The 243793-nt window shown below is 39.8% G+C and overlaps 1 protein-coding gene and 4 pseudogenes across 1 annotated transcript; 3 read left to right on the forward strand and 2 right to left on the reverse strand.

Moving 5' to 3' along the window:
- Window positions 1-42309: 42309 nt before the first annotated feature.
- LOC136665458 (ras-related protein Rab-26-like) lies at window positions 42310-243582 on the forward strand (annotated as a pseudogene).
- LOC136665157 (uncharacterized) lies at window positions 132886-144720 on the forward strand (annotated as a pseudogene).
- Window positions 179656-181120, forward strand: LOC136665158 (protein NYNRIN-like). The gene has a single exon (XM_066642749.1). It carries the CDS (start codon window positions 180050-180052, stop codon window positions 181118-181120), a length of 1071 nt encoding a protein of 356 aa, XP_066498846.1. The 5' UTR covers window positions 179656-180049.
- Window positions 194545-194668, reverse strand: LOC136665470 (U2 spliceosomal RNA; annotated as a pseudogene).
- Window positions 200043-200166, reverse strand: LOC136665471 (U2 spliceosomal RNA; annotated as a pseudogene).
- Window positions 243583-243793: the final 211 nt, after the last annotated feature.

Below are 243793 nucleotides of genomic sequence, written 5' to 3' on the forward strand. Positions count from 1 at the left end.
ATTTTAACACATTTGAGTAGAGTATGAAATTGTTATGAATTTTTAAGTAAAACATACGAAAAGCCGAAGAGGGTCATTTGCATATGGCGGCCATCTTGAATCGAAATTCTAACATTTTTTGGATAATTATTGACCTGCAACCTCCTGTGAACATTTTGGTACCATGCTTAAGGGAAATGGACTAAAATCCCCGGACTAGTTCGCAAAAGTAGATTTAGCAAATTATGCTCTTTATCACTAATTTCTAGTGGGCGGAGCAAAAATTTGATTCACCCGTTTTTGATACATCAAGGATCAACGAATCAGGGAAAAAAAGAATTTTGTTTCTACACCCCAGGGTTTAGGAGATATGGACCTAAACGCGTTTGGCTTTGCTATAGCGCCACCTTGAGGCCAAGAAGTGTAATTTTATTTGGCTGAGTCTTTTCACACCTGTTCTACCTAGCTGCCAAGTATGGAGTCTCTAGGCCTTACGGTCTTGGCTCCACATTGCGTTTTAGCCAAGAAAAAGAATAATAATAATAAATATAGCCGCAAGCGGCGATTTACGGCTTCCTCGCTTTTTAGGCAATAAATTTGCTTACTTTCGCCACTTTGAGATCATACACAACATTGCATACTCTCTGCTTACTTAAGAGATCCAAAATTTCTGATTTTGATCTGTCTGTGAGCCTCAAGCACCATTGCTAAGCATTATGAGATGGGTGGTGGATTATTCACAGTGCAACACTGCCATCTGGTGGTGGTGTGTTGTACTAGACCTTGTGGATCAAACCAAGCAGTGCTGTTGGAGCTTTACCCACATACATTTGAACATGAACTACAATCTGAATTATGACCTGATATGCACATATCAGCAGAATCACAAGAACCTGAACCTTAATGATTATTAAAATAATGTGGAATTCCATTACTGCATGGCATCCAGATGCTACTAAAAGAGGTCTGTGACTTGCCTTAAAAATATCACACATGAACAGCTGTAACTAAAAAATGCTTTTGTCAATTGTTATGAAACGTCACAAGCTTCTTTCATATGTGCTCCAAAACAAATCATTACATTTTGTTAATAATAAGATAAGATAAGATAATCCTTGGATGATGGGCTCCCAGCCCTCTTCACTGCACAGTGTGTATCAGTCTGTCACTGCCTGAGAGACAGTGGGTAGCACCGACCTCAGTATAACCCATGCATCACTACTTACAACATATACACAATAAGTATGTATGTATATGCTATACAGGTACACATATACAGCTTGTGTATATATATATATATTCATATGTTACATCAATTTGTAAATGTTGGAAAAATATATATTTTAATTATTATTTTTATTATTAACTACTGTTGTCTCTTAGTAAAGCTATTAGAATCTGTGAGAGCGAATGAGAGAGAGAGAGAGAGAGAGAGAGAGAGAGAGAGAGAGAGAGAGAGATAAGAGGCAGAGAGCATGTCAGAAGGAATAGGAGGGAAGGGGGGAAGGGGGACTCTTCAATAATGCCTTTGAATACATTGCTGAGAATAACTCACATATGTTTGACCGCGAACTAGTCTGTGCTTAATGACTTAATATGGACATATGTGGTATCAGCAGAATCACAAGAACCTGAAGTTTAATAATTATCAAAAAAAAGTTGAAATTTCATTACTGCGTGGCATCCAGGCTCTGCTTAGCACTGGTGTGTAACTTGCATTCTAAACATGACACATAAAGAGCTGTAAGTCAAAAATGCTTTTGCCAAATGTTATGAAAAAACACAAGCTTCTTTCATATGTGCTTCAGAACAGATCAATACATTTTGTTGGTACTGCATCCATAGGTGGCGCTATAACAAATTAAAAAACATATTTTTAAGTAGTTTTTCCAATTCTAGCGCCCCCTGTATGTGCATTTTGATCATAATTGATACACTTCTTCAGAGTCATACCATGCACATGTGTACCAATTTTGGTTTGATTTGAGTGAAGTTTGAATGAGTTATAGCTAAAAGAGTGCATTGGGCTCCGCCCACTTGTGTTCGTTGAAGTATTGCAGCAACAGCGTGTCCAAATCTAAACATTTTTTTGATAATTATTTACCTACAGGCAATACACTTTGCAATGAGACCAATTGTGTGATGATAGGATCAAAACTCACGGACTAGTACGATAAATTCCATAATCACATACCTGACAATTGAAGAAAATCTATAATTTTTTTCTAAATAGTTGCAATTGCAATATTGTTAGACACTAGGTAGAGTATATTATGAAATTATTAACATGTCGATAGGTTAAATTTTCACTGAGATATTTCATATTTCATGTTTAAAAAATAAATTGCGCCCCCTTGTGGCTATCAACACGAAATTTTTTCTGCAAATACAAAGTGTGCCTATGAACATACCATGCAAATGCCATGTTGATTGGGCATTGTTAAGCCTGTCAAAAAAATGATGAAAAAAAATTGAAATTTGATTGGCTGTTGACATAGTTAAACGTGCCCGCATTGAGTCGTCCTTAATTTCCCATATGTAGGCTTGCTGACAGAACCAGCATGCCAAATGTCAACTTAATTGACCTTGTAGATCCTGAGATATTAGCCAAAAGACATTGTTAGCTATAACAGCGCCCCCTATAATATTTCATGCAACAGCAAATGCATGCTACCTCAGAATCATGTCTAGAAGCAACGTGTGAAAGGTCATCAGATTTGAGTTAAGCATGAAGGAGTTAGAGATGTTTGAGTAAAATTTGCAATTCACGGTACACATTCATTTGCATATGTCGGCCATCTTGTTTCGAAATGTCTGGATGTTTTTGATAATTATTGACCAGCTCACTCCTGTGAACGTTTTGACACCAAGGTCATGGGGATCAGACAAAAATCCAGGGACTAGTTCACAAAAATAAATTTTGCAAATTATGCTAATTAGCAAAAAATCTAAGTAGGCGGAGCTTAGTGGTTGTATCGACCTTTTTGATTCATCGGGACCCAAGGATCATGTAGAAACAAAAATTTCGTCTCTACGCCACACGGCGTGGAAAATCCTTTAATGAAAGCGTTTTCTTTCGCTGCAGCGCCCCCTTGAGGCCAATCAAGCTGATATTTTGCGCCTGAGTAGCGGGGGGGTTTACTAATTTTTGACCAAATATGAAGTCTGTAGGCCTTACGGTTTGGGCTGTGCGATCCGTTTTAAGGCAGAATTTTATTAGGAAGAATAATAATAATAATAATAATAATAATAAAAATCTGAACAAAAACAATAAGCTTCCTTTGCACTTTGTGCTCGGAAGCCTAATAAGAAAAATCCTAACAATTACAATATGGTCCTACACTACGTGTTAGGACCATAATAATAAGAAAAATCCTAACAATTACATTATGGTCCTACACTACGTGTTAGGACCATAAATATAGCCGCAAGCGGCGATGGCATGGTCCTAACACGAATGGGCCCAATGGCAAAAATGGCACTATGAGCCAACAATGAGGCCTTAGGAAGCATGGGCCTGTTTGGCCAAACAAGTGAAAATTGGGTGTAAGGTATTGTTATAGATGTTGTTGTAATGTATAGCAAAAGACATGGTATGACTGATGAGCACTGTTTTCAATTATGATAAATATTTATGTTCATATGTTATGACTTTTCACTTGTGCAGATAAATAGGATCTCAATAATGTAGATGAAAAAAGCAATATATGGTCTTAGAGTGCCACCTGCTGGTGAAAGTATTTACTATTGTCCTCAAGGGCTGCTAAAAGTCATTCACATTTAGACTTTTTAATAGCCTACTGCACTTTGAACACAGGGAGAACACACCAACTCCTCACAGACAGTCACCCGGAGCGGGAATCGAACCCACAACCTCCAGGCCCCTGGAGCTGTGTGACTGCGACACTACCTGTTGCGCCACCGTGCCGCCTGGATCTCAATAATGTAGATGATAAAAGCAATATATGGTCTTAGAGTGCCACCTGCTGGTGAAAGTATTTACTATTGTCCTCAAGGGCTCCTGAAAGTCATTCACATTTAGACTTTTTAATAGCCTACTGCACTTTGAATATTTCACTCACATGGACATATATGGTATCAGAGGAATCCTAAGGACCTGAACTTTAATTATTGATAATAAAATGCGGAACATTCATCACTATGTTACTTACAGGCCCCTCCCAATTACAGAAATGCAGCATGAACACAGAAACTGCACATAACATGTAATTGTCTAATTGTAGCTCTCCCTTTTGATGGAGTTCTGTCATATTGTACAGGCTCCTTCAGGGTAAGACTCTACATATGTATGTAAATTGTGGTCTTGATTGGGCTTCATTTGTTTGGGTTACAGCTGAAAGAATGTAAAAACTCAGCACGCTTCGACTAATTGATTTATTGTTTCAACAGTGTGTCCAAATGTTGTACTTTTTTGGATAATTATTTACCTACAGACTCTGCAGATTCCAACAAAGTCAATTGTTTTGGAATAGAGTCAAATTTCACGGACTAGTTCACAAAAGTTAAATTTTGAACAACTGGCTATTGTGAAAAAACGATGCATTTTCTGACAACACTTGCAATTACAAAGATGTCAGGCCATCTACAGAGTATACAATGAAGCAAACTGAGTGTCAATATGCTTAATTTTCGGTGAGATATATCATATTTTCTTGATATAGCGCCCCCTAGAGGCTATCGTTACGACAATTTTTATGCACTTAGGAAGTGTCCCCTGGGATGTACCAATCAATTTTCATGATGATTGGACCTTGTTAAGGTACTCAAACAGCTGCTGAATTCTAATTGGCCGATGACGATCACAATTTTGCCCGAATCGCGTTGTCCTTAAATTTCCACTTATAGCCTTTCCACCAGAAGCAGCATGCCAAAGGACGGTCCGATCTGCTTTACGGATGCTGAGATATAAACTTGTAGCATTTACAGCGCCCCCTATAGGTATATTGGTTCCTCCTTTGACAGGCTACCTCAAAATTATGTCAGGAAGTGAAATATGAAATTTTAACACATTTGAGTAGAGTATGAAATTGTTATGAATTTTTAAGTAAAACATACGAAAAGCCGAAGAGGGTCATTTGCATATGGCGGCCATCTTGAATCGAAATTCTAACATTTTTTGGATAATTATTGACCTGCAACCTCCTGTGAACATTTTGGTACCATGCTTAAGGGAAATGGACTAAAATCCCCGGACTAGTTCGCAAAAGTAGATTTAGCAAATTATGCTCTTTATCACTAATTTCTAGTGGGCGGAGCAAAAATTTGATTCACCCGTTTTTGATACATCAAGGATCAACGAATCAGGGAAAAAAAGAATTTTGTTTCTACACCCCAGGGTTTAGGAGATATGGACCTAAACGCGTTTGGCTTTGCTATAGCGCCACCTTGAGGCCAAGAAGTGTAATTTTATTTGGCTGAGTCATTTCACACCTGTTCTACCTAGCTGCCAAGTATGGAGTCTCTAGGCCTTACGGTCTTGGCTCCACATTGCGTTTTAGCCAAGAAAAAGAATAATAATAATAAATATAGCCGCAAGCGGCGATTTACGGCTTCCTCGCTTTTTAGGCAATAAATTTGCTTACTTTCGCCACTTTGAGATCATACACAACATTGCATACTCTCTGCTTACTTAAGACATCCAAAATTTCTGATTTTGATCTGTCTGTGAGCCTCAAGCACCATTGCTAAGCATTATGAGATGGGTGGTGGATTATTCACAGTGCAACACTGCCATCTGGTGGTGGTGTGTTGTACTAGACCTTGTGGATCAAACCAAGCAGTGCTGTTGGAGCTTTACCCACATACATTTGAACATGAACTACAATCTGAATTATGACCTGATATGCACATATCAGCAGAATCACAAGAACCTGAACCTTAAGGATTATTAACAAAAATGTGGAATTCCATTACTGCATGGCATCCAGATGCTACTAAAAGAGTTCTGTGACTTGCCTTAAAAATATCATACATGAACAGCTGTAACTCAAAAATGCTTTTGTCAAATGTTATGAAACGTCACAAGCTTCTTTCATAGGTGCTCCAAAACAAATCATTACATTTTGTTAATAATAAGATAAGACAAGATAATCCCTGGATGATGGGCTCTCAGCCCTCTTAACTGCACAGTGTGTATCAGTCTGTCACTGCCTGAGAGACAGTGGGTAGCACCGACATCAGTATAACCCATGCATCACTACTTACAACATATGCCCAATAAGTATGTATGTATATGCTATACAGGTACACATATACAGCTTGTGTGTATATATATTCATATGTTATATAAATTTGTAAATGTTGGAAAAATATATAATTTAATTATTATTTTTATTATTTACTACTGTTGTCTCTTAGTAAAGCTATTTGAATCTGAGAGAGAGAGAGAGAGAGAGAGAGAGAGAGATAAGAGGCAGAGAGCATGTCAGAAAGAGAAGGGGGGAAGGGGGACTCTTCAATAATGCCTTTGAATACATTGCTGAGAATAACTCACATATGTTTGACCGCGAACTAGTCTGTGCTTAATGACTTAATATGGACATATGTGGTATCAGCAGAATCACAAGAACCTGAAGTTTAATAATTATCAAAAAAAGTTTAAATTTCATTACTGCGTGACATCCAGGCTCTGCTTAGCACTGGTGGGTAACTTGCATTCTAAATATGACACATAAACAGCTGTAAGTCAAAAATGCTTTTGCCAAATGTTATGAAAAAACACAAGCTTCTTTCATATGTGCTTCAGAACAGATCAATACATTTTGTTGGTACTGCATCCATAGGTGGCGCTATAACAAATAAAAACCTTTTTTTAAGTATTTTTTCCAATTCTAGCGCCCTCTGTATGTGCATTTTGATCATATTTGAAACACTTCTTCAGAGGAAGATCTTGCACATGTGTACCCATTTTGGTTTGATTTGGGTGAAGTTTGAATGAGTTATAGCTAAAAGAGTGCATCGGGCTCCGCCCACTTGTGTTTGTTGACGTATTGTAGCAACAGCGTGTCCAAATCTAAACATTTTTTTAATAATTATGTACCTACAGGCAAGACACTTTGCAATGAGACCAATTGTGTGTTGATAGGACCAAAACTCACGGACTAGTACGATAAATTCCATAATCACATACCTGACAATTGAAGAAAATCTATACTTTTTTTCTAAATAGTTGCAATTGCAATATTGTTAGACACTAGGTAGAGTGTATTATGAAATTATTAACATGTCGATAAGTCAAATTTTCACTGAGATATTCCATATTTCATGTTTAAAAAATAAATTGCGCCCCCTTGTGGCTATCAACACGAAAATTTTTCTGCAAATACAAAGTGTGTCCATGAACATACCATGCAAATGCCATGATGATTGGGCATTGTTAAGCCTGTCAAAAAAATGATGAAATAAAACTGAACTTTGATTGGCTGTTGACATCGTTAAACGTGCCCGTATTGAGTCGTCCTTAATTTCCCATATGTAGGCTTGCTCACAGAACCAGCATGCCAAATGTCAACTTAATTGGCCTTGTAGATGCTGAGATATTAGCCAAAAGACAATGTTAGCTATAACAGCGCCCCCTATAATATTTCATGCAACAGCAAATGCATGCTACCTCAGAATCATGTCTAGAAGCAACGTGTGAAAGGTCATCAGATTTGAGTTAAGCATAAAGGAGTTACAGATATTTGAGTAAAATTTGCAATTCACGGTACACATTCATTTGCATATGTCGGCCATCTTGTTTCGAAATGTCAGGATGTTTGTAATAATTATTGACCAGCTCCCTCATGTGAACGTTTTGACACCAAGGTCATGGGGATCAGACAAAAATCCAGGGACTAGTTCGCGAAAATAGATTTTGCAAATTATGCTAATTAGCAAAAAATCTAAGTGGGCGGAGCTTAGTGGTTCTATGTACCTTTTTGATTCATCGGGACCCAAGGATCATGGAGAAAAAAAAAATTCGTCTCTACTCCACACGGCGTGGAAAATCCTTTAATGAAAGCGTTTTCTGTCGCTGTAGCGCCCCCTTGAGGCCAATCAGGCTGATATTTTGCGCCTGAGTAGCGGGAGGGTTTACTATCTTTTGACCAAGTACCAAGTCTGTAGGCCTTACGGTTTGGGCTGTGCGATCCGTTTTAAGGCAGAATTTTTGTTCGGAATAATAATAATAATAAATATAGCCGCAAGCGGCGATTTACGGCTTCCTCGCTTTGTAGGCAATAAATTTGCTTACGTTTGCCACTTTGAGATCATACACAACATTGCATACTCTCTGCTGACTTAAGACATCCAAAATTTCTGATTTTGATCTGTCTGTGAGGCTCAAGCACTATTGCTAAGCATTATGAGATGGGTGGTGGATTATTCACAGTGCAACACTGCCATCTGGTGGTGGTGTGTTGTACTGGACCTTGTGGATCAAACCAAGCAGTGCTGTTGGAGCTTTACCCACATACATTTGAACATGAACTACAATCTGAATTATGACCTGATATGCACATATTTGGTATCAGCAGAATCACAAGAACCTGAACCTTAAGGATTATTAACAAAAATGTGGAATTCCATTACTGCATGGCATCCAGATGCTACTAAAAGAGTTCTGTGACTTGCCTTAAAAATATCATACATGAACAGCAGTAACTCAAAAATGCTTTTGTCAAATGTTATGAAACGTCACAAGCTTCTTTCATATGTGCGCCAAAACAAATCATTACATTTTGTTAAAAATAAGATAAGACAAGATAATCCTTGGATGATGGGCTCTCAGCCCTCTTCACTGCACAGTGTGTATCAGTCTGTCACTGCCTGAGAGACAGTTGGTAGCACCGACTTCAGTATACACCATGCATCACTACTTACAACATATGCCCAATAAGTATGTATGTATATGCTATACAGGTACACATACACAGCTTGTGTGTATGTCTATATATATATATATATATATATATTCATATGTTATATCAATTTGGAAATGTTGGAAAAATATTTATTTTAATTATTATTTTCATTATTTACTACTGTTGTCTCTTAGTAAAGCTATTTGAATCTGAGAGAGAGAGAGAGAGAGAGAGAGAGAGAGAGAGAGAGAGAGAGAAAGAGAGAGAGAGATAAGAGGCAGAGAGCATGTCAGAAGGAATAGGATGGAAGGGGGAAGGGTGACTCTTCAATAATGCCTTTGAATACATTGCTGAGAATAACTCACATATGTTTGACTGCGAACTAGTCTGTGCTTAATGACTTAATATGGACATATGTGGTATCAGCAGAATCACAAGAACCTGAAGTTTAATAATTATCAAAAAAAAGTTGAAATTTCTTTACTGCGTGGCATCCAGGCTCTGCTTAGCACTGGTGTGTAACTTGCATTCTAAACATGACACATAAACAGCTGTAAGTCAAAAATGCTTTTGCCAAATGTTATGAAAAAACACAAGCTTCTTTCATATGTGCTTCAGAACAGATCAATACGTTTTGTTGGTACTGCATCCTTAGGTGGCGCTATAACAAATTAAAAACATATTTTTAAGCATTTTTTCCAATTGTAGCGCCCCCTGTACGTGCATTTTGATCATAATTGATACACTTCTTCAGAGTAATACCTTGCACATGTGTATCCATTTTGGTTTGATTTGGGTAAAGTTTGAATGAGTTATAGCTAAAAGAGTGCATCGAGCTCCGCCCACTCATGTTTGTTGACGTACTGCAGCAACAGCGTGTCCAAATCTAAACATTTTTTTAATAATTGTATACCTACAGGCAATACACTTTGCAATGAGACCAATTGTGTGTTGATAGGACCAAAACTCACGGACTAGTACGATAAATTCCATAATCACATACCTGACAATTGAAGAAAATCTATAATTTTTTTCTAAATAGTTGCAATTGCAATATTGTTAGACACTAGGTAGGGTGTCTTATGAAACTATTAACATGTCGATAGATTAAATTTTCACTGAGATATTTCATATTTCATGTTTAAAAAATAAATTGCGCCCCCTTGTGGCTATCAACACGAAAATTTTTCTGCAAATACAAAGTGTGTCCATGAACATACCATGCAAATGCCATGATGATTGGGCATTGTTAAGCCTGTCAAAAAAATTATGAAAAAAAACTGAACTTTGATTGGCTGTTGACATCGTTAAACGTGCCCATATTGAGTCGTCCTCAATTTCCCATATGTAGGCTTGCTGACAGAACCAGCATGCCAAATGTCAACTTAATTGGCCTTGTAGATCCTGAGATATTAGCCAAAAGACATTGGTAGCTATAACAGCGCCCCCTATAATATTTCATGCAACAGCAAATGCATGCTACCTCAGAATCATGTCTAGAAGCAACGTGTGAAAGATCATCAGATTTGAGTTAAGCATGAAGGAGTTACAGATGTTTGAGTAAAATTTGCAATTCACGGTACACATTCATTTGCATATGTCGGCCATCTTGTTTTGAAATGTCAGGATGTTTGTAATAATTATTGACCAGCTCACTCCTGTGAACGTTTTGACACCAAGGTCATGGGGATCAGACAAAAATCCAGGGACTAGTTCGCGAAAATAGATTTTGCAAATTATGCTAATTAGCAAAAAATCTAAGTGGGCGGAGCTTAGTGGTTCTATGTACCTTTTTGATTCATCGGGACCCAAGGATCATGAAGAAAAAAAAATTTCGTCTCTACTCCACACAGTGTGGAAAATCCTTTAATGAAAGCGTTTTCTGTCGCTGTAGCGCCCCCTTGAGGCCAATCAGGCTGATATTTTGCACCTGAGTAGCGGGAGGGTTTACTATCTTTTGACCAAGTACCAAGTCTGTAGGCCTTACGGTTTGGGCTGTGCGATCCGTTTTAAGGCAGAATTTTTGTTCGGAATAATAATAATAATAATAAATATAGCCGCAAGCGGCAATTAACGGGGTTCTCGCTTAAGAGGCCTGTTTGGAAGCAATAGGCCTACATCGCTGACATGCTACCTTTAAAAGCATTTCTATGAGTAGAATCTGAAATTTGAACCCATTTGAGTAAAGTATGAAGGAGTTAGAGATGTTCAAGTAAAACCTGTGATAAGCTGAAGAGGTTCACTTGCATATGGCGGCCATCTTGAATCAAAATGTCAACATTCGTTCTATAATTACCTAGGGACAGACGCATGTGAACGTTTTGGCACCAAGCTCAAGGGAATTGGTCAAAAATTCAAAGACTTATTGACAAAAGTATATTTTGCAAATTATGCAAATTAGCTCAACATCTAAGTGGGCTGAGCTAAATGATCCAATAGCAAATTAGTTTGTCTAAAGCCAAGGAATAAGGGGAAAAAAAAGATTTAATCTATAGGCCTTATGGTGTAGGAGATATAGACCGCAATGCTTTTCCCTTTGCTATAGCGCCACCATCTGACCAAAGAGTGTCATTTTCCTTGGCTGAGTCATTTCACACCTGCTGGATGTTGCTGCCAAAGGAGGTGTTTCTGGGCCTTATGGTCTTTGCTCCACATAGCATTCATAGTGGCACTACAGAGCCACTGTAGTTCAACAGCACAACGTATAGTTTTAGACTGCCATCTGCTGGTGAGAAATAACTAATTTCACATATATTTAGCTCTGCCATGAATGCACATATAGAAACATTTGAGTGTGTACTCCTATGTGGATATTTACCTAACACGGACATATGTGGTATTAGCTGAATCCCAAGGATCCGAACTTTAATACTGATCAAAAATTGTTGCCTTGCGCCCAATGATTCCAGGTAGGCTCTGGACCCACCGCGACCCTGAACTGGATAAGCGGTTACAGATAATGAATGAATGAATGAATGAATGAATGAAAGAATTGTTGCACTTTTAATACTATGTAGCTTACAGGCCCCCCACAATAAGAGAGATCTAGCATGTATTCCACAAGTCAAATATATGCTATATGTGTACACTAATATACACCTATAACTCAAAAATGCTTTCCCCAAAAATTTTAAAACGTCACATACTTGATCAGACTGAGGACCAGATGTCATAATTAAGTTGGGGTGCCACTGCGTTCCTAGATGGCGCTATAACATAAAAAACCCCATTTAATCAGTTTTTGTCCAATTGTAGCGCCCCCTTTTGGTAAATTTTGATCATATTGTACATACGTCTTCAGGACAAGACCATACATACTTCTGTCTCGTTTGGTCTTGATTGGACTTAATTTGTTTGAGTTATAGCTAAAAGAATGTTTAAAGCTCCCCACACTTCAATTAATTGTTTTATTACAACAAAAGTTTGTCCAAATGTTGAACTTTTTTTGATAATTATTTACCTCCAGACTCTGCAGATTCCAACAAGGTTAACTGTTTGTGAATATCGCAAAATTCCACGGACTAGTTCGAAAAGCTTCAATTTTGAACATTTGGAAACTGAGAAAAAGCAAAGCATTTTTTGACAACACTTGCAATTACAAAGTTGTTAGGCCCTCTGCAGAGTATAAAAAGAAGCAAACTGCGTGTCAATATGCTTAATTTTCACAGAGATATATAATATTTTCTTGATATAGCGCCCCCTAGTGGCTATCGTTATGACAATTTTTCTGCTCTTAGGGAGGCCTCCCAGGGACATACCAGTCAAATCCCATGATGATTGGACCTTGTTAAGGTTGTCAAACAGCTGATGACAGCTGATTGGTCGATGACAATCACAATTTTGCTCGAATCGAGTTGTCCTTAATTTTCCCTCTACAGCCTTGCCCATAGAAGCAGCATGCCAAGCGGCGGTCCGATCCGCCTTACGGATGCTGAGATATAAACTTGAAGCATTTACAGCGCCCCCTATATGAATATTGGCTTCTCCTTTGACAAGCTACCTCAGAATCATGTCTGAAAGTAGAATATGAAATGTAAACACATTTGAGTAAACCATGAGTTTGTTATAGATTTTTAAGTAAAACATAAAATAAGCCGAAGAGGTTCATTTGCATATGGCGGCCATCTTGAATCGAAATTTCAACGTTTTTTTGATAATTATTAAACTACAGGCTCCTGCGAACATTTTGACACCAAGCTCAAGAAAATTGGACAAAAATCCACGGAGGAGTACACAAAAGTAGGTTTTGCAAATTATGCAAAATAGCAAAAAATCTAAGTAGGCGGAGCTTAGTGGTTGTATGTACCTTTTTGATTCGGCAGGACCCAAGGAATCAGGGAAAAAAAAGATTTTGTCTCTACGCCACACGGGGTGGAAAATCTTTTAATGAAAGCGTTTTCCTTCGCTGTAGCGCCCCCTTGAGGCCAATTGGGCTGATATTTTGTGCCTGAGTAGCGAGACCGACTACTACCTATTGACTAAGTCTCAAGTCTCTAGGCCTTACGGTTTGGGCTGTGCGATTCGTTTTATGGCAGAAAAAGAAAAAGAATAATAATAATAAATATAGCCGCAAGCGGCAATTAACGGGGTTCTCGCTTAACAGGCCTGTTTGGAAGCAATAGGCCTACATCGCTGACATGCTACCTTTAAAAGCATTTCTATAAGTAGAATCTGAAATTTGAACCCATTTGAGCAAAGTATGAAGGAGTTAGAGATGTTCAAGTAAAACCTGTGATAAGCTGAAGAGGTTCATTTGCATATGGCGGCCATCATGAATCAAAATGTCAATTCATTCTATAATTACCTAGGGTCAGACTCATGTGAACGTTTTGGCACCAAGCTCAAGGTAGTTGATCAAAAATTCACAGACTTATTGACAAAAGTATGTTTTGCAAATTATGCAAATTAGCTCAAAATCTAAGTGGGCTGAGCTTTATGATCCAACAGCAAATTAGTTTGTCTTAAGCCAAGGAATAAGGGACAAAAAGATTTCATCTCTAGGCCTTACGGCGTAGGAGATATAGACCTCAATGCTTTTCCATTTGCTATAGCGCCACCATCTGGCCAAAGAATGTCATTTTCCTTGGCTGAGTCATTTTACACCTGCTGGACCTTGCTGCCAAGGGAGGTGTTTCTGGGCCTTATGGTCTTTGCTCCACATTGCATTTTGCATAATGTCTCAGAGCCACTGTAGTTCAACAGCACAATGTATAGTCTTAGACTGCCACCTGCTGGTGAGAAATGACTACTTTCCCATATTTTTAGATCAGCCATGAAAGCACATACAGAAAGATTTAAGCATGTACTCCTATGTGGATATTTACCTAACATGGGCATGTACGGTATCAGCTGAATCCTAAGGATCTGAACTTTAACAAAAAATTGTTGCACTTTTATTACTATGTAGCTTACAGGCCACTCCCAATAACACAGATCTAGCATGTATTCCTCAAGTCTAATATAAGCTATATGTGTACACTAATATACACCTATAACTCAAAAATGCTTTCCCCAAAAATTTTAAAACGTCACATACTTGATCAGACTGAGGACCAGATGTCATAATTAAGTTGGGGTGCCACTGCGTTCCTAGATGGCGCTATAACATAAAAAAGCCCATTTAATCAGTTTTTGTCCAATTGTAGCGCCCCCTTTTGGTAAATTTTGATCATATTGTACATACGTCTTCAGGACAAGACTATACATACTTCTGTCACGTTTGGTCTTGATTGGACTTAATTTGTTTGAGTTATAGCTAAAAGAATGTTTAAAGCTCCCCACACTTCAATTAATTGTTTTATTACAACAAAAGTTTGTCCAAATGTTGAACTTTTTTTGATAATTATTTACCTACAGACTCTGCAGATTCCAACAAGGTCAACTGTTTGTGAATATCGCAAAATTCCACAGACTAGTTCGAAAAGCTTCAATTTTGAACATTTGGAAACTGAGAAAAAGCAAAGCATTTTTTGACAACACTTGCAATTACAAAGTTGTTAGGCCCTCTGCAGAGTATAAAAAGAAGCAAACTGCGTGTCAATATGCTTAATTTTCACAGAGATATATAATATTTTCTTGATATAGCGCCCCCTAGTGGCTATCGTTATGACAATTTTTCTGCTCTTAGGGAGGCCTACCAGGGACATACCAGTCAAATCCCATGATGATTGGACCTTGTTAAGGTTGTCAAACAGCTGATGACAGCTGATTGGTCGATGACAATCACAATTTTGCTCGAATCGAGTTGTCCTTAATTTTCCCTCTACAGCCTTGCCCATAGAAGCAGCATGCCAAGCGGCGGTCCGATCCGCCTTACGGATGCTGAGATATAAACTTGAAGCATTTACAGCGCCCCCTATATGAATATTGGCTTCTCCTTTGACAAGCTACCTCAGAATCATGTCTGAAAGTAGAATATGAAATGTAAACACATTTGAGTAAACCATGAGTTTGTTATAGATTTTTAAGTAAAACATAAAATAAGCCGAAGAGGTTCATTTGCATATGGCGGCCATCTTGAATCGAAATTTCAACGTTTTTTTGATAATTATTAAACTACAGGCTCCTGCGAACATTTTGACACCAAGCTCAAGAAAATTGGACAAAAATCCACGGAGGAGTACACAAAAGTAGGTTTTGCAAATTATGCAAAATAGCAAAAAATCTAAGTAGGCGGAGCTTAGTGGTTGTATGTACCTTTTTGATTCGGCAGGACCCAAGGAATCAGGGAAAAAAAAGATTTCGTCTCTACGCCACACGGGGTGGAAAATCTTTTAATGAAAGCGTTTTCCTTCGCTGTAGCGCCCCCTTGAGGCCAATTGGGCTGATATTTTGCGCCTGAGTAGCGAGACCGACTACTACCTATTGACCAAGTCTCAAGTGTCTAGGCCTTACGGTTTGGGCTGTGCGATTCGTTTTATGGCAGAAAAAGAAAAAGAATAATAATAATAATAATAACAAATTAAAATCAGAACAAACACAATAGGGTTTCAAGCACTTCGTGCTCGAACCCCTAATAATAACAAATTAAAATCAGAACAAACACAATAGGGTTTCAAGCACTTCGTGCTCGAACCCCTAATAATAATAATAAAAATCAGAACAAAAACAATAGGCTTCCTTTGCACGTTGTGCTCGGAAGCCTAATAATAAAAATCAGAACAAAAACAATAGGCTTCCTTTGCACGTTGTGCTCGGAAGCCTAATAATAATAAAAATCTGAACAAAAACAATAGGCTTCCTTTGCACTTTGTGCTCGGAAGCCTAATAATAAAAATCTGAACAAAAACAATAGGCTTCCTTTGCACGTTGTGCTCGGAAGCCTAAAAATCAGAACAAAAACAATAGGCTTCCTTTGCACTTCGTGCTCGGAAGCCTAAAAATCAGAACAAAAACAATAGGCTTCCTTTGCACGTTGTGCTCGGAAGCCTAATAAATATAGCCGCAAGCGACAATTAACGGGGTTCTCGCAGAATAGGCCTGTTTGGAAAAAATAGGCCTACATCGCTGATATGGTACCCTTAAAATCATGTCCTTAAGTAGAATCTGAAATTTGAACCCATTTGAATAAAATATGGAGGAGCTACAGACGTTCAAGTAAAACATACGATAAGCCGAAGAGGTTCATTTGCACATGGCAGCCTTCTTGAATCGAAATGTCAACATTCATTCTATAATTAGACATGGTCAGACTCTTGTGAACGTTTTGGCACCAAGCTCAAGAGAATTGGACAAAAATTCACAGACTTGTGGAAAAAAGTAAGTTTAGCTAATTATGCATATTAGCTCAAAATCTAAGTGGGCGGAGGTAAATGGTCCAAATGGCAGATTAGTTTGAATTAAGCCAAGGAATCAGGGAAAAAAAAGATTTCGTCTCTAGGCCTTACAGTGTAGGAGATATAGACCTAAACGCGTATCCCTTTTCTATATCGCCACCATCTGGCCAAAGAGTGTCATTTTCCTTGGCTGAGTCATGTCATACCTGCTGTACCTTGCTGGCAAGTGAAGTGTTTCTGGACCTTATGGTCTTTGCTCAACATTGCATTTTGCCTCAGATCCACTGTAGTTCAACATGACAATGTATAGTCTTATATGAGAAAGCTGTTATTTCTCACCAGCAGATGGCAGTCTGTTTGGATCAGCCATGAAGGCACAAACAGAAATATTTGAGCGTGTACTCCTATGTGGATAATTACCTTACATGGACATATGTGGTATCAGCTGAATCCTAAGGATCTGAACTTTAATAATTATCAAAAAAAACTTGCACTTCTATTACTATGTAGCTTACGGGCCCCTCCCAAATAGACAGATCCAGCATGTATTCCACAAGTCAAATATATGCTATATATGTACACATATATACACCTATAACTCAAAAACGCTTTCACCAAAAATTTCAAAATTTCACAAGCTTGATAAGCCTGAGGAGCAGATGTCATAATTAAATTGTGGTGCCACTGCAATCCTAGATGGCGCTATAACACAAAAAAAACTTTTTAATAAGTTATTGTCCAATTGTAGCGCCCCCTTTGGGTGGATTTAGGCCATAATAGACATGCTCCTTCAGGGTATGGTCTTACATAATCCTATAAAGTTTGGTCTGGATTGGGCTTCTTTTCTTGGAGTTATAGATGAAAGAATCTATAAAGCAGCTCACACTTCAGTTTATTGACATGTTGTAACAACACAATGTTAAAAAGTCATAGTTTTTTTAAAGATTGTTTACCTACAGACTCCACAGATTCCAACAAGACCAATTGTTTGGGAATAGCATCAGATTCCACGGACTAGTTCGAAAACCTCATCTTTCAAACAACTGGCCACTGAGAAAAAACAATACATTTCTTGACAATACTTGCTATTACAAAGTTGTTAGGCAATACACAGAGTACAGAGTCCAGCAAACTGCATGTCAATATGCTTAATTTTCGCTGAGATATTACATATTTTCTTGTTATAGCGCCCCCTAGTGGCTATCGTTACGAAACGTCTTCTGCTCTTAGGAAGTGCCACCATGGACATGCCAGTCAAATATCATAATGATTGACCTTTGTCAAGCTTGTCAGGGAGCTGCTGAGTTCTGATTGGCCGATGACGTTACAATTTGGCGAGTATCGACTTTATTTTCCACTTAGAGCCTTGCCTAATGCAGCTGTATGCCAAGTGGCGGACCGATCGGACTTGCGGATGCTGAGATATGAATTTCTAGTATTTAGAGCGCCCCCTATGTGAATTTTCGCACCACCGACGACGTGCTACCTCAAAATCATGTCCCTAAGCAGAATCTGAAATTGCAACCTATTTGAGTAAAGTATGCAGGAGTAACAGCTGTTCATGTAAAAAGGGTGATAAGCCGATAAGGTTCATTTGCATATGCCAGCCACATTGAAATGAAATGTCAACGTTTTTTTGATGATTATTAAGTTTCAGACTCCTGCGAACGTTTTGACACCAAGCTCAAGAAAATTGGACAAAAATCCACGGACTAGTACGCAAAAGTAGGTTTTGCAAATTATGCAAAATAGCAAAAAATCTAAGTGGGCGGAGCTTAGTGGTTGTATCGACCTTTTTGATTTGGCAGGACTCAAGGAATCAGGGGGAAAAAAAAATTCGTCTCTACGCCTCACGTGGTAGAAGCCCCGTAAGAAAAGGTGTTGTCCTTCGCTGTAGCGCCCCCATGAGGCCAATCAGTCTGATTTTTTGCGCCTGAGTAGCGGGAGGGTTTACTACCTACTGGCCAAGCCTCAAGTCTGTACGCCTTACGGTTTGGGCTGTGCGATCACTTTTAGTGCAGAAAAAGAACCGGAAGAATAATAATAATAAAAATCCTAACAATTGTAATAGGGTTTCAAGCACTTCGTGCTCGAACCCCTAATAAAAATAAAAATCCTAACAATTATAATAGGGTTTCAAGCACTTCGTGCTCGAACCCCTAATAATAAAAATCAGAACAAAAACAATAGGCTTCCTTTGCACTTTGTGCTCGGAAGCCTAATAATAACAAATTAAAATCAGAACAAACACAATAGGGTTTCAAGCACTTCGTGCTCGAACCCCTAATAATAACAAATTAAAATCAGAACAAACACAATAGGGTTTCAAGCACTTCGTGCTCGAACCCCTAATAATAATAATAACAAATTAAAATCAGAACAAACACAATAGGGTTTCAAGCACTTCGTGCTCGAACCCCTAATAATAATAATAATAATAATAACAAATTAAAATTAGAACAAACACAATAGGGTTTCAAGCACTTCGTGCTCGAACCCCTAATAATAATAATAACAAATTACAATCAGAACAAACACAATAGGGTTTCAAGCACTTCGTGCTCGAACCCCTAATAATAATAACAAATTAAAATCAGAACAAACACAATAGGGTTTCAAGCACTTCGTGCTCGAACCCCTAAATATAGCCGCAAGCGACAATTCCCGGGGTCCAAGCTGGTATTCGCTGGTAGGAGAACAATGTGCTAGCATATGAGCTGTCCTGAGATAGTAGGGGCTTTTGGGGAAGTTTGTGTAGTGTTTGTAAGGTGTTCTATGCATATGAGGTGTCCTGAGATAGTAGGGGCTTTTGGGGAAGTTTGTGTAGTGTTTGTAAGGTGTTCTATGCATATGAGCTGTCCTGAGATAGTAGGGGCTTTTGGGGAAGTTTGTGTAGTGTTTGTAAGGGGTTCTACGCATATGAGCTGTCCTGAGATAGTAGGGGCTTTTGGGGAAGTTTGTGTAGTGTTTGTAAGGTGTTTTATTCATATGAGCTGTCCTGAGATAGTAGGGGCTTTTGGGGAAGTCTGTGTAGTGTTTGTAAGGTGTTCTATGCATATGAGCTGTCCTGAGATAGTAGGGGCTTTTGGGGAAGTTTGTGTAGTGTTTGTAAGGTGTTCTATGCATATGAGCTGTCCTGAGATAGTAGGGGCTTTTGTGGAAGTGTGTGTAGTGTTTGCAAGGTGTTCTATGCATATGAGCTGTCCTGAGATAATAGGGGCTTTTGGGGAAGTTTGTGTAGTGTTTGTAAGGTGTTCTATGCATATGAGCTGTCCTGAGATAGTAGGGGCTTTTGGGGAAGTTTGTATAGTGTTTATAAGGTGTTCCATGCTGTTCTGGCATCTCTTTGGAGGTGTAGCATGAGATGGAGGAGTAGTGGATGACAGAGACAGCATAGAGCACAGAAGTCACTCTGGAGTTGCACTCTGGTTTCTCACCCTAATGTTCAGGACCCCCAAACAGCAGATATGATGTGGAGTAGCTTGTACTCGAGTCAGTCATCAGTTGACAGAAGACACTCTCTGCTGGCAGTGTTTGGTTGTGGACTATTCTCTGTCCAGCAGTGTTGCTGAGGGATTTAAAATGCCAACACCTGAGTCATACCTGCTGTATGGAGGTATGGGTGTCCAGACCATTGAAAAGCAGGGTGAAAGCGAGCAGTCATTGCAGAGCAGGAGTGTAGCATATGACAGTTCCTGATACAGGAGCCACACTTGAATATAGATTTTGTAGTGCTTTAAAATGTGATCCTTGGTGCTCTGGATTGTAAGAAGAAAGGGTAGTAGATGAGTGGGTGAATTTCTGTTCTGCAGGCAGGTGAACATGGGGCTTGGGTTACAGAGACAGCACAGAGCACAGAACTGACTCTGGAATTTCACCCTGGATTCTGACCCAATGTTCAGGACATCCACAAATTATATTTAATATGGGTGGTGGATAATTCTCAGCACTGCAGTGACACTGACATTGTGGTGATAGGTCAGTGTGTGTAGTGCTCTTATGAGTGGATAAGACACAGCAGTGCTGCTAGAGATTTTAACACCTGTGTCAACTCACTGTCCACACTGAGATACATATAATTTATTGGTCAAACTTATAGACATAAATTCAGATTGCTCATACATTCTCAGCATTGTATTTTGACATTGTGATGCTATGTCAGTGTTTATTGTGCTCTCATGAGTGGATCAGACAGAACAGTGCTGCTGGATAATTTTAAAACCTGTTTCCACTCACTGCCTACAAAGTTACACACACATACTCTGATGGTCCACATTATAGATAAAAAAGGCAGAGACAGTAGGTCATACATTTGCAGCATATCTGCTGTGTGTGTGTCCTGACCATTGAAGAACATGTGAAAGGGAGCAATGAAAGTATGCAGAGCAAGAGGTGCACCCCTTTCTGTAAAAGTGCTCCTTCGGACAGTGGAGCTGAAAATTTGGACACTGAAACAAAAATAAGGAACCAGTCATGATGTTATTGTTGATTTGTTTAGATATGCTTTCAATTGTCTCTGTCCTCTGGCCCTCTCTGACTGGCAGGGGGGAGGGGAGGGGGAGAGGTGACAGTTTGTGTGTGAGAAGGAGAGGGAGGGGCTGAGGGGGGAATCTGCATAGCGAGTCTGCATGTGTGGGTATAAATGAGATATAACGGACATATATTTGATCAAGAACTAGTCCTTAGATCAAAACCCAATATAGACATATGTGGTATCATGAGAATCGTAAGAACCTGTACTTTAGTAATTATCAAAAAAAATGTGGAACTTTCATTACTGTGTGATTGCAGCCTCTGCTTAAATAGAGATGTGCAGCTTGCCGTTGAAACATCACATAAAAAACAGCTGTAACTCAAAAATGCTTTAGGCATATGTTATGAAAATGCACAAGGTCCTTTCCCATGATGTTCAGAATATATCTATCTCATTGTGCTGGTACTGCATCTCTAGGTGGCGGTGTAATGAATTAATAACCTGTGCAACCAGTTGCTGTCTAATTGTAGCGCCCCCTTTCTGTGCAATGTGGTCACATTTGGCACACTACTTCAGAGTAATGACGTACATATGTGTACCAAGTTGTGTTTGATTTGGGTGAAGTTTGTTGTAGTTATAGCTCAAAGAGTGCATCGAGGCCTGCCCATGCATATTTGTTAAATAACTGCCACAACAGCATGTCAAAAGTTCTAGATTTTTTTGATAATTATTTACCTACAGTCTATACAGACTTCAAAAATACCAGTTGTTTATTGATAAGACAAATTTCCAGGGAGGAGTTCGAAAAGCTCCATTTTCACATACCTGACTATTGTGGATAAAGTATGCATTTTTTGACAATAGTTGTAACTGCAAAGTTGTAAGGCAATTTGCAGAGTATGAAATAAAGCAAACTGCTTGTCAATATGTTTATATTTCGCTGAGATATTCCATATTTGAATGTTGATAAATTTAATTGCGCCCCCTAGTGGCTATTGTTATGAAACATTTTATGTGCTCAGGAAGTGGGGCCATGGACATACCATGCAAGTGTCATGATGATAGGACCTTGTTAAGGTCATGAAACAGCTGCTGAAATTTGATTGGCCGATGGCGGACATGTTTCTTTGAATATGACATCATCGTCATATAATCTGAGTCAGCTCATCACACACTACATGCATACCAAGCGGCATGTCAATGGGACAATCCTGTGAAGCGTAACAAATTTTTTGCTGTTATAGCGCCCCCTAGGCTTGCAGTTGCACAACCAAGTACTCATGTCTTCCAGCCCTTATAGGGATCAAGCATGTGAAGTATCGTAACATTCGGAGAAAGCGTTTGCGAGTTATGTATTTGTCTGATTTTTGGAACACGAGCTGTACCCCTGTATTTGGGCGGAGTCTGGAAGCCAAGCAGTGATGAAATTCCAACTTTTTTTGGATAATTATTAAAGTTCAGGTTCTTAGGATTCTGCTGATACCACATATGTCCATATTGGGTACATTTCCAGAGACTAGTTCGCGCTCAAAAATGTGTGCGATTTTGCATATTATGCAAATTAGCTAAAAATCTAAGTAGGCGGAGCTTATGGGTTCTTGAGGCTTTTTTGTAGGGTCTGACCTGAGGAATCAGGGAAAAAAAGAATTTCGTCTCTACGCCACACGGGGTAGGAGATATAGGGAGCGACGCGTTCCGCGTCGCTATAGCGCCACCATCAGGCTGATCGGGCTGATTTTTTGCGCCTGAGTAGCGGGAGGGTTTACTACCAGTTGACCAAACGACAAGTCTGTAGGACCTACGGTTTGGGCTGCCCATCGCGTTTCATCGGAGAAAAAGAAGAAGAAAAACAAAAAAAAAACAAAAAAAGCGGAAAAAACGAAACAAAAACAATAGGGCTCCAGCACTTGCAGTGCTTGGACCCCTAATAACAAATTAAAATCAGAACAAACACAATAGGGTTTCAAGCACTTCGTGCTCGAACCCCTAAATATAGCCGCAAGCGGCGATTTACGGCTTCCTCGCTTTGTAGGCAAATAAATTTGCTTACGTTTGCCACTTTGAGATCATACACAACATTGCATACTCTCTGCTGACTTAAGACATCCAAAATTTCTGATTTTGATCTGTCTGTGAGGCTCAAGCACCATTGCTAAGCATTATGAGATGGGTGGTGGATTATTCACAGTGCAACACTGCCATCTGGTGGTGGTGTGTTGTACTGGACCTTGTGGATCAAACCAAGCAGTGCTGTTGGAGCTTTACCCACATACATTTGAACATGAACTACAATCTGAATTATGACCTGATATGCACATATTTGGTATCAGCAGAATCACAAGAACCTGAACCTTAAGGATTATTAACAAAAATGTGGAATTCCATTACTGCATGGCATCCAGATTCTACTAAAAGAGTTCTGTGACTTGCCTTAAAAATATCATACATGAACAGCTGTAACTCAAAAATGCTTTTGTCAAATGTTATGAAACGTCACAAGCTTCTTTCATATGTGCTCCAAAACAAATTATTACATTTTGTTAATAATAAGATAAGACAAGATAATCCTTGGATGATGGGCTCTCAGCCCTCTTCACTGCACAGTGTGTATCAGTCTGTCACTGCCTGAGAGAGAGTGGGTAGCACCGACTTCAGTATAACCCATGCATCACTACTTACAACATATGCCCAATAAGTATGTATGTATATGCTACACAGGTACACATATACAGCTTGTGTGTATATATATATATATATTCATATGTTATATCAATTTGTAAATGTTGGAAAAATATATAATTTAATTATTATTTTTATTATTTACTACTGTTGTCTCTTAGTAAAGCTATTTGAATCTGACAGAGAGAGAGAGAGAGAGAGAGAGAGAGAGAGAGAGAGAGAGAGAGATAAGAGGCAGAGAGCATGTCAGAAGGAGAAGGGGGGAAGGGGGACTCTTCAATAATGCCTTTGAATACATTGCTGAGAATAACTCACATGTTTGACTGCGAACTAGTCTGTGCTTAATGACTTAATATGGACATATGTGGTATCAGCAGAATCACAAGAACCTGAAGTTTAATAATTATCAAAAAAAAAGTTGAAATTTCATTACTGCATGGCATCCAGGTTCTGCTTAACACTGGTGTGTAACTTGCATTCTAAACATGAAACATTAACAGCTGTAAGTCAAAAATGCTTTTGCCAAATGTTATGAAAAAACACAAGCTTCTTTCGTATGTGCGTCAGAACAGATCAATACATTCTGTTGGTACTGCATCCATAGGTGGCGCTATAACAAACAAAAAACATATTTTTAAGTATTTTTTCCAATTCTAGCGCCCCCTGTATGTGCATTTTGATCATAATTGATACACTTCTTCAGAGTAATACCTTGCACATGTGTACCCATTTTGGTTTGATTTGGGTAAAGTTTGAATGAGTTATAGCTAAAAGAGTGCATTGGGCTCCGCCCACTCATGTTTGTTGACGTACTGCAGCTACAGCGTGTCCAAATCTGAAAATTTTTTTGATAATTATTTACCTACAGGCAATACTCTTTGCAATGAGACCAATTGTGTGTTGATAGGATCAAAACTCATGGACTAGTACGATAAATTCCATAATAACATTCCTGACAATTGAAGAAAATCTATATATTTTTTTAAATAGTTGCAATTGCAATATTGTTAGACACTACGTAGAGTGTATTATGAAACTATTAGCATGTCGATAGGTTAAATTTTCACTGAGATATTCCATATTTCATGTTTAAAAAATAAATTGCGCCCCCTTGTGGCTATCAACACGAAACTTTTTCTGCAAATACAAAGTGTGTCCATGAACATACCATGCAAATGCCATGATGATTGGGCATTGTTAAGCCTGTCAAAAAAATGATGAAATAAAACTGAACTTTGATTGGCTGTTGACATCGTTAAACGTGCCCGTATTGAGTCGTCCTCAATTTCCCATATGTAGGCTTGCTGACAGAACCAGCATGCCAAATGTCAACTTAATTGGCCTTGTAGATCCTGAGATATTAGCCAAAAGACATTGGTAGCTATAACAGCGCCCCCTATAATATTTCATGCAACAGCAAATGCATGCTACCTCAGAATCATGTCTAGAAGCAACGTGTGAAAGATCATCAGATTTGAGTTAAGCATGAAGGAGTTACAGATGTTTGAGTAAAATTTGCAATTCACGGTACACATTCATTTGCATATGTCGGCCATCTTGTTTCGAAATGTCAGGATGTTTGTAATAATTATTGACCAGCTCACTCCTGTGAACGTTTTGACACCAAGGTCATGGGGATCAGACAAAAATCCAGGGACTAGTTCACGAAAATAGATTTTGCAAATTATGCTAATTAGCAAAAAATCTAAGTGGGCGGAGCTTAGTGGTTCTATGTACCTTTTTGATTCATCGGGACCCAAGGATCATGGAGAAAGAAAAATTTCGTCTCTACTCCACACGGCGTGGAAAATCCTTTAATGAAAGCGTTTTCTGTCGCTGTAGCGCCCCCTTGAGGCCAATCAGGCTGATATTTTGCGCCTGAGTAGCAGGAGGGTTTACTATCTTTTGACCAAGTACCAAGTCTGTAGGCCTTACGGTTTGGGCTGTGCGATCCGTTTTAAGGCACTTCGTGCTCGAACCTCTAATAACAAATTAAAATCAGAACAAACACAATAGGGTTTCAAGCACTTCATGCTCGAACCCCTAATAATAATAACAAATTAAAATCAGAACAAACACAATAGGGTTTCAAGCACTTCGTGCTCGAACCCCTAATAACAAATTAAAATCAGAACAAACACAATAGGGTTTCAAGCACTTCGTGCTCGAACCCCTAAAAATCTGAACAAAAACAATAGGCTTCCTTTGCACTTCGTGCTCGGAAGCCTAATAATAATAATAAAAATCAGAACAAAAACAATAGGCTTCTTTGCACTTCGTGCTCAGAAGCCTAATAATAATAAAAATCAGAACAAAAACAATAGGCTTCTTTGCACTTCGTGCTCAGAAGCCTAATAATAACAAATTAAAATCAGAACAAACACAATTGGGTTTCAAGCACTTCGTGCTCGAACCCCTAATAATAATAAAAATCCTAACAATTATAATAGGGTTTCAAGCACTTCGTGCTCGAACCCCTAATAATAAAAATCCTAACAATTATAATAGGGTTTCAAGCACTTCGTGCTCGAACCCTCTAATAATAATAATAATAATAAAAATAAAAATCCTAACAATTATAATAGGGTTTCAAGCACTTCGTGCTCGAACCCCTAAAAATCCTAACAATTATAATAGGGTTTCAAGCACTTCGTGCTCGAACCCCTAATAATAAAAATCCTAACAATTATAATAGGGTTTCAAGCACTTCGTGCTCGAACCCCTAATAATAAAAATCCTAACAATTATAATAGGGTTTCAAGCACTTCGTGCTCGAACCCCTAATAATAATAATAATAATAATAAAAATAAAAATCCTAACAATTATAATAGGGTTTCAAGCACTTCGTGCTCGAACCCCTAAAAATCCTAACAATTATAATAGGGTTTCAAGCACTTTGTGCTCGAACCTCTAAATATAGCCGCAAGCGACAATTCCCGGGGTCCAAGCTGGTATTCGCTGGTAGAAGAACAATGTGCTAGCATATGAGCTGTCCTGAGATAGTAGGGGCTTTTGGGGATGTTTGTGTAGTGTTTGTAAGGTGTTTTATTCATATGAGGTGTCCTGAAATAGTAGGGGCTTTTGGGGAAGTTTGTGTAGTGTTAATAAGGTGTTCCATGCTGTTCTGGCATCTCTTTGGAAGTGTAGCGTGAGATGGATGAGTAGCGGATGACAGACACAGTATAGAGCACAGATGTCACTCTGGAGTTGCACTCTGGTTTCTCACCCTAATGTTCAGGAGCCCCAAACAGCAGATATGATGTGGAATGGCTTGTACTCGAGTCTGTTATCAGTGGACAGAAGACATTCTATGCTGGCAGTGTTTGGTTGTGGACTATTCTCTGTCCAGCAGTGATGCTGAGGGATTTACAACTCCAACACCTGAGTCATACCTGCTGAATAGGTGTCCAGACCATTGAAGAGCATGTTGAAAGTGAGCAGTCTTTGCAGAGCAAGAAAGTAGCATATGACATTTCCTGATACAGGAGCCACACTTTAAGATAGATTTTGTAGTGCTTTAAAATGTGATCCTTGGTGCTCTGACATCTAAGAAGAAAGGGTAGTAGATGAGTGAGTGAATTTCTGGTCTGCAGACAGGTGAACGTGGGGCTTGGGTTACAGAGACAACCCAGAGCACAGAACTGAATCTGGAATTTCACCTTGGATTCTGACCCAATGTTCAGGACATCCACAAAATATATTTAATGTGGGTGGTGGACAATTCTCAGCACTGCAGTGACACTGACATTGTGGTGATAGGTCAGTGTGTGTATTGCTCTTATGAGTGGATAAGACACAGCAGTGCTGCTAGAGATTTTAACACCTGTGTCAACTCATTGTCCACACTGAGATACATATATTTTATTGGTCAAACTTATAAATTCAGACACAGTTGCTCATACATTCTCAGCATTGTATTTTGACATTGTGATGCTATGTCAGTGTTTATTGTGCTCTCATGAGTGGATCAGACAGAACAGTGCTGCTGGATAATTTTAAAACCTGTTTCCACTCACTGCCTACACAGTTACACACAAATACTCTGTTGGTCCACATTATAGATAAAAAAGGCAGAGACAGTAGGTCATACATTTGCAGCATATCTGCTTTGTAGGTGTCCTGACCATTGAAGAACATGTGAAAGGGAGCAATGAAAGTATGCAGAGCAAGAGGTGCACCCCTGCTTTACTTTCTGTAAAGTGCTCCTTCGGCCAGTGGAGCTGAAAACTTGGACACTAAAACAAAAATAAGGAACCAGTCATGATGTTATTGTTGATTTGTTTAGATATGCTTTCAATTGTCTCTGTCCTCTGGCCCTCTCTGACTGGCAGGGGGGAGGGGAGGGGGAGAGGTGACAGTTTGTGTGTGAGAAGGAGAGGGAGGGGCTGAGGGTATAGTGAGTCTGCAGGTGTGGGTATAAATGAGATATAACAGACATATATTTGATCAAGAACTAGTCCTTGGATCAAAACCCAATATAGACATATGTGGTATCATGAGAATCGTAAGAACCTGAACTTTAGTAATTATCAAAATTATAATGGAACTTTCATTACTGTGTGATTGCAGCCTCTGCTTAAATAGAGATGTGCAGCTTGCCGTTGAAACATCACATAAAAAACAGCTGTAACTCAAAAATGCTTTAGGCATATGTTATGAAAATGCACAAGGTCCTTTTCCATGATGTTCAGAATATATCTATCTCATCTTGCTGGTACTGCATCTCTAGGTGGTGGTGTAATCAATTAATAACCTGTGCAACCAGTTGCTGTCTAATTGTAGCGCCCCCTTTCTGTGCAATGTGGTCACATTTGGCACACTACTTCAGAGTAATGACATACATATGTGTACCAAGCTGTGTTTGATTTGGGTGAAGTTTGTTGTAGTTATAGCTCAAAGAGTGCATCGAGCCCCGTCCATGCATATTTGTTAAATAACTGCCACAAAAGCGTGTCAAAAGTTCTAGATTTTTTTGATAATTGTTTACCTACAGTATATACGGACTTCAAAAATACCAGTTGTTTATCGATAAGACAAATTTCCAGGGAGGAGTGCGAAAAGCTCCATTTTCACATACCTGACTATTGTGGATAAAGTATACATTTTTTGACAATAGTTGTAATTGCAAAGTTGTAAGGCAATTTGCAGAGTATGAAATAAAGCAAACTGCTTGTCAATATGTTTATATTTCGCTGAGATATTCCATATTTGCATGTTGAAAATGTGCATTGCGCCCCCTAGTGGCTATCATTATGAAACTTTTTATGTGCTCAGGAAGTGGGGCCATGGACATACCATGCAAGTGTCATGATGATAGGACCTTGTTAAGGTCATGAAACAGCTGCTGAAATTTGATTGGCCGATGGCAGACACGTTTTTTCGAATATGACATCATCGTCATATAATCTGAGTCAGCTCATCACACACTACATGCATACCAAGCGGCATGTCAATGGGACAATCCTGTGAAGCGTAACAAATTTTTTGTTGTTATAGCGCCCCCTAGGCTTGCAGTTGCACAACCAAGTACTCATGTCTTCCAGCCCTTATAGGGATCAAGCATGTGAAGTATTGTAACATTCGGAGAAAGCGTTTGCGAGTTATAGCTGTATTTGTCTGATTTTTGGAACACGAGCTCTACCCCTGTATTTGGGCGGAGTCTGGAAGCAAAGCAGTGATGAAATTCCAACTTTTTTTGGATAATTATTAAAGTTCAGGTTCTTAGGATTCTGCTGATACCACAGATGTCCATATTGGGTACCTTTCCAGAGACTAGTTCGCGCTCAAAAATTTGTGCGATTTTACATATTATGCAAATTAGCTCAAAATCTAAGTAGGCGGAGCTTATGGGTTCTTGAGGCTTTTTTGTAGGGTCTGACCTGAGGAATCTGGGAAAAAAAGAATTTCGTCTCTACGCCACACAGGGTAGGAGATATAGGGAGCGACGCGTTCCGCGTCGCTATAGCGCCACCATCAGACTGATCAGGCTGATTTTTTGCGCCTGAGTAGCGGGAGGGTTTACTACCAGTTGACCAAACGACAAGTCTGTAGGACCTACGGTTTGGGCTGCCCATCGCGTTTCACCTGAGAAAAAGAAGAAGAAAAAAAAAAAAAAGCGGAAAAAACGGAACAAAAACAATAGGGCTCCAGCACTTGCAGTGCTTGGACCCCTAAAAAAGCGGAAAAAACGGAACAAACACAATAGGGCTCCAGCACTTGCAGTGCTTGGACCCCTAAAAACAAAAAAAAAAAGCAGAAAAAACAGAACAAAAACAATAGGGCTCCAGCACTTGCAGTGCTTGGACCCCTAAAAATCCTAACAATTATAATAGGGTTTCAAGCACTTCGTGCTCGAACCCCTAATAATAAGAAAAAACCCGACAATCACTATAGGGTCCCCACACTACGTGCTAGGACCCTAATAAGAAAAAACCCGACAATCGCTATAGGGTCCCCACACTACGTGCTAGGACCCTAAAAAACTCAGACAATGTTAGGGGACAGAGACTAGTTTGAGAACCACCACCCTATAGCCAACTATCCTGATAAACCACAACTACATATGCTTAAAAAGCTTCAGAACTACATACAGTGGTTTGCAAAAGAATTAATACTCCTTAAACGTTTTTCACATCTTGTCACCTTACAACCACAAATGTAAATATATTTTTTTGAGATAGACCAACACAAAGTAGCACATAATTGTGAAGTGGAACAAAAATGATACATGGTTTTCAAAATTTTGATCAAATAAAAATCTGAAATGTGTGAGGTGCAAAAGTATTCAGCCCCCTTTACTCTGATACCCCTCAATAAAATCCAGTGCAATCAATTGCCTTCAGAAGTCACTTCATTATTTAAGAGTCCAGTTGGGTGTAATGTAGTCTCAGTATAAACAGACCTGTTCTGTGAAGGCTTCTGTGGTTTTTGTTAGAGAACACTAGTGAACAAGCAGCATCATGAAGACCAAGGAACTCACCAGACAGGTCAGAGATAAAGTTGTTGAGAAGTTTAAAGCAGGGTTAGGTTATAAAAAAACATATCCCACGCTTTGAGCATCCCAAGGAGCACTGTTCAATCCATCATCCAAAAATGGAAAAAGTATTCTACAACTACAAATCTACCAAGACATGGCTGTCCACCCAAACAGACAAATCAAGCAAGGAGAGCACTGGTGAGAGAAGCAGCCAAGAGGCCCATGGGCACTCTGGAGGAGCTGCAGAAATTCACAGTTCAGGTGGGAGAAACATGTGGAAGAAGGTGCTCTGGTCAGATGAGAGGAAATTAAACATTTTGGCCTAAATGTAAAGCGCTATGTGTGACGGAAAACTAATACTGCTCTTCACCCTGGACACACCATTCCCACTGTGAAACATAGTGGTGGTTGGATAGTGATGGGGATGCTTTTCTTTAGCAGGGACAGGGAAGCTGGTCAGAGTTGATGGGAAGATGGATGGAGCTGAATACAGGGCAATCCTGGAAGAAAACCTGTTGGAGGCTGCAAAAGACTTTAGAAGGAGATTCACCTTCTAGCAACACAATGACCCTAAACATACAGCCAGAGCTAATGTGGAATGGTTTAGATCAAAGAATATTTATGTCTTAAAATGGCCCAGTCAAAGTCCTGACCTAAATCCAATTGAGCATCTGTGGCAAGACCTTCTCCATCCAACCTGGCTGAACTTGAGCTATTTGCAAAGAAGAATGGTTAGAAATCTCAGTCTCTAAATGCACAAAGCTGGTAGAGACATACCCCAAAAGACTTGCAGCTGTAATTGCAGTGAAAGGTGGCTCTATACAAAGTATTTATATAGGAGGCCTGAATACTTTTGCACGCCACATTTTTCAGATTATTATTTGATTAAAAAAACATATCATTTTCGTTGGTCTATCTTTTGTGTACCTTTGTGCTGGTCTATCACTTAAAATCTCAATAAAATACATTAAAGTTTGTGGTTGTAAGGTGAGAAAATGTGAAAAAGTTCAATGGGTATGAATACTTTTGCAAGCCACTGTATATTTATGACACACATAATTATATTATACATATATACAATTATACATAATTATTTACCTCTTACATTACAGGGGCCTTCGTGTCAATAATAATAATAATAATAATAAATGGAATTTTTAAAGCGCTTTTCAGTAACCCAAAGACGCTGTTACAATCAGATGAACACATAAAGACAATCACATCCATAACACTACATAACATACAATGATACAAAACAGGAACAAGGTTTAAAAAAAAAAACAAAAAAAAAAAAAAACAAGGGCTAATCAGAAACAGAGGGATTAAATGCAGCCGCAAACAGGTGTGTTTTAAGTTTGGATTTAAATAGTGATAGAGATGTTGACTGTTGAATTTCTGGAGGAAGGGAGTTCCAGAGGCGGGGGGCATGTCTGGAGAAGGCTCGATCTCCAAGACTACGCAGCTTAGAAGGGGGAATGGTGAGTAAACCGGCTGAGGAAGATCTGAGAATGCGATTAGGTGTGTATGGTTGAAGAAGGTCCGATAAGTAAGAGGGAGCTTGGTTATTGAGAGCTTTGTAGGTGAGAAGGAGGATTTTGAACTGAATACAATATTTAACAGGAAGCCAGTGGAGGTTGTGGAGAACTGGGGTGATGTGGTGGTGGGACCGGGTGTGGGTGAGGAGACGGGCAGCAGAGTTCTGGACCATTTGGAGTTTATGTAGTAGTGAGGAGCTAATGCCAGAAAGAAGAGAGTTACAATAGTCAAGACGGCTGGAGATGAATGCATGGATGAGGCGTTCAGAGGCAGACTGGGAAAGAGAAGGACGGATTTTAGCAATGTTGCGAAGGTGGAAGAATGAGGTTTTTATGACGGAACTAACATGGGAATGAAACGTGAGCGTAGAGTCGAGGGTGACACCAAGATTTCGGACCACAGTGGAGGGGGACAGGGTGACATCATCAATTGAGAGTGTGAGGGAGCCAGTTTTATTTAGAGTAGATTTGGAGCCAATGAGGATTAGGTCAGTTTTATTACTATTAAGCATTAGTGAATTTTGTGTCATCCAGTGCCTGATTTTTGAGAGACAAAGTTCCAATTTGGAGAGTGGTGGGTTGTTGAAAGAATTGGTCCGGAGGTAAATCTGTGTGTCATCAGCATAACAGTGAAAATCAAGATTGAAATGACGGATAATATAGCCGAGGGGAAGTACATAGACAATAAACAGTAATGGGCCAAGGACAGAGCCTTGTGGGACCCCTTGTGAGATGGATGAGATGGTTGAACTATGTCCAGAAAGTGTGACAAATTGTTTTCGATCTGTTAGGTAAGATCTAAACCAGTCAAGGGCAGAACCAGTGACACCCAGCTCACGCAGTCTTGAGAGGAGGATGGCATGATTTACTGTGTCAAAGGCAGAACTTAAGTCAAGGAGGACCAGAATACTTAGAGCTCCCGTATCTGCAGCCACCAGCAGATCATTGATAACTTTGACCAAGGCAGTTTCGGTACTATGGTGAGGACGAAAACCAGACTGAAATGAGTCGAGGAGGTTATTGGATTCTAGATATGTTGTCAGCTGGGTGGCTACGACACGCTCAAGGATTTTAGAAAAAAATGGAAGATTTGAAATCGGACGGAAATTATTTAGATTTGCTGGGTCAAGACCAGGTTTTTTAAGGATAGGTGTAACTGCAGCTAATTTGTAAACTGAGGGGACATAGCCAGAAAACAGTGAATGGTTAATAATAGAGGTTAGATGAGGGACCAAAGCAGTCATGCAGGCTTTCGTTAGTGAGGTAGGGAGGGGATCAAGAGAGCAGGTGGTACTTTTAGAATGGGTAATGATATCACTGATAAGAGAAGGAGTAACCGGGCTGAAATCAGAAAAACAGGGCGTGGATATAGAACAGACTGAGGGCTGTGGAGACAGTGAGGAAGGAAAGGTGGATTTAGATGAGATAATCGTAAGAGAGTTATTAATATTGGAAATTTTATCTTCAAAGAAGTGTAAGAAGGAGTTGCAGAGTTCAGAGGAGGGTGTCATGTTGCTGCCAGGGGCTTTGAAAAGTTTAGAGATTGTTGTAAAGAGATTACGGGGGTTAGCATTAGGCCTATTAATAAGACCTGAGAGATACCTAGACTTGGTGGTGTGTAAGGAATCTCTGTATTTGCGCATGTGTTGCAGATAAGCATCAGCATGCACCGTTAATTTGGTTTTTTTGTACAGCCTTTCAAGCTGACGTCCGGCTTGTTTCATAGCACGCAGCTCAGTGGTGAACCAGGGAGCAGAAGTGGTGAAAGAGACCAATTTGGTTTTCGCAGAAGCGTTGAGGGACGCGGAAAGAGCAGAGTTAAGCATTGTGGCATGTACCTCAGGAGAGGATGGAGCAGTGAGAACAGGAAAGCTCATATTGATGGACTGAGCGAAGGAACAGGGATCAACAGATTTAATATTACGGAAAGAGATAAGTCTTTTAACAGATTGGTGAGCTACATTCATAGGGACAGAGAATAGAAGGAGCTTATGGTCAGAGAGTGGAAACAGGAGAGGATGAAGGTTGTGAACCAGGACAGAAGATAAACAGACTAGGTCAAGTGTGTGACCTTTGTCATGAGTAGGAAAATCTACATGTTGAGTGAAGGAAAAGCAGTCAAGGAGAGCTAAAAAATCAATACCTTACTCTCTTGACTATATAACTGATACTTAGTGATTTATATACTATTTTCGAGAAATCACAGGTGCTTGTCAATTTGGAACAAAAAATATTATGTTGTTTCTCAAACAGGTCCTGTATCAGATAGTGATATCAGATGATATTTGTGATGATGCTGTATGATTAAAATAATGATTTATATTATTTCAAAGATGATTCTGGGTTTTTTTTTTATATTTCTGTGCTATTTTCTTCATATTTTAAGAAACAGTATTATGAATGCAACACAGGAACCACATTTTCTGAAACTTACTATACTAAATGCAAAAATAGGCAATGCAAAAATTTATTTTAAACAGTAAGCCTGCAATATGAATGATATTTGTGACTATGCATGACTATCTTACCTCACTTTCAACCTCCATATTATGGGCAGTCCTACGTATGTCAGCAAAGTATATTTTGAATGGCTGTCATGATTAGCGGGGAGTACTGACAGAGGCGGACACACTTGCTAAAACACATACTTTAATGTAACAAAACAAAGAAACAACACGACATGAATAGGAAACAAAACGAAATGACTAGGAAACAAAACGACTTGACTTGGAGTGGGAGAGAATCAACACGACATGACTTGGAAACAAAACGACTTGAGTGGGAAAGGAACAACACGAATGACCGATAAACAGTAGTGACACAAGGGAGCTTAAATACCTGAACAGACGAGACACACCTGAAACAGATAACGAGGAGGGAGGACAAGGAGGTGGAACAAAGGCGGGACATGGGCGAAGACAAGGACAACAACAAACAGAGCCATGTGCTGAGAGAGCACATGGCGGGGAAAACAGACATGACAGGACGAGTGCGTGACAATGGCCCTATTTTTGATAGGAGCACATACACATCCTTGCCCAGCCATGCTTCTCTCAGACCTGTAAAATTCAAGGTAAGACAAATAATTATTCTCTAGGATATATTACACTTTTAGTTCAGGATTAAGCCTAAATACTCTCCAACACTTTATTTCACAGTAATAAAAAATGAGCAGAATCATTATGAAACCCTTTCCAGATTTTGTTTCAGAAAATGCATAACCATACATTTTTCTTTATCAATAACGGCAACTGTAGAGACTGAAGGGGCCACGGGGGCTTGAGAGACTGAAGGGGCAGCGGAGATGGGAGAGATGGAAGGGGCCACGGAGGCTTGAGAGACTGAAGGGGCCGCGGAGGCTTGAGAGACTGAAGGGGCCACAGAGGCTTGAGAGACTGAAGGGGCCGCGGAGGCTTGAGAGACTGAAGGGGCCGTGGAGGCTTGAGAGACTGAAGGGGCCGTGGAGGCTTGAGAGACTGAAGGAGCCACAGAGACGGGAGAGACTGAAGGAGCCACGGAGATGGGAGAGACTGAAGGAGCCACAGAGACGGGAGAGACTGAAGGGAGAGACTCTAGGGTATATTACACCTTTAGTTCAGGACTAAGCCTAAATACTGTCCAACACTTTATTTCACAGTAATAAAAAATGAGCAGAATCATTATGAAACCCTTTCCAGATTTTGTATCAGAAAATGCATAACCATACATTTTTCTTTATCAATAATGGCAACTGTAGAGACTGAAGGGGCCACGGAGGCTTGAGAGACTGAAGGGGCCGCGGAGACGGGAGAAATGGAAGGGGCCACGGAGGCTTGAGAGACTGAAGGAGCCAGGGAGATGGGAGAGACCGAACAAGCCACGGAGACGGGAGAGACTGAAGGGGCCGCAGAGGCTTGAGAGACTGAAGGGGCTGCGGAGACGGGAGAGACTGAAGGGGCCACAGAGATGGAAGAGATTAGAGGTGCTGCAGAGACAGGACAGACTGAAAGGGCTGCAGAGGGAGAGACTGAAGGGGCTGTAGAAATGGGAGTGATTAGAGGGGCTGCAGAGACAGGAGAGACTGAAGGGACTGGAGAAGCTACAGTGACTGGAGATACAGCGGTGACAGGAATGGCATGTACTTCTGTGGAAGTAATTTCTTGCTTGTATGAGTTTTTTTGCAGCTTGTGGGGAATTCGAGGAGTGTCCTCCCGATAATGCCGCAAGTGATCTATATTAATTTTTGGAAATTAAAAGTTATGCATTTAATATTAATATGTATTGCTAAAATATTTTTAAAAAATTATTCTAACCCTGTAGTGTTCAGGGATCTCTGAAGGGGAGCGTGCTTCTCTTCCAAACATGAGAAAATAGGGAGAGTACTCTGTAGTAATTTGTTTTTTGGTTCTAAGTCCAAACATTACAGCATCAAGATGCTTGTCCCATTGCTTTGGCTTCTTCTGAACCAATTTGCAAAGGGCTCTGTTAAGATCAAACAAACAAGATTAAAAGATTTAACATATCCATATGTGTGTGTGTGTGTGTGTGTGTGTGTGTGTTCATATTCTGAAACTTTACTTGCTCTGTAAGATCAAGATTCTGATTTTGAGTTGTGCAGAAAGGAACCACATCATAAAATCTTATTATATTTGGGCAGTACCAACATAAAAAAAAAAAAAAATTCAAATCAGATGAATAAACTTATTCACATCATACCTCTGGATTATCCCATTCATTCTTTCCACCAAACCATTGATCTGTGGATGGTATGGTGCACAGAGACTCCTTTTGATTTGTGAAATCTTGCAAACATGCTTGTTCAGCTATAATTATAAAGAATAGAAGTTATAAATATTAGGTAACAAATCCTCTATGGGCTGTATAAAATAAAAAAAAGTATATACAAATAAACAGTAATATATTTATGTTCCCAGTGCTTACATATACAGAACATATATGTATATGTATACGTATTTACATATACAGAACTTGTATTACTTACATTATTTACAAACTCTTTTCCCTGGTCAGTAAGCACTCTTTTAGGTGTCTCAAATTGGTACACAAATTTTAGCAAGAAGTCAGTGACTTCTGTAGCAGATTTTGATCTCAGTGCATATGCTTGTGGCCATTTTGTTAGATAATCTATTATAACACAGATATACTGGTTACCACTATCTGTTGCTGACAGCTTGCCAATAAGGTCCATTGCATTGAGTTCAAATGGTTGGTTCACCTTAAAGAAATAAAACACAAAACCAAATTAATCTTGTTTATATTACAAGTATGATTTTTATTATTATAAATCTTTATTCTGGACCTTTCCAGGTTTTACATTTGTAGATTACATCTGCACAAAAAAACAAAGTAGATATAAACTATAAAACTATAAATTTATAGCTAAGGATCAGATACTTGGGATTTCAATATGTCAATGTCAATGCCATGTATGAATTATATATAACATGTAACAAAGGGTAACATGATTATAAATATCTTATTCAGTTGCAAGAATAAGTGAACACTCTGGAATCAGCTGGATTTATTTTAGTATCAAAAAAATGTGGTCTGATTGGTACGTATTTTAATTTAATTTGCACAACATCGAAGAGAAATTTTGGGCCATTCCACCGTGCAATGTGTTTTAATTCACATGCTTCACAATTCGGTGTTCAATGTTCTCTTTCATCCGTGTTGTGCATTTATGTGAAAAACTTCCACTTTTGTCTATTCATAAAATATTTACCCATTAGCACTGTGAAACATCCAAGTGGTCTTAAGCAAACTTAAGATCAGCATAATACTTTTGGCCAGCTGCTTCTTTCATAACCTTCTTCCAAGAATACCATTTTTGATTAGTGTTTTTCTAATAGTGCACATATGAATGAAGATTCTTGCATTTTGTAGAGGCTTCGGTAGGTCATCTACTTTTAACGTTTTCAGGATTGTGCTCTTAACAGGATATCTACTCCTAGGGAGGTTAGCAACAGGCCTGCTTTTTCTCCATTTGATTTTCTTTTATCTAACCACAAACTGGTGTACACCCAGGTCTTTAACAATGCGTTTGTAGCTTTTCCAGCTTCATGGGTCTCTAAAACCCATCTTCTCAAAAATTTGTTAGCTTTAAGACATAGTTCACACTAACCAGTCTAGAAGAACAGATTTATCAGTAATCAGGCTTTGGGTGCCTTAATTTAATGGGCAAAGGACATTTGAAACCCACACTTCCAATCTCCTCTCTTTAAATGAAACATATTTTGCCAAATATCCCTTAGAGGTTTCATTAACACAGAGGTTAATTTACTTTGTATTGCACTGTGAATAGTTACACAATATTGTTAATAACAAACGAATAACAAATGGAAAATACAACTGTTTTATTTGAAAGTGTTGTGTATAATTTGGTTGTACTGGTCTATAATCGTCACAGGTAATAATCAGAATACATTTTATATGTCATCAATTCAAAAATACAGGTAATTCCTAAGGATACTTTTTTTCTTGAAACTGTATCTGTGTTTGATTAATACATTTACCAGTGAATAATCCTTGCTGTGTTTATAACTTATGCTATAACTAATGTGTTATTAAAAATATAATTTATGACACTATAATAGACCATATATGAAAGAAAACATACCACAATAGGTGTGTATTCTGCCTCTTGTTTTATGGACGTTTGGCTGGCCTGACATGGAACACACTGTGCCACCTCATTGAAAACAGGACCATTTTAATGCTTAAAATAGAATGTTAGGTGTATATTTTTAAACAATATCAAAATTGAACAGTTGTAAGACTCACAAAATATTGAGAAATTTAAGAGCCTGTTTGCAGGTTTAGACCAGTACTATGTGCTTTTGTCAGTCCACATATTAGGAGTAATGTTTATTGTCTTTAATGCAATCCATTTTATCCCATATTACAGTGGTATTTGAACATTTGTGGACCCTTTAGCAACTTCTATTTCTATTTTTTTCCCTTTCTAAATTAGACCTAAAACTTCAGCAGATTTTCATACAAGTCCTAAAAGTTGATAAAGAGAACTTTGTCATTTATTTAATTAAGAAAATTATTTCTTATTAATTATTATTTCTTATCTAATTAATTATTTCCAACATTACATATCTATGAATGGCAAAAATATGTCAACCTTTTCTTTCAGTATCCAGTGTGACCCCATGAAGCAATAACTGCAACTAAATGCTCAGTAGGTTGTGACTTTGTTGTTGATCTTTGATTATCAACAATAATTACATTCTGTATGTGAAAACTGCACTGAATGATCACTGGATTAGGAACACATATCTTATTTCTACACTCATTGTCCATTGTATCAGCTCCACTTACCATACAGGAGCACTTTGTAGTTTTACAATTACAGACAGTAGTCTACATGTTGTTCTGCATACTCTCATATCCCACTTTCATCCTGTTCTTCAATGGTCAGGACCCCCACAAGACCACCACAGAGCAGGGTGGATTATTCTTAGTACACAGTAGTGATGCAGTAGTTTTTAAAGCCTCAGTGTCATTGCTGGACTGAGACTTGTCCACCAAACAAAAACATCAACCCAACAGAATCCTGTCAGCAGCATCCTGTGTCCACTGATGAAGAACTAGGACCAACATAGTAACAGCAACAGATGAGCTACTGTGTCTGATTTTACATCTATAAGTTGGTCAATGTAGAAGGTAGATATGTCTAACAGGGAATACAGAGAGTGGACATAGTGTTTAAAAACTCTAGCAGAAACTGTTGTGTCTTATCCACTCATAGCAACACAACACAGACTAACACACTACCACCACGTCAGTGTCACTGCAGCACTGGGAAAGATCCACCACCCAAATCATACTTGCTCTGTGGGCCTGACCACTGAAGAACAGGTGGACTACAGTCTGTAATTGTACATCTACAAAGTGCTCCTGTGCAGTCAGTGGAGCTGAGAGAGTGGACAATGAGTATAGATACAAGCTAGGTGTTCCTAATCCAGTGATAGTTCAGTATATGCATTATAGATTAGTACTTGTTTTAAACTTCATGTAGTGTTTAAGGAAGTCATTGTTTAAAAAATAACATTATAATCACCCATGTGTCAATGTCTGAAGACATGCCAGGCCAATAAAACCTCTTGGAGATGGCATCTCTTGTCTTCTCCTGCCCACAGTGTGCTCCAAGGCTGCTGGAATGAAATTCTGTGAAAATGACATTTGAATCTTCTGTACTGCACAGAACTTTTGCTTTCAGAGCCCTGGAAGTACCTGATGTAAAATAATTGACCATCTGCAAAATAAAGTAATATATCAAAACAGATGAGAATAAATCCAACAGATTTAGTCATAAGCTTACACTAAATTTCCAGCTTGTAGATAAAGTTAATTATCTACAGAAATACGAATACTGAATGGAATTGCACAGACTAAAATATTGTAATAGAGAAAAACAACTAAGGGAAAAGTTGTGGTCAAAAACACGAAGTATTAACTCTCACAAATTAAACTTGTTGTGGGTAGGTATTGACTGTTCTTGATAATTTAATTAGGCATCTTTGTATAAAAATGGTTTGTTATCGGATTGTTTATGGCCTAAAATGTACAGTATTACTACAATGTATAAGGCTGAAACCTTGGCTACAAAGTGGACGAGATCACTGTAGTGGCCAGACATATTGAAACACGCACAACAGTTTCAAACAATGTTTGTGTAATCCATAGAAACTGAGAGTCAACTCATCTTCAACGTCATAATTGTGAGCCTTCTTCCTAAAAGTGTTAGTCCGTCGGGATTTGTACCATTAGTAAGATAATTGACAATCTGTTTACATAGAACAGGATCCATTTTCAGAGTTAAGGTATAACGATAAACTGAAAATTGTATCTATGAAGCTTCTGTCTGCAAGATAGTACACGTTTTAAGACTACTAAATATGCAACTAGCTAAGTGTAACACCCAATCTCTCTCTATGTTGATGCACGACGTTACGTCTCTTTGTGCAAGATACAATCTTAGGGGTCTAAGCACTGAATGTTTTTTGTTTTTTTGTTTTTTTTTCTCCTTTAATGTATTATTTCTTTTTACACTACATTGTTTTGGTAAAGGCTACACTAAAAATAAATGAATAATAAAAACATACATAGGTAATCAATGATATTTATTTTAAACAAGATTTCAAAACATGATCAAAGCATACTACATGGTAAAATCGCAAAATATGAGTCCTGATTTCAATTATTGAAACACTGATGAGCTGCTTTATAGTAAAAAACAAATTAATGTATAGTATGTTTATGGGCTCATACAGTAAAATGCATTTGAGGGTAACCTGAAGTAATTTGACAAAGCTTAAAAATCGTCAGTAGTCTGCCTCTTTGGCACTGCAATGCTGTCACTAATATAAAATGTGTAGAAACTTGTAGACAAGCATTAGATTTTTTTTTTATCTCAGTCCTTATTCAGAGATTAAGAGAAATTTTTCAAATATTTATTTACACAGCAAGTTCTCCAGTGTTAAATCAACACTATTACTGTTAACTGAACACTGAGAGTGTTAATATATTACACTAAGAGTGAATATACTGTGTACGTTTGAATATATATTAAAAGCACCGAATGTCATGAATCTGCCACGCCACAGAGATTCCCAATTGTTCCAGACGGGGGGCGGGGGTTGAAAGCTGTTGTTGTTGTTGTTTTAAAAACAGGGGGATTTTATTTCCTATAATTTATCTTTGGGATACCTGATGAAAATTCTTAAGTTCGGTAAAATCTTAAAAGTTATAAAAATTATTTAAAATAAGGACGTAAGATTTTCAGTGAAATACAGCTAATGAAGGGAAAAAATCAAGCTTAAGCATAAACAGAAAAAACAGGACTTTCAGAAAATTCATCCAGTGCAAACAGATAGCAGCAAACTGACGTGCAGGTGTACGGTAAACCTGACTATTATTTACATCGTATTAACGTAAAGCCACCGTAAACTGTGTGTAATCGCGTAGTAGCAGCGTCTTCGTAAAGAGTAGTGTGGCCTTTCGCGACTTTTCGTTATGTCCAGGAAAAAGGGTTCGAAGGGGAAAGGCAACGGTGGCAGGCCATCTGCGGTTCCCAAAGAAAGCAACCGCTCAGTTAGGAGCAGCCTGGTGTCCGGGGTCCAGGCCAGCGGAGAGGTTCATCCAATCAGACCACTGGTCATTTAAGGTGAATGTACAGCGGCAACCCTCGAGTTTTGTGTAGTGTTAAAGCCTTGAATGCACTGTATTCATTGTTTTCTTCTTACACAGAAAATAGGCTGTACAATACCAGCATCGTTCCCAAGACAGAATGGTTAGTGATATATGCTGAGTTATATTTGTGTGCACACGTGAGTCAAGGTTTTTAGTGTTTACATAACAACATTACAACTTAAGTTTCACTGATTTTAGGTGCATAAGCAAAACTTTACATTTTTTCATAATATGTGGAATCTAGCAAATAAATATAATTATGCATTGCATTTGCAGCAAATTATTCTCGGTAGAACATGTATGTCTATAAATTATATGTAATATATAATAATGAAGCCTGTTTTTTGATCAGGGCAACCAAACTTTTCACACATCCGTAGATCACAAAGATGATTTGTAGACTCTCCAATGAGCAACCATTGGAGACAAGAGGCTGGAAAAATGTAGAAATTCCAGCTGACATCTTATAGTATTATGATGTTTGAAATGGTGCTAGTTCACATGATTACTGATGATTAAAAAGATGAATATGAATTATATGAGAGATTTATGAAATAAGGGAGTGGGCAGTGTTAAAAATTTGGCTGTGCAAAAGTTGTAAACAGGAAGGTAGATAAGACAACTTAGATTAGCAGAGCAAATATGAACTTAAGGCATGAATTTAATGGCAAGCGAACAAGTTTGGTCTTGATTAAAAGAGTGTCAGCCAGCCTACATACACTTCACATGCAAAATCTTCATGTACTGTAAGCGAGCATGTTTTCTGATTTTAGATCCTATATTAGAGCCCCCTTTTTTGCAGTTTTTATAAAATTCAAATTCTACTTGTTTGGGATGACTTGTGCATTTTTCTAGAATGTTAATTCGGGTGTGTGTGAAGGAAAATATATTTACAACCCAAAATCAGGAATTTCATAGGTGAGCAAACATGTTAAAATGTATGTCTTATTTTTATCTTGTTTTGGAAGTTTTTTTCATGAGATGTGAATAGATTTCCCTGCAGGTTTTTTGGCCTCCCTTTACCTTTATTGCATGCTAGTGACTTAAGTTTCATTAATACAAATATATTGGATAATATTTGTTTAAATTATACTTCCTCTGACAATATTGCCATTAGTGTACCTGCAGAAAGAGGTTTATAAAATAAGTGAATATTTTGGACTGTGACTTGTCTGAGTAACCTGCTGTCATGCTTGATAAGTGCATTTTATTTTACACACAGTATGGGCAAGTACATGAGCCGGATAAAGACTTTTTGGTTTTGTGCCTAAATGGATGTTCCTTCACTTTACTAGATACACTAGTGCATACAATATTGTGGCGCACATGCAACAGCTGTGTCAACACACAGCGATGATGGCAGCTGACCAGGCAATCAAAGTGGCAAGAAAGGATAAATAACATTTTAAGTTTAGCACAAATTGCTGCTGGAACTGTTGGACTTGGACACACTGCCTGTATGCAGTCTAATGATACTCCATTATCTAAAATGTTGAATTGTAATAAATCTCAGATATCATAATGGAAGCATAATGTGGATTGTGCCCTCACAATCCTCTTGGACAGATCTTAAAGGAGCAATCTGTAATAGTGATACCAAGCATTTAAATTTGGAACTATAATACAATTCAAAAGAGTGGAGAAAGCTGGCTGCCTTCTTCCCCTCCCCCCCAGAAGTTGAGCTCGACCAGATTGCCAGTTTTATTAAAACTGAATGACTAAGCAAGAACTTTGGACCGTAATAGCTAAAAAGAATGTGCCATAGCCAACATATTTACACAGAAAATGGTTCATCATTTCAATAAATCCTATACCTATGCAAGGAAAAGGCAAAAAAGGGAATGAGCGGCTGCAATTTCCCTTGCAATTCCAAACCTTTACTGTCCAGACCCACCTTAAATATTTAGACTAGACAAGGCTGGTTTTACTTATCCATTTTCCCTTCCACCATAAATGTTGTTTAGGAGACAGAACTTTGCATTTTGTTCACAGTTTTCGTAGTCAAACAGTCTTATTGGCGTTATTCGCCAGCTTCTTGAATTCTCTGTTCCACCTTAAGAGCAGAAGCTAGCTCTATAGCTTTTGAAATTTTTTGAAGCAACTTTTAGTCCTCTTCATCCATTTAAACCACACAAACCCATTGTATGTCATGTCAAAAAACATTTACATACTTAAGTGAAAGAAAAAAGGGAAAGACTGGTTTCTTTAAAACAAACAAACAAACAACGATATTTACATCTTTTAATCATGTTGTTTTTCACCTTTTTGTATAAATCACACAAAGCACACTCCTGACACATTTCAAACATCACTATGCCTCACTTTCTTTATATAAAACACACAATCTATGGTGTTTACTCCTTTTAATCTATACATATGTGTCTGTACTTCTATACATTTTCATAAATTATTTGCTGTTACCTGTTCAGGAGAAAGTTAGCCAGCTCTGGTTGTGTTGTGTAAAGTTGCTTTTTCTAAACTGCCTCCACTTTCAAACACAAGGCCAATATTTCCTTTCAATTTATTCTGTCTCTGGTCATGGAGATTTTTAGAAGGTCTGGTAAAATTTAACATTTACTCTGTTCACTTGGTTATTTAATGGCAGCAAGAAAATATGTTTGTAGACATAGCAACTCGGTGGGTTTGGATGTAATATGACTAGACAGAGGGCGAGATCACAGGAGCTCCACTCTGGACTAGGCATTCCTCAAAGAGAATATACTGCTTCAGCAATGCTGTGAGAGGTAGCAATGTTTTAGCTTTGACTTTTCTTAATCTATGACCACACACCCTAGACATTTTATGACTAAGTACAGTAAATATCTTACAGATTGATCCTTTAAAGGAATACTTCAGAAATGTATTACTGAAACTCTGTCAATTAACGTTCACTTATAGGTATTGTCTAGATGCTTTAGCTTTGACATTTGTTACACTACATGCACATGAGATTTTAGATATACATTTTGGATTATTGTTATATGATTATTATTTTTATTGTTTAAAATAGTTTAGAGGGGGAAAGCACATAAACAAATCTTGAATTTGGCTTGTCACATATTGCTAACATGCATTGTAGCATTAACTTATATCCTGGTTAATAGCAATAAGTTTACATTTGTAGAACAATCAATCCAAACTATACTTAAAATACTCCCAGGTTAAAAAGACTGCCAATACATATTTACCGTCACATTAATAAAACGTCCACATTAAAAAAAATGAACATTTTATTTAAATTTCCATATTAAATAAATGATCACTTCAGATAAACCTCGGATTGGTCAGAAATTTGACATGATAATAGGCTCTAGTGTGCCTAGGTATCACCATCTAAAATATCGTGGCTGTAGCATGAAAAAGCACAAGCAACATGAGTGGGAATAGGGTCTATGATCGTGTGAAGTTTCCTGGCTGTAGCTTGAAAACTCTAGGAGGTGTAGCATTTACAATATCGGGGCGAGATTAATAATAATGATAATGATAATAAGATTACGAAAAACAGTAACTTGGCTTTACATTAGCTTATATGCTGCTTAATAGTTGTGATGTTAAATTTATAGAACAGTCTTTCCAATACTACCTTTAAAATACCACCAGCTAAAAAAACTACCAGTGTACTTTGACTGCCACCTTTAATGGTAGTCAAATGCAGTTTTGCTTGGCGCTTGGCTTCTTGGAGTCCTGGCTGAATCAGAAAATACCGGACACTCATGTTCACTTGAACGGATTTACTACTGTGAAGGAGGACAGCGTTTACAATCAGACCGGTAAGAAGAAAGGAGTAGGGCTCGCTTTGTTTGTGAACAACACAGTCACAGTGAAAGAAGTGATCTGTTAACCGGACATAGAACTGGGTGTGGTGGGAATGCATCCGTTCTATTTGCCGAGAGGATTCATAAAAGTAGTACTGTGTGCAGTGTATATTCCACTTTCCACCAGTGCAGACACAGCATGTGAAGTCGCCCACACTACCATCGCAAGAGTGCAGAACCAGAGTCGTAGTGCATTAATCGCAGTGTCTGTAGACTTTAATCATGTTTCTCTCTCATTGTGTCTGCCCACATTCAGCTGGTGTGAACCAGAAGAAGAGAGCCTTTAGGTCAGGGGACAAGGAAGAGCTGAACAGGTTACAAGCAAAACGCAGAATAAGGATAAAGGAGGTCAAGGAGGAGTATAGCACTAAACTGGAGACAAATTGGAGCAGAACAATGCACATGATATGTGGAGAGGCCTGAACGACATCACTGACTTTAATCCATGCAGCTGTAGGACAAGAACAGAGGGCAGTCTTGAATGAGCAAATGAGTTAAACCAGTTCTTTCTAAGGTTTGACAATGTCTCTTCTCCTGCCCCATTGTTTACTTCGTCTCCAGTGGTTTCGCCTCTACACCTCAGGAAGACAACAGCCACCACAATTCACAGCCCAAACCTCCTCCACACCAAGCATTTACACCAGGTGAAGAAGGAGCTACGGAAACTTACAGTGTAAAGCTGCAGGATAGGATAGCATTGAACCTAAGGTCCTGAAACTTTGTGCTGAGCAGTTGTGTGGAATCCTTCAGCACATCTTCAACCTGTGCTGCAGCAAAGCGAGGGTCCCAGTCAGGTGGAAAACTTCTTGTGTGTTTCCTGTTCCCAAGAAGAAGCACCCAGTGGCACTGAATAACTACCGTCCAGTTGGCCAGACCTCCCACCTGATGAAGACTCTGGAAAGACTGATGTTGGGCCACTTGAGATCACTGGTCGGAGCTGCCCTGGAACCCCTGCAATTTGCATACAGTGATGGCATTGCAGTGGATGATGTGGTTATCTACCTGCTGGACAAAGTGTATTCCCATCTGGACACAACAGGCAGCACTGTGAGGATCATTTTCTTTGATTTCTTCAGTGCATTCAACACTCTACAGCTTGTGTTACTCAGGGAGAAACTGCAACAGATGCAGGTAAACAAATCCATCATATCATAGATGATGGACTACCTGATTGGTCACCCTCAGTATGTGCGTCTGCAGGGCTGTTTCAGACACTGCAATGTGCAGTGTGGGCCCCCCCAGGGGACTGTATTAGTACCATTCCTGTTCAATATCTACACCTCCGACTTCAGATACAACACTAGTATATGCGATCTGCAGAAATTCTCACATGACACTGCCATTGTGGGGTGTATCAGGAACGGACAGGAAGCTGAATACAGGGAGTTGGTGTCAGACTGTCAGCTGGTGTGAGCTGAATCTTCTGCAACTCAACATCAGTAAGACGAAGGAGATTGTGGTGGACTTCAGGAAATTTACATCTGTCCCATCACCAGTGTTGTAAACTTGTCTTCTGGTGGTTTCAAAGTGAAGAGAGGAGACCAGTCTGGATATAATGCTGTTTATTGAGCGCTCTGGTTGATCCTCAGACTGATCTCAGAATGATCTGGTCACAGGCTGAATCTCAGACTGATCTAATGGTTTGTTAGAGGCACACAGGCATACCCATTTTACAACTTCACACATGGATTGATCTTTACCTAAAACAGGATCTGGAAGCACCAGGAACTGTCGTAAACATCATCTGAGTTCCTGGTGCACTGTCGTAAAGTTAACAGCTGTTCTTATCAAAGGTGTTTAAAACAGGGAATGTGTGATCTCTAAAACAGTTCAAATGTTACAGAAGAAATGGTACAATTCAGATCCAAAGGAAAAAAAGAATACAACACCAGTTACCATCAATGGAGTGGAAGTGGAGGTGGTTGGTAGTACCTGGGCGTGCACTTGGATGACAGACTAGACTGGAGTTCTAACACCTGTGCAGTGTTCAAGAAAGTACAGAGCCATCCACTAAACTCCTTTGGACACTCTACCAGTCCATCGTTGCTAGTGCTCTATTCTATGCTGTTGTGTGCTGGGGCAACAACATTAACAAAATTACACTGAACAAACTAATCAAGAAGGCTGGCTGTGTTGTTAGAGTCAAACTGGACACTCTGGAGGTGGTGGCAGAAAAACAGGGACTTAACAAATTGATAGACATTATGGACAATACTTCACACCCCTTGCACACTACAGTGGACAAACAGAGAAGCACGTTTAGTGGAAGACTGATACAGCTGTGCTGTGCTAAGGAGCGCTGTGTGAGGTTGTTTCTTCCCACAGAAATAAGGCTTTACAACGAGTCTCCTAACTGCAGGGACATGACTGACCATCCACTGTTTGAACTGTGCTGAACTACACCGTACTCTTACATGTCCTGTCAATATTGTCATTTATACAATCATGATGCACTCATTGTCACTGCTTTTTATCTGATTTGTTACTAGTCCACATTATTATTCTGCTCTTTGGACTGACCATTTTTGTCTCTGAAGCTCAGTGTACTAAGAGTAAATTTAAATGACAACTTTACTGACTTTGAACACCACTAGTTCAATGATAATTATGCTGCTCTGTTTTTGACATGTACATTGTCATTTATGTATATAGATATTTTACACTTGTGTTGTAATATATCTTATCACGTATGATTCTTAGTGCTATGTGCTTGTGTCATACACAGATCTCCAATGTATATATACCCTCCTCTAATATATCAAGGTTCATAGCAGTGTACCACATTATTATTTTTTTTTTGTAACCCACTTCTATATCCTTGCACTATTTATTGTTATTTCTTTCTGTATGTCTTTTCTTGTGCACTATGTACAGTACTGTGACACTACAATCTCCTTCGGGATCAATCATTTTTTATCTTATCTAATAAAAATTCCACATTAAAAAATGGCCATTTAAATTAGACTTTCACCTAAAATAAATGACCACTTCAAATAATCCTTAAAACCTTAACAATTACCATTATTTTTGACTAAAAAAAAAAAAAAATCCATGTTAAAAAATTCCACCTTAAAACACATTTAAATTAGACTTACACTATAAATAAATAACCACTTCAAATAATCATTAAAACCTTAAAAAGACTGCTTTATTGATATATTGAGCACCACCTTAAATATATCCACCTTAAACAAAACAAAACAAACAAACAAAAAAAAAACAGCCATTTTTTAAGACTTCTACCTTAAGTAAATGACCACTTCATAGAAACGGACATATTAAAAAAATACCACATTCAAAAGTCTCCCATTATATTTTGCAGGCCACCTTAAAAATATCAGTCATTTTACTTAGGCTTCCATTATAAGTGAGTGACCACTTCACAAACAGTCACATAAAAATAAATACCACATTAAAAAGACACATTATATTTTGCAGGCCAAAATAACATCTGCCATTTTATTTAGGCTTCCACCTTAAGTAAATGACTACGCTAAATAAATGGACACCTTAGAAAACCCTACCACTGTAAAAAGACTCCCATTATATTTAGATTACCTTGTTCAATAAACTACTGATGGAATTTCACATTCCCCCTTAAAAATCTGGCCACATCCGGGGCTTCCTTAAGTCAGTGCCTTATTCTGTTATTACTATGCATTAGGCTCTATGCGTCTGTCTGTATTGTCTTTTTTTATATGATGTGAAGGGTCCCGGTGTGCCCAGGTCTCACCATGTGAAATTTCATAACTTGTAACTTAAAAATTAGTTAGAACAGGTTAAAATTTTGGCCAATGTATTCCTATGGGAAAAATTCCCACTTTGGAAGCTCTTATTCTGAAATCTATATGTCTAATCACAAGCAACCAGAGGTGTTATAGGATCTATGATTGTGTGAAGTTTTGTGGCTGTAGCTTGTAAACCCTAGGAGGAAATAGCGTTTTCAAAGTCAGAAAGATAATAATAATATGATGATGAAAAACAGTAATAAGAAGTTGTTTTTGAAAAACAGTAATTTTATGTGTTGGTGGCAGGACTAATGCATAAATGAAAAAAGCAGCACAAAGTTTTGTTCATAACATATAACACTGGCATTAGAGACATGGGGAGACATTTTCTGGTGTTAGTGTGTTTATAAAACTCCATATAGCTGTGCAAGGACACATTAAACATCACGTTTTACTCTAACCATTGAATTAATAAGTAATTGTAATTCTTAAAAAACACAGTTAGTTGTCCCCTAACTTTTAATTAATTTTATTTAAAATTAAATGCTAGTTGATTTACCACCAAATAACAAAGAAAACCAAGAACATTCTGTTGATTTTAAGAATTACAATTACATCTAATTGAATTGGTTGGTGACCAACCCCAGTAAAAAGGGACGGGTAGCTTGTTAATATATTTAAGGTTTGTTTATATGCAAGAAGACACATCATGTGCTACAAAAGCAGTCAGTGAAGTAGAACATTACTGCTTTGAAACTGGGTGGACTCAGACAGCCAGGGTTTTGTATGTCATAAACATAAGCAACCAATCCTGTCAAATTGCAGGGCAGGGAGTTTGATCTGTAGGTGTGAGGTGGAGGGATACGTGAAGACGAAGGCAGGGACTAAACTTCACATAATGCCTTTCATGCTTGTACAACCTCATTATACAGAGAATGGATATGCAAGCTGCCAATCAGTGAAATATGTAGCTAATCATAAATGATATCAAAAGTAAGGTGTTGATTTTGTGTGTGGTCTCCAGAACTCTCATAATTATTAGAAGGGTGGTAGGCGTTCTAGCAGATCTGACTAATGCTCTCTTTTTATAGAGCTGAAGCAACAGGTCTTCACGTATGGGGAATAAATCCATAGACGTTGTTTTCAGAGCACTTTAAAGTGTAACCCCTTAGGTCTGTGTACCTAAACAAGCACCCAAATGCAGCACCCTCCAGCTCATCCTCTGGGGATGAAGTGGCTTTGAAGTGACTTCTTTCTTGTTATGCTGTTGTGCTGTTTCGAGGAAATGAATTAATGTGTTCCTCAAAAATGCACTAACTGGCCTTAGTTCAAAAATAGCTCCCTTTTGAAATGCATATAGAGAAAAGATTTGAAGGGCCCTTTAAGCTTGAAATAACTGCAGTTGTGTTGGAGAGGCTTCAAAAGCGGCACTATAGTGAGGAAACATCAACTTGATTATAAAGTGTTTTGAGCATTGCTAATAAGTTGAAATTTGGTTATAAGCCAGTTATCACACTAAACTCACTGATAGCATGTCTGAAAACTTGAAGTATTTGCAGTAAAATGTTTACACTCTTTTTTACGGAAGCGCATTACTGTCATACATACAAAAATCCTCAGTAAGTCATTATTATGAGATAAGCATCTCGTTATTATGAGGGATTATATTGTAAATATTATATAATATATTGTAATTAGGAGATAAGTATCTCATAATTATGAGATACATACCTCGTTTACCTATCTTGTTTAAACTGTTTTGTAATTTTGTGTTTTTCATATTTTTAATACACTGTTATAAATAATTTATGAATAATATATTTGGAAAGAGAGACTGGCCCTTAAGAATTTTTATATGATCCGGTTCGCCCCCTTTGGAAAAAAATTTTGGACACGCCTGCCCCAATTGCACACATTTACAGAACGACACTTTCACTAACTTGATGCGAGGAGGAGACGAGGGTGCCTTTGTTCATTTGCCGCGACAATACTTTACCTCTTCACATATGCAAACCTTTTTTTTTTTTTATGTCAGGCCAGGTCCAAACTGCTGCTCGGTGTAGCCAAGTTTGTGATTTTGCCGCTAGATTTAGTGACTTTTCAGACTTTCTGGTGAATCATTATGAAGAAAATATAAAATCCTGTACTTCCAGAAATGGAGCAATAGGAAACATGCATCTCTCTCCGCGCTCCCTCAGCTCCCAGAGACACAGATCTCTGTCCACAGTTCATCGGCTCCCAGAGATGGAGCTGCAGCAGCTCTCTCTCCCAGAGGCATTCTCACATGGTTGTTCTACCCTAGGGTTCATTGTGTTATGTCATGTCAGGTTTCCTTGATTATGTTCTAGGTATTTCTTGTCGAATGTGTCTTTTTTTAGCATGTGCTCTGTGTTCCTTTTTGTGTGCCAAAAGGAATGCAATAAATTTATGCATTTTTTTGTACTTGAAGGAAAACAAATACCAAATACAAAATAAAACTCTAGAAGTCAGTGGGCAGTAGCTGTAGTAGTTGGAGAACTCAGTGGCTTGATTCCAGAAGATTCATGTCAAAGAAATATATACTGCATTCACTTTTGAAGTAATTAGTCGTTATTGATCGAGAGTTCCCCTTTTCGGAGAACTGCAGGCGTAACTGGTTTCTCCCCGGAGTGGAGTGGCTTCTTCAGAGTAGTCGCCTCACTGTTCGGTTCTCCAGAAGGAGTGCCCTTAGAAGTCAGCTTATAACGCTAATATATCCGCTATCAACTAATCAAAAAGGGTGATATCTTATTCTGGTCACGAATAAGTTTCACCTACTTTGATCACTCGTGAGATCACACTTCGATGGGTGATAAAACAAAACACAATTAAAAGAAAAGAAAGTATTCAAATCATTTGACGTACTCGTAGACTTTCTCACACTAGCTAACTCAAGATGCCTCCTGGGAGCTTAGTGAGGTTTCTTCAAAAGTCTTCGTTCGTCGGCGTGAAGAGGAGAAAGCGTCTCGCTTGGAGAGGTTGGAGCTTGAAGAAATGAACAAAGAGAACGCGTGCAGGTGTTCAGAGCGGAAACGAAGTTAAGAGTCAGAGAGAAAAAGAGCGAGTTGAGCTGAGTTGAGCTTCCGATCTTCTGAGCTGAACCGCTGAACTGCTGAGCTGCACTGCACTGCACGGGCGAACTGCTCTCTGAACTGCACACTCTCTTTTTCTGAACTGATGTGCCGAGCTGAACTTCTTTTCAAAGCCAGCACGGTCACGCCCTATTGGGAGGTGTCCCTTCTTCGATTGGGTCGAGTCCGAGGCTCACGTGACTCTCCCGAAAGAGAGAAGAGGGGGAGTTTGAATCAGAGATTCACACAGAAGGAATAGAAATTTCACGTATTGAAATTTCTTATACATGTTAATAATATACAACAATGAGCGTCCTGGATTATTAATATCAAACATTTACATAAGATTTCATCTTGGGTACGTTGTGTTTACGTCCCATTTACGATATTGTTTTTAGAAGGTATTAATTCGTTTTTCTAATCAGAGACAGAAATTTCTTTCATGATTGACAACAGTAATACACATCACTTCATTGGTTGATAGATGTCCATCTGAAGACAATAGGATGACACTCGTACATATTGTTTATGCATATTAATCAGAATTTGATTCCATTTTCGTTATTGTTTAGGCGAACTCGAGCGAGCCGTAGTTTCGCCAGTGTCCATTTGGGGTCGCTGTTGATCCATGTTGTTCGTCCGGTGTGGATGAGTTAACGGGAGGTCACCCCGAGTTCAATCAGTTTGACCATCTGGGGCTGTCTGTTTATTGGGCTCGAGATAAGGACGAGACATTTAGGTGCCATTGTCATAAACTCCCCCCTTTTGTTCGAGGTTCCTGTTTCTTGAAAGCATTATAAACTTGTTATCTTTAGTTCCTGAAGAGAGGAAGGGGGCCAGGGGCCAGGTGTCGCTGGAAAGTGTCCTGCTCCAGTCTTTGATGTTAGATCTTATGTGCGTGCGTGTGTGTGGGGGGCTGCAGGGTCTTTGCCCCCCCGCAGTTTGTGGAATGTTAATTCGGTCGCAGACAGAAGGTCCTGGTCAGAATGAAAAAGTTTTAATTCAAAACTTTTCATTTCTTCATTTGACTTTTCATCTCGTTATCCGGTCTATACTCCACTACAAACGGCAACCTGAAATTAGAAGTAACTGAGGCAGTAGTGAGGAAAAACTATAGCTAACTTGCAAATAAATTAACTAACGGCAGTTATATGATATAAATATACAATAATTACATAAATTGGCTGCAATTCTGGGTGGTGATTTTACAGTACAAATATTGGGTGGTTTCTTCTGGGTGCACAATATCTGATTGGTCAGTGGAACCATAACAAAGGAAATAGTAGATACACTGAGATGACCTGTTAGCAAGATTGTAGCAAAAAAAAAAAAAAAAAAAAACATGGCTAGCTACAGAAATACATCTCCCCTATAGATGTTATTTAAATTGTATAATTTAACTGATTAATATAATTCTCAGGTTTAGTCTAGGTGGTTGTATGTGTCTGTTGGTACTTCTGATAGATTTGTTTTCAGAAAATTTTACACTTCATTCATTATCTGAAACCACTTATCCAGTTCAGGGTTGTGGTGGGTCCGCAGCCTACCCGGAATCACCAGGAGCTAGGCAGGAACACAGCTTGGAGGGGTTGCCAGTCCTTCCCAGGGCAACATACACACAAACCCCTACGGACACTTTTGAGTCACCAATCCACATACCAACATGTGTTTTTTGACTGTGAGAGTAAACCAGAGCATCCGGGGGAAACCCTGCGGACAATGGGGAGAACACACCAAACTCCTTACAGAAAGTCACCCGGAGTGGGACTTGAACCCACAACCTCCAGGTCCCTGGAGCTGCGTGACTGCAACACTACCTGCTGCGCCACCGTGCTGACAAAATTTTACACTTGTTATATGTTATTTTTTTCTTTTCTGATGCAGGTGGGATATTTTGAAATGAATTTTATCCCAAGTATATCTGGAAATGAATAAATATTCAGGTGCAACTCACTTAATTATAATATCATCAATTTTTTTTATATCAGTAATTCACTTCAAAAAGTGAAAATTATTACATAGATGCATTACAAAAATAGAGTTATGAAAACCCAAAAGTCATTCTCTCAGAAAATTTGAATAATCCACACAAAACACCTGCAAAGGTTTCCTAAGCCTTTAAAATGGTCCCTTAGTCTTGTTCAGTAGGCTACACAATCTTGGGGAAGACTGCTTACTTGACAGATGTACAGAAGGCACCCTCCTGCTTTATCCAAGCACATTAATGGAAAGTTGGGAGAAAAGAAAAAGTGTGGTAGAATGAGGTGCACAAGCAGCAGGGATAACCACAGCCTTGAAAGGATTGTCAAAAAAAGGCCATTCACAAATTTGGGGGAGATTCACAATGAGTGGACTGCTGCTCGAATCAGTGCTTCAAAAGCCACCACACACAGATGTATCCAGGACATGGGCTACAAATGTGGTATTCCTTGTGTCAAGCCACACTGGACTGTTGCTCAGTGTCCAAAGTCTTGTTTTCAGATGAAAGTAAATTTTGCCTTTCATTTGAAAATCAAGGGCCCAGAGTCTGGAGGAAGAGTGGAGAGGCACACAATCCAAGCTGCTTGAGGTCTAGTGTGAAGCTTACACAATCAGTGATGGTTTCGGGTGCCATGTCATTTTGTGGTTTTGGTTCACTGTGTTATATCAACTCCAATGTCAGTGCAGCCATCTACGAGGACATTTGAAAACACTTCATGCTTCCCTCTGCTGACAAGCTTTATGGAGATGCGGATTTCATTTTCCAGCTGGACTTGGCACCTGTCTACACTGCCAAAAGTACCAATACCCGGTTTAATAACCGCAGTATCACTGTGCTTTATTGGCCAGCAAATTGTGATGTAAACCCCATATAAAATCTATGGGCTATTGTCAAGAGGAGGATGAGACACACCAGTCCCAACAATGCAGATGAGAAAAAGGCTGATGTCAAAGCACCCTGAGCTTCCATAACACCTCAGCAGTGGCACAGGCTGACCGCCTCCACGCAACGCCGCATTGATGCAGTAATTCATGCAAAAGGAGCCCCGACCAAGTATTGAGTATTGCATATACAGTACATACTTTTCAGTCAGCCAACATTTCTGTATTAAACATATATATTTAAATTGGTCTTGTATGATAATCTAATTTTCTACGATAATAATGTTTGGGTTTTCATTGGCTATAGGCCATAATCATCAACATTAAAAGAAATAAATGCTTAAAATAGATCACTCTGTTTGTAATCAGAATCTAAATGAGTTTCACTTTTTTAATTGAAAACTTGATATACTAATTTCTTGAGATGCACCTGTATGTTAGCAAAATTAATATATAATTAATAAAACAAATAATAAATAATATGAGAGAGACAGACATCCACTGTTTGTGCACTTGAAATCACCCAAGGCATTGTTTGTGTTTTTTATGGAATCATTGGGCACAAGGCAGGAAAACACCGTGGAGGGGGCACCAGTCCCTCACAGGGCAACACACACACACTCACACCTATGGACACTTTGGAGTCGCCAATCCACGTACCAGCATGTGGAGTATGTAGAATCAGCAATGATGGGTTTTCTGTGCTCTAGGTGATGCTGGTAGGAGATTCAGGGGTAGGAGAGACTTTTATGCTTGTTCGCTTCAAGGATGGAGCCTTTCTGGCAGGCAGCTTCATCTCTACGGTGGGCATTGACTTCAGGGTGAGTGTGACATAAGCATGCACACACTTACACAAATGAAATATACACATACACACCTTATCTCCACTTAATGTCTTAGAGCCCTTGAGACCAAAAGAATAGTTCAGTTAAAGTCAAATTCCCTCAAATATGAAAGCAAATTTAGAGGCTGAAACATGCAAAGAAATCTCTTAGATTACATTTCTTTAATAAGTAGGTCAGTATTTGGAGAGTATAATGAATGGGACCTGACTGTAAAGATTTTAATTTAATTAAAGAGTTTTTACTGGGCAGATTTTCTACTGTTTTAGAAGCCTCCTTGCTATTAATTAAACGTGCTTTCATTGTAAGGGTTTTCTTGGTAATAGGTGCATCTGCTGTACTACTTTAATTGGGTGATTTACACTGGGAAAATCATGTTAAAGCTGGGCTTCAGCCTTCAGCCGCAGATGACCAGAGAACAATGAAGACATGAGGATGACCTCATTCTTTTTTTTATGGAATCCCATGGAACAGAATCTTATTTTAGCTCATTCAGTAAATGATTTTGAATAAGAATGTGCCAATATGACAACTGTAGACAATTTCAAAAAGCATATGTCCCAAATAGTAACTTTACAGGTGAAGGAAAAAGCTTTCTTGACTTTCAATGGAAGTCAGTGTAAGACGTTTTGTTTCAAGTAAATATGGACCCTTTCTGTAGGTCCATTCAGCATGAAATTTTCACAAAATTTAAAGGACAGCTGCTGTGTTAAAATGATGTAGTGAACTAAAGCTCTACAAAAATGAAGATGTGTGTTTTTGGACAGCAATATACTTTATATTTGATATTTGACATTTGTGGACACTACCTATAATGAGTGAATTTAGCTTTAAATGAGACATTTACTATTTGAATTAAAAAAAAGCTTTTTATAAAATTCTGATGAAATTGCCTCACTTTTTTGGTAGATCTCCAGTCTATTTGCATGCTCGAAATGGTCTAATATGTTTACAAAGCCCAAGTATCTGTAAATGAGTAAAACAAAAACAATGTCTCGGTCCTTGGTTCTATGCTTTCTCTCTCTGCTCATGCCAGAGAAATGGTATCTGGAGGTATTTAAACAATGGAGAGAACTTCAAACGTTGTAAAGCATGGACAGAGATGAAGGTATTGCTCTGTTCCTGCTCCATGTGTGTAATATAGTCTTACTTTGCTGTTTTGGATGACTTAAAGTGGACATGTCTCTAAATTCAGGAGATGGCTAATTGCATTACTGAAGGTGTTACTAAACTAAATAACTTGAGTATAATATGAGTTTGTGTGGTAATTCAAACAATGAATAAAAACTTAGTCACACTTGAAATTAACACAGTTCTCTGGGAAGCTTCTGCTTTCGGGTGAGGGTACGCTATGCGCGTTTGTTGCTGCCGCTTCTCGCTGGAATTATTATTATTATTTCTTTTTATTTTTCTTCTTCCCCCCTCCCTCATCCCTGGTTATTTGTCTACTTTTTCAACTGTTTAACTCCTACGTCTGACGTCTCTCCGGTGGATTCTCTGGACTCCGCTTGCGAGTTTGTTTACATCGACGCGCTGAGCTGCATCGTGCTGTATGTGGGTGAGTGCTTTGCGCTTTGCTGTGCGCGTTTGCTGCTGCCGCTTTTTTTTTTCTTCCCATCTCCGGAGTTATCCTGGTGGTTGGCTGGTGCCGCAGGGTGGCAAACGTGGCGAGGCCTTGGGCGTTTCGCACGGGAGTGTTTTTTTTTTTTTTTGCGCCCCCTCTACATTGGTCATGACGCCAGCCCAACTCCACACTTTTTGCTTTCATTCTCGGCTTGACAGTTCCACGTACAAATTATGTCAGTCACTTGGAATAACCCGGCGCCCACGCTACATTCATCGCTCCTCCAGACCTCGACTTACGGCGTATCGTTCTTCGGACTCTGCTATTCCTGTCATATGGTCTAGTGGGCGGAATCAGCGCCCGTACAGCTCTCAAGAAATCAACGCTGACGTTTTCCGGTCTTTCCCTCGAGCCGCCCCACTGCCATCGATGAACTGCTCCAACACGTCACACAGACTTAAACTTGGACTACTTAACTCCCGCTCCATCACAGATAAAGCTCCTTTACTTAATGATCTCATGTTTGTGAACCACATCAGTGTATTTTTCCTCACAGAGACATGGCAAAAACCTGGTGATCATTTCCACCTTAATTTGTTGACTCCTAGTGGTTTTAGATATTTAGCCAAGCCCAGGCCACAGGGGAAGGGGGGTGGTCTCGCTGTAATTCTTGAGGATTCACTTAATGTATGTCTCTGTGAGTTTCATGAAGTAAAACCATTTGAATACATGGCTCTGAAACTGGTCAGCTCAACCCCTGTGCTGTTTCTGTTAATCTATCGCCCACCAAAGACCTCCTCTGATTTCTTCACAGAACTCTGTGAGATACTCACCTTGGCCAGTTCTGCATGTCCAGCACTGGTCATGCTAGGGGATTTTAACATCCATGTTGATGCTATCTGTTCATTGACAACTGAATTTGAGTCTCTGCTGGACTGCTTTAGCTTGACACAACATGTTGATTTTCCCACACACTCACATGGCGACACATTGGATTTAATTTGTTCTTCTGGTCTATCTGTTACCTCTGCCTCTCGGTCTATTGTTGGTGTTTCTGACCACAAGCTTGTTGAAGCATCTGGTAACATCTCGGTTTCACGTCAAAGCTATCGAACCTCAATCTTTTTCCGTCCTTCTTCAGTCTTCTGCACTCTCTTCTATTTCCCGGCTGTCCTGTCCTGATGACATTCTGACTCTCTTTAATGACACTGTTTCTGGTGTACTAGACCAATTGGCTCCCTTAAAGACTAGACAGGTCCCTGCTGGTCGCTCCTCCCCTTGGTTCACTCCTGAACTCCGTGCTTTAAAAACCACTGGTAGGTGTCTGGAGCGCCGCTTCAAGAATTCTGGTATTACTGTGCACTTAATGGCATATACTGACCACATGATTTCTAATAACACTGCTTTAAAATCTGCCCGTTGTGCACACATTTCATCTCTTATTAATAATTCTGGTAACAAGCCCAAAACACTTTTTCGCTACTGTTAGTAAACTCATTCAGCCACAAACAATCAAGAACTTTAACACTGCTGAGCAATGTGAAGTTTTCCATAGATTTTTTAATGACAAGAGTGCTAAAATCTACCATCAGCTACTCTCATCTCCTTCTTCACCTGAGCATTGTTTCCATTTCATCCCAGCTCATAAACCCCTGGCTAATTTCTCTCCCATTGATCCAGAGCTTATATCAGAGCTTATAGTTAATTCCAACGCTTGTACCCGTCTCCTCGATGCTGCTCCTACCCCACTTCTTAAAAAATATTCCGCCATCATATCCAGCCCCATTTCCCATCTCGTTAATATTGCCTCAAGACTAATATTGTCTCTTGCCTCAGGTCATGTCCCCATAGGCCTTAAAACATCTGCCATCACACCCATTCTCAAAAAACCTGGTCTGAACACAGACAACCTTGATAATTTCTGACCTATTTCTAACCTCCCCTTTTTAGCTAAGCTGTTAGAAAGGGTGGTGGCCATTCAGTTAGAGTCATTACTGATGGCCAATAATCTTTTTGAGCCTTTTCAGTCTGGCTTCCGCACAAAACACAGTACTGAGACAGCCCTTTTGCGGGTTTTAAACGATATCCTACTCGCTACTGATTCTGGTGCACTAAGTAGCCTTCTTCTCTTAGATTTGAGTGCAGCATTCGACACTGTTAATCACAGCATACTCATATCTCGTCTCTCAGCTTTTGGCATAACTGGCACAGCACTTTCCTGGTTCATCTCTTACTTTAACAATAGATCTCACTTTGTTGCTCTTGGTACACACAGATCTTCCCCTAGTACTGTTACACAAGGTGTTCCCCAAGGTTCAGTCCTAGGGCCAATACTATTCATCATATACATGCTGCCACTTGGTCAGATCATCCACAGCCATGGTCTTAAATATCATTGTTATGTAGACAACACTCAAATATACGCGAGCACCAAAAATACCTCCACTCTGCCCCCCTCTGCCATTATTTCCTGCGTTCAGGATCTGAGACACTGGTTGCATGCCAACTTTTTGAAACTCAACACAGAAAAAACTGAAGTCATGCTCACTGGCACCAAGTCCACTCTTTCAAAAAATTCTGATATCACACTTAACTTTGATGGTGTGGCTGTAAAAACCTCTCCAGTTGTTCGCAATTTAGGTGTACTTCTTGACTCCTCCCTGTCCTTCAAACCTCATATTAAGGCCCTAACCAAAACATCCTTCTTCCATCTACGTAATACGTATTGCTCGCCTTTGTCCCCTGCTTTCTGTTAAGGATGCTGAAATTCTGGTCCATGCCTTCATTTCCTCCCATTTAGACTATTGTAATTCTCTCTTCATTGGCCTTCCTTCTAAGACCATACACTCCCTTCAGTGTGTTCAGAACTCTGCTGCCCGGGTCCTCTCTTATTCTAAAAAATCAGCTCATATCACCCCTGTTCTTCATCAGCTCCACTGGTTACCTGTCTCACTCCGTATTCAGTTTAAAGTTCTCCTGCTCACATACAAAGCTCTGCACGGTCTGGCACTAGCCTACCTTTCTGAACTTTTACACTCCTACTGTCCTACAAGATCACTGAGGTCCTCTGAGAGCAGTCTTTTATCAGTACCAAAATTTAAATTGGTTACCGCTGGTGGTAGATCATTCAGCGTGATGGCACCCAAGCTCTGGAATTCATTACCACAAAGTCTTCGTCTCTGCTCTTCATTTTCTGCCTTTAAAACCCAGCTAAAGACCTATCTCTTCTCTCAGTACTTCTGCACTCTGCAGGCATAAGTGTATTCCTCTATATTTTTATTTTTATTATTATTATTATTTATTTTATTTTATTTTTTCTCTCCCCCTCCTCTTTGTGTAAAGCGACCTTGGGTATTAGAAAGGCGCTATATAAATCTAACTTATTATTATTATTATTATTATTATTATTATTATTATAGTCAAGTTAAACTTCAGCTTGACAAAAAAAGTTGTTATTTTCCTCAAACATATCATTGCATCTTAAAAAACCTGGAGCTTCTGGGGGAAAAAAAAACAGAACAAAGATTTCCCTACAGTTTTAGACGTCCTCTTTAAGTGAATTAGTGAATTTAATTGTATGGCGGGGTTTGTATGGTGGTACTACAGGTAGTGTTGCTACCTCCCAGCTCCAGGTAACATAGGTCCTGAGTTAATTCCTAAGGCCACAGACTTTGAGGACTGTGGGGATGAGCGTTTTCATCTTGGAGGATAGAGTTCAGTCCCAGACTGTGGAAATATGGGATTGCCACTGATTGCAGAATTTCATTTCTATTTCTCTGCATTGAATTTGTCTCCAATGATGACAAGCCTTGTTTGTCCAGTGAGGGAGATGCTGCCCCACACCTTCACAAAATAAGCTGTTTGGCATTGGCAGAGAGGATTTGACAAATGCATGCTCCTTACAAACGTGGCACCATTTAAAAGGGAAATTAGCAGGCTTTTCAGTGGTATAAGATTTATTGCCAAGAAGCACTACAACAAAGAAATAAATCTACCAAACACAAATTTCCTTATTTTTTGGATTGGATCAAAGAGACTTATGCAATCCACTTCATGTTATTTTTTGTTAATGAAGTCTCCCATTAAAATGCATTATGAGGTTTTGTGTATCACCGTTAACCACTGTAAAAGAAATTCAATTTATCTCAGCAAAAATGGTTAGGATTTTCAATTTTTCTAATGCAAGACAATTTTTTGAGCCATGTCCTATTACTGATTCACCAGTGCATTGTTATATATTACAAGGCATGTCGCAATCACAGTAATTGCAATAGTGTTCTGTCCATATTATGTAGGCATGCTGAGTAGAGCTGGGATAAGTGCTACTTGATCACAAAGAGACAGGAAATATTATGCAGCGTGGGTGTTTTTGTGGGTGAGTGTGGGTATGCTGGAGCAGACTTCTCTGAACAGTATGTGCAGAAGGCTATGCATGAAGTACAAAGTGGGGGAGGGGTGGTGGCAATAGGCAAAAAATAAGCAATTTTATTGTTGGGCACAAGTGTCTGTAACAGAGGAAATTCATCACACAAAGATTTTACCACTTTAGAATAAGCTTTAGTTTATGAGCTTTAACAGGTCACTGTTGCCATTTATATCTAGGTGTTATAACTGAATATTAATTCATTTAAAGTGTTGACATCCAATTTAAATACCATTGCAGAAATAAATTTTAAACAAATAAAGAGTAGTTTTATTCTAAAGTGGTACTAAACAGTTTAATGTTTACAACTGTTTACAACCGATCTACAACTAAAGCATTTAAGGAACTAGTCTATCAAAACATTTTAACCAGTTTATTAAGAAATGTCATTGTGCTCCAATCACCAAAGCTGATTTTAGTATGATCACTGATTTAGCTATGGCACAGGTTTGACAAACGTAGGATTTAGCTTCAGTAGCTCTGCTAGCCTGAGGTATATATTCTCATTTGCTTTCCATCCCAGCAACCAAGGAGCGATTCTTCTTTATTTAGAAGCATAGCTGTCTAGCTAATAGACACTTGTTGTTTAGCACACCACAGCAGATGATTTACCTGCAATCTGAGACTGAAAACATACATATTTAGAGGATAAAGCCTCATACCTGTGAGAACAATGTTGAGTGAAGTGTCATCTAAGTGTTTTCAGCTTCATTACTCGCTCTCTTTTAACCCAAACTCAGCGCTAAACTCACAAATGTGGTGGGCTACTGCGCTTGTGTTTTTTCCCCACCTGTTTTCAGAGTGTGACAAAAATAAACAGTGTGCTCCCCGTGGCTCTCTTAAATGCACATAAATGAACTCTGGCCTTGTACTTAAAGACACAGAACAGACATTTGACACACCACATGCACCTCATAATTCTGAAATACCTTCTACATTTTTAAATTTTGCTGTATTACCATTATACTGCCCAATTCTACTGTGATATTTGTGTTTGTCAAACGCATTGTCCATTAACCTGTGGTCAGGACCACACTTATTAACTGAAAATGCAGCTTTACACCTTTTTCTTAGTAGTGTTTTTAGACTGTTTTAACCCTTTAAGCTATAGTGGATGAGCTAAAACAAGTGATGACCAGGGTGGGCTGGGCATTGATATTTTCGGTTCAATTCCTGGTTCTGGAGATGTGTAGGCCGTGCAGAGTAAGCAGGCTGTCACCAGTAATCTTTTCTGCAGATCTGATGATATGATACTGTCATGCTTTGTGGTAGAGCTGCACCAAACAGTAACGGCAAATGTGAGGATGGAGTCTATAATGATTGTTTCGAGACAGGTGTAACTGGTGGAACTGCATTATTGGCTTTCTTTGTGATGGTGTTGACTTTGAATCCCAAAATAAGTTGTAATAAGTTTTTTAGTGCATAAGCATGTTAACTGGGGGATAGGGAGTTCAAATGTGGTGGCACGGTGGCGCAGCAGGTAGTGTCGCAGTCACACAGCTCCAGGGACCTGGAGGTTGTGGGTTTGATTCCTGCTTGGGTGACTGTCTGTGAGGAGTTAGTGTGTTCTCCCTGTGTCTGTGTGGGTTTCCTCCCACAGTCCTAAAACACACGTTGGTAGGTTGATTAGGAACTTAAAAGTGACCGTGAGTGTGTGTTGCCCTGTGAAGGAATGGCGTCCCCTCCAGGGTGTGTTCCCGCCTTGCGCCCAGTGATTCCAGGTAGGCTCTGGACCCACTGTGGAATTGGATAAGTAGTTACAGATAATGGATAAATGGATTTAGTTCAAATGAAGCTGTGAATTTTTTTATATGCTCAGGTCAGCATTTGCCAAAACAAGTTACTTTTATTTTGTGCTGCTTCTTATTTAGTGTACAGAAAATTAATATGAGTATATCCATTAACAGCCTTGGAACAAATGAGAATAGCATTACAATGATTAAACAATTAGAATGCAGAGAACGATTAAACAAAAAAAAAACCTTTGAGTAATGCCCAAAAGATGCACACACATCTCAGATACTAGTGGCAAAAATTTGTTTTCTCTGGCAGGTTACTGGGCATATATTTCATGATCAGGTTAGGAGCACAGTGATTAGGGAGGGTTACTTTTAAAATGTATTCCATTGCAGAGTACACAATACATGCCCTAAAATGTATTTTGTAGTATATTCTGTTACACTACACAGTATGAGTAATGTGTTAAGAATAGTTTGGCATACTTTTTAAAAGAGTGTGAATGTGGCAATCACACGCTGTTACTTAAGAAGAACATTCTGTTGTGCTCTACTGTAACAACTAGCTGAATGTATAAGTGTAAAGACTATGAAAGTATGTAAACTCAAAATATCTTCAGTGATTTGTCTGGTAAAAAAAAATAAGAAAACAACCCACTGTTCCCATGACTAATTCCACAGCCATTACGAGCTTTATTTATATAATCAAGTACCAATAGTTTTAAGGGAAGAATATGCTTTGAAACAGCTTTTCTATTGTTTGTCTTTATGATTTTAATGCTGTTTTAATCTATGAAATAAGTGACTTGACAAACAAGAGTGTAAATCAATATTCTACGCATATGTTTATTTCATCTTGATTCAAAACCAGACAAGAAAACAATGCCTCAAAACACTGCTAACAATAGCAGTATTAACTAATTCTTCAATTTAATTCTTGCTATAATTAATTGAGTATCATTCACTTTTTTTCATTTTGGCAGTAAAAACATGAACCTGAATGTTTGCTAAACATGTTACCCATTTCAGAGGTTTTCTTACATACAGGGGTTAGACAAGGAAACTGAAACACCTGTCATTTTAGTGTGGGAGGTTTCATGGCTAAATTGGACCAGCCAATCTTCATTAATTGCACATTGCACCTGTAAGACCATGTGCATCCAATGGTTCAAACATTGTATCCTGAAGGCGGTGCCGTGTATCAGGATGACAATGCACCAATCAGTTTCATTGTCCAACCCTTTTATGTAGAACCTATGAATCCAGAAGTAAAGAATGAGGAGAAAGTGGCAGAAGCAAGAAAGTGTCATGTAAGAATATCATACTTGGTTCACCTAGAGCCTAAAAAAATTAGTACTAAATCAAGTTCCTTAATGTTCTGATTACTTAAAATCCCCAAATTCTTGAGATCATTCATAAAATTTAATTATGTAAAGCAAGAGCCGGGTTAAGCCTTTCTGAGCAGCGGCAAAGCAGAATATATTCATTCATTCATTCATTCATTATCTGTAACTGCTTATCCAGTTCAGGGTGGCGGTTGGTCCAGAGCCTACCCAGAATCATTTGGCACAAGTCAGGAATACACCCTGGAGGGGGCGCCAGTCCTTCACAGGGGAAAGCAGAATATGCCCATGTATTTAGCAAATGCTGTATTACTCTGACTGCTATACTATTTTACATTTTTCATTAATTAGATCTGAAAGAAGTATAAGCATCTTATTGGTCTAAGAGGCCTAGAATACCAGTCTTATCCTCATTACTTTACCATATTATTTATGTCCAGTAAAGATGTCATATATATTAAAAAAAAAATGCTGCGATTATTTTACTGTTGTCCTGTGTTAAATATACAGAATAGTCTGCCTATTTCAGACTCCTGTATTTCTCTAGGTGTTAGAATAGGTATTAACGTTACTTTTGATTTTATATCAAATTATCGAATGTGATTTTTATGTGTATATAATTACATTGATTCTAAAATTCAGTCAGCTTTCATCACATATGTGTTGAGGGACAATGAAATGTAGTTTCCCCACATAAGTCTTTTGATTAAATTTGATATTCTAACATTTAACAATACAGGACAAACTACGGTGTTGTTATCAGTGTGTGAAGAGTGGAAGAAGAGGGTTGCATTGACAATCCAACACAATGGGCAGCACTTTGAACACATTTTATAAGTGGTCATAAATAACACATGAAAGAATAAAGTTACATTAAAACCAACAATTTTTCTTGTGAAATTCCCAATACGTTTGATGTGTCACATGACCCTCTTCCCATTGAAAAAAGAAAAAAAAAAGATCCAAAATGGCCGACTTCAAAATGGCCACCATGGTCACCACCCATCTTGAAAAGTTTCCCCCTCCCATATACTAATGTGCCACAAACAGAAAGTTAATATCACCAATCACTCATTCATTATCTGTAACTGCTTATTCAATTCAGGGTCACGGGGAGTCCAGAGCCTACCTGGAATCATTGGGCGCAAGGCGGGAATACACCCTGGAGGGGGCACCAGTCCTTCACAGGGCAACACGCAACACACACTTTTGAGTTGCCAAGCCACCTGTAACATGTATTTTTGGACTGTGGGAGGAAACCCACGCAGATACAGGGAGAACACACCAACTCCTCACAGGCAGTCACCCGGAGCGGGAATCAAACCCACAACCTCCAGGCCCCTGGAGCTGTGTGACTGCAACACTACCTGCTGCGCCACCCTGCCGCCCTAATATCACCAACCATTCCCATTTTATTAAGGTGTTTCCATATAAATGGCCCACCCTGTATATATTTAAAAGTGTAGACTGGATTTACACCTACTCTACAGTTCACTGAAATATTCTCAGGCATAATTATAATAAATTATCTTTCTGCTGAAAACAAAGCCATGAATTGATGCATAAATGTATCTCTCTGAGAATTTTTTTTGTCATTTTCTCTTATGTAACTTATGTTATATTAATTTACTATATTCAGCCTCGGTATATCAAGAAAAGATGGATGTTAGCCACTTTCCTAGGGAGACTGACACCATCCTGTGCCATTCCCATAGCCTGTAATAAAATGTTTTTATGAACTTGTTATCAAACATGTCACATGATTTGTTGTTGAAAGCTCTCTGTAGGATACTGGTGACAGTAAAAGGGTGCTACAGTTGTATGCACATCTCTGTTTCTAAGGCAACAGATTTTTACAACATTTGCTAAAGAGGGGCTCTCTTTTCACTTGTCATGTATGTCATGTCCAAAAAACTTATATTCACCATGTTCATGTCCAAAGGTGTGCATAAAGCCTTTTAGCACTGAAACTGTGTTCTTTGGAGTGGTGAAGCAGCACAAGGAGTCTAGCATCAGTGTTTGAACTCATAAGTGTCTAAGATATATGTGAATTAATGTCATTGTAATCCTCTAGGGTTGTAGCAAAGCATTGTGACATGATACTTGATGCAAAAATGTGAAGTTGCATTCTGTTTATTATGCCTTTTCATGCAGTTAAATTGAAATTTACACAGTATTTTGCATTTAAAATCACTGAGTTTACTTTGTAACTTAATATGGTGAAGTTGCAATAATAATAATAGTAATTATAATTTATTTTTGGTACAGGGCACCTGCAATATTTCTTTATGTATTTCTTTAAATATACATAAACGTGCATTTTTAGCATGTATTATACACTTAAGATATAAAAATAAAAAATAAAATGTCTAATTTCTTGTCACTGAAATTTTGTTTCAGATAATGTGAGAAAATCAAATTGTGAGTCCAGAATGGTAAATTTGTGTACATCTTTACAACCCTAGCATTGTCAGATTGTTTCAGCAAGTGGGGAATCTCACTGGATGTTCAGCTGTCCACACTTTCTTGTCACATATGCTCTGAGGCTTTGTTAATCTCCAAGATACAGAATTTTGTTAAGCTAATACCATATGCTGAACTATACCAGCATAATGTGTGTTAAGAATGAACAATTTTGCTGTTAACACACTTACCATGGTTGATGCTCAGTTTATAACTGCTTAACCATTTACACTATAAACTATGGACACCTGCTTATCTGCTTGGCTCTCCGGTTTGAATGTGTTTTATTTTGCTGTGAGTCACTGTGTATCTGTTCTATGAACTCCAGAACAAAGGTAACTTATTTGTGCAGCCCGAATCTCCAGTAAAGTAAGCTCACTGTTGCCATGACAACCATGACCAATTGCAGAGTGTGTGTGTGTGTGTAATACTAGATCAGAAATACTCTGTGTTAGATCAATGAAGAGTATATAATAATCAGATATTTTTTGGTAGCCTGTTCCACATAAACTCCCACAGGCCAATTTTATGATTAGAATAGGCTTTAAGCACCTCAGTGTGCTATTCATTTTTATTCCTTTCTATTCCTGATTTGGAGATTAATCATTTCCCTATTAGTGTAAATTAGCTATCACATACCAAGAGCATAATTAGAAAATAGATATTGTTGTGTGTTCTGTGCTTGAAAAAGCCTGTTTAAAAATGAATTATTCTGTATTGCATCTATTTTTACACTAACCTCCTGTCAGTTATTTCAGCAGACAGTCCCAAACACCCATTAAGCTGACCCATGTCCATGTTTTCAGTTTGGAAATCATGGTGAAATGTGGTTAATTTTCTAAGTACACTTTAGAGGAAATTTGAAGGATATTCTTGCTGTGTTTAAGGTACAATTGTAATGTGGATGCAAAGTCTTTAAATAGTTTAATAAATAATTAAACATATAAGTAAGTAATTTCGTTGTTTTTTTTTGTTTTTTTTTTTTTAATTTAGCTGGTTTCCAATTGATTAGTTGCGCATTTAAGAGGCGGCTTCTGTCACGCCCTTTTCCTGTATTGTATTGTCCTATACTGTTGTATGTCTGTTTCAATACCATGTGTTCTATCAGCACATGGCTCCTTGTTTTGTCTTTGTCTCAGCCTTAGCTCTGCCCTCTTGTCAGTGTCTCCACCTGTGTGTCTTTTGTAATCCTTTCCCCTCGTTATCTGTCTCAGGTGTGTGTGTGTGTGTTTGTGTGTGTGTGTGTGTAGTTTCAGCGCTCCGTGTGCGTGTCTGTCTCTGTGTATCTTAGTTTACCCCTGTCTACCCTGGTTCAAAGCTGTTTTCTGTCTGTCTTTGTCAAGTTCTGTTTAATTTTGTTTTTAGTTTACTCATGTTTTTCTTAGTTTTGTTGTGTTGTTTGTAATAAAGATCTTCTTGCATGTACGTCTGCCTCCTTGTCCTTCCTACCCAGCCGTGACATTTTCTAACATTTGCTGCTGAGTCATACCAGAAAAGTAAGCTGTAACAGCAGTAAAGAGGGAAATGCTTTTAATAAATACTTACTATAATCATCAAAATCATCATTATATTTTTAATTAAGTTTAGAAGAAATTAGAAATATTTATTTCAAAGTCAGTATCAGTAGTAGTAATAATTAAACATCTGGCTGCCTTCTGTCAATGTGTGATGGGGGTTATACAATTCAAACGCCCAACTTTCTGTTGGTTCTAAAAAATCTTTCATTTATCTCAGTCAGGGTTCTGGTGGGCCAAAGTCTAGACAAAATCATTGGGTGCAAGGCAGGAAAAGTGTCCATTTGGCTTTTTCTGAAGTTTCTTAACAATTTTATTGGATATCTGAATCTATATATAATCAAATTTTAAATCTACAAAATGTAAATGTAATTAAGTCTTGCCATAGAATTAAAAAATTACAATGTATCAGACAAAGAACTATTCCCGCTAGAATGTGGGTTTTCGGGATCTTTAGAATCTTCAGTGACGGGCTTTATACGACAATGTCACGCCCTTGTCCTGTCATGCCTGTTTTCCCCGCCATTTGTGCTCTCTTAGCACATGGCTCTGTTTGTTATTGTCCATGTCTCCGCCCATGTCCCATCTTTGTTCCTCCTCCTCGTCCGTGTCTCATTTGTAGTCCTGCCCCCTCGTTATCAGTCTCAGGTGTCCTTGTGTGTATATAAGTCACTTTGTCTCTGTATGTTTGTCGGTCATATGTTTCACTTCCTAGTCATGTTTATTCTCGTTTCTTTCCCGAGGTCATATTGTTTAGCCCTCTAGCCTGTCTGTCTCTGCTGTTTCTCATTTCATGTTGTTGTTTTGTTTCATTTCCCCTGTCGCTGTTTTCATATTGTTTGACTCTCTAGCCTGTCTGTCCCGTTTGCTTTAGTTCTCCGTGTTTAGCATTAGTCTCTCCAGCTCTTTGTATTTTTTCGTATATGTTTCCAAAGTCATGATCATTTTGCTCCCTTCAGTCTGTCTGTTCCTCGTTTTGTCCCATTTGTTCCTCGCTTCGTTTCCTCTGTCATTGTTTTGTTTCACCGTCGTAATTTAGTCCCAAGTCTGGGACTAAAGCACCATTATGCCCACTTGAGAGGTAGCTGTTCTCTGATTGGCTACTGGACTTAGAATGTGCATGTGACCGTCAAGTGGTCTAAGTCCACAGGGATCAAATTTTAACTTTGCTTAGATGGATAAAACATTGTGTATATTTTAGTGTTAATTCCTTTCTTGAATTAATACACTGAGTATATTGATGTAGATACACAAACTATTCTAGTTATTAGATATTAATTAACATTCTTTTAAATGGAGAAAGGAATTGATCTTGAGTGGCTGTCTGGGGCTTTTGAGAGGCAGAGATATTTGAATCATCTTGGTAGACCTCTTTGTCCATGAGTATTAAAAAGATTTCATCTTCAATAGAAGTAGCAGGCTTATTGTCATTGCATGTACTTCTGAAAACAGTGAGCCCAAGTCCATCATCTGATTTGTTTCCCCAGTGACCCTCAGTAGCAAGCGACTAGAGGCTTCGACTAATGTTTTCTTTTAAGTGGATGTGGCTAGGGCAGGGAACAAAGAATGATGGCCTTCCATTCTCCAGTATGTTCATTTTGAAGCTGTGCACGACTGGCTTGTGGACCTTTCCTAGGCAGAAACCACCTATAAGGACCCATTCAAGATCTAGTTTCAGAGCAAAGGGAGCACTGTGAGGTCCGTTGATCTGTTGCTTTGGTCATCGTACATTTTTATGACATGCACGGGATTGTCCTTCGGGTAGACCTAGACAAGGCATATTTTTGAGCAGGATTTCGCTGAGAGCCCTTTGCCACAGACCCCTGTGCACAGAGAATTAACAGCAGATGTTGATGAAACATGCGCTTCTTCCTCCCCACCGTGCTCCAATGAGGAGCTTGTAGCTTTCAATGCCCATGGCGGTAGGCCAGGATGAAGAGCCGAATTGTGATTATTGCTGTCACACTCATTACATTTCAATATGGCTTTACAGTTGCGGGCAACATGTGAAGCAGAAGCGCAACGCTTAAAACATATTCCTTTCTCTTTTAGGTAAGCCTTCCGTTCTTCAATAGGTTTAAGTCTAAAGCCATGACACTTTCTCAGAGGGTGGGGCTTATTGTGAATGGGGCAGTGTTTGGCTGGATCTTCTTTGAGAGCGGTGTTTGTGTTTTGGTCTGTAGCTGGAGAGACATCAGTTTTGTGTATGGACACTGGCATCTTGTAGCTGGTGTGTTTATATGGAGTTTTTTCATTTTGAGTGTTGTCGCTGTTGGGTGGGTTGAATTTCTCATTTTGGCTTGATGACAAAGTGAGTAAAAAATGAGAAAGTTGGATAGGAAACATTGTACTCCTCTTTAAACTTTGAGAAATCCATTTTATCTTGTAAGCCGTAGGGAGGTTTCTCCACTATAGGCCAGATGCCACATGCAGTGTCCAAGTAGGCCAAGCCAGGTAAGAAGCCATCTTCCTTTGCAGAGAGTAATTCCATCAGGAGATCACCAAGTTCGCTCAGCCTTAGGCCATCCTTACTTGAAATCTTAGGGACGCTCTCTAATTTCTTAAAAAGAGCACTCACAACAATGAGTTTGGGCGAGCTGTAGCACTCATTAAGTCATTCCCACACCATTTTCAAAGCTGTCTCTGGGTTGTCTATGTGGACTGCCCTAATGCGCTTCACATATGCGGAAGACTCCTTGCCAAGCCACTTTGTTGAAAGATCTAACTGTTCGCTGTCTGTGAGGTCTAAGTCTGAAATCATGTGTACAATGAGGATTTCCATGCTCTGTAACTTTCTGGATCATCGAAGTGAGATAGGCCAGTACTTACGAGTTCTCTTCGAGCCAAATATTTAGCTAAATCCATCATTAGATCGCCCTCCATAGGACCTGGTGCTGATGGAGCTATATACTATGAGGATGCTGGCTTAAGTTGTTGGAACCAATTGGTAGGTCCAGTGCCATTACTTTCAACCTGGTGAGCAATCTCTTCATTTATCTCATAGACCAAACCTTAAGTGTTCTCCCCGTATCCGCGTGGGTTTCCTCTGGGTTTCCTTCCACAGTCCAAAAACACACGTTGGTAGGTGGATTGGCTACTCAAAAGTGTCCGTAGGTGTGAGTGTGTGAGTGAATGTGTGTGTTGCCCTGTGAAGGAGTGGCACCCTTATATGGGGTGCCACTCCTTATATGAACAATTATGAACAATTATGAACAATTATAAATAACAATTATGAACAAATATGAACAATTATAAAGTTAAATAAACGACTAACATTTAACATTGGTACATTAATCTAGTCAAATCAAAGTTTCAAATCAAATTTGTCTCATACATTGTCATACCTATTACAACCAGCAGTCAAATTCTTTAATGATTACTTACTTCCATGAAAAATAAATCAGTATGAGCTATAAGACTCTTATAATATACAGAAATTCAAATATACATAAAATAAGTTTATATACATTTGATTAAAAAATACATAAAGAAAACACTATAATATAACTGAGGCTGAGACGGAGGCAAGACATTGAACTGGAATGGCAATTGGACAAGACTAGAAACAAGAGATTGGACTGGGGAGAGGACAGGAGCTAAGACAGGTGATGAGACAGAGGTAAATACACTGGAGTGGAGAGGAGCAGAAACATTAGACTGGACTTGGGATAAGGTAGGAGTGGAGACATGAGATTTGACAAGAGACTGCACAGGGGACTGGGCTCAAGACAAAACAGGAGGCTGGACTGGACTTGGCAGGGGAACCGGGACCAGGACGTTCACAGGGACTGACACAAACGCAGTGACAGGGACTGGGACAGAGACAAAAGCAGACACCGGTACAGGGACATGAACAGAGACAGGAACCAGGACAGGGACCAACACAGGAACAAAAACAGACATTGGGGAGTGCCTAGGACTGGCAAAAGTCTGAGGAAATGTCTGAGAGGCCAGCCTGGGCACAGTTCTAGGTATCTGCCCCAAAGTCCTTGGGATCAATCTAGGGAAGAGAAGCGGCCGAAGCCATAGTCACAGGAACAGAAGCGGTGCTGTTTGGCACCTTCACTGGAGCAGGACCAGCAGATGCTGCATTCACTGGAGCAGGAGCAGTCGTGTTCACTGCTTTCACTGGAGCAGGAACGGCAGATGCCGCCTTCTCGGGAACAAGAGTGGCCTGGTAGGCCACTTTCATGGGAACAGGAGCAGCCGGGTCGGCCGCCTTCATGGGAACAGGCGCGGCCTGGTAGGCCGCCTTCACGGGAACAGGAGCAGCCGGGTCGGCCGCCTTCACGGGAACAGGAGTGGCGGGGTTCTCCACCATCACAGGAACAGGAGTGGCGGGGTTCGCCGCCATCACAGGAACAGGAGTGGCGGGGATTTCTGCCATCACAGGGACAGGAGTGGCTGAATTCGCCGCCATCACGGACAGGAGCGGCTGGGTTTACTGTCATCACAGGGACAGGAGCGGCTGGGTTCACTGCCATCACAGGGACGGCAGGGTTCGCCGCCATCACGGGAACGGCTCGGTTGGCCACCTTCTCAGGAACAGGAGCAAGCAGTTGCTTTTGCAGGGTTTTCAGGTAAGCATTCAGCCATGCTAAGTCCACTGAGGCAGGGGGCCCTGCAGTGATGTCCACGGAGGAGGTTTGAGGAGCAGGTGCTGGAGCTGTTGAGGGTTTGGGAGGTCCGAGGGGTGCACTCATGTGGGTATCCCCAGTAGATGCGCACCTGTTAGCCTCAACTCTGTCCATAGGTTTGAGGCTAAACGCACCAACCATCAACGCCCCCCCAAAATTTTCCCCGAACCTGAGGGGGTAGTGCTCCAGCGAGGGGGAGACTCCAGCACGCTGCCCTTGATGCTTTCTGCGGTGTCGGGCCATGGAAGGGGCTTGTTCCTCTTCCTCTTCCCCTCTTCCACGCCAGTGAAGACACTGTCTCTTTTCAAGGCACTTGAATTCCTGCTTGAAGGAAAGAAAAGCAAATGGAAGCTTTCCGTCAGCCGACCATTCACTTTAATTCTACCTGTAGGCTATAGATATAAGCCCATTTTCTGAGAAGCCCAAATATTTCCAAAGTCAAAAAAAAAAATTGCCAGCTCACACAAGCTTTTTCCGGATCCAAACTAAGTAAGGCTGCATTCATCCACCTAATTCATATACCTAAATTATGTGCAGCATTCTCTTTATGTTATCATGCATTTGATGTCCCTGTACAAAGCCTGTCTCATCTGAGTCTATTAAATCAGATACAAAGTTCTTCATGCAGTTCATAATTATGGATGCAAATATTTTATAGTCCACATTTAAGATTGAAATTGGTCTATATGAGCTTCATAAGTCCTTCGTCCTTTGCTATCAGTGTGATTAGTGCCTCCTCCCACAATGGTGGGGTAACTGTTTCTTTAAGAGTTAAAAGAGGCTAACAATATTGGTGAGATCTTGGATCTTTAATCTTCTCAGGGTGCTTTAAGGGGGGTTGTGTATATAGTTTCCTACAAACCGGATTCCAAAAAAGTTGGGACACTAAACAAATTGTGAATAAAAACTTAATGCAATGATGTGGAGATGGCAAATGTCAATATTTTATTCGTAATAGAACATAGATGACAGATCAAAAGTTTAATCTGTGTAAATGTAACATTTTAAAGGAAAAATATGTTGATTCAAAATTTCAACAAATCCCAAAAAAGTTTGGACAAATAGCAATAAGTGGCTGGAAAAGGGAAATTGAGCATATAACGAAGAGCTGGAAGACCAATTAACACTAATTGTGTCAATTGACAACATGATTGGGTAAAGAAAGAGCTTCTCAGAGTGTCAATGTCTCTCTGAAGCCAAGATGGTAAGAGGATCACCAATTCCACCATTGTTGCACATAAAGATGCAGCAATACCAGAATGGTGTTCCATCCATCCATCCATCCATTATCTGTAACCGCTTATCCAATTTAGGGTCGCGGGGGGTCCAGAGCCTACCGGGAATACACCCTGGAGGGGACGCCAGTCCTTCACAGGGCAACACACACATTCACTCACACCTACGGACACTTTCGAGTCGCCAATACACCTGCAACATGTGTTTTTGGACTGTGGGAGGAAACCGGAGCACCCGGAGGAAACCCACGCGGACACGGGGAGAACACACCAACTCCTCACAGACAGTCACCCGGAGCGGGAATCGAACCCACAACCTCCAGGCCCCTGGAGCTGTGTGACTGCGACACTACCTGCTGCGCCACCGTGCTGCCGTCAGAATGGTGTTACCCAGCATAAAATAGCAAAAACTTTTAAGTTATCATCATCAACCGTGCATAAAATCATCAAAAGATTCAGATAATCTGGAACAATTGCTGTGCATGAGGGTCAAGGCCGTAAAACTCTACTGGATGCTCGTGATCTCCGGGCCCTTAAATGTCACAGCACCTCAAACAGGAATGCCACTGTCAAGGAAATAACAGAATGGGCTCAGGAATATTTCCAGAAAGCATTGTCTGTGAACACAATCCACCGTGCCATCCGTCATTGCAAGCTGAAATTCTACAGTGCAAAGAGGAAGCCATTTCTAAGCAAGTTCCACAAGCTCAGACGTTTGCACTGGGCCAGGGGTCTTTTAAAATGGAGTGTGGCAAAATGGAAGACTCTTCTGTGGTCAGATGAGTCACGATTTGAAGTTCTTTATGGAACACTGGGACGCCATGTCATCTGGACCAGAGAGGACAAGGATAGCCAAATTTGTCATCAATGCTCCGTTCAGAAGCCTGCATCACTGATGGTATGGGGTTGCATGAATGCTTGTGGCATGGGCCGCTTGCATGTCTGGAAAGGCACCAGTAATGCAGAGAACTATGTTCAGGTTCTAGAACAACATATGCTCCCATCTAGACGTTATCTCTTTCAGGGAAGACCCTGCATTTTTCAACAAGATAATGCCAGACCACATTCTGCAGCAATCACAACATCATGGCTACATAGGAGAGGATCTGGGTACTGAAATGGCCAGCCTTCAGTCTAGATCTTTCACCTATAGAGAACATTTGGAGCATCATAAAGAGGAAAGTGTGACAAAGAAGGTCCAAGAAGATTGAACAGTTAGAGGCCTGTATTGGACATGAATAGGAGAGCATTCCTATTTTTAAATTTGAGAAACTGGTCTCCTCTGTCCCCAGACGTCTGTTGAGTGTTGTAGGAAGAAAGGGGGATGCCACACAGTGGTAAAAATTAGCCTTGGGATTTGTTGACGCCATGAAATTTTGAAACAACATATTTTTCCCTTAATGATTCATTCTCTCAGTTTAAACTTTTGATCTGTAATTTGTGTTCTATTCTGAATATAATATTAGATGTTGGCACCTCCACATCATTGCATTCAGTCCGGTTTGTATAATAATTCAGGAAGGCTCTGTCTATGTCTAGTAAGTTACTAGAATCTGTCCCTGTTTGCGGGCTCCTAATCTTATGAATAGTATTTTGTTGTTTCCGTAATTTCCTAGCTAAAGCCCATGTAGCTTTCGTGTCAGATCCCTAATATGTTTGTTCCAGAGACCTTAATTTCTTTTCAGGTTCTTCTATATGATATTCATTTGCCATCTGCTTCTCATCCCATGTTTGTGGGTGTTTGATATATATGATATATATATTGCTGCCGGTTTATGCCAAATTTCAGACCTAAAATAAAGTGGTATAGAAAACCTCAGTTTTCTATACCACTATAACAGGCACAAAAAATATTTCAATTTGTCTGACACCTACACTAGTATTCAATTCTTCTCTGGTCTCCAGTGATTAACCTGTCATATGCTTACCTCATGAGGAGTGAGTCCATAACACAGGTCTGCTGCCTGAGTCAAATAGCCAAGCAAAACTTCCACTTGCACCTCAGAGAAAACTTTGTTGCTGCTCCAGTAACCTACACTGGGAGGATCACTGGACCCCTGGTCTCTCAGCATCTGCTCAGTGTTACGTGGCAGATCCCATGTGCCTTCGCAACTGATCTGACTGACTTGCCCTTTTTTGTGACCTCATTAGATGTTTTTTTTTTAAAAGGTTTGCAGGTACACCTCTGTCAGTCTTTCTTTTCCACTGCCTAAAGAAGATCTGGTAGTTACGAAGGAGCAAGGCTTTGTATGTGAGTAAAAGGATTTTAAACTAAATGCAGTTTTTAACAGGGAGCCATTGAAGATTAAGAAGGACAGGTGAAATTAGGTGATGGGAGCAGATGTAAGTAAGGAGGCAAGCTGCAGCATTTGTAACAATCTTGAGTTAATTGAGGGAAGAAGAATTATGACAGAAGATAGTAATCAAGATGATTAACCTCAAAGTGTGAATGAGAGGGGGAAAACCTGATCTTTGCTATATTTTGTAGTTGGAAAAGGCAAGTTTTAACAAGGGAGTTAACATGCAGAACAAGTTTAAGAGTGGAAACAATGATAAACCCCAGGTTAAGGACTACATGGGTAAGAGACAAAGCAATATTACCAATGGAGAGAGAAAAGGAACTTATACTTTTGCGAGAAGCCATCTTTTAACCCTAATGAATTTTTGCTCATCCAATGTCAGACTTCTGAGATATACAATTTTAAGTTTTGAAAATGTAGATAAGTAAACTGATGTACAATTTGGCTAAGGACGGGGATGTAGACAAACTTGTCCCAAGGACAGAGCCTTGATTGACCCCTTGGGTAACAGTTGGTGTTGGGCAGCTGTAAATTGCAAAAGTACCATATTGCTCCTCCTCAGACAGACATGAACCAATCAAGTACAATGCCAACAATACCCAAACTGTACAGTCTCAACAGTAGGGTGGAAGTGCTTACTGTGTTAAAGGCAGCATTTATATCCAGCAGAACAAGAATACTAAGGCTGTTACAAGCAAAATCATTGACAACTTTAACCAAAGCAGCTTTAACCATAGTGCTATGGAATGGATGAAAAACAGATTGGAGTGGATTGAAAAGATTATTTGATTCCAAATATGTTTTGATTTGGTTAGCAACCACTCATTCAAGAACTTTTGATAGAAATGGGAAATTTGAGATGGGGTGATAGCTGTTAAAGTTTATCTAATTGAAACCGGGTTTTTGAAGATTGGCATTAATGTTGCTGTTTTTTTTTTTATTTGAGGGGACATGGCCATGGAGCAATGACTGATTGATAATGGACATGAGGAGGGGGGCCAAGGTAGGCATAAAAGCTTTGGCTAGGAGAGTGGGGAAGGGATCAAGGCCACATGTTATTGTTTTCGTTTTAGAAATAATTGTAAGAACAAGAGAATGATTAATAAGCTAAAACAAAAAACAAATTCTAGTAGGGTGTATAAAAAGCTTTTATACCTTTGAGAATAACTGACAGGTGTTAGTATTACATCTGTTAACATGATGGGAAAGGAAACTAGACTTTGCATCATGCAAGGCATTTTTGTAAGCAATGATATGTTGTCTTTGTGGATCAACATGGACAGGGAGATTAGATTTCTTATACAACCTATTAAGCTGGTGATCAACCTGCTTCAAAGTTATACCAGGGTGCAGAGTTGAAAAAGTGAACTTGATTTTAGAGGGTAATTTAGTAAGCTCAAAAGAGCATGTTCCCCAGGAGAGGAAAGAGTATCATGGCAAGGAATAGTCTGCATTCGAGTGCAAAGTCAAGGGATTTTTTTTGTTTTGAAAGGATATATGTTTTTTATCTGTGTTATAGCTTTGGGTACATTAAGCAAAATGGACTTATGGTCAGGCTGAGGGAACATAAGTGAGTGAATTTACCATGACCTGAAAACTGAGAAGGGGCACCTTTGGAGGAGTGTGACATGTAGAATCACTTTATTGGCCACTGTGTTTGCACACAGAGAATTTGTTCTCCGCATTTATCCCAATCCATGCAGTAAAACACACATTTACACACACCCCAGTGAACACTGGGGGGCAGTGAGCACACATGCCTGAAGCGGTGCCCTAGCCATGGCACCCAGGGAGTAGTTAGGGATTAGGTGCCTTGAGTTGCCACTTCAGTCATGACCTGCCAGCTCTGGGGAAGGCCCGCAACCTTCTGGTTACAAGCCCAGTTCCCCAACCACCTTCAAATCATCATATTTGGATTAATGTTTGGGGTTTGTCCAAAAACACATGTTGGTAGGTGAACTGGCTACTCAAAGTGTTTGTAGGTGTGAATGTGTGAGTGCTATCCTGCAAAGGATTGGCGCCCCCTCTAAGGTGTTTTCCTGCCTTGTGCCCTCTGGAAAAGGCTTGTAATTCACTCACACGCTCAGTCATGGTTAAGAACATGTCCTTCCCAAATTAGTAAATTGAGGGTGTCATGGCTGATGACCCTACTGAAGCTGGTAACTGTTAGTTTAAAAGCATGGACAGATTTGGGGCTTCATTGGAATTTCAGCTATTCTATGCTCCAACATGCACTGGCACGACATGAGTATGTATCTTTTGATATTTTATGACAGCAGAGCTTTGTAGAGCTAATGAAAATAATAAAAGACACTCAAGGTCATTAGTTAACTAAGTTATGTTTCACACATTTCAACATTTCAGCTGAAAAGAAGTAATGCACAAGCAAACCAAATGTGACTTTGAAATGACTAGCTAGGAAAAATGGGTACAAAACAAATTTGTGCCCTCTGCTGTGCATAATAATAAATCATCTCCCTACATAATTAGAATACTGTGGAGAAATCAGCCCAGATTTTGCAGGGCATGAATGTTTAAAACTGACACAGTAATCATCCGCTAAACTCAAAGCACCTGCACAGGTTTCCCCAGGTGTTATTAAATTGTTTCAGTTTGGTTCAATATTCTCAGTTCGGTTCAATATGGGCAAGACTGCAGACAAAACAACATTCCAGAAGACCATCACTGATACCCTCCATAGGATGGATAAGCCACAAAAGTTCATTGCTAAATAGGCTGGCGGTTCACAGAGTGCTGTGTCCAAGCATCAATAGAAAGTCTAGTGGAAGGACAATATGTGGCAGGAGAAGATGCACCAGCAAAAGAGCTGACCGTGGGCTTCAGAGGATTATCAAAAAGAGAAGATTCAAGAATCTGGCAGACATCCAGAGTGGAATGAGTCACAGCTTCAAAAACCACCACATTCAGACGCATCCAGGAGATGGGCTACAACCATCAGGTTCCTCGGGTCAAGCCACTTCTGAACCTGAGCCAACATAGGAAGTGTCTCAACTGGGCCAAGGAGAAGAAGGGCTGGACTGTTGGCCAGTGGTCAAAGGTCCTCTTTTCCGATGAAAGTGTGCCTTTCATTCAGGAATCAAGGTCCAAAGGTTTGGAGGAAGACAAGTCCCGTGTGAAATATCCACAGTCAGTCATGCTTTGGGGTGCAATGTCTGGTGTGGGTTTTGGTAAACTCTGCTTTCTTAAATCCAAGGTAACCGGATGTCTACCAGAATGTTTTAGAGGACCTTATTATTCCTTCTGATGAGGATCTGTATGGAGATACAGATTTAATCTTCTAGCAGGACCTGGCCCCTGCCCATGCCACCAGAAGCACCAAAGCTTGGTTTGATGTCCATGTGCTTGACCTGCCAGCCAATTCGCCAGACCTAAACCTCACTGAGATATGGTTCCTGCTTCCCTGCCATTTAGATGCTTTGCTGCTTAGCTCTGCTATCTTCTATTTCTTTCCTTTTATTTTTTTGAAACCTACTTGTTTTTCTGTGATAGAGTATGTGAGTTTTTAAATATACACAAGTCGGCGGCACTACGAAGCCAAAACTGGATATTTTCTGCTTTCAATACTTTTTAAAGTAGTGTGATTGCTCTAGGAACCAAGGGTTCGTTTCCCGTACATCGACGGTGAAGATAAAAATGTTCTTTGGACCGTTCTCAAAGTATTTTAAAATTTACCAACTCATGAGAAAATAACAAAAAGGTCCAAAAATACACTCTCCCTCTTCGGGGGAGGCGTGTCCGTTACGAGAGAGTCGCAGACACCAGTCGAGTGAAGTTCAAAGCAAATCAAAGTATTTATTTTATAATATTGGATCCAAGAGAATTACACATTCTCACACATTGAGAATAGTGTGATACCCCTCCCAAGTGAAAACTCTGACCTCCCATCATCTGACTCCAACAGTTATACCCCAGATGACGTATAGCCTGTGGTGAGGCGTTTCTGGCTGATTAGCGTATATTAATATGCATAATTTCACGTGTTAATACTCAGCTCTTCACGTGCAATATTCAGGTGCCTGTTGTGACCCTGAAGACATTCTTTATCTGGCCAGGCTAACAATGGGCCTCTCTTCTCAGCACTTTTTCCCAAGAGACTAAAATTTAGGGAGTCCGAAATATACACTTCAAGGCCACAAACAGAAGCTACAGATCAGCGCCTCCGTGCCCAACACTATGATGTCAGTGTGTTACAATTCTGGAGTGCACATCTGTTCAAGGTTAGACGTTAAGAATTAAAAATGTGTGTAAATATCAAGTTATCATGCCATATAGTGAAGTTAGCTTATAATATGTCTTTAGGAGTAATTATCATATGAGTTAGTAGTGCAGAATCAAGCAAAAATGTTTAACTACATGTGTAAGTAATTCATAATGTAAATACTGGTTAGTCATTCATATAAATGCATATAGGGTACAGGATTTCACACAATGAGTATGTTAATTTAACTAATCATCATTTAAGGGTATTTGTCAACAAACACAAAGTAATAAAATTGTTTTCTACAACAATTCCCCCTTATGACGTGTCCCCAAGACACGTCATCACACTCTAAATCCTCCAAACATGTTTTTGACATGTGTTTAACCTGTGAGAGCGAAAACCTGTCGGGCAGCCAACCAACCAATTTTTTGACAGGAAAAATTCTCTCACTAGCCCCTTCTGCCCCCAGGCGGCCAAAAATTTTTTTAATCATGTCAACAGGAGGAAATGACATTATTTCCCTGTTTGTTATCTCCCAGACTAATTGTTTTACAACAGTAGTTCCTCCTGCTCTTTTTCACACTCCAAAATGGGTAACATATATGGTGGTGGAGAATCTTTGCCCTCAATCATGCGTGTTATTGTTCTTTCTATCAGGGACCTAATACAGGGCACACAGCAGCATCCGCACGTGACTAGAATAGCGGCGAATACCACTACGGCTGAAGCCATAGATATGAACACGCCTTTCCATTGTCCGAAAGTTTTCTCTAGCCACTTAGTGATTGGATTGTCTACTCCCGTGTTTTCTGCCATCTCTCTAGACAGGGATTTTAGGGCTATGAAGGCTTTAGTCACCTTTCCATCTGGGGCCGTATTATTTGGAATTACAGTACAGCATACATCTCCGAACATATGGCAAACACCACCCTGATTAGCGAGTACCATATCTAAAGCTATACGATTTTGTATGGTCATTAGTGAAGTTGCAGATAGTTGCTTTGATAAAACAGTTATTGCTGCTCCAGTGATGTTAGCCACCCTCATTACTTGGTAATTTACGTAATTAATTCTATCAACGTTCTTGTTTGGTGTGATCCAAATGAAAATACTTTCCCATCCGGCCGCTATCTGATCTACAAATTTATGTTCGTCTGGCACTCCGCGTGGAATTCCTATTGCGTCTAAATAAGTGGGCGTGTTCTTAGTTAAGTCAAAGTCATAGTCACCTGATCGTCTAAGCCTATTGTGATTAAGAGTGGGTTTGTGCGCGCCATACATAGTGATTGGGGAAATTAATCTAACCATAGCACAAAGGCCGTGACTATCCGTGGGTAGTCTTAGCAAAAGAGTTAACCCTCCGCAATAATAATACAGTCCTGCTCTAGCCCATGGCCCTATAGAGTTACCGGAGTCATGATTGAATATAGTGTGGCACCATTTAGGATTTATGTTACCTAAGTGTTTTGCACTCCGTGTCTTGTCGCCTGCTGTATGGTTAAAGCAAGTGAAGTTACCTGATTCAGGAATCTTGAATGGCCCTGAGCCGGTGTTGTTTGCTATGACTGGAAAAATGTTCACCAAGGCAGTACAATTAGTGGGATTGGCCATACGTGTTAAGTTAATCATACACTTAAACCCTATTGGGTCTTCCCTCGGAAATAATGGGGCTGGACCTAAAAACAATGTTGGTCTGGCTGCAGCACATGCTATGCACCCGTCCATGTTAGCTTCTCTGGCTTGCACATTGATCCATTTGATCCATAAGTTACTCCCTTCAAACCCTGTGCTTAATTTTACGATTTGTTCAGTTGTCCATGTAGAATAATCTGTTCCCAGTATAGACCGATCACCCTCACTGTTGTCTGTCATGTTTTTTGTGTCCTCAACGGTGTCGGCTGTTGGTCTATTTTTAATTCTGACATTAATCTATCCCACAGGGTCATTACCACTTACATCTACCCCGACCCCTATGAAAAATGCTGAAGACTTTTCCCCATTAGGGTCGGCTTGCCACTCCAATGCAATGGTTATTAAATTGGATATTGGACCATTATCCCTCTGTATGTTAAGTTTTTCCCATTTCTCCCGTTCACGAGTCGCCTAACGTGTAGTCGGATTCCAGTTAACATGTGTTGACCTCATCACATCTTCCCACTTGTTACAGGGTCTAGCTTTATAAGCTGCTTGGTCGGTGTTATGATTACATTTAATATTGTCGTCACGAGACCAACACAAATACACCGGCTCCCCCTTATACCCCAGCTGATTTTTACCACAATTAACCACTTCACATAAGTTCACTGTCCATGCGGTTGTCTCACCCCAATAATAGTCTAATTCGATACCTCCCCAGCGTCTGATGCATTTTGATTTAGGCTGAGAGATGGTTGATCGTTTGGTTCTGTTTAGCTGTGCGGTCGGGTCTCTAATTGTCGCGTTTGCCGGGCATACGATCGCTGAAGTATTGACAACTGTTCCCTCTCCCGTTGTTAATTGTTCCTACGTTGAGACAATGGCCAGTGTTATTATCATTATACCCAATAGGATAATGGTTATGGTTACCTGGAGCCATATCGGAATATCAGGAGGAAGTACTGGTTGGTAATGGTATCTGTATTTTGTCCGGTCCCACCTCCTTTTTCCATACCAAGCCATCATTAAACAATCAATGTGTTTCCCCACTAAGTTTCCTTCTACTTAGTAAAATATTATCTAAACCCTTATATGTGTAAGTGTCAAAGTTACAGGGTGCGTTTTTTTACAAATTCGTTTAGAAAGTTCAACCTGCAAGGAAAGAAGAAGGAAAAAAAAAAAATTAAGAGTCCAAGAAACCTGTAAAGAAGAATAGTCCACGACAACCTGTAAGGAAAATAATAATGTGTTCTCCCCTAATTAGTAAGTAAGAGTCTATAGCCCTATATGTGTAAGTGTTAAAAATTACAATTTTTATGCAGTCCAAGGCAACCTGTAAGAAAAAATGTTTTATTGTTCTAGATCTTCAAGAGCTTCAGACAGCTCTCCGGTGACGCCTGTCGTTCGCAGAGTGTCCAGCTGGCACTTGTTACTAATTAGATGCTTGCTTCTGCATCTGGTGCTCCTCGGGTGGCAGTGCTGGCTTGCACTGAGACAGGTGGTACCATGAGCTGCCTTTACCCTGGAGTCGTACCGCGTGGCTGGTTCTCTCTGACACCCGGAATTGGCCTGTCCAGCGAGGCTCTGACCACTTTCGCTTAATGGCTCTCAGATACACCCATGGGGCCACGGCCACCTCGGGAGGTATCTCATGCTCCTCGTCTCCTCCTCTGTTTCTCCATACCTGCACAGATAGTTCCTCACACACTGATTTTAGTTTCAAAAACAGTTGACGATACTCATCTGTGTTTGTCCCAGGCGAGCCCACATCTGGACTCAGTCTTGTTTTTGGGCCTGGGAATGCTACACCTCTGACCAGTTCAAATGGGGAGAAGCCTGTGCTTCTATTAATAGAGCTTCGAATACTGATCAGGGCAATTGGTAGGGCATCAAGCCAATTCATGCCCGTGGTCAGTGTAATCTTAGCTAATTTTGATTTCAAATTTTGATTCATCCTCTCCACCTGACCTTGTGAGGCAGGATGATACACACAACCATAGCTATGGCGCAGCCCCAACGACTGCTCCACCCACTGCAGTGTTTTGCTCATGAAATGACTCCCGTTATCTGAGAAAAGTTTCCTAGGAAACCCGTGGTTCGGAATCCAACAATTAATCAGAAACTTACAGACTGATTTTGCATCTTCCCTCAGAGTGGGGACTGCCTCTACCCACCCCGATAATCTATCTACAACGACCAGGAGATATCTATATCTCCTAATGGGGTCAATCATATCTGTGTAATCCATTTGAATCTCATGTCCATGAGAATCTGGCAATGGAAACCTTCCTGGAGCTAATTTAAATGCTTTTGCTACGTTCTGAGTCTTGCAAATCTGACATTTAGTGATGTAATCAACCACTAATGCTGACATGTATGGGTGCCACCATTGTTTTAGATTTTCCAGTGTCTGTTTTCTTCCTTCACTTCTGCTAGTGACATTGGTAAAATTACTTTTCCTTCTTGTGATGTCCACACCTGACTGTTTGGGCTAGCCCCCTTTGCTAGCCATACTGACTTTTCTTCTGGACTTGCCTGATCCTGTATGTGTCTAAGCTCTTGTCCTGTGGGAATCGGTTCCCAGGGTACACTGGAGTCCAACAAAAGCATGTTGTTGGGTTCCGTGTATCCTGCTGCTCTTTTTGCTGCCTCATCTGCAGCTTCATTCCCTCTGTTTATTATTGTGTCTCCCTTTTGGTGTCCTTTACACTTCACAATTGCTACCTTGTTTGGTTTGTGTATAGCTGCTTCTAATCGCATCAGTTCTGTCTTGTGTTTGACTGGTTTCCCTGTGCTTGTGACATATCCAGCCTGCTTCCAGTGTGGAATGTCTATGTGCGCGGCTGTCACTACGTACGCTGAGTCACTATAAATAGTAACGTCCCTTCCTTCTGCCACTTCTAGTGCTGAAATTACTGCTAGCAGTTCTGCCTTCTGTGCTGATGGATTTTGTTTCACTTCCTCTGCAATAACTGTCTGAAACTTATGTGTTTCCCCCTTCGCTTCCTGAGCTACTGCGTATCCTGCTCTGACTTCACCTGTATCTGCCCTGTACCCACACCCATCTGTCCATAAATTCCATGACCCTGGAATGGGTGTGGCTTGTAAGTCTGGTCTTACTTTTCCTTGCCTTTCCACCTGTTCCTCACACTCATGTGGTGGACCTTCCAACATCCCATCTGCCATATTAACTCCTTCGTGTGTATAGGTGATGTTGGGTGCAGTCAATGCTTTGTGAATGCGTCTCTGTCTCAATGGAGTGAGTGTGAACATCCGTGAATTTATGTACACTACTACTCCATGTGTGGTTAGAATGCGCAATGGATATCCTGCTACTAGATGTGCTGTTTTCTGGACTAATTTGGTCAGTCCTGCTACATGTCTTGTGCACTGTGGTTGTCTCCTCTCTATAAGGTCCAATGGGACACTTAAATACATTAGTACTGCTCTACCTTCCCCCATGGGAAACATCCATGTAAAAAGGTAGTGAATAGTCAGGTCTGGCTAAGTCAACTGCAACGGATAAGGCTTGTTTAACATCTATAAACGCCTGTTCTGACTCCACCGTCCAGATGAGCTTACCAGACAAATTTCTCATCCCCAGAGATTTCACCATGTCTCTAAGAGGTTGTGTACGTCCGACAAAGTCAGGAATGTATTGTCTGCTGTAGCCAGTCAGTCCTAAAAATGCTAACATGTCTTTCACCGTTTCTGGTCTTGTGTGTGACAGTATAGCGGACCGGTGTGTTGCGGACAAGCCCGTGGAACCCTGTGTTACTACCCTCCCTAAGAAAGTAACCCTAGATCTGCAGCACTGTAATTTCTGTTTAGATACCTTGTACCCTGTGTCTGCTAAGCATTGAAGAACCACCTTGGTTGCTTCAAGGCAGATTTCCGGTGTTTTAGCCGCCAAAGCAATATCATCAACATATTGTATCAATAAGGAGCCTTCTGGCAGTTGGCATGAGTCCAGACTCCGCCTCAGGGCCTGATTGAACAATCCTGGAGACAGAGCAAAACCCTGAGGTAATCTAGTGTATCTGTATTGTATGCCTTTGTGTGTGAATGCACATATATCTCTGCAGTGTTCTGCCAGCGGAATACAGAAAAATGTGTTAGCCAAATCAATGCAAGTGAACCATTTCATGTCTGGACCTAGTTCCGACAGGGCGGTGTACGGGTTAGGAACCGGAACAGTGGCAGTAGCCAAAGCTGCATTCACGGCTCTTAAATCATGGGCCATCCGATATTGGCCAGGCTCCTTTTTCGGAACCGGCAGAATCTGTGTGTTCCATTCTGATTGGCACGGTTCCAGGACTCCGGCCTCCACCAAAGCCTGGACCGTTTTATCCAATGATTCAACAGCATCTGGCTTGTGTTTATATTGGGGAATCCAAATTGGTTGTGTAATGTTCATACAAAAAGAGACAGGTGTCTGATTAGTGTATCCTACATCATCTGGGCCTGTGGACCACAATGTGTCAGGCAGTGATGCCAATAATGCCTCCGTCTGTGGATGATCAGAGTCCTCACAACCATGGTGTCTAGGCAGCAATTGATGGTGCAATGTGACTTGGATGGGTGAGTTATCAGTGATGTGATATGTCTGTGTTGACTGTGAAAACCTGACGCCAGGCAGCTGGGTCCGGACCCAATTAGTGGTGGTGACGGGTCCGTCTCTCCAGTCACTAAACCCCAGTAAATGTCTACCGACTCATCCTGTTGAGGTCTCATCAGGTACATACCATCAGTGTACCCCACCACCGCCACAGTTTTGTGTCCGTCCAACCACATTAGTGTAATCCCATCTGGTTGGCATAAAATAGTGACTCCCATTTTCATCAACAAGTCTCTACCACAAATGTTCAAGGGTGCTTGTGGTGCAATTAAAAATTAATGTGACACAGTCTGTGTACCAGGGCTGACTGGCAAATGTCTTGTTTTTGGCAGTGATGTAGGTTTCCCCGAGAAGCCCCTTACTTGCACAGTGTGTTCGCTCATCAGATGTGCAGGTAATACTGTGTTGATGGCTGACCATGTGGCTCCCGTGTCTACCAGAAAACGGATTTTGGAGGCCCCCACAGTTAATGACAGCATGGGTTCTGCCCTGGCCCTGCTGTCCTGGTGCTCCTCTGGGCCCCGTCAATGTCCACCCCACGGCTCCATGCTGTATTGGCCAGCAGGAAGATGTGGTGGCCCCGGTTTCGGTGCCGCATGTGGGTGTGGTGCCTGGTGTGGATAGCTGGTGTCAGTAAAAAGTGGTGCCCTACATTGTGCTGCCCAGTGGCCCGTGGCTCCACATCTTAGGCATGCCCCGTTTTGGTGGTGGACCCTGCCCCTCCACCTACCACTGCCCCGCCCCCTGCCCCCTGAGTAGGGCTGGTGTGGGAAATATGGACTTGGTCCGTAATTGTACGGTGGGTTTTGTGGTGGCCCTGGTTGGGTTGGCATGTATGTTCGTGTGTACATGTATGTTTGTGGTGGTTGCATATTTGGTTGTGGTAGCGCAGTCATAGGCATCATGGTGTCAGACTTTATTTGCTTTTTGTGATCATTTATAGATTTCCTGGCTTCTGCTAGTTGAGCAGTTAGTAGCTCTCTTTCTAACTTAACTGTCTCCTTGTCTTTGTTATCTAATTTTTCCTTATATTTGTTCATATGGAACAAAACGTGTCTAACCCACAGGTCATGTGAGGCGGCAGGGTCCATATTAGGATCGTCCTCAATTTTGTCCTTTATGAGGGCTGGCAAGCCTTTCAAAACTGCTGTTCTAAACCAAACTACCTGCTGCCCCCTAGCAGGGTGAACCCCTGTAGTGTTAGTCCAATCCTCAACTGCTTTACCCATATAGTCCCCTGGGCTGACTTTTTCATCCCAGGCATATGATGGGATCGTGGATGCTGCTCTGGAAGGCCACATTTCTCTCATAGCGTCAGTGAGGCGCTGCGAGTGATCGTGGAAAGGATCTTAATTTGGTTGAGTAGATGTCTGAGCCTGTCTCTCTCTTTCAGCTGCTTCCATTGAGGTAGTAGACCTTTTAATAATCTTTCTAAAATCCCCTAGTGCTAGAGTCATGCCACCTGTCAGACTGTCTAGCTTTCTAATCCAAGCAGCCGCTCCACTACATAGAGGCGGAAGCTGGTCGGCCAAAGTCTGTGCATCAGTCAGTGATAATGGTACATATTTATATGTTCCTGTGCTAGTGGCCACTAATGGAAGCATAGTTCCAACGTTAGTGTCAGTCCCAAACCTCTCAGGCGGGTGTCGGTGTCTAGTGCTTCTTCTCAAAATGTCTGTTCTGTCTGAGGTGTGCATGTCGCGTTCTAAAGTCTGTTGTTGTAATTCCAATTGTCTCTTTTCTTCTAGTATAAGGTTTTCCACGGTACGCAATGTACGGTTCAAGTCAGTCATCCTTCTACCACTACGTCGTCCGTTTGCACTGTCCTCATCATCTGCTGAGTGTCCGTCATCATGGTCAGAGTCATCATCAGTTGTGACATGGCCCTCTAAATCTGCTTTAATCCTAATGTTTTGTTTAGTTTTTCGTGGCATCTGGTTCTTAAATGGTGTTTTCAGTGTTTGTTTATGGTGAAGGTGCGGCTTATCCTGTTCTACATAATTTCCCGTGGTATCTATAATGTCAGAACAGTCGATGTTAATATTTGTGTGTGCCATTAACTCATGTGGCCTCCGTGATTCAAATGGATCTTCTGTGTGTGGGCTTGTGTGTGTGTCTCTGTGTGCTGCCTGCTCACAAGCACAGCCCCTCCCTTCTGTGTGTGCGTTTGTGTGTGTGAGTCTGTGTGCTGCCTGCTGAGAAGCAAAGCCCCTCCCTTCTGTGTCCATCTGTAAACTCACTGTGCCCGAGTCCACACTGAAGACAGGCAGGATGGTGTCAGCTGGTGGAACGTGGCCTAAGTTGTATGGCGGAGGCGGGGCAGTAGGCACCTCCCCCTTGGGGGGCACCTCGGCTGTGACGGACCTGTTGTTTTCAGTGTAACAAGCTGTGTAGTCATGCTCAGAAACGCAATTGTGATAGCTGTAAGCTCCGCTATGTCCTTCTTAGGACTCCAAGATGGCGCCAGTGTGTGTGGCTGGCCGTCTGCTGCTCTCACTTTGCCTTGTGTTGTTGGTGTTGCTAAGCTTTGGCACTTCACATGTGAAGTCTCTACTGGTGTATGATCGCCAGTTTCTCCTGGATCTTAGATATAATACCTGTGATGTAGGTGTTTTTAATCACAGTGGAGAGAATCCTGTGCCCCCGCACCTATCGGGTATTCCGAATCACCTGCGCCGGGCCTCGGCCCAAACAATTCAGCGAAAGCGTCGCCGCCGCCGTGGTAAACGTGGCGGTCGGCTAGTGAAACTAAAAGTCTGCCTCTCACAATCGTCATCCAGTTCCCGGCCACGACGTGGATTATCCCCCCAATTTGTTGTGTCCTGGCATTTCCTGGAGCCCATCAGCATCTCCCTGGTACCTGTCAATGGCCTGGATGAGGGATCCCGTCCCCGCCGCCCCTGCTTTTCCCGGCTCCGCGAGCGTGGGGTGAATCCCCGCAACCTGAGGACGCCGCTTCGTGCTCCTAATCTGTCTAAAGCACAGGCCTCAGCTCCTGCCAGGATCGGCCTTGTGAACGCCAGATCACTGGCAAATAAAACTTTTATCCTGAGGGACTTCTTCTCTTCTCAAAGCCTGGATTTTCTTTTTGTGACAGAGACTTGGATTGGTGCTGGTGAGTACGGTGCTCTCGTTGAACTTCTGCCGGCTGGCTGTGGTTATTTTAATACCCCGCGGACGTCAGGCCGGGGAGGAGGAACGGCAACTGTTTTTAAAAATAATTTTAAATGTAAACAGCGCGCTCACCCTCATTTTCCAGTTTTGAAGTCACTTTATTTGAGGTGGGCCGCTCTGACCCGGTGCTGTGTGCTGTCATCTATCGACCCCCTAAATACAATAAGGATTTCATAAATGACTTTTCTGATTTTCTGGCGGGACATATGCCGAACTATGATCGCATCCTTATCGTCGGGGACTTTAACATTCACGTCTGCTGTCCAGATAAACCGCTGGTGAAGGACTTTGTTAACATCATTGACACTTTTAATTTAGTGCAGTATGTATCCGGGCCCACACATGAACATGGACATACCTTAGACCTTGTTCTGTCTTATGGATTGTCTGTGTTCAATTTACAGATCCATGATAGTGGGTTTTCTGATCACATGCCTGTTTTATTTGATGTTGTTTTATCCTGTGCTGCTGTTAAACCTTGCGCTCCTGCTCGGCTTGGTCGGAGTTTTAACTCTTTCACTGCCGGACATTTCACTTGCGCTTTCGACCAGCTTTGTCCTCCTCCTGATTCAGCCTCTGTTAATACGGAGGAGCTCAGCTCCTGGTTTCACTCCTCCTGCCAAACCATACTGGACTCAGTGGCTCCATTAAGAACTAAACAGCCCAAAGTTAAACCTGAGCCCTGGTTCAATGACCGAGCGCGTGCAGCAAAGCAGAAGTGTCGCAGAGCTGAACGCCGATGGAAAAAGGATAAGCTGCAGGTTTCATTTCAAATGTTAAAAGACTGCTGGCGTTCTTACCAGAGCACCATCAAAGAGGTTAAGAGAGAACACTTGTCAAATATTATTATGGCAAATTGTCATAAACCACGTGTGTTATTTAAAACCATTGACTCTGTTCTTAAGGCCCCTCAGTCTGTCTGTTTGGAAGCATCTCCTGACATGTGTAATGACTTTCTGCACTTTTTTATTGATAAGATTGTTACTGCAAGAGCTCTTATCACAACTCCTGCTGTTGACCCCTCTGACTCTGCCCCTTGCTTGGCTGTGTTTGACAGGTTTGAGCCGGTGACTCTGTCGCACTTGGAGGATGTGGTGGGCCATTTAAAGCCCTCAGGTTCTCCTTGTGATGTTTTGCCTCCTCACTTTCTAAAAGAGATTTTTCATACTATAGGGCAGCAGGTTCTGGCCATTATTAACAGCAGCCTGTCTTCTGGTGTTGTTCCTGTGAGTTTTAAACATGCTGTAGTACAACCCCTGCTCAAGAAACCTGGCCTCGACCATACTCTATTGGCTAATTATAGGCCTATTTCCAAGCTGCCTTTTATTTCAAAGATCTTGGAGAAAGTTGTTTATGCTCAACTGAAATTATTTTTGGATGAGCATAATATTCTGGAGGTTTTTAAGTCTGGTTTTAAAACCTTGCATAGTACAGAGTCAGCGTTGCTCAGGGTTTTTAATGACATTCTCCTGGCCAATGATTCTGGGGACCATGCAATTCTTGTCCTGCTGGATCTAACTGCTGCTTTTGACACAGTGGATCACAACATTTTAGTTTCCCGCTTGCAGCATCTAGTCGGCATTTGTGGTAGTGCTTTGGACTGGTTTAGGTCTTATCTGACGGACAGAAATTTGTGTGTTAGTTTTGCTGGCTCAGAATCCTCCTCAGCTCCCCTATCATATGGAGTTCCACAGGGCTCAATCTTAGGACCCCTCCTTTTCTCACTTTATCGTTTGTTTTGTTTTATTAATTTTATTAATGTTGTTTTTATTTAAGTTATTTATTTTTCCTTATTGGTTATTTTATTTTGTTTTAGTTTGTTTTATAAACATCTTTTGTACAGCACTTTGTTTTAACTGTTGGTGTTTTTTAAAGTGCTCTATAAATAAAGTTGAGTTGAGTTGAGTTCTTAGCTTGTTCAAGCTTTTCTTTGCCTTAGCTCTTTTGAAAAGGCTAGTCTTACTAACCTCTGCTTCAGCCTGACTTAATATTTGCTCCTTTTCTCTCTTCAACTGATTAATGCAGGTTATCAAAGAAGCAGTGTCCCCTGTGTGTGTTTTAACCCAGTCATCAAATCTCTTGAGCACACTTTTGTGCACAATATCCCGCTTTTTCAAATTTATTACTCCATTTTTCACTCCCTCAGCAATCATTTCAATTTGCTGAACTAACGGTTTCCATTCCCAATTCCCCACGTCGTAAATGGCGTTTAATTCATTATGCAAGTCCCTAGTAGTAGCCATGTTGTCTGTAAGGTGCTGATTAAATATGGATCTCACCTGAATGGGTCTTCGTTCTATTTCACTCTCAAACGCGGATCAATTAACACCGCTAGGTTTCACCGCAATTCAGAGTGAACAGAACATTGTCCCAGGGTTTCCCTCCACGGCGCCCTCGGCAGCAGCCGCTGCACTTAACGCTCTCCGGGCGGTATGTAACAAACAGAAAAAGTTCAAGTTTAGAGTCAAGTTTTAATCTCACAGGCTGATAAGAAACGTAGTGCTTGTCTTCAAACACAGTATTTAATTTAGAAACAAGCTAAGCCTAATTTACATTCATTATCAAACCGGCCCACGGACCGAAAAAGCTCATTAGTCAGAAACAAATAACATACCAATATATGAACTAAAATTTATAATAAAAGGAAAAAGCAAGAAAAGCAGGACAAGTATCTCACAACACAGAATTAAACCAAAGACTCCATTTTAGGAACGAAAACAAGTTACCACACATTTAACAGTCGACTAGCCACAAACGTGCCTAATTGTTGAGAAATAGTTTCAGCCAAACAGAAGGAACATCATCAGCACACCGTTAAAAAAGGCAATCAAATTACAAGTTATATTATAACAAGTGAAAGCAAAATTTTTGAGAACCACTGAAATAGCAAGCAGGTTACAAAATATGTTATGATGAACAAAAAATTGAAACCAAAGCAGAAAATAAATTTTTAACACAAACTACCACAATCAAAAAATGCAAACTGAACCGGAAAAATAAAATTCTTTGTACAGTAAGCAGTAAACGAAATACAAAATATATTTTATCCACAAAAGTCCAAGTCAACCATAAAAGTCCAAGTGAACCCCAAGAACAAAGGAACAATTTAAGTGAGGCTTCAATCTACGTGTATAATGCGCTTCACAAAGAACCACCGAATATGTTATATAATAAAATATGGCTGGGTATGTAATCCATTAAATGTGTGTATAAAACACCAGGTGCTCTTGTTCAAACAGACGGACCAGTTTATGCGATCCTCTATCGCCCTCTAGCGAGCAAAAACATACACAACAGTCATGTAAACAGCCTCTAAGAATAACACAGGCTCTCAGAACAGACATAAAACATGAATACACAATCAAATTCCATTAAAATACACAACAAAACCAGGTGGGAAGAGCTTCCACCTTTATAAAATCTGCGGGAAAAACATCCGCTTCCGATTACACCATAAATTTTTATTTAAATCCACAATAACCCATGGTGGGAACAGCTTCCACCTTTATAAAATCTGCGAGAATATGATTATACTTCAAGGGAGACCACTCCCCACGGACGGCCTTTCCGACCGGGCAATAAATCCGGTACCTCGTCAGGTTCCGAATGGAGCACGCCACGTCTCAGTCTCAAAGATGGCAACCAAACACCATCTATTATATTTTAAATTCCATAATTAATTTTCCCAACAAGCAACCCCAAATGTATAAACTGATAAAAAATTATAAAAACATATTTAAAATAAATTGATTTGCTCAATACCCCACTCCGGACCGCCGTCGGGGCTCCACACCACTCCAATTTAAAAAGTCCAATATGCAGAATTTGAATAAAACAGGGTCTGCACACCCACCTTAGTATGTTGCGGCCGCGAGTGGAAAGGAGTCCTAAGGTGTGTCCGCCGTCTGGACCTCCCGCACGTCGGGGTCATCAAATTGAAGATAAAAATGTTCTTTGGACCGTTCTCAAAGTATTTTAAAATTTACCAACTCATGAGAAAATAACAAAAAGGTCCAAAAATACACTCTCCCTCTTCGGGGGAGGCGTGTCCGTTACGAGAGAGTCGCAGACACCAGTCGAGTGAAGTTCAAAGCAAATCAAAGTATTTATTTTACAATATTGGATCCAAGAGAATTAACACATTGTGAATAGTGTGATACCCCTCCCAAGTGAAAACTCTGACCTCCCATCATTTGACTCCAACAGGTATACCCCAGATGACGTATAGCCTGTGATGAGGCGTTTCTGGCTGATTAGCGTATATTAATATGCATAATTTCACGTGTTAGTACTCAGCTCTTCACGTGCAATATTCAGGTGCCTGTTGTGACCCTGAAGACATTCTTTATCTGGCCAGGTTAACAATGGTCCTCTCTTCTCAGCACTTTTTCCCAAGAGACTAAAACTTAGGGAGTCCGAAATATACACTTCAAGGCCACAAACAGAAGCTACAGATCAGCGCCTCCGTGCCCAACACTATGATGTCAGTGTGTTACAATTCTGGAGTGCACATCTGTTCAAGGTTAGACGTTAAGAATTAAAAATGTGTGTAAATATCAAGTTATCATGCCATATAGTGAAGTTAGCTTATAATATGTCTTTAGGAGTAATTATCATATGAGTTAGTAGTGCAGAATCAAGCAAAAATGTTTAACTACATGTGTAAGTAATTCATAATGTAAATACTGGTTAGTCATTCATATAAATGCATATAGGGTACAGGATTTCACACAATGAGTATGTTAATTTAACTAATCATCATTTAAGGATATTTGTCAACAAACACAAAGTAATAAAATTGTTTTCTACAACAACGGAGTCTAGCATTGAACTAATGTGGTACGATGCTTCGTTAAACTAACCAATATCTGAACTCCAACAGTTTCCCAAAACTGTCATACTTTGTTAGTACCACAGTAGTTTGAACCATGTTGGTTTAAACCACCGTAGTCTGAACTACAATGGTTCCAGGCATGTTTGGTCTGGCTTTCACAGCAGGAAACTTGCAAAACCACACGCATTTTGTAAAATTATGCGAAAATATGAGAGTTGTGACAGTAATTACTCATATTGTAATTATATATATAATCAGCAGCAAAAAGAATAACCTTACTTGAATTAAAAATAAATGCATACTTTTAAATGAAATAAAATAAATAACAGTGATAAAAGACAAAGGTTGTTTGTAACAAAAATAATATTTCAGTATATTTATCATTATAAAAATAGATATTAAGTATGTTAGAAAAGTTTATAAATATGACGGTGAGAACTCTCAGCAGCGTTCCTCAGTGGCACAGCAGGCTACAAGTGAAAACCATGCATTTCTGTGTCGTGCAGAGGTGGGTTTGAGACCCGAGAGAGTTTATTGTGTTGCTTTTATAACAGCAACTGAAGCTCTCAGTGATGAAACATTGATTCACTAAAGTACTGTAACGTATTCTATGTTGCCTCTTCTGATATATATATATATATATATATATATATATATATATATATATATATATATATATATATATATTTGTAGTATATACCAACATGATAGCATCATTTTACACACACACACACACACACATAAATGGTACAGTTAAAGTGCCAGTTGTACTCTGTCTTTTTTCATCCTGTGTTTGAACATTTTTTTTTTTACATCTGAGTGAGTCCTGTAGTAATTAAACAGTTTAGAGTATGTGGGAAACCTGAGAAAACAACTGCTATATGTTTATGCCCTAATCTCACACTTAAAAAAATGGTTCTACAAGGGCTCTTTAGTAAAGAAAACGATTCTCTATAGAATACTTGAAGAACCTTTGCATGATTAAAGGTTCTTTGCATCATGAAAGCGTTCTTCAGATTTATGGAGAATGTGCTATAGATGGTTCTATAGAGCACCTTGTAGAAAATGCTTCTGTATGGCACCATAAATTGTTCCTTTATTGTTACAAGTTTGAAATCATAATAGAAGAACACTTTTTTTGTGCTGTATAGAACCTTTTTCTAAATGCTGCTATATAGAGCCATCTACAGCACATTCTCCACCAGTATGAAGAACACTTTCATAATGCAAAGAAACCTTTAATCTTACTAAGGTTCTTTAAGTGTTTAGGGTTCTATAGGGAATCATATCTCCCCCAGGGCTGGGCTGTCACCTGGACCCCAGAATCCTTTCTGCATCCAATCCCTTCTACCCATTCCTTACTTCAAAAAGGCCTGTAAATCAGGCTTGCATGCTGCCCCAACTCCTCATCCTAGAGGTGGGGAATAGGAAATATATGTATTCTGTCCATCAGTTCTGCAGGAAAAATGATCTCTGGTGTATTTAGTGATGAATGAATTTATACATCTGTATCTGTTTAAAAAGACATGTTGAGAATCCTTCAGTGAACTGAAGATAAAATAATATTCAAATCCATCTTGAACTACTACATTAAAGTTATTATATCCCCAACATATAACTTAAACATGTAATGTCTTTATTGTTTCAAGTGGGACAGGATGAGACCATACCATAACACAGTATTGAGGGAATGAAAGCTGCTAATCTTTAAATATTGCTCTCCTGTTCCTTTTATTAAAACTGATGTTGTCACAAACAGCTTCACAGAATTCCAGTAAGACAAAGATTTGACATGAAATGTAAAAACAAATGTAAAACCCTCAAGTGAGCAAGCCAGGGGCGACAGTGGCAAGGAAAAACTCCCCCAGCTGAGGAAGAAACCTTGGGAGGAACCAAGGCTAACAAGGGGTGACCCATCCTCCTCTGGTCAATCTACTGGTGATAATAGTTAGTTATTATTTCATAATGGTCATTCATAGTTCAAAATATCAGGTATATATAATAAAAATCATGATGAGGAATTTAAAACCAGGGTTTAAATGATGTCTGTGTATTAATACCAGGGTTTTTATATACATTTTTCAATCCTTTTTATAATTGTTATAAAATTAAAAGAAATATAAACATTATAAACATTAATAATAATAACATTTAATTTAGGTATAGGCTATATTGTTTTTATTTAAGTTTAAAACTTCCCTCATTTCTGTATTAAATCTTATATAAACATTATATTATTTTATTTATGATTTGTATATATATATATATATATATATACACACACACACACAGATGCAGACCAGAGCATCGTGTGGATGGCAACACTGCTGTGAGTACAGCTAGAGATGGGTAATGGGTGCAGATTGAAGCTATACCCAAGCGCCGTGCTTTGTATAGCTCTTTAGTCTTGTCTTCTACTTCTGGTACCACAGCTGGTCCAGGAAATTCAGCTGCTAAACCTAATACTGCTGCTGAGAGAGCACAGCCCAAAATCAGACCATAAAATCGGTCTTACTCACTTCAGCTGAAAAACAGATTTGAACCACTGCATGCCCTTCGTGAGAATCACAAACGCAGTGAACACAACACAGAAAGTGCCAGAAGTGTCAGTCGGTCACAAAACCCTAACAAACCAACAGCAGACACCCTGATCTTTGGAGATGACACTGTTAATGGGGTAACAAACCCAAAACTCATAGTGCGATGTGAGCCAAACATCACAATCCCTGAACTTACTGCAAAGCTTCCAGCTGTACTAGCTGAGTACATGAATGTGAAGCGGATTATTGTACACGTTGGAAAGAACGACACTGTCAGGCAGGAGTCTGAAGTTTTAAAAAGCGACTTTAATGATCTCCTTAACACTCTCAGTAACTTCAACATACACTTTTTCATCAGTGGACCTCTACCTGCAGGAGGCACCAGTATGTTCTCAAGGTTACTGGGATTAAACACCTGGCTACAGAACAGTTGCAGGTCAAATGGACTGAACTTCATTGACAACTTTAACTTGTTTTTTGGGAAGAGAGAACTTTTTAGGAGAGATGGACTGCACACAAACAAAAGGGGTGTTAAAGTTCTGACAGACAACCTCATTTTCTCAGTGTGTAATCTATCCACTTCTCTTGGGGGTGGCACATCAGCACCAACAAGAGAAAGAACAGAGAGTTCAGGTCAGATTCTGTGAATGTAGCCAATCTACAGCATATAAAATGTGGCCTCTACAGGCCTCCGAAGTACAGTGCTAATTTTATTGATGAATTTACAGAAATGCTGTCTTTTATTTCTACTGACTTTGACAATTTTATTATTGCTGGTGACTTTAACATACATGTCAACAATCCCAAGGACTGTTTTGCCAAGGAACTACACACCATATTGGACTCTTTTGGCCTTTCACAGCATGTTACAGGGAGTACACATTGTCATGGTCATATGCTGGATATTGTTATCTCAAAGAGTCTCAACATATCAATAACTGTGAAGGATGTCATGTTGTAAGATCACTACTGTGTGTTCTTTGATATGTGGGCCTCACCAGTTATCAGGGACAGAAGAGTTTGTGTCAAGAAAAGGATTATATAGGACTGCACAGCTACACTTTTCATGAGTAAAATGTACACTACACCATGTGAACAATCCAACTCTGTTGATGATCGGCTGAATAGTTTTAATTCAAAAATTGTCAGTGTTATGGATGAGATTGCGCCAGTTAAAGTGAAGGCTTGCAAACAGAAAGCACCATTGAGGAATGCCTCTGTTGTTCAAATCCAAAAGAGGGAATGTCACAAGGCAAACGCAGATGGCATAAAACAAGTCTTCATATTCACAAAGAAATCTACAAATATAGGCTACGTAAATACAACACGATAATATGCAAAACACAACAATCCTATTTCTCTAGCATCATCAACAATAACATTAACAACAGCAAAATCCTCTTTACCGTGGTCGACAGACTTACTAACTCACCTGAATTATTAACAACTGACAGATGTAATGAGTTTGCATTATTTTTTAACACTAAAATCAAGAATATCAGACAAGCGATTAGTACATCTATATCCAACAATGAGTCTGTACCCTCTCCATCACCTCATAAAAACTCCTTAGTTGGTAGTCAGGCTTCAGTACTGTTAATAATGAAATTTTAATTGACATAGTTAATCATCTCAAATAATCCACTTGCAGTCTCCACACACTACCAACCAAATTTTTAAAGAGTGTGTTTCACACTTTAGCTGTAAGAGATCTGTCTGGGGCTGGGGCGAGGCTGCCTGCTAAGCCACCCCCAGTCACTAGAGGAAGACAGAGACACCCTTAATTTGGGGCAATTGGTTCCACCTGGGCTACTCCTACTTAAGGGAAGCCAACACACACCTCGGTGCTCAGTATTGGGTTTATCTTTTCAGAGTGCTGTGCAAGTCTGGCTGGTAATTTGGTAAAGGCTCTTGAGTTTTCTCCTGGGTCTCTCTATCTTCTTCTTCTCCACCAGAGCTTTCCCTCTGGTTTTTCTCTTGGGATTCAATACTTTACCATTTTTAGGTATAAATGAATAGTTAGAAATCAGTTGTGTTCTATCTTCAATTTCTTTTGTCTTGTCTTGTCCCTCCCTTTTGTTTTGGGAAACTCTCTTGCCTTTGTTTTCTCTTGCTCAATTTTGAGCTGATCAGTTTTCCCCTAACATCTTAAGTTTTCCTCTCGTGTTTCATTTTGTCTCGGTATTCCTAACATCCAGAGGGGTTGTTTGTGTGTCTCTGCACTTGAGGCCTATTTCTGTAGTGCTCTGTTGGTGGCTTGCCCTGTTTCAATCCACCCCTGGGTGAGCTGCCACATTACAATAGCACCAGACTCCACATTGTAATGTCGTTACCATGACGTATTAATCTTATATCTAGTCTAATTATAATACTTAAAGTTCTAATAAATGTTTCTAGTTCTCTTTAAAAATACTTGGAAGATCAGCAGGCTCTTTATTTTCTTAGCATTGGGGAGCAGTCTCAGAAGCCTCCTGCAGACTCGCTCACAAAATGACATACTGAAAACCACACTTTTTGGGGTGAGATCATCACCCTTGGTATCATCATAAATGGTACCCTTGTCTCCTTAAGGATGCAGTATATCATAGAAGCCCAACTAAAAATGTATCCTTATCTTCTAAGGATGTTGTATATCATACCGTACCAGACAGTCTCATGCTACACCATTCTCCTTTTTTTTTTTTTTTCTTCCCCCTACAGAGTTCAGGCCTGAGTTACAAACTCAAGTATCCCTTTGACCATTTTAATACTTTTTGCCATAAAAATTGTTTAAAATAATTATCATGTCTCTACATTATTTGATTATTACAGTCACATGTCTGTATATTTTTGCCTCTGGGGAAATGCCCCATGCCTGATCTATGAATAAGTGAATTCTCCATTAAACACCTCAGTCATGTCGGGGGTCTTTCCAAGCTCACTAAAAACTGCAGTTGTAAAGCCTCTTCTAAAGAAAAATTTAGAATCATTTCAGATAAGTAACTACAGACCAATTTCTAATTTACAGTTCATTGGCAACATCATTGAGAAAATAGTTTTCAGGCAAATCACCAGTTTCTTGTCCATAAATAGTAGCCTAGACAAATTCCAGTCTGGGTTCCGGTCTAATCACAGCACTGAAACTGCGCTAATCAAGGTAATTAATGACATTCGCTTAAATATTGAGGATGGAAAGGTATCTCTTCTATTACTTCTTGACCTTAGTGCTGCCTTTGATACCATTGCCCATAAGATTCTTATAGATAGACTCACAGACTGGGTTGGACTCTCAGGAACAGTCCTGAAGTGGTTCGTTTCTTACCTGAAAGGCAGGAACTACTTTGTAGAAATAGAAAATAATATTTCAGAGAAAATGCCAATGACCTGTGGTGTCCCCCAGGGCTCTATTATTGGTCCACTTTTATTTAATTTATATACTTCCTCATGGCCAGATTCTACAAGAATGTGGGCTGTCCTATCAGTTATGCAAATGATACTCAGATTTACATGGCCCTGTCCCCAAACGACTCTGGTCCTATGGACTCATTAAGCAAGTGCCTTGAACACATCTCTAAATGGATGGGCCACAACTTTCTGCAGCTGAATAAAGATAAAACTGTGATTATTCTTTTTGGGAACAACAATGAGAGACAAAGATTGGCTGTGTATCTGAACTCGAGAGCCCTCAAATCTAAAGAAATGGCTCGCAACCTTGGTGTATTAATGGACTCAGATCTCAGATTTGTATCTTTACACTTATATAGCGCCTTTCTAGACACCCAAGGACGCTTTACAATCCACACTGCTCAGAACACACAAACTGGTGAGAAGCGGCAGCCAAAATAGCACAATGTACTCTCGACCAGGAACAACCTGGAGGACTGCATCGGGCACTAGGGTTTAACCCAGGATAGAGCACCAATCCATATCTGGGCTCACACACATTCACTCACAAATACAGACATTCATTCACATACACACTCATTCATTCACGCACGAGGACAGTTATTAGAGAAGGCAAATCACCTACCCTCCATGGTTTTTTTTGGACTGTGGAAGGAAACCGGAGACCCCGGAGGAAACCCACGCAGACACGGGGAGAACATGCAAACTCCATCCAGATGGGACTTGAACCCAAGATCCCAGCGCTGGGAGGCAAACGTGCTAACCTCTAAGCCACCGTGCCGCCCGTGGTGTATTAATGGACTCAGATCTCAGATTTAGTAGTCATATTAAAGCAGTTACTAGGTCAGCATTTTACCATCTTAAGAACATCAGTAAGATTAGAGATTTTCTCACTACACCAGACCCGGAGAAACTCACCATACCTTATTTTTCTAGCAGGATTGATTACTCTCTTAGCTGGACTTCAAAAAAAAAAACAATTAAACAGGTTCAGCTGATTCAAAATGCAGCTGCCAGAGTTCTCACTAGGAGAAAAAGAGATCACATCACCCCCATTCACAAATCCTTACACTGGATACCAGTCTGTTACAGAATAGACTTTAATCAAATCAAATCAAATTTATTTATATAGCGCTTTTCACAACTGATGTTGTCACGAAGCAGCTTCACAGAATTCCAGTAAGACAAAGATTTGACATGAAATGTAAAAACAAATGTAAACCCTCAAGTGAGCAAGCCAGGGGCGACAGTGGCAAAGAAAAACTCCCCCAGCTGAGGAAGAAACCTTGGGAGGAACCAAGGCTCACAGGGGGTGACCCATCCTCCTCTGGTCAATCTACTGGTGATGATAGTTAGTAGTCCATGAGAACTTCAGTGTAGGGACAGCTTCAAGGCACTTGGTGGTTGCTGGAGCGTGGGCAGCTGGTCTGAAGCGTGGAGGAGGGTCTCGACAGTCATCCATCAGTGTCCAGACAGACAGGTGGGCAGTCGTTTACTCGGAAAGATGTAAAGGGATGGAATTAGTTTTGAACTGTTTTGTGTTTGTAAAGTAGAAAATATGAAAATTTCCAGAGTATGGCTAATGACTTCAGCAGATCTGAATATGACAGCTTTAACTAAAAGGAGAGAACCAGGAGGACACACAGACACGGGAGCATCCTGAAACACTGGCATCCCTCCGCTCCACCGTCAACAAACCTGAGTGATCGCGAGAAGCGGCGGGACGACAGCACCAGCGTCTCAGTTTACTATAATTCCCTGTGTCCATGGACCCCCCAGATCTGCCGCCTTTATCTATGGGGGAGCATTAACTACCAAAAGATAAACTAAACAAATATGTTTTTAGCCTAGATTTGAAGATTGCGACTGTGTCTGAGTCCCGAACATTTTCTGGAAGATCATTCCAGAGTCTGGGGGCTTTATAGGAAAAGGCTCTTCCCCCAGCTGAGGCCTTCTGAATTCTGGGAACAATTAAAAATCCAGTATTCTGTGATCTGAGTGAACGTGGAGGCTCATAATAGGAAATTGTATCTTGAAGATATTCAGGAGCAAGCCCATGTAGAGCTTTATATGTTAATAACAAAATTTTGTAGTCAATGCGGAATTTAACAGGCAGCCAATGAAGTGATGATAAAACTGGGCTAATATGTTAAAATTTTCTAGTTTTAGTGAGAACCCTAGCTGCAGCATTTTGAACTACTTGAAGTTTTCTTAAATTGCTGCTGGTGCATCCTGACAGTAGTGCGTTACAGTAGTCAAGCCTTGAAGTAATAAAGGCATATACTAATGTTTCTGCGTCCTGAAGGGATAAGGCATTTCTAATCTTAGCAATATTGCGAAGATGTAAAAAAGCTGTCCTAGTGATACTACCTATGTGTTGATCAAATGATAAATCCGGGTCAATTATGACACCAAGACTTTTTGCTGCTGAACCAGGTTTAACTGGAAAGTCAGCTAGATTTAAAATTAAATCTAATTTATTTCTTGCCACTTTTAGACCCAAAAGTAATACTTCTGTTTTGTTGCTGTTTAGAAGGAGGAAGTTACGCAACATCCAGCCTTTCACGTCCTCTACACTTTACACAGTCCTCTATTTTCTTTAATCTGTGTTTGTCATCGGGCTTGGCTGAAATATACAATTATGTGTCGTCTGCGTAACAGTGAAAGTTAATGTCATGGTTTCTTATAACTGTGCCTAGCGGTAACATGTATAATGTAAATAATAATGGCCCTAAAATAGAGCTTTGTGGAATTCCAAATCTTACTTTAGAATAATTTGAATTTAGATTGTTTACTTTTATGAATTGATAACGTTCCGTTAAGTAAGATTTGAACCATAATAGGGCTGTCCCTGTGATTCCAACCATGTTTTCTAACCTTTCTATGAGAATATTGTGGTCTATTGTATCGAAGGCTGCGCTTAGGTCAAGAAGCACCAACAGGGATACGTGGCCTTGATCAGAGGCAAGAAGATCATTTGTTATCTTGACTAGAGCTGTCTCTGTACTATGATGTTGCCCAAATCCAGATTGGAATTTTTCATATATATGATTCTTATGTAGATATGAACTAAGTTGTTGGGCCACAGCTCTTTCTAAGATCTTGGACAGAAATGGCAAATTACAAATAGGCCTGTAATTAGACAGTGTACTAGCATCAAGATTTGGTTTCTTGATCATAGGTTTAATAACTGCTAGTTTAAAAGCTTTGGGTACATGGCCCAGACTAAGCGATGAGTTTACTATAGTTAAAAGAGGATCAATAATAGCTGGTAGTACTTCTTTGAGCAATTTTGTGGGAATTGCATCAAGTGTGCAAGTTGTACAGTTTGCAGAGGTGATAATCTTCTCTAGTTCTAATTGTGGGAGTGGGTAAAAGGTTTCAAGTCTTTCTTTTACAGTTATATTATGTTTTATATCATTCACATCGGGTGGCAGCCAGGATGTTGTTCAGAACCTGCTTGATTTTTTGTAATTCTAGAAAACACACTAAACAGTGCTACTATTTTTATTATGGGAGATCAGCGAGGCCAGATATGCTGAGCGAGCTTTAGTGAGGGCATTTCTATACTCTATAAGGCTGTCCTTCCAGGCAGAATAGAACACTTCAAGCTTGGTTGATCGCCATTTCCACTCTAGTTTTCGTAATGTTTGTTTTAAAGTACGGGTCTTATCATTATACCATGGTGCGAGCTTTTTCTGTCTTATACTTTTATGTTTAAGTGGTGCTACCTTTTCTAAAGTAGATCGACAGGCATTTTCTAGGTAATCAGTTAGTACATCTAGGTCCATTGGGTCTGATGGAGTTGGAACTGGGGTCGATAGTTCTGGTAGGTTTTCTATAAATTGTAGGGCGGTAGATGGTTTTATTATATGCCTTGTAGAATAGCGAGGGGTCTTACATATATTATGGCTAAAACGTAGCTCATATGAAATTAAGTAATGATCGGAGATTGCTGAGGATTGCGGTAAGATATTAATTTTATCAATGTTAAGACCTAGTGTCAGAACTAAGTCTAAAGTGTGGCTGCAGTAGTGTGTAGGCCCTGTTACATTTTGAGTAATACCAATAGAGTCTAAGATTGAGGTAAATGCCTTTTTTAGTGGGTCACTTTCCTTCTCAAAATGGATATTGAAATCTCCTACAATTATAAGTTTATGATTGCACACCGCTAGGTTTGTAGCAAAATCGCTGAATTCTTTCAGAAATTCTAAGTAAGGCCCTGGTGGTCTGTAAATGTTGCATAATAAAAATGCGTCCTTTTTTGTGACCGGATTTGTAATAATAGTGGAGAGAACCTCAAAAGAAGAGAAGGTGTCACTTTGTTTAAGAATAATTTCTAAGGTATTTTGGTAAATTACACATACTCCACCTCCTTTGCCTGATATTCTTGGGCTATGTGCATAATTATAGCCTAGAGGGGTGGCTTCATTTAGTGCTAAATATTCATTTGGTCTAACCCACGTTTCCGTGAGACAAAAAACATTGAATTTATAATCACTTATAATATCATTTACGATGAGTGCTTTTGAGTTTAGTGATCTTATGTTGAGTAACCCAAATTTTAGTTCTGAGGTGTTGCTGCTAGGTGTTGTGTATGATTTAATATTGATTAGGTTGCTGAAACAGGCTGATTTTGTTTTTCTACTTTTACATTTAGTTCGGGGGAAAGACAGTCTCAATACAGTTGAACCTGGGTGACGCCTCAAGACAGTTCGCAGACGGTCGGTTTAGCCTGTCTGTCTGCGGCCTGGTCCCGGCTCTGGATTGTCAGCAGCTATCTACACTACTCTGCTGACTAACTAAGAGACTATGTGCTATGCTGCAAGAAAGTAAGGCAGCACCCTCCCGCGTGGGGTGGATACCATCCCTACCTATAAGACCAGGCTTGCCCTCAAAACGTAACCAATTGTCTATAAAGCCCACTTGATTTTCGGAACACCACTTGGACATCCTGCAGTTTAATGCCCAAAGTCTGCTGTAAGCTTCGTCGCCACGCCACATTGGTATGGGGCCAGAGCAGATTATGGATTCGGACATCGTCTGGGCCAGTTTAATCACCTCTGTAATATTACCCTTAGTTACCTCAGACTGCCGCAGAAGAATATCATTAGCCCCTACATTCGACAACTCTCGAATATCTCCTATTAGCTAACAGTCTAAGGTTGCCACTAATATCCGGCGCTCTGGCTCCCGATAAACAGCTAACTGTTACTGCCGGCGCCCCTAAAGGAGTAGCTAATTTCACGTGTCGAACAATAGAGTCTCCTATAACCAGAGCACTCTTAACAGGCTCCTCAGCGGGTGCTTGGCTGAGCAGGGAAACCCTGTTTGACACGCGAATCGGAGGACTTTAAGATGTTATTACTCGTCTATAAATGTCTTAATGGGGTAGGACCAGCATATTTATCAGATCTGCTGCAGAGATTTGAGCCGAGCAGAGCTCTCAGATCTTTAGGAACTAGTCAGTTAGTCCTGCCTCATGTCAAATCTAAACATGGAGAGGCAGCGTTTAGCTACTATGCCGTTCATAATGGAACCAGCTGACTGAGAACGTTAGAAGAGCCCCGACTTTAGACACTTTTAAATCAAGGCTAAAAACATTCCTGTTTGAGCAGGCTTACAGCTCAGTTTAAAATATTCTGCACTTTTCTGTAATGGCATTTAATTTATTTTATTGTATAGTTTTTAATTTTTAATCATTTAATGATTTTACTCTTATGTAATTGTTTTATTGGACTTATGATTTTATTCTGGCTTTTAATTTAACTCCTTTTTTTCTGTAAAGCACTTTGAATTGCTTCTGTATGAAAGGTGCTGTATAAATAAACTTGCCTTGAGAATCCTCCACAGTATTCAAATTTTTTTGAAATCCTGTTTTTTTTCAAAAAAACTTGGGACAAGGCCATTTTTTACCACTGTGTGGCATCCCCCCTTCTTACAACACTCAACAGACGTCTGGGGACAGAGGAGACAAGAGGTTTCTCAAGTTTAGAAATAGGAATGCTCTCCCATTCATGCCTAATACAGGCCTCTAACTGTTCAATCGCCTTGGGCCTTCTTTGTTGCACCTTCCTCTTCATGATGCACCAAATGTTCTCTATAGGTGAAAGATCTGGACTGCAGGCTGGCCATTTCAGTACCCGGATCCTTCTCCTACGTAGCCATGATGTGATTGCTGCAGAATGTGGTTTGGCATTAACTTGTTGCAAAATGCAGGGTCTTCCCTGAAAGAGATGATGTCTAGATGGGAGAATATGTTGTTCTAGAACCTGAACATAGTTCTCTGCATTACTGGTGCCTTTCCAGACATGCAAGCTGCCCATGCCACAAGCACTCATGCAACCCCATACCATTAGTGATGCAGGGTTCTGAACGGAGCGTAGATAACAACTTGGGTTATCCTTGTCCTCTCTGGTCTAGATGACATGGCGTCCCAGTGTTCCAAAAGGAACTTCAAATCGTGACTCATCTGACCATAGAACAGTCTTCCATTTTGCCACACTCCATTTTAAAAGACCCCTGGCCCAGTGCAAACGTCTGAGCTTGTGGAGCTTGCTTAGAAATGGCTTCCTCTTTGCACTGTAGAGTTTCAGCTTGCAATGACGAATGGCACGGTGGATTGTGTTCACTGACAATGCTTTCTGGAAGTATTCTTGAGCCCATTCTGTTATTTCCTTGACAGTGGCATTCCTGTTTGAGGTGCAGTGACGTTTAAGGGCCCGGAGATCACGAGCATCCAGTATAGTTTTACGGCCTTGACCCTCACGCACAGCAATAGTTCCAGATTCTCTGAATCTTTTGATGATATGCAAGGTTGATGATGATAATTTAATAGTCTTTGCTATTTTATGCTGGGTAACACCATTCTGGTATTGCTGCACTATCTTTCTGCGCAACAATGGTGGAATCAGTGATCCTCTTACCATCTTGGCTTCAGAGAGACACTGACACTGAGAAGCACTTTTTATACCCAGTCATGTTGTCAGTTGACCTAATTAGTGTTAATTGGTCTTCCAGCTGTTCGTTATATGCTCAATTTCCTTTTTCCAGCTACTTGTCCCAACTTTTTTGGGATTTGTTGACACTGAAATTTTGAATCAACATTTTTCCTTTAAAATGTTACATTTACTCAGATTAAACTTTTGATCTGTCATCTATGTTCTATTACGAATAAAATATTGACATTTGCCATCTCCACATCATTGCATTCAGTTTTTATTCACAGTATGTTTAGTGTCCCAACTTTTTTGGAATCCAGTTTGTATATCATTACTTTATTCTTTCATTATCTGTAACTGCTTATCTAATTTAGGGTTACGGTGGGTCCAGAGCCTACCTGGAATCATTGGGGGCTAGGCGGTAATACACCCTGGAGCGGGTGCCAGTCCTTCAGAGGGCAACGCACACAGTCACACATTCACTCACATCTACGGACAATTTGGAGTTGCCAGTCCACCTACCAACGTATGTTTTTTTTGGACTGTGGGAGGAAACCCAGAGGAAACCCACACGGACAACACACCAACTCCTCGCAGACAGTCACCTGGAGCGGGAATCAAACCCACAACCTCCAGGTCCCTGGAACTAATATATATATATATATATATATATATATATATATATATATATATATATATATATATATATATATATATTATGGCAAGCCAAACAGGAAATATTTAATGAACTTTGATATATATATAGAATGAACATTGAACACAGTTTTCTTTTTGGGGCAAATTTCAGGCATGTCATTATTGCTCCGGTCGGTAAACGTGTTGCTGCTGCTGAGCGAGAGATTGACTGTCTCATTTCCGAAGGCTTTACTGTGATCTGTTTATTGTTGCCATGGAGGCAATCACCAGTCTTGCCTTGAGATCGCGGTGTGCGATTTCAAAATAAGAGCGGACAGCGCGATTGAAAAAAAGAAATCATAATTAAAAAATAAAACTTTTCAAAACAGCTCGCAGGCCAGAAATAGGTGCCCAATGGGCCTAAAAAGGCCCGGAGGCCGCTATTTGAGTATGGGGGATATAGAATGAACGCTGATATTTATAGAATGAACTTTGATATATATAGAATGATCATGGCATTCCCTTGGCCCAATACTTGTGCTAGATGGCGAGTCACTGCCAAGGACTTCCGAACCATTCTGGAGGACCATGTGCATTCAACGGTTCAAACATTGGATCCTGAAGGTGATTCAGTGTATCAGGATGACAATGCATGAATACACACAGCAAAACTGGTGAAAGATTGGTTTGATGAACATGAAAGTGAAGTTGAACATCTCCCATAGCCTGCACAGTCACCAGATATAAATATTATTGGGTCACTTTGGGGTGTTTTGGAGGAGCGAGTCAGGAAAAGATCCTCCACCAGCATCATGTAGTGACCTGGCCACTATACTGCAAGAAGAATTGCTTAAAATCCCTCTGACCACTGTGCAGGACTGTCATGCCCAAGATGAATTGACACTGTATTGGCCGCAAAAGGAGGCCCTACACCACACTAATACATTATTGTTGTCTAAAATTGTTTTAGTTTCATTGTCCAACCCCTGTATATCAGAGTTCATTCTATAAATATCAGCTTTCATTCTATATATATATATATATATATATATATATATATATCAGTGTTCAGTCTATATATATCAGCGTTCAGTCTATATATATCAAAGTTCATTAAATATTTCCTGTTTGGCTTGCCATATTATATATATATATATATATATATATATATATATATATATATATATATATATATATATATATAAATAATTAGTCGTCACGTCTTCAAGGTAGCGACATGTAACCACTTAACTTTTTTTATTTATTTTTATATATATATTTTACATATATAATATATATACACACACAACCTTTACTAACGAACGCCTATATTAACAAACTTTCCAAGATAAGAACCAGGCATTTGAATATTTTTTTTGCCTCCACCAACGAACCATGACTCTAGAAACGAACCCGAGCCTCCACTGAGCCAACAGCTGGAAATGGCCACTGACCCCAATAGGCGAGTCTCCCAGCTCGCCCAGACTTGAGTGAGCTTTTAAGATTAGCAAACTGTAGTTTTAGCAGACATCGAAATTCATGCTAAGTTAAGCCGTATCTACGCTTTGTCTCCCCACATTCACCCGCCTACTCTCCATTATTCCACCCACCCCCACCTCCCGTCATACAGCCAGTGCCTTTGTTACTCCTCCAGCCGGTCGTCACGTCTTCAAGGTAGCGACATGTAACCACTTAAAACTTTTTTTAATTTATTTTTTATTACTGTTACCACTGTATTTCTTTTTTTATTTTTAGTCATGCTACATGTATTTTTTTTATAGTTTTGTAAACATATATCAGTGCAAAACGGGTGACTTTTGGGGTGGGCTGGAACACATTCATTGCTTTTCCATTATCTTAAATGGGGAAAATTGACTGGAGAAACAATTTTTCACTTACGAACTGGGTCATGGAATGGATCAAGTTCGTAGGTAGAGGAGATATATATATATATATATATATATATATATATATATATATATATATATATATATATATATACTATAAAGTTTTATCTATCTCTCTAAAAATGTATTTTCTATGGCATTTGTGTCAGTGCAAATTGTTGGAAAAGATGGATTATGATATTCCCCTCATGCCGCAATGATTAGTATCCAAACTCGCTCTAAACACAGGGTGCCATTTCCACTGTATATACATTCGCATTTTCTTCTGATATATCTTTATTTGAGCCCTGACAAACAGATTGCATTTTTTGGCTATAATCAACTTAATTTTTTTATGAGCTTTGAAAAGAGAATTATAGTAGGGGAATATAAACAATTCTTGTCACCAAGGTATAATCTCTGCCATAATTGGGGGTGATGAAATGAGCTGTAACTTAACATGGTTCATTATAATCCTCTGAATAGCACATTCCAGCAGACCAGTTGAAAACAAAAATCAATGCTTCTTTTGCTATATTTAGAATATAAGCATGTGTTTATATTTGGCAGGCTTGGTTCAATTAAAATGAACCCTGGTGAGTTTGCTGTAGTCATGCAGAACCCGACCTAGGTATAAAATCTCTTAAAATTGGTAGAATTATTTATATGTACTGTGTATCATCAGATGCTAAGTATAGGCTAGATGATTTCAAAAAGATTCTGAAAAGGCTTGTGCCACATTTTCAGTTTCCACACCCATCTCAATATATTTTAATACATTTTTACAAAGCTCTGAAATGAAAAGTAATTAGCAGACTAATTGTTATCAAATTGCTATCATAAATTGCAGCTCTAATTTGCTCAGTTACAGGATGTATATTATATGAAGAATTACAGTTCAGAAACATACAGATATATTAGCAAAAGCACTATTCAATATTAGGGATTTTTTGAATGTATGAAATTTTCTGCTTCATGACATCTTTGTTTACGTATGGTTTTAATATGTAATGTGGTACAGGAATAGAGCAGAGCTAATAAATACAGAAAAAAAAGTATAACAAAGTTGCAGTTATTGCAAAACTTTTTACTTTTATTATAAGGCTTTTTTTAGCATTTAACAGTTTAGATGTATTCATAACACCTGCTTAATTTTGTATCAGCATGTTGTGTTTTTGTGCATTTCAATTCTAGATATATCTAAGACCAAGAAGGTTTTGTTGATTTAAAGAATCACAATTATTTATTCATTCGCTGACTTAAATGCAATGCATCATGATAATTATTGTAAAAGACAAAAGTCTAACACACTCTTACCTATAAAAACAATATTTTTTTTAGTCAAAAACTGCAAATAAAACAACCTACCCTCTCCCTTTGTGTTAGTCCAGAAGGAGTTTTTAAAACGTGTCCACTCACTGACACACCTACCTCGAAGTCAAAAAGTAGTTCATCTGTTGCTGCACATTTTTTGTTAATCATCTTCTAGGACTTAATCAGTGGACAAAGTACGCTGCCCATAGGACCCTGTTGACTGGATATTTTTAATGTGAACTATTTTTAATCCAGCAATGACACTGAGGACTTTAAATATTCCGGCAGCAATGCTAATCCACTAGTAACCAGCACAACATGCATTAACACACCACCACCCAGAATGATCCACCACATACCTGATCTGTGTTGGTCCTCACCAGTGAAATGGGGATATGATAGTATGCAGGAAAACAGGTGGACTACACTCTTTAATAGTAGAGCTATAAAGCGCTCTGGTATGGTCAGTGGAGCTGAGAAAATGCACAGTGAGTGTAGATACATGGTAGGTGTTCCAAAACAAGGTGCAAATTGCTGGGGGTACTGGGTGATCAGGATACCAGAATTAACTGTTTGGACACCCCTGAAAGGTAAGATGACACAACATTTAAATGTCCTTTCCTTCCTTTTAAGACAGATGAACAGAACACCCCACCTCCCATCCCACCCCTACTCCAGTGTATATGGAGGTATTCCACACACTGTTCCTAATCTAGTGATCATTCAGTGTACAACAAAATGCCAGTACCTTTTGCTTGTTTATACCTCCAGAATTTGGACTACTGCATCAAAACGGAGTATTTAGGGGTCCAAGCACTGCAAGTGCTGGAGCCCTATTTTTTTGCCCTGTTTCCTCTTCTTCTTCTTTTTGTCTGATGAAATGCGATGTGCAGCCCAAACTGTAAATCCTACAGACTTGTCGTTTGGTCAACTGGTAGTAAACCCACCCGCTACTCAGGCGCATAGAATCAGCCTAATGCATAGCCATCTGTATTTCCAACCCTGTGTGGCATAGAGACAGAATTCTTTTTTTACCTGATTCCTCAGGTCAGACCCTACAAAAAAAAACAAGAACCCATAAGCTCCGCCTTACATTTCGAACTACTTTGCATATTATGCAAAATTGGACAAATTTTTGAGCGTGAACTAGTCCTTGGAAATGTACCCAATATGGACATATGTGGTATCAGCTAAATTCTAAGAACCTGAACTTTAATAATTATTCAAAAAAAGTTGGAATTTCATCACTGCTCAGCTTCCAGACTCCAAAATACAGGGGTGGAAGTCACGTTCCAAAAATCAGACAAATACAGCTATAACTCGCAAGCGCTTTCTCCGAATGTTGCGTTAATTTACATGCTTGATCCCTATAAGGGTTGGAAGACACAAGTACTTGGTTCTGCAAGCCTAGAGGGCACTATAACAGCAAAAAACGTGTTACTCTTCACAGGATTGTCCGATTGACATGTCGAATGGTATGCATGTAGTGGGTGATGTCCTGAATGAGATTCTATGACCCTGATGTCATATTCGAAGAAACATGGCTTCCATCAGCCAGTCGGGTTTCACAAGCTGTTTCACCACCTTATCAAGGTCCTATCATCATGACACTTGGATGGTATGTTCATGGCAGTACTTCCTAAGCACAAAAAAAAGATCATTGCGATACACTAGTGGTCACAATTCAACATTTCTACTTGAAAATATGGAATATCTCAGTGAAAATTAATCATATCGAAAAGCAAATTGCTTTACTGAATGCTCTGTGTAGTGTTTTACAACTTTGCAATTACAACTATTGTTAAAAAATGCATCGTTTATTCACAATAGGTACGTGAAAATGGAGCCTTTCAAACTCCTCCCTGGAAATTTGCCTTATCAATAAATAACTGGTATTTTTACAATCTCTATAGACTGTAGGTAAATAATTATTTTAAAATGTTTGAACTTTTGACACGCTGTTGTGGCAGTTATTCCACAAATATGCATGGGTGGGGTTCAATGCACTCTTTGTGCTATAACTCAAACAAAATTTGCCCAAATCAAACAAAACTCGGTACACGTCTGTCATTACTCTGAAGTAGTGTGCCAAATGTGACCACATTGCACAGAAAGGGGGCGCTAAAATTAGACAGCAACTGGTTGCATAGGTTAGTAATTGATTACACCACCACCTAGAGATCCAGTACCAGCAAGATTAGATAGATATATTCTGAAGACCATGGGAAAGGAGCTTGTGCATTTTCATAACATATGACTAAAGCATTTTTGAGTTACAACTGTTTTTTTGTGACGTTTTGAACATCTCTATTTAAGTAGAGGTTGCAATCACACAGTAATGAAAGATCCACATATTTTTGTTATTTATTTTTTGTTATTTAAAGGTCAGGGTCTTACAATTCTCATGATACCACATATGTCCATATTGGATGTTTAGACACAGACTAGTTCATGCTCAAAAATGTCAGTTACATCTCATCTATGCCTGCAGATGTCTCTGTTATGCAGAATCCCCCGTCAACCACTCCCTCTCCTCCTCACACACAGACTGTCACTTCTCCCACTCCCCTCCATCTGCCAGTCAGAGAAGGCCAGAAGACACAGAGACATGAATGCCTATCTACACCAATGAACCCTAACATTATGACCACCTCCTTATTTCTACGTTCTGTGTCCATGTATTCAGCTCCACTGTCCACAGGAGCACATTGTAGGTCTAAAATTACAGAGAGGGTCCACCTTTGGCTCTGCATTCTTTCAGTGCTTCTTTTCACATGTTCTTCAATGGTCAGAATGCCCACACAGCAGGTATGCTGAAAATGTGTGAGCTACTGTCCCTGCCTTTATATCTATAATGTGGACCAACAGGGTACGTGTGTGTAACACTGTGAATGGACACAGATTTTAAAATTCTCCAGCAGCACTGCTCTGACTGATCCACTCATAAGAGTACAATACACACTGATCAAATCAAATCAAATTTATTTGTATAGTGCCTTTTACAACTGACGTTGTCACAAAGCAGCTTCACAGTTTCAGAAAAGAACATTTAAATCAAAGCCCAGTGCGAGCAAGCCGAAGGCGTCAGTGGCAAGGAAAAACTCCCTCGAGGCTGGAGGAAGAAACGTTTGGAGGAACCAAGACTCACAAAGGGGACCTATCCTCCTCTGATCAATCTATAGATTGATTAACACTGATATATCACCACAATGTCAGTGTTAGTACAGTGCTGAGAATGTATGAGCTACTGTGTCTGTGATTTTATGTCTATAATGTGGAACAATTGTTATGGCAATTGTCTAAGTGCAACCAGGAAGGAAGACTGATTCTCAGGCCCGAAGTGAAATCAGAGGACTAAAGACACAGAGTCAAGTATTCACTCCAATCTCTAGTTTATTCAAACATTTGTTGCAGTATATATAGGACCCCAGTCATGTACACGCTACTGTCATGTGCCCCTTCTGCATGTACATCAAGCATCATGTCTACCGCTTGGACATTATTACATCATGTCTCATTTCACAAACCCAGACATTCCCTTAATTGGCATGTATCTGTTATCTTCTGTTTCACTTCTGTCAGCAAAATGATTGCAGACAGTTAGGTCAAGTTTAAATCTATCTAGGGACCTACTTCCCTATTCTAATCTCAGAATCTCCAATCTATCTTCCTTATTCTAATTTCTCTGTTCCCCTCTCTCCTGGGTCGTGCCCTGAGGACACAATGTAATAAGCCCTTTAAGGTCAAGCACAATATGTTCTATACTTCAGTCAGGATGTATGTGTCTATAACAATCATTATGGAGTATATTGGTGGATCTAAATGGAAAAAGGTGTTAAAAATTTCTGATCCATTCATAAGAGAGCTGCCATATCACCACAATGTCAGTGTCACTGCATTGTTGAGAATTATCCACCACCCAAATCATATCTGCTTTGTGGAGGTCATGAATATTGGGTGAGAATCGAGGGTGAAAATCCAGAGTGAGTTCTGTGCTCTGTGCTGTCTCTGTTCATCACCCTGGTCTTCAATGGTCAGGACACCCATAAAGCAGGTATGACTTAGGTGTTGGAGTTTTAAATCCCTCAGCATCACTGCTGGACTGAGAATACTCCGCAATCAAACACATCCAGCAGACAGTATCCTGTGTCCACTGATGATGGACTCAAGAACAAGCAACTCCACATCATATCTGCTGTTTGGGGGTCCTGAACATTAGGGTGAGAAACCAGTGTGCAACTCCTGAGTGACTTCTGTGCTCTATGCTGTCTCTGTCATTTACGACTTCTCCATTTCACGCCACATCTCCACAGAGATGCCAAAACACCAAGGACCACCTTCGAAACACTACACAGACTGCCTTAAAAATCCCCTTCTATCTCTGGAACGCTCATATGCTTGTGCGTAGTTCATTTACCAGCGCATACAAGCTTGGACCCTGGGAATTACTGCTTGTGGCTATATTTATCTTTGGACACAGGAGATGAACTAATCAGTAGTGAAATTCTTTGCCACCTATATTTATAATCAATTTTTATTGTTTTGGTTGTTTCATTGTTGCAGGCCTACTTCACATTAGTTCCCTTTATTATAACTTTTAAAGCAAATACACAAACCCAAATTAAATCACACAAATTTAGTCAATCTAATGTGACCTCTCGTTTCAGCAGGACCGTGGCAATCAAGCAGCTTAGAAGTAATTACACTGTCACAAAAAAAAATATGAGACTTTCTCTACAACTATAGCATGCTCCTGTCAACTGGTATACAGTGGTCAGGATACCTATCTTAAGTCAGTTTCTCGCATATATTGATCCTTCAAGGCCCCCGTCTTCAAAAATTGCAGTTTGTGACGAAAAAAAAAAACATTGTCTTTAGACGTAAAAGGGTGTTTGATAGTGGTCTTTTTCTCTTTTACATTTTTTTCAGTCTTTCAAAATTTTCTAATATACAGTTAGTGTGTGTGTGTGTGTGTATATATATACTAACTGTAAATAACATTTCAGTAAAACTATGATTTTAAACATAAGTAATATAAATAAATGACTGAGTTAATCAATTTGTCAAAACACTGACAGCTATAATTAACACCATTTAATACATTAATTAGATGATGCCACAAATCTAGCAAAATGTTTGATATCATACCAACTTTGTACTAAGGTGATTCTGCCGTGTATTCTGGGTGAACCAGCAACTAATAAGCAGACTGATTGAATTCGGCTGTGGACTAGCCATTTGGACAAGGATTTGGAACTTGGCGTAATAGCTCACAGGCCTTCCTATAATTGAATGTGTTTATGTTGACACTGCTCCAGCAGACTAGCTTTTCAAGAAATGAAAGAGCATTTGTACAGTGTCACTCTGTTGACTGGAAAGTACTGCTGGGAGTTTAGGGCAGAGAGCAGCCCAGAGAGTATTTGATTTAATAAGAAATATTTTTATTATTAATTATTTTTTATATTAATTATTATTATTATTTTCTAATTTAAGGGATTTGAGTGGTGTGGTATACATGTGGGAAATTTAGATTACATAGCCTATTTTGCCTCTCAGTGAACAAATGTTTAGATTAACATTCATGATATTTAGCAGAGGCTCTTTTCCAGAACATACAATTTAAACAATTATACATTCATTCAATTGTCTTCTGCAGCCATGAGTGTTTGTGTAAGAGAGAGAGAAAGGAGATGGTGAGAAGGCAGATGATTATAAAGGAGTAGATGTACATGGAGTGCTGCATTATTGATAATCTGGAGGGGAAGGAACATGTGATTAGTGAGAGGAGAAGCACTTAGTCACAGTTTATAATATATGAGCAAGTGTCCGCAAACTGTATAATCTAAAAAGAATATGATTTCAGCCTAACTTCTAATGACAATCCCAAATATTTCATACCATGCCAATTTTTTTTATTTACAAGTAACTCTTCTGTTATTCATTCTTGGCAGGAACCAACATAAAGGAGTGACAAATACATTAACACTTGAATTTGATATGTTAATTTTAAACTATTTCTGTTTTAAAGAAGCAGTCTGTTTTTCATGTCATAATATATTCATACCCCATGAAATGTTTGACAATAATATAACAAATGTATATGCCAATGATGTCAAAACAAGGCCAAATGTTTTGAGAATAAAAAAGCAGAATCTATAACCAAGAAATTCAGTTTTGTAAAGGAGATGGCTCTTTTTAATATAGAGAGATTTAAAACATAAACAGAATATTCCTGTTTTTAATCTCCAAATTCGTATTTTACATTAAGGAATAATCAGTTTTCCCTTTTTTTCATTTGTGCTTTTTCTGAGGTGGACATCACACAAACCACAAATATCTGCCAAAACAAATTGCCGCTCACACCTGGCATATAAAATATGGATAAAATACATTTTGCAGTTATAGACAATGTGTTCTAGAAATATAATGAACATGCCCCCAGCAGCCTTAAATGGTCTATGCTTTATAAACACAGAGGATGTATTGTGTGTGTGAGAGAGAGAGCGAGAGAAGCATAACTTAAGAAGAGGCATGTTTCAGGCTCTCAGTCAGAGCCCTGGCCATACTGACCCACCAATTATTGCTCATACATACACATACACACACACACTTTCACTCACTACTTAAGGCTTAAAACTTCATTTTTTGTAAAAAAAAAAAATCCTGGCTTGGACAGTGACATGGTTGATGTGGTATTCACACTACAAGAATAATGCAGTCATATACTTTTGACCATGTCCAAACTGAAACACATACACACACACAGTGCTCTTGGTAGAAGAAAAGAGGGTTAAGCTGTGTGGGCAACCGTTGAATGCACCATTTTTAAAAATGTTGTATTCATGATGCAGCATTTTTTAAATGAAATGTGTGTCTTTCCTTTTATGCAGCATTCTTTAAATGTATGTTGTTTTGATGAATGTAATTGCATGCTTTGTAAATGTGGTTAGTTACTTCCCTTCCAATAAAACAGGGCCAAAATGTATGTATCTAGTGTCACTTTCAGTTCAACTGTGAGAATTATGCATAACTGAGAAAAAATGCTAAATTGTCCACAGATGTGAGTGAATGTATGTTACACTTCCATTTACTGGTGCCCTGTCCAGGATGTGTTCCTACTTTGCGTCATGTCATGTCAGCTGCAAATGGAATGGAGATGCTTGCAGATTCCTGTGCAAAAATATATTTTAATGACAAAAAGGGAACATTTTAAAACACCCACAGGGGTCTCCACAGGCAAGAACTCATCAAGCGGACCTGGGACAACAGGCTTGAGGAGGGAGACATGGAAAATAGGTGAGATAAGATACTGAACAGGCAATTTCAACTGATAAGACACTTCATTAACTTGTTAAACAACCTTGAATGGACTGACATACTTAGCTTGTAGTTTTTTCACCATTCACTGAACCTGAAATCCTGTGTCAAAAGCCACAACTGGTCTCCAGGCTGGTAGGAAGGGATATCTCCACGGTGGCGATCAGCCTGATCTTTATTTCTACTCAACATGACCTCTATGCATTAGGTCTACTCCTACACCACCTTACTACACCTCATCCAATCATCTACTGCATATAAACAAATGCACGGAGCTCCAAGACAGCACAGGCACAAAATTCAGCTGCCTGAGGAGGAACGGCTTCATTTTTGTGATTACCAAGTGGAATATAATAGACAAATTTTTCTGCAGCATGTTTGGTGCTGATTAACATTGATGCTACACTGGTCTAGTTCAGTATATATTCCAGACAGATTTCATGAAGCTGATGGTAGATGTTTTGTAAATGTGCAGAGTTCAGCTGGTAGAGAAAACAACGGATTGTAGTAAAGTTTGGGTGCTCTCTGCTGCTTTCAAACAGTCATCTGAAACTCATATGTATGACTGTGATGCTTCAAAGCAGTTGTTTTTGTTGATAAATAACTGAAGTATCAACATCCAAATGAATCAGTTGTTCTCACTGATGTGATGGGGTGCGAGCTAATGGGCCATTATCTTTGACAGTGGGGAGGGGATTTCTTCCCTGTGTTTTTCGTGAATAGTCAGTGTGTGACATTAGATTCATAGCAAAATAGAAGAAAAATGAATTAAAATATAAACAAGCTGTAAACAGCAATAGGATAAAACTTAAGGGGGTCTCCGCTGCTTTGTAAAGAAACAGCCCCCATGCCTGTCTCTGAAGCATCTATCTCTACTATGAATGGATAACTAGATGTTTTAAGATTGTAGTGGTGGTAAACACAGTCTTTTAACTTTTCAAAGGCCTTCTCGGCTTGATTAGTTCAATGTAATTTACACACATTACTGGCAAGCAGTGTAGTGAGGGGAGCTGGAAGGGGGCCCAAAATTATAAATGAATCACCTATAAAAATTTGCAAAACCCAAGAATCTCTTTAGTTCTTTAACTGAACAAGGAGTGGGCCATTGAGTGGGTCACTGAAACAAACAAAAAATCATTGCATAGATAAGCAGTTACAGACAATGAATGAATGGTTTATAATGTACAAACAAAACAATACATTGTCGCTTGCCATTAACAACGTACTTGAACTTGCCTTGTGTTTGTTTGTGTATGTTCAGTGAACTCAGTTGGGCATCCCGCATAAGCTTTGCATTTGTGGAGGATGGACATTGGGACTGGAGCTAATTTAGGGGAAATTAATAGTATTAATAGTAAATAGTAAAAAAAATAAAATAAAACCCTGAAGCTGAAAGGCTGAAGCCTTATGAATTCTGGGAACTATTAAAAAGCCATCTCTCTGTAATCCAAGTAATTGTGGTAACTCGTAATATGAAATAAGATCTTGCAGGTGTTCAGGAGTCTCACAATATTGTTGCTGGGTTTGTGCTGAATATTAGCATATGTATCTTTTTTAGAACAACTTTTTTAGGTAGGTGAAATTTGTAAAAATGGAAAGGCGTGTCAGATTACCGTAGGTGTGGCTGAAAGGCCTCAGACTCCAGAGGGTTGAATGCCTGCTAGTGCATCTTGACCGTAGTGCATTACAATAGTTTAGCCTTGAAGTAATAAATGCATGTACTAATGTTTCTGCATCATGCAGGGATAAGGCATTTCTTATCTTGGAAATGTTACGAAGATGTAATAAGCAGACATAGTGATCCCACCTACGTGTTGACTGAATCTATGTCAATTATGACGGCCCATGCAGACACAGGCAGAACATGCTAAACTCCTCACAATCATCTGTAGTGGGGCTTGAACCCACAACCCCAGGACCCTGTTGTGTGACAGCGACACTACCTGCTGTGCTACCATGTCACCCAAGATTTAAAATTAGATCTGCTAATTTATTTTTTGCCTCTTTTGGAGCCAGGAGCAGAACCCTTGTTTTGTTACTGTTTTAGAAGTAGGAAGTTCCGCAACATCCAGCCTTTCATGTCTTTTACACGTACCTTTTTTCTTTAAACTGAATTTGTCTTCCCTTCCTGGATTGGGGCCTTATTGTGCTGGAAATGCTGGAAAGTCTTATGACTTAAAGGGCTATGTCGTCGGGAGCTGTTAGCTCCCAATTGGTCCAGCTAAACACAAACCAAGTGTTACTGGGACCTACCCCGGGAGCCAGGCCTGGGGTAGTGTGTGATGGCAAGTGCCCGGTGGCTGGGCAGCCTACGTGACCTGGCAGCGCACAGCCTGAAAAAGCAATATAGGAAGATCATGTGGGCTCACCACCAGCAAGATCCAGAGTAGGGTGCTGTGCAGTGTCCATTAGACACAGAGTGGGGTTGAAGGGACCCCTGGCATCATAGAGCTTGGCAGTAGAAACTCACTGTGGGGGAATGTTGCAGGATAGCTGAGTGGTGGTCGAAAACTGATTCACAACCAGGAGTTCAAATACAATAGAAGTTTATTTTCACACAAGAAGCAACAATTAAAAATAATCAAAACTTCATATCATATACTATCAATCACAATGTAAAGGTCTGCACCCCCAGCCAGCCAGACTGGAAATGGCTGAGTTACCCCATTATTACCTTTAGGCTATTGGCCTAGCCCAAATACACGTGAGTTTGCAAATTGTAGGGTTTAACCATAACCTTGCTTTCTTAATTAAATTAAAACTACTTTTAATAGTCAATCCTGTTATAACTAAACAAACCCTTATTAAAACATTCATGCATTAACATAACATAAAAAAACATACGAGTTGGGAAGTTGGGAACTAGAGAGAACCCCCCCCCCCCCTTACTTAATATGTAGAATGGTACCATCCTAACTTTAGCACAAACTCAGGACTACATAACCCATCACCACCTGTGCTCGTGTCCTTTGACTCACAGCAGGTCGCCGGCATGCTGGAAGAAACAAGTAAGCCAACCATCAGTTGGCCACCCTGAATAGTGCGAGATAAGCATGATCGTTTGTGTTTATTTTTCAGAGTTCAGAAAAAGAGTGTGCTTGACAGGCGCCACCATGATCACAGAGAGTTGAATAAAAGAGTCCTTAAAATCATATAAATTGTCCTTGCTTTTGTTCCTGGTTAACACTCTCTAAAATATCCTCAGCATGGAATGGACAAGAGCTCCGTTACAGGGAAGGAGTCGGAGCTGGTGTGGGAGGTTGAGAGATACCAGCTAGATACAAGTAGGGCTCACCTCTACACAAATCAAATCAAATCAAATTTATTTATATAGCGCTTTTCACAACTGATGTTGTCACAAAGCAGCTTCACAGAATTCCAGTAAGACAAAGATTTGACACGAAATGTAAAAACAAATGTAAACCCTCAAGTGAGCAAGCCAGGGGTGACAGTGGCAAGGAAAAACTCCCCCAGCTGAGGAAGAAACCTTGGGAGGAACCAAGGCTCACAAGGGGTGACCCATCCTCCTCTGGTCAATCTACTGGTGATAATAGTTAGTAGTCCGTGAGAACTTCAGTGTAGGGACAGCTTCAAGGCACTTGGTGGTTGCTGGAGCGTGGGCAGCTGGTCTGAAGCGTGGAGGAAGATCTCGACAGTCATCCATCAGTGTCCCGACAGACAGGTGGGCAGTTGTTTACTCGGAAAGATGTAAAGGGATGGAATTAGTTTTGAATTGTTTTGTGTTTGTAAAGTAGAAAATATGAAAATTTCCAGAGTGTGGCTAAAGACTCCGGCAGATCTGACTATGACAGCTTTAACTAAAAGGAGAGAACCAGGAGGACACACAGACACGGGAGCATCCTGAAACACTGGCATCCCTCCGCTCCACCGTCAACAAACCTGAGTGATCGCGAGAAGCGGCGGGACGACAGCACCAGCGTCTCAGTTTACTATAATTCCCTGTGTCCATGGACCCCCCGAATCTGCCGCCTTTATCTATGGGGGAGCATTAACTACCAAAAGATAAACTAAACAAATATGTTTTTAGCCTGGATTTGAAGATTGCGACTGTGTCTGAGTCCCGAACATTTTCTGGAACATCATTCCAGAGTCTGGGGGCTTTATAAGTAAAGGCTCTTCCCCCAGCTGAGGCCTTCTGAATTCTGGGAACAATTAAAAATCCAGTATTCTGTGATCTGAGTGAACGTGGAGGCTCATAATAGGAAATTGTATCTTGAAGATATTCAGGAGCAAGCCCATGTAGAGCTTTATATGTTAATAACAAAATTTTGTAGTCAATGCGGAATTTAACAGGCAGCCAATGAAGTGATGATAAAACTGGGCTAATATGTTAAAATTTTCTAGTTTTAGTGAGAACCCTAGCTGCAGCATTTTGAACTACTTGAAGTTTTCTTAAATTGCTGCTGGTGCATCCTGACAGTAGTGCGTTACAGTAGTCAAGCCTTGAAGTAATAAAGGCATGTACTAATGTTTCTGCGTCCTGAAGGGATAAGGCATTTCTAATCTTAGCAATATTGCGAAGATGTAAAAAAGCTGTCCTAGTGATACTACCTATGTGTTGATCAAATGATAAATCCGGGTCAATTATGACACCAAGACTTTTTGCTGCTGAACCAGGTTTAACTGGAAAGTCAGCGAGATATAAAATTAAATCTGATAATTTATTTCTTGCCACTTTTGGACCCAAAAGCAGGACCTCTGTTTTGTTGCTGTTTAGAAGGAGGAAGTTACACAACATCCAGCCTTTCACGTCTTTTACACAGTCCTCTATTTTCTTTAATCTGTGTTTGTCATCGGGCTTGGCTGAAAAATACAATTGTGTGTCGTCTGTGTAACAGTGAAAGTTAATGTCATGGTTTCTTATAACTGTACCTAGCGGTAACATGTATAATGTAAATAATAATGGTCCTAAAATAGAGCCTTGTGGAATTTCAAATCTTACTTTAGAATAATTTGAATTTAGATTGTTTACTTTTACGAATTGATAACGTTCCGTTAAGTAAGATTTGAACCATAACAGGGCTGTCCCTGTGATTCCAACCATGTTTTCTAACCTTTCTATGAGAATATTGTGGTCTATTGTATCGAAGACTGCGCTTAGGTCAAGAAGCACCAACAGGGATACGTGGCCTTGATCAAAGGCAAGAAGAAGATCATTTGTTATCTTGACTAGAGCTGTCTCTGTACTATGATGTTGCCTGAATCCAGATTGGAATTTTTCATATATATGATTCTTATGTAGATATGAACTAAGTTGTTGGGCCACAGCTCTTTCTAAGATCTTGGACAGAAATGGCAAATTAGAAATAGGCCTGTAATTAGACAGTGTACTAGCATCAAGATTTGGTTTCTTGATCATAGGTTTAATAACTGCTAGTTTAAAAGCTTTGGGTACATGACCCAGACTAAGGGATGAGTTTACTATAGTTAAAAGAGGATCAATAACAGCTAGTAGTACTTCTCTGAGCAACTTTGTGGGAATTGCATCAAGTGTGCAAGTTGTACAGTTTGCAGAGGTGATAATCTTCTCTAGTTCTAACTGTGGGAGTGGGTAAAAGGTTTCAAGTCTTTCTTTTACAGTTACATTATGTTTTATATCATTCACATCGGGTGGCAGCCAGGATGGATTTGATCCAGTGGCTTGGTTTGTTGTCTAATATTCTCAATTTTATTATTAAAAAAGTCCATAAAATCTTTACTGGTGAGAGTTGCTGGAATTAGTTGTTCAGAACCTGCTTGATTTTTTGTAATTCTAGAAAACACACTAAACAGTGCTCTCGGATTATTTTTATTATGGGAGATCAGCGAGGCCAGATATGCTGAGCGAGCTTTAGTGAGGGCATTTCTATACTCTATAAGGCTGTCCTTCCAGGCAGAATAGAACACTTCAAGCTTGGTTGATCGCCATTTCCGCTCTAGTTTTCGTAATGTTTGTTTTAAAGTACGGGTCTTATCATTATACCATGGTGCGAGCTTTTTCTGTCTTATACTTTTATGTTTAAGTGGTGCTACCTTTTCTAAAGTAGATCGACAGGTATTTTCTAGGTAATCAGTTAGTACATCTAGGTCCATTGGGTCTGATGGAGTTGGAACTGGGGTCGATAGTTCTGGTAGGTTTTCTATAAATTGTAGGGCGGTAGATGGTTATTATACGCTTTGTAGAATAGCGAGGGTTCGTGCATATATTACGGCTAAAACGTAGCTCATATGAAATTAAGTAATGACCGGAGATTGCTGAGGATTGCGGTAAGATATTAATTTTGTCAATGTTAAGACCTAGTGTCAGAACTAATTCTAAAGTGTGGCTGCAGTAGTGTGTAGGCCCTGTTATCCATCCATCCATTATCTGTAACCGCTTATCCAATTTAGGGTCGCGGGGGATCCAGAGCCTACCTGGAATCATTGGGCGCAAGGCGGGAATACACCCTGGAGGGGACGCCAGTCCTTCACAGGGCAACACAAACACACACACATTCACTCACACACTCACACCTACGGACACTTTCGAGTCGCCAATCCACCTGCAACGTGTATTTTTGGACTGTGGGAGGAAACCGGAGCATCCGGAGGAAACCCACCCGGACACGGGGAGAACACACCAACTCCTCTAGGTCCTGTTATATTTTGAGTAATACCAATAGAGTCTAAGATTGAGGTAAATGCCTTTTTTAGTGGGTCACTTTCCTTCTCAAAATGGATATTGAAATCTCCTACAATTATAACTTTATGATTGCACACCGCTAGGTTTGTAGCAAAATCACTGAATTCTTTCAGAAATTCTAAGTAAGGTCTGTAAATGTTGCATAATAAAAATGTGTCCTTTTTTGTGACCGGATTTGTAATAATAGTGGAGAGAACCTCAAATGAAGAGAAGGTGTCACTTTGTTTAAGAATAATTTCTAAGGTATTTTGGTAAATTACACATACTCCACCTCCTTTGCCTGATATTCTTGGGCTATGTGCATAATTATAGCCTAGGGGGGTGGCTTCATTTAGTGCTAAATATTCATTTGGTCTAACCCACGTTTCCGTGAGACAGAAAACATTGAATTTATAATCACTTATAATATCATTTACGATGAGTGCTTTTGAGTTTAGTGATCTTATGTTGAGTGACCCAAATTTTAGTTCTGAGGTGTTGCTGCTAGGTGTTGTGTATGATTTAATATTGATTAGGTTGCTGAAACAGGCTGATTTTGTTTTTCTACTTTTACATTTAGTTCGGGGGAAAGACACAGTCTCAATACAGTTGAACCTGGGTGACGCCTCAAGACAGTTCGCAGACGGTCGGTTTAGCCTGTCTGTCTGCGGCCTGGTCCCGGCTCTGGATTGTCAGCAGCTATCTACACTACTCTGCTGACTAACTAAAAGACTATGTGCTATGCTGCAAGAAAGTAAGGCAGCAACCTCCCGCGTGGGGTGGATACCATCCCTACCTATAAGACCAGGCTTACCCTCAAAACGTAACCAATTGTCTATAAAGCCCACTTGATTTTTGGAACACCACTTGTTAGCAGTTTAACGCCCAAAGTCTGCTGTAAGCTTCGTCGCCACGCCACATTGGTACACACAGTGTGGGAACCAAACTCCTCGAGAGGGCCTGGTCTCCTCAGTCTACTCAGGAGCTGTACAGATGGAATTTGTCCCAGTAAATAAGAGAGTCACTTAAATGCGTCTTTGCCTTGCAGAGAGGAAACACTATATTCGAACACAAGTTTGCTTGAAAGGGTACTTAGTATCAGAGCACCCTGGTCTAAAGGTCAATGATCGACCTTGTGGCTGTTTTCTGATCTGAGGCCATATGTTTTGGACACTCATGTAAAGAGAGGGGCTGAGCTGTCAATTGATCAACATCTGGTGTTGAGTTGGATCCAATGGTGGGGAAAGCTGACGAACAGACCTGGTATGCACAAACTTATAGTTAGGGTTTGTTTTGAAAAGCTGGCAGAGAATTCTGTTCAGAGGGATTTTAAACTCTCACCTCAGAGATAATTTCTCACATGTTCTAGAGGACGTAAGGGGGAATGGAGTCTAAATTGACCCTGTTCTGGATGTTCGTCATGAAAGCAGCTGCATAGCTGTGGTAAAAAGCTTGTCTGTACCTGTTATGGTGTTATGGTGGTAACCCAAGAACCCAAAGGTGGACACCATGGGTGAGGGAAGTTGTTAAGTGGAAGAAGGAGGCTTTTCAAACTTAGCTGGCTTTAAGAACTCCAGATTCCACAGATGGGTACCGTCAGATATGGATTTGAAGAAAATGTATGACCGTGTTCCCCAAGTAATTCAGTGGGATGTGCTTTGTGAGTATGGTGTGTCAGGGTCACTTCAGCAAGCTGTATGGTCCTTGTACTCTCAGAGTTCAAATTGTGTTTATATCCTTGGGGTTGGACTCCATCAGGGCTGTGCCTTGTCTGTACTCTTGCTCCTGATATTCATGGACAGAGTAGCAAGGCGTAGCCTGAGACAGGGAGACTTCCATCGGAGGACTAAGTTGGTGGCATCTCTGCTATTTGCGGATGATATTGTTCTTCTGGCTTCTTTGTACGGAAAACCTCCAACATTCATTCGAATAGTCTGCAGCTGAGTGGGAAGTGGCCGGTATGCGAATAAGCACCTGATGGACTGAGGCCATGGTTATTTCCTGGAAACAGATGGCATGCTCTCTTCAGGTAGTGGCTCAAAACCAACCCCAAGTGAAGGAGTTCTAATACTAACGTGCCACAAACAAGAAGTCAATATCACCAAACATTCCCGTTTTATTAAGGTGTATCCATATAAATGGCCCACCCTGTACTTTAGAAAATGTGGCGCCAATTAAAATAAAAGTGATTTGACAATAAAAGCTTGCCCCATGGTACAATGGTAGAATGTATACCTTAAAACAAAGAGTACGGCAAGGAGAGCAGAAAAGGCAGTCAACCAAGCTGGAAATGTTGCACTCTGCCTGGAAGTACAGCCTTATAGAGTATAGAAATACCCTCACTAAAGCTCTGGCCTCACATACATAATAAATATAATACTAGTGTACTGTTTGGTGTGACTTCCAGAATTACAAAAAATTCTGCAACTCTCACCGGTAAAGTTTTTATGGACTTTTTAAATAATATAATCGAAAATATTAGACAACAAATTCAACCCACAGTATTAAATCAAACTTCACTGTTATGTGATGAGGCTGACTAATGTATCTGCAGAAGACCATCATGTCTAGAACTATAGATTATCACCTCTGGAAATTGTAAAACTTGCACATTAGATGCAATTATTTCAAAATTACTCGAAGTACTACCTGTTATTACCAATCCTCCTTTAACTATAGTAAAGATGTCCCTTATTCTGGGCCATGTAAACTAGCAGTTATTAAACCTCTGATGAAGAAATCAAATCTTGATGCTAGTGTATTGTGTAATTACAAGCCAATTTCTAACCTGAAATTTATATCTAAGATCTTAGCAAAAGCTGTGGCCCACCAACTTAGCTCATATCTACATAAGAACCATATATATGAAAAATTCCAATCTGCATTCAGGCCACATCATAGCACTGAGACACCTCTAGTCAAGATAACAAACAAATTTTTTTGCCTCTGATCAAGGCTACATATCCCTGTTGGTGCTACTTGACCTCAGCACAACTTTCGATATGATAGAGCACAATATTCTCCAAGATAGGTTAGAAAACATAGTTGGAATCATAGGGACAGTCCTGTTGAGGTTCAAAACATTACTTAACAGAACCTTATCAGTCCGTAAAGCTAAATGATTTATCTTTCAATTATTCTAAAGTAAGATTTGGAATTCCACAAGTATTTATTTTAGGACCACGCAGTTATTCACTGTTATAAATAACCATGGCATTAACTTTCACTGTTATGCAGACGATATGCAATTGTACATATCAGCCAAGCCTGATGACAAATACATCATCACCATCATTTCCGCTTAATATATTTGTTGCCAAAGGGCAAGTAAAGAAGCCCACACAGCATATTCATCAGTGTTGAATCAACACTTTTAGTGTTAAAATAACACTGTTGGAGTAATAATTTATCACTCTATGTTAAGTTAACACAAATAGTGTTGATTTAACCTGGGAGAATTTGCTGTGCAGGCATGTCTGTGGGAGATATAATGGTCTCCATGGATAAAGACCAAGTATGAAAACATTTTTCTAAGACTGGCATTCGAAGCTCCAGGAACACCATGCCCACAGTCAAGCATGGTAATGAGAATATTTTTCACTTTTCAGGGGATAATGTAACTTGTTATAAATGCATCAGGTTACATGACTACATTAAGATTATGGAGTAAATCTTCTGGAAGCCTGCAGGAAAAAATGTTCTTTTTTAGCATTTGGCCTTCTAGCAAAACAGTGATGCTGAATTCCATTGATTATCTGTGGAGTGAACTAAAGACCAGTGATGGAACCGAAACATTCCAGCCTCGTATACTTGAAGACTGTCACAAAGGAGGAGTGGAGACATACAAACACTTGTGTGTGTGTGTGTGTGTGTGTTTGAGTAATTTTTTGTTTATACTTTTATCATCTTTATTTTGCTGTACATAAAATTATACAACAGCGTAGTGTTTATGTACATGAACTGTTATTTATGCATATTTATATTTATACCCGACTCCACTCTCTATTTGCGATTTCAGAACAAAGTACTCAATGTGGATGGGGTCAAAGTCAAGCTCCAGGTAAGGCCTAGTCTCCTTTCCAATATTGTACAATTACTAGTCAAGTAGATTTCTAATTTATAATTGCACTTTGTATTGAGTAAAATGAGTGGTTGGGAATGATTTTATTAGCTGCTCATTTCATAAAATCTCTGAGCATCACTTTTATGTCTTGAGGTTGTGTGATGTGCCTCTTAAAGTTTCCTGATTGTTTCACATAAATATAATCAATGTATTCATTTTGGAGACAAATGTCTTATTAGTGCTTAACAGGACTAAGACACATTCTTCCCATTATCCTTGTACAGACTCTTGGTCTTATTAGGTTTGTTCCCAGATGTACAGGGTGGGCCATTTATATGGATACACCTTAATAAAATAAGAATGGTTGGTGATATTAGCTTCCTGTTTGTCCCATATACATTAGTATATGGAAGGGGTAAAACTCTTCAAGATGGGTGTTGACCATGGTGGCCATTTTGAAGTCGGCCATTTTGGATCCTACTTTTGTTTTTTCAATGGGAAGAGGGTCATGTGACATATCAAATTTATTGAGAATTTCACAAGAAAAACAATGGTGTAACATTATTTCATGAGTTATTTACTACTTTCTTAACACTTATAAAATGTGTTCAAAGTGCTGCCCATTATGTTGGATTGGGCCGTCTTCAAAAAGGCCACCATGGTCACTACCCATCTTGAAAAGTTTCCCCCTCCCATATACTAATGTGCCACAAACAGGAAATTAATATCACCAACCATTCTCATTTTATTAAGGTGTATCCATATAAATGGCCCACGCTTATATCCAAGCACACACACACACACGCACACAGTGTAGACTATGTCTCTATCCTTACTGTGTCATTTTATTTTATTACGTTTTATTGTTTTTGTGTATTTTTTGTGTAAGTGCATTCATTTCTCATCCTGACCAATATAATCCAGCAATTATGAAAGTAGTGGTGAAAAACCTTGATTAGGCAATAGATGGAGAGTTTCACCCTGTGATGTGATTATCTGAGCTAATTGGTTTCAACCCCCTAAGGCAGAAGCAAATTAAAACAAAGAGTATGGCAAGGCAAATAAAAGGCTATTGCTCATCAGAACCACATGGGGTTACTGATACTGTAAAAAGGTCAAATGATGGAGTGTGAGCAACAAGGAAAAACAGCCTTGTCTTTTTCTTTAGACCAGTGGCAGTTCTAGCTTTTGTGACACTCTAGGCCAACCCACCTTTTAGCCCCTGCACAGAAAAGAGGAGACGTTGCAGCAGGGTTTCTATTGGAAACCACACGGGCATTAGTTTACTCTTTTGAATTCACATTATATTTATAATGATGAATATGAAGTGTTTATTTGAAAAAACAGATTTTAAAATAACCTCTTTGGATCAGCACCTTAATGTGATGGAGGGGTTTGTTGCTTGCATGTGCCTAGGAGATACAGGTGCATCGAAATAATTTGGAATATCATCAGAAAGTTAATTTATTTAGGGGAGTCCTGCGTTTGCAGCGAGGGATTTAGAAGGCTGGACCAGAGCTAAGCAAAATCCCCCAGAATTTAACAATTTTTCATACAGTAAGTGTTTCTTTTTGGACTCCCGACTGGTTTTTTATGTTATTGAAAGGTTTTTGGCACATAGAGATGACAGCAAACTCCAGAAAAACAATCGGCAAGCAGCCAACAACTAATCGCCTACCTGATAACGACAAATTAGCCGAACTAGTTAAGCTAGCTGTTGCTGATGCTATCAGGGAGGCTATTACTGCTCTTGTGGAGGATGTGGCAATGCAGCTAAAAAACAAGACTCAGACTCTGCTAGATGCTCAAGTTGCTTCTCTTGGAGAAATGATCTCCATGCAAACTGATATCTCAAAGTTAGTGGACTATATGGAAAAAAAGCAAGAACCACATAATGGATTTGGATATTAAACTCTCTGCATCTGTAAAGAGGTTGGAGGAGAAAATTCGTAATATAGGTTACGCAGAGATAACATTCTTGTCCATGGCATTCCAGGAAATGCAGAAACTGTGAATGCTCTTGCTTACCTTACAGATGCAGCCCGGCCGTGTATATTGACCCTGTTGAAAGCAATTATATTGTCTTTTTGTATCTTTGTGTGAACTTTTGTTATCCCTTTCATATATATATATATATATATATATATATATATATATATATATATACAACATTATATACAGGGATTGGACAATGAAATTTAAACCTGGTTTTATTTATTAGTATGGTGTACGGCCTCATTTTGCGGCCAATACAGCGTCAATTAATCTTGGGAATGACATATACAAGTCCTGCACAGTGGTCAGAGGAATTTTAATGCCATTCTTCTTGCAGGATAGTGGCCTGGTCACTACGTGATGCTGGTGGAGGAAAATGTTTCCTCATGCTCACTCCTCCAAAACACCCCAAAATGGCTAAATAATATTTAGATCTGATGACTGTGCAGGCCATGGGAGATGTTCAACTTCACTTTCATGTTCATCAAACCAATCTTTTACCAGTCTTGCTGTGTGTATTGGTGCATTATCATCCTGATACACGGAGTGCCAGAGTGCCATGTCCCGGCCGTGTATATTGACCCTGTTGAAAGCAATTATATTGTCTTTTTGTATCTTTGTGTGAACTTTTGTTATCCCTTTCATATATATATATATATATATATATATATTATTATTTTTTTTTTTTTTTTTTTTTTTTTTTACTAATTTTGTTGTTTATTCTCTGTGTATACCAACATGGGTATGGGTGTGTCGCGTGGTAACATTATTTGAAGTATTTCTGCTTAATTGTGGTTATTAATTATAAATTATTATTACTATTATTAATTTTAGATAATAACACTACTAATAATTTTTCAGAAATTTGGATACTATTCATGCTAGAATGTGAGTTTTCAGGATCTTCAGACTCTCAAGGACAGACTCTCTGCATAGTATTATTTCAGATCAAAGAACACTTTAGTGGAAAGGAATTATAATCATTCAATAGACATAGCACAATTATTGTAATCTCACAAACGGGGATCAATGTAGATGAAACCCTTCTTATGAGTCTAATAAGTGCCTAGGCTATATGGCTTGTGTAACTAATATGGTTTGCGCTAAATTAAATTTAACTAATGATTAAGATGTAAATTTACCAAGGGACTTAATTAGACATCAGCTCTGAAAATTATATTTTTGGAGCTTACTTGACACAGTTCGACCAACTGATTGGCACAGCGGTTCCGTTGCGGTGGCAGCAGAGGGTCCAAGCCCTGGCCCGTCCTGTTCTCCCGGTGGGAGTGGCTGAGGCTAGTCTCACTAAGGAGGCGTCACTTACAGGTTGGGCAAGCCACTTCAGGCGCCTTTGGAGTGTTGTGACATCAGTTGGGGATTCCCCTCTTAGGCTAGCTGTCCTGTTCCTTGGGAATTCCCAGAGAAAGGGGGTGTCAAAAGAATCTTTTTTTTTCCAAGTTCAGAAGTGACATCTGGAAGTCTGTAGATTGACTATTTACTAATCTCAGAGGTAATCTCTTATTCTGGCCAAAAATAAGTTCCACCTGCTTTGATCAGCCGTATGTAAAAACGCTTTGACTGGGCAATCAAAGAATACAATAAACAAACAAACAATAGTAAATTGAGGCTGGTGCTGAGTTATTTCTAAAGTCTCATATATCTGAAATTACCCAATGCTAACTGACCAGAACGTCCCCTGTCCAGTCCTAAGTTTAGTCCTTGTTCTCAGAGTGTTTTCAGAATAATGAGCAGAGTCAGAGCTCTTCTGGTCCGTCCATTGATCCCAGACCGCAAATCTTTTTAGCGCTTCTCTTATAAAGTCTACTCCATTCAGCAATTCAGCTCTCTAGGCTCCTACCTTTTGTTTTCTTAAGCGACTCCTCAAGTGACTCAACCTTCCAACTTGTACAACTGTTTTTTATGTCAGCGCTGTTATGCCTACTTGGGAAGTAACTTTTCTCTTATTTGCTACTGGGTCTGGGGAAGTACATGTGAACGTCTCAATTAATTAATATTATTGAATTAATATTTTTTTAAATTGAGAAAGGAATTGGTCTTCTTCGTGACTCAAAATTAACATCTATTCGTCAAATCAATTCATGTTATTATACATTAACCTGAGAGTAACATAATTAAACAATAATAAGACATTGCATAATGCATAACTGGATCCAGAAAAGCATAGTGTCCAAGATAACTCTTTTGGGACAGATATAAACAAGAGAGAGAGAGAGAGAGAACGGGTTGCTTTTGGTGACATAATTTCCCAAATGACTGTTGGTCCATGCTGGATTGAAGTATGAATTTTTTTAGAGAAAATTAGCGCATTCCTTGGGGCCATGTACCAATCGTCCGTAGAGATTAGTCAAATTTTAGTCAAATTTAGACAAATGTTCTTTTAGGACAGTTCTGAGTTCTATCAGGTGATAGCCTTAATGTCCACTCCCCAGGGTTCTGTCGTTACCATGGCGTGTTAATCTTGTATCTAGTCTAATTATAATACTTGAAAGAATAAGTTCAAATAAAAGTTTCTAGTTTAAAGAAAATACTTGAAGACGACCTTGGAAGATTAGCAGGTTTATTTCAATGCATCGGAGAGCACATCAGAAGGCCTTCAGAGCACTCACAAAGACACACAAGGAAAAAACACAGTTTACATAGGCATCTTTTGGGGTGAGATCATCTCGCCCCTCCTATTTTTTTAATTAGGTTGCATTCCATAGGACCCCAATTAACATGGTACCTTTATCTCCTAAGGATGTAGGATGCAGAGTATTGGACTAAAAATAAACTAACTAAAACATACCATAAAAACAAATTAAAATAAAAAAAATAAACAGACCAAAACATATCATCATTTCTCCCCAGACAGGTCATACTATTGTATGATAGAATATTAGGCAGGTACCCTTAATAAGACACGTCCCAGCATGGACGGCTATAACAACTTTTAGAAATGTCGACTGTCCTGGGTGACTTTAAGAGTCAGTCAAAACTGGAGGCTGGCACAGCTTATATACATAGACCATGCTCATCAATCAAGCACAAACCCTCCCTTGGGTAATAGGTCCGTAATGCTGAATTGTCAGGTCCTCCTTTCTCCCATTATATGGGCATTCCATGACTGCTCAAGCCTTATGGCCCTGTCTTCACACCCATTCACAGTCTTTGGGGCTAATCAGCCAATAACCAATAGGCCAAATTACATCCTACTATTGGCCACCTTACAATACAGAGTCTATCTGGGAGTAATGTATATGTAAATATTTAGCAAGCTTAACATGGAGGGTAGGTGAATTGGCTTCTCTATTAACTGTCCTGGTGTGTGAGTGAATGAGTGTGTATGTGAATGAATGTCTGTATGTGTGAGTGAATGTGTGTGAGCCCAGATATGGATTGGCACTCTGTCCTGGGTGAAACCCTAGTGGCCGATGCAGTCCTCCAGGTGGACAGTCGTTCCTGGTCGAGAGTACGCTGTGCACGTTTGGCTGCCGTGTGTGGATTGTGTGTTCTGAGCAGTGTGGATTGTAACGCATCCTATGGTGTCTAGAAAGGCACTATATAAGTGTAAAGATACATACATGAACTATCCCTGTTCCTAATAAACAAGAATGGCATGTGCAACTGCGTTTTCTCATGAGTAAATGCAAATGAATATATGGATAATTGATTACAGCAAATAACAACAAAACATAAAGCATTAAACATGCAAAGGAAGGTGTTTGCTCCTAAAGACGTTGTCTTCTGCCTATTGTGATTTTACATCACGTGGATAGGCACGTTGCTGACTATAGGGAGAGGTAGCTAGCACTTCACCTCAGTCAGATGGCTTGACGATCCGAGTTGGTGTAAGGTAGGACATGGCATGTCATACGAATAGTTTGAGAAGATCCACTGGATTGTGCAGGTTGAAGTATGGGATATTGTCCTGTGAGTCCAGACATAATCTTGCCCACCATGCTGCGAATAAATGGCATAACACAACTTCCCAATATAAACAAAATAAGAAGAAACAAAAGCAACAACATACCCATTCTAATCAACACAGCTTTCCATTGGCCTGAAAATAGCCAAGACAACCATCCCTCTCCAGGGACTCCTCCCTTTGTGTTGGCCACATGTTCATCTCTCAAATCCTTAAATTGTGTCATAAATTTAGTGAAATGATCATCTTCAGCAGTGTTCATAGGGATGTAAGTACAACACTCTTCTCCAAACAGAACACAAAAACCATCATCTGGAGCTTGCATAGAATCAATAGCAAACCTATTTTGCACCACCATTTTAGAAGTTGCATCTATCTGCTGGCCCAAAATGCCAGAGCACCTATAGTGATATTCATAAATCTTTGCTGGTTGTACCAAATATAATTGTCACGCCCTCGTCCTGTCATGTCTGTTTTCCCTGCCATGTGCTCTCCGCCTCCTTTTCCGTCCTCCTCGTTATCTGTCTCAGGTGTGTCTTGTCTGTGTCATGTATTTCAGTTCCCTTGTCTCAGTTCTTGTATGTCGGTCATTTGTTTCACTCCCTGGTCATGTTGTTCTTGTTCCTATTCCCAGTCTTGTTGTGTTGCTTTGTTGCTCAGTCTGGTCTGTTTGTCTCCGTCGTGTCATGTTCCCATTTCAACTCCCAGGTCATGTCGTTTCCTCTGTTCGTTCCAATTCTAAGTCATGTTGTTATCCAGTCTGTTTGTCTCTGCGTTTCCACCTGTTCGTACTTTCCAGTCTGTCTGTCTCTGCGTTTCCACCTGTTCGTACTTTCCAGTCTGTCTGTCTTGTCTGTTGCTCGTTCCCTTGCCTTGTTCCTTTCGCTTCCCTTGTCTCAAGTTTGTTTGTATATTGATTCAGTCTAGCTCTCTTTGTATCTGTTCAGTTCTCTGTTTAGCTCTCCTTGTTCAGTTCTCTGTTTTACTCTCCTTCTCCAGGTCCTTGTTTAACTCTTCCCGTACTATCTTTATGTTCAAGTCTCTGTCTAGGTCTCTTGCTTGTTCCGAGCTGTCGGTAGGTGCACAGGTAATAGTGCAACCTCTGACCTGATAAAGTAACTGGAGCACAAAATCCTTTCCAGGTAGGAGCTAAAGATTGAGCTATTTGTTTATCATCATCACAGACCCAAAATATATCAGCCACTGGTACTGTACCCTCACCCAAGTCTATGTTCAATAACTTTGTGTTACTGTCCAGATCCCAACCTGTACTATTTAGCTTTCTTCTGCATCTGTGAACTATTCCTCTCTCAGTTGGGACAGAATATTGACAGAAACAATATGGATATGGCCATCCATGGAGTGAATGGTCTGTACAATGCTGAACAACTGTGAGCCTGTTCAGGACTGTAGTTAACATTCATGCTCCACAATAAGCAGACTAATGGGCATACTGTAGACTTATTTACACATTCAGCTAAACCTCCCAATGGAACAGTTGTTGGGACCCCTTTTTTAGAGTAACACGCTATGCAATCATTTTCAACATTTGTATGGGCTGTGAATTGCAAATATTTATACAACATGTTCTGAGTGACGTACATTGTAACTACCTCAGCTTTATCCCCTTGGCCGTTGTTAGTCTCTGAATCAATAGTTCCTTTTAGCACGTATAATTCTAGGGCTTCCCATTTGTCCATGACTACTCTGTGTGAGTGATTAAGGTGTATGCTCTCATAGCACATCAGTGAGTCACAATGTGCACTAACAGTGAAAATCCCACGACTTGAACGTTGTGAATTTTTTTGGCATTGGAACATGCCGTTTATGTCTGCAATTGTATCATTAGCTCCAAAATTCTGATACTTCACAAAATAATCTTGCTCTATCTTGGACTGATGTAGGCGATGTATCATTATCAGTGCCAAGGCACAACATATCTTATGAGACTGTTGTCTTGGTTTTGTTGAAGCTGGATTGACACAATTGGGGATTTGAGTACAATTTGATATACCTGGCTTATGTAAGCATGTCATTGACCTCGTGCCCTTCCTATTTCCTCTCACCAATGTCCATGCATTAAGCACATTGTATTCTCCTGGTGAAAGACTTGATGTCCCCATGCATACCTGCTGACTACTTATTGGACAGTAGTGTTCACAAACTAATCCTTCTGATGTGTTCCAAGTCTGCCGTACTGCAGAATATTCTACAGATAAGGCTACTGCTCGCTACTCACGTTTGAGTGAAATTAGAACTGGACCTGTGTCATTTGATGACTGAGTTATAACTGCCATTACTTCCTCTTTCTTTTTCTCTTTTTTCTTCAGCTCTGTCAATTGTGCTCTTTGTAGTTGTAAAGTTAGTTTTTCCATATTTTCCTTTTCCTGCTCTTTCTTTTTCCTGTGTTTTTCTACATGGTGTATAATGTGGTCTTTATACACAGCAAAATCTGTAGTGTGACTTGGAGTTAATTTTCCAGTGAAAATAATTTCGAGTTGATGGGTGTTGATTTGGGTGTTGTTTTTACAATTGCGGTGCTAAAAGAGCTCTGGGGGTGGTGCTCTTTAAGCGAGTTGAGTGCATACACTCCTGACTGAGTTATTTCTACATCCGGTTTTAACGACCGCCTTTTCTGTAGCTCTCGGTGACGGTTGAGAAGATCCAGTTTCGGAAATATACAATTTCAACAGGTAAGAACCCAATATATGTACTAAAACATGCCGTTATTCGTTATATAAAATTGGATTAATATCTATTGTGGTGTGAAGCTTTGTATTACTATATGTGCCGTTAAAATCGAACCTTTTTTAACTGCTGCGTATTGGCTAGCCTTTTTCAATTGTAACTGCTTGTTAGTGGCCTGCAAACACTGCTGCTAATCCCCACAGAGCGTCTTTTTATATTATAACTACGTTTTGGTTAGTGGCCTGCTAACATTACCGCTAAGGTCCACAGGGCGCACTTTTTTCTATAACTGTTAGCTAGCGGCCTGCTAACACTGCCGCTAGTGCCCACAGAGCGCTCCTTTTTTCTATTGCAACTGCTGTTTAGCGGCCTGTTAACACTGCCGCTAGTGCCCACAGAGCGCGCCTTTTTTCTATTGCAACTGCTGTTTAGCGGCCTGTTAACACTGCCGATAGTGCCCACAGAGCGCGCCTTTTTTCTATTGCAACTGCTGTTTAGCGGCCTGTTAACACTGCCGATAGTGCCCACGGGGCGCACTTTTTTCTATAACTGTTTGCTAGCGGCCTGCTTACACTGCCGCTAGTGCCCACAGAGCGCGCCTTTTTTCTATTGCAACTGCTGTTTAGCGGCCTGCTAATACTGCCGCTAATGCCCACAGAGCGCGCATTTTTTAGCGTGTAAAATAGTTGTTTTTGTTTGTTTTTTGTAGGTTTTTTAAAGTTATTAAACATGTTGTCTGTTTGGATGAAGTTAGGTTTTCTCCACTGTGTGCAGGTCATGTAATATGTCAGTATGTTGCTAAAGGTGAAATACCAAAGTACCAAGAAGTACATTCGATTGCAGGCAGGTTTCACCTATTTGGACTTTATTAGTGAAGGTGAGTAGCTATCTTGTGTAACCCAAGTTTTTATGTGGTATAGTTATTTCAAGATCAGATTTTCTGTACTGTGTATAATTTATTGTAATTATGTGTTATTAAAGACATTCATTAATTTAAGCAAGTTGCTGGTGTCTGTTAAATCGCATTACCAACATTAGTCACTTGTAAGCTTCCTGTTGCAAGCCTGTTGACAGTAAAATACAAGGAAGCACTGAAAGTGAATTTTCCTGCTGTTACTTTGTGATAACAGTTCTCATCTTCCAAATTTTAACTTGCTTCTCCTGGTTATTTAGCATAAGAAATTCCACACTTTTTGTGTCATTTATTTTAGTTTTAAAATTGATGACTGTTGGCACTTTTAGTGCTCTGCTTGCATATAAATGTTAGTTTTGTTTGTATATTCGTACAGTTTTAAACCTGCTTATCTGGTGTCTTGTTGTACATCCTTTAGTCAAAAACAAGTTTGGGATTCCTGATGCAGCTGGACTTTACATTTTTGATGAAACTGACACAGCAGTGGAGGAAGATGTCTTTCTTGAGCTGATAAGAGGCCAATCCTGATTTATGCTTCACAGTACGTGACAGTGTTTCAGATGAAGGTAAGTTTTATCTTTTGTAATGAATACACTTAAGAAAAAGATAACTCAGTGGGTTGGTTTCCCAGACAGGGATTAATCCTAGCCCTGGATTATTGCCTCCTTTCAATTAAAAATCAGAATGCCGTGTAGTCCAGGACTAGGCTTGATCCTGGTCTAGGAAGCCACCCCAACATCCCTTAGCCAGTACAGTTTCAAATATGGTTGTGGGTATGACTGTCCCATGCTTTTATATATATATATATATATATTAATTAAGGTTTATCCCTCATCTCCTCTTTCTTTTTAAAGATTTTTCTCCTTTAGATCATTCAACACCATCTTCTCTCACGGATACCAAGTCATCTTTTTCAAGTGACAGTGACTTCCTCAGAAATAGAACCAGGTCTACCACAGAGGTTACTGAATCAGAAGCTGCAAAAGAGGTATCTGAGCAGTTTACAATTTTGGACTCTGCAAAGCATCAGGATGTTTCAAATTAAATTTGACTATTTTGAGATTTCAAATGGTGAATGCCACAGTGAATATGTTAGGAGTGAGGAAAAAGAAAGATCACTTTTCTTACTCTTTTACCCTTAATTTTACCCTACATCTGCAATCACTAGACATTTGTTGTTTGTGTTGGCTTGCAGAATTGTCACTTTCTAACTTGTCAACCATAAACAATAAAAACAAAAATTAGTAAAAACATTAAATATATTTCCTCCCTAAGTCACTGAAATGTTGTGATGAATCCTGTTTTGGTATGTTGTCCATATTACAGCCTTAATTTGAAATATACAGTTAACTGTTTTTCTCATGTGAGTAGATGGTAGAGAATGCCTTGCTTAATAAACCTGGAGGTCAGGATGTTCTTGAGGAGTACAAATCAGAAAAATCGCTGAAGCACCGCACCCGTAGGCAGCTTGTCAACATACTGGCTATCCATATGACTGAGATGCATGGGTAAGTGATTTGTGTGTAGGGTTTTTTTTTTCTTTTTTTTTTTTTTTTTTTTAAAGTTAGTTGTAAAAGTTTCAGACTGAGTAGAAATATTTTAAGAATAAATGTAACAATTTTTCAGAACAGATTGGTCAGAACAATTATTGAACCCAATAGTCAATAGAATTGTATGGTTATATATTGTTTTTGCTCTAAAAGAGGATTCCTTCCCGTAAACAGAAAGAGAAGTATGCCCTGGGGATCATTACACTATTTCCATCACTTAATGATCCTTTCTCTCCAAAGGGTTATGTAAGTGTTTTCTTTATGTCTTACATTCTAAAAAACACTAGTTTCACAGACTAGAGCTTTTTTAAAGTAACTTTAAAAGAGGGGCAAAATTTCAATAATTTTATGGGATGCCAAAGTACCACAGGCAAGTGAATGTGGTACTTGCCTGTTTTAATATTTATTTTACACCTTCATGACAAGTCACATCAATGAGAATGCACCCAGTGCCAATCAATGTATTGAATTAATGCCATTAAGTCAAAAACTACAAACCTACTAATTGACTCTGATTTTCTGGTTCTTTCACTAATTGTTCATCTCTAGCAGCTCCATTTCCATTCATTCACACTTCTGTACCTGCATTTTGTTTATGATCAGTGAGTGATTTTATAAATTTGTAAGAGCAATACAATTTTTTTTGGGAAAATAACTTAACAGGAGCACTTCTATGATGGGGAAAAAGGCACAGGATATTTAGCATGGCGCCTGAAGACAATGTCCAGGAATAGATCTCATCAGCCAGCTAAAGCCATTACAGCACCTCAAGCACAAGGACCAAATCGGCGAAGATCACCAGCCACAGTGTCTCCGCAGGTTGATGGAGATGCCTGCCGAGAGGCTATATCATTTCTTGTTCACTGTCCTGATGAAGCAAGCGTGTTTCAGAAGATGAAGTTAACCTTTCAACATCGCCAGGACTTAGTGCATGACCCACAGAGGACCACAGATGTCTTAAAAACATTCCCGTTTTTTGGATATTAAAGGACTTTTGAGTTACGCATTTATGTTATTTATGTCCGGTTTTTAATTTGGTTAGATAGCATTTAACACAACTGTTGTGTTTGTGTGTGTTTCTACAGGTGAATCAAGACTTCCTTTTGCTGTTTGGTGCTGAAACAGCCTCCAGGATGCTTGAGAAGTGGGACACGGCTTTCAAGTCGAAGGTTATTGAAGAGGCCAAATGCCTGACTCAGTCAACCGAGCTGCAACAACATCTAAATGCTGCTGAAAAACTAGCACGTAATGATGACACCAGTAAGCTACATGACCATGCTTGGTTTATGATGTGCATTTTTTCATTGTACGAAATGTCTTCTGCATTTAACCTATCTATAACAGGGAATGAACACACACACACACACACACTCTAGGGGGATGTGAACACACAACCAGAGTCGTGGGCAACCATTATATTCAGTTAGCTGGTGCTAGTTCCTTTCTGCCTTCCAAAAAGATATTCATCTATTTCTCTTTTTCTTCTTAATAGACTGGGACAGTGGCATGGCGTCTCTGTTGCTCCTTCTTCATCTCTTGCCACCAACAGCTGGACGAAAGAGAATCAAAATAAGTCCTAGTGATGCAGTGGACAAAATGGTGCACTTTCACAAGGTATGTCTCACCTGTTAAATTGTCATGAGAGAATATTTCAGACATTAACTCAACAACATGCATAAGAAACAACATGCATAGTCATTTTTTTTACCCAGTGATATACATTTGTGAAAACAAATGAGCCAATCAAAGTTTTAACATTGTTAACTATACATCAACCGCGACCCTGAAATGGAGAAGCGGAGAAGAAAATGATGATGATGAACTATACATCAATCTCTCAACAGCAGGGACTTCTGGTACCCTAGAGTCATCGGCATGCAATAAACAGTTAAAAACTTGTCAGCTCTTCTTCCCACTGTGCTTTTAAGAAGTTAAAATTATTATTCACGCTTTACTGAAACTGCCTGCCAGTTGAGTGGTCAAACTGTAGCATGTTACATTAAGCAGCAAATACCACTATCAGTAAGAAGTTGAAATATCTCTTTAAGGTGTTTGTTTTTTCTGTTTTTCAGTCATGCTGTAGCATAGATGAACACCTGCGAGGAAGAGAGGGTAAACAGCCGTATATCCTTGCAGTTGGCCGCACCCAGAAGAAAAATGATACTTTTTACATTGTTGTGGACAAACAGCTCATTCCCTGCCAAGCCAGCAGCTCGTTGGGTGCTTTTGATGAACTGTTTAAATCCCACTATGTGTTCAACCTGTCTTATGATGAGTCGCTGGTGCAGCTCTACACCTTTGGGCAGACAACTGTTTACCTCATTGATGTTACAACAACAGATGAGTCTCCTCGAATGCGTGAGTTACGGGCAAAACTTTTGAACTAAGTTTTAAAAAATGTTTAAGTGTTTCATTTGTTAGGCTGTAAATTTGGCCCCCCAGCCCTTGATAACTCATTTAAGGATTGTTCACAGTTTTTATCCTAGCACCAGTTTTAAGTTGATGTGTGCACAAGATTGTTGTAGGCGTCAATTTTGAACATATTCTGGTTTCAAGAAGCATTTAATAAGTGTTCATGAGAGGGATTTTTCTCAGAGTGCTGATGAAGCAAACTCTGAGACATTTCAGGCTAATTTTCAGAGTCTCGAAGATACTGTAGAGGTTGGTAGCATAGGGGTCACACAGAACATAGAAGCTGGATGTTTTGAGGACAATGGACAGTTTCTTTACAAAGAAAATACAAAAAATATCTGCTCTTCAATTGTTGCGAAACTCCAAGGAAGTGGTATGGCAAATAGTGTTGTTTCAACAATTGTTAGTGATTTGGAAGAACTTGCAACAGGACTGCACTCCCAAGTAAAGCATGAAATACTGTCTGTTGTGCCTGTAGATGATCCTGTAAGATCTAGGCTGGAAGAAAATCTTGAGAATTTTGAAAACCCATTTGATAGTTTTAATACTGAATCTAAAAGAACAAAATATTTCAGTGAGAAATGGGGGCTAGTAGAGCCAGTAGAGATAATGTTAGGAGTTCAATTTGATGCAAGGTGAAATAAACATACAGGTACTTATGATCAAGTTCCTGTGAAAGACACCTTTGTGTATATTCCAATTATGGAAACAATAAAATTCATTTGCCACAATTCTGATGTTTGTAAACTGCTTGGGGAGCATTGTGTATCAAAAAAAAAAGGCGTATATGAAGACTTTTGTGATGGAAGTTATTTTAAGACACATCCATTGTTCTCAAAACAACCAACCTCTTTAAAAATTCAGATATTCTATGACGACTTTGAAACCTCTAACCCATTGAGTTCAAAACGTGGTGTTCACAAATTGGGTGCTCTCTATTTTGTCCTCAGAAATCTGCCACCAAAATTTAACTCTGCTTTGATGAACATACATTTGGTTGCACTGTTTCATACACAAGATGTGAAGAAATATGGATTTGATCCTATTCTGTGTCCTCTGATTAATGACATCAAAACACTAGAGAACAATGGCCTTGATTTACCCTTCTCTAATGAAAAAGTCCATGGCACTATATGTCAGATAACTGGGGATAACTTAGGGATGCACACAATTTTGGGGTTTACAGAGTCATTTAATGGACGTTATTTCTGTCGGTTGTGTTTGATTGAAAAAGATGATGCCCAGAATGTTTACTGTGAGGATGACCCCAAGATAATCCTACGTGGAAAAGAGCTTTTTGAAATGCATTGTAATAAGTTGCAGTCAGACCCACAGAAGTTACCTGTGTTTGGTTTAAAGCACAATTCCACTCTTAACAGCCTACAGTATTTTCATGTTTGCCAAAATTTCTCTTTGGACATAATACATGACATTCTTGAAGGGGTGGCACAGTATGAGATGAAATTACTGTTGGAGTATCTCTCTGAAAAAATTTTGTCAAAACTTGATCTGTGTTCTAGAATTTATGCTTTTGACTATGGGTACTTGGAGTGCAAAAATCGTCCTACAAGGATTAACTTGGGCAGTAGTGGCAATAATATAGGTCTCAATTCCATTCAGACTCTATGTCTTGTAAGAAACCTTCCTTTGATTTTTGGTGACATTGTGCCAGAAGGAAATTTGAATTGGACATTGCTGCTGGTTTTACTGCAGATAATTAACATCATATTCTCTCCATCTCTTACACAAGGTATGACTGTACATTTAAAGCATTTAATAATGGAGCATCATGACTTGTTCAAGCAGTTGTATCCAGATAGAAATCTAATCCCAAAACACCACTTTATGATACACTACCCAGCTTGTATAAGAAAAATTGGGCCCCAAACTCATATGTGGAGCATGAGATTTGAAGCAAAACATAGGGTTTTTAAAAATACTCTTAAAAATGTTAAGAACATAACCAAATCACTTGCAATAAAGCATCAAATGTCCATAGGGTGTTATTGGGAGACATCACCTTTAAACCATATTGAGTATGGGCCCTTGAAATCATTTAATGTGGTCAGGGAAGACAACAGAGAACTGTTGGCCCGAGCATTTCATGCCATTGTTCCACAAGACATCTTTTCTACTAACTGGGTTAAAATCAGTGGGACAGAGTACAAGACAGGACTGATAATATGCAGTGAAATTGAAAATGAAATGCCTGTCTTTTGCAGAATACAGAAGACCATTTTAGTCAACAGTGTTATCTACTTCCTAATGGACAAGCTGGTGGTTGACCATTTTAGTGAGCATTTTCACGCCTTCAAAGTATTTGAAAGTGATGAGAAAGATGTTATCAAAGCAGACAGTCTTGTAATTTATAAGCCATTTGACTTACAAAATGCTTATGGTGGAGATGAGAGCCTATATGCTGTACCTTTATTTTCTTTGTAACTGCACGTTATAGCCAATCCACATGGTGCTTGGATAATTTTCTGAATAAAGAGTTCAGTTCAATGGTAGTTTAAGTGATTGTGTGTTTTTTAAAATATACTTTTTCTGTTAATGTTTTTGTAGTCATGCATGTGTCGAGAATACTTTACAGATTTAGTGCAAAAATTCATGGTGGGGTTGCAATGCATAAGCACCATCACATGTCACAAAACTGCACTGAATAACACAGTTCTCATAGTTAATAAGAATAATTTATTATCACAAAACAACACAGTGTCAGAAATAAACATTCATAGTGAAAAGGAGTAACACATTTTGGTGTTAAAAATACACATTCCAGTGTTAAAAAAAAAAAACTGTGTCAAATTTTAACACTATTAAAGAGTTAAAAAATTAACACAACTCAAAGTGTAATTTTATCTCAGAACTGGTGAGAATTATATAAACACTGGGATAGTGTTAATTTTAACACTGAGTGTTAATTTAACACAGAAGATTTTGCAGTGTATACAGCCCATTTCATGTTTGCTAGTCCAACTACCTCATCCAAAGCATTCTGCCCTTTTTGGGGAAGGTCTTTCTTTAGTAGCATTTGAAATAGTCTATGGTTAGTTTCAGTTTGGTCCCAAGCTGAACCTGTTTCCTCCATCCACTTCCTTTGAAATGTATTCATCAATTCATTTACACATTCTCCTGTCTTTAACTCCATGGTCTCTAACTGACCTGGATCCATTTTTGTTGGGAATTCTTTTCTGATTGCATCCCACAGCCTGTTCCTGTACTGATCTAATGGGTCCTCATCCCATCTCTGGGATATACACATTGATTGTAAGTGAGCCATGGAAAAAATGTTTTCCATCCTTATTTTTCCAACTGTCTGTGACAGTATAGCTTTAACATCTCCTACAGCTAATTTGTGTTCTGTGGTTCTCTCTTCAAAGGCAGTTATCCAGCTTTGTCCCCCAGTATTGATATTAGGCAGCTGATCAATTAGCCCTTTTGGATCCATAAAGGACCATGGGACATATGCACATTTTATCCCTTTATACAGCAGTGGACATTGCTTGGATAACTGTTTGCTCTTCAGTCTTTCCGATTGCCTGAGGTATGGTTGCTCTTTTGTCTTTTCACTTGTCATCCTCACTCCCCTCATCACTGGTTTCAAATCTTTCTGGTACTTGATAAATGCTGTTTCTATCTGTCCCCTTAAATAGTTTTTTATCCTCTTCAGCACATTCTAGTTCCCATAGATCCTGTGTCCTTTTCCTCTCTAGCTTTTCACATACTTCCCTGGATATCTCCTGAAACTTCTCTCTTGCTTTCTCCTTTGCTGTATTCTTTCAAGCTCTTCTGTAAGATCTTTGTGTTTTTGTTGTGTTAATTCGGTCTCCATCTTTCCAACTCCATCTAATATTTTTTGCTGGCTTGCTCTAGCATGCTCTTCTGCTTCTATCACTACCTCTCCTGTTATTCTCCTAGGCACTCCTTCTGTATTAGTACACAAGGATGCTCTAGGCCAAGAGTCATGGTTTAGCCCGCCCTCAGCTGCTTGAGCTGAGGCTGTTGGCTTTGCAGCTGTTAGCAGACCCCTGTTAAGGGTGTTTGCTGAAAACACGTCATTTCTCTGCTCTATTTGGCTTTGTTGTCTCAGATCTGTCATAGACAGGCCTGTTTTTTCACGCACTTCAATTTTTACTGGTGTCATGACAGGGTCTTTTGGTGAATTCAGACAATAGTCTAGTTCTTCTACCCTCTCTGGAGAACAGGCTCTTTCAGAATAGGAATGCTGTTCATTGGTATAAATTCTTATACCTCCTGTCTTATACCTCTCAGCATCCTGTTTCTGACAAAGTAGGATATATACCTGCACCCTTTATTTCAGGGGCATACGGTGGAGGTCTATCTTTAACACCCTGCCTTCCGTCGTCACTGTGTCTCTTATCTTTTTCGGGTTTCATGAACTTATTCCCCATTTTTGACTTCCCTACTTCAACTTAAACTGTGTGTGTATAGTGTAATCAAACTAATCCTGTGTATGTGTATATGTGTGAGAATTCACACTTCCCTTACTCAGTTTGGCTTTTCTTTCTCTCTCTCTCTGTCTTTCTCCTTCTATCTTGTATTGGTGGCACCACTTGTTTTCAGCTTTATTCTGGTTGTCCTGTAACACACAAATTTGCTTGACAAAAATATATACATGTTAATTTATCCTATATTTGCCTTTTATTTTAGATTGTTATAATCTTATTTCAGCTGTGCTCACATACAACTCCATACATGCACCACACCCATTGGAAAAACCCAGTTCAAATGCACCCAAATCTCAGGAGCTCCAAACCCCTGCACAGCACTCATTCATTCATTCATTCATTCATTATCGGTAAACGCTTTTCCAGTTCAGGGTCACGGTGGGTCCAGAGCCTCCCTGGACGCTGAGCATTCACAGAGTTCAATAGCGAAGTGCAGCGAAACGAGACGAGTGATTGGATAAAAACTGGGCTTTGTCCCGCCCATCGGACGCTCAGCATCACACACTTCACATGGGCCAGGGCCGTTTAAGCAGCCTAGCTATGCTGGCCATTGAGAGGACACTAGTCAAGTCCCTGGAAAAGACGCCTTTTTGGTACGACAGGGTCACAGATCATTTTCTTGAAAAGGAACGGAGGGTAGAATTTACGTATAAATAAACTGACACGTTTTATGATGTAGGCTGAAATTGAGCTTCCCCTCCTTGAAAGACCAGCACTTTTCATCCGCTGTTTGGGGTGCCATGTCATCTGCTGGTGTTGGTCTGCTGTGTTTTCTGAAGTTCAAGGTAAATGCAGCTGTCTACCAGGAAGGTTTAGAGTACTCCATGCTTCCTGCTGCTGACCAACTTTATGGAGATGCAGATTCCATTTTCCAACTGGACTTGGCACCTGCACGCATTGCCTAAGCTACCAGTACCTGGTTTAAGGACAATGGTATCCCTGTTTTTAATTGGCCAGCACACTCGCCTGACCTTAACTCCATAGAAAATCTATGGGGTATTGTGAAGAGGAAGATGCATTACACCAGACCCAACAATGCAGAAGAGCTGAAGGCCACTATCAGAGCAACCTGGGCTCTCATAACACCTTAGCAGTGCCACAAACTGATCGACTCCCTGCCACGCCACATTGCTGCAGTAATTCAGGCAAAAGGAGCCCCAATTAAGTACTGAGTGCTGTACATGCTCATATTTTTCATGTTCATACATTTCAGTTGGCCAGCATTTCTAAAAATCCTTTTTTTTATTGATCTTAAGTAATATTCCAATTTGGGGTTTTCATTAGTTGTCAGTTATATATTTCAAGTCTTTATTTCTTTTAATTTGATTATTATAAGTCTGTGTGTAATGAATGAGTATAATATACAAGTTTCACATTTTGAATGGAATTACTGAAATAAATAAACTTTTTCATTCATTATCTGTAACCACTTATCCAATTCAGGGTCACAGTGGGTCCAGAGCCTACCTGGAATCATTGGGTGCAAGGCGGGAATATACCCTGGAGGGGGCACCAGTCCTTCATAGGGCAACACACACACGGACACTTTTGAGCCGCCAATCCACCTACCAACGTGTGTTTGGACCGTGGGAGGAAACCGGAGCACCCAGAGCACACAGACATGGGGAGAACACACCAACTCCTCACAGACAGTCACCCGGAGCAGGAATCGAACCCACAACCTCCAGGTCCCTGGAGCTGTATGACTGCGACACTACCTGCTGCACCACCATGCCGCCCCAATTTACATATAATTCGTTGGAATGTAAATTGTCTGAATGGACTAATCAAATGCAAAGCCTGTTTGGACCAATTTGCAAAGACAATGTGTGGACATTGCCCTTATACGGGAATCACATTTAACTATAGGCACAAATTAGAACCTAACATTTTCAGAGGTCTATGTTGCATCAGATCAATGAACTACTGAGGTAGAACATAAAATCTCCTATGGGAAAACTGAAAACAAAACATTAAATGGAAAATTGTAAATATTCATATACAATGCTCACCAAGGGAGTGTTGAGGCTGGTTGTACTGTCAGTGTACTTCAATGGGACCTTGCATGCAAAGAGCAACGGTATTGTCTAGTTTTCCATTCTTCATGTGATAATGGAACTTCTTCCAAACTTTAAACTTTAAGATTTTAAGCTCTGCGGAGCCTTGTGGATAGCATTGGACAATCTCGTCTTTCAGATGTGACTGACAAGTATCACGAGAGTTAAAATAGGGAGAGAGAGAGAGAGCAGTCAGAGAAGCACATTATCAACAACAAACCGATTAACAACTTTTTAATCAGGCCATCAGCCAGTTCATGCTACAAATAGACCGAATCAGGGGTCCATGTACTGATGTATTCGCATCGTTTAAGTCAAAATCCAATATCTGATTCAGATCGATTTACACTCCTACCGCCTAGCATCTGATAATGTGTGATGCTTGTTGCAGATTATTCACAAGGCAAATAATATTGATTTTCCTTGCTCAGTCCTATCATTTGACGCTGAAAAACATTTCATAGGATAGAAAGGGAAATCCATCAGCCATGGTCTGTTCTGGTAATATTCCAGGGGCACTCATAAGGGCAAAATTGAATAGTGTCTCCCATCACTTTTTTTTTAATACAGAGCACTGAAAATCACTTTATGCTGACAATATTCTTCCTCATGTAGGTGATGCCAAATCTACTCTCTATTTTTGCTCACTTCAGCACATTATCAGGATATAAAATTATAAGTTATCACTGATTAATTTAAATTTAAATTCAAGAGCATCACAAACAATCTTGCACCCTCACATTCCAGTAGTCAAGAGTATCAAATATCTTGGTGTTGAGATTTCCATCTGTACGTCTTCATCCTCTCGTGTCTGTTTTCCCCGCCATGTGCTCTCTTAGCACATGGCTTTGTTTGTTATTGTTCGTGTCTCCGCCCTCGTCAGTCTCGTTGGTTATCCGTCCTCCTCATTATCTGTTCCAGGTGTGTCTTGTCTGTGTCATGTATTTAAGTTCCCTTGTGTCACTTCCTGTTTGTCAGTCATTTGTATTGTTGAGCTTCATGGTTTTGAAGTCTGTCTGTCTTCGATTCGTTTCGTTTGCTACCTTCAGTCTGTCTGTTCCTCATATTGTCCCGTCTGTTCTTCGCTTCATTTCCTCACTTCGTTGTTTTGTTTCTTCGTTGTCATTTAACCCCAAGTCTATCTGTTTCTGCTTTTCCTCGTTTTGTTTTTGCTCAAGTCTCTTAGTAACTTTATTAACAATTAAATAATGAAACTGTGTTTTAACAGGTGCGTTTGCCTCCGTCAGTCTGCTCCGCAATTCCTGACACCATCTGTATCTCTTCTGTTATAATGAACAAAATCTGGTTAGGTTAAGAATGATCTTGAATGTTGGTCTACTCTTCCAAATTCATTATATTCTCATATATCAATAACAAAGATGGACATACTCCCTCGTGTTCATTTTTTATTCTGCCATGATTCCTCTTGCACCTCCAAAGGGGTATTAGGAAAAACTTAATTCATTAATTTCTACTGTCATGCTTTTGCCCTGTCCTGTCCCAGCTCTATTCGAGTCCAGTACCCAGTCTATCCTGTCTCCTGTTCTGTCTCAGTTCCTGTCAAGTGTTCAATTCCAAGTCTCCTGTTCAGCCCCAGTGCTTGTTTCCAGTCCGTCCAGTTTCCTGTTTACAATCATGTAATGTCCTGTGACCAATCTCCTGTCAAGTCTCGTGTTTCTACTCCCATCCTGTCTAGTACTCCCCAGTCCCATATTTCATGTCCTGTTAGCTCAGTTTGTCAGTTGCCTGTCTTGTCCCCAGTTCAGTCTTCTGTCCTTGCTCAGGTTTTGTCTCCAGTCTGCTCCCCTTTTCAGTCCAGTGACTTGTCTCCTCTTGGTTCCTTTTGTCAGTCATTTGTCAAATCTCCAACCTAGTCGTGACATTTACATATATTATATGTAAGTGGAAAAGGCCTCGCTTAAAGCTCACTACACTTCAGTGAGTAAATACACAAGAGGGCTGGCCCTGCCCTCTTTTTTTAAGATGTACTTCTTGTATTATGCCCTCTTTCTGTGTGGTTTATTGCATCAAAATCCTGGAAACAGATTGAGGAAAATGATTCATCTCCTCATAGAACACAATATACCTAATATATATACCTAATATATTCTAATATACCTTTGAGGAAAGGCTCTTCCACCGTTCAACCAGCTCAACCAGTTCACATGTGCTTTGTGAATCTAGAGAAGGCATTTGACTGTGTCCCTTGGGGAATTCGGTGAGGGGTGCTCTGGGAGTATGGGGTTCTGGACTCATCGCAATGAGCTATCCAGTCCTTATATAAACGGAGCAGGAGTTTGGTTTGCATTGCCGGTAGTAAATTGTTTCTAGTCAGGGTTGGACACTGTCACCATGTTGTCATCAATTATGTTCAAAAACTTTGTGGAAGTGGTGGAAGATGTCCGGTTTTGGGCTCTCAGGATCCCAATCTGTCTCATTTGCTTTTTGCAGATTATGTGTTCCTGTTGACTTCATCAGGCTGGGACCTCCAGCACTTGCTGACTCATTTGCAACCAAGTGTGAAGCTGCAGTACTCAGCCAGAAAAGGGTGGTGTGTTCTCTCCAGGTTGGAAGTAAGTTCCTGCCTCAAGTGGTGAAATTCAAGTACCTCAAGGTCTTCTTCACGAGTGAGGGAAAGATGGAACCGGAGGTTGATAGGTGGATCAATTTACAGTTCAACGTACTTCGCAACCCTCACCTATGGTCATGAGCTTTGGGTAATGACTGAAAGATGAGTTTCCTCTGCAGGGTGTCTGGTCTCTTTCTTAGAGATAGGGTGTGAGGAGTTCAGACATCTGGGAGAGACTCAGAGTGGAGACGGCGACCACTCCGTTGGAGCTGGTGGCATTCTGAAGGTCCCTGTGGGGATTCTCTGTCAATGCTGATCTGCCTCCTGGTGAGAGACATGTCCATGCAGGTCTCTCCTGGGTCTTTGCTCAGAGAATCATTCTGAGGGAACATGTGGCGTACTACTTCATCACTGATCCTGAAGCTCTTGTCACCACTTTGAGTGTCAGAGGTCTGAGGTCTCCTTCACTCTCTGGGCATGGCATTGAGCTTTGCTGGATTTAAACTATAACCTTTCTTAAACTATAAATTTTCTACTAGAAATAAAAAAAAAAACTCACGTTGGAATTTCTGGGCTCTCTTAGCTGAGCTTATGAGCAAATTCTCCTTCATTCCACCCCTCTTCTTTTCTTCTCTCTCTACATTTTCTTTCTACATTCTGGGTTTGTTCTGTCTGGACCCTGCTTGAGGAGCCCAAGACTGTTTAAGAGATAGCCATAAGAAAGTCTGGAGAGCTCCTGAAGAAGCCTGAAGAGCTGAACTCCATAAAGCAGAACTCAGAGACTTTTAGAGACTTTGAGTTAATTGTTTGTACCCTGCAATGTAGGGTGATAGAAACATGAAAAGAAGCAAGCTGTTTGTTAACACTGGGTTGTAGCCTGTTTTGCTTTACCTTCTGCAGCTATTCTGGATTGTACTGAATGGAAGGGTGTGTAGGTGCTCCAAGCCCAATAAATGGTCTCTCTTGCATCATACTAGATGTCTCCTGTGTTTTTCTACATAGGGCTGAGCAACTAGGTATCGACCGTTTATAACTCCCTCCACAGGAGCATCTGACCATTCACGCTGTTCATTACACAGGGCTCTACCTTAACTGAGAATTTTCCCTTAACTCTAACTGACTAACTCTAGCTAACTGAAAAATCTCCTGACTAAATTTTCGTGCCACTGGGTTTTAACCAGATTTTAGGCCTTGAAGACCTGATTGGTCCTCAGGGATTGAGGATTGGAGCATCTCTTGCTCCTGATTGGATGTTTCCTGTACTCAATTCCTGACTCTTGACAAGAAAAAGACATAAGGGAGGTTCCTGTTGAATTAATATCCAAGGATTCCATGCATGAACCATGCTTTTGCAATATATATATATATATATATATATATATATATATATATATATATATATAAATGTATGTTAACACCAAGTAATATCATTCAGACAAAACCATGTTTTACATAATTCCTAACCAAATAACAAACAGAGTATGTGGCTACCTTGGTTCCTACATAAGTTGATAAGTAAGGTGATTTTAAACACACATGAATTAATTCCACCCATTGATTGTCTAAATGGAATTAGTTTCACACAGTGGTACCCATATGTAACGTCAAACTGTTTTAAACCAATGGGTTTAATTCTATAGTTTGAGAAGTTCTTAAGCAGTTTTACACAGAGCATAAACTGATCCTTGGGAGTGTCTCTGCTGTCACCAAAGAATCCTCTCCTGTAGTGTGGTTTACGATTTCTGCTCGGTTATCTCAAATTCCCATCTTGGCTTGTGTCATGTGAAGAGCATATTAACTATAACTTTCGGCATATTAAGCCCCAAAAAGTCAAATTTCTTTTATTAAAAACTGATGAATATTCATCGTAGTGTACTACAGTAAAAACCTAGAAAAGTATTAAGTCATTTTGTAAGCTGGCTAAGTAATTCCTGGTAGAGGATTCACATATCATTGAGGAAAATTTAGTACTGTCATTGTACTGTTGCACCTGTGTTCTATATTGAGATTCACAGTCAACTAAACTCTCTCTTACATCACATCCTCCAAGGAACATGCACATCTTGTATTTGGATAGGATTTAATGCAAAAAAGTGTGAAACTGAAAAAAATTAAATAAAATACAAATCGTAGTATGTCCACCAAATAAACACTTCTTTTATGTTCCTTTGATAGAACGTGCTGGATGGCTTTGGGTTGGAAGATGCACACCATGGTTTGCATGCCTCAAGAGAAAAATAATACTTCCTGTTCATTTCCTCTATTTACTAATTTACTAATCAACACAGCAAAATATGCAAGCCTGCCCCTATAGGCCTAGAGAAACAACAACAAAAACTGCTTCAGTACACTCCCCACCTGGCATTGTTTTAGGAATGCCACTAAAACCTTAACCCCGCATTTTGCGGGGTAGAAACACACCTTATATAATCAGCTTTGTAAGTCTTGAATGTCTGAATGCTTCTGTGAGCTCCGTATACCGTTAGAAAGCGCAGATCCTACCGTTTCTAAAAATAGCGCTCTCATCGCGGTGCTGTGAAGCCTTTGGGAGTAATCCAGTGTGAAAAACCACCTAAAAATCAAGGCGCTCCTTCAAAATTTTGGTCTTATGTCCTTGTCAAGAAAGACTAATGATAGGCGCTAAAATCATAAAAAAACCGCTGAAAAAGGGACAAGAAAGACGCTGTTTACTTTCAGTTTCGTTTTGACTCACATAACGTCAACCCACGCTGTCTCTGGGCAGAAAAATATGAGTCATCAGCAAAAACATATTTCTACTATTGATTTATAGTTTTTCAAGGTTTTTTTTAGGTTTCACATCAAATAACACTGCATTAGATCAACAAATATAAACTAAAAAGCTTAAATAATTATTTATTGTGTGTTTTCTAAATAAACAAGTATTATTTCATCATTTTTTAAAAAGATTATAATAATAATAATAACTGTAAACATTATCAGCATCTGAGAAAACTGCCAAAGTACCAAAATGTTTTTTATTTGTTGGGATATTGTCCATATTTGCCCTGAACTAAATTCCTGAAAGTCTGGGCCTGCTGTGACTGTCAGAACTTTATCAGTCATACATCCCAGAGCTTAGAATATCAAGAAAAATATGTCCGTCTGATGCTAAAAATTTATTTTGTCACAGTAATATGACATGTAATAAATTAGCATCAAAAATGCTTATGTTTTCAACTAAAATACACCTCACACTAACAATCTGTGTCAAGATATCCACTGTGGGAATATTATTTCAAGGCTGTATATTGAGAAATATGAAAAAAAAAAGCAGGCGCTAGGTAAAATTTTTGGTCAAAACATGACAAATTTATAGAAAAATTGATTTATCGGTCAGCATGAAAACCTCAAGTGATTACATATTTGAGTAGCTAAGGTTCTTTAGAAAATAAAACAACATAGCCATATTCAATATGTCACATAATTACTGTTTAAATGCAACTGAAAGAGGCACTGACAAATAAACGGAATAGCAAAATAGCTATATATATAGGGTCCATCAAGTTAAACATTAAACTACTCTCTTAGAGAGAAAAGGAGGTTATGAGTATATTAGAGTGAGGAGAGAGAAACTCATTTTAAATCTTATGTAATGACTCAGCTATATAATCATATGTTATTCTACCAACCGCTTCTGCTATACCACTATAGGTTTTCAGCGTGTATGGATCAGATGGGCTTTGTATATCAAATATGTTTAAAAAAATTTCTTTGCTTGTGATTGGTCACTTTCCTCATCAATTTTTGCATAAATCCTTGGACGTCTTCTCGCTGACCTTTGGGATAGACCTGCACCAAGCAGATCTTGGAAGAAGATTTTCCTGTGATTCCATTTTCACATACCTCTGTACATGTGGCAGTAACATCTGAGTCCTGTGCATTTGTTTGATCCCTGCTAAGGGATGAGGGAGGCTTGGACATTTGTGGAGCAGGGCCAGGGTGACGAGCTGCCAGGTGTTTCTCACTGTCACACTCTTCACACGTAATCATGACTGCACAGTCTTTGGGTTGATGAAAACAAGGCAAGGATAGCAGATGTTAGTGTCTTTGAGCAACGGTTATGCTCGGTTATCTCAAATTTCCATCTTGGCTTGTGTCATGTGAAGAGCATATTAACTATAACTTTCGGCATATTAAGCCCCAAAAAGTCAAATTTCTTTTATTAAAAACTGATGAATATTCATCGTAGTGTACTACAGTAAAAACCTAGAAAAGTATTAAGTCATTTTGTAAGCTGGCTAAGTAATTCCTGGTAGAGGATTCACATATCATTGAGGAAAATTTAGTACTGTCATTGTACTGTTGCACCTGTGTTCTATATTGAGATTCACAGTCAACTAAACTCTCTCTTACATCACATCCTCCAAGGAACATGCACATCTTGTATTTGGATAGGATTTAATGCAAAAAAGTGTGAAACTGAAAAAAATTAAATAAAATACAAATCGTAGTATGTCCACCAAATAAACACTTCTTTTATGTTCCTTTGATAGAACGTGCTGGATGGCTTTGGGTTGGAAGATGCACACCATGGTTTGCATGCCTCAAGAGAAAAATAATACTTCCTGTTCATTTCCTCTATTTACTAATTTACTAATCAACACAGCAAAATATGCAAGCCTGCCCCTATAGGCCTAGAGAAACAACAACAAAAACTGCTTCAGTACACTCCCCACCTGGCATTGTTTTAGGAATGCCACTAAAACCTTAACCCCGCATTTTGCGGGGTAGAAACACACCTTATATAATCAGCTTTGTAAGTCTTGAATGTCTGAATGCTTCTGTGAGCTCCGTATACCGTTAGAAAGCGCAGATCCTACCGTTTCTAAAAATAGCGCTCTCATCGCGGTGCTGTGAAGCCTTTGGGAGTAATCCAGTGTGAAAAACCACCTAAAAATCAAGGCGCTCCTTCAAAATTTTGGTCTTATGTCCTTGTCAAGAAAGACTAATGATAGGCGCTAAAATCATAAAAAAACCGCTGAAAAAGGGACAAGAAAGACGCTGTTTACTTTCAGTTTCGTTTTGACTCACATAACGTCAACCCACGCTGTCTCTGGGCAGAAAAATATGAGTCATCAGCAAAAACATATTTCTACTATTGATTTATAGTTTTTCAAGGTTTTTTTTAGGTTTCACATCAAATAACACTGCATTAGATCAACAAATATAAACTAAAAAGCTTAAATAATTATTTATTGTGTGTTTTCTAAATAAACAAGTATTATTTCATCATTTTTTAAAAAGATTATAATAATAATAATAACTGTAAACATTATCAGCATCTGAGAAAACTGCCAAAGTACCAAAATGTTTTTTATTTGTTGGGATATTGTCCATATTTGCCCTGAACTAAATTCCTGAAAGTCTGGGCCTGCTGTGACTGTCAGAACTTTATCAGTCATACATCCCAGAGCTTAGAATATCAAGAAAAATATGTCCGTCTGATGCTAAAAATTTATTTTGTCACAGTAATATGACATGTAATAAATTAGCATCAAAAATGCTTATGTTTTCAACTAAAATACACCTCACACTAACAATCTGTGTCAAGATATCCACTGTGGGAATATTATTTCAAGGCTGTATATTGAGAAATATGAAAAAAAAAAAGCAGGCGCTAGGTAAAATTTTTGGTCAAAACATGACAAATTTATAGAAAAATTGATTTATCGGTCAGCATGAAAACCTCAAGTGATTACATATTTGAGTAGCTAAGGTTCTTTAGAAAATAAAACAACATAGCCATATTCAATATGTCACATAATTACTGTTTAAATGCAACTGAAAGAGGCACTGACAAATAAACGGAATAGCAAAATAGCTATATATATAGGGTCCATCAAGTTAAACATTAAACTACTCTCTTAGAGAGAAAAGGAGGTTATGAGTATATTAGAGTGAGGAGAGAGAAACTCATTTTAAATCTTATGTAATGACTCAGCTATATAATCATATGTTATTCTACCAACCGCTTCTGCTATACCACTATAGGTTTTCAGCGTGTATGGATCAGATGGGCTTTGTATATCAAATATGTTTAAAAAAATTTCTTTGCTTGTGATTGGTCACTTTCCTCATCAATTTTTGCATAAATCCTTGGACGTCTTCTCGCTGACCTTTGGGATAGACCTGCACCAAGCAGATCTTGGAAGAAGATTTTCCTGTGATTCCATTTTCACATACCTCTGTACATGTGGCAGTAACATCTGAGTCCTGTGCATTTGTTTGATCCCTGCTAAGGGATGAGGGAGGCTTGGACATTTGTGGAGCAGGGCCAGGGTGACGAGCTGCCAGGTGTTTCTCACTGTCACACTCTTCACACGTAATCATGACTGCACAGTCTTTGGGTTGATGAAAACAAGGCAAGGATAGCAGATGTTAGTGTCTTTGAGCAACGGTTATGCTCGGTTATCTCAAATTTCCATCTTGGCTTGTGTCATGTGAAGAGCATATTAACTATAACTTTCGGCATATTAAGCCCCAAAAAGTCAAATTTCTTTTATTAAAAACTGATGAATATTCATCGTAGTGTACTACAGTAAAAACCTAGAAAAGTATTAAGTCATTTTGTAAGCTGGCTAAGTAATTCCTGGTAGAGGATTCACATATCATTGAGGAAAATTTAGTACTGTCATTGTACTGTTGCACCTGTGTTCTATATTGAGATTCACAGTCAACTAAACTCTCTCTTACATCACATCCTCCAAGGAACATGCACATCTTGTATTTGGATAGGATTTAATGCAAAAAAGTGTGAAACTGAAAAAAATTAAATAAAATACAAATCGTAGTATGTCCACCAAATAAACACTTCTTTTATGTTCCTTTGATAGAACGTGCTGGATGGCTTTGGGTTGGAAGATGCACACCATGGTTTGCATGCCTCAAGAGAAAAATAATACTTCCTGTTCATTTCCTCTATTTACTAATTTACTAATCAACACAGCAAAATATGCAAGCCTGCCCCTATAGGCCTAGAGAAACAACAACAAAAACTGCTTCAGTACACTCCCCACCTGGCATTGTTTTAGGAATGCCACTAAAACCTTAACCCCGCATTTTGCGGGGTAGAAACACACCTTATATAATCAGCTTTGTAAGTCTTGAATGTCTGAATGCTTCTGTGAGCTCCGTATACCGTTAGAAAGCGCAGATCCTACCGTTTCTAAAAATAGCGCTCTCATCGCGGTGCTGTGAAGCCTTTGGGAGTAATCCAGTGTGAAAAACCACCTAAAAATCAAGGCGCTCCTTCAAAATTTTGGTCTTATGTCCTTGTCAAGAAAGACTAATGATAGGCGCTAAAATCATAAAAAAACCGCTGAAAAAGGGACAAGAAAGACGCTGTTTACTTTCAGTTTCGTTTTGACTCACATAACGTCAACCCACGCTGTCTCTGGGCAGAAAAATATGAGTCATCAGCAAAAACATATTTCTACTATTGATTTATAGTTTTTCAAGGTTTTTTTTAGGTTTCACATCAAATAACACTGCATTAGATCAACAAATATAAACTAAAAAGCTTAAATAATTATTTATTGTGTGTTTTCTAAATAAACAAGTATTATTTCATCATTTTTTAAAAAGATTATAATAATAATAATAACTGTAAACATTATCAGCATCTGAGAAAACTGCCAAAGTACCAAAATGTTTTTTATTTGTTGGGATATTGTCCATATTTGCCCTGAACTAAATTCCTGAAAGTCTGGGCCTGCTGTGACTGTCAGAACTTTATCAGTCATACATCCCAGAGCTTAGAATATCAAGAAAAATATGTCCGTCTGATGCTAAAAATTTATTTTGTCACAGTAATATGACATGTAATAAATTAGCATCAAAAATGCTTATGTTTTCAACTAAAATACACCTCACACTAACAATCTGTGTCAAGATATCCACTGTGGGAATATTATTTCAAGGCTGTATATTGAGAAATATGAAAAAAAAAAAGCAGGCGCTAGGTAAAATTTTTGGTCAAAACATGACAAATTTATAGAAAAATTGATTTATCGGTCAGCATGAAAACCTCAAGTGATTACATATTTGAGTAGCTAAGGTTCTTTAGAAAATAAAACAACATAGCCATATTCAATATGTCACATAATTACTGTTTAAATGCAACTGAAAGAGGCACTGACAAATAAACGGAATAGCAAAATAGCTATATATATAGGGTCCATCAAGTTAAACATTAAACTACTCTCTTAGAGAGAAAAGGAGGTTATGAGTATATTAGAGTGAGGAGAGAGAAACTCATTTTAAATCTTATGTAATGACTCAGCTATATAATCATATGTTATTCTACCAACCGCTTCTGCTATACCACTATAGGTTTTCAGCGTGTATGGATCAGATGGGCTTTGTATATCAAATATGTTTAAAAAAATTTCTTTGCTTGTGATTGGTCACTTTCCTCATCAATTTTTGCATAAATCCTTGGACGTCTTCTCGCTGACCTTTGGGATAGACCTGCACCAAGCAGATCTTGGAAGAAGATTTTCCTGTGATTCCATTTTCACATACCTCTGTACATGTGGCAGTAACATCTGAGTCCTGTGCATTTGTTTGATCCCTGCTAAGGGATGAGGGAGGCTTGGACATTTGTGGAGCAGGGCCAGGGTGACGAGCTGCCAGGTGTTTCTCACTGTCACACTCTTCACACGTAATCATGACTGCACAGTCTTTGGGTTGATGAAAACAAGGCAAGGATAGCAGATGTTAGTGTCTTTGAGCAACGGTTATGCTCGGTTATCTCAAATTTCCATCTTGGCTTGTGTCATGTGAAGAGCATATTAACTATAACTTTCGGCATATTAAGCCCCAAAAAGTCAAATTTCTTTTATTAAAAACTGATGAATATTCATCGTAGTGTACTACAGTAAAAACCTAGAAAAGTATTAAGTCATTTTGTAAGCTGGCTAAGTAATTCCTGGTAGAGGATTCACATATCATTGAGGAAAATTTAGTACTGTCATTGTACTGTTGCACCTGTGTTCTATATTGAGATTCACAGTCAACTAAACTCTCTCTTACATCACATCCTCCAAGGAACATGCACATCTTGTATTTGGATAGGATTTAATGCAAAAAAGTGTGAAACTGAAAAAAATTAAATAAAATACAAATCGTAGTATGTCCACCAAATAAACACTTCTTTTATGTTCCTTTGATAGAACGTGCTGGATGGCTTTGGGTTGGAAGATGCACACCATGGTTTGCATGCCTCAAGAGAAAAATAATACTTCCTGTTCATTTCCTCTATTTACTAATTTACTAATCAACACAGCAAAATATGCAAGCCTGCCCCTATAGGCCTAGAGAAACAACAACAAAAACTGCTTCAGTACACTCCCCACCTGGCATTGTTTTAGGAATGCCACTAAAACCTTAACCCCGCATTTTGCGGGGTAGAAACACACCTTATATAATCAGCTTTGTAAGTCTTGAATGTCTGAATGCTTCTGTGAGCTCCGTATACCGTTAGAAAGCGCAGATCCTACCGTTTCTAAAAATAGCGCTCTCATCGCGGTGCTGTGAAGCCTTTGGGAGTAATCCAGTGTGAAAAACCACCTAAAAATCAAGGCGCTCCTTCAAAATTTTGGTCTTATGTCCTTGTCAAGAAAGACTAATGATAGGCGCTAAAATCATAAAAAAACCGCTGAAAAAGGGACAAGAAAGACGCTGTTTACTTTCAGTTTCGTTTTGACTCACATAACGTCAACCCACGCTGTCTCTGGGCAGAAAAATATGAGTCATCAGCAAAAACATATTTCTACTATTGATTTATAGTTTTTCAAGGTTTTTTTTAGGTTTCACATCAAATAACACTGCATTAGATCAACAAATATAAACTAAAAAGCTTAAATAATTATTTATTGTGTGTTTTCTAAATAAACAAGTATTATTTCATCATTTTTTAAAAAGATTATAATAATAATAATAACTGTAAACATTATCAGCATCTGAGAAAACTGCCAAAGTACCAAAATGTTTTTTATTTGTTGGGATATTGTCCATATTTGCCCTGAACTAAATTCCTGAAAGTCTGGGCCTGCTGTGACTGTCAGAACTTTATCAGTCATACATCCCAGAGCTTAGAATATCAAGAAAAATATGTCCGTCTGATGCTAAAAATTTATTTTGTCACAGTAATATGACATGTAATAAATTAGCATCAAAAATGCTTATGTTTTCAACTAAAATACACCTCACACTAACAATCTGTGTCAAGATATCCACTGTGGGAATATTATTTCAAGGCTGTATATTGAGAAATATGAAAAAAAAAAAGCAGGCGCTAGGTAAAATTTTTGGTCAAAACATGACAAATTTATAGAAAAATTGATTTATCGGTCAGCATGAAAACCTCAAGTGATTACATATTTGAGTAGCTAAGGTTCTTTAGAAAATAAAACAACATAGCCATATTCAATATGTCACATAATTACTGTTTAAATGCAACTGAAAGAGGCACTGACAAATAAACGGAATAGCAAAATAGCTATATATATAGGGTCCATCAAGTTAAACATTAAACTACTCTCTTAGAGAGAAAAGGAGGTTATGAGTATATTAGAGTGAGGAGAGAGAAACTCATTTTAAATCTTATGTAATGACTCAGCTATATAATCATATGTTATTCTACCAACCGCTTCTGCTATACCACTATAGGTTTTCAGCGTGTATGGATCAGATGGGCTTTGTATATCAAATATGTTTAAAAAAATTTCTTTGCTTGTGATTGGTCACTTTCCTCATCAATTTTTGCATAAATCCTTGGACGTCTTCTCGCTGACCTTTGGGATAGACCTGCACCAAGCAGATCTTGGAAGAAGATTTTCCTGTGATTCCATTTTCACATACCTCTGTACATGTGGCAGTAACATCTGAGTCCTGTGCATTTGTTTGATCCCTGCTAAGGGATGAGGGAGGCTTGGACATTTGTGGAGCAGGGCCAGGGTGACGAGCTGCCAGGTGTTTCTCACTGTCACACTCTTCACACGTAATCATGACTGCACAGTCTTTGGGTTGATGAAAACAAGGCAAGGATAGCAGATGTTAGTGTCTTTGAGCAACGGTTATGCTCGGTTATCTCAAATTTCCATCTTGGCTTGTGTCATGTGAAGAGCATATTAACTATAACTTTCGGCATATTAAGCCCCAAAAAGTCAAATTTCTTTTATTAAAAACTGATGAATATTCATCGTAGTGTACTACAGTAAAAACCTAGAAAAGTATTAAGTCATTTTGTAAGCTGGCTAAGTAATTCCTGGTAGAGGATTCACATATCATTGAGGAAAATTTAGTACTGTCATTGTACTGTTGCACCTGTGTTCTATATTGAGATTCACAGTCAACTAAACTCTCTCTTACATCACATCCTCCAAGGAACATGCACATCTTGTATTTGGATAGGATTTAATGCAAAAAAGTGTGAAACTGAAAAAAATTAAATAAAATACAAATCGTAGTATGTCCACCAAATAAACACTTCTTTTATGTTCCTTTGATAGAACGTGCTGGATGGCTTTGGGTTGGAAGATGCACACCATGGTTTGCATGCCTCAAGAGAAAAATAATACTTCCTGTTCATTTCCTCTATTTACTAATTTACTAATCAACACAGCAAAATATGCAAGCCTGCCCCTATAGGCCTAGAGAAACAACAACAAAAACTGCTTCAGTACACTCCCCACCTGGCATTGTTTTAGGAATGCCACTAAAACCTTAACCCCGCATTTTGCGGGGTAGAAACACACCTTATATAATCAGCTTTGTAAGTCTTGAATGTCTGAATGCTTCTGTGAGCTCCGTATACCGTTAGAAAGCGCAGATCCTACCGTTTCTAAAAATAGCGCTCTCATCGCGGTGCTGTGAAGCCTTTGGGAGTAATCCAGTGTGAAAAACCACCTAAAAATCAAGGCGCTCCTTCAAAATTTTGGTCTTATGTCCTTGTCAAGAAAGACTAATGATAGGCGCTAAAATCATAAAAAAACCGCTGAAAAAGGGACAAGAAAGACGCTGTTTACTTTCAGTTTCGTTTTGACTCACATAACGTCAACCCACGCTGTCTCTGGGCAGAAAAATATGAGTCATCAGCAAAAACATATTTCTACTATTGATTTATAGTTTTTCAAGGTTTTTTTTAGGTTTCACATCAAATAACACTGCATTAGATCAACAAATATAAACTAAAAAGCTTAAATAATTATTTATTGTGTGTTTTCTAAATAAACAAGTATTATTTCATCATTTTTTAAAAAGATTATAATAATAATAATAACTGTAAACATTATCAGCATCTGAGAAAACTGCCAAAGTACCAAAATGTTTTTTATTTGTTGGGATATTGTCCATATTTGCCCTGAACTAAATTCCTGAAAGTCTGGGCCTGCTGTGACTGTCAGAACTTTATCAGTCATACATCCCAGAGCTTAGAATATCAAGAAAAATATGTCCGTCTGATGCTAAAAATTTATTTTGTCACAGTAATATGACATGTAATAAATTAGCATCAAAAATGCTTATGTTTTCAACTAAAATACACCTCACACTAACAATCTGTGTCAAGATATCCACTGTGGGAATATTATTTCAAGGCTGTATATTGAGAAATATGAAAAAAAAAAAGCAGGCGCTAGGTAAAATTTTTGGTCAAAACATGACAAATTTATAGAAAAATTGATTTATCGGTCAGCATGAAAACCTCAAGTGATTACATATTTGAGTAGCTAAGGTTCTTTAGAAAATAAAACAACATAGCCATATTCAATATGTCACATAATTACTGTTTAAATGCAACTGAAAGAGGCACTGACAAATAAACGGAATAGCAAAATAGCTATATATATAGGGTCCATCAAGTTAAACATTAAACTACTCTCTTAGAGAGAAAAGGAGGTTATGAGTATATTAGAGTGAGGAGAGAGAAACTCATTTTAAATCTTATGTAATGACTCAGCTATATAATCATATGTTATTCTACCAACCGCTTCTGCTATACCACTATAGGTTTTCAGCGTGTATGGATCAGATGGGCTTTGTATATCAAATATGTTTAAAAAAATTTCTTTGCTTGTGATTGGTCACTTTCCTCATCAATTTTTGCATAAATCCTTGGACGTCTTCTCGCTGACCTTTGGGATAGACCTGCACCAAGCAGATCTTGGAAGAAGATTTTCCTGTGATTCCATTTTCACATACCTCTGTACATGTGGCAGTAACATCTGAGTCCTGTGCATTTGTTTGATCCCTGCTAAGGGATGAGGGAGGCTTGGACATTTGTGGAGCAGGGCCAGGGTGACGAGCTGCCAGGTGTTTCTCACTGTCACACTCTTCACACGTAATCATGACTGCACAGTCTTTGGGTTGATGAAAACAAGGCAAGGATAGCAGATGTTAGTGTCTTTGAGCAACGGTTATGCTCGGTTATCTCAAATTTCACTGAAACCCCTGCATCTTTTAAACAAGATTTCATGAACTCAGACTGGATTTTACATTATTGGCATATACAGCATATTGAAACAACTCAAACTAACTTCAATAATCACACGCAAATGGTCGATGGCTTTGGGTTGGAGGATACACATCATGCTTTACTAAACAATACTAATTGGTTCAACATAGTGAACTATGCAAACCTGTGCCCCCAACAGACCTGGAGGAACAACAAAACCTGCTCCATTACAGTCATATTGCCAGCCTCCACAGCTATTGTAGACAAAATTCTTGATTTCTCAAAAGAAATTGCAAAGGTTCCACTGTCAGACTGTACAATTGGAAGGTGAATCTATGACATGTCTGCAGACATTGAAGATGTGGTTTTGGAAAAAATCAAATCTACTGGGAAATTTCCCTTACAAATTGATGAGCCATATATGTCAGTGGGCACACTCAGCTCTTGGTACATTGTAAATTTCATCAAGGCACAACCTTTAATCACCCATCTGTTTTAAATTCTGAACACTAAAATGCAAGGCAGAGAAGAAAATCTGACCTAGTTTGATAAACTACGTAGCTTGAGATCTAAGCTCAGAGTCTGGCACTCATTTGTGGAACAGGCCTGGTTTGAGATGTTTCTCTTGTGCAGTGAATATTTAAACAGCAAAACACTTTCAGCATCTGAAAATTATTGACAAAAATTTAGTGACTATTTTCCATCTTAGTCTTTTGTGCAGTTTTGTGCACTGGAAAGCTCAAAAGACTTGCCATTGCTGGTATAGGAGCAACTGGCAGAGATCAGGGAAGAGCGCACATTAAAATTCTCGTTTCAAAACATGGCTTTGGATAGGTTTTGGATATCATCCAGTTTTTGCCAGAATAGCGTGGTTGTGTTCATTGTCCCAAGCTTAGACTTCCCACTGGTTGTAAATCACGTTTACTCCATTTCTGTGTTATGGTGTTGTAGTGGAGTATGGACCGAATAAAGAAATGGAAAGTACTGAATAAAGACTCTCCACTCTGAATAAGGATTTCTTGGAAGAGGACCCCACATTCCACAGACTGCGTGTGTGCAAAGACCCTGCAGTCCCCCCCCACACCCACACCCCCTCACGCACACACATAAGGTCTGCATCAAAGGACTGACCAGGACGCCTGGCCACGGCCCCTTCCTCTCTTCAGAAACGGAAAGATAACAAGCTAGTTTATGATGCTTTTAGACCAAGAGAACATCAAACAAAGTGGGGAATAACTCTGAATAACAACCCAGTTTATGGCTTTGGCGCCTAAAGGGCGAAACGCTATCTCTTGTGAAAATCAGCAGGGGGCAGCACTGACTGAACTCGGTTTGAACTCCTGGTGAACCATCCGCACAGGACGAACAGCATGGACCAACAGCGACCTCAAGTGGACGTTCGCGAAATCGTGTTTCGCCCTACTGACTCTTAAATGCATACCGAGCGCAACGAGCGTTTATGAACATGTTTTATGCAAATCTGTATTAATGTCAACCCCTTTTATTGTCCTCAGATGAACGTCTACCAACCAATGAAGTGATGTGTATTACTGTTTCAATCATGAAAGAAAATTTCTGTCTCTGATTAAGAAAATGAATTAGTATCTTCTAGCATAACATTGTAGTGGGATGTAATCATAAAATACCCAAGATATATATATGTAGATGTTTGATATTAATAATCCAGGACACTCATTGTGCTATGCCACAAACATGTATAAGAATCTTATGTATACATGAATCTTTCCTCCCTATCTCTCTCTCTCTGAAACGTGAAACAAGTCACGTGAGCCTCAGACCCAGGATCCAATCAAAGGAAGGACACCTCCCAATTGGGCGTGACTGCGCCACCTTTGAAAAGAGGGTGCCGATTCATTTTCGCTCAGCTCGACTCTCTTTCGGCCGTTTTCGAAGACCCTTTCACGTCGTGCTCACTTTCTTCAAGCGACGCTCTTCCTCTTCCTTACGTCGACGAAACAAAGACTCTAAAGCAGGGGTGGGCAATCTTATCCGCAAAGGGCCAGTGTGGCTGCTGGATTTAAGTCCATTCAGGCTCAAGCACACCTGATTTCACTCCTTTAATTAGTTGGCTTGAGTAAAACAAATGATCATGTGACCTCCTGGTTGGTTGGAACAAAAACCAGCAGCCACACCGGCCCTTTGCGGATAAGATTGCCCACCCCTGCTCTAAAGGACCTCACTCAGCTCCCAAGAGACGTCTTGCACCAGCTAGAGTGTGAAAGAAAACTACCAGTAACGTCGAGTAACTCCAAATAATCCTTTGTTCTTTTTATTGTGTTTATGTTTTATCGCCCAATGTAAGTTTAATCTCACAACTGATCAAAGCAGGTGAACTTATTCGTGGCCAGAGTAAGAAACACCGCTGAGATAGAAGAAAGTCGTAGAATAAGTATAAGCCTATTGAATCGATTTTCAGTTCTGGATCTGCAGGAACCAGTGAAACTTTTTGTCCAAAACATCCATATGGTTGGACCCTCCTGCTCAGGACAGTGAGCCAAAGAGAGAAACCTGTCGTCTGCATCACCACGCTCCGAGTACGCCCGAGGCGACTCGACCGACAAGGAAATAACTCCACGCTGACCCAGCCTGAAAACTTCCGCGGGAGAACAGCGGAACTAAGCGAGACGCCATCACTTCCAGGACCTCAAATAGCCTCTGTACCCGGCGAGTAGTAGAGAATCAAGTAAGCTAAACCTACGCATTTCCAGAGCTGAAAATTGAATTAAGTCTCTTGATAAGTTTATACGTTAATTAAATCTCAATTAGCAACACATTAGCCACAAGTCATATCACCTAGCTTATCTTTAAATTCGAATCGGCTTCACCTGCGTTGATGCCGTGAGGTTTTAAGATCATGCTATGTTAAGTGAATATTCTTTTCCTTTTTAATAAATATTTCCAGTATTTGAAATCACAGTGTGTGGAGTCTGTTCATTAAAAGTCTGAAGATCCTGAAGAACTCAGATAGCTAAGCCATTATTCATTCTCAAACTACTTGTTAATGTTTTAATTACTTTTAAGTCAATTATAAAATTTTAATTATTATCATTAGTCAAATATCAGTAATCATAAGAGTTTGAATAAGTTCAAATGCTACAAACAATACACAATATATAAATATATATAATATATATATTTATATATATCACGGTGTATACACAACATACACTACAGTGTCAATAGTCACTTATGGCATATTTAGGCTGTCAGACAGATGCAGAGAATGTTTCTAAATACATTTTAGATTAGGGTGACTTGAACATTTGCATACTGTTAAAGGGTGCTGTGACTGAAAAAAAGTTGAGGAAAGCTTAGACCTTTTCTCTTTGATTTTTGTGTGGTTAGTTTGGCTCTTGACTCGAGAATTTTTACCCATCATTTAACACTATCAACAAAGAGTCAAGAATAAACCAATACACCTTAATGATGAACAAGACAAAAACAATATATAAAGTAAAAACAGGCAGTAACATCATCATCGTCATCTTTTTCACTCATCCAGGGTCATGGTGGCAACAGGGTGAGCAAAGAAGCCCAGACCACTCTGTCCACGCAACTTCCACCAGCTCTTCCTGAGGGATCTCTAGGTGTTCCAGGTCAGTTGGGATATATAATCCCTTCAGCTTGTCCTGGGTCTACCCCGGGGCCTCCTTCCAGTTGGAGGTATCTGATATACCTCCAGTGGGAGACCTCCAAGAGGCATCCTTACCAGATGCCAAAACCACCTCCTCTCAACGCGAAGGAGCAGCGACTATACTCCATGCTCCTCCCTAATCACTGAGCTCTTCACCCAATCACAGAGATTACCCCCAGCAACCCATCTAAGAAAGCTCATTTCAGCCGCTTATATCCAGGCTTTGCTTTGTAGTTCAGTTCTCTCTTCACCACAACGATCTGGTATAGTGACCGCATTACTGCAGACACTGCATGTAACCTACAGTCAATCTCATGATCCCTCTTCCCATCATTCATGAACAAGAACCTGAGATACTTGAACTTCTTTATTACAGGGGTAGGTTCTCACCCCCTACCTGAAGTGAGCATGCCATCTATTTCCAGGAGATAACCATAGCCTCAGACTTGGAGGTGCTGAGCTTGACTTACTGCCGAGGATGCGAACACAACTTACTCTCTGAGAGTAAAAGGACCGTACGGCTTGCCGAAGCGACCCTGGCACCCCATATTCACAAAGCACCTCCCACAGAAACTCTTGGGGAACACAGTCATACACCTTCTCCAAATCCACAAAGCATGTGTAGAGTGGAGTAGCAAATTCCCACACCCTCTCAATCCAGAGGCGATTGCTCTAAGACTGCAAGGGAAGCTCAGCTTCCCCTAAAATGTCAAAAAATAAGTGACCATTCTGTTGTGTGTACATGTCATTGAATAAATTTGCACTACGACGTGCTCAACTTTTGTTCAGATTCAGCTTCTTATCACTGATAAAGATGCAGCTTTCCTCTCAATCATTCCGTTCACGTTGCTTTAAACAGTTCAATAGCGAAGTAGCAAAGGGCAGCGAAACGAGACGAGTCATTGGATAAATGCTGGGCTTTGTCCCGCATGCCCATCGGACATTCAGCGTCTCTGGGGGTCTATGGGGCAGTGGGCTGGCCTCGGCTGGCCCGGACGCTCAGCTTCTGCATGATTGATTGGATGATCCCAAACCCAGTAGCCAATGAGAGAACGACTACCTCTCAAGTGAGCATAACCGCACTAACTAGAAAACAGTTGTACAGCCGGAAGGGTTTGAGTCACTTTAGGAAAAGAAACAAAGTCAGAAAGAAGGCTGAGTCGCTGAACGGAGTCGCTGTATTGGATCAGCAGAAGAAAAGAAAGAGCTCTGACTCCACTCACTCTGAGAAGGACGTTAAGAACAAGGACCCATCTTAGAACTAAACAGGGGATGACGCTCTGGTCAGTTTTAGCATTGAGTTATCGTCAGATTCGTCATTTTTACATATGGCTGATCAAAGCACGTGAAACTTATTTTTGGCCAGAATAAGGAATCACCTGAGATTAGTAAATAGTTAATAATCTAATTTTACAAACTTTCAGACGCCACCTCTGAACTTGAACAAAAGATGTTTCTTTCTATGCCTCGTTTTTCGGAGGACTCTCAACCAGGACTGCCACAGTTCTCCCTAAAAGGGGCATACCAACTTATTTCACACTGCTCCAAGGACGCCGGGTGTGGCTTGCTCATCCTGGAGGGGACACCTCCCTAGCAAGCCCCTCTTCAGCCATATCCACAGGGAGGACAGAACAGCCAAGGACCGGAGAGTGGAGATTGAATTTGCTGTACCCATCGGTGGTGTGAACTGTGTCACAGTAAGCTTCAGATATCATTTTCAGAGCTGATGTCTAAACTTACATTTTAATCATTGGTTAATTTTCATTAGAGTAGATCACATTAGTAACAAAAGCCATATAGCATAGCCACTGATAAGACTCATAAGAAAGGTTTCATCTGCATTGATCCCGTTTGTGAGGTTATAATTGTGCTGTTTATCAAATGATTATTATTCTTCCCAATAAAGTGTTGTTTGATTTGAAATAATATTGTGTATAGAGCCTGTCATTGAGGTCTGAAAATCCAGAAAACCCACATTCTTGTATGAATTTGTCACACACTCGTCCTGTCATACCTGTTTTCCCCGCCATGTGCTCTCTCTGCACATGGGTCTGTCTGTTATTGTCCTTGTCTCCGCCCATGTCCCGCCTTTGTTCCGCCTCCTTGTCCTTAACCCTCGTTATCTGTTTCAGGTGTGTCTCGTCTGTTCATGTATTTAAGTTCCCTTGTGTCACTTCCTTTCATCGGTCATTTGTATTCTTACCTTCCCAGTCAAGTTGTTTCATTTCCTAGTCATGTTTCTTAGTTCGGTCTGTCTGTCTCTGTCATTTTCCTCGTTTCAATTCATATGTCTTGTTCCGTAGTTGCCTGTCTTTTTGTTATATCTTTTGTTTAATTAAAATACTGTTTTAGCAAGTGCGTCCGCCTCCGTCAGTCCGCCCCGTGATCCTGACAGAATTGTATCCAAATTTATGATAGATTATTGATATTGTTATCTAAAATTATTATTAATTTATTATTATTATTATTATTATTATTATTATTATTATTATTATTATTAATAATAATATTCATATTACTGATAGTAATACTTAGGAGTCTGTGAAAACTTCAGTGTAGGGTGGGCAGTTAGTCCAAGACAATAAGTGGTGGCTAGAGTGTCGGCAGCTAGTGCGAAGTGTGGAGCAGGGGAGCTCGACAGTCAGTCATCCATCAATGTCCAGCCGGACAGATGGGTGGTCATTTACTTTGAAAAATGAAGAGGGATGGAATTAGTTTTGATCTGTTTGGGTGTATGTAAAGCAGAAAATGTAAACATTTCCAGAGTGTGGCTAATGACTTGGGCAGAGGACCAGAAGGACACACAGAAGCGGGAGCATCCTGAAACACTGGGATCCCTCTGCTCCACAGTTGACAAACCTGAGCGATCACGTGCAAGTGGCAGGACTACAGCACCAGTGTCTCAGTTGACTATAATTCCGCATACATGGACACCTGGATCTGCCACCTTTATCTAAGGGGGGACATTAACTACCAAAAGCTAAACTGAACAAATGAATTTCCAGCCTAGATTTGAAGATGGTGATTGTGTCTGCATCCTGAACGTTTTCTGGAAGATCATTCCAGATTTGTGGCGTTATAAGAAAAGGCTTTTTCCCCCCAGCTGAGTGCTTTTGAAATCTGGGAACCATTAAAAAGCCAGTACTCTTTGATCTGGATAATTGTGGTGGCTCATAATAGAAAGTAATATCTTGAAGGTATTCAGGAGCGAGCCCATTTGTCAGGACTGACGGAGGTGGACACACGCTATAACACAGGATAATTTTTACTTACACAAAAGATAACAAAAAGACAGGATACTTAGACAAAGAAAGACTTGGACAGAGGACCGATATAGAGAGAGCTACACTGAGATATAGATACAGACAAACCTGACTGAGGGACAGATACAGACAAACCTAGACAGGGAGAGCTAAACAAACTAACCTAAACACAGGGAACTAAACACACAGACCAGACAGATATACACAGGGAGGTGAATCAAATCAAGGAACAGACGGAACAGACAAGCAAATGTGGAATGTGGAAACGAGGAGACACTGACGAGGAACTAAGGTAGGAGTAGGGCGGAGACAACAACAAATACAAAGAGCCATGTGCTACATGAGCACATGGTGGGAACAGACACAGGACAGGGCCAGGGCGTGACACCATGTAGGGCTTTATACGTCAGTAACAGAATTATGTAATTGATACAGGCAGCTAAAAAAATAATCATAGAATTACTCTGATGCTCGAATTTTCTAGTTTTAGTCAGGACCCTGGCTGCAGCATTTTGAACTAGTTTAAGTTTACTTCAATTTCTGCTATTGTATCCTGAGAGTAGTGCGTTACAATAGTCTAGCCTTGAAGTAATAAATGCTCGTACTAATGTTTCTCCATCATGCATGTGTTGATTGAATGATACATCTGAATAAATAGACTATTGTTTTTGTTTGCAAACAGAAATGACATTGTTTGTGGTGGTGGAGCTTAATAGGTGGCTTAAAGTCACAGTGAGCACAGCGGTGTCAAGTGTAGGAAATTGGCAATATGGCTAATCCGGATGCTTTCTCCAGGTATTTTATTAGCTTATGAGTAAAAGAGATGTTGTCCTACACCAGCGTTTCTCAAAGTGCAGGGTGCTTTCAGTCTTTGTAAAGGCGGCTGTTCAAATATAAAGCTGCTCCAATCATCAGCTTCATTGGCCTCTGATTCACTGTCAGTCTGGTTTATAAAGTTAGTTTTTACCAGCTTTGGGCTTGAGGTTAGTAACAAGAGCACAACAGGTAACAATGATAGTGTAATGACAAACTCATTTATGATTGATACTGAGCAAAATGTACCTTGGCGTTTGACGTGAAGAAGTGACCAGCATGTGCTCACATTCTCATTCAGGAAAAGACAAAACTGTGTGTAACCTTCTCTCAGTGTGAGTGTGTCCGCTGGTTTCATCCAACAACGCACGCTCTCCCTTACTCTTAATAAAATCTTTTTTGTTACTTGACACAAGAACTGCCTGTCTGATGTTTTCAGGGTAAAACTTCCACCACAAACTTGGCGTCACGAACAGGATGACCACGTCGCCTCAGTGAGCGGAGGGAGAGGCTCTGAGGACGCTCTTCGCTTGGAGCAGGTGAACCACTACGGGACCTTGCAAAACCAAGGGAAGACCCTGTGGAGAGACCCGACCGCCGACCACTGAGCGCGTGCGTCATCTGAAGAACTAGAAGTGGTGAGTGACCCTACGCTGTTCTCACAGAGAAGTCACAAGACAGATTAGAGAATATCTAACAAAAGTGTATGCTCTGCTAAAGCCCCCTGTAGAAGGGGAAGGAAAATGGCAATCATACTGAGTTAGATCAGAGAATCTCGCTATTTTACGACGGTAGAATAGTTCATCCGCTCTAAGAGGGAGTGGAAAACAGTAAGCAGGTCCGGACCTCCTTGTGATTTTCTCTTGGTTGTGGGAGCCGTGGAAGGGACCAATAAACAGACTAGTAGAACTGTGTCAAGAGAACAAAATGGGTGGCCACCAGAGTAAGTATATTTATAGGGAGGGGGACTGGACATCAGCTTTGTGCCACGATATGAGAAAACATTACGGCAATGATGTGACCAAGTATATGCCCTACTGGACGCAGGTTTTCGGGTTTCCCCCTCATGGTTCAATGAGTATTAAATTACTGAGTACGTTAAGAAGTAGAATAAAAACAGGCCCAACGGGAAACTTAAAGAGTGATAAGAAATACTGTGAGGAACATAGAGAGGGAATGCTAACCACACTAACTTTTTGGGAAGAGGAAGCAGAGAAGCGGGAGAAAGACCGCACTCGAAATGTACGTAATGATGTCCCTACTAATCAATTGCCTCAGTGTGTATCCAGGAAGGTGGACCCTGACCTCGACTCTGCCCCACCGCGACTTCCCGACCAGAACCCAGCGCCAGCGCCAGCCCCAGCACCAACACCAGCACCAACACCAGCACCGACACCAGCCCCAGCACCGACACCAGCCCCAGCACCGACACCAGCGCCAGCACCGACACCAGTGCCAGCGCCAGCCCCAGCATCGACAACAGCGCCAGCACCAGCCCCGACACCCCCTGTCCAAGCACCTGACCGACCAGAGGGGCTGTATTCGGAAGCCAGAGCACTGATGGAGCGCACCACTGCTGACAACCAGACGAAGCAGCCGCCTCCCTATGCGTCCGCGGATTCAAGCACGGATACAGGAATGTACTCTCCGCCCCATACTAGGTCTGGATCACGCGTCCGCACAGATGGAGATTTTTCACCAATAGGAAGAAAGACAGCGGAACCAGTGCTACATTGCCCAATGGTTGAAGTGGCTGGAGCAAGTGGACCCACACTGGTGGTCCGCTACTGGACAGAAACGGACATAAAAGATATCGCGCAAAGTCTGCCCAACCCCCTGAAGGTGGGAGGGTCGCGCGCAGCGGATGAACTGATACCCTTTGTGAATTCGTTTAAACCAACCCAAACGGAATTACGCCGCCTGTACCTCCTTGTTCTCGGATCACAGTTCTCAAAGATCGACCGAGAGTGGGCAAACGGGGACCCAAAAATGGTCAACCCGAGCCTGGACCATGCGGACAATAATGACTATAGAAGGGTCATAACGGATTTACAAGGGAGACTCAAACAAGCTTTTCCTGCAATGGTCAATTCCTCCCGCATCGCCTCGTGCTCGGCTCACCATGGTCCACACTGAAAGCTGTGGATTAGATAAACCAGTGACATTGGCGATCGGAACCACGGACCGCTCCACATGGGAGTCTTACCTGGTCCAAAGCCTCCTGCTGGGTCTGAAGCCTCAGATTCTCGCAGGCGTAAAGACCACTTGCGTGGGTTACTCAAAGCAGCCCCTGACGATCATCGAGGAGCATGCCAGACACCACGAAACACTACTCCGCGAGCAAGAAAACAAGAGGAACAAGAAAAAGGCGGACGTCCAAGAACAAGCCATGTTAACCATGGTGCAGCAGTTCCAAGCCCAGACCACACGCAGAGGACGTGGGAGAGGCAGAGGAAGAGATCAGAAAAAGAAAGAACGCGACGCGCCTGGAGGACCTGACATGGAGCGACACAATCGATGCTACAACTGCGATAAGCCAGGACATTTAGCGCGCGATTGCCCACAACCACCAAAGAATCCAAAATACCCAACCAGCTGGACACCAGCGGATGGCGAGGAGGAATGACGGGCGGAGGAGGGGAACGGGAACACCAGGGAACACACCGACGCATCAGACAGGGAAGTACAATCACCTTATTTACTTTATCAAACGCAATTGACTAAGAACGCTTTAGATTTGCCTATGGTAACCCTCATTGTAAAAAACAAGCCATTGAAATTTTTAGTAGATAGTGGGGCAGCTCACTCAGTTATTAAAGGGAATGAAATAAATGTGCCACTCACAAACAAATCAATAACGACCATTGGAGCTGGAGGGAGAATGACCAAAGAGCCAGTCTCTGGCCCGCTCCAATGTAGATTGGGAGATAGAAATTTTCAGCACAGTTTCCTGATTTCCATGTGTTGCCCAGTAAACTTACTAGCCAGAGATCTCATGTGTAAACTAAAGTGTAAGCTGGAAAGTACCCCGACGGGATTGTTGGTGTGCTTTGCAGAAGAACACCCTGATTTTCAGGGCGTGAGGTACGGATTGGGAGAGCCTCTGTATGTATATGAATGGGAGTTGAAGAGCGGGCATGGAAATCTAGGAGCGATGCTATTAAACGAAGCTAAAGACTTAAATATGGGGACAGCAATGCAGTGGATGCAGCCTGATCAGCTGCATGTCACAGCCACAATAAGTGAAGGGCCAGATAAAGAATTCGAACTAAAGTTCTTTAGGGAAGTGCAGAACGAAGTTATTAGGACTAACACAGTGTACGTAGGCGATACCCTTGCAGGCGCAACAGTCACCCTAAACAGGGACCAAATTGAGCTGTTTGAAGTGTACGACTCCATTCCTCATGTGTCGCTGGGAAAGGCTCCGCATGAGGAATGGAAGAACGTGGGTACATGGTTAAACACAGTAGTGTTGAAGGTTATAGACTGGCGTCCTGTGGAGGGACCACTGCCCATCATGCACAGCCGTTGCACAAATATATATAAAATAGTCACACCTTACCTGTTCCATGCGCACAGAGTGGTCACATTGGCAGCAAATGATACACTGTCCATGGTAACAGAGGTAGTTTTGCCAACAGACCTAGCAGATATCCCAGATACCCTCTGGGCAAAAGGTAAAAATGATGTGGGCCTTATTAGGAATTGTGAACCCGTTGTGATAACCCCAAAGAGCACATACAGACCCAAACAGAACCAGTACCCCTTACGGAAGGAGGCACTGGAAGGTATTAGGCCAGTACTCGAGGCACTAAAAGAGGCAGGAGTAATTATCCCATGCCCATCTTCCCCAGTCAGAACACCTATCTTCCCAGTTAAGAAACCAGGGGGAGATAACTGGCGTTTTGTTCAAGATTTGCAGGCTGTAAATGCTGCAGTTCACCCTAGAGCCCCAGAGGTACCCAACCCACACACCATCTTATCATCCATCCCGCCTGACACACAGTGGTACACAGTTGTGGACTTAGCAAACGCTTTTTTTAGCGTTCCAGTGCATCCTGATAGCCAATTCTGGTTTGCTTTCCAATTTGAGGGTAAACCCTACACCTTCACCAGGCTATGTCAGGGATATTGTGAATCCCCTACCATTTACAACGGAGCGTTGAAACAAAGCTTAGATGGTTTAGTTCTTCCAGAGGGCGTTTCCCTCCTACAGTACATGGATGACCTGCTTATAGCTGCCCCCACGAGAGAACTTTGTGTTGTAGCATCTCATGACCTCCTGCTGCACTTGGCTAAGGAGGGGCACAAAGCGTCTCTTAAAAAACTGCAATATTGTAAACAAGAAGTGACTTTTCTGGGCCACATCCTGACAGGTACCACCCATACACTGTCAGCAGAACGAGCGGCAGCGATTGCAGCCATACCTAAACCGCAAACCAAAAAACAAATGCTTTCATTTTTAGGAACTACATCTTACTGTAGAGCGTTTATACCATCTTATGCTCAGGCTGAGGGCCCCTTGCGAAACCCTTGCTATCCACATATTCGGCCCAAGCCGCCGAACTGGTAGCCCTAATCAAGGCATGTAAACTCGCAGAAGGTAAGTCAGCGACGTTTTTCACGGATTCCAGATATGCTTGGGGCGTGGCCTCAGATTTTGCTGCAATCTGGAAACACCGTAAATTCCTGACTAGCAATGGTACACACATTAAACATCACCAGTTAGTGGCCGAACTCCTGGAGTCTATCCTACTACCCAAAGAATTAGCTATAGTTAAGTGTGCGGCTCACCAAAAGGGAACTGATTACATCACCAAGGGTAATGCAAAGGCAGACCTTGCTGCGAAAGCAGCAGCACTCAAACCCCACATCCAAGCCTCCGCTATTCCTGTGACTAACCTTACCGTATCTCTTGCAGATATCCAGTCTTCAGCCACGGCAGCTGAAATAAGGAGGTGGAAACAAGACAAGTGTTCACTGACCCCACAAGGTTGGATGCATGCGCCAACAAACAAACCCTGCCTACCCAAAGCATACGCGAGAGGCCTGATTAAGATTGTACATGGGCGTAGCCACATGTCCAAAGGGGGGATAGTGGACACTTTGAGAAAACAGTGGTACGCTCCAGGCCTCACGAACTTAACCCAAAAATTTTGTTCTCAGTGTCTGATATGCGCACAACACTCTGCGAAAGCAGCACATGCGCAAACTTCCACAGCGGGCCACCCGCCCGCAACAGAACCATTCCAGCACTGGCAAATTGATTTTGTAGAACTGACTCAGGCAGAGGGAAAGAAATACATGTTGGTTTGCGTATGTATGTTCAGCAAGTGGACGGAAGCTTTTCCCACAGGTAAACAGGACGCACAAGCTGTTACGAAAATGTTGTTGAGAGAAATAATCCCCAGGTGGGGTCTTCCAACCCGCATCTCGAGCGATAACGGCACCCCATTCGTACAACGAGGTCTGATTGATTTGACCAAGCACCTAGGTATAGACATGAGAAAACATTGCAGCTACCACCCTGCCAGTGCAGGGGCGGTGGAACGAATGAATGGCACATTAAAGAATGGATTAGCCAAAATGCACCAGGATACAGGGTTATCCTGGGTCAAATGCTTACCATTAGTGTTGTGGCAGATGAGAACCAGACCTCAACCAAAAACAGGCCTCAGCGCTTTTGAGATAGTGTTTGGAAGACCTCCCAATATTGGGGTGGGACCACCCCTACAGGACCAAGTCCTACTGTCCGACACTTTGGTAGCTTACTGCTCAAAACTCTACACAATCTTGTCTGATATCTATCCACAGGTAAAAGCTGTCCTGCCGAACCCAGCTGACCAGTTCCTGCACGACTTCAAACCAGGCGATTGGGTGCTGATTAAGGATCTAAGAAGACAACACTGGAAAGACGCCAGGTGGAGAGGACCGTACCAAGTGCTCCTGACTACACACACTGCAGTTAAAACAGAAGGAAGAGGCACCTGGGTGCACCACACTCACTGTAAGCGAGCTCCGGCAGTAGAGGAAGACGCCAGCACAACCGACCGGACCTGCACGGATTAGTGAGTTAACTGCCGCTATGGGCAGGCCCTTTCTGTGCTCGGTTCCGTCAAGAGCGGGCGTGCTTGGAATAATCCTCTCCTGCCTCCTCGTTTCTGTGGCCGCCTCTGGAGATGCAACCTCGCACGAGTACCAAGCGAACCAGTGGTGGCAACTAGTACAATACACTGCACACACTCGCAATGTATCGGGATGCTATGCATGTTCCCATATGCCAACTAGCGTAAGCGGATCACATCTCTACCCGTACAATCTGACCGCACCCTTGACAAACGGTTTGCTAGGACTAGCAACCCACCCAGGGCGACTAACCACGTATGCCAAAGCAAATTTCTCCAAACCTTTGAACATATCCTGGTCTGGCACACCACTGGCCAACCAAAATTGTTCCATGTTGCATGATCTACTGGCCTGGCCACAATCACGTCGTACCATATCCCAACCGCAGACAGTAACCCTATCTGGTGTACAGTTAAAGACATTCCCCATATGCTTCGTTAATAATGGCTCTACCAGCCTTGGAAGCGTCCCGGCATCCCTGTGTAATAACACCTATACTTTCTGCCCCTATCTACGCGCCTCAGCATGTTTGTCATGCCTGAGCAATCCTAACTGCTCTGGCAGTCGCACCATGCGACGCGCCAAATGCTCCCGTAACCAGACATATAAGCAGTCAATCCCAGGTACTAACCAAACCGCGCAGTGTTCAGCCATAGTCCCAGGTTGGAAGGGTAGTAGAGTATTGGCAGATTGGTATTTTATATGTGGATATAAAGCCTACACACATATCCCACCAGGTTGGGGAGGGTTATGCACCATAGTGTATCTCAGTGATCACACTTTCTTCATTAAGGAAAAGCATGACCACCCGACAAGCATGTTACACAGTAGGACCAAGAGAGACCTACCTGACACAAACACACATAAGTGGGGAAGTAAGACCTGGATTACAGCTGACACGAAAGTCCCATGGGACCATCGTATCTGGGGAGGGGGAGCGAAGGTTTGGCAACAAGTTTTTCCGTGGGTAGGCCTAGGCGAGGTGCGAGATCATGTAGAAATAAATCGATACGCCCTTCTTCGACTTATCAATGCTACTGCGACAATGGGAGAAGGGACAAAGACAGAACTGGCCGCTCTGCGTGATATGGTTCTCCAGCATCGCCTGACGTTAGACTTACTCACTGCAGCCCAAGGGGGCGTGTGCAAAATAATCGGTACTACTTGCTGCACATACATCCCGGATGAAGGACAAGGCCATGGCAAGATTGCGGAAGCCCTAAGTAACCTAACTGCACTACAGAGATACGTAGAAGACGCCACTCGGGGCGCCGAACCAACTGGGTGGCTCGAACAGTTGACTGCCCTGTGGGGGCCATGGGGCCACTGGCTGCTGACCGTGGTCCTGCCCATGCTGATAGGGTTTTTCTTCATCATACTGTTAATCCCATGTATGCTTTCCCATTGTTCCTCTCTCCTCCTCCACTCTTTCTCTCTCCAGCAGAATCAGCTGACTTACATCGCAACACTGCCCCTCCCGGACGAGGATGCCTTGGAGTTGGGAGACCTGTTAGATGGACCACCTGTTTCTGTTTAATAAAACACTCGCTTATGTTCACATGTGCATAGTGAATTTGTAGAAATACACTTACTCATATACAATGCAGCGCACGCGATTGCCTAGTAAAATTCAGCGACAAGCTGACTTAGGACGCTTACACCATATTATCATAGCCATGTCTAGTGGGTCTGTTTTAAGGTAAATTTTGATAGTATCATAGGGGGGATTGTAATGACAAACTCATTTATGATTGATACTGAGCAAAATGTACCTTGGCGTTTGACGTGAAGAAGTGACCAGCATGTGCTCACATTCATCAGATTAAACTGACAGTTGCACCTTGCAACACGAACATCGCGTACTCACAACCAAGGCTACAGAACCAAGCTTACAAGGTTGCTGAAGCTGATAAGACAGGAGAACAAGGCTACAGAACATTGAGCAAGCTCTGTTTCACTGTCCTTACGTCATCGTCAGGAAAAGACAAAACTGTGTGTAACCTTCTCTCAGTGTGAGTGTGTCCGCTGGTTTCATCCAACAACGCACGCTCTCCCTTACTCTTAATAAAATCTTTTTTGTTACTTGACACAAGAACTGCCTGTCTGATGTTTTCAGGGTAAAACTTCCACCACAATAGACAATTACAGTTCTGAAGGCTTGTACTGGTCATTAAAATTAGAATATTATGAAAAAGATGGTTTATTTCAGTAATTCCATTCAAAAAGTGAAACTTGTATATTAAACCCATTAATTACACACATACTGTTATATTTCAAGTATTTATTTATTTTAATATGATGATTATAACTGACAACTAATGAAAGCTGCTGTAGAATTTGGCTGCACAGCATTTTGTGAAATGACAACTGAGGCTCAAAATGGCACTGACAAAGTTACAGGTTAGACAACTATGATTAGATTCTTTCACAGTCCTATCATTGTGGGCTGGATTGCAGAAGGATTTCATAAAAATACATGAGACTAAAAGTGTACAGCACACTAAAAACACTTAGAAAACACTAATATATATATAAATATATATATATATATATATATATATATATAAACTATATAATTTACAAAAGAATGTCTGAACGGATGACAGGGTGGTTTTGGTGGAGTTTGGTGTGTTTTCCCCTTGTCCATGTTGGTTTCCTCTGGTGCTCTGGTTTCCTCCCACAGTCCAAAAACACATGTTGGGAGGTGGAGTGGTGACTCAAAAGTGTCCATAGGTGTGAGTGAATGTGTGAGTGTGTGTTGCTCTGTGAAGGACTGGCGCCCCCTCCGGGATGTTTTCCTGCATTGTGCCCAATGATTCTGGGTAGGCTCCAGACCCACCACGACCCTGAACTGGATAAGATGTTACAGACAATGAATGTCTGAAGATCAATGTTTATTGACTTAGGTATCTGAGAATATTCCACCAACAAAAAACCACTGGATTTGAGAATACCTCACACAAACTCTGCAGCAACAGATGAACCAACTAGGTAGTTGTGTCTAATACAGTGGACAGTGAGTGGAAACAGTGATTAAAAACTTCAGCAGTGATTAAAAACTTCTGTGTACATAACACACTAAAACAACCACCAAATAGTGTCACTGCAGTTCTCAGAATGATCCACCATCTGATCTATCTAGTTACTGACCTTCTTTGGTAATTGTCTGTGGTTGTGACAGAGCATTCTTTTTCCTACACTTTGGACTGGAACCAGAGATTCATCCATGAATTTGTCCAGAACTTATAAAATTATGTCCATAATTTTTGAGAAATAAAAATAATTGGACCTAGCTAGGATTTAGCTTTAAACTATGTGGGCACTAATTGAATTTGACTGAATGTTATGATAAATTAGGTCACACTCTGTCAAAATGTGCATAAACAGTACTAAGAACACTGGTTGTACTTAAATAATGTTCACTAACAGTTGAATATATCACTGTAGTTAGTAAGTTTTGATCTTATCAATGTTTAATTCTGACATTTCAAACATGAAATGAAATATAGTTGCTATGTATCATTTAATGTGAGTTTATTTTATTTATTTATTTATTACCCTTTAACAAAAGAAAATTGCACGTGTTCTGTTTTTAAAAATCAGATATAAAAGAAAAACATTTTAAAATTTTTTTTCATGTTTTGGCTCTGTAGTTTTGCAGCTTGCTACTGAATTAGGTCTGTACAGTAATGTAGTATGTCATCTTGGATTCCTTTTCTGAATTGTTTTAGAAGACATTTCATATTAGCATTAGCCAGCCTTGCATTTATAGAAAAAAACGATTGTGCGGCACTTGCAATTTTTGTATTTGCAGTTCAACAAGCAGCAAAACATCGGAAACCACTGTATTGTATATACAGGCACACAATTAACAGTATCGCAAGTGTAGAATGGACGGGCAATGGTTTACTTGATAATGTAACTTTATTCGGCTTGACAACTCACAACAGGATAGCGAGGCAGCAGGTAAAACACAGCAACAGCAAGTTCCCGCTTTTCGTGCATGCCGTAAAACAATACAGTGTCGTGAAGTGTGGTACACAACAGCAGTTCACAGTACACTTACTCAAACTAATATATGACATCTCCCCTTTTTTTTTTTATGCAACCTATCAGTAGCAAATTCCCATTAATTAACAAAAACTCATTTCCACCAGGTTATTGTTTAAACGTGGACTATGTAACATGTTTTGCTACCATATGAAACAGATATATATATATATATATATATATATATATATATCGCTGTAATCAGCAAAATAAAGTTCTCTTGCAACAAACACAATATCACTTTCAACTTAAAGCACATATTCTCTTTTCTCTTTTCCTTTTGTTGACACAAAACTCAAAATGCATCACAGAACATGCATCAATGCTTCACTATTATTCACAAAAAAAAAAAGTTATTTGATTCCTCTTTCACATCCTTGCTCCCTTCCCCACTGTCCAAAGGCCATACAGTGAATGACAGAGACTAAAGGTCTAGTCTTATGACCGGTTTGCACACACGTCCAGATCTGGTACAAACTTGCCTCGGTGAGTCTGTATGTGTGTGTGTTACAACCTGACCAGTGTCAGAGGGGGTAGCCTCAAGGGTGGGGAAATGTGCAGACATGGATGGTTCGACTGCTGTACACTCAGCTGATGGGGAGATTGAGGTCGTGGCAAGCTGTGGGGAATGCTCTCGGCGAAGGTGGCGGCGATTCCTCCGGAACGATGTTTCTTGCGGTGTGTGGACAAGGTAAGACCTCGGGGTAACACATTCCTTGGAAACAACTGCAGGCGTCACCCAAGTCTTTTCCTGATCCAACTTTGCGACAACCGCGTCACCTGGTCGCAGTGGAGAAAGTGGTCTGGCCCCATGGCGGCGATTGTAGTAAAAGGCCTGTTTGGTCTTTTCAGCAGCATCCCTTTGCATGACAGTCTTTCTGTTGGGCCATTTAGGTTGAAGATTTTTCTCTAGAGTAGGGAGAGTTGTTCTAATCTTTCTCCCCATGAGGAGCTCAGCCGGGCTGACTCCTGTTGTGGCGCAGGGTGTTGACCGATAACACATGAGAGCTAGGAGGGGGTCCTCCTGTTTAAGGATTCTCTTAGCAGTCTGCACTGCTCTCTCTGCGTGACCATTTCCTTGGGGGTGGTGAGGACTTGAGGTTAAGTGTTTAATGTCCATTTGTTGTGCTAGTTCTTTGAATTCAGCACTGGAAATCTGAGGTCCATTGTCACTCACCATCTCATCAGGGATCCCGAATCTAGCAAAGATTGCTTTCAGTCTGTGAATAACCTGAGTGCTTGTCGTGGAAGGCACGTGCAGTATCTCCAGAAAACGGGAGTAGTAGTCCGATACTATGAGATAGTTATTCTTGTTGTATTCACAGAGGTCAAGTGCAATACGTTTCCAAGGGCGACCTGGCAGAGGTGTTGAGATGAGTGGCTCCTTTTGCTTAGCTCCTGACAGGTTTGGCATTGCATTACCGTCTCTTTGAGCTCTGTGGAGAGCCCTGGCCACCAAACCAATGAGTTTGCCCGGTCTCTACACTTTGTAAGTCCTTGGTGTCCATCATGTATTTTCTCGAAGATCTCTGCTCTTAGTGACTTTGGAATGACAATCCTGCATCCACGTATTACTAGGCCATTTGTCTCTGACAGTTCATTTTTCACTTTTGCATATGCTCTGGCATCCAGTGAGACTTTATCTCTGTATTCTGGCCATCCATTTCTTATATACTTTATAACAGTTTGTAGTTCACGATCTGTTGCGGTGACTGCTTTAATGCTATCCATTCGACTCTGAGAGGCTGGAATGCCTAGCATTACGGTATCTACGTAGCACTCCACCTCACTGTGTGTATCAGCCTTTTCTTTGGTGTAAGACTGTGGGCCACGAGACAAGGCGTCAGCTACTACGAGGGTTTTACCTGGCACATAGACAGCTTCTGGTTTGTATCTCATGAGCCGCATTAGGAGACGCTGGCACCTCAGGGGAACATTGTCTAAGCTCCGGCTGTTAACGAGTGGTACTAGCGGTCTGTGATCGGTCTCCAGTCTGAACTGATCTAACCCACATAGGTATTTGTCAAACTTCTCACAAGCACATACACTCGCTAGGCACTCTTTCTCTATCTGGGCCTATCTTGTCTCGGCCTCTGTGAGACGTCTGGAGCTGTAGGCAACTGGTTTCCACTCTTCTCCGTGGAGTTGAAGTAACACAGCTCCTAGACCGTAGCTGCTGGCATCAGCAGACACAGTGGTTGGCTTTTATATATCATAAAAGGTGAGGACTGGTGCTGTTGTTAGCCTTCTTTTAATATTCTCGAAAGCTAACTGTTGGGGTTGACCCCAGATCCATGCATTTTTCATTTTGAGCAGTTCGTACAAGGGCTGACCAATGGTGGCAAGGTCCGGGATGTATTTGCCAAGATAATTGACCATGCCTAGCAGTCTTTTTAGCTCTTGGACATTTTGTGGTGAGGGCAGCTGGTGAATGGCCTCAACTTTGTCTGGGTCTGGCCTCACCCCGGAGAGGTCAATCAGATGACCCAAGAACCGTAGTTGACTCTGCCTCAAGGAGCACTTTTCTTTGTTGAGCTTGAGGCCTGCAGACTCAATGCGGTATAGCACTTTGCTCAGTCGAGCATCGTGTTCCTCCATGGTGGCCCCGTAGACTAAGATGTCATCCATGAACACTTCTACGCCCTCCAAGCCCTCCAGGGTCTCCAGCATCTTTCACTGGAAGATTTCTGGTGCACTTGTTATGCCAAATGGCAACCTTTTAAAACAGTACCTGCCGAAAGGTGTTATAAAAGTTGTCAGTAAGCAGCTGTCGGGGTGGAGAGGAATCTGCCAAAATCCGCTGGCAGCATCAAGGGACGAGAACACCTTTGCACCACTTAATTTAGAGGTTATCTCATCAGAGGTAGGCAGGACGTAGCGCTCTCTCTTAACTGACTTGTTTAGCCTTGTGAGGTCGACACAAATTCTTGCCTGGCCTGTGTGTCTTTTTAAGACTGGAACCATGGGGGCACACCATTCAGTAGGTTGTGTCACTCTTTCAATTACACCATTTTTTTCCATTCTCAGCAGTTCGTCTTTTACCTTTTGCAACATAGGAAAGGGCACCCGACGTGCAGTGTGTACAGCGTAAGGCTCTGCATCCTCTCTTAGCTGTATTTTAACTGGCTCTGTTTTCAGTGCGCCATGTTCCCCATAGGGCTGCTGGCATTTGGTTGTGTGTGGTGTAATCTCATCCACTCGCCTCACGAGATTAATTTCTACTGACAAGGAGCAACTGAGTAGATTATTAATGCTGTGTCCACTGACTACATACATTTTGGACAGATAGTCTTTGCCTTTGTAGCTTACTGTTGCATTAAAGCACCCTAGACACAACAGCTGTCCACCTGGGCTGTTTAAAGGGAGGTCTGATGGTTGTAATTGTTTTTCAGGGGTGATTTTGTGGAATGTGTCTTCGTTTATGACATTTACATCTGCTCCGGTGTCAATTTTAAATTCCACTGGTGTAGAATCAACATTAATTACCACAGTCCATGCTTCACTGTCCTCTTTTGCCTTGCACACTGAGCCTAAAAAATATGACATCTGCTCACCTTTGTCAGGCTCTGTGACTTCATTCACAGACCTGCGGTTACGGCACACCCTGGCCCAATGTCCCATTTTGTGACAGTTATGACATACAGCTTTTGAAGCTGGGCACCTTTCGTCCCTCTTGTGTGGTGTTTTGCCACATTTGCCGCATTTCTTTTCATTCTCTCCCCATTTTCTATTTATTTGTGACTGGGCTTGTTGTTGTTGAGGTCTCCGGTTTGTGTTTTTATGTTTGGTTCGTAATTCCTGCACGGATGCAGCCGGATCCCCTTGCAAACTTACTTGCGCCGCTACCTCCTCCGATTGCCTCACAGTCTGAATCGTGAGCTTCAGTGTGAGGTCCGACATTAACTGTAGTTTGCGTGAGAGTTCCTTATCCAATATCCCGACCACGATCCGGTCGCGGATATGCTCCTCTCTGGAATCCCCAAAGTCGCAGTGTTCAGACAGCTCATATAAAGCTCGTATAAAGCTTTCTGCTTTCTCTCCCGGCCGCTGGAGTCGCTGGTGAAAGCAGGCTCTCTCATGTATGACGTTCCTCCGCGGGAAAAAATAGTCATCAAACTTCGCTAATACTACTTCAAAATCATTGCGGTCTTCGCCCTCCACGAACGAGAATGATCTAAATATGTTTTCGGCTTCATTTCCCATGGTGTAAATGAGGCAGCTCACCTGCACCTCGCGGTCATCTTTGTTAAGCTTAGTAGCGGTCCGGTAGCGCTGAAAACGCTGTTTCCAGTCCGGCCATTCCGTCGGCCTGTCGAAAGGAAAGTTCGTGGGAGGATTAAACTTTGCCATGGCCCAGAGTCCGCTTATTCTTCCCTGTAGAATGGCGACTGTTCGGTCCGGGTCACTTCTGACACCATGTAGAATGGACGGGCAATGGTTTACTTGATAATGTAACTTTATTCGGCTTGACAACTCACAACAGGATAGCGAGGCAGCAGGTAAAACACAGCAACAGCAAGTTCCCGCTTTTCGTGCATGCCGTAAAACAATACAGTGTCGTGAAGTGTGATACACAACAGCAGTTCACAGTACACTTACTCAAACTAATATGACAGCAAGAACACATTTGGAACCCATGGAATGATGGGAAATGAAGTTTGTATATATACAAACATTATTTTCCATCATTCCAAGGTAGCTGGATATCTTCTGGAGCTGGACCACCTAACTAGTATGGCTCGATTAAGTAAAGATATTCTTAAATTTGGAACTCAAAAGGACACCGTTAAGAATAGGAGAAAAACTGTGAAGTGTATGCAATGCTGGGGAATACTCAAAAGATCAATGCGATGCTGCATATGCACACGTTAAAGCCTGTGCCGTGATGGTTTTACCTGGTAAGTGGCTTTAGTATCTAACTTTTTGAAAATGTAGGTTTGTAAGTAGTTCTAAAAGATGGTAGTCTTACTCTACAATGTGTGAGATCAAAAACAACACTTTTTTTCTGTTTTACCTTACTTATATTAATAACATTCATTATATTAATTATAAGATTTACATTTTTGTACCAGTTTAATTCATTTTGCGTATTTAAACTGAGAAAGAAAGAGTTGAACTTAACCTTACTAAACACATTCTGTTCCATTCAATTTAACTAAAGTTAAATTTAACTACAGCTGGGTCTCCCACACAAGTTTTACTGAACTGTACATTTATGATATATATTCTATGCTCTCTTTGTAAATTTACCTTTCACATCATATACTTGGTAAATAAACAAAACCAACCTAAATCTAATAATAATTCCTCTTAAAATGTGTTTGGTAGTGGCTACATCTCAAATGTCCCCTGTTCCCTAAATATTTCACTATAATGTAAACATTTCTAAATTTCTCTATGTATTTGATATAAAATTTTTACTTACATAAAATTTTATGAAAAACTCCCTGTTTAACATCAAGCCACTCTTTCATTGTAGAATAAGAATTTCCAGAACTTATGTAGCTAGTACACTAAGTAGGGAACTGGGAAATATTTGAGATTAAGACTTCAACTTCAGTTTAAAGGAAATATGAGCATATATTTAGCTAACTGGCCACTACAGAAGTAATGCTCACAAAAACCCTGCTTGTAATTTTATAACAGTATCTGTGTTGTGTACATTGTGTGTGAAAGTCAGAGTAAGACTGATGGGACAAAAATTCTTATTCAAATGTTTTATTCCATCTTAAACTGTCTAACAGTTTCCACGTGTCAAAATATAACTGCATCATATTATTGGAGTAAGTAGTGATTATAATTTTATATTGAACATTAAGAATTTTAATCTTATATTTTAGTGATTTGTGTTGAAAGCTTTAAAACTTATTTTTAAACTTTATAAAAGTCAAACATTTTGCCATGGGATTGACCAATTTCCAACAGGAGTGTATCCATCTCTGAACAAAACAAACTCCTCAGTGTGTGTGTGAACATCATCTCCGTCCCTCGCACATTTGACTCATCCATGGCAGTGAACACACAAACACACACTAGTGAGCAATTCTTCACATGCTTTGTTGCCTTGCTCAAGGGCACTTAAGCCATAAATGAATTTTCACTTGCCGGTCCCCAGAGTTGATCCGGTGACTCTCAGGCCTCAAGCTTGCTTCTCTAACCTCAAGGCCATGGCTGCCCCAAGGAGATGCACTGTTCCCAGAATTAATGCAATACTGTGTCAATGCGTGGACCCGAAGGAGCAAGTCCCTTTTCCGTCTCTAAAAATTTTATATGTAGTCCTGACATAGAGGATGTATCAGATTGTCAAGTATAGCCCTGTCTAATGTTTTCCTGCTGTCTGTGTATCATTGTTTCCTTTGTTTGTCATGCATTTATAAGCACAGGGCTTTTTGTTCCCGTCTTCCTTGTCTCCCCCTTTGCTACTCACTCTTGCGCCTCCTTTATGTTCCTGCCCCCTCATTATCTATCCCAGGTGTTTCTTGTTTGTGTTGTCTTTTTAAAATTCAAATTAGTGTTTCCTGTTTGTGGTTCATTGTAATTGTATGTATGTGTTACATTCCTCCCCATATGTCTAGGGGTAAGGGAGGAGTAACATTTAGATTTTTGAGCATGAAACCAGGTGCAAAGATGGAAAGGACAAGTTGTTAGTAGTCAAGATTATTATTTTACTTGTTGTAAGATGTGAGATAACAAAGACAAGGGGATACAATAACCACAAAAATACAACAACAAGCATGCACTTAAAAACAGGCACAACAAAACAACTAAAAACCCGCCCCTAATCTAGTGTATATATACAACATTTTACCAAACGTGTGTGTGTGTGTATTGGGCGCCTCAAACTACCCTGTCCACACCGCAGAACTGAAGAGAGGTCTAATAACATTTAAACTACATACAATGGTAGCCTTTACATACAGTGGAGTCAACCAAATTACCATGCTATCTTATGACAAACAGCATAGTAAAACCACCCACGCATACAAAAAGAAACTCTCAGTCAATCACTACAATAGAGCTCCACCATAGCTGTTGCTCCCCTCCTCTTGCTCGGCTCTCACATCTTCTTAAACGAAAAGACCCGCCCCTTCCGGGCTCCCTGGAGAGTTATCATTGGCTGGATTGGTGGCAGCAAGGAATCCATTCGCTGCCAAACGTAGCAGAAAACAGCCAATCCCTCACGTCATAGACGAGCACCTGGGAATCCTGAGAAAATGAGAACACAACAACAGCTGTCTTGTTTAACCTTCTTGTTTAGTGTTAGCCCCTTTGTTCTGTTTAGTTTCTCTGTGTTTAGCCTTGTTTAATGTTATCCCCTTTGTTCTGCTTAGTTCTTGTTTAGTGTCTAGTATTGTTTAGTGTTCATTGTTTATGTTTCAAGGTCTTTGTATTTTTTGTTCAGTGAGTTAAATAGTCTTGCTTAGTGAGTTTAGTAGTCTTTGTGTTTAGCCCCTCTGTCTAGTTTCCTTTTGGTTATTATTAAAGTCTCCTGCGATCACCTCCATTCACCTTTATATCTCTGATGACCCTGCAATGTGACAGAATGACACACCAAATCAAGGAGGTAGCAGGAGATTTCAGATTGTCTATAGGACTTGTCAAACTAACTACTGCTGGTGATCAGGGCAGGGACTCTCTATTGGATGGTTCCAGAGTTCAGAAAGAGTCCTGCTCCAGCTTCCAGTCCCGTTCTAGCTTCCAGTCCTGCTCCTGTCTCCAGCCAGTTCCTTCAAAGCCATTCGTGAGTTCAGGTACTTTGACAACTTCTTTAATGCAGGCATATGCCCCATCTCTAAGGGCAAAAGTAACTGAACTGGTTGGGTCTATTAAGCAGACATTGCCTGAGTTTAGAGCCAGCAGCCATGGAGACCTCTCAGACTTCATTTTTAAACTAACTATCTTGGTGAACCTGTTTGATGAGGAGCTCCCAGGTACCAAGACTGAATGTACAGAGCCCCCGGCCACTCCATATGATCCAGAGCCCCTGGTCACTCCAGAGGATCAAGAGCCCCACACTGATACAGAGCCCCCACTCACTCCAGAGGATCCACAGGCCCAGACTATTCCAGAGGATCAAGAGCCCCCAGGCGATCCAGAGGATTCAGGGCCCCCTGCTTCCGAGGGCGTCTCTACAGGGCGCCCTGCTTCCGAGGTCGTCTCCGCAGGGCCCTCTGTTCCTGCGAAGGCGGCGTCACCCTCCGCTTCTGTTCCTGTGAAGGTGGCGAACCCCGCCACTTCTGTCCATGTGAAGGCGGCATCCGCTGCTCCTGTTCCAGTGAAGGTAGTGAACCCTGCTGCTCCTGTTCCAGTGATGGCGGTGACATCTGCCGCTCCCATGACTGTGGCCCTGGCTGCTTTTTTTCGTGGCCCTAAATCAGTCCCAAGGACTTCGGGGCTGACTCCTAGAACTGTGCCCAGACTGGCCTCTCAGACTTTGCAACAGACTTATGTCAGTCCTGGGCACTCCCCTATGTTTGCTTTTGTCCCTGTGTCTGTTCCAGTGTTGGTCCCTGTTCTAGTGTCTGCCCTTGTCTCTGTCCCAGTCCCTGTCACCATGTTCATGTCTGTCCCTGTAAATGTCCCGGTTCCTGTTCCCCTGCCTAGTCCAGTCACCTTTTCAGTCCCTTGTCTGAGCTTCTTTCCTGTCTTATTTTCCAGGCTCCTCTCCTTCCCCAGCTCCTGGGGGGATCTAGGTCTACATGTCCCAGGAGTTGCGCGTTTAGGAAGGCGCATCTGTCATGTATAGCCCTGTCTAGTGTTTTCCTGCTGTCTGTGTATCATTGTTTCCTTTGTTTTTCATGTATTTATAAGCACATGGCTCTTTGTTTTGTCCCTGTCTTCTTTGTCTCCGCCCTTGTGCCTCCTTTGTGTTTTTGTCCCAGGTGTTTCATGTTTGTGTTGTCTTTTTAAAGTCCACATCAGTGTTTCCTGTATGTGGATCACTGTGGTTGTATGTATGTTTGTGCTAAAGATATCCTTGCTAAAGATTCTTGCTATGTTTTGGTTCTATGTTTATAGCCTTTGTGTTTATCCTCTCTTTTAAGTGTTTAGCCTTTGTGATTAGTCTTTTTGTTTATAGTTTAGCCTGCTCTGTTTATTTTCTGTGTTCTGCTCTGCTTAGCCATCTTGTTTTGCTGTCTTATTTAACCTTGTTTAGTGTTAGCCCCTTTATGTTTAGTTCTTGTTTAGTGTTCATTGCTTGTTTCAAGGTCTTTTATTTTTATTTTATTTTTTGTTCAGTGAGTTAAATAGTCTTGCTAAGTGAGTTTAATAGTCTTTGTGTTTAGCCCCTCTGTCTAGTTTCCTTTTGGTTATTATTAAAGTCTCCTGCAATTACCTCCGTTCCCGTTTATATTTCTGATGACTCCACAACATGACACAGATATAACCTGATAAGAACAGATACTACACTTGATCTTAGCCAAAATGTAGAGAAGCAATGGCATTATCAAATGACCTTATCCGTAGTGTTTCTCAACAAATGTGTGAGTGTGTTCCTGCCTTGTGCCGAGTGACTCTGGATAGGCTCTAGACCCCTGAATTGGATAAGCACTTACACACAATGAATGACTGAATGCATTAATTAATATTTTTTCTCAAATATTTTTTTATTGTTTTAATACATTTAAAAGATTCCAGTTAAATATGGGAATTGGTCATTATTTAAATGTGGACATTTACATTTTAATTGTTTTATAACAATTAATTTAAAGAGATTTAAAGATATGTAATTGAATGTTTGTGTTGCCTAAATTAGTCTGTTTCGCAGTTCTGTTTTGTTTTAAAAAAATCAAATTAAGTAATTCTTGGTACCATCCTATTCTTTTTACTAGATCCTTTACGCTTTTTACTTGAAAATAAATATTTTAAAGTAATGGTACAGTTTTTGGCTACTATACCCAACTCTGCAATTGCCAGATTCAAGTTCCATAAATGATGGAATCCAGAGATTCCATAAATGTTGAGAACTGCCTAGACCTAATTTGGCACACATCAAACTTATAATTATAATCTGCACATTATATTGACATTTTATTCTATTTGCCTTTAGGGTTCATGGAACGAATCACAAAGTAAAAAAAATATATATAAATATCAGTCCATTATGGATCTGTTATGTACATATCTCGCAATCTCAAAAACTTCCACTTGTGGCTGCTGCTTCTCGCTAGAATTATTATTATTATTTCTTTTTATTCTTTTTCTTCTTGCCCCCTCCCTCATCCCTGCTTATTTATCTACTTTTTCAACTAATAAAAAGTATACATAAAGTTGTCATAACAGTGTATTTGCTTATTCATAAATATCATAAAGTGCAAATCAAAACAAAATACAAACAAAAAACAAAAAGTGAGGCTACATGAATCTAAATCCTAAAAATGTGAAGAGCCAATATAATATGGCAAGCAACATTTATGACAATTGCCATCTTTTGGAATAAGTGTTTATAAATGTATATGTATGCTTATGTCAGTTGTCATACAGGCTTTATGTAGGTGTCATGGAGCCTTAAGAACACCACCCTACAGTAAAATTTTACCAAAAATTAAAATACTATAAAAGACCAAAATTATTTTTATACAGAAATGTTAGCCTACTGAAAAGTATGTGGAGTATATACACTCAATACTTGGTTGGGGCTCTTTTTGCATAATCACTGCAGTGCAGCATGGAGACAATCAGCCTGTGGCACTGCTGAGGTGTTTTGGAAGCCCAGGTGGCTTTGATAGCAGCATTCAGCTCGTCTTCATTGTTGGGTTTGGTGTCTCTTATCTTTCTCTTGACAATACACCATAGATTCTATATGGGGTTTAGGTCAGGCGAGTTTGCTAGCTAATCAAGCACAGTGATACTGTGGTTATTAAACCAGGTATTGGTACTTTTGGCAGTGTGGACAAGTGCCAAGTTCTGCTGGAAAAAGAAATCCACATCTCTGTAAAGCTTGTCAGCAGAGGGAAGCATGAAGTGCTCTAAAATGTACTGGTAGATGGCTACACTGACTTTGGACTTGATATAACACAGTGGATTAACACCAGAAATGAAATGGCTCCCCAAAGCATTACTAGACAGTGGAAATTTCATACTAGACCTTAAGCAGCTAGGATTGTGTGCCTCTCCACTCTTCCTCCAGACTCTGGGCCCTTGATTTCCAAATGAAATGCCAAATAAACTTTAATCTGAAAACAAGATTTAGACTACTGAGCAACAGTTCAGTCCCTTTTCCCCTTGGCCCAGGTAAAACGCTTCTGCAGTTGTCTCTAGGTCATAAGTGGTCTGACGCAATGAATGCAACAGTTGTAGTCTATGTCATTGATACGACTGTGTGTGGTGGCTCTTGAAGCACTGACTCCAGCAGCAGTCGACTCCTTGTGAATCTCCCCCACATTTTTGAATGGCCTTTTCTTGACAATCATTTCAAGGCTGCAGTTATCTCAATTGCTTGTGCACCTTTTTCTACCACACTTTTCCCTTTCACTCAACTTTCCATTAAATAAGCTTGGCTACAGCAGGAGGTGTCAATGGCTGCCTTCTTGACATCTGTCAAGTGAGCAGTCTTCCCCTTGATTGTGTAGCTGACTAAGGGACCATTTTAAAGGCTTAGGAAACCTCCGCAGGCATTTTGTGTTGATTATTATAATTTTCTGAGATAATGACTTTTGGGTTTTCATTGGCTGTAAACCATAGTCATCAACATTAAAAGATATAAACACTTGAAATTGATCACTCTGTTTGTAATGAATCTATATAATATATTTGTTTCATTTTGTGAATTGAATTACTGAAATAAATTAACTTTTTCATGATATTCTAATTTATTGAGATGAATATGTAAATGTGTTTATTGCAAACAAACAAACAGACAAAAAAAAAAGAAAAAAAAACAATACTATCTCCTTTCTTCCAGTGCCACATGTGTGTCTAAACTCTATAACTGGCCCGTAAAGCTGTGTGTTTTCTTTCCTATGAATCTAGTAAAGTCAAGTTTGATCATGCTTAAGTGAAAATTTACAGTCGCACCAGGACTTTGTCGACTGTATTGGATATCTCTGGACTACTGTATTAGTGCACATTGTATTTATAAAGTTATTCACCTTAGCCCATTTGTTGCTCCTGTGAAAAACCTCAGCAGGACTACTGTGCACTGTTATCAGCACCTAGACCCATACACATACAGACATGCCTTAAACATGTAGGTGATAAAAATGTAATGAGAATTGCTTGCCACACAAATAATAGTCAATAGTTGTTTTACGGTGGTCTATTTCCATGTGGGCCCACATAATGTGCAGCAAGAGATCAGCTACAGTCAGCAAAAATATTTTTTATTCTTTTTTACCAGACTAGTATCAGTTAATAACTTACCAATTGCTAAATTATTTTAATATAATATATATATATATATTATGGCAAGCCAAACAGGAAATATTTAATGAACTTTGATATATATAGAATGAACTTTGATATATATAGAATGAATGCTGATATATATAGAATGAAAGTTGATATATATGGAATGAACGCTGATATATATAGAATGAACGCTGATATATATAGAATGAAAGTTGATATATATAGAATGAAAGTTGATATATATAGAATGAACGCTGATATATATAGAATGAACTTTGATATATATAGAATGAACGCTGATATATATAGAATGAACTTTGATATATATAGAATGAAAGTTGATATATATAGAATGAAAGTTGATATATACAGAATGAACTTTGATATATATAGAATGAACGCTGATATATATAGAATGAAAGTTGATATATATAGAATGAAAGTTGATATACATAGAATGAATGCTGATATATATAGAATGAACTTTGATATATATAGAATGAATGCTGATATATATAGAATGAACTTTGATATATATAGAATGAAAGTTGATATATATAGAATGAAAGTTGATATATATAGAATGAACGCTGATATATATAGAATGAACACTGATATATATAGAATGAACGCTGATATATATAGAATGAACTTTGATATATATAGAATGAACGCTGATATATATAGAATGAAAGCTGATATATATAGAATGAACTTTGATATATATAGAATGAAAGCTGATATATATAGAATGAACTTTGATATATATAGAATGAACTTTGATATATATAGAATGAACGCTGATATATATAGAATGAAAGTTGATATATATAGAATGAACTTTGATATATATAGAATGAACGCTGATATATATAGAATGAAAGTTGACATATATAGAATGAACTTTGATATATATAGAATGAACTTTGATATATATAGAATGAAAGCTGATATATATAGAATGAACTATCTATTAAGCAGACATTGCCTGAGTTTAGAGCCAGCAGCCATGGAGACCTCTCAGACTTCATTTTTAAACTAACTATCTTGGTGAACCTGTTTGATGAGGAGCTCCCAGGTACCAAGACTGAATGTACAGAGCCCCCGGCCACTCCATATGATCCAGAGCCCCTGGTCACTCCAGAGGATCAAGAGCCCCACACTGATACAGAGCCCCCACTCACTCCAGAGGATCCACAGGCCCAGACTATTCCAGAGGATCAAGAGCCCCCAGGCGATCCAGAGGATTCAGGGCCCCCTGCTTCCGAGGGCGTCTCTACAGGGCGCCCTGCTTCCGAGGTCGTCTCCGCAGGGCCCTCTGTTCCTGCGAAGGCGGCGTCACCCTCCGCTTCTGTTCCTGTGAAGGTGGCGAACCCCGCCACTTCTGTCCATGTGAAGGCGGCATCCGCTGCTCCTGTTCCAGTGAAGGTAGTGAACCCTGCTGCTCCTGTTCCAGTGATGGCGGTGACATCTGCCGCTCCCATGACTGTGGCCCTGGCTGCTTTTTTTCGTGGCCCTAAATCAGTCCCAAGGACTTCGGGGCTGACTCCTAGAACTGTGCCCAGACTGGCCTCTCAGACTTTGCAACAGACTTATGTCAGTCCTGGGCACTCCCCTATGTTTGCTTTTGTCCCTGTGTCTGTTCCAGTGTTGGTCCCTGTTCTAGTGTCTGCCCTTGTCTCTGTCCCAGTCCCTGTCACCATGTTCATGTCTGTCCCTGTAAATGTCCCGGTTCCTGTTCCCCTGCCTAGTCCAGTCACCTTTTCAGTCCCTTGTCTGAGCTTCTTTCCTGTCTTATTTTCCAGGCTCCTCTCCTTCCCCAGCTCCTGGGGGGATCTAGGTCTACATGTCCCAGGAGTTGCGCGTTTAGGAAGGCGCATCTGTCATGTATAGCCCTGTCTAGTGTTTTCCTGCTGTCTGTGTATCATTGTTTCCTTTGTTTTTCATGTATTTATAAGCACATGGCTCTTTGTTTTGTCCCTGTCTTCTTTGTCTCCGCCCTTGTGCCTCCTTTGTGTTTTTGTCCCAGGTGTTTCATGTTTGTGTTGTCTTTTTAAAGTCCACATCAGTGTTTCCTGTATGTGGATCACTGTGGTTGTATGTATGTTTGTGCTAAAGATATCCTTGCTAAAGATTCTTGCTATGTTTTGGTTCTATGTTTATAGCCTTTGTGTTTATCCTCTCTTTTAAGTGTTTAGCCTTTGTGATTAGTCTTTTTGTTTATAGTTTAGCCTGCTCTGTTTATTTTCTGTGTTCTGCTCTGCTTAGCCATCTTGTTTTGCTGTCTTATTTAACCTTGTTTAGTGTTAGCCCCTTTATGTTTAGTTCTTGTTTAGTGTTCATTGCTTGTTTCAAGGTCTTTTATTTTTATTTTATTTTTTGTTCAGTGAGTTAAATAGTCTTGCTAAGTGAGTTTAATAGTCTTTGTGTTTAGCCCCTCTGTCTAGTTTCCTTTTGGTTATTATTAAAGTCTCCTGCAATTACCTCCGTTCCCGTTTATATTTCTGATGACTCCACAACATGACACAGATATAACCTGATAAGAACAGATACTACACTTGATCTTAGCCAAAATGTAGAGAAGCAATGGCATTATCAAATGACCTTATCCGTAGTGTTTCTCAACAAATGTGTGAGTGTGTTCCTGCCTTGTGCCGAGTGACTCTGGATAGGCTCTAGACCCCTGAATTGGATAAGCACTTACACACAATGAATGACTGAATGCATTAATTAATATTTTTTCTCAAATATTTTTTTATTGTTTTAATACATTTAAAAGATTCCAGTTAAATATGGGAATTGGTCATTATTTAAATGTGGACATTTACATTTTAATTGTTTTATAACAATTAATTTAAAGAGATTTAAAGATATGTAATTGAATGTTTGTGTTGCCTAAATTAGTCTGTTTCGCAGTTCTGTTTTGTTTTAAAAAAATCAAATTAAGTAATTCTTGGTACCATCCTATTCTTTTTACTAGATCCTTTACGCTTTTTACTTGAAAATAAATATTTTAAAGTAATGGTACAGTTTTTGGCTACTATACCCAACTCTGCAATTGCCAGATTCAAGTTCCATAAATGATGGAATCCAGAGATTCCATAAATGTTGAGAACTGCCTAGACCTAATTTGGCACACATCAAACTTATAATTATAATCTGCACATTATATTGACATTTTATTCTATTTGCCTTTAGGGTTCATGGAACGAATCACAAAGTAAAAAAAATATATATAAATATCAGTCCATTATGGATCTGTTATGTACATATCTCGCAATCTCAAAAACTTCCACTTGTGGCTGCTGCTTCTCGCTAGAATTATTATTATTATTTCTTTTTATTCTTTTTCTTCTTGCCCCCTCCCTCATCCCTGCTTATTTATCTACTTTTTCAACTAATAAAAAGTATACATAAAGTTGTCATAACAGTGTATTTGCTTATTCATAAATATCATAAAGTGCAAATCAAAACAAAATACAAACAAAAAACAAAAAGTGAGGCTACATGAATCTAAATCCTAAAAATGTGAAGAGCCAATATAATATGGCAAGCAACATTTATGACAATTGCCATCTTTTGGAATAAGTGTTTATAAATGTATATGTATGCTTATGTCAGTTGTCATACAGGCTTTATGTAGGTGTCATGGAGCCTTAAGAACACCACCCTACAGTAAAATTTTACCAAAAATTAAAATACTATAAAAGACCAAAATTATTTTTATACAGAAATGTTAGCCTACTGAAAAGTATGTGGAGTATATACACTCAATACTTGGTTGGGGCTCTTTTTGCATAATCACTGCAGTGCAGCATGGAGACAATCAGCCTGTGGCACTGCTGAGGTGTTTTGGAAGCCCAGGTGGCTTTGATAGCAGCATTCAGCTCGTCTTCATTGTTGGGTTTGGTGTCTCTTATCTTTCTCTTGACAATACACCATAGATTCTATATGGGGTTTAGGTCAGGCGAGTTTGCTAGCTAATCAAGCACAGTGATACTGTGGTTATTAAACCAGGTATTGGTACTTTTGGCAGTGTGGACAAGTGCCAAGTTCTGCTGGAAAAAGAAATCCACATCTCTGTAAAGCTTGTCAGCAGAGGGAAGCATGAAGTGCTCTAAAATGTACTGGTAGATGGCTACACTGACTTTGGACTTGATATAACACAGTGGATTAACACCAGAAATGAAATGGCTCCCCAAAGCATTACTAGACAGTGGAAATTTCATACTAGACCTTAAGCAGCTAGGATTGTGTGCCTCTCCACTCTTCCTCCAGACTCTGGGCCCTTGATTTCCAAATGAAATGCCAAATAAACTTTAATCTGAAAACAAGATTTAGACTACTGAGCAACAGTTCAGTCCCTTTTCCCCTTGGCCCAGGTAAAACGCTTCTGCAGTTGTCTCTAGGTCATAAGTGGTCTGACGCAATGAATGCAACAGTTGTAGTCTATGTCATTGATACGACTGTGTGTGGTGGCTCTTGAAGCACTGACTCCAGCAGCAGTCGACTCCTTGTGAATCTCCCCCACATTTTTGAATGGCCTTTTCTTGACAATCATTTCAAGGCTGCAGTTATCTCAATTGCTTGTGCACCTTTTTCTACCACACTTTTCCCTTTCACTCAACTTTCCATTAAATAAGCTTGGCTACAGCAGGAGGTGTCAATGGCTGCCTTCTTGACATCTGTCAAGTGAGCAGTCTTCCCCTTGATTGTGTAGCTGACTAAGGGACCATTTTAAAGGCTTAGGAAACCTCCGCAGGCATTTTGTGTTGATTATTATAATTTTCTGAGATAATGACTTTTGGGTTTTCATTGGCTGTAAACCATAGTCATCAACATTAAAAGATATAAACACTTGAAATTGATCACTCTGTTTGTAATGAATCTATATAATATATTTGTTTCATTTTGTGAATTGAATTACTGAAATAAATTAACTTTTTCATGATATTCTAATTTATTGAGATGAATATGTAAATGTGTTTATTGCAAACAAACAAACAGACAAAAAAAAAGAAAAAAAAACAATACTATCTCCTTTCTTCCAGTGCCACATGTGTGTCTAAACTCTATAACTGGCCCGTAAAGCTGTGTGTTTTCTTTCCTATGAATCTAGTAAAGTCAAGTTTGATCATGCTTAAGTGAAAATTTACAGTCGCACCAGGACTTTGTCGACTGTATTGGATATCTCTGGACTACTGTATTAGTGCACATTGTATTTATAAAGTTATTCACCTTAGCCCATTTGTTGCTCCTGTGAAAAACCTCAGCAGGACTACTGTGCACTGTTATCAGCACCTAGACCCATACACATACAGACATGCCTTAAACATGTAGGTGATAAAAATGTAATGAGAATTGCTTGCCACACAAATAATAGTCAATAGTTGTTTTACGGTGGTCTATTTCCATGTGGGCCCACATAATGTGCAGCAAGAGATCAGCTACAGTCAGCAAAAATATTTTTTATTCTTTTTTACCAGACTAGTATCAGTTAATAACTTACCAATTGCTAAATTATTTTAATATAATATATATATATATATATATATTATGGCAAGCCAAACAGGAAATATTTAATGAACTTTGATATATATTTAATGAACTTTGATATATATAGAATGAACTTTGATATATATAGAATGAAAGTTGATATATATAGAATGAAAGTTGATATATATAGAATGAACGCTGATATATATAGAATGAACTTTGATATATATAGAATGAACGCTGATATATATAGAATGAACTTTGATATATATAGAATGAAAGTTGATATATATAGAATGAAAGTTGATATATACAGAATGAACTTTGATATATATAGAATGAACGCTGATATATATAGAATGAAAGTTGATATATATAGAATGAAAGTTGATATACATAGAATGAATGCTGATATATATAGAATGAACTTTGATATATATAGAATGAACGCTGATATATATAGAATGAACTTTGATATATATAGAATGAAAGTTGATATATATAGAATGAAAGTTGATATATATAGAATGAACGCTGATATATATAGAATGAACACTGATATATATAGAATGAACGCTGATATATATAGAATGAACTTTGATATATATAGAATGAACGCTGATATATATAGAATGAAAGCTGATATATATAGAATGAACTTTGATATATATAGAATGAAAGCTGATATATATAGAATGAACTTTGATATATATAGAATGAACTTTGATATATATAGAATGAACGCTGATATATATAGAATGAAAGTTGATATATATAGAATGAACTTTGATATATATAGAATGAACGCTGATATATATAGAATGAAAGTTGACATATATAGAATGAACTTTGATATATATAGAATGAACTTTGATATATATAGAATGAAAGCTGATATATATAGAATGAACTTTGATATATATAGAATGAACTTTGATATATATAGAATGAATGCTGATATATATAGAATGAACGCTGATATATATAGAATGAACTTTGATATATATAGAATGAACGCTGATATATATAGAATGAACGCTGATATATATAGAATGAACTTTGATATATATGGAATGAACTTTGATATATATAGAATGAATGCTGATATATATAGAATGAACGCTGATATATATAGAATGAACTTTGATATATATAGAATGAACTTTGATATATATAGAATGAACACTGATATATATAGAATGAAAGTTGATATATATAGAATGAACTTTGATATATATAGAATGAAAGCTCACTACGTGATGCTGGTGGAGGAAAACGTTTCCTGACTCGCTCCTCCAAAACACCCCAAAGTGTCTCAATAATATTTATATCTGGTGACTGTGCAGGCCATGGGAGATGTTCAACTTCACTTTCGCGTTCATCGTGTTCATATCAAAGTTCATTCTATATATATCAGCTTTCATTCTATATATATCAGCGTTCATTCTATATATATCAAAGTTCATTCTATATATATCAGCGTTCATTCTATATATATCAAAGTTCATTCTATATATATCAGCGTTCATTCTATATATATCAAAGTTCATTCTATATATATCAGCGTTCATTCCATATATATCAAAGTTAATTCTATATATATCAGTGTTCATTCTATATATATCAGTGTTCATTCCATATATATCAAAGTTCATTCTATATATATCAGCGTTCATTCTATATATATCAAAGTTCATTCTATATATATCAAAGTTCATTCTATATATATCAGTGTTCATTCTATATATATCAGTGTTCATTCTATATATATCAACTTTCATTCTATATATATCAGCGTTCATTCTATATATATATCAAAGTTCATTCTATATATATCAAAGTTCATTCTATATATATCAACTTTCATTAAATATTTCCTGTTTGGCTTGCCATAATATATATATATATATATATATATATATACCACTATATTACCACTACCTTCTATACAAACACACTTCAAGTGTTCCCAAACCATTTCAATTTTGAACCTAATGAAGAGGAGCTAGATTTAGTACTGCTCAGAGTTGGAATGTAAGCAAATAGTTAGCACTTCATTTAAAGATGAAAGCCAAACATTCACTCATCTTTTTCTCTCTCCCTCTGTAGATCTGGGACACTGCAGGACAGGAACGCTTTCGCAGTGTTACTCACGCCTACTACCGTGATGCACATGGTGAGATTTTAACACATATACATACATGTATTTATGATGATGATTTCACTGATGAGGTTCCTGTCTAATTTCAATTCAAAATATTAGTAAACATTACCATGATATTTTTGTGAAAATATTTATTTCATTTTCATATAACAAACAAGATACACTGAAACGAAACAATTAATAATAATAATAATAATAATAATAATAATAATAATAATAAACAGGACTCCTATTCCCAGCCTTATTGTCATCTCTGAACATTTATTTAAAAAAGTAGAGGTCCGCGGGGCAGACTGATGGAGGCGGACGCACTCGCTAAAAACACAGCAAACTTTATTTAACAAAACAGAACCATACAAAACAGATAGACTTCAAAAGAAAGGAAACACGATGACTGAAAAACAAATCACGACAGAGGAAACAGCAGAGACAGACTAGACTTGGAAACGAAACAACGACGTGGAAAACAATGACGGAGAAACAGCGGAGACAGACTTCATAACATGACAGAGGTAACAACAGTACAAATGACTGACCAACGGGAGTGAAACAAGGGAACTTAAATACCTGACACAGACAAGACACACCTGGAACAGATAACGAGGGGGACGGATCACCAACGAGACTGACGAGGACGAGAGTGGAGACACAAACAATAACAAACAGAGGGAAAACAGACACAACAGAACAAGGGCGTGACAGATGCCCCCTCCTGAACGCGCAAGTCCCGTGGCTCATACACCTAGACCCCCCAGGAGCTGGCACAGGAGAGAGAGCACAGACCAAGACAAGACAACTAACCAACGGGTGACAGGACTCAGGACAAGACAGGAACAGACACAGGAACGGGGGACAAGACAGGACTGGATACAGGAGACTGAACAAGAGACTGGACGGTGACTTACAAAATGGAACAGGAGACAGGACTAGGGACTGGAATGGACTAGACAGGATGGGAGTAGAAACACAAGATTTGACAGACTTGAGATTTGAGACAGGGGTCGCACATTGGACAGGAACTGAGACAAGACTGAGGACAGGACAGGACCTGAGACGGAAGACTGGACAGGGGCATGTGACTGGACAGGGTGCTGGACATTGGGCCAGATACTGGACGAGGACTTGACTTGACAGGATTATAAGTGTGGGACTGGAATGGAGACATGTTTGAGACAGGCTTGAGACAGGATGGGTGATTGAACTTGAGACAGGACAGGACCTGAGACGGAAGACTGGACAGGGGCATGTCACGGGTGCAGAAGCGGGTGCAGTAGTGGCCGGGGAAGCCGCCTTCACTGGGACAGGAGCGGCCAAGGAAGCTGCCTTCGCTGGGACAGGAGCGGCTGAGGAAGCCGCCTTCGCTGGGACAGGAACGGCCGAGGAAGCTGCCATCTCAGAGACCGGAGCGGCCGTGGAAGCCGCCATCTCAGAGACCGGAGCGGCCGTGGAAGCCGCCATCTCAGAGACTGGAGCAGTCGTGTAAGCCGCCATCTCAGAGACCGGAGCAGCCGTGGAAGCCACCATCTCAGAGACCGGAGCGGCCGTGGAAGCCGCCATGTCAGAGACTGGAGCGGCTGGGTTCACCACTTTCACAGGGACAGGAGCGGCGGGTTTCGGCGCCTTCACAGGGACAGGAGCAGCGGTTGCCGCCAACACAGGGACAGGAGCGGCCGTGGAAGCCGCCTTCGTAGGGACAGGAGCGGCCGTGGAAGCCACCTTCGTAGGGACAGGAGCAGCTGTGGAAGCCGCCTTCACAGGGACAGGAGCGGCTATGGAAGCGGCCTTCTCAGGGACAGGAATGGCCGAGGAAGCTGCCATCTCAGAGACCGGAGCGGCCATGGAAGCCGCCATCTCAGAGACCGGAGCGGCCGTGGAAGCCGCCATCTCAGACACCGGAGCGGCCATGGAAATAGCCATCTCAGGGACTGGAGTGGCAGAGTTCAGCGCCTTCACAGGGACAGGAGCGGTGGTTGCCAGCAACACAGGGACAGGAGCGGCCGTGGAAGCCGCCTTCGTAGGGACAGGAGTGGCCTGGATCGCCGCCATCCCAGGGACAGGAGCGGCTGTGGGAGCCGCCTTCTCAAAGACTTGCAAGCTTCTCCTGGAGGTTAGGAGGGACTGTAGTCCTTGGGAGCAGGGGGCCCTGCGATGACGTCCAAGGAGGCAGGGGGCCCTGCAACAACATCCACGGAGGCAGGGGCTTGTGCTACTCGCAGGACATGTACTGGAGCTGTAGAGGGTTTAGGGGGACTGATGGGTGCACTCTTGAGGGATTTCTTCAACCCTGGATCCCCCCCCGAGGTGCAACCCTGTTAGCCTCACCTCCCTTGTCCTGAGGATGGAGGCTAACAGCCCCTACCCTCAACCCCCCCCCAAAATTTCCCCGGACCTGAGGGGGAAATCCTCCAGCGAGGGGTATACTCCAGCACGCTGCTTTTGCCGGTTTCCTTTGCTCCTACGTCTCAGGCTGGAGAAGTCACTTTATTCATGAGTCGATTCCTCCTGAAGGCGCTGAGCAACAGCGGCGTGCATCTGCTGAAGCCTGCTACTCCATTCCGCATCCGCCTCTAACACATACACTGGGGCCTGTACGGAACCATGTCTGGCGAATAGTGCACCTAGTAAATGGATTTTCTGTGTTAGCTGCGTCCTTATAATGGTTGGTCATTCTGTCAGGATTCGCGGGGCGGACTGACGGAGGCGGAGGCACTCGCTAAAAACACAGCAAACTTTATTTACACAAAACAGAACCATACAAAACAGATAGACTTCAAAAAAAGGAAACATGATGACTGAAAAACAACTCACATGGCGGGGAAAACAGAGACGACAGAACATGGGCGTGACAAATATATATATATCCACAAATATACACTAAGATAAATAGCATCCAAGTCATCAAAAGGTATATCAGCTTACAATATCTACTTGTAAAAAAAATTCAAAAAATGGCCCCAGATCATATAAAAAGTCTTACTTTTCTTTTTGAGGGCATATGTTAGCCTTTCAGTAGCCAAACAAAACGTTTTTGATCCAAGAATTCAAGACTGGATGGGATATATCCTTCTAGTGCAAAGCAACCCAGCATTTTGTATAAAATAAACAAAGATTCACTAGCTTTAATTTATAAATTTGTAATGTGTTTCAGAGACAAATCCAAAAGCAAAACTTAGGACACAGTGGAATTTCCTTATCAATAATCTTTGAGATTGTACTAATAGTTTCAGTCCCATATACAATTAAACATTTCCTTTAACAGCTCTATATAAATATCTCATTCATTCATTCATTATCTGTAACCACTTATCCAATTCAGGGTCGCGGTGGGTCCAGAGCCTACCTGGAATCATTGGGCGCAAGGCGGGAATACACCCTAGAGGGGGCGCCAGTCCTTCACAGGGCAACACAGACACACACACACACACACACACATTCACGGACACTTTTTTTTTTGAGTCGCCAATCCACCTACCAACATGTGTTTTTGGACTGTGGGAGGAAACCGGAGCACCCGGAAGAAACCCATGCGGACACGGGGAGAACACACCAACTCCTCATAGACAGTCACCTGGAGCGGGAATCGAACCCACAACCTCCAGGTCCCTGGAGGTGTGTGACTGCGACACGACATGCTGCGCCACCGTGCCGCCCTTTTACAAATATCTGGGATATTAAAACGTATTCAGTTTTACTGGTGTTAGATATACGCTCATGATCCACCTATATTGTATTAGTTTGTATTGTGTATTAATTGAAAGGTTGAAATATTGAAATTGAAATGTTAAAGACAAATAGCACTCCATTCTTTTTCATTTATTTATTTATATATAGTTTTGGCCTGCCAAAACCCCCTTTTTGGAGGACTGTTTAATTTTATTCTATAGACAGAATAATCAACAGACAGATGTAAAAAAAAAGAATAAATTAATAAAAATAAAACTGCAATAATAACAGTATCTGACCTCAATAGATAGTTTAGGTGGTGAGTGCAAATATGTGTGTGTGTGTGTCTGTGTGCGTGTGCGCATGTGTGCGTTTGTGCGTGTGTGCAACTGAATGCAAATGAGACCTATACATAAACTTAGACAGAGACAGACATAGCAACGAGATGGAACAACTTGTAAACAGGCAGGCAGATATTCAAGATGTGTTTGCCTTCAATTATTTGAAGGTTTACATAAAATAAGGTTGCTACTTGTGTTGATTTATGTATTTCTTGCTAGATTAATTATTATTTGTATATATACACCATTTAAGCAGTTTATAAAGATTCTTGATATAAATGTTTGAATTTAATGTTTACATAGCTGGTGGGGGTTGTCCATGTTCTCTATAAATGGTCCCCATATTGTAGTAATTGTAGTAAAACACCTGATCTTTCCAGTGAAAATGATAAAAGGATGTTTTGTCCAGGTTTGAATTACCTTATACTGAACCAGATTGTTGTCATCTGTCATTATGTAAATATTGTTGCATATTTTGGGCCAGAAAGCTTCACCAGGAGAGATTGCAAAGTCTTGTTCTCATTTTGATATTGGGAGTGAAATGATATTTTCTGGATTGATAAGTAATTTGTACAATATCAATAGTTTCTTATTGGATGTTATTTTATTTACGGTATGTCACTGATTGATTTGGGTGGTTGAAGATGGTTATTTGTGATGCTTATTTTTTACTTCAATGCAGATTTAAGTTGAAGACATTGTAGATATTGATCTTTCTTATTATTAAAGCTCTGGACTAGATCCTCAAATGAGATTAGTACCCCATTACAAATACATTTTTTTAATAAAAGCAGTGGTGAATCTGCCAATCTTGGTGTTCTCTGGCAAATGTCAATCACCCTGCACAGTGTTGGGCTGTAAGCACAAGCCCTAATGCCACCCTCATGGAGTCTGTTTTTGACAGTTTGCACAAAAACATGGATATGAGTGGTTTCCTGGAGGTCATTCTGCAGGGCTCTGGCACTGCTCCTGTTCCCCCTTGCACAAAGGAGGAGGTAGCAGTCCTGTTGCTAGGTTGTTGCCTTCCTATGCCCCCCTCCACCTCTCCTGGTGTAATAATAATAATACATTTTATTTGTAATGCATGTATTGCACTACATTTCAAATAAATCTCAAAGTGCTACAACATACACTGTAAGTAAAATGTACTTAAATGTAGTCTAAATATATAGTATTATTCATTTGGAAGTTGTAAGAATATAATAAGATTATTCAACTTATTTCTAACTTATTTTTACCTGTTTTAAATCTTTTTATCTACACAAAGTGTCTTATTCCATTGGAAAATTTTTTTGCTTTTTTTAAGCATCATTTTTTGTTATTTCTTGAATTAAGAAAAAATATCTTTTTGTAGATAAAATGATTTAAAACAAGTAGAAATTAGTTAGAAATAAGTTGAATAATCTTATTATATTCTTACAACAATTTCCAAATGAGTAATACTAGATATATAGACTACATTTAAGTACATTTTACTTGCTTAGATTCCATTTTTTGTAGTGTAGTCAGAAGAAGATAATAGAAAATATTTAAATATTAAGTAACCTTTTAGAAACAAGTAAATAAAAGTAAGAACAGTAAAGATGCAAAGGTCCTAATAAGCCTTTTTGAATAAGAGAGTTTTTAGTCATTTTTTAAAAGACTCCATGCTCTGTGGTGCCCTCTGAGATTCTGGGAGATTCTCCAAAGACGTGGGGCAACAGTTTGAAAAGCCCAGTCTCCAATAGTACAGAGTTTGGTCCGGGGCTGCTGAAGGGACTAGGCATTTGTTGAACGGAGGTATTGTGCAAGGTAAGGAGCTCTTTGAGGTAGAGCATGGAGACACTGGTGAGTGAGAAGAGTTTGTACTGGATTCTGTAGTGGATGGGTAGCCAGTGTAGAGATTGTAAAAGGGGTGTGATGTGCTTATATTTGTGCCTCCTCATCAGGATCCTGGAAGCACTGTTCTGAATCTGCTTGAGCTTCTGCAGGCTCCTGCCAGAGATCCCAACGTGGAGGGCATTGTAATAGTCCAGCCTGGAGGAGACAAAGGCAGGGACTAATTTTTCAGCGTCCGGTTAGGGGAGGTAGGTATGGAGTTTTGCTCTATTTCTGAAATGGAGCAAAGAGACTTTGGATAGATGGTGAATGTGATTGTCAAATGATAAATGTGGGTCAAGTTTGACACCTAGCTTTGTAACAGAAGAATAGAGCAGAATGGTGTGCTAATGCTACTGATAGAAGATGTCTTGATCTGATGTGGAGTACCGATGAGAATGATTTCTGTTTTGCTATTGTTTAAGTGAAGAAAGTTCTCAGACATCCATGCCTTTGTCTCTTCCAGGCATGCAGTGAGAGCTGGTGGGGTGGCTGAGGTATAGATGGAATCTGTTCTTAAATAAAACTGGGTGTCATTTGTATAAGAATGGAATGATATCCCATATTTTCTAATGATGCCCAGGAGGAGCATATTGACAGTAAATAGAGTTGCTTCAAGCACCGACCTCTGAGAGAGGTGACAGTGTGGGGTGATGACCTCGCCTCCCCCAGGGCCACTTAGTCAACTCTGCCAGTGAGGTATAACTGGAACCATCGGAGGATGGTCCCAGAGAGTCCAGCTGTAGTGTGTAGTCGATGCAAAAGGATGTTATGATCCATAGTATCAAAGGCAGCAGAGAGGAGTATGAGAAGCAATGGGGAGCCCTGGTCAGCAGCAGTAGTCATTGGTAAATCTGACCAAGACTGTCTCTGTACTATGTGCAGAGCAGAAACCAGATTGAAAAGTTTCATACAGACTGTGTGTATGGAGCTGGTGAAGATGCTGTGCTGCAACAAATTTTCCAAAACCTTGGAGAGAAATGGTAGGTTGGAGGTGGGTCTATAATTTCCCAGGTTTTCAGGATCTATTGAGGGATTTTTCAGGTGTGGATGAATAAGAGCAGTTTTTAGGACATGGTGGACTTGGCCAGTTTGCAGTGACTTATTTATTATTGTGGTGATGAGTGCACTGTAAACCCGAATAAGTTAGCAGAACTTAAAAAAAAATAAGGCAACAGATTGCCTTAATTTTTTTAAGTTCATAAACTTAAAAGTCAGAAGTATGCTTAACTTTTGTTATAAATATAAATAAATATAAATAAACCGACACATTTTATGATGTAGTGTCGCAGTCACACAGCTCCAGGGGCCTGGAGGTTGTGGGTTCGATTCCCGCTCCGGGTGACTGTCTGTGAGGAGTTGGTGTGTTCTCCCCGTGTCCGCGTGGGTTTCCTCCGGGTGCTCCGGTTTCCTCCCACAGTCCAAAAACACACGTTGCAGGTGGATTGGCGACTCGAAAGTGTCCGTAGGTGTGAGTGTGTGAGTGAATGTGTGTGTGTCTGTGTTGCCCTGTGAAGGACTGGCGTCCCCTCCAGGGTGTATTCCCACCTTGCGCCCAATGATTCCAGGTAGGCTCTGGACCCCCCGCGACCCTAAATTGGATAAGCGGTTGCAGATAATGGATGGATGGATGGATGGATTTTATGATGTAGGCCGAAATTGAGCTTCCCCTTCTTGAAAGACCAGCATCCGCCACTGAACGCAACATATTGGTAGCTCCCCTGCTGACTCTTCAAGATCAACTCATACAATGACAAGAGGTTAGACTTACCAATAGCAGTAATAGCTGTCTGTCATTTTGTGTTTGATTTTGATTCAAGTGTTATTGCAAAGAGCAAAGATTTAACATTCTTCCCATCATGTGTCATATAACAAGTGCTCTGTGTTGTAATGTTTTTGGCTTGCAGGCACCAGTCATGTTTTGATAAAATGATAGCACAATGCAGTTTTACAGTTTCCCAATAATAAAATTTTACAGTTTACCATATTAGGAAATATGGCAAATAAATACATTTCATAGAGTACAGATTTTCATTATGTTGTCACTTTTTTCTGACATTGTGTAAATGTTTTATGTTTTATTACAGAGAGCATAGCTCCTGTTTAAGGAGAAATAGAAAAAGTTCACTTTTTATGCTGTATTTAGTCAAACATAGCACATTTCATCTGAACTGAATGTGACAGTACAAGTATAAGACTTACCATGGATGTCTTGTAAAAACCTAAGACGTCCTCACGCAGCAAGACCAGCAGAGCACGAGGAACTGTAGTTCGCCTTGTGTGGACATCATGTAATTCCTAATAAATAATGAACAACCATGATACACTTATCAGGTCAGTTAATCACACTTTAAACAGTGTTCCTGTATATCACACAAAATTCCCCCACAAACCAAAAACTCCTAACCTGTTCATCATGAACCTTCAAAATGTCACAAATAGCATCTGAAACTCACCCAGTCTTGGAAGCTTTTTGCCGGAACATGGTCATCAAACGAGGTGCGTGGTGATCTATTTGTGCATAGAATTTGTTGGGCAAGTTTTGGTTTGTGATCCTCTGAAACTCTGCATACACCTTTAGTTGACAAAAACATTCCAATGAGATATATATATATATATATATATATATATATATATATATATATATATATATATATATATATATATATATATAAATACATATATTTTACATTATATATCACTGGACAAAATAAATACCTCAGTCTCCATACGCAGGGCAGGCCAGGAAAGAATTGTTTAACTGATGGGCTGGTGATGACAATGATCTGCCGTCAGAATGCAAAGGTGGTCTGCATTATTTTACTAATGACAGCTGCATTTTTTTCAGTCTTTTTAACCTCTTCACCAATTTCACATCTGAGGGTTTTAAGGGTTACTTGGTTGTGTCCCTGCGGAAAGTTTGTAAGAAGTTGACATCTGCACGCTTTGGTCTCTTTATGTTTGAGTGTGATGGTTCATTTTCAGGATTGGTCCAACTTTTTTTCCCAGCATTAATATAAATTTTATTATAATAATTTTTACAATTTATTAATTCATAATTTGATTCACTACACAATATACTTTGATTCAGTCCTTATATTGGACTGAGGTCTGATCAAATATGTTAAATGTGACCTGAACTGAAAGTGTTCTTGATTTTGTAAGAACAGTTGAACACATCTCTACTTTTTTGTCTTAGATTATACATACATTTTTAATACTACATTTCAAGACACAAATACACAAAACTACTATGATTTAGAATCCACTAAGTCTGTCCTAATGGAATGTGTGTGCAATACAGGTAATAAATAAGAATAATGTCATAATACTTTATTTAATAACGTCAGTGTTCTTTTAATTATGAGGCTACATTATCTTGAACATAAATGTGAAAAGATCTTCCAAAGATCTTAATTCATGAAAAACTCATGCTTGGAAACACTCAAAAGTAGAGGGTAATAAGAATCATGAACAAACTGTACAAGTCATAAAAAGGCTGTATTTGAAAAGTTGAATAAACCAAACTTTTGTCTTTGATTTTGCCTTCCCTCCTTCCTCTCTCCCTTTCCTTCCCTCCCTCCCTCTCTGCTCGCTCTCTCCCTACCTCTCTCTCAGTCACCCTCACTTCCTCAGCCAGTCTCTCTCTCCCTCCCTCTCTGCTTGCTCACACGCTCTCTCCCACCCTCTCTCCCACCCTCTTCTTTTCTCTCTCCCTTACCCTCAGCCGGTCTCTCTCTCCCTCCCTCGCTGCTCACTCTTTCACTCGCTCCATCGAAACATAACCCTGTCTCTCAATTGCAGCAGTCGTAGCTATCATTTTTAAAATATATAAACATATCACGCATGCCTAGAGAGGAAGGCTGTCTATTCAACCAGTCTGAACCAAGTATACATTGCAAACAAATAACATAAAAATACTGCTGTGCCTTACTGTGTTTGGCTGAAGTGTTGCTCCGAAGAAATTGTGATTTAAAGTTAACAGTCCCGTTTTGTTTGCCGCTCTCCCAATGGTCCAAGTCAGCACAGTAGTCCCGATGTTAGCTTAATGACTTAACATTTCAACATTAGAATGTTAGATATGCAACTCATGCGGTCTATTCCAATTAAAATATGAACTTTTACAAAAAATACTATAGTTTTTGAAGGGAATTGTTTATAGTTTCAAATACCTTTGTGACGAATTTGGCTCAACTTAGCTACAAAACACGTTATTTTGTTAACTGTATAACGGAACACTAGTCCTCCAAATTCCACACTTTAGCAAAGACTGATAAGCCACATAATTTAACTTGCCTGTTACAATGCATTAACACATAATTGACGCAAAGAAATTCACTGAAATCCATTAACCCAGATCATCCGAACATCTTGGTTGAAAATTGCACGCAGTGATTCTATCCCTATGACATCAGACGTCATGGTGCACAAACCTTTAACATTTATATTCAGGTAAATCCATCATATAAAGTTAGCTTTACTTAAAACCACAAACAGAACTCTGCTAAATGAAAACATCACAGTTTCACAAACTCAAAAAGAAGAAATCGTTTAATATAATTGTTTTGTTCAAGTGAGTGAAACTATTTGAAATATTTTAGTTAGAATCACTCAATCCAGTTAATGAATTTGAACGTTAGGGTTTACAGTGTGGGCAAATGACTAAGTTGCTTGCTTTTATCAATGATGTTGGGAAAGGATCAAGTGAGCATGTGGAGGGCCTCATTTTCTGAATATATCCACCTCTCTATGTGTGGTATCAGTGAAGTCAGAGCCTAAAGTCATTGGCTCTAGATTCTGTATAATTGATAAACGCGAGGACAGTAATGGAAAGGCAGACGGATGGATTCTACCTTGTTAGAGAAAAATGTCATAAACCTGTTACACTGTTCATCTGTGTGGTCACTGCATGTGTGGATTTGGGGTTTCAGTAAGTGACTTACTGTAAAAATCAACTTTGAATCTTGAGTTTCCAAAATTATTACTAAATTTGTAAGAATAAAATTGTACTGGCCTGTCTCCTGGTATCTCCTCCATGCTCTGGATACTGTGCTGACAAACACAGCAAACCTTCTTGCCACAGCTCACATTGATATTCCATCCTGAATGAGCTACACTGCCTGAGCAATTTCTGTGGGTTGTAGACACTGCCTCATGTTACCTCTATTTAAAACTAAAAAGAGAATGGGTGGATCAGGTATACAGTGCTTCTTGTAAAAATGCAAGGAAAAGGGGAGTTGCCATCTTGTTCAATAAATCAGTTTATTTTAACCATGAAAAAACAATTGAGGATAAAGAGGTATGTGATAGTAATAGGAACAATTGGAGGTACTAAAATAACAATGCTTAATCTTTGCGCACCAAATGAAGACAGTTAATATTTCTTCAAGTATATGACATCCTTAATAACAGATAAAGCAGAGGGAGTGATCTTGTTATGTCGAGACTTAAATTGTATTCTGAGACAGACTATGGATAAGCTCCCAGCAAAAACAGGGCGTATATCTGGGAAATCCAATACACTTCTAGAAATGATGGGCAAGGTGGGTTTGCTGGACGTTTGGTACCATCTACACCCAAGAGAAAAGTACTTTACTTTCATGTCACAGGTGCATGGTAGCTATTTCAGGTGGGATATGATTTTGATATCGGCCACAGACATATAGGACCAGAGATTGTAACATCAAACCAATTACCATATCAGACCATGCTCTATCTTTAAAGATAAAGATAGGATCAAGTAAACAATTTAAATACTGGAGACTTAATGTCTCACTGTTAAACGAGGAAGCAATCCAACAAGAAATATGTAAATATTTAACAGAATACTTTACTTTTAATAACCCCCTCTATTCTCTGGGAGGGACCCAAAGCAGTAATGATGGGTAATATTATTGCTATTTCATCTTCCAAGTTACGCTTGGCTCAACAGGTAGAACTGGAGAGGGAAATTAAGAGATTAGAAGCAGAGCATCAACAATCAGAAAAACAGGAAGTATTGGGCCTTAAAAGAAACTAAGCAAAAACTAGCTTATGTATTAACATATAAAACAGAGGGAGCACTACAATTTATAAATAGGAAACATTACAAAATGGGCAACAGAGCAAGTCACCTGTTAGCTTTTCTAAGCCCAATCTAATAAAATCATACACAAGATAGTATCTCCAGATAAGAATATTGCAGAGGCATTTCCTACTTACTATAGTATAGATTATATAAAGAGGAAGGTGTGTTATTATAAAACATTTGTAAATGAGTTAATCCTAGTTAGTTAAGCAGAGTGTATAATTATGCCAAATCATGGTCAGATGCAGGAAAGTGTTATCCATAAAGATAAAAAAGACCCGAATCAATGCACCTACTACTGTCCAGTCAGCCTACTCTGTGTAAATTTTGACCTCTATTATAGCAAATAGAACACAAAAATATCAGTAAATTGGTAAAGCCAGACCAGACAGGTTTTTATCAATAATTGATAGGAAGTAGACAATTTTAAAAGAGCCCTGAATCTACATTAAATAGCGACCAGGAGAAAAACCTCATCAATGCTTCTCAGCCTAGGTGCTGAGAAGGCGTTTGATAGGGTCAACTGGACTTTTTGTTAACTGGACCCTTAGTTATATGGGCTTTAATGATATTTTTAAGTGTTTCAAAACATTCTACAAAATCCCTAGATCTAGAGTAAGGGTAAATGGACACGGCTCAGAATTCTTCTCTTTAGGATGAGTTACACGTCAAGGAGATGCTTTAGATGATTCGGGTCTTTTTTATCTCTCTTGCTCTCGTGGATTCTCTCTTGCTCTCGTGGGAGGCGGTCGCATTTTCTCCCTCTCCGCTCCTTATCTCTCCTGCTCGCTTCTCTGGTCTCTCTAAGGCCGCTCTTCGAATTACAAATCAGAAATGGAATTGATCAGCTGGTCTCTCAACGCAATTGACACCATCTTCTCAAGGAGAAGTTTGGGCACGGGGGAGCCCTCATATCCTGATGGAACGACACTGGCTGGATATGCCATGGAGGGATGGGAGAAGTGGCGCGTGGTATGTCTGGCGCCTCTCTCCATTGAGGACATCGAAGATGTATACCTATTTGGATTTATGATCGTGGGATTTCTGCTGATTGGATTAGGTGGTGCCCTGGTCTATCTGAAAATTAGAAGAGTTGAGTCAGTTGTAAACAGCCCAAAGAAACTGACCAACATGATTGATGGGATGGGCAGAGCCGTTGGCGCACAGACTGGGACTGTGAGTAGAAGCTTTGATTCCATCAAGGAGCAACTAACGGCTTTGAACGCCTGGAAGACCAGTGCAAAATTGTAACTTTGAATCAGAGGGACTATAGCTAAAAATTCAGCTAACATCTCTGATTCTAACAAGCTGAACTTTATCTGTTTTGGCTGCCCCTGCTATCAGTGGCCTTGGCTGCTGATAGTTTCAACTCCTCCAGAAGGAACGGTCATCATGGAGATCCGCTGCACCTCCCCTGTCTGAGCTGTGGGCTCAAGGACACATGACTGCTACTATATCTGGACATTTTCACGAACTGAACCTGCCCACCCCCTTTCCCCCCTTGAACACGCCTCCTACTGCTTATGTCTACGTCACTGAAACTATCTGTGTGTACTGCTTTGTGTGCTAAAGGTGTTGTTTTATTCAAGATCACACACTGTGCTTCTCAAGGCACAGTCTGGGACCTTCTTTTTTTATCCCCACTTCCCTGTTGTAATCCTGCTGTTTTTCTAACTGTAAGATGGCGCAGTGCATCTGCTGCCGTCGCGTTTGTTGCTCAGACCTAACCCCTGTTGGGCGAGTGGACAGACGAAATAATCTTTTCGCTGCAATGTTGTACTTGTATAACTTTGTATGTGACAATAAATCTAATCTAATCTAATCTAATCTAATCTTTATCACCTTAGCATCAAACCACTGGCTGAACTAATAAAAAATAATCCCCCCATAATCCCCTTCAAATATCTTGGTGTTGTTCTCACACACGAAACACCACAATTATTCTTCTCAACTATGATAAATTGATTAATTTTTTTTTTAAAAAGATCTAAACAGGTAGGATATGCTACCCTTGACATTTTTTGGCAGGATAAATCAGTGAGAATGAATATTCTACCAAGATTACTTTTTTATCTCAATCAATACCTGTGCTACTACCACAATCAATATTCAGGTTATTAGAAAAACAAATATAATGTTTATCTGGAAAACAAAAGACCAAGAAACCAGTTAAAACCATTGATGGCATCAAAAGAGAAAGGAGGCCTGCATTTACCTAACTTAAAACTGTAAAACTGAGTGAGCCAGCTCCAGGCAGTAGCGGCGTGGGTGGCCAATGATTTAGAGACTAGATGGGTATCTATTGAACAAAATTCCATAGCAGGGATATCATTGTCTACTCTCCCATTTCTTAATAAACAGTCACACACAAAATTTTATAAATAATATATATGGATTAAACACACATTAAGAGTTTGGGCATCAGTCTAACAGCAGATAAAAGGAGCTACACCTATCATGGGCACTGCCCATAGTAGGAAAAATGTATATAAAAAACCCTGGTTTTAAATAACCCACCAATGACAATTGGTTGAGCATCAAGATAAGTTTTAATAAAAGGATCAGGAGAGAAATACTTACGGATTAGCAGCTTTCTATCAGGAATCACGGGGCAGACTGATGGAGGCGGACACACTTGCTAAAACACAGTATTTATTGAAAGAGATGACAACACAGAGATAGACAGACAGACTCGAATGATTAGACAGAATACCTTGACAGAAGGAGACCTAGACAGGGACTTGAACAGAGAGATCGTATGGGAAGAGTTAAACAAGGACTTGGAGAAGGAGAGCAAAACAGAGAACTGAACAAGGAGAGCTAAACAGAGAACTGAACAGATACAAAGGGAGCTAGACTGAATCAATATACAAACAAACTTGAGACAAGGGAAGCGAAAGGAACAAGGCAAGGGAATAAGCGACAGACAGACTGGAGAGTACAAACAAAGGTAGAAAAGCGGAGACAAACAGACTGGATAACAACATGACTTAGAATTGGAACGAACAGAGGAAACGACATGACCTGGGAGTTGAAACGAAACGACAACATGAAACGACGGAGACAGGCAGACCAGACTTAGCAACATCACAGAGCGACTAAGGAAGCAAAACAATACAACTAGACTTTGGAAAGGAAACAACAAGACTTGGAATTGGAACGAATGACCGACAAGAGGAAGTGAGACAAGGGGACTTAAATACTTAACACAGACAAGACACGCCTGAAACAGATAACGAGGAGGACGGGCAAGGAGGCGGAACAAAGGTGGGACATGGGCAGAGACATGGACAATAACAAACAGAGCCATGTGCTGAGAGAGCACATGGCGGGGAAAACAGACACGACAGGACAAGGGCGTGACACTTTCATTCCCTCAACAATGTGTTATTGTATTGTTTTCCAGCAATAGTCTGTAGCACGAGAAGCATACATGTAGTAGCAGAGTTAATTAATTAGTCATTAAACAATTACTAATTAATTAGTATTTAATCCACTGTTCAGCCAAAACATCAGCAATGAAGAACGAGTAAATGAAACAAAAGAACCAAAACGAATAAAAATGACTGTTTCTGCAGAAGGCTCAATGCTTAAAATGGAGTCAATTATTTCCTGAGATTTTCTTGGTGGAGTCAGAGTTCCTTTGAGAGGAGTGGATCGCCATGTGGATCCTTGAATCGATTCTCTTCGTTGAAGCTTGGATTTTGCTGTCGTTGATTCAGTTCTTCTCTCGACACTCTGAAGCTTTTTCTGACTCTTTGACTATACTTGAACTATGAAATTTCACTGTTGGCTGTCTTCTTTTAAAATTTCTGTAAACCCCGCCTCACAGGAGGAGCCTGCACTCTGATTGGACCCAGAGGGTTTGGGTAGCTGCAGGTGATTGGTCCACAGTTTAGTCCTGAGGCTCTGCCTTCTGGATTTGGCAGGAATGGTGACAAAGGACAAAGAACTTAGATGAAGTGACATATTATTTGTCTTTTCTCTACGGAGTGTATTCGTGGTAAAATATGTTTCCTAGTAACTTGGTATTCATTTTGGTGAGGTATTCTACAAAGTCAAACACACAAACAGTTTTTTTGCACCATTTATTGAACATTATCATAACAGCAAACACAAACAGTTTTAACATGAATACAGAATTCTACATTAAATAAGGGAAGAGTTTCTTTGAATGTCATGTTAAACCAAGCACCTACGGTTCATCCATTTATCCATTCAACTGAGTGTTGCCCATGGAAATAAAACATTCATCTTTACCAATTCAGGTTTGATTATATCAGGGGTTTCAGGAACATAAATATGTTCGTAACATTTTACCAACTGGATTGACAAGAATAAATTGTAGGAACAGATGCCAGAACAAAGGACTACTTTGATGTCACATGTCATTGTAGCTTAAGGCGGCCACTGGAGGGCACTATTATTCCACATGGTTGCAGTTGTCCTGAATGCTTTAATCAGGAATTCAATCTCCTTTTGATTTTTGTATCGTTTCTGGTATCAATTTAATCGTCATGTGAAATTTCAGTGTCTTGTTGTAATATCCTTTCCATATAGAACCTGAGAAAAGAGATTTCATTTCTTTTTTAATGTAGAAATTCCATGACTTGATCAAGTCCTTTTGAATAACAATGGAGAGAGTTATCAGCCTAGTAGACTCCTAGGTGTCAAGTCACCTAGTGAAGTTCTGTGTTCATGGTTCCATTCAAAAGTGTTGGGAGTATGTCCCCTTTAGGCTTTTGATTACTCCAGTCCTTGTAGGGAAGGCAGACAATGACCTGGTCAAAGGTCTGTTTATCTGATCCTTGAATAAACAAGAGGTCCAACTGGAGACGTCTCTATCAACTTGAAAGAGCTTAAAAAAATTCCGGGCCTGAGTCCACTACATATCCCCCCTTTTGTGAGTCTATCTTTCTGCAGGGGATCATGGAGTCATAACATTGAATAATGCTGTGGAGGGAGGTGATAAGTAGGCACATTCAAACATACTTTCATTGCCTCTAATACTAGGTGTGAGGGTGTATGTGTTAACTATTGTTTTGGTTAGTTGACTAGGCTTGTCTGACTAGGAGGGTGGATCATTGTCTTTACCCTCAGCTTCATACCGAAAACTGGAATGGTAACCTTGCTGGGTTCTCTTATGCTGGACAATCTAACCATTTTCTCAGACCAGGTTCCTACTCTGTCTTTTTTGGGTGCATCTGAAATAGAAACAGGCTATACAAAATATTAGGAGGTATCCTATGGCTACCAGGGTAACTAACAGGGTGTCAGGAGTAGACCATGCATAGGTAATAGGTTGGTTTGAGCAGGGTGTTTGAGAGGTAATCTCTTTAATCCTCTGGGGTCTAAGGACATTTTCTTACTTTTAACTTTTTGCAAATTTTCATTCAAATCTTAAATTCACATTTATATGCACTTCATCTACATGTTATTTATTTATTTATTTATTATATAAAATGTGTTAACTCAATGTGACCTAGAGCATTGCATGAAGAGATAATCTGTCTCTAACACTGAAAAACTTAAACTTGATTTTTGTGATAACATACATTTACACGTGGTTTAATTGTTTTGTGATTGAAATTGTTTTATCAGCATCTTAGTGTCACAAAAATAGGGGATTGTATGAATTAAATACTGTATGAATGTGTAATAAACATTCATTCATTCATTCATTCATTTTCTTTTCTGCTTCTCCATTTTAGGGTCACGGTGTGTAATAAACATCTAAAATTAAATTTAGTAAAATCATTTATTTAATAAAAGTGCCATCTCTCACTCTACAGGGCACAAAAATGTTTATTCAAATTCGACAAAATGAAACATTACTTACATTACTGTGTAAAAGGTTATTGTCTGTCCATAAGTATCTGCTTTACTGTGTAAAAGCTATAACCAGCTATAACTTTGTTTTCCTCTTCGTCATGTGCATAAAACCCCTTGGTTTCTGAAGCTCCATTCTCCTCGTCGCTGCTTTTCAAATGCACCGGACCAACTTCAGCGCATGTAAACTATGTCAAGCCATTTCTCTGACGTCAACTGAATAAAACATGGAGAGTACCTGAAGGGATGGGTATGTCCTTAGTGATTACATGATAGTCCATTGGTCAGTTTCAAACAAAAACACTGATTGATGCAAAAATTCACCACTTACAAGAGAGATGCAGATGACGGACAAGAGAATTCACCATTTAGACATGGCCAGAGGCAGAGTAGGTCCTCTCTAAGAGAGGTGTTTACTAACCAGCAGCTTCCATTAATCTCGATACTAGAGTGTGTATTTAAAACAAATGACCCGGTTGTCGTACAGAAAGAGTACGCGCCGCACCCTGTCGACATCTATGGTGGTTTCTACTCAATGTTTGTTTACACAGACATTGTTGATTACCAATTAATTGGAGACAGTTTTGTACCCCTGTTAAGATGTGTACATATATCAGGGAACAACCATGATATTGTCACAGTTAGATACAGTAAGCCACACTACGTGTGTTTCGACAACAAAATCACAGATATACGATATCGCTATAGAAGTGAAAACTGCTTCTATATTTCACTTCTATAGCGATATCGTATATCTGTGATTTTGACAGGGTGTGGCGCGTACTCCTCATATCCCTTTGTAAACGGGCCCCTGACTTTAGAAATACGCACAACATCACCAATCTTGTACTTAAATATGGTTTTCTTGTCTAGTTTGTTTCTCACACCATACAACATTTTAAATACGCTAGATTTGTTTTCTTTCGTCACATCAGCTGGCTTGGTTTTGATACTACGGTGGTAACTATTGTTGTAACCACTCATAATATCTTGTAAAACATCAATGTACCTTTTGGAGTTTACAGCTGTTAGATAACGCCACATACGACTTTTTAGCGTTCTATTAAACCGTTCTATGATCATACTGGCTTTTAGCTCACTACCTGTAGCAAAATGTTTGATTTTGTTTTTCGATACTAAATTTTGAAAATGTTTGTTGAAAAACTCTTTACCCCTGTCAGTCTGTAACTTTTGAGGAACTGTGCCTGCTTCTAATATGTTCACAAATGCCTTTGAGACTTCTATACCCGACTTATTTTTTAACAGTCGAGCCCATGCATATTTGTTGAACACGTCAATACATGTCAACATATATTTATATCCGTCATTTTCCCTAGAATACGCACTCATATCAACAAGATCAGCTTGGAATTGAGTGCCAATGCCCTATACTATAACCCAGTTTCTTTTGTAATTATGTCATATGGGTTTGTGGAGTGTGTATGTATCCTCTCAAGCTAACCAGTCTGAAACCCGTTGATCAGACAGACACAATCCTGTATTCTCTAAAACACCCCGTTTCAAACGATTTTTACCGCCTAATGAACCAGAATTAGACGGCGTGTAATTTGATGTGTCAATAGATGACATTGTTGAAAATAATGACCCCAGATTTGTTTGTTTGACTGTTTTATTCACAATGCATCAATGAAATCTAAAAAGTTTGCACACACATCTACATTTTTCTCAACTAGATATTCAACAAATGTTTCAATCACTTTACAAACATCAATTGGTTTCTTTGTTGAAAGTTTTATCTCACAAATGTCTATTATATATGTACATAGACAAAGCACATAAGCAATTTTTACCGCATTTTCACTCTTAGGCATGAGAGACAGTAATTTACTAATAGTCACAAGGGTTGATTCGTCAGAATCTATACATAACTGTGTCAAATGACACCAATCATGCGATGTTGATTTAACAATATTCATTTGATTCTTGAAATTTTGTAAACGTTTAACATTGACATCATGCACGCTATTAATGAGTGTAAAATCATCCACATTATCGTCAATACATTTATACAACAAACATGTCAATTCGCAGTTCACATGGTGTTTCAGCACACGCTTTGACAGACTTTGGTGTCCGCAAACTATCCCCATTTTCACTTAAACAGCTCTGCAAATCTTTGAATCACCTTCCCAACAGTCAAAGGCGTCGCTGACAAACTGTTCAGACGTTTGATCAATCAGGCTTTCTCTTAGTTCCTGCAGCTTTTCCACAATGTACGGCTCGCACTGTAATTCACAGACGACTGTTTCAACACATCCTTGAATTTTTAGAAGGGGTAGTTCTATTCCAAAACACTTTAGAAGCCCAGCTATGGTGTGTTTTAAGGCAGGTGTGAACAATGTCCTTGTTATATCTTTATAGTATTTTTCAAAAAAGAAGATATCAGGTTCAAACAGACACGAATGTCAAAGTTGACTAGGGTGATCCACTTCACAACCAAGACATGTTTCCTTCAGCTTGTTGTTTATGATGTGTTGTAGGATTACAACGAAAGTGGACTTTATCAGTTTTAGCGCCGTAGAGCTTACTTGCCCGTCCACCACATCAATCGGAGCAGATATAGCATTGTCTTCAGGAGCTTCAGCGATTGTCAGTTGTCTATCCAACAACGTTGCCAAACCATCCACCGGGTCTTGTCGAAAAACATGCAGGTTCGCAATGTCCACACAACTGAGATCACCACCATAATGACCCAACAAACTGTTGTCTGATACCGCTTTGGCAACCGCCGTCGATTCACCATAGCAGTAGTTTACAAACCCACGACCCGTGTCAATCGGCGTATATTCAAGAATGTCCTCAAACATGATGGCTTGCGTGTTGTTCGTGTCTTGACTTCGTGTGGTTTCAGTGTCGGCTTATCTTTCTTTTAACAGACATCACTGGAAGGCATTGATCCACTTTTGAACATCCCACAAACGTCATAAGCCCGAGAATCAAACAGGTTAATTTTAATACCTCTAAAATATTCGCGAGGGCTGCTACCAAATGCTTTACCACGCCGTTTCTTCCTTGGCACAAAAGCAAAGTTGGTTTCAGAACTAATAGTTGGTGTAACTGTAGAGTCAATTTAAATATCACATGCAAGCACAACCCACCCTACATGTTTGGGGGGGGGGTGAGGGTGTTAGGGTGGGTGTAGGTGTGAGGGGAAGCCCATATAAGGACATCCTCTACTGACCTGTCACCTAGGTCATAAATCAAGGGGTCATAAATCAATCACAGAGGTGTTTGACAGAAGGTGTAGGATATATACTACTTAGGCACCCAATAAAACATTTGGGCCACTTATTAGAGCTACTCAGTTCGGAACGCTTTATTGTGAACTTCCAATATCCATTTTGAGAAGGAAAGTGACCCACTAAAAAAGGCATTTACCTCAATCTTAGACTCTATTGGTATTACTCAAAATGTAACAGGGCCTACACACTACTGCAGCCACACTTTAGACTTAGTTCTGACACTAGGTCTTAACATTGACAAAATTAATATCTTACCGCAATCCTCAGCAATCTCCGATCATTACTTAATTTCATATGAGCTACGTTTTATCCATAATATATGTAAGAACCCTCGCTATTCTACAAGGCGTATAATAAAACCATCTACCGCCCTACAATTTATAGAAAACCTACCAGAACTATCGACCCCAGTTCCAACTCCATCAGACCCAATGGACCTAGATGTACTAACTGATTACCTAGAAAATACCTGTCGATCTACTTTAGAAAAGGTAGCACCACTTAAACATAAAAGTATAAGACAGAAAAAGCTCGCACCATGGTATAATGATAAGACCCGTACTTTAAAACAAACATTACGAAAACTAGAGCGGAAATGGCGATCAACCAAGCTTGAAGTGTTTCATTCTGCCTGGAAGGACAGCCTTATAGAGTATAGAAATGCCCTCACTAAAGCTCGCTCAGCATATCTGGCCTCGCTGATCTCCAATAATAAAAATAATCCGAGAGCACTGTTTAGTGTGTTTTCTAGAATTACAAAAAATCAAGCAGGTTCTGAACAACTAATTCCAGCAACTCTCACCAGTAAAGATTTTATGGACTTTTTAATAATAAAATTGAGAATATTAGACAACAAACTCTAGCCACAGGATCAAATCCATCCTGGCTGCCACCTGATGTGAATGAAATAAAACATAATATAACTGCAAAAGAAAGACTTGAAACCTTTTACCCACTCCCACAATTAGAATTAGAGAAGATTATCACCTCCGCAAACTGTACAACTTGCACACTTGATGCAATTCCCACAAAGTTGCTCAAAGAAGTACTACCAGCTATTATTGATCCTCTTTTAACTATAGTAAACTCATTGCTTAGTCTGGGCCATGTACCCAAAGCTTTTAAACTAGCAGTTATTAAACCTATGATCAAGAAACCAAATCTTGATGCTAGTACACTGTCTAATTACAGGCCTATTTCTAATTTGCCATTTCTGTCTAAGATCTTAGAAAGAGCTGTGGCCCACAACTTCATATCTACATAAGAATCATATATATGAAAAATTCCAATCTGGATTCAGGCAACATCATAGTACAGAGACAGCTCTAGTCAAGATAACAAATGATCTTCTTCTTGCCTCTGATCAAGGCCACGTATCCCTGTTGGTGCTTCTTGACCTAAGCGCAGCCTTCGATACAATAGACCACAATATTCTCATAGAAAGGTTAGAAAACATGGTTGGAATCACAGGGACAGCCCTATTATGGTTCAAATCTTACTTAACGGAACGTTATAAATTCGTAAAAGTAAACAATCTAAATTCAAATTATTCTAAAGTAAGATTTGGAATTCCACAAGGCTCTACTTTAGGACCATTATTATTTACATTATACATGTTACCGCTAGGCACAGTTATAAGAAACCATGACATTAACTTTCACTGTTACGCAGACGACACACAATTGTATATTTCAGCCAAGCCCAATGACAAACACAGATTAAAGAAAATAGAGGACTGTGTAAAAGACGTGAAAGGCTGGATGTTGCGTAACTTCCTCCTTCTAAACAGCAACAAAACAGAGGTCCTGCTTTTGGGTCCAAAAGTGACAAGAAATAAATTATCAGATTTAATTTTAAATCTAGCTAACTTTCCAGTTAAACCTGGTTCAGCAGCAAAAAATCTTGGTGTCATAATTGACCCGGATTTATCATTTGATCAACACATAGGTAGTATCACTAGGACAGCTTTTTTACATCTTCACAATATTGCTAAGATTAGAAATGCCTTATCCCTCCAGGACGCAGAAACATTAGTACATGCCTTTATTACTTCAAGGCTTGACTACTGTAACGCACTACTGTCAGGATGCACCAGCAGCAATTTAAGAAAACTTCAACTAGTTCAAAATGCTGCAGCTAGGGTCCTCACTAAAACTAGAAAATTTGAACATATCAGCCCAGTTTTATCATCACTTCATTGGCTGCCTGTTAAATTCCGCATTGACTACAGAATTTTGTTATTAACATATAAAGCTCTACATGGGCTTGCTCCTGAATATCTTCAAGATACAATTTCCTATTATGAGCCTCCACGTTCACTCAGATCACAGAATACTGGATTTTTAATTGTTCCCAGAATTCAGAAGGCCTCAGCTGGGGGAAGAGCCTTTTCTTATAAAGCCCCCAGACTCTGGAATGATCTTCCAGAAAATGTTCGGGACTCAGACACAGTCGCAATCTTCAAATCTAGGCTAAAAACACATTTGTTTAGTTTATCTTTTGGTAGCTAATACTCCCCCATAGATAAAGGCGGCAGATCCGGGGGGTCCATGGACACAGGGAATTATAGTAAACTGAGACGCTGGTGCTGTCGTCCCGCCGCTTCTCGCGATCACTCGGGTTTGTTGACGGTGGAGCGGAGGGATGCCAGTGTTTCAGGATGCTCCTGTGTCTGTGTGTCCTCCTGGTTCTCTCCTTTTAGTTAAAGCCTGTCATAGTCAGATCTGCCGGAGTCATTAGCCACACTCTGGAAATTTTCATATTTTCTACTTTACAAACACAAAACAGTTCAAAACTAATTCCATCCCTTTACATTTTTCCGAGTAAACAACTGCCCACCTGTCTGTCTGGACACTGATGGATGACTGTCTAGACCCTCCTCCACGCTTCAGACCAGCTGCCCACGCTCCAGCAACCACCAAGTGCCTTGAAGCTGTCCCTACAATGAAGTTCTCATGGACTACTAACTATCATCTCCAGTAGATTGACCAGAGGAGGATGGGTCACCCCCTGTGAGCCTTGGTTCCTCCCAAGGTTTCTTCCTCAGCTGGGGGAGTTTTTCCTTGCCACTGTCGCCCCTGGCTTGCTCACTTGAGGGTTTTACATTTGTTTTTACATTTCATGTCATATCTTTGTCTTACTGGAATTCTGTGAAGCTGCTTTGTGACAACATCAGTTGTGAAAAGCGCTATATAAATAAATTTGATTTGATTTATAGACAAATATAAGAGTCCTCAATAAACACACTAGTCTGTATATTAAACAGGAAATAACTGTGAAACAGCAAATTGTTTTAACATTAATAATATGACATATATAATAATTGTAATGAATGAGGATGAGACTGTATTAGACCCCTTAGACTGATAAAATGCTTTAATTTTCATTTTCATATCCAATACATGGATAGACTCTTCTTTGCCCCTCTCCAGAAAGGCTGCCCTGTGCCTCGCATTCCTTAATTTGATTTCACAATGCTGGCAACCCTAGATGTGAGTGCAAGGTATACAAGCAGAACTCTTTGCGTAAAGGAGACGCCTACAAAAAAAATTTCGGTGCACCGAATCTGCCAAAACCAAAACCAGTGCCAAAATCAATTCCTCTGCACAAAGGTTTGCTTTTGTTTATTATTCTGCAAAAAAAAAATTGCAGTTTTTCATCCATGCAAACATTCATTCATTCATCATCTGTAACCGCTTATCCAGTTCAGGGTCGCGGTGGGTCCAGAGCCTGCCTGGAATCATTGGGCGCAAGGCAGGAATACACCCTGGAGGGGGCACCAGTCAGGGCAACACACACACACACTCACACCTACCAACGTATGTTTTTGGACTGTGGGAGGAAACCAGAGCACCTGGAGGAAACCCACGTGGACACAGGAAGAACCCATCAAACTCCTCACAGACAGTCACCTGGAGCGGGAATCAAGCCCACAACCTCCAGGTCCCTGGAGCTGTGTGACTGCGACACTACCTGCTGCACCACCGTGCCACCCCACACAAACAATTTAATAATTTAATGTCAACACAGTTTTATGTACCGTAGATATAAAGTGGTTTTATTAACGATAGCTTAAAATCTATTAATTTTAATAGACTTCTGTCAGGAGGAACCTCAGGTAAATTAAATAACTAACCAACTAACCAGTTCTTTCATCCCTTCCTTTTTTCTTTACATTTATTTTTTCTTGTTTGTTTTCCTCTCTCTCTCTCTCTCTGTTCTATTCTTTTACTTCATCTTTTCTCTAGCCCTTCTGCCCCTGTACGACATCAGCAACAAAGAGTCTTTTGACAACATACGGGTAAGAGCATCACAAGTTGCTTTTATTTACCTGGGTACTATAGCCCATACTTATTGTCTTTCAATTAATGTGCACTGTACAAAGTACTTTGTCTAGAGCTTTCAGTAATGTATATTTTGGTTCATCAGCTGGTGCCATATGAGATCCATGAGTTAGTATCTTGCAACCAGCCTTCAAAATATTTCTGTAGTATTTATATAGCACTGTTTACAATGATGTTCTCACAAAGCAGCTTCACAGAAATCCAGCAAAGACAGAGGTTTTAACATGAAATGAGGCAAGTGGCAGGTGGCAGGTTTGAAGTGGGTAGCAGGAGAGTCATCCACAAGGTTAGGGAGATGGAATAAGTTCTTTTTGTATGTTTGCAAGTCACAGAATATGAAACATTTCCAGAATGTGAGTAATGACTCAGGTAGATCTGATTTTTAACAGCTTAGCTAATAGGAGAGAGACAGAGACACTCAAACATTCCTCCACTCCAAAATCCATAATATGATAAGTGATCGATAAGTGCAAATTTTTGTAGAATATACCGTACGACCTAGCACATTTTAAAAGTATATGTACAGTGGCACAGCAGGGTCCTGGGGTTGGGGGTTCGAGCTTCATTCCGGGTGACTGTCTGAAGAGTTTAGTGTGTTTTTCCCATGTCCACGTGGGTTTCCTCTGGGTGCTCCTGTTTCCTACCGCAGTCCAAAAACACATGTTGATAGGTGGATTGGCTACTCAAAAGTATCCACACTCTGTGGTTTGTACGTGTGGGCTCCAGACCCACCATGACCCTGGACTGGATGGACGGTTGCAGCATAAATTAATGTATCTCTGGAAAAAGAATAGGTTCCTTACAGTGATGGTCCTACATTTTGGCACATTGTACAACTGATTACCTCAAAGTACCACCAGATAATACAGTATGGAGTTAATCTTGTTTGAAAAGTTCTGCACAAATGTAAAGTCAAGAATATTAATTCATTCATTCATTATATTTAACTACTTATCCAGTTCAGGGGCGCAGCGGATCAAGAGCCCACCTGGAATCATTGGGCGCAAGGCAGGAATACACCCTGGAGGGTGCGCCAGTCCTTCTCAGGGCAACACACACACACATTCACTCACACCTACGGACACTTTTGAATCACCAATCCACCTACCAATGTGTGTTTTTGGATTCTGGGAGGAAACCGGAGCACCCGGAGTAAACCCACGCGAACATGGGGAGAACGCACAAAACTCCTCACAGACAGTCACTCAGAGCGGGACCCTGGAGCTGTGTAACTGCGACATTGCCTGCGGTGCCCAGAGGACAAATTATATTAGGAATTAATATAGTTTACTTTATTATACAATTCTTAGCACAAGGAAGGAACAGACAGACAAGACTGACATATGAGGGAAGTGAAAGCAAAGTGAATCGAGGAACAGACAAGACAAACAGACTAGTGACATATGAGCGAAAGTGGAATGTCCAACAAAGGAAGACAAAGGAACTTAAATACACACAAGGACAAATGAGACAGATAACGAGGGGGTAGGATTACAAAGGAGAAACAGATGAAGACACTGACGAGGAGATGGAGCTAAGGCGGGACTAGGGCAGAGACAGGAACCAAAATAAACAGAACCATGTGCTTGAGCACATGGTGGGTAAAACAGACACATAACAGGACCAAGGCGTGACACATCTCTTTTTTCACCAGCAACTACTCAAAAAACAGTCCCCTCAGAAAAATAACTGTTAAAGCTTTCATCCCCTAAATAGCCCACATTAAAAATGGCATTATCTGTGTACTAACTGCTACTTACTCCATTGTTAATAAATTAGTATGTTCATTCATGTAAAGAAGTAACATAACTTACTAGTATTTTTGCATTAATGCCGCAAATCATTTGAATAATCATTAATTATTAAAGGAGTAAATATACAACAAAGTTGTTTTTAATAATTATATTAATTTATACTGTATCTTATACAGTATTCCTGTTAATTTTAATTAACATTTTCAGCTGTGTCAGTTTTTTCACATTGGTCCTTATTCGTCAAAGCAGAATATGGTCACATCTTTCACTGATAATTTTGTTGTCCATCGATTTAATCTTTGGTTTATCTGTAAACTTGTGTTTGGTATTACTGAGTGTTTAAGTGCAAAGCATTGTCATTAACTAACAAAAAGTATTATTGCTATCTTTTGGTTAGAATTTTTGCCTGTCAGTGCTGTGCTCATGGGTTCAAGACACTGGGTGGGGTTTCTATGTTCTGCTTGTGTATGTGTGGGTTTCCTCCGGCGACTCTGGTTTCTTCCCACATTCCAAAAACATGGTAAATTGGCTGCTCTAGACCTGTGCAACAAACAAGGTAAATTGGCTGCTCTAGATTGCACTGGTGCAAATGAATGTGTGTGTGTTGCATGTATGAATAGGAATGTGTCTATGCCCATATGAACTGGCACTCTATTGTGGGTGAATCTGTAGTGCCCGGTTCAGTTCTCCAGGTGGACGGTCACAAATTGGCTACTGCATCTCGCCACTGTTTGTTGGTTGAATGTGGACAACTGTCAAGTCAGCAATCTTTCCCATGATTGTGTAGCCTACAGAACTAGACTGAGACACCATTTAAAGGTCTTTGTAAGTGTTTTGAGTTAATTAGCTGATTAGAGTTTGGCACCAGGTGTCTTCAATATTTAACCTTTTCACAATATTCAAATTTTCTGAGTTTCACTTTTTGAATGGAATTACTAAAATAAATCAACTTTTTCATGATATTCTAATTTTATGACCATCACCTGTATGTTAAGGTACATATTATCATGATTATCGTTGTACCTTCAAATAAAATATTATACCAGATGCCAGTTTTCTGGGTGAATCTACTTTGTCCCTATTGTGTAATTTTATCTGGCACATCTATCCAGTGTCCTTGTAGTTTTTTTGCACAGACTCTAAACTACAGTATGTTATTCGGTTCCCCAAGGAAGCATTCAAGGAACAAAGTAGTGTCAGTTCCATGCTAGTGGCATGATTTGTTGTTGGTAATAATGAATGAAGCAAACAGGTTAGATAATGTAACAGTGTTAGAAATGGTGTTGTGTTTGGTAAAAATTAATTTGTTCGTATGCAATACGTTTCAACAGGATGTATATGAAGCAGACAGTTCTTAGAGTTTGGTGTCATCACTGAAGATGTGGAGATCCTCCATGTACTGGCGAACATTGCGCTTGACTATGCTATGTTGTTTGGCCTGATATTGCCTCAACCTTCACTACCCACAAGATCTGAGAAGCACCTTCAAAGTGCTCCAAAAGATCATCATGAACCTTCATGCAAAGATTATCACCAAAGTTGCAGTTCCTAAATAACAAGCTTCTACAGTGAGTAGTTTTGCAGAAGTGACCAAAGACACTTTTTAACTACCCATATGCATTAATGGCTGGTTGCTTGTAGGTTATCAAACATTATATATATATATTGCTGTTTTCCAAATGAATCTCTCAAATGGTTTTCAGTGGGGGCGGCACGGTGGCGCAGCCACACAGCTCCAGGGGCCTGGAGGTTGTGGGTTCGATTCCTGCTCCGGGTGACTCCGGGGGGTTTCCTCCGGGTGCTCTGGTTTCCTCCCACAGTCCAAAAACACACGTTGCAGGTGGATTGGCGACTCAAAAGTGTCCGTAGGTGTGAGTGTGTGAGTGAATGTGTGTGTGTCTGTGTTGCCCTGTGAAGGACTGGCGTCCCCTCCAGGGTGTATTCCCGCCTTGCGCCCAATGATTCCAGGTAGGCTCTGGACCCCCCGCGACCCTAAAATTGGATAAGCGGTTACAGATAATGGATGGATGGATGCATGGTTTTCAGTGGGGTGTTGAATGCTTCCTGTAAAAAAAAAAATTCTCCTTGCTCCACAGTTCTGCTTGGAATTGAGCATGCTCAGTAGGATCCCCTCAAAGTGTATGGACTCTACTTGGTTTTTAAATAAACATGAGGGTTTTTTTTTTTTACATATGTTGTGCTGTGTATTTTCTTTGTTTGCTCTACTTAATTGAATTGGATGGAAATTAGGTGCTTCATATTGAATAAGTAGATTGAAATATGTTTGTACTTGTTAATGGAACACAATTTAGTTAAGTTGTATTAAATTCAACTGACATTTTATAAATACATTCAGTCAACAAATGTAGCTTTGGTTGAAGTAATTAAGTCTATATATGCTGATTCTACTCAATTCGTTTAGATGTAAAAGTGTTCTAAAATTAAATTAAGTTATTCCAATTATTTGTTTTTGAGTGATCATGAGAACATGATGAAAAATTAACTCTACGCATTTCTAGAATTTGTTTTACATCAGTTTGTGCCCAGGGAATTCATTAGTATTTCCACACAGAATCTATGTAAAGTTTGCTCCTTGTGTAATAGAGATTCACGATAATAATAATGATGATAATAATAATAATATTAAATTACATTAAGGCATTTTTCAAGAACCCAAAAACGCTACCAAGTTACAATTAATATAAACAATAGAGCAACAGACATACAACATAACTGTCAGGCTCATGGGGTGCGGACTGACTGAGGTGGACGCACTTGCTAAAACACGGAGAGTTTAATTTAACGAAAGATATAACAAAACAAAGACAGGCAACAGTAGAAACAACACAACACAAAATGAAACGAAACTATCACAGAGACAGACTAGACTGGGGAACAAAACAATGATCGGAAACGAGACACCTGGATAAGAAATGACCAAGGTGAAATGTACAACAAACAGGAGAGACACAAGGGAACTTAAATACAAGACACAGACAAGATGCATCTGGACAGATAACGAGGGGGCAGGGTAACAAATGACACAGACGAGGAGGAGCAAAGGCGGGACTAGAATAACAACAAACATAGCCATGTGCTAAAAGAGCACATGGCCGGAAAAACAGACTTGACGAGATGAGGGCGTGACAAGAAAATATGAAAAACAAACATTTATGGTAGTGGTAGGTTAAATGCAATGGAGAAAAGGTGAGTAAGCTGGGACCTATAAGAAGGCAGAGTTTTTGCCTGCTGGATATGTGAAGAGATGGGGAGTCTTATAAGCTGCAAAGATTAGAAGAGGGAATGGAGAGTCAGCCAGTGGTGGAAGATCTCAGAGTGTAGGAGTGTCTATAGTGCTGAAGAAGGTCTGAGAGGTAAGAAGCAGCAAGTTTATTTAAGGCTTTGTGCGTGAGCAACAGGACTTTAAACTGAATACAGGATTTAACATGGAGCCAGTGAAGATTATGAAGGATAGAAGTAATGTGTTGATTCAAGAGAGAGATTTGATTTGATTTTTTCTATGCTTTGTATTAAATCAAATCAAATTTTATTTATATACGCTTTTCACAATAAAAAGTCGTCACAAAGCAGCTTTACAGAGATCCGGGTCCAAGCCTCCTATGAGCAAACCAGGGGCAGCAGTGGCAAGGAAAATCTCCAAGGAAGAAACCTGGGAAGGAGCCAAGACTCACACAAGGAAGCAGCAGGACACATCAAAGCATGAGAGAGAGACAGGAGAAAGAAAACCAGACAAAGAGAACAAATAAAAATACAGAGGTTAGAAGGTTCATGATAAAGAACAGGCAAAATTGTCCTGCAAAAGAAGCTTCCACGGGTCAGGCAAGAGAACCCAGCAACAGATAGCATGTTGGTTTTTACCAGAAAGCTAACTAAAAAAAAGCTGTAGCTATGGTAGTATGACAGGGTTAATACCGAACAGTGATTATATGAAAACCAGCTCGAACACTAATAGAGGAGTAACCTGAAAGTGAGCAATTAACCAAAAGCTTGTTTGAAAAGGTAGGTTTTTGTCTAGATTTAAAGATTGAAAGTGTGTCTGAGCCTTGAACCGGAAGTGCAGTGTGTTTCTTAATGCGAGGAACTAAGAGTAGATGGGCATCCTGTGAATGAAGTGTACATGATGGGCAATAAGGTATGAGGAAGTTCAGTAAGATACTGTGGGCCTAAACCATTTAGGGATTTATAAGCTAAAAGGAGTAGTTTACAGTCAATGCGAAATTTTACGGGTAGCGAATGTAGGGACAAGAGAACTGGGGTTATATGGTCGAATTTTCTAGCTCTAGTGAGCACCCTGTCTACCGCATTTTGAACTAACTGAAGCTTGTGTAACGCTTTGCACGAGCTCCCTGCCAGGAGTGCATTGCAGTAGTCTAGACATTAAGTTATAAAAGCATGCACTAGTTTCTCTGCATCTTTTAAGGATAAAATATGCAGAATTTTGGCAACATTGCATAGTTGGAAGAACGCGGTTTTGACTGTATTGGATATGTGGGTATCAAATGTGAGAGTCGAATCAAAGGCTACCACTAAGTTTTTAATGATGGTACTGTGCTTTACTGTTGAATTATCAAGATTAATAGCAGCATTCCTGAGTGAATGTTTCTGCTCGTTTACTAGTGTGTTTAGGGTCATTGTCTTGTTGAAACACCCATTTCAAGGGCATTTCCTCTTCAGCGTAAGGCAACATGACCTGTTCAAGTATTCTGATATATGCAAACTGGTCCATGATCCCTGGTATGCGGTAAATAGGCCCAGCACCATAGTAAGAGAAACATGCCCATATCATGATGCTTGCACCACCATGCTTCACTGTCCTCAGAGCGTACTGTGGCTTGAATTCAGAGTTTGGGGGTCGTCTGACGAACTGTCTGCGGCCCTTGGACCCAAAAAGAACAATTTTGCTTTCATCGGTCCACAATATGTTTCTCCATTTCTCTTTAGGCCAGTTGATGTGTTCTTTTTAACAGTGGGACTTTGCAGGGACTTCTTGCTAATAGTTTAGCTTCACACAGGCATCTTCTAACTGTCACAGTACTCACAGGTAACCTGAGACTGTCTTTGATCATACTGGAGCTGATAATTGGCTGAGCCTTTGCCATTCTGACTATTCTTCGATCCATTCGAATGGTAGTCTTTCGTTTTCTTCCACGTCTCTCTGGTTTTCCTCTTCATTTTAAAGCATTGGAAATCATTTTGGCTGAACAGCCTATTATTGTCTGCACGTCTTTATTTAAAATAAGTTTTACCCTCTCCAATCAACTTTATAATCAAAGCTCGCTGTTCTTCTGAACAATGTCTCAATCGACCCATTTTTCTCAGGCTTTAAAGGAGAAATGCATGTAGAGCATGTGCTGGCTTCACCCTTAAATAAGGGACACCTGAGTCACACCTGTTTCCTCACAGAATGATTGCCCTCACTAATTGAACTCCACGCTGCTATTATTTTGAACACACCCCTTTCAATTAATTATGCAAATACACAGACTCAAGAGCATGCATATCATGAATGCTGAGTCTGTTGGTTTTCTAAGAATCTACTGCACCAACTATTACATTGTTTGTCATGTGGTAATATAATTTATACCAAAAACAGTGATTATCTGGTTAGTCAAATTGGACTGCTATTATTTTGAACACAACTGTACATACTGCAGGTTTTCTTCATCCATATATTATAAATAAAATTGAAAAAAAATGAAAAAAACATTTTTAAACAAACAAAAGCCGGCTTGGTTCCGGAGCGGCCACTGCACGTGTATTCACGCACGCGCCGCCAGCCTCATCCTGTCATCTGATGGTGCAACACTATCTAGGTTTGTACAAGGTAAAGTTTGTAGGTTGTCTGTAATGAGCTCAAGGTCATTAGGGTGAGCTGGAGAAGAAACAGTGGTACGGTTTATATGGATACACCTTAATAAAATTGGAATGGTTGGTGATATTAACTTCCTGTTTGTGGCACATTAGTATATGGGAGGGGGGAAACTTTTCAAGATGGGTGGTAACCGTGGCGGCCATTTTGAAGTCGGCCATTTTGGATCCAACTTTTGTTTTTTCAATGGGAGGAGGGTCATGTAACACATCAAAGTTTCTGACCACTTATAAAATGTGTTCAAAGTGCTGCCTATTGTGTTGGATTGTCAATGCAACCCTCTTCTCCCACTCTTCACACACTGATAGCAACACTGCAGGAGAAATGCTAGCACAGGCTTTCAGTATTCGTAGTTTCAGGTGCTGCACATCTCGTATCTTCATAGCATAGACAAATGCCTTCAGATGACCCCAAAGATAAAAGTCTAAGAGGGTCAGATCGGGAGACCTTGGAGGCCATTCAACTGCCCCACGATGACCAATCCACTTTCCAGGAAATTGTTCATCTAGGAATGCTCGACCTGACACCCATAATGTGGTGGTGCACCAGCTCACTGGAAAAACTCAGGAAACGTGCCAGCGTCAGTGCATAAATAGGAAAACACATCATCATGTAGCAATTTTGCATATCCAGTGGTCTTGAGGTTTCCATTGATGAAGAATTGCCCCACTATCTTTGTACCCCATGTACCACACCATACCATCAAGATGTGCAGCACCTGAAACTACAAATACTGGAAGCCTGTGTTAGCATTTCTCCTGCAGTGTTGCTATCAGTGTGTGAAGAGTGGGAGAAGAGGGTTGCATTGACAATGCAACACAATGGGCAGCACTTTGAACACATTTTATAAGTAGTCAGAATCTTGTAAATAACTCATGAAAGAATAAAGTTACATTAAAACCAAGCACACCATTGTTTTTCTTGTGAAATTCCCAATAAGTTTTATGTGTGACCCTCTTCCCATTGAAAAAACAAAAGTTGGATCCAAAATGGCCAACTTCAAAATGGCCACCATGGTCACCACCCATCTTGAAAAGTTTCCCCCTCCCCTATACTAATGTGCCACAAACAGAAAGTTAATATCACCAACCATTCCCAGTTTATTAAGGTGTATACATATAAATGGCCCACAACACCCCACTGCCTGAATATTGTACAACACCCCACTCCCTCAATATTTACCAAATATCACGGCAGAAGCTCAGAAACCTCAGTTTTCGAACAATGGAGTGCCCAGATTGAGTACGTTCCAGCACCCCCTTTAGGGTTCCCAAGAAAGCTGGGTATTCTGAGCTGCTGTTCAGTGCATAAGTAAAAAACAACAGTCAGCACCCTTTCCCCATGCCGAAGGTGCAGGGAAATTACCCTCTTATCCACTGGGGTAAATCCAGTGGATAAGGCGCTTAGCCACGGGCAGTTCCAGAGTGAAAGAGCATCCACCTGTCTTGAGGAGATCAGTTTCAGAGCCTATACTGTGTGTCAAGGTGAGCCTAACTATATCTAGCTGGTACCTTTCAACCTCACACACCAGCTCAGGCTCCTTTCCCACCAGACAGGTTACATTCCATGTTCTAAGAGCCAGTTTCAATAACTGAGGATCAGATAACTGTTTCAATAACTGTGTTTGAGTATTCCCTAAATATTAATTAAAGCAGGAATTAGGTAAGTATATGGATGTTCATGTGTTATGATGTTAATTTCTGTAGGCCGATGTTTCACATGACAGATCAGTGAGGAGGGAGGAGGGTGAGAGACTGGCTAAGGTGAGTTCTGCTTAAGAAAACTTAAGAAAATTACATTTGTTTAACTTTCTTGTATAAATGTTTGAAGGTTCTTTTGTCTGGTACGCTTCTCATAACCTTCTTGTACATTTTTTAAGCTCAGCAAAACCTGAACTGAAGAATTTGGCTCCAAAGGGAGGAAAAAGTTTAAAGCTTGTGTAATATTTACAAAATAAGATCTTAATGCAAGAATATTTCATTCATGGAGTTTTGCTAATCCAGTAGCCTTTACTACTCTAAAGCTTTAAATTAAATGTTGGAAAATTCCTTTGAGGATTTGATTGCACTCATTAGGGCCAGGTACAAATGTTGGATTAGGTCTGAATTATGGAAGTCAGTCAAACTCATCACAAATGTATCTGATGTTGTTCCATTACTCTAGAGAACACAGTTACAGTGGTCCACAGGCCACAATGTGTAGGCTTTATACTCTTCTAGCCAACATTTGATATTGGGCATGGTGACCTAGTTGCTCACATGCTATTATTCAGCACAAACCCAGCAACAATAAATACGTCATTCATCTGATTTTTGTTTAAATTAACTCTAAAAATGGACTTCCCAAAAACCTATGTTCAAAGGTGCTGATATACAGGGTGGGCCATTTATATGGATACACCTTAATAAAATGGGAATGCTTGGTGATATTAACTTCCTGTTTGTGGCACAATAGTATGTGGGGGTGGGAAAACTTTTCAAGATGGGTGGTAACCAAGGCAGCCATTTTGCAGTTGGCCCAACTTTTGTTTTTTCAAAGGGAAGAGGGTCATGTAACACATCAAACTTATTGGGAATTTCACAAGAAAAACAGTGGTGTGCTTGGCAATGGTGGGTCGTTTTTAATGTAACTTTATTCTTTCATGAGTTACATTAATTTCTGACCACTTATAAAATGTGTTCAAAGTCCTGCATATTGTGTTGGATTGTCAATGCAACCCTCTTACTGATAGCAACACAGCAGGAGAAATGCTAGCACAGGCTTCCAGTATCTATAGTTCCAGGTGCTGTACATTTCGTATCTTCACAGCATAGACAATTGCTTTCAGATGACCCCAATGATAAAAGTCTAAGGGGGTCAGATCGGGAGAGCTTGGGGGCCATTCAACTGGCCCACAACCACTAATCCACTTTCCAGGAAACTGTTCATCTAGGAATGCTTTATGACACCCATAATGTGGTGGTGCACCATCATGCTGGAAAAACTCAAGGAACGTGCCAGTTTCAGTGCATAAAGGGGGAAACACATCATCATGTAGCAATTTCGCATATCCAGTGGCCTTGAGGTTTCCATTGATGAAGAATGGCCAGACCATATTTGTACACCATATGCCACACCATACCATCAATTTTTTGTTCCAACAGTCTTGGAGGGATCTATCCAATTTGGGTTAGTGTCAGACCAATAGCCGTGGTTTTGTTTGTTAACTTCACCATTGACATAAAAGTTTGCCTCATCACTGAACAAAATCTTCTGTGTAAACTGTCCTGTTCCAATTTTAGTTTTGCCCATTCTGCAAATTCAGTGCACCAATCTGGGTCATCCTCGTTGAGATGCTGCAGCAGCTGGAGTTTGTAAGGGTTACATTTGTGAGTTTCTAATATCCGCTGAAGGGATGTTCGACTGATGCCACTGACATGACTCTCTTCCCATTGAAAAAACAAAAGTTGGATCCAAAATGGCTGACTCCCAGAGTCAACTCCCAAATCGAATAATAATAATGTTTTTTTTGGAGGATAGACAAGAACAAAAGGTCTCTTTGAAGTCATGTGGTGTTATACTCCTGCTTGCGAGCGCTGTTGCTCCATGTTGCCTAAAGCTCTTATCCTGAAGCTTATTCCTCTTGACTTTAGGAATCGTACCTGATATCAATTTAATTGTCACGTGAAGTCTCAGCGTTTGGTTGTAATAACCATTTCATATTGAACATTGCAAAGGATATTTTTAATTTTGAAAAACCTACAAGACTTGGTTTGTTCACAGAGGTAAAGGAGAGGTTACAATGAGATCTCTTGATTGTCTCCACCCACGTTGATTAGATCATCTCCAGCTGTGAGGAGGGCCATGTGGGCCTTTTGTATCATGAACTTTAATTACAAAACTGCAAGGTCAGGGGTGACTGGATAGGTCTCCTTTTAAATTTAGAGAAACCAGACAGACCCCCAAACAAAAGGTGTCGAAATTTGACTCCGAAATTTGAAATTTGAGATTTCGTTCCTGAGTCCAATACATTAATATTATAATTTAAGATGCCTTATCAGTTCATATATCTGCAAAATGAAGGAACTTTAGCAGGCAGAGTCTTCTAAAGACAACTGATTCAGACATGCCTTGCTACTTCTCTCCTTCAGGGTACTGCCTCAGTAGACAGCATTCCAATCATTTTAGACACAGCCTTAGCCCCCAGTTGTTACCCTCTTGTTCCATGTATCCTTAGTATAGATTCATACAGGGAAGTTTGTACATTATTGGATGATGCAGTATAAGTACTGGGTACGTACACATTAAAATGCAGGAAAATATGTAATTGCTAGATGATATTGTGTTGGGTATAAGTTGGTATAAGTGCTGGGTAAGTAATAATAATAATAATAAATTACAATTACACTTTTCAGTAACCCAAATATGCTGTAACAATAAGGGACAATCACAGTTGAACAGTAAATAAAATGAAAGGAAAAAATAACACACATAAAACAAGTGTGTTTTAAGGTTGGATTTGAATAGTGATAGAGAGGGAGAATGTTGAATTTCTGGAGGGAGGGAGTTTCAAAGGTTTGGAGCAAATCTGGAGAAGGCTCAGTCACCAAGATTGCACAGGATGGAAGTGCACTTTAAAACCATGGAATCATGAAATATCAGCATGTGACTTTAATAATATTTTTGTGGCTGAATACCATTATACCAAATATTCACAGCAATATCTAGATGACCCTAATAAAGTAAAAGGGAGAAAAAAAATATTCTAACAATTCTCCACTTTTGCCCACTCTGCACATTTGTTATTCATGGCAGCCTCTCATATTGCTAAATGGTGTTCCTGAAATATGAGTTTCAATGTCTGAACAGCAGCTTTCTTGTGATGAGGTTAATGATTGTTTCTGGAAGCTGAAAAAGAGGTGTATCCTTGTTTGTGACAGATTTCCAGCATCAGTATTTTTAAAAGAAAACATAAAAGTGACGTGTGTGTGTGTATGCTTTAGAAGTTTGGGGTGCCCTTCATGGAGACAAGTGCTCGATCCGGTCTAAATGTGGAGATGGCCTTCACTGCAATTGCCAATTGAGCAGACCTTCTCATATCAAGCAAATTACTGTATGAAATTTCCTCTGAGACGGGTTGCTAACCGTTTATGGAAATGATAAAACACATTCCTGTGGACCTAATCCTTGTACTCTTCTGTTCATCCATTAATCTTCTCTCTTCCTTTTATCTGTTTCTCTCCTCATTCTCACAGAGAGCTGAAGCACAGGTTCAAGAAAGAGCCAGATGAGCCCAGGTTTAAATTGCATGAATATGTCAACAAGGAGATGAAAATTCCAGGGTGCTGCAGGTCCTAAAGCTCCATGTGTAAGGGTCTGTTTATGTGCACAGTACTGTGCAAAATCAGAGACCAGTCTTAATTTATTTAATAGCAAACAGCCATTAAGTAAATAGTATATATTTTACAGAGTTTCCAAAACATAGGATTTAGAAATATAAAAACTTATGAGAAAAAGGAACAACCATGCAAGACCCTTCTTTGAGAGAGAAGAGGAAAATCAAGTTATT

The sequence above is a fragment of the Hoplias malabaricus genome, chromosome 13 (assembly GCF_029633855.1).
Source record: "Hoplias malabaricus isolate fHopMal1 chromosome 13, fHopMal1.hap1, whole genome shotgun sequence".
In the NCBI taxonomy this organism is placed as follows: Eukaryota; Metazoa; Chordata; class Actinopteri; order Characiformes; family Erythrinidae; genus Hoplias; species Hoplias malabaricus.

Excerpts from the sequence above, each read along its gene's own strand:
- LOC136665158 (XM_066642749.1), top strand. The coding sequence starts at position 180,050 with ATGCATGCGCCAACAAACAAACCCTGCCTACCCAAAGCATACGCGAGA.